Raw genomic sequence first — 269,815 nt, 5'->3', positions numbered from 1 at the left:
TCCATGCTTCTCTTTACACAGCAATGCTGCCCCTCTTTCTGTGTCTCCAACAGACAGCTCCCTCTCAATTCTGGGTCTGGTCATTCCATAATCCACCTATCTAGAAAACTCTTACTCATGCTCTGCTGGTCGAATTTCTTGCTGTTCTTTGAGTGTCATTTTATACTTTATTTCCCTGAGGAGAAAGTGACCACAGGCTACAGATGGAAGACAGGTACTATGCCTACCTTAATGAATCCATACCAATAGAAAAGAAAACTCTAGCCTGTAAATTTCATTCATTCTGTTAATCACTCACTCACTATTCAACAAATATTATGGATCATCTATTACATGTCAGACATTGTTCTAGAGATGAGAAATGCAAAAGCAAGGTAAGACAAAGCTTCTTTCCCACAAGGCTTTCACACTTGTAATTAATAGTCAACTGAGACCTAAAGACAAAAGACAATTTCAGAAAGTGATGAAAACTACAAAGAAAATAAATAATGGGTTAGGAATAAGGATTTTTGGAGGAAGTTTCCTCCAAGTTGGGTCCTAAATAATGAAAACGGGAAACCATGCCAAACTGTGAAGAAAGAGCATTCTAGTGAGAGGAAACTCAAGTGCAAAGCCCCAAGATGGGGTGAACTTAGCATATCCATGGGAAAATGAAAGACCAGTGTGCCCAGAAAATAGTGAAAAAAATGAAACATTATGGCTAATAAGAACGGAGCTTAGTCAGGAACCAAATCGTGTGACATATTGCATGCCATCGTTTGCAGTTGAATTTGATTTTAAATCCAAAAGGAAGCTTGAGGATCTGGAGCAGGGGAGGTTCGTATCCTTATTTAGGCTTTGGAAAAATTACACTTCAACTAATAAAATCTAGGAGGAACAAGAATAGCAGCAGAAATGATGATGGCTTGACCTCAAACTTAGAGTGATAACTGTTAGGATCCAGGATCTGATTTGAAAACTAGAGTCCTAGAGCCATCTGATAGTTTGAATGTAGAAGGAGAAAGAAAAAGAAAAATTAGTAAGTATTTATTAAAGATGATTTTATTATATCCCTTTAACAGTGATTCAAATAAGAATTTTAGATCACATCATGGTTTCTCAGCCTCAGAATATAGATATTTTGATCTGCATAATTCTTTGTTGTAGGGACTGTCTTATGCTTTGTAGGATGTTTAGCAGCATGACTGGCCTCAATCTACTAGATACTAGTAGCACTCTTCATTTTGACAACCAACAGTCTCAACATTGCCAGATGCCCCCAGGGGCAAAATCTTCCATGGTTGAGAAGCTCTGGATTAGATACATAAAATAATGCTTAATTTGTAATAATATTACAAATATTAGACCATATTTACCAAGGAAAGTAGTATTTTCTTTTCTGAAAACTTTCTGATGATAAGCATATTCTCCGAATGACTTTTTTGTAACTTTTTTGAATGAGAATCTCTTAAAATGCATTATTCAGCAAGAAACAATTTATTATTTTGTTTAGACCAAGGAATCTGCATTAGACTGGAAATAAATCTTGCCTATGCTGTTTACTATCTGGGGTTAGTGAAGATTTTAGTAGAACCGTTCTCATGGTTTCTTGTTTTTTTGGTTTTTTTTACATGTAAAACCCTCAAAGCACTTAGATCAATGCCTGGCATATAGTAGGCACTCAATAAACAGTTGTTGCTGCATTGTTGTTGTTATAATTACCCAGTCAGAGAAAATTACTGGTGATCTTTGGGGAGCTCCATAAAGAAAAATATTTTCTCCTCTCGAAGAATCATACCTGTACTTCCAATGAAATAACAGTAATATAAGAGCTAATTGGATTTACTGTGTTTTATTTCAGGGTCTCTGTCAGAATGAGATAAGTCACAGTAGATTGTCTTATCTAGAGGCTTTTCTAGATCGGTCTCAGATGGATGAGGGACATTTCTGCCTATCCTCATTCCCTTTCTCTTCTCAGTTTAGAGACATTTCTACAGTAGGATGATTAGGAATGCAGTGGCTGGCTACTATCCCATGTCTTTCGAAGGTGTGTAGGATCTGAATCCTCTTCAGAGATAAGGGGTATGCAAAAGCTAAACAGTGACATTGATTAGTCTTTGAACTCACGATAGACTTAAGAGATGCATTTTTGTAGCAAATATCACAGTAAAAACTAGACTATTCACTTTATAACTCAAATGAGTCATGTGATCCAGTCTCAGAGCAGGGTTATAGCAAAGAAGACAGAGACAAACAACTGCAAACAACTACAAAATAGCTTAGGAAGGCCAGGTAAGGTGGCTCATGCCTGTAATCCCAGCACTTTGGGAGGCCAAGGTGGGTGGATCACTTGAGGTCAGGAGTTCAACACCAGCCTGGCCAATATGGTGAAACCCCATCTCTACTAAAATACAAAAAATTAGCCGGACATGGTGGTACACGCCTGTAATCCCAGCTACTTGGGAGGCTGAGGCAGGAGAATCGCTTGATCCCGGGAGGTGAAGGTTGCAGTGAGCTGAGATCATGCGATTACACTCCAGCCTGGGCAACACAGTGAAACTTCATCTCAAAAAAAAAAAAAAAAAATAGCTCAGGTATTCTTTCTGGTTTTCACTTGTAATGAATATAGACATAGTTCATATCAATATTTAACTATCTTTCCTTTCTTTTTCACATAAATCTCTTATACCTCACATCTTATATCTACCTCCTCCAAAGTTTCTTCCCCAGTCCAGTTCTACCCATCTCTTTTCTTCCAGTGTCCTCTCTCATTTTCAGTTTGCAACACAAAATTCAAAAGAATGAATTTTGTAAGTAAGAGAAAAAAAAATGAGTAGGGAAGGCCAGTGTACTCATTGATGGACAAAAGGCAACAAAATATGGACGGATCATACATTAATGTATTTTGTCTAGTTTCAGCAGTATATGATTTTGCCACACTATTTCCTTCTTTCCTAAATTTATTCTCATGCCTTAGATTTATCATTTGTGTGTCAATTCAAGGATCAACTGGTACATTTATCCACTAAAATCCTAATACTTTCTCCTCTTGCTCCATTGTCCTGGCTTTCCAGTGCTGTTCATCAGCCTCAGGTTAAGTAGCCTTTGTCCATTCATTTCAGTCACATTGGCAAATTCTCTATGAGTTATGGGCTAAACAGTTTTAACACAAATTAAATTTCTAATATAAGTATGCTCAGGTTATGTTAATATTTGGTATAATTAAATTTATTTAATTAAACTATATCTTCAACTACTCTAAAGACCCATCATTTTTGCCCTCTGCATATGCTCATCTCCACCTCTATGCCATGAGATACTTATATGCTCTTCCTTAGCCAACCCCTTCATCATTTTTCTTCTATCTACCACAATTTCACTGAGGTTTAAGGCTTAATTCAAATATTTCCAATGATGCCTTCCTATTCTCTTAATGCACAGTAATTCCTCTATTCTAACAAATGAAGCATTCATAATTTATATTATACAAGATGTCACTTGACTATAAATTAGTTTGTACTAATTAGTAATTGTTTCTACTTTATAAGCCTCATTTCCTCCATAAGATTGCAAGATCTTTAATCAATGGGACTCATAAGAGTTCAACTAGAAAAGATTTATCTTAGTCACCACCAATAATAAATGTCATTTTGATGTCTTTCTTAGGGAAGGTATGCTTATCCTCATTCCATGTCTCCTAATGCCTAGTACTTAGGTGGGTACATATAAGATATCCCAAACTACATGTTGACTTGACATGGCAAATATGTAAATAATTTTATTACTTATACTTTTAATAACATAAAACATAACAAAAAAGAGGAATGGTGTACCCTACTAAAGATTGTATTTGCCTATAACATATGAACTGTGTATCTGAGATCTTAGTAAGCAGAGCTTTATATCATTTTCAAAAATACATTAAATTTTAAAGATTTTTTAAAAATTGATGCTGAAGACATTTTTCCTAATCAAGAAAAATGAAGCCAAAAGTTGCTCAAGGTAAAATTTAAGCAGTGGTTTTCAAACTTTGTCATGAATGAGAATCAATTGGAAAGGTTGGCAGATAAATTGCTGAGCCCATCCTCAAGAGTTTTTGATTCAATAGGCTCAGGCTGAAACCCAAGAATTTGCATTTCTAACAAGTTTTCTGGAGATACAGATGCTGCTGTCCCTAGAAACGCACTTTGAGAGCTGATGTGTAAAGCATTCCTCCCTCTAAAGAGAAAAATCATCTCCTTCAGTCATACCACTGCCATGTTCGAAAAAGAAAGGCAAAAATATCCGAGGAGATACATATTCATGATCATTTTCTTCAAGGCAAGGTATTCAAACAAAGGGAGGCTAATTTTCTCAGAAAATCAGGAGGGAAGGTTGTTTTCACTGGCTAAAGAGTACTTATTAGAGTGACCAAGAGGCCTCAGCTTCATTTAAGTCTACCCAGATGTCCCCAATCCAAATCTTAGGGTCTCACACTTTCCCAATGATATCTTCACTTTCAGATAAAAAATTTGACAATACTTTCAATCTAACTTGTGTTGTAGCTCTGCAACTTTCACCATTAAAGTCTGTATTTGTTTTTCAGAAAAATTATACCTGTGGCTTCATAAATAAGAGATTCTTCTTGGGCTACTAAAGAAGCTCTATGCTTTCTGTGCTTTTCTGGTCATTATAGAAGAGGTTGCACAGTTGAGTTTGTCATTTTCTTGGAAAGAATCCAGTATAGTCAGAAAAATCCATCTCATGCAGCCATGTGTTGAACTGGCTCATACCAGTTAGCAGAAAATGATACAAGCATCCCTTCTCATCTCCACTTTCGGTGGCATCACATTCATAGCTTGATATTGGCCATGATGGAAATCTTTAGACCAAGGAAACTGGCCATGCCTACAAATAATGTTTCATTTTTTAAAAAAGTAATTAGTTGTTATATATTTACCAGCTTGAAACTGATTTCATGACACTATTTTTATCATCAACATTTCTATAATAAGATTAATCGCAGAAACCCTATAGTCCTCAAGACATTTACTTGAGAAGGCACTTCCTTGAAATTAACTACAGGTGATCACTCATCATTCTGCATCATCATAACTAATGGCATCCCATTTCCCATTGGCAAGGAGCTGGGACTGTGCTTAAGCTCTGAGACATGATGAAGCCAATACCCAAGCCCAATCTTTGAGAAACCATTTCCTGGACCACTCTCAATAAAAATTTATAGATTAGTCAGCGTCCAGTCAGGAGACTGGTATTACAGCAGTTATTTTAACAGAGAATTTTATAAAGTGAAGAAAGTCATTGGTAGCTTGATGGGGATGGCATTGAATCTGTAAATTACCTTGGGCAGTATGGCCATTTTCACGATATTGATTCTTCCTACCCATGAGCATGGAATGTTCTTCCATTTCTTTGTAACCTCTTTTATTTCACGGAGCAGTGGTTTGTAGTTCTCCTTGAAGAGGTCCTTCACGTCCCTTGTAAGTTGGATTCCTAGGTATTTTATTCTCTTTGAAGCAATTGTGAATGGGAGTTCACTCATGATTTGGCTCTCTATTTTTCTGTTATTGGTGTATAAGAATGCTTGTGATTTTTGTACATTGATTTTGTATCCTGAGACTTTGCTGAAGTTGCCTATCAGCTTAAGGAGAGTTTGGGCTGAGATGATGGGGTTTTCTAAATATACAATCATGTCATCTGCATACAGGGACAATTTGACTTCCTCTTTTCCTAATTGAATACACTTTATTTCCTTCTCCTGCCTGATTGCCCTCGCCAGAACTTCCAAAACTATGTTGAATAGGAGTGGTGAGAGAGAGCATCCTTGTCTTGTGCCAGTTTTCAAAGGGAATGCTTCCAGGCTTTGCCCATTCAGTATGATGAGAATTTTTAGATAATTACTGAGAATGGTTTTAGTAATACTTATATAGATGAATAGAATGCTGTGAAATTATAATCAAGAACATATAATCTGATGTCACATTTATTAATAAGCCTTGGTTTTGGGGGAGACTTTCTTTGATGAAAAATACATAAAAATGTTTTTTTGAGTCTTATTTTAATGTTTTGTCAAGAGCCAATATAATGAAACCTTGGACTGAAAAATGATTTCTGAAAAAAACCTTTGTGTCTTCCACCTAAGACTATTTGCATTAAGTATTTCCATAATATAGAACATATGTCTCCCTGATTACTGAAAATGGAATACTGCATTATTTATTTGTTTGTTTATTTATTTATTTATTTATTTATTTATTTTTGAAATGGAATCTTGTTCTGTCGCCCAGGCTAGAGTGCAGTGGTGCTATCTTGGCTCACTGCAACCTCTGCCTCCCAGGTTCAAGCGATTCTTCGGTCTCAGCCTATATAATTTAGGCATAGTTAAATCTTGTGAAAAAATTATTTCAATTTCTACAATGTTTGGGTAGCTTCTGGTGATGTAGTTTTCCTATATTGACATCTAAATATGTATCTTTTGGATTAAAAATTTAAACAATAAAGCATTCATATTATCCCAGTTTTTAAACAACCACTAAATTAAAGATAAAGAAAATAAAAGAAAAAGAGCCCTGCATATATTTAAAAAACAGTATTTAAAGCACTAATTGAGTGAAAAGAACTGAAAAGAGATATTCAGGAATCTTTCTTTTTCAGATCAAAGCAAATATATTATTGTAGAGAAGTTTTAAAAAAAGAATTTTGATGTCAAGTAGATCCACGTTTAAATTCTGGCTTTCCCATTAGCATGTTATGGACTTACTTAGGTGTTCTACTTAAATCCTCAAGTTTTTCTGTTGTTTTTTGTTTCCCTGTAAACTGGAAATAATACCTGGCTTTCAATGTACCATGTGCTGTATTTGTTACCTAGAATGTTCTTCTGTTCTTCATCACCATTTCACCCGGTATCTTATAGTTTGCAGTTTTAGTATTACTTCTTCAGCAAAGTCTTCCCTTATCTCTTGGACTTATACTTTACATCTTTGACCGCAATGGGAATTAATTAAGGATGATTATTGTTCAATTTTTCTCCCCATCATTAGTCTGATTTTGAGAGCAAGGGTCACTTCTGTGTTGATAATGGCACCACCTTAGTAGATACTCAATATATACCCATAGGATGAATGAATGAATATCGTATACAGCACCTGACTAAAGGAGAAGCAAAAAAGTGTATCCATCACTTGTATTTTATATTATAATTATATAATTTACAGTGAAGTTTTTAATAAAATCTTCCATCATGTTATTTTGTTCAGTGATTTTTCTTTGTTCTACAGAATTAGAAACTATAGGATAAACATCAAAGGGCAAATTTTATTACATCCTCAGGTGAACATGTTGGGTTTTATTTATCTGTAGTGATACATGTGAGACTTTAGAGCAGGAAGTTTCCCTTACTACACAAGAAAAAAATGCTGATATTCTCTTTTGTTTATATTCAGAATTCAATAATTTTAAAGCAATCCATATTTGGCTGTACGTATGATCATTAACACATGGCACATGATCCACTTAGCATGTTCATTCTCCTTGCCTGAATGGCTAGCAAACTTATCACAGAGGGTTCAAGGTCATAACACAAAGCATCCAGGTGGCCAAAGATCATCTTTGTTTCAAATTTTACCTTTGTTCCAGCTCTCTGGCCTTATGAAGGCTGTTGTCAATTTGTTTGTGCCTGTGCAAATTGACCTGGCATCCACTTAGCCAGAACAGTATTTGCAAAAGGACAGGTGACTATTCTTGCAAGACTACCTCTCTCAGGATCCTTGACTTTTACCACACAAAGGGTTTATATAAAAAAGCTGCACAGAAGGGTTAAATTTTCTCCTTAGCAGTGCCAGGTTCACTGCCCTAATGAAGATTGAGGATAAATAATGTGAGCCTCTTTAAAAATATTAGGATCCTGAGGTACGCAGCATTATTGAAAAGAAAGGAAGCACTGGTCACATACCAAGTGTTTTTTCCCTCACAAAAGTCATAAAAATTTATTGTAAAAATTTGAGAAAATATAGATAAACATAATGACACTATCCACTAGTAACCATTGTCAATAGTGGTTTTTAGTACAGATCTGTTCAGACTTATTTGAGATGTGTGTGCATGTGTATGTGTAAATTTATAAACAAATAGATTAAACTTAAGATCTTCTCTACTTCATGGATATAAAATAAATATAAAATATGACTTCTGTAATACTTTACGAACATCCTTCTATGGTATTATAAATTATTCTGTGATATAACTTTATTGATTATGTAATATTCTCATCTATCAAAAAAATAACCTTGTTGTTGGGAAAATGACATATTAACTCTATCATTGAACATATCTACAGTTTTACTTCTTTACATATAAAACTCTGGTATTCTATATATATCTACATATACAACTGATAATTTTATTGCAAAATAGTTCTAAAAGCATAATTTATTAGTAAAATGTATACAAATCTTAAGTGATATTTGTGACATTCAAAAATGTTATGTACTCGAGGATACACATATTGCCATACTTGCATGCAAAATATTTACCAATTTCTACTCCTATTAGTGTTGCTAAAAGATAAACTTTAAACACATTAATTTTGTTTTATTATACTTTAAGTTCTAGGGTACATGTGCACAACATGCAAGTTTGTTACCTATGTATACATGTGCCATGTTGGTGTGCTGCATGCATTAACTCATCATTTACATTGGGTATATCTCTTAATGCTTTCCCTCCCCCCTCCCCCCACCCCACAACAGGCCCCGGTGTGTGATGCTCTCCTTCCTGTAAACACATTAATTTTAACAGAGTTTATTTGAACAAAAAAAGGATTCATGAATTGGGCAGCATCCTGAATCAGTAGACGCTCATAGAGCTCCACTTAGCAATGTGGCAAGGCAGTATTAATAGACCGAAAAAGGAAGTGACATATAAAAACAGCATGATTAGCATTTGCCTCACTGGGGCACAGTATGATGAGGCATTTGCCGTATGTGGACATGGTCTGACCAGTTGGCAGCATGTGATTGACTGAAGCTTGGCTACTGTGATTGGCTGAACCTTGGTTCTTTGTTACAAGAATATACTCTTAAATTAGGGTACAGTTATGTACACAGGCAGCTTTGGGCCAAATTTAAGTTAAATTTAAGTTAATTTAACAATATGTATAAAGGGATCTGTTCCCTGGCACCCTCTCAAACACCAATTACTTAGCTTAACATTAAATACGTTATGCTTCAGTGGTTCAAGGAAAAAGTCCGATGCCCCAGGTCTTTGCTCTTTGCAAAAGTGGTCAGTTTGGGTAACATTGCCCCACCTGCTTTGAAATAGAATTTAATCTTTTGAGGCAACTGCCAAAGCTTCCAAAGGACTTTCTCTCTGTAGATGTCTTTCTCCCTCTCTGAATTTGCCTGTGGATGTAGATCTTCTGAATTTCTCTGTTTCATAGCTAATATGTTGAATGGTACAATGTGTTTTATATTTATACAATTTGTTTACAATTACCTTATAACATAGCTACTATTACCCTCAGTTTTCAAATGGGAAAATGAGATGGAGTGAAGTTAATTACATTATAACTTATACGTTTTGCAACTAGTAAGTGATAAAGCTGAGACTCGAACAAAGTTGGTTCAGACATTAAAACTTTTTACACTATTGGTGGAAATGTAAAGTGGTGCAGCTGCTATAGAGAACATTTTAATGATTTCTCAAAAAATTAAAAATGAAATGACCGTATGATCCAGCAATGCCACTTCTGAAAATGTATCTGAAAGAATTGAAATCACGATCTCAAAGAGATATATTCATTCTCATGTTCATTACAGCATTATTTACAATAGCCAATATATAAAAACAATTTAAATGTCCATTAACAGATAAATGAATAAAGAAAATGTATTACATACTATAATGGAATATTATTCTGCCTAAAAAGGAGGGAAATCATGCCACATGTGACAATATGTATGAACCTGGAGAACATTATGCTAAGTGAAATAAATCAATCAAAGAACAAATACTGTATGATTCCATTTATATTTAAAAAAAAAAAAAGATAAACTCCTAGAAACAGAGAGTAGATTTGTGGTTGTCAGGGGCTAGGGAGAGGGGAAAATGGGGAGTTGCTATTTAACAAGTATAAAGTTTCAGTTATGAAAGATAAATAAATTCCAGCAATCTTCTGCATAGCACTGTGAATATACTTAACACTGTATTGTACACGTAAAAATATGTTAAGAAGATACAGCACACGTTAAGTGTTCTTACCACAATTAAAAGAAAAACACATCAAAAAACTAAGCTGTTCCAGCCCCAGAATGTCTACTCTTCTGCTCTGTTACATGTCTACAGAAAAAAGGGGTGATGAGTGGGAATTTTGTATTTTTTATCTAGGATGTTTTTATTTATATAAGTAGAAAATAATGAACTTATGTCACTAGTCAAAGATATATGCAGGTCAAAAATTTTTTTAAAAATTGTCAGCTGAACCGAGATTACAGAATGTTCAGTAGGGATATAATAAACAAGGTGAATTTAAACTCAGTCTTGAATAATGAATGCGCTTACCAGGCAGGTGTGGCGTAGTGCTGATAGATTGACAAGGGCCTTTCAAATAGAAGGGCAGTTGAGCAAAAAGCATGAGGTGTGAAGCAGATGATTCACCCACTGTTACAATTACATATAGGTTACATTGACCTTATGGGGAGTGGCTGTCTAGTTGTTTGCCTTACTTCTCTTTGCCAGGCTAGAAGTAATGTCTTCTACTTCCTATGCATAGATTTCAAAGGCAGAGGTAAAGATTTTTTCCAGTTGTCACTTTATGAAAATTTCCCACGGAGAGACAGATTATTCCAGAGAAGTGTCTGGTAAATGAATGAATTTTGTGTACAAGTATATGGATTTCCAGTTTAAATTTTAAAAATCGGGAATGGAAATGTCTGTCCTTCATTTGGTTTGGGTGCAGATCAAAGGAACACATTCTACTTTCTCTAAATGTTTTTAGAGTTACCAATTATGAAAAGCTTTTTCTGAAAAAGCTAACATTTTTTATAAAATTTATTAGTATAACCACTTGAAACAGAATTATGAATGGACATAAATGCATCAAACAGTCTGCTCTTGCAGTTAAATATAGCTTACATATAATTTAAAATAATTTTTTTTAACCTGTGACAACCATATTTTGTATGCCTGGGGTTATATTGAACTGATTTGTGCTAAATTGATTGAGACATAAAACTTAGAGTAAAGAAGTATGGCATTTGAACTTGTGAATTCTGAAATGTCAATGGTAAGAAAATGCTTAATTTTGTGTATATAGGCCTATTGACAGATAGATTGAATGATAGCAAAATGAAATAAATGACATCTCTGTGTTTTCTCTACCTTCCGCTTTGGTCTGAAAAGCATCATTCCTGTAGTAATTGACATTATCATACTCAAACATAACAAAATCTTTGAAAAACTACTCTGTTAACCTGCAAAAAGGGGAATTTTTTTTCTGCTGCCTTGTTAGCAATCAATGGTAACAAAGACAGTAAAAATGCCTTAGAGAATGCTTAATTATCTTTTTGAGGTCCTCTGAGAACAACTGAAAGAAAGGCTTATAAAAATGAGTTAATTAACTTGTCCTTAGAACTCTGCTCATCCAACCAAAGTATAACTAAAATACAGTTAACTTGCTATAAGGTATTGGATATATGAGAGTTGTTATGCAAGAAGAAGAAATTAAGCAATATAAAATATTTTAGAACCAACTAGCTACCTTACCTCACTTGGTTCCCTTAAAACCTCTATTTTAATAATTACTCCTTATTTTCTCTTTATCAATTGTTCTTTCTTAGAAGGTAGGCAAATTACTCAAAATCATCCACACGAATGCACAAAAGTGATCTCTGTGTTACAAAGATACTCAGAAAAGCTAGAACATTTTGATGGTTATTTGCAAGTCTGAAATAATCACAAACTACTGAATAAATGTCCCTCTACATATTTTATTTAATTTCCCAACTCAGTATTGCTTTTTTAGTAAAGGAAAACTCAATCAAAGTCCTCTTAAATCATTTTGAAGGTCTTAAATAAAAAAAGTATGCGTTACTATAGAATTACTTTAGTGAACTACTTCTAAGTAAGAAGAAAGAATTATCCCCTAGAATACTTTCTGTGACATTGATGTAAATTGAGGGCATACACTTCAAAATAGCCTAGGAAAGACATGTTACAGTGGGATAATTTTTTATTCCTTGTAATACTGCACATTATATTGTGTCATTCTATCTCTGATCTTTTCATGGGGAATAGCCTAACTGAATATTGACTCCAAAGATTAGATTACGTCTCAACATGACAAATGCAGCAATAAAACTATGAAAGAATGACTATTATGTTCTTTGCTATTGCTACTTAGAAGACTGCATGTGTTTTAGACTTTCTTGGCCGTCTTATCTCCACAGTGTTTTGTATTTGATCAAGGCTCAATACCAACCACTATAGAATCCCCTAAGTTTCATGTGATTATTTGGTACACATGGAACTGGAGAATTAAATAACTTTCACTGAGAGACAGGCAAGCTAACCACTACCCACTCTTATAGCAGAGTGATACAATCCCAACTGGAATAAAACTTATAATATGATAGAAACCTTTATATTTTTGAGAGTTTAATAAATATTAGTAGTACTGATTTCTACTTCCAGTAGGAGACAAAAAGATTAAGGAGGCTGCTTTTCTAAAATTTTTATAATGAGAATATGCCAGAAAAGCTGTAAAATCACAGGCAGCCTTATTGGAATAACTGGTATCAAACTTTACCTCTTAGTATAAACAAGTAGAAAAACAACTGGAAACAATATAAGAAACAGTTGATTTTATACATTAGACAACAGGCAGTGCAGGACTATAATTACTGAGAAAATTAAAGAAAACTAAGAAGTTTATAAATCACCTGAGGTTTTGTGTAGAGGTACTTTTAGCGTCAGAGTATAGAGCAGACCATGAAAGTTTTGCTGAATTATGGAGACAAAAGTTGCATTTTGATGGGGCCTGGAGCTGACTGTTTTAGGGCAGAGTATTGGAGAGAAGGCAACTATGCTGAGAAAGATGTCCAAAAATCTGCACAGAGTGCCAATTAAGTTTATTGCTGATCATTAATTTCTTCACATATACAGTAAATACCTTGCAGCCAGGAAAAGATATATTCTGTTATAGAGAATCATTTACCAGAGCTCACCCACAGCTAGAAGATGTTCAGGTTACAACCTGCTATAGTGGAGATGTTCAGGTTACAATCTGCTAGAAATGGAGATGGACGCTCAAGGCATTCAGTAGAAAAACCAGGAGCATGATGCCTCAGCAATGAGATTAATCTACGTTTAGAATATACCTAGTCCAGAATAACCCTTAAAAGTTTTAAAAAGAAGTTCCTAAAGGACTAAGCTGCTCTAAAAATAATTTGACTATCAAAATAAACTTCAACATTTTTAAAAGAAAGGTAAAGTCACTTAGTCAAAAATGTGATAGACAAACTAACCAGAACCCAATTAAAATGCATTAGAACTTGAAAAGCAGGAAAGTATTATCTATAGGTAGAAGAAATGTAAGGCTATAGAAATAACCAAATATGATAGAGAAGATGGAATCAAGTGAAAAGGACTCTAACATAGCAATTACAAACAAAAAATATTTTAGCCAATAAAACAAGACAGGCAGAATTTATGAATATGAATAAAATATTACTTATAAACAAGAAAAATACAATAAGGAAGTTGAAAAATCCTCAATATGCTCAACAGGTTATTAGATACTGATAAAAATGTTTGATAAACTTGAAGACATAGCAAAAATTAAACAAGTGGATATAAATAGATAGGTGGGTAGGTAGAGAGAGAGAGAGAAAGAGAGAGAGAGATATGCAGGGATAAAAACCACTTTAAAAACTAAACAAGACTGCAAACACCTATTGAAAAATATAAAACAGTCTAACAAATGTTTAATTAAAGTCCCCAAAATGAAAGAAAGCCAAAAATATTTGAAGAAATCATGACTTGATACTTTCAAAATTTGATACAACTACAACCTTAAATGCAACCACAAAGGCACAAAAATAAGACTTGATCCCAGACTCTTAATCAATGCAAAAGCAAAAAACAAGCAAACAAACACAAACCAGGAAACAATGAAATGACATTAAAAAAAGAAATAATGCAGCACATCTACAACTGTCTGATCTTTGACAAACCTGACAAAAATAAGCAATGGGGAAACGAGTCCCTATTTGATAAATGGTGCTGGAAAAACTGGCTGGCCATATGTAGAAAGGTGAAACTGGATCCCTTCCTTACACCCTATACAAAAATTAATTCAAGATGGATTAAAGACTTAAATGTTAGACCTAAAACCATAAAAACCCTAGAAGAAAACCTAGGCAATACCATTCAGGACATAGGCATGGGCAAGTACTTCATGTCTAAAACACCAAAAGCAATGGCAACAAAAGCCAAAATTGACAAATGGGATCTCATTAAACTAAAGAGCTTCTGCACAGCAAAAGAAACTACCATCAGAGTGAATAAGCAACCCACAGAATGGGAGAAAATTTTTGCAACCTACTCATCTGACAAAGGGCTAATATCCAGAATCTACAATGAATTCACACAAATTTACAGGAAAAAAACAAACAACCCCATCAAAAAGTAGGCGAAGGATATGAACAGACACTTCTCAAAAGAAGACATTTTTGCAGCCAAAAAACACATGAAAAAATGCTCATCATCACTGGCCATCAGAGAAATGCAAATCAAAACCACAATGAGATACCACCTCACACCAGTTAGAATGGCAATCATTAAAAAGTCAGGAAACAACAGGTGCTGGAGAGGATGTGGAGAAATAGGAACACTTTGACACTGTTGGTGGGACTGTAAACTAGTTCAACCATTGTGGAAGTCAGTGTGGCGATTCCTCAGGGATCTAGAACTAGAAATACCATTTGACCCAGCCATCCCATTACTGGGTATATACCCAAAGGACTATAAATCATGCTGCTATAAAGACACATGCACACGTATGTTTATTGCGGCACTATTCACAATAGCAAAGACTTGGAACCAACCCAAATGTCCAACAATGATAGACTGGATTAAGAAAATGTGGCACATATACACCATGGAATACCATGCAGCCATAAAAAAGAGTTCATGTCCTTTGTAGGGACATGGGTGAAACTGGAAACCATCATTCTCAGCAAACTATTGCAAGGACAAAAATCTAAACACCACATGTTCTCACTCACAGGAGGGAATTGAACAATGAGAACACATGGACACAGGAAGGGGAACATCACACACCGGGGACTGTTGTGGGGTGGGGAGAGGGGGGAGGGATAGCATTAGGAGATATACCTAATGCTAAATGACTAGTTAATGGGTGCAGCACACCAACATGGCACATGTATACACATGTAACAAACCTGCACGTTGTGCACATGTACCCTAAAACTTAAAGTATAATAATAATAAAATTAAAAAAAAGACTTTTAAATTTTAAACAAATTTTTTAAAAAATTGTCAGCCTAGAATTCTATGTCCAGCACAAAACATCCTTCAACAATGAAGGCAAAATAAAGACATCTTCAGACAATAAATAAAATAAAACCTGAATAAATTTACACCTAGTGGAATTGCATTACAATATCTGCTGAAGCAAGTTATTGAGGCTGAATAAAAATAAGACATTTTGGCTATACACAAAGTAATTAGGAGCACCAAAACTGGTAAATATGTAGATAATCATAAATATTTTCACTTTAAAAAATAAAATATAATTTAGAGTTTTAAAATAACAACAATAAATTGTGTGGTTTATAGTACATGTAGAAGTAAAAGGCATATAGAAAGGCAGGCATAATATGGGATAACAAAAGTAAATTGTCAGGTAAATACATGAGAAGCTATCACATTATTTACAGATTGGTTACTATGTTAAAGGTGCTATTTTTAACCATAGTACTACCACTGCAAACATACAACACAAAAGACATCATTACAAGGCAACAGAGTAGATGAAAAGGGATACTAAAAATAATCATACATTTATAAGATAGAAGGAGAAACAAAGAAGAGATAGGACAGAAATAAATAGCAAGATGGTAGATTTGAATTCTACCATACCAATAATTATGTTAAATATACAAGCTGTTTAAGTTAATAAAAGTTAAATAATACAAAACATCCATTTCTAAGTTGCTCAAGCCACATTTCAAGTGCTCAATAGATGCATGTGGCTTATGGCTGTGGTTTAAGACAGTGAAGATATAGAACAATTCTATTATCACAGGAAGTTCTATTGGACAACATTCTGAACACTTGAAGTAAAAGGCAGAGGTTACCACACTGGGGAAAAACCAAGTCTAAACTATGTATCATGCAAGAAAAACACTTTTAGTGTACAGACATATAAAGTTTAAAAGCAAAAGTATAGAAAAGATATACCATGCAAGCACTAATTCTACAAAAGTGGAAATGCCTGTGTTAATACCAAAGTGGAATTCGGCAAAAAGAATAGCACCAGGGAAATGATGGATATAGCATAATGATAAAAGTTTAATTTTTTAATAATAAAGAAAAATAATGGTAAAAATGTATGCACCTAATAACAAAACTTCAAATTAAATGTTCAAAAATTGGCAGCAAAAAGAAGAAATAGACAAATATACACACTTACAGCGGTAAGCTTTAACACTCCTGTCTTACTAACTGATAAAAAAAAAGTAGACAGAAATATCAGTGAGGATCTACAAGACCAGATATCACTGTCAACCAATTTGACCTAATTGACATTTATGCAAACATTTTGTCTAGGGCAGAATTCATTTTTTTAAGTGCTCTTGGAACATTCATCAAGAAAGAACATGTAAAGGCTGTAAAATTACATCTGTATATTTGAAGGGATTGAAATCATACAAATATGTAATCTAGTAACAATAGTACAAATTAGAAATCAAAACAAAATAAAGATATTAGGAAATTAAATACTTCTAAATAAAACCTATTCAAAAGAAATCACAAAGAAATTGGAAAATACTTGAAGTAAAATGTAATCAAAGCAGCATAATTTGTGAGATATAGCTAAACAGTGATTAGAGAACTTTATAGCTTTAGTTGTGTACATTAGAAGATGTTGTGGGAAGTCAGGGACCCCAAATGGAGGGACCGACTGAAGCCATGGCAGAAGAACGTGGATTGTGAAGATTTCATGGACATTTATTAGTTCTCCAAATTAATACTTTTATAATTTCTTATGCCTGTCTTTACTGCAATCTCTAAACATAAATCATGAAGATTTCATGGACACTTATCACTTCTCCAAACAATCCTTGTGATTTCCTAGGCCTGTCTTTACTTTAATCTCTTAATCTTATCATCTCGTAAGCCAAGGAGGATGTATGTCGCCTCAGGACCCTGTGATAATTGCATTAACTGCACAAATTGTAGACCATGTGTGTTTGAACAATATGAAATCTGGGCACCTTGAAGAAAGAACAGGATAACAGCAATGTTTAGGGAACAAGAGAGATAACCTTAAACTCTGACCGCCAGTGAGCCGGGTGGAACAGAGCCATATTTCTCTTCTTTCAAAAGCAAATGGGAGAAATATCACTGAATTCTTTTTCTCAGCAAGGAACATCCCTGGGAAAGAGAATACACGCCTGGGGGTATAGGTCTATAGACAGCCCCCCTGGGTATGCGCATGTTTTATGGTTTGTAGACTGTAGGGGTGAAATAGACCGAAGTCTCCCATAGTGCTCCCAGGCTTATTAGAAAGAGGAAATTCCCACCTAATAAATTTTGGTCAGACCGGTTGCTCTCAAAACCCTGTCTGCTGATAAGATGTTATCAATGACAATGATAACATTGTCATTGGTGCCCAAAACTTCATTAGCAATTTTAATTTCGCCCCGGTCCTGTGGTCCTGTGATCTTGCCCTGCCTCCATTTGCCTTGTGATATTCTATTACCTTGTAAAGTACTTGATGTCTGTGACCCACACCCTATTTGCACACTCCCTCCCCTTTTGAAAGTCCCTAATAAAAACTTGCCGTTTTTTGTGGCTTGTGGGGCATCATGGAACCTACTGATATGTGATGTCTCCCCCGGACACCCAGCTTTAAAATTTCTCTTTTGTACTCTGTCCCTTTATTTCTCAAGCCGACCGACACTTAAGGAAAATAGAAAAGAACCTACATGACTATCGGGGCAGGTTCCCCGATAAGAAATGAAGAAACTTTGGAATAAATGATGTAAATTTTCACTTTAAGTAGTTGGAAAAAAAGAGCAAGTAAGTCTAATATAATTAGAAGGATAAAGAATAAAGAAAAAAGTCACATAAGGAGGGAATATTATAAACAATTTTATACAAACAAATGTAACAAATAAAATAAAACAGTTACTTGTCTGCCAATGTTTTATAGAAGCATTATTTACAATAGCCAAATGGTGGAAACAACCTAAGCTTCTGTCAATAGATCAACAGATAAACAAGATGTGTCATATACATCTTGCTTTCTGGAGTATTATTTCACCATAAAAATAACAAAGTTCTAATACATGAATGAACCTTATGCTGAATGAAATAAGCCAGGTAAAAAGCGCAAATATTGTTTGATTCCACTTATAGGAAGTAAGCAAATTCATACAGACAGAAAGCTAGTTAGAGGTTAGCAGAGACTGGGGAGAGGGGCAGTAAAGAGGAAATTGTTGCTTAGGATAATGCAAAATTTAAGAAATAAATGTGGTGATGGTTGCATAATATTGTGAATGTAATTAATGCCTGTGAATTGTACACTTAATTAAAGTGGTTAAAATGGTGTTATGTTTTATATGTACCACAATAAAAAACAGTTTTAAAAAGTGAAATATTTTTTGAAAACAAATTACCAAAACACACAAAAAGAAACAAAGAATTCTATATCCAAATGGCTTTATCAATTTGTCTGTATATTTAAGGAACAAATAATATCTGTCTTACATAGACATTTTCAGGAAGTAGAAAAGGAAGTATTTTCCAATGCATTTTATGAGGACACCATTAAATTGCCATTAAAAAAAATATCCACGCAGCTAGGTATGAAGTAATATCTCATTGTGGCTTTGATTTGCATTTCTCTGGTAAGCAATAGTTTTCCATTTCTTGGCCCTCTCCCCAGCCCCTGGTAGCCTCTAACCTACTTTCTGTATGTTAGTGACAGCAACCAGCTTTACATAACCTGTGTCCATTTGTATGTCTTTTTTGGAGAAATGTCTGTTCAAGTCCTTAGCCCACATTTAAATTGGATTACTCTCTTTTGTTATTAAGCTGTATCATTTCTTCAAATATCTTTGGATATTAAACCCTTCTTAGATGTAAGGTTTGCAAATATAGTCTCTTATTTCATAGGTTGTCTTTTGTCTTTCTATTGTTTCCTTAAGTCCATTTGACTGTTACTGTTCTTAGTCAAGTTCTGTTTCCTTATTGATCTTCTGTCTGAATGTTCTATTCAGGATTGAAAGTAAAGTATTGAAGTCTACTACTATCATTTTATTGCTGTGTACTTCTTCCTCCAGTTCTGTTAATGTTTTCTTTGTATATTTATGTGCTCTAAATTTGGGTACATATATAATTGTTATATCTTCCTGATGTATTAGCCCTTTTTCATTGTGGAATATCCTTCTTTGTCTCTTGTGACAGCTTTTGACTTAAACTCTATTTTATCTGCTATAAATATAGTGACCCCTACTCTCTTTTCAATCTCATTTGGAGGTAATATCTTTTTCTATCCCTTCATTTTCAGCCTATGTGTGTCCTAACATCTAAAGAGAGGTTCATGGAGGCAGCATATAGCTTAATTCTGTTTTTTTTTGGTTTTTTTTTTTTAGCTATTCAACTACTCTTTGTCTTTTGACTAGAAAATATTTAAAGTAATTTTTATGGAAAAAGATTTATTATTTACATTTTGTTAGTTGTTTTCATTTAGTCTTGTAGTTGTATTGTCTGTCTTTTTTTTCTCTTGTGTCTTCCTCTGTGTTCTGTTGGTTTTTTTTAATTGATGTGCTTTGATTCCTTTCTATGTTCTATAGGGTTTTTTTGTGTGGTTATTTTGGTACTTACATAAGATATCGTAACAGCCATGACACCTTAAGTTTGATCACATGAAAAAATAACACTTTAACTCCCCCTTCTCTCATTTTATGTTATCACAATTTGCATCTGTTCATATTATGTGCCTTTAAACATATTTTGTTAGTTATTTTAATAGTTTTTTCTTTTAGCTTTTATATGTGAATTAAAAGTGATTTATCCACTGCCATTACAGAAAAATAATATTCTGCATTTTTCTATATATATATATACCTTTACCAACAAGTTGCAAATTTTTTTTATGCTATCATGTTGCTGTATAGCACTCTTTCAGCTTAAAGAACTCCCTTTTGCATTTTTTGTAAACAGGTATAGTTGTGATGAATTCCCTCTGCTTTATTTTGTCTGAGGAAATCTTTATCTTTCCTTTATTATTGAATGACAATTTTGTCAGGCACAGTAATTTTGGTGACAGTTTTTTTCTTACTGTACTTTGGATAAATCACCCCTCTACCTTCTGGACTGTAAAGTTTCTGCTGAAAAAAATCTATTGATAGTATTGTGGAGTTTCCATTGTATCTAACCACTCATTTTTCTCTCACTGCTTTCAAAATTCTCTCAGTCTTTGACTTTTAACAAGTTGATTATAATGTCTTTTGGTGTCAGTTTTTACTTTTATTTTTTATTTGATGACTTTTGGGATTCTTGGATCTGGATGTTCACTTCCTTCTTCAGATGTATGAAGTTTTCATCCATTATTTTGTGGAATAAGATCTCTGGTTCTTTCTCTTGTCTCTCTGAGATCTCCATAATATTTATATTGGTCCCCTTGTTGGTATTCCATAAGCCACTAAAGCTTTCTTCACTCTTTTGCTTTTTTTTCTTTTGTTTCTCTGACTGAATCATTTCATAACCTTTCTTCAAATTTGCCAATTCTTTCTTCTTCTTGATATAGTCTGCTGTTAAACATCTCTGGTAAATTTTTCAGTTTAATTATTATATTCATAAGCCTTCTAATTTCTGTTTGATATTTCTTACATATAAATTTTCTATATCTTTGTTGAAATCCTCCCTTTCTTCATGCATTCTTCTCTTGGCTTCAGTGAACATCTTTATGAAAGTTATTTTGAATTCTCTGTCAAGTAAATCACATTACTTCATTTCATTAGGGCTAGTTTCTGGGGATTTATCTTACCCTTTTGTTTGAGACATCTTTGCTTAATTCTTCATTTTTCTTGATTTTCTGTGATTATATAAAGCAAGCACCATTCCTGGTCTGCAGTACTGGAATTCTACTATACATATAGTTCTATGCTTTTTTTCACTACAGGGGAAAGCTAAGAGTTGAACCTTTTTGACTGATTGTTCTATACTCAGCAGAGGAAGAAGGTATTGTGTTTATAAGCCCAAGCCCAAGTTCCTATTTCCATTCTCCCCCAAGCTGGATACACCTGTCTGAGATTTAACACTGGGAGGACAGAGGTCAGTCCTCTGGGAAGCCCTGTTAGGAAAGTCAGGGCACCGGATGCACAGACAAACTCCCTCTATCTCTTGGGAGAAGCTGATAGCTTGGGAGCTCTTTCTGATCATATGGCACTGATTTGATAGGGGCAGGGACTCTGGTGCAAGTGTGTCCCAAGAGAGTGGGAAAACTCAACCCCATGAATCAATTACCTCCCACTGGGTCCCTCCCACAACACATGAGGATTATGGGAGCTAAAATTCAAGATGAGATTTGTGTCAGGACACAGGCAAACCATATAATTCTGTCCCTGGCCCCTCCCAAATCTCATGTCCTCACATTTCAAAACCAATCATGCCTTCCCAACAGTCTCCCAAAGTCATAACTCATTCTAGCATTAACACAGAAGTCCAAGTCAAAAGTCCCATCTGAGAAAAGGCAAGTCCCTCCAGCTTGTGAACCTGTAAAATCAAAATCAAGTTAGTTACTTCCTAGATACAATGGAGTAAAGGCATTGGTTAAATACACCCATTCCAAATGGGAGAAATTGGCCAAAACAAAGGAACGACAGGCTCTATGCAAGTTCAAAATTCAATGGGACAGTCATTAAACCTTATGGTTCCAAAGGGATCTCCTTTGACTATATCTCTCACATCCAGGTCATGCTGATGCAAGAGATGGGCTCCCATGGCCTTGAGTAACTCTGCCCCTGTGGCTTTGCAGGGTACAGCCCCACTCCCAGCAGCTGTCCTGGTCTTCCACTGAGTGTCTGCAGCTTTTCCAGGCACATGGTGCAAGCTGTCAGTGTATCTACCATTCTGGGGTCTGGAGGATGTGAGGTCCTCTTCTCACAGCTTCATTAGGCAGTACCCCAGTAGGGACTATTTCTTCTGCCAGATACCCCAAATTATTTCTCTCAAGTTCAAAGTTTCACAGATCTCTAGGGCAGGGGCAAATATGCTGCCAGTCTCTTTGCATATCAAGAGTGACCTTTACTCCATTTCCCAACAAGTTCCCCATCTCCATCGGAGACCACCTCTGCCTGGACTTCATCGTCTATATCACTATCAGCATTATGGTCAAAGCCCTTCAACGAGTCTCTAGGATGTTCCAAACTTTCCCACATCTTCCTGTCTTCTGAGACCTCCAAGTTTCTAGGAAGTTCCAAACTTTCCCACAACTTCCTGTCTTCTTCTGAGACCTCCAAACTGTCCCAATCTCTGCCTGTTACCCAGTTCCAAAGTAACTTTCACATTTCCATGTATCTTTATAGCAGCCCCCCACTCTCTGCAGTACGAATTTACTGTATTAGTCTGTTCTCACACTGCTGCTAATAAAGACATACCTGAGACTGGGTAATTTATAAGGGAAAGAGGTTAATTGAATAACAGTTCAGCATGTCTGGGGAGGCCTTGGGAAATTGATAATCATGGTACGAGGGGAAGCAAACATGTCCTTCTTCACATGGTAGCAGCAAGGAGGTGAATTAGTGCTCCCAAAAGGGGAACCCCTTATAAAACCATCAGATCTTGTGAGAACTAACTCATCATCACGAAATCAGAATGGGGGAAACCACCCCCATTATTCAATTATCTCTACCTGGTCCTTCCCATGACACATGGGGATTATGGGAACTACAGTTCAAGGTGAGATTTGGGACACAGCCAAACCATATCATTGAGTCTGGATTACATTGAGTCTGTAGATTGCTTTGGGCCGTATGGACATTTTAACAATATTGATTCTCCCAATCCATAAATATGGAATATTTTTCCATATCTTGGTATCCTCTTCAATTTCTTTCATCAATGTTGTATAGTTTCATTATAGAGATCTGTCACATCTTTGGTAATTCCTAGGTATTTAATTTTATGTGTATGTCTGCTTATCATAAATGAGATTACTTTTTAAATTTATTTTTCACATTGTTCACTGTTGGCATATAGGAATGCTACTGTTTTTTGTACATTGACTTTGCATCCTGTAACTTTACTGAAGTTATTTATCCATTCTAATAGTTTTCTTGTGGAGTTTTTATGTTTTTCCAAATATAAGATTATATCACATGCAAACAAGGTGAATTTGACTTTTTCCTTTCCAAATTGGATACTCTTTGTATCTTTCTCTTGTCTGATTGCTCTACCTAGGACTTCCAGTATTATGTTGAATAATAGTGGTGGCAATGAGCATTCTTGAAATACTCCAGATCATAGGGAAAAGGCTTTCAATTTTCTTCCTATTCAGTATGATACTAGCTGTGGGTCTGTCATATTTGGCTTTCATTATGTTGAGGTATGTTCCTTCTATCCTGAGGTTTGTTTGTTTGTTTGTTTGAGATGGAGTCTCACTCTGTCACCCAGGCTGGAGTACAGTGGCACGATCTCGGCTCACTGCAACCTCTGCCTCCCGGGTTCAAGCAATTCTCTGCCTCAGCCTCCTGAGTAGCTGGGATTACAGGCACCCACCACCACGCCTGGCTACTTTTTTGTATTTTTAGTAGAGACACTGTTTCCCCATGTTGGCCAGGCTGGTCTTGAACTCCTGACCTCATGATCCACCTGCCTCGGCCTCCCAAAGTTTTGGGATTACAGGCGTGAGCCACTGCATCCGGCCCCAAGTTTTTTTATGGTCTTTATGATGATGTGATGTTAAATTTTATCAAAAGTTTTTTTTAGCATCAAGTGAAATATCACATGATTTTTATCCTTCATTCTGTTCATATGGTAAATCACAATGATTGATTTGCATGTGTTAAACTGTCTTTGTATCCCAGGGATAAATGCCACTTAGCCCACTTAGTCATGATGAATGTTCTTCTCATGTATTGTTGGATTTGGTTTGGTAGTATTTTGTTAAGGGTTTTTGCATCAATATTCATCAGAGATATTGGCCTGTAGTTTTCTTTTTTTGATGTGTCTTTGTCTGGTTTTGGTATCAGGGTAATATTAGCCACATAGAATGAGTTTGGAAGTACTCTCCCCTCTCCTATTTTTCTGAATAGTTTGAGTAGGGTTAGTATTAGTTCTTTAAATGTTTGGTAGAATTCATCAGTGAAGGTTTTAGGTCCCAGGCTTTTCTTTACTGGGAGACATTTTATTACAGCTTTGATCTCATTACTTGTTATTGGTCTGTTAAGGTTTTGGATTTCTTCCTGGTTCAATCTTGGTAGGTTGTACGTATTAGGGAATTTGTCTACTTCTTCTAGATTTTCAAATTTATTGACATATATTAATGGTTGCTCATAGCAGTCACCAATGATCCTTTGAATTTCTATAGTATACATTATAATGTCTCCATTTTCATTTCTGATTTTATTTACTTTGATCTTACCAAAATTCTCAACTTAACACTATTTGCATAAACAAACAAGTAAAAAGAAAACTAATAAAAACTTTATACCTTAACTTCTTGGCTCTGCTTTTTAATGGCTTGCTGTTTATATTTATATCTACTTGTACTGACTATGTCTTGAAAAGCTATTGTAGTTATTATTTTTTAATTTTTTTATTATACTTTCTGTTCTAGGGTACATGTGCACAACATGCAGGTTTGTTACATATGTATACACGTGCCATGTTGGTGTGCTGCACCCATTAACTCGTCATTTACATTAGGTATGTCTCCTAATGCTATCCCTCCCCCCTCTCCCCACCCCATGACAGGCCCCAGTGTGTGATGTTCCCCACCCTGTGTCCAAGTGTTCTCATTGTTCAATTCCCACCTATGAGTGAGAACATGCAGTGTTTGGTTTTCTGTCCTTGCCATAGTTTGCTCAGAATTGATGTAGTTATTATTTTTGATTGGTTCATTGTTTAATCTTTCTGGTTAGAATAAAAGTAGTTTACACACCATACATACGGTGTTATAATATTCTGTGGTTTTTTTATGTATTTACTATTACAAGTGAGTTTTGTACCTTCAGGCTCTTATTAATTGCTCATTAATGTCCTTTTCTTTCTGATTAAGGTATTCTCTCTAGCATTTCTTGTAGGACAGGTGTGGTATTGATGAAATCCCTCAGCTTTTGTTTGTCTGGGAAAGTTTTTATTTTTCCTTCAAGAAAATATACTTTCCTTGAAGTATATTATCACCAAATATACTATTCTAGGGTAAAAGTTTTTCCTTCAGTATTTTAAATATGTCCTGCCACTCCCTCCTGGCCTGTAAGGTTTCCACTCAAAAGTCTGCTGCCAGACTTGTTCAAGCTTCATTGTATGCTATGTTTTCCTTTTTTTTTTTTTTTTTTCTACTTTCAGGATCCTTTTGTTATCCTTGACTTTGGAGAGTTTGATTATTAAATGCCCTTTAAATGTCTTCTTAAATCTGCTTGGTGTACTATAACCTTCTTATACTTTAATGTAGATATTTGTTTCTATATTTGGAAAATTTGCTGTTATTATTACTTTCAATAAAAATAAAGTATCTCTTTCCTGCCTTCTCTTTAAGGTGAGTAACTGTCAGTTTTTCCCTTTTGAGGCTATTTTTTTCATATCCTGTAGGTGTGCTTCATTGTTTTTTATTCTTTTTTTGTCTCCTCTGTGTATTTTCAAATTACCTGTTTTCCAGCTCACTAATTCTTTCTTCTGCTTGATCAATTCTGCTATGAAAGGAGATTGATGCATTCTTCAGTGTCAGTTGCATTTTTCAGCTCCAGAATTTCTGCTTGATATTTTTAAGCATTGTAATCCTTTGTTAAATTTATCTGATAGAATTCTGAATTCCTTCTCTGTGTTATCTTGAATTTCTTTGGTTTCTTCAACACAGCTATTTTGAATTCTCTGTCTGAAAGGTCACATATTTCAGTTTCTCCAGGACTTGTCCCTGGTACCTTTAGTTCCTTTGGTGAAGTCATGTTTTCCTGGATGGTCTTGATGCTAGTAGATGCTTTTTGGTGTCTGGGTTATTTATTGTAGTTGGTTATTTATTGTAGTCTTTGCTATCTGGGCTTATTTGTAGCTATCCTTCTTGGGAAGGCTTTCTAGATATTTAAAAGCCCTTGAGTGTTGTGATCCAAACTGTATCTGCTTCAGGGGCACTCCAAGCCCAGTAACACTGTGGTTTTTGCAGACTTGTAGAAGTACACCTCGTTGGTCCTGGACAAGATCTGGGAGAATTCTGTGGATTACCAGGCAGAGAGTCTTGCTCTCTTCCCTCACTTTCTCTCAAACATATAGACTCTCTCTCTCCTCTGACCACCTAAAGCTGGGGATGGGATGACACAAGCACCCATGTGGCCACCACCATGAAGACTGTGCTGGGCCAGACCTGAAGTCAGCAAATCACTGGGTCTCACCCAAAGCCTTCTGTAACCACTCCCTGGCTACTCTATATGTTTGCTCAAATCCGTGGGGCTCTACAATCAGCAGGCCAGCTAGGCCTATGTTCTTCCTTTTAGGGTGGTGAGATCCCTCAGGCCCTGGGTGGGTCCAGAAGTGCTGTCCTGGAGTGAGGGACTAGAGTTAAAAACCTTAGAAGTCTACTCGGTGTTCTATTGTATTGTGGGTGAGCTGGCACTCAGACCACAAGACACAGTTCCTTCCACTCTTTTCTAACTTTTCCAATGGCAGAGGAGCCTCCTATCATAGCCCCCACCAACCCTGGTCATAAGGAGTACTGTCAGACCACTGCCAATGTTCCCTTAAGGCCCAAGGGCTCTTCCATCAGCTTGCTGTGAATGCTGCCTGGCCCAGGACTCGCCCTTCAGGCAGTGGGCTCCCTTCTGGCCCAGGAAAGGTCCAGAAATGCCAGGTCCTGGGTTTGGGGACCCCAAGAGCCAGGTCCTGGTGTTCGGGACCCCAAGAGCCCACTTGGTGCTCTATCCCCCTGTGCCTGTGATGGTATCTAATGTATAAGACAAAATCCCCTTTATTTTACCCTCTGCTTTTCTCGAGCAGAAGGAGATTTGCCCTGCAGCCACCATAGCTGGTAATGTGCTGAGTCTCACCTGAAGCCAACAAGTCTTAGAGGCTCATCCAAGGTCCTCATTGTAATACGTGGGTATCACTGCCCGTCCTTCAGGGCCCAAGGGCTCTTCAGTTAGCAGGTGATGAATGCTATCAGGACTGGGCCCTTTCCTTCAAGGCAGTGTATTCCCTTCTGCCCCAGGCCAGGGTGTGTCTAAAAATGTCATGTAAGAGCTATGGCCCGGAACAGGGACCTCATGACTCTGACCAGTGCCCTATTCTCCTGTGACTGAACTGGTATCCTAGATGCAAGACAAAGTCCTCCCGACTCTTCCCTCTCCTCTCCTCTAGCAGAAGAAAGGGGTCTCTTTTGGAGCTGTGAGCTGTGCAGCCTAGGGTGAGGGTGATGCCATCTCCCTTTGCTGCCATAATTTGTGTCTCAGTATGTCATGTCTCCCCCTAACACCCCAACATGTGCTGTAGCCCCCTGTGGCAAAGTTTGCAGTCACTCAGGTTCCATTCAGTGAGATTGGTGATTCCCCTAGGGCTAGGGCTGGTTTAAATGTTCCCTCTGTTGGTGGGTGTCAGCTGAGTTTGGTCCGATTTTCCTTTCTGCTCCAATGGGACAGCACTGAGCTCAATGCCTCACAATTGCTGTATTCTCCCTCCTCCAGTGCCCAGAGAGGATCTCATGCTGCTGCTGCCAGGGGGTGGGGGAAGGGTGGCATAGTGATTCAGGACTATTTTTCCTATCTCTTCAGTGCCTCTTTCAGGGATATAAAGTTAAATCTACATACTATGAGTCCTCATCTGAGTTTTGGTTCTTATGAAGATTTTTTTCTGTGTAGATAGTTGTTAACTTGGTGTCCTGTTGGGGGGATGATTGGTGGAGCTTTCCATCATCTTGGTCCACCTCTGAGAGCTAGGGCTTTTATTTTTGGGGGAGATTTATTTTGTGCCTTTGATTGAGGCATATTTTTCTGTTTCTTTGTATGCCTTGTGCTTATTTGCTGAAATTTGGGCGTTTGAGAAAACAGTCATTTCTTCCAGCCTTTATAGGCTGCCTTCATGCAGGGAAGACCTTTACTAATAGGCCCAGCATAGAGGCCTTGAGTCTTCTTGAACCTTTTCTGGGGACATCTTCCCGGGCCTGTATGGGTGATTTAATTCCAGTATATACGACAGATTTTAAGTGTTTTAATTTCCACAAGAATCTCACTTCTGCTTCTTCTTAGAAGCCTTAGGATTTCTACTGTGTTACTCTGCCTGTAATCTCTTGCCTCTCGGCCCTGTGAGACTGCTAATCCTCTGTAGCCCTAACGTGCCATGGAGACCACTGCTGTTTTTAGTGTCTTCTAATGTGGCATCCAAGCCATGCCACCAATCCATCAGTACTTGGAGTCTTGCAAGACAGAAGCCAGTCTCTCAGGTAGCCCCAATACAAGCCAGAATGTTAAATGCATTTTCCACTCTTTTCTTTCCGTATCAAGGGAGGAGTTGGGAGTTAGGTTGCTTCCACCCAATCACAGTGTACTGTACTCTGAAGGAATGGGGCAAATACAGGCAAAATGCCAGGTCATTTCCTACTGTTTAAATGCATTTTTATATTGATGTTAGCTGGGATCCTGCAGCTTCTTAAATGATTTCTAGGGTTTTCCCAAGAATATTTTGATCCACATATATTTTTATTAATTTTGTGTCTTCATGAGGAACAGGAGCCTGGAGCTTCCTAGTCCACCATCTTGCTGACCCACATTATTTTCCTATGCAACCTTATTTTCCTGTAAAATTACTACTGCTACTACTACTACTACTGGTACTAATGAGTTAGAAAGTTGAGTGGTACCATCATTAATTGTAAAATTTCAGAGAATAGAAAAGCTTTATAGCTTTCTCTTGGCACAGATTAAATACATTAAAATAAACAAATTAAAAAAGGCCATTAGGAGAAGGGTACATTTAAAATGTTCAATAATACATATAGAACAGTCACTCTAATAGGATTACCTATAGGACTGTAATTTACCTTCATCCTTTGTACCATGAAAAAGTTTCTCTTGTATGGAAAAAAATTATAAAGAATTTAAACATACCTGCTTGGAGAAAGAAAACTTAGACCTGATTTTCCAAAATATCTTCATGTGTAAAATATATGTACAGCTTTGGTATATGTGCAAAATTTCTTGGTTTTGCAAATATATTTAGGTGTTTCATTCACTAATGGTCTTTACTTACCATTATAAATATGAAAAGACAAAAATGATTAACTGATTATTTTATTTAATTTCCAGAACATGTTTGAGATGCTGCAGGAATAAATTTACTTATATTACTGTACATTTCCATTGGTCCTAGGAGAGCACAAGTTATTACCTCCATTTATATAATCAGTACAATATTTGAAATATCAAAGTTAGTCCTTCATGATAATACGTAATGACAAAAACATTGCCAGACTAACTATGTAAGTATGTACAAACTGAAAATAATTAAAATATCAGGAAGAAGATTTGGGTGAGTACATAATGGCACATCCACCAGGTGAGACAAATTTAGTAATTTAAAAAAGACTTTAGGAAAATATTATCTTTGGAAAATGCTATAAAAAGAGAAGAATACAAGTAACATATACAACTAAGAGATTATCTATATAAGCCAACTAAAAGAAAACTAAAAACTTTATAAGAAAACTAACAACTCTATAACTCTTGGGAGTAAGTTACTTTTTTTTTTTATTTTGAGATGGAGTCTCTTTCTGTTACCCAGGCTAGAGTGCACTGGCATGATCTTGGCTCACTGCAACCTCTGCCTCCTGGGTTTAAGCTATTCTCCTGCCCCAGCCTCCCAAGTAGCTGGGATTACAGGCTTGTGCCACCACACATGGCTAATTTTTGTATTTTTAGTAGAAATGGAGTTTCACCATGTTGGCCAGGCTGGTCTTGAACTCCTGACCTCAAGTGATCTACCGCCTCGGCCTCCAAAAGTGCTGGGATTACAGATGTGAGCCAGCGCACCCTGCTGAGAGTAAGTAACATATGTATAAGGATATGTGGAATATGAGTCATTCTCTTTTTTTTTCTACTTTGCTGATTTTTACAATTTTCTACAGGAACATACCCTAATTACTTTTATAATACAAAAGTTTCTAAATTCGAAACGTATTGTAGGTTCCAAGAGCAAAAGCACACTAAGAGCCAATGCAGTACATCTTACAGAAGTGGCTGCATCTGGGTCCACGCTCCCCGTTCCCCCACTCAGCCATCCCATGCTGCCATTTCTCCCTTTCTGTCAGCCCCCTTATCTGTGCTTCTTTCTTAAACTTTCACATTTATCCTTGTATGTCTCTATGGATCCTATCTTTGTTTGCAGGAAATAATTAAATAAATTGTATTGACTATTTTGCAATTAATTTTTTCCAGAACAGTTTTAGATTTCAGAAGAAGTGAAGATATTACATACAGTTTCTAAAACACTCTGTATCATTTATTTTATTTTTAACATTGTATATTAGTATAGCAATTTGTTAGAATTAATGAATCAATATTGATACATTATTATTAACTAAACTTCATGTTTGACTCAGATTTCCTTAGTTTTTACCTAATATCCTTTTTCTGTTCCAGGATTTCATCCAGGGACACCACATTATATTTTGTCATTATTTCTCCTCAGGCTCATCTTGGCCATGACATTTCCTCAGACTTGTCTTGTTTTTGATGACACTGACAGTTTTGAGGAATTACTGGTCAAGTATTGTGTAGAATTTGTTTGGTGTTTTTCTTACATCTAGACTGACAATAGGAGGAAGTCACAAAATTAAAGTATAATTTTTATTACATCGTTTCAAGGGTACATGTTAGCAACATGATTTATCATTGTTGATGCTGAGCTTGATCATTGGCTAATACAGTGTTTGTCAGGTGTCTCCAATGTAAACTCATTTTTTTCCGTCTTCCTTTACATATTACATTAATTAAAAGAAAGTCACTAATGTTCAGCACACACCAGAGTGGAGAGTTATGCTCCAGCGCCTCAAGTACAATTACATAAATTATTTGGAATTCTTCTGCATAGAAATCGGTCTCTCTCTCATTTAGTTATTTGTGTGTTTATTCATTCATCTATTCATTTATATCAGTATAGACAATATGTGTTTCAAAATATTTTGTTAGTCTGTGGCTTTTAATTTCATTCTCTTAATAATAGTTTTCATAGACTAGAAGTTTTTTGTTAATATTAATACAATTCAAATTATCCATTTTTCTTTCATGATTTGTGCTTTTGATGTTGTATGTTAACACTCATGGTGTAAACCAAGGCCATGAGACTTGCTTCTATATTTTCTTCTATAAGTTTTATAATAATTACAATATTATAATATAATAAGATTATAAGTTCTATAACAATTAGGATTACAATTCATATTTAATCAATTTTTGTGAAATATAGTCTATCTCTAGAATTTTTCTCTCTCTTTGCATATAGTCATCCTATTTTCCATCATCATTTGTTGATAAAACTACACTTTATTGAATTTCATATGTCTTACATAAAAAACAAGTTGATAATATTTGTGTGTATCTATTCCTTGGTCCTCTATTATTATCCATTTATTTTTGTGCTTATTTTTTTGCTAATATTATGCTGTCTTGATTTTAGTAGCTTTATAGTCTTGAAATTAGGTAGTGTAAATCCTCAACTTTTTTTCTGTAGTGTGTTAAATATTTCAGTTCTTTCACTTTCTATGTAACTTTTAGAATCAGTTTGTCAATAATAAAAAATAGCTTGCTGGTAATTTGATTGAGATTATGTTGAATATATTTGATCAAGTTTGGATGTATTGACACCATAAACAGCACTGAGTTTTCTAATCCATGAACACATTCTTAATTCATTTAGATAATGTTTTAATGTTTCTTCCAACAGATTTTGTAGTATTCCACGAATAGATCCTGTATAAATTTTGTTAGATTTATATCTAATATTTTATTATTTTGGTGCTATTGCAAAAGGTATTTAAAAAAATATTTCAAATTCCAATCATTCATTGTTGGTATATAGGAAAGAAATTTACTTTAGATGTTAACCTTTTATCATGTGATGCTGCTATACTTGTAATTAGATCCAGAAATTTTGTTGATTCTTTGGAGCTTTATATATAAATAATGATGCCACCTGTGAACAAAGACACTTTTATTTCTACTTTCCTAATCTGAGTATCTCTTCATTACTTCTCTTACTTCAGTATCTTGGACTTCTAGTACAATGTAAAATACGAGTGGTAACAAAGAACATTTCTTTCTCATCCCTAATCACAGCAGAAAAATATTTATTTTCTCATTATTAAGTATAATGTTGGCTGTAGTTGTTTTTTTGTTTTTTTTTTTTTAAGAATGCTTTTTTTATTGCCCAGCATGGTGGCTCATGCCTGTAATCCCAGCACTTTGGGAGGCCAAGGCGTGTGCATCACCTGAGGTCAGGTGTTCAAGACCAGCCTGGCCAACATGGTGAAACCCCGTTTCTACTAAAAATACAAAAAAAAAAAAAAAATAGCTGGGCGTGGTGGCTGGCACCTGTAATCCCAGCTAATTGGGAGGCTGAGGCAGGAGAATCACTTGAATCTGGGAGGTGGAGGCTGCAGTGAGCTAAGATCGTGCAATTAGACTCCAGCCTGGGCAACAAGAGTGAAACTCCACCTAAAAAAAACAAAACAAAAGAATTATTTTTTATCAAACTGAGGACGTTTCACTCTATTCCTAGTTATCTGGATGGTCTTACCATGAATAGATATTGAATATTTTCATAACATTTTCTGCATCGTATGATGCAATCTGCAATTTTTCTTTTTGATTCTGTTTATAGGTAAATTCTATTAATTAATTTTCAAATGTTGAACCAGCTTCACGTAACGGTAATAAATTTCAATTACTTTTATGCAATGTTAGATTCAACTTGCTAACATTTTATTGAGGAATTTTGTATCTATCTTCATGAGAGATACTGGTCTTCAGTTTTATTTCTTATATCTTTATCTGGCATTCATATTAGCATAATGGTAGATAGAATGAATTTGAAAGTGTTCGCTTTGCCTCTATTTTCTGGCTGAGATTGTGGAGAATTGATATCAATCCTTCCTTAACTATTTGGTAGAATTTAACAGTAAAACTATTTGGGCTTAGTGTTTTCTTTCTCTTTTTTGAGAGATTTTAAATTATTGATTCAATTTATGCAATAAATACACATCTATTCAGATCTATTTCTTTTTGTGTGCTTTTTCGTAGTTTGTGTTTTTCAAGCACTTGGTCCATTGCATTTGTCAAGTTTGGAGGCATGGAGTTGTTTATAGTATTCCTTTATTATTTTTTCAAATTTCCATAAGATTATTAATGATAAACCCTCTTATACTTTTGTTATTGCCTGTGTCTTTTCTCTTTTTTTTTTTTTTTTTTGGTTAATCTAGCAAAGACTTACCATTTTTTTTTCTGGCCTTCCTTTTAAAGAGCTGGATTTTGGGTTTATTGATTTTCTCTATTGTTTTTCTGTTTTTGTTTTCACTAATTTCTGCTTTAATTTTTAATACTTCTTTTCTTCTATCTGCTTTAAATGTAAATTGTTCTTTCTACAGCTTTCTATGATGGAAATATAGATTATTGATTCCAGCATTTTTTCCTTTTCTGATTTATGCATTTAATGCTATAAATTTCTCCCAAAGCATTGTTTTTGTAGCATCATACAAATTTTGACTAGTTGTTTTTTCATTTTAATTTACCTCAAAACATTTTCAAATTTTTTCTGAGACTATTTTGACTCATGCTAATTAGTTGCTTAAACTTCAAATATTTGAAGCTATTTCTGCCATGTTTCTGTTATTGATATCTAGTTCAATTTCATAATGTTTTGAAAAGACACTTTGTATGATTTCTATTCTTTTAAATGTGTCAAGTATATTTTAAAGATTTCTATTCTTTTAAATGTGTCAAGTATATGATCCAGAATCACGTCTATCTTGGTGGATGTGTAAGACTGACAATATGTGTATTCTGCTGTTGTTCAAGAACATTGTGTACAAATATCAATTATATTCATTTGATTAATTGTGTTATTCAGGTCAATTATATTTGTAATATTTCTTGTCTGTTTTACCTTTCAATATGGAAAGTGTGGTATTTAAACCTCCAACTGGTATAATTAAATTGTCTATTTCTCCTTTCGCTTCTATCAGTTTTTGCCACACATATTTTGACAATCTGCTGTTTGGTGCATACACATTTAGGATTGTTAGGCTTTTTTGGTGAATTGACACCTTTATCATTAGGCAATGCCACTCTTTAGCCCTGAAAATATCCCTTGTTCTGGAGTCTTATTCATCTTAAATTAATATAGCTACTCCAAATTCTTTAGATTATTGTTATTGCAGAATGTTTTTCTCCATCTCTTTACTTTGAAACCCTCTGAAACATTGCATTTCAAAGAGTTTCTTGAAAATATATAGTTGGGTCTTGTTTTTTATTATAGTTTTCAATAATATGTCTTTTATTTTATTTTATTTAATTATTTATTTATTTATTTATTTATTTATTTATTTGAGACAGAGTCTCACTCTGTTGCCCAGGCCTGGGTTCAAGCGATTCTCATGCCTCAGTTTCTGGAGTAGCTGGGACTACAGGAGTGCACCACTGTGCCCAGCTAATTTTTTGTATTTAGGGTAGAGACAGGGTTTCGCCATGTTGCCCAGGCTGGTCTCAAACTTCTGGGCTCAGGCAATCCACCCGCCTCGACCTTACAAAGTGCTGGGATTACAGACATGAGCCACCATTCCCAGCTGACAATATGTCTTTTAATTGATGTATTCATATCATTAACTTTTAAAGAATTTTAAAAATATTTGGCTTAATAGTTTCTAACCTTCTATTCATTGCATTTGTTCTTTGATTTCCTCCTTTTGCCTACCTTCTCTGATTTTAATTGAGCATTTTTATGATTGAGCTTATCTCCTCTCAACATAACTTTACTTTTTTTTTTACAATTTTTAATGGTTTTTTTCTTGAATTTGCAGTATCTATTAACATGAATCCATATTTGACACAAATAACACTGGGCTGCTTTACATACTACACAGATAACTTAGGATACTCCCCATTCCTCCATCCCATCCCTTATTACATTGTTGCCATTTATTTTACTTTTCCACCTGCTATAATCATCTAATACTCTGTCGTTATTTTTAATTTAAAAAAATCTTTTAGATGAATTGAGAATTAGGGAAATATGCTTTATTTTAGCTTCATTTATTATTTATTTGATGCTCTTTTTCAATGGTTATTTGCGTTTCTGACCTGTGTAATTTTCCTTCTTTCTGAAGGACTTCTTTTAACCACTTCTTGCAGACCAGGTTTATTTTAAAGAATTTCTTCTGTTTTTGTTCGTCTGAAAAAGCCTTTATTTCTCCCTTAATTTCAAAAGATAATTTCCCTGGATATAGAATTCTAGGAAGTAATTTTTTTCTTTCAACACTTGAAATAATTTACTCTCTTATTACTTGCATGGCTTTTACTGAGAAATCTGCTGAAATTTTCATTTATTTATTTATATTTTATTTACCTAGGTAAATAGGTCTTCAGTGTGAGGTTTTGTTAATCTGGCTAGGAGCGCATGTTTACTACTTATTGTAGCCTTTGGAGTAAGAGATTTCATTTTCTCCACTGTCTTGATTTTTGTCTTCCTTGTTGCCTTTGGGCCTTCTCACAGACCCCTTCTTGGGTAGAATTTGCATCTTGCAGCTGAGCGAATTGTTACTGTTACTGTGTCTGAGTGCTGTCAGTGGGGTGATAATGCATCAAAATATCTTTGACAACATTTGCCTGAAAATACTCAGTAATCCTAATGAGAAGCATTCTACAATGCTGAGAAGAGAAGCATTCTACAATCTTAAGCTTGAATCTCAGTCTTTTAGTAGGACTGTGCCACTGGGATGTGGCCTTCACTAGTGTGTCTTAGTTTTCCTGCCCCCGTTAGGTTAGATAGGAAAGCAAGGGCAGACTGGAGTTAGAGAAATGCCCTTTTCAGGTGGAGTAGTTATTGAGAACGTTTTGGTCATATTTTAAAATGGTTACTTGTCCCTTCCCACTGCCTGACTTCACTTTAGGAAGTGCCACACAACCAACGCCAGGAGTCCTTCTGCTGTGATAGGTGACTGTGGCCATTGTGGGAAGGACAATATTTGTTATGAAACTGTTGTTACTTGATGTTTCCAAGGTTTCCTATCTTTAAAATACCAGAGAAGGGCTGAGGCTGTGGGGACTAAAAATAGACTAAGGTGGCTGTGCTACAAAAATTAAACTGTTGGATAGCCCAAGTTATATTGTAGAGGTAGGCACAACTTTGTAGAACATACTAAAGAAGCTTATTAGGAAACTCTGGAAAGATTTTCAGTAAAGAAAAAGTGAGATCTTCTAATGTGCTATGGTCGAATGTGACCCAATAGTTGAAGAATATACAAGATTTTTATTCAAGGTCCACTATTTTTAAAGATGTATTCTCTTTCCACAAGGAAGGCTTTCTAAGTGCAATGCAGTATTTATAAACCTAGTAATAAGGCAGGAGTGCATTTGGAAAGACTATTAGGACAATTACCATGGAGATCCAACTGTCCTGTTAATATTATTTTGACTCCTTTCAGCCCAACCTCTTCGGTTCATAAAAAGACTAAACTTTGCAATGTTTGAGCATAAAATCAGCCCAAATTAAAACATAAGCACCACTGCATGGCTATCTAATCCGTTTCCCTTACAGTTCTTTTCATGCAGCTTTCAAACTGAAGAAAAATATATTCCATATACAGAGTCTATCTCCCTCACACCATACTATCTATGTAAGACATGGAAGTCTTCATTCACTTCAGTCTAACTCAGAAACATTAACACTGGCTCTTATTCACACTGATTCACATGTTGAATGTACTGAGTATTTTCAGGCACATGTTGTCAAAAGATATTTTGTCACAGTTCTCTCATAAATTTGCATAAAACAATCATTGCGGCAACCTGCTTGGGTCCCCTTCCACACTGTGGAAGCTTTGTTCTTTCGCTCTTTGCAATAAAACTTGCTGCTGCTCACTCTTTGGGTCCACACTGCTTTTATGAGCTGTAACACTCACCGCGAAAGTCTGCAGCTTCACTCCTGAAGCCAGCGAGATCACGAGATCACGAGCCCACCGGGAGGAACGAACAACTCCAGACGCGCCACCTTAAGAGCTGTAACTCTCCCTCTCCCTCTCCCTCTCCCTCTCCCTCTCCCTCTCCCTCTCCCTCTCCCTCCTCTCCCTCTCTCCCTCTCCCTCTCTCCCTCTCCCTCTCTCCCTCTCCCTCTCTCCCTCTCCCTCTCTACCTCTCCCTCTCCCTCTCTCCCTCTCCCTCTCTCCCTCTCCCTCTCCCTCTCTCCCTCTCCCTCTCTCCCTCTCCCTCTCTCCCTCTCCCTCTCCCTCTCTCCCTCTCCCTCTCTCCCTCTCCCTCTCTCCCTCTCCCCCTCTCCCTCTCTCCCTCTCTCTCTCTCCCTCTCCCCCTCTCCCTCTCTCCCTCTCCCTCTCACTCCTCTCCCTCTCCCTCTCCCTCTCTCCCTCTCCCTCTCCCTCTCTCCCTCTCCCTCTCCCTCTCCCTCTCTCCCTCTCCCTCTCTCCCTCTCCCTCTCCCTCCTCTCCCTCTCCCTCTCCCTCTCCCTCTCCCCCTCCCCTTTCTTCGGTCTCCCTCTCCTTCTTTTTTCGGTCTCCCTCTGTTGCCAAAGCTGGACTGTACTGCCGTGATCTCCGCTGGCTGCAACCTCCCTGCCTCGGGCTCCTGTGATTCTCCTGAAGTGCCTGGGATTGCAGGCGCGCGCCGCCACGCCTGACTGGTTTTTGTATTTTTGGTGGAGACGGGGTTTTGCCATGTTGACCAGGCTGGTCTCCAGCTCCTGGCCTCCAGTGATCTGCCCGCCTCAGCCTCCCGAGGTGCTGGAATTGCAGACGGAGTCTTGCTCACTCAATGTTCAACGTTGCTCAGGCTGGAGTGCAGTGGTGTGATCTCCGGCTCACTACAACCTCCACCGCCCAGCCGCCTGCCTTGGCCTCCTAAAGTGCTAAGATTACAGCCTCTGCCCCGCCGCCACCCCGTCTAGGAAGTGAGGAGCGTCTCTGCCTGGCCGCCCATTTTCTGGGATGTGAGGAGCCCCTCTGCCCGGCTGCCATCCCGTATAGGAAGTGAGGAGCGTCTCTGCCCGGCCGCCCATCGTCTGGGATGTGAGGAGCGCCTCTGCCCGGTCACCCCGTCTGGGAAATGAGGAGCGCCTCTGCCCGGCCGCCCCACCTGGGAGGTGAGGAGCGCCTCTGCCCGGCCACCACCCGGTCTGGGAGGTGAGGAGCGCCTCTGCCCGGCCACCACCCTGTCTGGGAGGAAGTGAGGAGCGCCTCTGCCCGGCCGCCCCGTCTGGGAATGAGGAGCGCCTCTGCCCGGCAACCCCCTCTGGGAAGTGAGGAGCGCCTCTGCCCGGCCGCCGCCTCTGGGAAGTGAGGAGTGCCTCTGCCCGGCCACCCTGTCTGGGAGGTGAGGAGTGCCTCTGCCTGGCTGCCACCCTGTCTGGGAGGAAGTGAGGAGCGCCTCTGCCCGGCCACCCCCTCTGGGAGGTGAGGAGCGTCTGTGCCCGGCCGTCCCATCTGGGAAGTGAGGAGGACCTCTGCCCGGCCGCCTCCTCTGGGAGGTGAGGAGCGTCTCTGCCCGGCCGTCCCATCTGGGAAGTGAGGAGGGCCTCTGCCCGGCCGCCCCGTCTGGGAAGTGAGGATCGCCTCTGCCCGGCCGCCCCCTCTGGGAAGTGAGGAGCGCCTCTGCCCGGCCGCCCCGTCTGGGAGGTGAGGAGCGCCTCTGCCCGGCTGCCCTGTCTGGGAGGTGAGGAACGCCTCTGCCCGGCCAACCTGTCTGGGAGGTGTACCCAACAGCTCCAAAGAGACAGCGACCATCGGGAGCGGGGCATGAGGACGATGGCGGTTTTGTTGAAAAGAAGGGGGGGAAGTGTGGGGAAAGGAAGGAGAGATCAGATTGTTGCTGTGTCTGTGTAGAAAGAGGTGGGCATAGGAGATTCCATTTTGTTCTGACTAGGAGAAATTCTTCTGCCTTGGGATGCTGTTGATCTATGGCCTTTCCCCCAGCCCGGTGCTCTCTGAAACATGTGCTGTGTCAACTCAGGGTTAAATGGATTAAGGGAGGTGCAAGATGTGCTTTGTTAAACAGATGCTTGAAGGCAGCATGCTCTTTAAGAGTCATCACCACTCCCTAATCCCAGGTACCCAGGGACACAAACACTGCGGAAGGCCGCAGGGACCTCTGCCTAGGAAAACCAGAGACCTTTGTTCATGTGTTTATCTCCTGACCTTCTCTCCACTATTATCCTATGACCCTGCCATATCCCCCTCTCCGAGAAACACCCAAGAATGATCAATACTCAATAAAAAAAAAAAAAAAAAAAAGAGCTGTAACACTCACCGCGAAGGTCTGCAGCTTCACTCCTGAGCCAGCGAGACCACGAACTCACCAGAAGGAAGAACCTCTGAACACATCCGAACATCAGAAGGAACAAACTCCAGACGCGCAACCTGAAGAGCTGTAACACTCACCGCGAGGGTCAGCGGCTTCATTCTTAAAGTCAGTGAGACCAAGAACCCACCAATTCCGGACACACCAGGAAGTGGATGTTGCCTGTGCACTCTAACCTGGGATGGTGCCACTGCACTCTAACCTGGGTGACAAAGCGACACTCAGTCTCAAAAATAAATTAATTAATTAATTTAAAAAAAAAAAAGGATTTTCAGGCCGGACGCGTTGGCTCACGCCTATAATCCCAGCACTTCAGGAGGCCAAGACGGGTGGATCATGAGGTCAGGAGTTCAAGATCAGCCTGGCCAAGATGGTGAAGCCCCGTCTCTACTAAAAATACAAAAATTAGGAGTGCAGTGAGCCAAGATCGTGCTACTGCACTCCAACCTGGAGGACAAGAGCAAGACTTCATCTCAAAAAATAAAAAAATAAAAATACAAAAAAAAAAAAATCATTGCTACTGAAAAAGAGGTACAGTTAACAAAGAAACAATTTGTGTTTGCCCTTCAAATCTGAAAATATACCTATATTAAGAAAGAATTGTTTCTTTACTGCATCAAAATGCTTTTAACATTTAAAAAATACTTTTAGGTGGCTCATGCCGATAATCCCAGCACTTTGGGAGGCGAAGGCGTGTGGATCACTTGAGGCCAGGAGTTCGAGACCAGCGTGGTCAACATGGAAAAACTCTGTCTCCACTAAAAACGCAAAAATTAGCCAAGCATGGTTGTGCATGCCTGTAGTCCCAGCTACTCAGGAGGCTGAGGCAGAAGAATTGCTTGAACCCAGGATGTGGAGGTTGCAGTGAGCCAAGATCACGCCACTGCACTCCAGCCTGGGTGACAGAGCGAGACTTCGTCTCAAAAAAAATTAAATTAAATTAAAAAAAAAATTTTTAAAACATTCCAACAAAATGTTTGCTTTTAATCTGAACACACACACACACACACACACACACACACACACACACACACAGATATTGTAGGTTTAGTTTCCAGATCACAATAAATTGAATATTGCAATAAAGTGAGGCACATGAATTTTTTTATTTCCCACTCATATAAAAATTATGCTTGCACTACACTGCAGCCTATTAAGTGTGCAATAGCATTATGTCTAAAAATAATGCATGCATTGTTTACAAATATCTTGTTGCTAAAAAATGCTAACAATCATCTGAGCCTTCAGTGAGTCATAGTCATCTTGCTGGTGGAGAGTCTTGCCTCAATACTGATGGCTGCTGACTGATCAGGGTGGTGGTTGCTGAAGGTTGGAGTGGTGGTGACAACTTCTTAAAATAAGACAGCAATAAAGTTTGCCACCCTCATTGACTCTTCCTTCACAGAAAATTTCTGTGTTATTTGCAATGCTGTTTGATAGCATTTTACCCACAGTAGAACTTCTCACAAAACTGGAATCAATCCTCTCAAATCCAACTACTGCTTTTTCAACTGAGTTTATATAATATTTTGAGTCTTTTGCTGTCATTTCAACAGTGTTCACAGCATCTTTGCCAAGAGTAGATTCCATTTCAAGAAACACTTTCTTTATTCATCTACAAGAAGTAACTCTTCATCCTTCAAATTTGATCATGAGATTAAAACAATTCAGTCTCATCTTCCGGCTCCATTTCTCATTCTAGTTCTCTTGTTATTTCTTTCACATCTGCAGTTACTTCCTCCACTGAAGTCTTGAACCCCTAAAAGGCATCCATGAGTATTGGGATTAACTTTGTCTAAACTTCTGTTAATGTTGATATTTTGATATTCTCCATGAATCATGAATTTCTTTTTAATAAACAGATCTCTATGCTACTAGGTACAATAGCATGGAAATTGAGAGAGCACCAAAGGTAAGACTCAAAATAATCTATGTATAAATAACACATTATTGAATATTGACTGTTAAAGGTATAGAAATCATTTTCTATACAATTAACATTTTAGGAAGTCTGTATGATCTTGTGCCATAAAGGAAAACTGCAGTTAACATGAAATTATGCAGAAAAATTTAGTTTCTATTGCTATGGTTTTAATCTCCAAATTAATTAGCATAGTTAACCTATAAAACCTCTGAAGGCCCACCCTACCAGAACCCAGCCAAACTGCAGTTTTTCTTTAATGTAAACCTATCTTTGTGTTTATTAAAATGCTTTCTGATATTGGTGATTTTTAAAGGCCTCTCAAACACTTCAAATCTGTGGATTTATGGAGCAGCATTAGCCAGCAGCCAGTTTCTATTCCCTGGCAGAGCTTTGAAACTGAATTGTGACAGAAGCATTCAACATTATCAGGGTAGTGGGTAGGGAAAGTCCAAATCTCTGCCAGGCCCAAATCCATTCAGTTGTCATTTCATTCAAGAGAATTAAATCGTTTACTGATTCCACATGATAATAAATGATACACAAACTTCTTTCCCATCCATAATTTTATCTGGTACCATTATTCAGTTTAGATATATTGCATAGGATATGCCAACAATCATTTTTATAACCAATAATTCCATGATTTTGCTTGGGTAATCTCTTTTAATGGTGAACTTCAGGTCACAACAGTAACTATCAGTTCAACTGCACCAAGGTTTCTGAAGACAATGGCTTCTCCACCCAAGCAGGTTATATTTAAATTCCAAATAGAACCTGGCATCACCCTGAAGGAATTCTAACTTCACACTGTTGGGGAAATTTACCAAGACAGCTTCAGAGTAGAGTAACTTTACACAGCACATTTTTAAAAGAGACATTTATTCAGCATCATGATAGGACTATTACATTTAGCAATCAACAGTGTGGGTGCAAAAAAAATCGATCATAAATGTTTTTAATGGAATTTAGCATGATGAATCTCTTCTGGAATTGAAGAGATTTAGGCACTACTCTGAATTAGGCTTTGGCTTAGGGGAGTGCTATGATTGGTTTGATCTATCCAAACCACTAAAACTTTCTTCATATCAGCAATAGGTTGGTTGTTTTTCTTTCTTATCATTCATGTGCTTACTGGATTATCACATTTAATTTCCTTCAAAAACTTTCCTTTGAATTCACAACTTGACTAACTGGCACAAAAAGCCTACCTTTCAGCCTGTGTTGGATTTCAACGTGCCTTCCTCGCTAAGCTTAATCATTTCTTGCTTCTTTTTTGTTTTTTTTTTAGACAGAGTTTCACTCTTGTTGCCTCCCCAGGCTGGAGTACAATGGCACGATCTTGGCTGACTGCAACCTCCTCCTCCCAGGCTCAAGCAATTCTCCTGCCTCAGCATCCCAAGTAGCTGGGATTATAGGCATGTGCCACCACATCTGGCTAACTTTGTACTTTTAGTAGAGATGGGGTTTCACCATGTTGGTCAGGCTGGTCTCGAATTCCTGACCTCAGGTGATCCTCCCACCTCAAGTGAGAGAAGTCCAACTCCTCCTTTCACTTGAATACTTAGAGGCCATGATAACATTATTAATTGACCTAGTTTTTATTTGCTATGTATTAGTGAATGGGAGGATTGAGGAAAGGGAGAGAGACGGGAATAATGGCTGGTTGGTGGAGCAGTCAGAACACAAACAACATGTATGAAGTAAGTTTGCTGTCTTATATGGGTATGGCTACTGATGCTCCAAAACAATTACAGTAGTAACATCAAAGATCACTGATCATAGATCACCATAAGAGATACAATGATAATGGAAAAGTGTGAAATTTTAAGAGAATTATCAACATGTAACATAGACATTAGAAAAAAAGGTGTCAATGGACTTGCTTCATTCAGGGTTGCAGCAAATCTTCAATTTGTAAAAAATGCAGTGTCCATGAAGTACAATAAAGTAAAGTGATATAAGACAAGGTGTGCCTGTTTATATAAACTTTCTTCCTTGCTGCCCCCCAATTCTTCTCTAAATGACATATGATCGCTTCCCTTTCTTTTTCCCATGAAGCGAGAAGAGAACTGGGATAAAACTTATGCATCTGGTAAGTATTTAAAAGGTCACAAGAAGTCATAATTCTTACTGTAACAATTTTTAATGGAAAATTTTAAATGTCAGAGTTTAAAAAAAATTATTAGAAGTCTAAAGATGCAAATAATTTTAAATGAACCAAACTCCAGAGAGAAATCAGCACTACCTAGAAGATAAGAAACTGCTAGTTAATTTTATGCCTGCAGTTATATCCTCTGTGGACAAAGGATATAATTTTCCATAGACAAGGGATGTTTATAATTTAAGGAGAAACTTTTAATGGACACACATTGGGGGGCAAGATAGATTAGATTCCAAAAAGTCCCAGAAAAAAAGTACATCGTCATCTGTTCACCAAGTCTTTCACAGACAGCCTTTAAATACATGGAAGCATACAAAATATTGGAGCCAAACCAGAAGGCAAGGTAAGAACTCCTGAGCTGTATAATGCTGGACAGATGGTGGCTGGAGAATTCACCAGTAACCTCAAAATCTGCCTGTAAAGCATAAAAAGTTCTTGAGATTCTCATAATTCTTAAATACCAAGTCCTTCGGAAATCAGGAGTCCAGTTCTCACCCCCAAAGGATTTGAAGCCAGGGGTAAACTCAAACACAAGCTGCAACCCATACCAGATCTAGTTCAATAAGAACTTAGATCAGGTCTGGCAGAAGAAGGGGTTTTCTCTGTTCTGAAATTATTTTATATAGATGATTCAACATACAATAAAACATAACTTGAGAAACAAAACAAAATGTAAATATCAGAAAACTATGACCAAAAAAGGTTACATAGCATAGAATCAAAACTGAACCAAGCATGAATTTTAACAGGCAAACACATTAATATAACTACTTTAAAGACACCTCAGAGATGTTGCCTACGTGACCTCCAATCCACACACAGAACAAGAGGCAAAGGGTTTGATTCTCACTGGTTCAAGGTGCTTAAGTGCAAACTCTAATCAATTATTAACTAATTCCTCAGCTATACTAACCAAGAGTAATATCTAAGCTTCTAGGTTTACAAAAAAAAAAAAAAAACCAAGAAAAGAAATAACTTAGCAGAGACATGAGTGACTGCATATTAAATAGGAGACAGAGAATTAGTCCAGGCAAGGACAAAAATAAAGAAAAAAATTAACTAACAAACAACAAAATAATCTCATTTGGGGAATCAGAATCTGTTATCCAAAATGTCACGTCTTATTTTCAGCAGAAGAGAAGAAACAGGAAAGCATGGCTCATTGACATGGGGAAAAAGGCAGCAAGCAGAAACTATCTGTGAGGAATCTCAGATGTTGGACTTAATACACAAAGACTTCAAAGCATCCATTATAAATATATAGAACTAAAGCAAAGTGTATTTTTAACAATTAAAAGTAAGTATAATGACAATTACTTATTAAATAGAGAACTTTAGTGTAAACATAAAAAGTATAATTAGTATTACATATGTGTATATATATAAACACATATATGAATCCAATGGAAATTCAGTACAATCATTTAAATGAAAAAGACACTAGAGGAGCTCAACAGCAGATATGAACCATCAAAAAACAACAACAACAAAAACACACTGAACTTGAAGCTAGATGAATAGAGACTGTCCAGTCTGAAGAACAGAAAGAAAATTCAAGAAAATAAGCAGAGCTTTAGAGATCTGTTGGAACAATTAACATATTGATAAATACACAGTGGGAATCTTAGAGAAGAAAGGAGGCTGGGCGCGGTGGCTCATGCCTGTTATCCCAACACTTTGGGAGGACGAGGCAGGCGGATCATGAGGTCAGGAGATCGAGACCATCCTGGTTAACACGGTGAAACCTCGTCTCTACTAAAAATACAAAAAATTAGCCGGGTGTGGTGGCAGGCACCTGTAGTCCCAGCTACTCAGGAGGCTGAGGCAGGAGAATGGCTGAACCCGGGAGGTGGAGCTTTCAGTGAGCCACAAGATCGCGCCACTGCACTCCAGCCTGGGCGACAGAGGGAGACTCCGTCTCAAAAAAAAAAAAAAAAAAAGAAAGAGAAGAAAGGAGAGAGAAGGAGGGACAGACAGAGAAATAAAACAAATAGTTTTTTTAAAAGCTAAAACACTTCCTAAATTTGAAGAAAAGCATTAATCTACACTTCTAAAAAGCTCAAGAGACTCCAAGTAGAATAATAGTCAGAGTCAAACATTTCAAATCTAAAGATTAAGAAACAATTTGTAAAGCACAAGAAAAAGGCAACTGAATATGCACAAGAGAATCATAATAAGATTAATAGGTGACTTCTCCTGAGAAACAATGAGGAAAATAGAATGACATATTGAAAAGAATGACCTATTGAAAGAGCTGACAGAAAAAAACTGTCAATCAAGATTATTGCATCCAATAAAACTATCCTTTGATGATGAATAGAAATAAAGTTATTTCCAGATAAACAAAGTTAGAGTGCCTTGCTAACAGATCTGTCTTATAAGAAATGATAAAGAAAGACCTTCAGGTCAAAGGAAATACTAGAGGGTAACTTGAATCCATACAAAGAATTACATTTCACAGATAAAAGTAATTACCTAAGTATATTATCTATCTCTCTATATATATATGTGTATGTGTATATATATGTGTGTGTGTGTTTCCAAACTGATTTTTTTAAAATTACATAAAGCAATATTCATAAACATTGCTGTGATGCACTTAAAACATATATGTCAATAATACCACAAAGGTAGAGGGAGGAAATGGAGCTATATAGAAACAAATTTTCATACTATCATGGAATTATTATTAATCTGAATTAGATTATAATGAATTAAGATTTCTTGAGGAAACATGAAGTAACTAAAAAATATAGTTTAAAGAAACCAACAAAGGAATTAAAATGATATGTGAGAAAATAACACAAAAGAGAGGAGGAACAGAGAAACAAAAGAGACATGGGATATATAGAAAACAAATAGAAAAATGGTTGCAGTCACTCAAAGCATATCAATAATCACATTAAATGTAAATAGATTTTACACTTAATGGTGAATGCTATCTCCTTAAGATCAGGAACAAGGCAAAGATTATCTCTGTCACCACACCTATTCAAAATAGTACTGGAAGTCCTAGCCAATATAATAAGGCACATAGCCAATGAAATAAGTCAAATAAAAGTAAAATTAAAGAAAGGGAAAAGAAAATAAATGAGCACACAAATTGGAAAGGAAGCAATAAAACCTTCTTTATTTGCAGATTACGTGATTATCTCTCTTGGATACCATAAAGAATCTACCCACAGAAAAACAAACCAAGATAAACTCCTAGAACTAACACGTGAGTAGCAAGGTCACAGGATACAGAGTTAAAATACAAAAGTCAATTATGTTCCTACATACCAACAAGAAAAAACAACATATCTTAAACTTTCACCAAAATATAATGAAGCATTTGTGTATAAATATAACAAAATGTGTGTAGGATCTGTGTGCTCAAAAGTGTAAAACATTGATGAACGAATTCAAAGATGATCTAAATAAATGAAGAGAGATTTTGTGTTTATGGATTAGAAGGCTCCATATTATGAAGATGTCAGTTTTCCACAATCTGACCTGTAAACTTTTTTGATCAAAATCCCTGTAAAATAGTTGGAGAGAATGTGATTCTAAGATTTATATAGAAAGGCAAAGAAGTTAGAAGAGCTGAAATCATTCTGAGAAAGATGCATAAACTTAGAGGAGTTAAATTACCCAATTTCAAAACTCACCATAAATCTACAGTAATCAAGACAGTGTAATATTAGCAAAATAAGTACATACATGAATGGAAAAGAATGGTGGTGGGTCCAAACACCCACACACACACACACACACACACACACATACACATACATTTTCAGCTTATTAACAGAGGCAAAGACAATTCAATGAAGAAATCATGGTCTTTCAAACAAACGGTGCTAGAACCATTAGATATCCACATGCAAAAATGTAGACCTTGATACATACCTTACATCTTATACAAAAATTCACCCAAAATGGATCATAGACCTAAATGCCAAACATAAAACTATTAACTTTGAGGAAAAAAAGCATAAGAAAAAAGCGGAACTTTGAGTTTGACAATGAGTTTTTCAATATGATAAAAGCTCTACCCACAAAAGAAAATATTACTAAATTGCACTTAAATAAGATTTTTGCTTTTTGAAAGACATTGTTAAGAGATAAAAAAACAAGTTAGCTGGGTGCAGAGGCTCCTGTAATCCCAGCACTTTGGGAGGCCCAGGCAGGCATATCACTTGAGCCCAGGAGTTCAAGACCAGCTGGGGCAACATGGTGAAACCCCATTTCTACAAAAAATACAAAAATTATCCGGGCATCCTGGCACATGCCTGTAGCCCCAGCTACTCGGGAAGCAGAGACGGGGGGATCACTTGAGCCCAGGAGGTTGGGGCTGTAGTGAACCATGATCGCACCACTGCACTCCAGCATGGATGACAAAGTGAGACTGTCTCAGAAAGAGACAAAAACAAAACCAAAACCAAGCTACAGATTAGAAAAAAACACTTGCAAAAAAAATGTATATAAAAAAGAACCTGTGCACAGAATATATGAAAAATTCTTAAAAATTCAGTTATTGCTAAACAAATTAGAAATGTGCGAACAATCTGAATAAACACTTACTTAGTAACATATGGATAAGCAAATGAATAGATGCTCAACATCATTTGTCATTAGGCAAACACAAAACTACAATGAAATATCACTACACACCTAATAGAATTGATAAAAATAATAATGAAAGACAATGCAAATTACTGGGGTGGGGGCGACGGGATGTAGGGCAACAGGAACTCTCACTCACTGCTGGTGGGAATACAAAACAGTATTTCTACTACTGTATTTGTACATTGTGTCTATATTTAAGACAGTATTGTGTACTTAAAATTTTGTTAAGAGAATAGATCTCATTTTGAGTGTTCTCACACAATTTAAAAAATACTCATGTATCTGCTCACTTACCCAAAAACATATTACTGGAAGGATAAAACAGAAACTAAAGAGATTGATTGCTTAAGCGGTAGGTGAGAAAGGAAAAAATGACAATTGATTATTAGAAGTGAAAAGGGGGCCGGATGCGGTGGCTCATGCCTGTAATCCCAACACTTTGGGAGGCCGAGGCAGGGGGATTGCCCGAGCTTAGGAGTTTGAGACCAGCCTGGGCAACACGGTGAAACCCCACCTCTACTAAAATACAAAAAATTAGCCAGGCGTGGAGGCCTGCGCCTGTCATCCTAGCTTAAGCAGGAGGCTGAGACAAGAGAATTGCTTGAACCTGGGAGGCGGAGGTTGCAGTAAGCCGAGATTGTGCCACTGCACGCCAGCCTGGGCAACAGAGGGAGACTCCCTCTCACATATACATATATAGTTGGTTCCTAACTTATGATGGTTTGACTTAATAATTTTTCAACTTCATGATGGGCTTATAAGGAAGTAACCGCATGGTAAGTCGAGACGCATCTGTCTGTAGCATGTGTGCGTGTTTGAGTATTTATGTGTGTCCACAAGCATATGTGCATGCAGGTAGCATATATTTCCTGGTTCTGTCCACTGAAAAGCACTAGGAGCAATTCCACCTTTGTTGGAATGATAAATCAGTTATATTATGGTCCAGATCTTGATTTCTAAGTACAATTGTCCAATAAAAGGAGCCTGAGCTCCTTGGAGACCTAGTCAAGTCAGTTCTAGGGCTGCAGTGGGAATATGCAAGGCAAGCCTAGAACATCTTGTAATGCCAGCAAATAAGGAGGCACTTGAAGAAGCAAAGGCAATGGTCAAACATGCACGGAAGCCAACTGGAGGGAGCTACTGTTGGCCAAAGCTGTAACAATGTAACAAATAAAATAAGTATGATTGTATTGGGTTATAACTCACAGAATCAAATAAATTTCAGTGAGTCAATAGATATTCATAGGAAATGAATAAATAATAAAATTGAGAATAGATATTTCTTCTTTACAAAAGAATTCCGATTACAAAGTGTAGAAGAAATGAGGGAAATACAGAATTGTAAAATACAAAAATGAGGAAAATTTAAAATTAGGAAAATACCACAGTAATAATTGTTAGAGGCAAGATTCACATATGGATGCTAAAATCCATGGGGACAAATTTATAAAGAAACAATATATTAGTATTATATTAAAATATTTCCCCAAGACATTAATTACAAAAAAAAATAGTAACTTTAGGGTGGAGAAACCTATCAAACATCTTCTTATCTTAGAGACTGAGGTTAACATCCCTATTAATAAGACATATGGACATCATGCAACACCTGACATGATTCACTGGGAAGAGCAAGCATCACTTCCGTGGTATTCTTGTCGAATACATAACCCCGGTATAATTATAAGAAAACATTAGACCAACTTAAATTGAAAGGCATTCTGAAAAATAACTGACCAGTACTCATAAAAAGTGTCAAAATCATGAAAGAAAAGGCAAGAATGAAGAACTGTAACAGATGGGAGGAGAATAAAGAGACAACAATTTATTGCATTCTAAGGTACTGAATTTGATCCAGGAATAGAAAAAAGGGACATTAGGGGAAAAACTGATTGAATTTGAATAATGCCTGTAGTTTAGTTAATCGTTTTTTTTTTCTTTTTTTTTTCCAATGTTAGTTTCCATTCTGACAATTGGACCATGGTTATGTAAGTTGATAATATCAAAGGAAACTGTGTGAAGGGTGTATATGGAATTTTTGTACCATTCTGCAACTTTGATATAAGTCCAAAATTATTTCAAAATAAAATTTGAAGAAAAAACAGATCTTTTGGCTATAACATAGAAAGCTATATAATAAATTAAATTTAAAAAGCAATTTCCAAAGTAGAATCTATAATGCAATTGCTTCATGTATAAATAGAAAATTGACTTGAACAACATGAGTTTGAAATGTGCAGATCCACTTATGTATGGACTTTTTTCTCCTACCTCTGCCACTGCTGAGACAGTAAGACCAATCCCTTCTCTTTCTCCTCTTCTGTCTACTCAACATGATGATGATGAGGATAAAGAATGAAGATTAAAGCTTTAATTATTATTCATTTTGATGTAATGAATAGTAAATATATGTTCAATTCTTTATAATTTTCTTAAGATTTTATTTTCTCTCACTTACTTTGTTATAAACATATAATATATAATACATATAACATAAATGTTTTCATGGACTGTTTATGTAATTGGTACAGCTTGTCAACAGTAGGCTATTAGTAGTTAAGTTCTGGGAGAGTCAAACATTATCTGGGGATCTTGGACTATATAGGGCCTCAGCACCCCTAATCTCTGAGTTCTTCAAGGATCAACTTCATATATACATTTATATATAAATGTATACACATACATTTATATGTAATATATATTTTTGTTTATATTCACATTGATATATGTATAGAAAAACCCTGTAACATTATATTCTAAGTTGTTGATTTTTTTTTCTTATTGGAATAGAAGAGTGGGTAACCAAAGAGGTCATACACTTTTTACTTTATATATTTTATATTTTTCTCACATGCTTGAGTTTTCGTAATAGGGATAGATTCATTTTGGACAAAACAATAAAGGTATTAGAGTTTTATAAAAACAAGATGTTTGAAAAAATAGGTGAGTAAAAACCAACTTTAGAAACTAAACTTATTTTATCCATAGTCCATTAAATGCATGCCTGATTTCCCAAGCCATAGCTCCAGCCAGCCTGCTGCATTCCAATTTATATCCATGTTTGACTGGAAACATCAACAAATAAGGAAGGTCAAAATATTTAAAGCCCAGGCAGCACTTTGGACTGTCAGAATGATCTATTCACACATGCAGCACTGTGCCATGCTTTCCAGTCATTGTTGCCCATTTATGTTAGCTATAACTACAGTGCTCTTTCCTTGTATTCCATTTAGGACTGTCATAAAGCTAAGAATACACTTTCATACATACTTAAAGTTTATTTTATTCTCTGTTCTTCAGATCATATGCAAATGATTTAGAGTGGCAAATTATATTCTGTCATTAAAAACAGCTAGAAAATACTTTGCAATTTAAGGGAGAAAGCTACCTTTCATGTTAAACTCCCCCTCCATGCTTATTTAAATCTTGCTGATATCATGTCTTGTTGAGTTGTCAGAAAGAACTAAACTTGTGTTCATTCAAACTTGTAATGAGTCGCACAAGGTTACTCAATTTCTGTATGGACCACAAGTAAAGACATCACTGCCCATGTGGTTCTTGTATTCCGGGATTGCCACCTGTCAATCATGCAGTGACATGACTTTGACTTAGTGCATCTTGAAAGGGATGGGTATACACAGTATCTTGAAACAGGATCTCCAGGAGATACAAAATAATGTAACTTTAATTTCAGTCTTCTTTGCATTTAGATTTCTAGTGAGTCTGTATGCTTATGAGGTGTTTCATGCAGCAATTATATCTTGCTTTGGATTTCTGCATTTTTCAGTCCTTCCTTCATAGTTATGTCTCACATCTGCCATGACACAATTTGGTAATTCATGAAGAAAGTCATGGTGCTTCAAATAAACTAAAGCTGTGAAACCATATTAGAGTGGCATAGTAAAGTTTTCTCTAAAAATTTAATCTGTAAAATCACTCTCTTAACTAGAAAAGTTACTGAATAGATCATTATCATCTTCAGTTCTGAAAAATGATTTTTTGGTATTGTGATTAATTAAAGCCCACTTATGCCTAGTGTTCCATTATTGGAACACTAAGCATGTGGGAGTTGTTTATATCCTCCTGCTCAAGGTCATCACCAAGGTCTGATTTTTCACTCATGCAAAAATTCAAAAAATTGCTAACTCTGGCATAAATGAGTTAATTTGAGTTAAGGATGGTATTATTGGGCATTGAAAGTCCTAACTGGTTGTACCTGTTACAAAGGAATAATATATGGATTAGCAGGAACATAAGAAAAATGATGTGATAAAGATGAGTTCCTGGATAACCTCAATAAGTCACCAAAAAAGAAGTGCTATTTTAAGTTAGAAACAAACTTAATTTGAATCCCAGGGCTCCATGCCAAATCCATTACTATGACATGCTTTAAAAATGTAAATTTAAAGGATTTTTTATTTGGAAAACTGTTTAAGGATTTGGAAAGCTTCTGGAGTACCTAGGTTCAACCGGAGTATTTCAAACTAAGAATGGGAATTTCTGAGGACTTTTACATTCAGGTTTTGGTTTTGACCTTTTTTGCTCCAAATTAGAGACTGACAAACTTTTTTTGCAAAGGGACAGAAAGTAAATATTTTAAGCTTTGTGGCACTATAGTTTCTGTCTCAGCTGCTAACATCTGCCAGACAGAAGAGCAGCCATGGGTGATACGCAAAGGAAGGGCACAGCTGTGTTCCTACAAAGCTTTGTTTACAAAAACAGGGAGCAGTCTAGATCGTCCCACGGAACATCTTTGTATACATTCCTAATAAAATACGGCTGAATCAGAAAATATGTTTTAATGGACAGCAATGGAAAATTAATGGATATAAATGGAAGAATCTTTTTGCAAACTGAAAAAAAAAAACTATGTACAGTCATGTATCCTTTAATGATAGGGATACATTCTGAGAAATGCATCTTTAGGTGATTTCATTACCCTGGGAACATCATAGAATGCACTTACACAAACCTAGTTAATAGAACCTACTATACACCTAGGCTATAAGGTATAGCCTATCGGTCCTAGGCTATTACTGTACTGGACAGCATATTACTGTACTGTATACTATAGGCAATTACAACACGTGGGAAGCAGTTGTGTATCGAAATACACCTAACATAGAAAAGGTACGGTAAAAGCACTACATAAGAGATAAAAATGATACAACTTAAAGGACATTTACCGTGAATTAAGCTTGCAGGACTGGAAGTTGCTCTGGGTGAGTGAGTGAGTGAGTGAATGTGAAGGCCTAGGATGTTACTAGACACTACTGTAGACTTCAAAAGCAATGTATACTTAGGCTACAGTACATTTATTTAAAACTTTTTTCTTCAATATTAAATTAACATTAGATTACTGTAACTATGTTACTTTATAAACTTTTTATTTTTTTAACTTTTTGACTTTTATAATAACACTTAGTTTAAAACACAAACATATTGTACAATTGTCCAAAATTATTTTCTTTATTTATCCTTTCTTTCTATATCCTTATTATATAAGCTTTTTTGATAAGAACATTTTACGTTTTTTTATTTTCTAAACTATTTTGTTAAAAACTAAGACACAAACACATTATCCTACGCCTACACAGGGTCAGGATCAGCAAGACATCACTAACGGATAGGAAGTTTTCAGCTCCATTATAATCTTCCGGGACCACCATTGTATATGCAAACTCTTATTGACAAAAAAGGTTTTTGTATGGTACATGACTGTATATGCTTTATAAAAACATCTTGGAAGTCACATAATCGCCAAACTGATGACATTACTAAAATAATTGAAGCATTCCACAGCTTATCTTTAGAAATAAAATGCAGACATTAGAAGTGATCTAGTGTGACATGTATACATTACATTTAAGTTGTTAGACACTCGGATGGTTAGACCTGCCCAGAGTCTCATAGGTAGTAAGAGCCAAGCTACAATCCAAATGTTATATCCTCTGCTCTTGTCCTCTTTGTATATAATAATGCTACCATTTAAATGTTAAACTAACCGCTTTGTGGTGTCTACAGTATCTTTGTGGTGTCTACAGTATCTATACTTTCCGGCCTTTATGGTTAAGCAACCAGGGAAAAGTCAATTACATTGAAAGATGTGCACAAATGAATTAACAAAGCACTTTTGTAATTTAAGGAAGGCTGGCACTTTCCCTTTCACAAGTCTTTTCTCCAAAAATATAAAAAATACAACTCAAAACACACTAAAGACTAAGTATAGTTATTAAAGAGAACTGTCATTAAAGGTTAAGTATAGTGATTAAAGAGAACAAAGTACAAGCCTAATTCAAGTAAAGGATTTTGCCTCCCAGGTAATGTTTGTGTTCAAAGGCAAAGATACACAGAAGAGAAATTTAATATTATTAAACAAAGTAAAGCCAACTTTATGACCAAAAGCTGACTACCAAACTATGCCACAGGCCTGCCCACATTCAAGGGTAGAAGGAATAGAGTCTATTTCTTGATGGGGAGTGACAAGGCCACATGGCAAAAGGGCTCATGGGGCGAAGGATGTTACTGCAGCCACCTTTGGAAAATGCGTGCTGCTACAATTCACATGCCTGAATACACAATTTAATTACTGCCACATGGTAACAGAGACACATTTGTGAATTATCTATCCTAACAATTTAAATCAATGAAAATCGAAATTTTCAAAAATAGGAGGCTATCTTTCACATTTGAAAATGTAATGAGAATCTTTTTAATAGAGTAATTTACCATGTAAAGATAAATTTTAGTTTCTTTTGAAAAATCTTTTAATTTACATTGAATCCACTTGGGAAAAAATTAGGCAGATAAGATATAGTACATTCAAAGAGTAAAGAGAGAAGTTAACACCCTACAGTGCTTATCTTGAGAATATTTGAGGTCAAATTAATAGTACTCAATATTCTAAGTTTGTAATATGTCATTACATTGCCACTATCCTATCTATTGTCATCAGTATAAAATCTTCCTATTTGTTTTATAATTATATGCTTTAAATGTATAATTATTATAATTTAACTTCTTTATAAAGATCTAACAACAAAGTATCATAACTATTTAAATGCATGTTAATCAGTAAGAAATTACTTAAATAAAATAAGAAAATTAACACAAGGGTAGAAAATAAACTTCTGCAGAAGAATAATTTCAGAAACTAATTATATCTCTAACAATAAATAATAAATGCAACTAATTTAAATATTTCTTCCTTTCCATTCAGATTTTAGATGTGGCCAGAATTGGTCCAATGCGCATTTTTATTTGTTTATTTATTTTCTTAAATTTTTTATTTAGAGACAGGGTCTCCCTCTGGTTAGAGTGCAGTGGCTTAATCATAGCTCACTGCAGCCTTGAACTCTAGCTCAAGCAATCTTCCTGCCTCAGGCTTCCAAATACTTGGAGCTACAGGTTCATGCCATCATGCCCAGCTATTTTTATTATTATTATTATTTCTTGTAGAGATGGAGTCTCACTGTGTTGCCCACAGGGGTTTTGTCCTCGTTTTGTTCCCTTTGCCTGGAAGTCAGGCTCTTGCTCTTCTGTCCCCAAGTTCCACAAAGGTCAGAGATTCTAGGTGGCACTTTCTTTGTACAACTTCCATATATGTATAAAAAACTGCATCACTTAAGGAAGGCTGACACTTTCCCTTTCACAAGTCTTTTCTCCAAAAACATAAAAAATACAACTCAAAACACTCTAAAGGGAACACATATTTTCACAGAAAAATAATCGAGGCATTTATGACCATAGTAAATAAGTAAGTTATGATTAAAAATGTTATAGGAACAAAGACCTGTGTAACAAACCTGCACATCCTGTATATCTACCCCTGAACTTAAAATAAAAGTTGAAGAAAAATATAAAAAAAAACAAGGCTCTATCGATTATAAATCCCTATATGCATTTTAGTATATGCTGAAATACTACTAAGTTGCAACTCCTTATTTAATCAGTGTATAGATTAAATACTGTATGTCAAAAATACAATTTTCTCTGTACTAAATCTAATCCACATTCAACCAGAAAGCTAAAATCAGCATTTAACATAAATTACCTGTTATTTGTATTGCTTCAAATCTATAAGAGTTTGGCAAAACTCTTACAGGAATGTCATTAATAAGCTTCTAATGGAAGCTTGTGCTTAGATCTTCATTTTCAGTCACTTTCTTGGCAACAAGAAGATAGTGAAGATCCTCAAATGTGTTTCTCCCATGGAGAGAGGTATTTTTTGTTTGTTTGTTTTTGTTTTTTGTTTTTGAGACGTAGTTTCGTTCTTGTCACTCAGGCTGGAGTGCAATGGCGCAATCTCCGCTCATTGCAATCTCCGCCTCTTGGGTTCAAGGTATTCTCCTGCCTCAGCCTCACAAGTAGATGGGACTACAGGCGTACACCACCACACCCAGCTAATTTTTGTATTTTTAGTAGAAACGGGGTTTCACCATGTTGGCTAGGCTGTTCTTAAACTTCTGACCTTAGGTGACCTACCCGCCTCGGCCTCCCAAAGTGCTGGGATTACAGGCGTGAGCCACTGCCCCTGGTCAAGAGAGTTTTTAAAAATAAAACTGACTCAAGATTTTTTCTTTTCGTACTTGCTTACTTAATTAACTTATTCAAGATCGCAGTACAGTCACTTAGTGTTTTACTGGACTCCTGTGTTACTAAGAACTAGTTATGTGACTTCAGAAAAATCATTATGTGTATACACTTAATATCTGACATTTGCTTAACATATATTTGAGATAGCCTATAACCCTTAAGTTAATTGAACAGATAGAAATAAAAATGAGGATATTTTAAAAAGAGAAAGAAAACCTGTTAACCAGGAGAGCAGCAATAATTGGCTGTTGGTTTTAGGGAGAAAACTTTAACCCCTTGAGGTCTCAGTTTTCTCACATGGAGAGGTTGATTTATATCAGCAAAGGTGAGTAGATCCTCCTGTATGAGCCAAATCTGATTGGCCAGGAGAGGCTGCTACACTGTTTTGCGGATGGTTCTGAGATCATCTATGGGCTCACCAACGTGGAATGCCCACATAATTCCATGAGGTCTGCCAAAGCCATAGCATCAGGAAGTGGCAGCATGTGTGCCATTTATTGGCCATTTCTTGACAAGATTATGGCCATTAGGGATTTGTTTAAGTGTCTTCACTATTTTTGCATAATTTGTCACTTGTAGTGACAAATCCTTTGCAAATAATAAAATATCATCTATTATGCCTACTCACTGACACCACTGGTTTGAATTAGTTTCAGTGAATGTATTCCCCTCACTGCTCTTTTTGGAGGTCTTCAAAATCCTGAGTGTGGTCTCTAACTTCATCCAGCTAGTGTCTTGCAGAGGAGGAAAATGTTAACCAAGTAATTGTACAAATAACTGTGTAATTGCTATTGTAATAAGCTCTACCAGGGAAGAGTATAATGCACAGCAAAACAGACCAGGCCTGTTCCTGCAGGTCCAAGAATTGCTGCTGTACCTCACCAACTGGAGGTGGAGGACAGAATATTTATTCTCTGACTCCACAGGTACTTCCTCCCCTGTGTGAAGTGTTAGTGAATGTTTATTCTTTACCATATTTCAAGCTGCTATTAGCTTATCAAACATCTGCTTTGTTGAAACACTGGACAATATTGTTTTATTGATTGTGTACCTACTGACAGTGACAATATGCAAGCATGCATTATTCTCATACCACTACAGCTTTAATAGTCTGAAGGTAATACTGAAAATAATTTACTGTTGTATATGTACGGCAGTTTAGATGCTGCAATAGTTAGAGCTGCCAGGTTGGAAATGCACACAAATGAGCCATCTATAACCTTTGCAAAACTAAGCTGCTGTATCAAGATGCTAAGAGAGCCCAAGCTTCTAAAAAGCATCAATAATCTGATTACTCTTCACAGCTATAGTAAACGGAAACAGTTTTCTAAAATTAAAAGCAAGAGTTTTTTACATTTCTTAGTATAGTTAATTAAAAGGAACGGATTAGGTTTTGCTAACAAGTTGACTTATTGCAATGTCTAGACCTTGTATCCTTCAGGTGATGTAAGATTTAAACACGAACTGAATGGTTTACAGGTATTCAGATACAGAAAATATTTATGCCAATAGCTTTTTGAATGAAGTTATCTAATATTTTATATTATGCAGGAAGTGGTCTTTGAACAATAGAGAATTTTTAAGAAACATTTTACATACGTAGTTTATTTTATCTATTCATTTTGGCTGCTAGGGAGCATTCCATTTAATTGATAAAATGGTTTTATTTATACTAACCCATGTGGGGGTGATTACCTTTTTTATAATTTTTTTACACCCTTATATGCCATGCTGTGGTAAAAATTCTTCTATACATCTTGGGAACAACTAGTTTCTCTAGCATGAACACCAAGAAAACCTCAGAAAAGAAGTTTAAAAAAATAGGTACAGTAGAACACAATTGAAATAAATTTTTATATTACTAAATTTTTTATAGATACAGTTTTTATTGAAGAGAGTTAGCAAAGTGCATGGGAATGATTTATTCTAGCTTCAGGGTGGCAGTCATCTTTGGGAGTGAAGGAGGGCAAAGGAATTAGGGTAAAGCTTAGCTGTATTCTTATCTTTTCCTCTTTAAAACTAATAAAACAAACAAGAAAAAGTGATAATGTCTGTTTAATTTTGGTGGTAGCTATATAGGTGTCTGGTTTACTGCGGACTGTACTTTTCTATTTGCTTGAACATTTCATAATTGTAAAAAAGCTTTAAACATGTTTAAACAAGTTTCTATAAACATGTTTAGAGTACTCTATCAAACAAAATTTCTGTATCTATTCTAAGTGCATTAGAGTCACAGATAAAAGGATCTATCAATGCACATATCTAATTGCCTCATATAAAAGAAGTTAGCTTTAAGTTTTAAAATTGCAGCCATGAAAAAATGACAGACAACAGGAAGGTTTACATAATTAAAAAACTAAACAGCACTCTATAGTAAGTCCTCACTTAACAATGTGGATAAGTTGTTAGAAACTGACGTTAAGTAAAATGATATAATCAAACCAATTCTACCATAGGTTAATTGATATAAACGGAAGTTAAGTTCCCATGGCATATTTCTGGTCACAAAAGCATCACAAAACTTCTAAATAAAGATGAGAAACACTTTTGATATTCAACATGAAAATAATTGTGAGCTATCCACCAATTTAAGAGAGATTAACTTAAAAAGTAAGATATTATTTACCTAATTTTTGGTGAAGCAGTGACAGCACTCATAGGGGTGAGGGGTTAAGTTAGAAAATAAATGTTTACAAAGAAAAATTGTCAGGAGCACCTCCTTTTACCAAAAAGTTCAAAAACAATCACAAACATGGCAGGCTAGTGGAGTGCTTTCAGACTGCATCATTTATTGTCATGCATTTGTGTGATTAGCATAGACTTTACACATGTTTGCCTTACAATCATTTGTATTCATTCACTTATTCATTTTATAAGCTTCTTGTTCTAGCTCAGGGCTGGGTGGCCAGAGTGTGTTTCTGCAGCCTAGGGCATGAGATGGGAACCAGCCCTGAGCAGGACACTGTCCCATCAGGGTGCACTCACACCCACATCCCACTCACTCACACTGGGGCCATGTAGACACACCAATGAACCTTACGGGCACAACTTTGGGATGCAAGCTGAACCTGACCCAGGGAAAACCCGTGTAGACATGTAGACATGAGGAGAACATGCAAACTCCTCACAGACAGTGGCCTGGCTGGGAATTGATTTTTTTGTCCCCATCAACATTATAATGAAGCAATGAAGAACAAAATGACTGTATTACAAGGCCTGCTGTACTGTGGAGAATAGTATCCCCCTCAAACTCATGTCCACCTGGAACCTCAGAATGTGACCTTATTTGGAAATAAGGTCTTTGTGAATATAATCAGTAAAGATTAGGTCATATTGGATTAGGATGGGCTTGAATTCCAAAGACTGGTATCCTTAAACAAAGAGAGCATGCACAGAGACGCAGTTATACACAGAGTGAAACAGCCATGTCAAGATGGAGGCAGAAACTGGAGTGATGTAGCCACAAGTCAGGGAATGGCAAAGATTGCTGGCCACCATCAAAATGTAGGAAGAGGCTAGACAGGGCTCTTCTCTGGAGCTGACAAAGGCAGCACCGATCTGTCAACACCTTCACTTGAATTTTCAGCCTCCAAACTGTGAGAGAATCAATTCCTGTTGTTAAAGCCACCAAGTTTGTAGTACTTTGTTACTGCAGCCATGGGAAATAAATGCAAACACTTTCTCCCTCAACTCTGTGGTGCTTGGGGCTGGGGAAGCACACAGGAATCTTCAGTGTCCAAGGGAATCAGGTAACAGACCCTGAGAGGTCCCCTCAACCACAATCCATCTCATTTCCAGGAGTAGTAGATTAAGTTACAGTCAGCACTCAACTGAGGTGAAAAGGAAGCTGTGTCTTTAACTTCACATTAAATCAGAAATGGCCCAGGGATAAAATAAAAATAAAATCAGAGCTGTTCTGGTGAGAAATGCACAGGAGGTTGGCTCATGAGGCAGAACACCCATGCAGTTGGATTGGATGTCATAAACCTGGATTTGAAATTTTCAGGGACTCAGTTTCTTGAGTTTGAATATATTTTTGTGGAGATTTAATGAAAAAAACATGGGTAAAGATTTTGGCACCACAATAAAAGATTCCTCCCACAAGCATAAAAGCCAAAACAAAATTATAGATGAGATAGAGAGGAGATAAGCCAGTCTGGAATATTTATCTGAAGGTCTCTCTTGGAAGGATTCAAGAAAAATTCAATGTCGGTTGCTTCTTTTGAGATTGGGATGCAAAAATTATCATTCATGTTGTTGGTACTCAATGGATTCTGAGGACATTCCTCCAATTTTCAAGATAACCATTACAAGTGCCTGGTATGTAATTTGCTTCAGTTATATAAGCTTACAGGAAGCCTGGCTGTTCAGACGCTGACCCATAAAGTCATCCTTATTCATGTGTTGCCACTTGTGGGGCCCTAATAAATAAATAAGTTAACATAACCTGAAAACGAACCAGGCTGGCAGAACAGAGACTTAACCTGGTTTGCATCCCTTTTGTGTGGAAAAAAAAAAAAAAACAGCCACTATGTTGCAACTCCAGAAATGGAAGACAGGAAGGTTGCTAAGAACAGCAGAGCATTTCTTTTGGGCACCTTAAGAGAAAAGGACTGGAAGTTAAAAATTACCCCAACATATTCTTAGCAAACAACACAAACTCCCTTGCTCATCGTCCCTTCCAGCATGACCTTATAAAACTTCCCTCCAGCCCCTGACTCTTTGCAGACAGCCCCTTCTCTGCTGTGCTGCCTATTGCTTTCTTACAACCTATCTTTGTACTTTCTCTAATAAACCTGCCTTTGTTTATTCATGACTGTCTTGGTAAATTCCTTTACCACCCAAGACAATGCCAGCCCTAGCTAGTCACACCCAGGACACTACTGACCAGAAATACCTTGGTAGTTTTACCAAGGGAGAATTAGAGTGATGTCTTTCCTTGCTGGTATTTACAATGTAAGCCTCCTTTAATTTTTTTTTTAAATCCCAATACAAATCTTCAAGTAGGCAATTTTGAAATTGAAAAAGAACCATTTAGGTAGGCATACGCTATCTGCTGATACTCTTGCTAACTGCTGCCCTTTAATTCTTCTATTGTTCAAATTAAGTACCTTGCAGCCTTTCAGAAACTGTGAATCAAGTTGCCACATCTTCCTACTGCCAGAGCAGTTAATTAGCTCCTGGCAGATCTGAATGTCTGAGAAGATCACAAGGAGGATTTATAATTGTGCACTGAAGTACACCAAATTACTTAGATGTCTTTTGCTCCGCATTTACAATTTTTACACCATTTAGATTTTCAGATATCTGATAGAAAATAGAAAACTTTATTTGTTTCATATTCCTGATGGTGTCATCATCATAATTCTTTTAGCTGGATAAAAGGGAAACAAACGTTGGATCTTATTGAAGCAAAGAGCTCTAAAAAAATCTGAAGACTTCTCTAAGGAAAGTCTATAGCACAACATTTATTCTGATTGTTACTGATAACTTGAAAGGGGCCAAATTTGAGGAATTTACTGAAAAAGCCTTCTTTGTATCCTTTGACAGCAAAATACAGATTGTTATTTTTGTACTTATACTAACATTCATAAACCTCAACAGTTTTTGAACTTGACAGATAAGTTTCTCTGATCAGTTTTCCTCTTACTTCTCTGTGTATTATACGCTGATTAAATAGGACTTCTCATGATTTTTTTCTTTCAAATTATTTTCATCTTTAGCAGTCCAACTCAATTTTTGTCTCCTCTTGGATCCTTTCTGAACTTACTACTGCGTCTTCTTTTTAAACTCCTTTGAAATTATGTGATGCGTAGCATATGCACTTGTCATTCATCACCTCTTATTTTCAAGCTAGTTTAGTATTATAGCCTCAGTCAGACTTCTCAGCTTATGGAAAATAGAAATAATGTTTTCCTGTTTTCTCCTAGGAATATGTTATTTTATTTTTCATAGGTGAGTTTTAAAAAATCATGTATTTCTTTTTTGTTTGTTTGTTTGTTTGTTTTTTAAGACAGAGTCTTGCTCTGTCTCCAGGCTGGAGTGCAGTGGCACAATCTTGGCTCACTGCAACCTCTGCCTCCTGTGTTCAAGTGATTCTTCTGCCTCAGCCTCCTGAGTAGCTGGGATTACAGGCACCCACCACCACGCCCTGCTAATTTTTGTATTATTAGTAGAGATGGGGTATCTCTATGAACGCCAAGCTAGTCTCAAACTCCTGACCTTGTGATTTGCCCGCCTCAGCCTCCCAAAGTGCTAGGATTACAGTCATGAGCCACTGGGGCCTTTTTTTTTTTTTTTTTTTTGACACGGAGTCTCACTGTCACCCAGGGTAGAGTGCAGTGTCCTGATCTCAGCTCACTGCAACTTCTGCCTCCCAGGTTCAAGCGATTATCCTGCCTCAGCCTCCCATGTAGCTAGGACTATACGAACATGCCACCACACCTGGCTAATTTTTTGTATTTTTAATAGAGATGGGGTTTTACCTTGTTAACCAGGATAGTCTCGATCTCCTGACCTCATGATCTGCCCGCCTCGGCCTCTCAAAGTGCTGGGATTACAGGTGTGAGTCACCATGCCTGGACACAATACTGTATTTCTAAAGGCCATCTATCTACCTAGAGTGAATTATGTTTCTTTTCTAAAAGGTGGAGGCTTTAAAATCTTTTTCACTCTTTATTTAGCCTAAACCCTTTAGTACTTCCTTGGGTCCTGTATCTGTCCATTGGTAGTCATATTCAATTATCCATTAAAAATATTACAAATTGGAATCTAAAAGAAAATTATACTTTCTTTTTCTGTGTTATCTCTTGTGGGTATATTGGGTTGTGGACATACTGACTCTAGAGGCTGGGATCTTCTAGAGAAACCATATTTAAGGCACAGGGATCAGAAGGGAGACTTAGTGTCTAAAGAGAGAACCTGAAATATTAAGCAAAACAAAAAAGCAAGATAATTGAGATGATGACACAACTTTAACGGACACTAAAATGTGAGGTTTGAGCCCAGAAATCTTCATGTTTTACTGGAGTTGAAGAACTGCATCAACTCTTCTCCCTTCTAACCAAAGTTTCATTGCCTTTTACCTCTTTATTAGTCCTTAGAAGCTAAGAAGTATTCTTATGGTAAGAACAATGTTACAGTAATTTCCCTGTGTGCTGAAGGCCCTATTGTAGAAAATCTCCAAGAAGCATAATGCATGTTGTGTTTATAAGGGTGTGGGGGTACAATTGTTTGCCCTAGTCAAATTCAAGTTGATTTAAACAGAAAATATCATTCTAAAGAATATCAATGATAATGTAGCTTATTATTAATACCAAAGAGTTGCATAAAAATGTGGTCAAAAGCAGTAGCTCTATGGTTTGATTCCCCCAGGCAAATTATTTTTCTGCCCTGTGTCTTACTGAGTAACTTAGATAAATGACCCAAACTCTTTGTGTCTCAATTTACTCAACTGTATTAATACATAACTGAAACACTATGTAACAATACAATAACTGTAACAACACAAGGCTGCAATGAGACCTAAATGAAACAAATAAATAATGTGCTTAGACGTATACCTGCCACGTAGGTAAGTACTCCATAAATATTTGTTACTATTATCATTGTAAATTATAATTATGAAATTGCCAACTAGACTTGCATTAGCAGCAATTTAAAGCATTGTGTTGCTCTGCATCAGCATCAAATAAGAAGGCACAAAATTTTAGAACTACTACCATGACACGTATTTCATGACTATTGAGCCTCTGAGGAATAGATTTATGAAAACACAGAGGGAAATATCAAGCGAGTAAATTACTCACTTTTTCTTTCAGATGAGAGAACAGAGAAGTCTCTGCATTTAAAAAGGAAGGGAATGGCATCTGTATTTGTACTGTGTGTGCATTGCTGTTGAAGCGTGCAGATTTGTATAGAGGTGTATGTTTCCCTAGTAGCTCTAAAAATACATGAAATGTTTCCCTTACTGCTCCCATTTGTTTCTTTTTGGCAATTTATATTTTACTTTTCTCTCTTTGTCCCTGTCTCCTTTCTCCTCTTTCATAAATAATATACTGCTTTTCTCTATCATTCTAAAGGAGTCACGGGGACTTTAAATTGATACAGCTGTAAAGGAGGAAATGAGAGGCAAGGGAATACACTGTGACTTTAGGATGGAAAGATATGCAGTTTGACTGCAAACACAGAGACAGCTTTGATTGAGGTGAAACATAGGAAAAGTCTGAGAAGAATCAGAGGAAACCATTACAGATCTCCTGGGCAAAGGGAAAACTTAGAGGGGAAAACATTTTTGCAGAGGGATGAGGAGGAAACAGCTGATTAAGACAGAGAGTGTCAATCATGTGGGGAAATAGACACGGAACTGAGCCAGGTGGGAGTGCGGGCTCCTTGCAGGGCTGGAATGAGGGCAAGGATGGGCTCAGATTTACATACTGATTCATACCCACGCACTCATGCACACACATGCACATGAACACACACACATTTTAAGGGTCCTCTGAAAGTGGCAACTGCACATCCATGTTCCCCTGGCAGTGGGCAATGTGAACGGCATAGGCTATTCCCCAGTACCCATACATTAGACCTGATAGACTTTCCCTGAGCACCTCCACCTTGCCTTGTCCCTTCATGTTCTGTGGCTTTCCTGTTCATAGCCTCTGAAGGTGAGGAGCCTCAGCCTGGGTTCTGCCATCAGCAAGGACTCATTTCTTTGCTCTCTAAGGCTAACTGTTGCTCACATACTGGCCAGAAGCCAAAGAAACAATTCCCATGTGAATGGTATTTTAAGGCTATCACTTTCACACTCCTCAAACTCTAGTATTTTGGGTTTTGGAAGCAGCACTGCATACAGACAAGGGTGCTGGCTTCATCTGCAACAGTGAGAGCTGCAGAAGGGCATCCTGGGGGCAGAGGGCATTTTTTTTTTTTTTGAGGTTTCAGGAAGCACCACAGAGAAACAGAAGGTGAATTAATGGAATGCCGGAATTCTGTGGAGAAGCATGGAGCAGACCTGCGACATCTGATGAAATGTATACAAAGGGGAAGATTATGAAACTGACTGAAAATCATCTATAAAGTCAGGAGTAAAAGGAATGGTGTATGGGAATTGGGGGAAGAGAATGTCTCTTTAGTAAATCAGAGACTGAGAAACTACCAAAGAAAAGCTGTTAGTTTTGTTTGTATAACATGAATCTAGTCTAAGGGAATTAAACCAAAAAGAAATACATGATTCCTTTTTATTTTAGTAGAAAATTCTAAAGAGAAAAAACTATGAAATACAAGCATTGTGCATTTCAATGTGCAGGTTCTAAAGAGAAAACTCTAAAATACAAGCATTGTGTACTGAAGGAATATGAACACTGATAAGAGGAAATGATAAAAGGAGAAAGAGTCTATGTTTCATTGCAGTCTGTAATACAATATGACAAAAGACAGGGAATAGGCTGGCTTTTGTGAACATAAGATCTCACTATATCTGAGACTTCTCACTATATCTGTATTCTGTAAGTGACATCACTGCACAAGAGAGGAGATTGGGTAAGAAATAGCTCACAAAATATGTCTGCATGCTGTAAGTTTTTTGGGGAAAATACTAGGCAAAAATTAAATCTCACTAGAGGCAGTAAGTGAGAGTAAGTCCAAGACTAAGGTAATACATGATACTACAAAAAAAAGTCATACAATAGCCATTTCTCCAAGGAAGATATAAAATGGTCAGTTAGCACATGAAAAGATTCTCAACATCATCAGTTGTCAGAGCAAACCACAATGAGATACCACTTCACACCTTCTAAGTAGGCTAGAATCCAATAGTCAAATAACAACATATTTTGATGAGAATGCGGAGAAAGTGGAGCACTCATATATTGCTAGCGGAAATATAAAATGGCAAAACCATTTTGAAAAACTCTTTGGCCATTCCTCAAATAATTAAATATTGAATTATTGTTTGACCCAGCCATTCTACTCTTAGGTATATACCCAAGAGTAATGAAAACACATGTTCACATAAAGCCTTGTACATAAATGTTATAGCAGCCTTGTTCATCATGATAGTCAAAAGGTAGAAACAACCCAAATGTCCATCAATACACAAACAATAGTAAGCAAAATGTGGTATATCCATACAATAGAATATTATTGACCATAAAAAGAATGAAGTATTAATGTATTCTCTCACATGGATAAAACTTCAAAACATTATGCTGAGTTTTAAAAGTCAGCCACAAAAGATTATATACTATATAACTCCATTAATATAAAAATGCAGAATAAGGAAACAGTAAATTAGTGGTTGCTTATGGCTGATGGAAAAAATGAGGGCTTGTAGGGTAATAGCTAAAGGGTTGGGGTTTTCTTTTTCAGGTTGTGAAAATGTACTAAAATTGACTGGTGATGTTTGCACATATTTGTGAATATAGTAAAATCTGCTGAATTGTACACTTTAAATTAGGTGAATTGTGTGGTATGTAAATAACATATCAATAAAGCTCTGGCAAATAAATTAATAAATTACTATTAAATAAGTAATTAATAATTGTGAAATAAATATTTAATTAATAAAGTATTATTAAATAGGTAAATAGAAAAAAATGAGGATGAGAAGACACTAAGATGTTTGAAAAAATAAGCTAAAAAATCTTTCCATTGTTTTTACAATCGATAATACAATTAAAGGAGCACACATCTCAACGCCAGCATTTGTGCATAAATTAACAAGAACAGGAGCATTAACATAAAAATGTAACCCATAAAAGTCTCCAGACCGGGATGGTTGTAGCTAGAAAACTCTTCTAAACATTTTTAAAAGATTCCTTAGCTAAGGAGTGAGGTCAGAAATAGAGATTAAACTGTATTCTATTAATTTTTCACTTATCATTGAAGCTGTATGGAAGGAATACAATCACAAGTAGAGAGCAGAATAGAAACAGAAAAAAGCTGATTACAGAATCCTAAGAACAGAAGTATTTAAGAGGCAGGATAAAGAAAAAAGCCAGCAGAGACAGTTAAGAAAGCCAGACAGGTGGGCGAGCAGGCAAGAGTAGTACTAGGAGACTATGAGAAGACTATCAAGAAGTGGAGATTCAGCTTGCCTTATTAAAGGAAAAACAAAATCAGTGGATTGAGGTAGTCAGTAGAGTGAAGAGGACAGAAGGCTTTGGAAAGTCAGTACTGTGCTGAAGGACACAGTTATGTAGGGAAGGCAATTCATTGCATTATTAGCTCAGGGTCACAGTGTTTCTTAACTACATTTTTAAAAACTTTTTGAGATATTTAAAAAAATGCTGCCCAAATAATATATTAGATATTTCAAGGGAGTACTAGGGAAACTTGAAATATTGCTCAAATTAAATTTAGAAGCAAGATTTACCTCTTGCACTGCTAACAAGAATGGGACATTTTGATCATTTCCCTTAGATTTTTGACGTGGAATCATTGACATAAACCAATGAGAAAAGCAGTATTCTTTATTACAGCTTGACAAGTACACACGCAAAATGCCCTAGACCACACGAATGGAAAAGAGAGAGAGATGTTGTCAATTCTCTTCCTGGTACTGCTTTGCATTGTCTCAAGGCTTAGTAAACGGTGACTGGCAACAACTTTCTCTGAGGAAAGTTGTAAATTGGAAGACAGGAAGAGTGTGGTGGGTCACGTAAACGAGGGTTGATACATTTCTGCAATTTATCTTGCTGCTATTTAAATATCCAATGGTGCACTGTAATGGTCTTCTAGATAAGGGACAACACTCTGGAAAAATCCAGTCATTTCATGCAGTCCCAGACTGAATCTCAGGAGCACTAACATCTTTTCTTTTTCTTTATTTCAATTGAACCAGTAGCCAGAATACCTCCATTCCCTGGCCTTGCCAGCTTAGGGAGTTCTCTATAATTAATTATAATAAGAGCTTAATAACTTAAAATATCTTAAAGGTAATAATTATCCTCCTTATGCTGTGGACTCACCTGCATGTTAGACAGTCACTTGGGGATGGGTATTGTAATTGGAGCAGGGCTGCAGCATCTGATGAGCTGGAGATTCGAGAGTGGGGTGTCTGATACACACATTTAGTTTCCAAGGTGACACAGAATGTGCTAAGGAATTGAAAAGATCTACGCCTCTCTTTTAAGCAGAATAAATTCAGAACTATGGAGATCAGTCTAGGGGATGAAGGATAGCAATGGGCCACTCAGGGATGACAAGATGGGGAAAGGTTTGATGAGATATGGCAATTGAGGCAATATATCCAATTTACAGTGGTTCCATTAATTTCTTTAGGAGTAATTTCTAGAACATAAATCACCTTTTATAAAATGTTTAAAATGGTATATTGGTACTTCTTGAGGATACAACAGCATTTCATATTGTAATTCAAAATAATGTTGCAAATATGAAGAGTCATGGTTAAATTTCCATGTGGCATTAATGTTTTTCTGCTAGTCTCATTAAAGTTGACTTTTTCAAGATCATGAGATATCTGCACTGTCAAATGTGATGACAAACATATATATTTCTAGCTCACCAATTTACAAAAAGCTGGAGGATGTGGATTATTCTGAAGTATTAATACTTGAATAATTCACAACCCCATTATTACTACACATCTTGTAAACCAATCACATTCTCTCGATATGTGCAGCACATCACTTTCTATAAAAGCTGCACTTAACTCATTTACAGTGTTTGGTCACTAGCCACACACGACTCAGGAGAATTGAGTTAGGCAGTAAACCAAGAGAATAAAAACAACAACGAAAACAGTATATCTCTTGAGGGATCCTGGTAATATTAACAAATGTAAGAACTTCACTTTAGTAGCTATGAGATTCCTAGGAAGGCACCCGAATCACTAAAGAACCCACCTTCAGTTTTCAAGAGATTTATTGGCCCACTTCATTCTTGGCAATGTGCTATGATAATTTTCATCTTTATCTGTATAACTTAAAGCATTGCATTTTTACACTAAAACTTTATAACATTTAAGCATTTAAGCTCCAATAAAATACAGTGATGTAATTATTCATCAATAATCCATGTAAATGTAAGCTCAACCTCCTGAGAATCCAAAGTTATCACCCGTAAGTCATCCAGAAACTTCATCATGTACTGTCCTCTTGCTTTTGGTCATATACAGGGAGCATCTACTCTTTGGAAAACCTATTCTTTTTTTATTTCTATTGTATTATACTTTACATTCTGAGACACATGTGCGGGATGTGCAGGTTTTTTAAATAGGTATACACATGCCATGGTGGTTTGCTGCAGCTATCAACCTGTCATCTACATTAGGTATTTCTCCTAATGCTATTCCTCCCCTAGCACTCCACCCCCAGACAGGCCTCGCTGTGTGATGTTCCCCTCCCTATGTCCATGTGTTCTCATTGTTCATCTCCCACTTATGAGTGAGAACATGTGGTGTTTGGTTTTCTGTTCCTTTGTTAGTTTGCTGAGAATGATGGTTTCCAGCTGCATCCATGTCCCTGCAAAGGACAAAACTCATCATTTTTTATGGCTGCATAGTATTCCATAGTGTATATGTGCCATATTTTCTTTATGCAGTCTATCATTGATGGGCATTTGGGTTGGTTCCAAGTCCTCGCTATTGTGAATAGTGCTGCAATAAACATATGTGTGCATGTATCTTTACAGTAGCATGATTTATAATCCTTTGGGTATATACCCAGTAACGGGATTGCTGGGTCAAATGGTATTTCTGGTTCTAGATCCTTGAGGAATCACCACACTGTCTTCCACAATGATTGAACTAATTCACACTCCTACCAGCAGTGTAAAAGCGTTCCTATTTCTCCACATCCTCTCCAGCATCTATGTTTCCTGATATTTTAATGATCGCCATTCTAACTGGAATGAGATGGTATCTCGGTTTTTATTTACATTTCTCTACTTACCAATGATGATGAGCTTTTTTCATATGTTTGTTGGATACATAAATGCCTTCTTTTGATAAGTGTCTGTTCATATTCTGCTCCCACTTTTTGATGAGGTTGTTTGTTTCTTGTAAATTTGTTTAAGTTCCTTGTAGATTCTGGATATTAGCCCTTTGTCAGATGGATAGATTGCAAAAATTTTCTCCCATTCTGTAGGTTGCCTGTTCACTCTGATGATAGTTTCTTTTTCTGTGCAGAAGCTCTTTAGTTTAATTAGATCACATTTGTCAATTTCGGCTTTTGTTGCCATTTCTTTTGGTGTTTTAGTCACGAAGTCTTTGCCCATGCCTACATCCTGAATGGTATTAACTAGATTTTCTTCTAGGGTTTTCATGGTTTTAGGTCTTGACGTTTAAGTCTTTAATCCATCTTGAGTTAATTTTTGTATAAAATGTAAGGAAGGGATCCAGTTTCAGTTTTCTGCATATGGCTGGCCAGTTTTCCCAACACCATTTATTAAATAGGGAATCCTTTCCCCATTGCTTGTTTTTGTCAGGTTTTTCAAAGATCAGATAAGGTTGAAGATGTATGGCGTTATTTCTGAGGACTCTGTTCTGTTCCATTGGTCTATATACCTGTTTTGGTACCAGTACATTGCTGTTTTGGTTACTGTAGCCAAAAACAGCATGAAAAACATATTATTTTATGTGTTCTGAAGTTATTATTTTGTTATTCTGTGTAATTCTACCCCATCTGTCAAGGATAAGCTCAGATGTCACTTCCCCAGAAGTGACATCTAGATTTTTTCAATAATTGTCTCTAGCTCCTCCTATCTCCCAAAGCATACGCTTGTGCCTTTATTATAACACCTATCATTGCACATAATTATCTACTCCTCAACATACACTCATCAGACATCAAGTTCCTCAAGAACAGAGATTCCTTCTTACTCATCGTTGTGTCCTTAGTACATACATGAGTATGGCACATTAATCCAATAATGTCTATTATAAATGAATGAATATGTGAGTTGATGACTCAAGAATGCCGTGTGCTGGAGACATTTTACAGAAGCTTTTGGGGGAAGTTACCAAAGTACAGTCCTATTTTAACATGGAAGAAAATGAATTAAATAAAAAGATATAAGAATGATTAAAAGGTCTGCACTAGTAGTATAGATAGAACAGCATGCTACCATGAGCAAGACAGAAACTGTAGAAACTGATTTTTTTAAAGTCCATCAGGCTGCATTGATTGGAGAGGGAGTATGGCTGGTGGGGCTAAGAACATAGGCTCTAGACTCACATCCTTAGTTTTAATTGTGGCACTGCTATTTCCCAGCCAAGCTAAATTTTAACATAAGTCTCAGTCTCTTCTATAAAGCCAATCTCCTAATGTTTAGGGCATTATTAAAAAGATGAATATCACATAAAGTGCTTTCTAAGGTGCCTGGCACATGCTAAGTGCTGGATTGTAGCTATTATTATTATTATACCTTTTATGTATGATTTTTACCTTCTATCCTATTTCTGCTCCTTTGAGTTTTCAAGGTAGACATGCTTCTCTGAGGCTTGAATAAATATTTGCATCCACAACCACTCAATTAAAAATGTGCTCTAAAATATTTCATCACTTATGTATTACACTGGGAGAGACACTAGCTAGACCAAAACTCTAATGATCTCTGATGTTCTTTGTAACCTTAGGCACACCTTGCTCTGTTTTTGTTATCTGGCAAATAGAGAGAAAAATTAAAACTTGACTATAGATAGGTTTTTAGAAATAGCAAATAGCAAAAATAATAATGAAGCACTTAATCTTTAAAGTGTCACAAGGTGGAATTGTATTTTATGTCCTTTTATCAGAAAAAAAAAAGCAAAACGAAATCAGTAAACCCAGGGCATAATTCACCGAATTTAAAAGTGGTCTGAAAATATGATCTGAGGCAAACTGCAAATTGCAGCATTAGCACTACCCCTTTGTGAATATTGCCCAGGGCCATGGGTGAATAATTAATGCACTGAACTCCATCAAAAGGTGACTGCAAAAGCAGGCATGGGATCAAGTACCACCTTCATTGTGGGCTAACTCAGTGACCCTGGACATGTTATCTAAGTCTTCAGATCCTCTGTTTCTTCTATAACTTGGGGATAATCAACTCTCTTCCTACTACCTCAGAGATCTTTCAAGGATTAGAATGAGCATGGTACAAATAAACTTAAATGAATTATTGGCACTAAAAATAATAATAATAGAATGTCACTCACACGCTTTCTTGTAGATAAGATAATGATGGAAAGCCCAGATGAAAATAGGATGAGATAAAGGGTTATCAATGGGGACTAGAACTTCCCTGAGAAGTTACAGTGAGAGGGACCACATTGGAAGATGATAAAAATAAGCAATGATCATCAATTTAGCTATGTGGTGCTGGGCTCAATCACTAAATAGTAGATGTTCAGCAATGTATATCAGGTGATCCTAGAAGACAAGGGATGTCTCATTCTGCCAATGAAGGTACAAGGCTGTTGTCATGGTAGAGGCAGCATGTTGTTCAAAAGAAAGAGGTCTTGAAGGCTGGCACGTCTGGGTAGAAATCCTGTTAGGGAAATATCAGCTGCCTATTCTTGCTGAGTCTCAACATCTTTTAAAGTAAATTGGGGATATTAATACTTACCTTACGGGTGGTTATGAGAATCGAAGGACATAATGCATGTGCAGGGTCTAAGATATGGTAAGTTCGCATTGAAGTAAGCACAGCTTATTGTTAATCCTGTGGAACTGAGTATTGTCTATGCGCTGTTTCCTCATTGATTGCATGAACTTCTTACTAGGAACCTGCACAGGGCAGTAGGCTTCTTTATTAGTGCTCATCACCCTCTGCTGCCATCAGTCATGCATTCCTTGTTTGTTTTGTCACAAAAAGGAGGGAATGTTAAATATCTAAAAAATAACCCTTCAGGGGCCAGGCACTGTGGCTGGTGCCTGTAATCCCAGCACTTTGGGAGGCTGAGGCAGATGGATCACTTGAGGTAAGGAGTTCGAGACCAGCATGGTCAACACTGTGAAACCCCATCTCCACTAAACATACAAAAATTAACCAGGTGTGGTGGCACACGCCTGTGATATCAGCTACTTGAGAGACTGAGGCAGGAGAATTGCTTGAACCTGGGAGGTGGAGGTTGCAGTGAGCTGAGATTGTGCTACTATACTCCAGCCTTGGCGACAGAGCAAGACTCTGTCATAAAAAAAGAATAACCCTTCAGGGTAAATTTCTCAGATATGTTGACCTAATAATCCCTGATGTCATCATTACTATTGCTTTCATCTTTTATCACTTTTCAACTACTTGTTTTTAATATAAAGTGTAATTAATATAATAGAAGAGGAAGGAGAGCCTCACCTCTGTTTTTCTTTCAAACTACCCACTTTAAATCTGAAAACTTTGCTTTTATGTTCACAGCAGAGTACCTTGTCAGCTTACTTTAAGTGGAATGTATTTATGACAATAATAAAAATACCACTAAAAAACTATCCTTTAACATGGATGGTAATATTCTACTCACCTTATATAACAGATGCAAATTTCACTTATATTTTCAAATTGAGATTTGTGTGAAAATAATCACACGTTTAAAATAACCCAATAATCTATATAGAACCTAAATCATTTTCAAGGTATACTATTTTATATACCTAAAATCCTTGCATTAAAAAATGTAATTTTGATTTGTTATAAATTAAGTTTGTGAGGATTCATAGAGAATGCTTAGTTTATACAAAGCTATATGCTCAGGGAAAAACTAGACTTTCTTTTCCATTTCATATAGTGAACACTTGCTTTTGTACTACTAAGTACCCATGCCCCTATCGTAGGCTAAAGCATCCTCATTGCCATTTGCTTTTTGAGCAATCACTGTTCTTGTGCAGGACGGTGGTAGTATCCAAATAAAGTGATCTGTCATGGACCTTTGGTCTCAGTGTGGACATGTGGCCCATGGCAAACCAATTGGACTATGTCTCCTGTGATTTTGAAACATAAATAGATTAATGCCAATATAGGAAAAAAAAACAATTGGAGCCAATTCATCTAAATGTTGGGGTCCAAGTTTAGTAAATCAGTGGCTCAATTGTGTCCCTAAGGATCCAGAATCTTTCCACTTTATTGCTACAGTCACAGAGTGTAGACCCACCTTCTATAGCAGCCTCCTCTCATGGTCCCATGATGGCGGCTTGGATCCAGGTGTCACAAGACAATGTGATTCTACAGAGTGGTGATTCAGTCAGGGCTCACCTGGACAGCTCACCTCTGCTGTGATGGTGCCAGCTGAGCTTAGTCATATGTTAAGTAAGTGCGCACCAACTATAATTATGTTGCTCGATATTTTCAAATATTCTAATTTACATCACAAATCTATAAAAGTATCCCAAATACAATTTCTACTAATTTGCAGTTATGCCTTTTGAAGCTGCCTTTGCATGCCAGAGTATTCTTTCAGTGACTTTTTTTGTAGCGATTTTGAAGGCGAGAGAAAAAAATATCTACTCAGCACTACTCAGAATTCCTTTAGTCTTATTTTCAGTTTCTCACTATGCAGAATCCCCTCCAGCTACAGCAGCTGTAACTAAAATAGTCTGCTTGATGCTGCACTGGGGTTTTGCTTTCTCACTCTCCTGTGCCCACTTAGGTCTAAGATATGGGGCTCACCATTAAATGTTTTCTGAATTAGTAATTGAGAATAGATTAAATGAGGAAATGAAATTATTATGATGAGAGCATGGGAGAGTAGTTACCATAAACAACAAGAATACAATGGACATGACTCCAACAAAAGAAAAGGGAATATATAGCCGAGATTATAACAGTGAGAGATGGCAGAATATGAGGTGCGTGTTAAAAATACGACTGTCTTGAGATTCGTAAGATTTGGGTCTGAGAGTTGTGGGAATCTCTCAGGCACACATTCTTGACAATAAACAATTGATGTTTCTGGTATTTTTTCTTTGTTATAAAATTCACTCAGTCGACACTATCTCTGGGAAGAATACATAAGAAATTGTCTCTGTTTTTGGTATACAAGCTAGTAAGAAGCCTATCAAGTGTATAGACTTACAATGAGAAAGACCCAAAACTGTTTTTTAATCTAACCTGTTCATTTTATAAATAAAAAGACTGGAGTATAAAGAGGTTCAACGAGCCCATTATATATGTATGTATATATTTTTTTAATTTTTATTTTTATTTCAATAGTTTTTGGGTACATGGATAAGTGGTGATTTCTGAGATTTTAGTGTACCTGTCATCTGAGCAGTGTACACTATACCCAATATGTAGTCTTTTGTCCTTCACACCCCCTTCCAACCTTCCCCCACGAGTCTCCAAAGTCCATTATATAAATCTTATGCCTTTGTGTCTCATAGCTGAGCTTCCACTTGTAAGTCAGAACATATGATATTCAGTTTTCCATTCCTGAGTTACTTCACTTAAAATAATGGTCACCTAAACCTCTGAACCCAATTGCTCCATCCACATTGCAGCAAAAGACACTATTTAATTCATTTTATGGCTGAGTAATACTCCACACATTTTCTTTATCCACTTGTTGGTTGATGGGCACTTAGCTTGGTCCCATATCTTTGCAGTTGTGAATTATGCTGCTATAGACATATGTGTGCATGTGTCTTTCTCATATAATGACTTCTTTTCCTTTGAGTAGATACCTAGTGGTGGGATTGTTGGATCAAATGGTAGTTCTACTTTTAGTTATTTGAAGAATCTCCATACTGTTTTCCATAGTGGTTGTACTAATTTACATTCTTACCAACAGTGTAAAAGTGTTCCCTTTTTACCACATTCACACCAACATCTATTATTTTTTGACTTTTTGATTATAGTCGTTCTTGCAGGAGTAAGGTGGTATCTCATTGTGGTTTTAATTTGTATTTCCCTGATGATTAGTGATGTTGAGCATTTTTTTCATATGTTTGTTGGCTGTTTGCATATAGTTTGCAAATATTTTTCCCACTCTGTTAAACCATAGTATTTTTAATACCATACATTAATCACTTGCGATGTATTGCCTTAAGTCATTTACACACATTATACACACATTATCTTATTTAGTACTCTCAACAACGTTTAGAAACAAGACTCCCAATTTATGGATCGGGCAACTGAGATTCAGCAAGATTAGTTAACTTCTCCAAGGTCACATAGCCATGCTGCTCATCAGCAATGGGGCCCAGGTCTGTTGACTCCCATCCTAATATTCACTCTACAGTACTGATAACCAGTGCCTGAGCCTCTGAAACAGCTAAATTGGGAATCTGGAGCCCAGTAACTAGGCAGAGAGGTTTAGGTGGCCTTTATGTGTACATTGTTTTATATGGTTATGTGGTTTTATTAAAAGTATCATGCACTATTAATTCAACAGCTTTTAATACTGTGCTTACTGCTTACAAATGTAAACACAAATGGAAAGACAAAAGTTATGAAAATACACCTAATGAAATAGGTCATCTTAAGCTAGAGCAGTAAGTGCCTTCAAGTCAGCATGAAAAGCTGCCAAAATTCCTAATACAGCATAACCAGGCTGGGAGGGGGTAGGTGAGGGAGATTGAGATTACTCATTCTAATGATGCCAATTTCTATTTCTATCTCAATGATGTTGAGAGTGCAGAGTATTGAGGCATGGCCAGAATGTCATATGAGGTCATTAGAGACTGACAGGGCGCCTCCAAAGTCACTAAAACTGTATGGGAAAGAATGCCATTCATTGTCATTTCACCCACTGGCTCTGTCAGTGCAGTACAATGAGTTCAGCAGAAAGCACCTCTGGCATTCCGTGTTCAAAGCTAGGACTAGTCATTGATTAATTCATGCATGCATTTATTCACCCTCATCATGATTGAGATCATATGGTTGGTAACTTGCAATTGTGGCAGAAAATATGGAAAGAGTTCTGAGAGACAACTAGGGATCCCCTTTCCAAGAAGCAAAGTTAAAATGTGTTGGGAACATAATTAGAGAAGATTAGACTCACTTTCGTTTTCATTCTTTCTAGAGGTAGAAGTTTCATTTCTCTGTAGTTTTATGTAATTAGTGTCCTAGCCAGAAATGTTTTATTTTTGTTCAGTGATCTCAGTTTCTGGCCTCTTTTCCAGGACAGCAATTCCTGGTATCTTAATAAGTACAATGGGATGGCTACACCCTGCTTACTGGATATGAGCTTTAGAGAATAATGTCATTTCTGAACACCTAACAAATTTCACAATTAAGAAGGTACTGAAGTTCAAGGTCTTATCAAAAAGACATTTTCCTAATCATAACGTTTTTATTTGAGTTAGTAATCCAAGCAGTCTTTTTTTTCTGATTTAAGACTCAAAGTCATTAATTTATTCTTATTTCTACCCAATCTTGACATAATTCAAATATGTGAAATACTGTTGGACTACTATCACTGAAAACTACTATGTATGTGTGTTTGTAAATGTGTATATGAAATATTAAATATAGTATAGCATAATATACATAATACAGATTCAGAACATATCTAAATCTACTATATCATACATATGGCAGAGCATCTATATTTATATTGACTATGATATATATTATATATTATAGTAGGTATAGATGTACTTTAATATATAATCATTTTAAAATTATTAGTAAAACATTGTTTAAGGAAGAAAAAAGTGACAAGTTTTAAAGAATGAACTAATACACATATAAATTCTGTTTTTAGTGTCAACTAGAAGGATTAGTAATAGTGAAAGGGTTGATTATATTTCTTTTCTGTTTCAGTAATAGAATTGAAGCAATCCTTTCAAAGTTATACTCAATACAATGTGCGGTACTTGGGTAGCTACAATAAGTATACTCTGAATTTCCTTCTCACTCATCTCACAGGAATTGCAAAGTTGTGCCTGCAGTTCATCAAGCAGCCTGATTGGAATAGATGCTCATCACAGGAAAAATCCTGTCTGCTGATCCTAAATTCACTACCTCTAAGACCCTGGTGGGTTCCAGATGGCTTCAATGGAGAGTCCTGTCATCAGGAATTGTCTTTGTATTGTAAGAGACCTCTTCCAGTTTGTAGAGGATTCTAAATATCTAATACAGACCAAATATCATTTCTGACTAGAATACTCTGAGACATCAATTTGAACTTGAGCTAAAGTCTAACTGTCCTCCACCATGGACTAATGACTTTACTCTGACACTTCAGTTATGTCCAGGTATTCAGCCAGCCTAGGCTTATTGTCTATAAAAGGCTTTATATTAACCTTGGTAACTCTTTCGGCATGCACTGCTTGAAGTGGTTGTGTGATTAACATGATAAATGGCTAATGCCTTTTACTTGGCACAGTGAATTTAAATTCTCTATTGTTGCTCGGTTACTTTTATTTGGTTTGTAGAACGGCGCCAGACACTCAGCGTGCTTTTTAATAAATATGTGTTGCTAGCTATCACTATTAAGTGATGATGGGCAGTCACTAGGCTTTTTGATTAAATCGAATGTGAATAACATTTAGCCAAGATCAAATTTAGGATAATAATTGGTATATGTGCCATAATGGAGATCTATGGGTTTTGCCAAAGTAAGGGGATAGAAAGACAGTGAATCAAGACTCTTTTTTCATGAGCATTGCAGAATTTTATGAAAAAATAGTTTGCTGCTGCAGCCTCTAGTTTCTGACCTTATTTTACTCCATTTTAAAAGCAGTGTTTCTATCATTTCATTCATTTTAATCCACAAATTCCCCATTGAAATACAAATTGTTCAACTTGGTCTCCAAGACAATCTCTCGATTGCTCTGCCCTGGACCCATTCTGAAGTCCCCAACACACACACACACACACACACACACACACACACACACAGAAATACAATCATAGTTCTATTTCATCACATTGTTTCTAAAGGCCTCATCAGTTTTCATAGTCAATCTATTTTTTATATCATATACAGATGTGGAATCTGTTACCTGTCAGTTACTGCTGCATAACAAACAACCTCAAAATCTCAGTGGCATATCATGATGAGCACTGATTTTTCCCTACTAATGTGCTAGGTGGACAAGGAAGCTGGGCTTCAGGCTGCAGTCATGGGAGTGGGTCATTTCTATGTCTCTTATCTTGACTCTGGGACCATCAGGATAATTGGAATATTCTTCTCATGAAAATAGAAAAAGTACAAGAGAGCAAGGCCCACTGTGCAAGCTCATATCAAGCCTCCACTTGCATCACAACTAGAAATAACATATTGGCCAAAGCAAGTTACGTAGATAAGTCAAATTCAAAAGATGGGAGAGTACACTCGGCCTTTTATGGGCAGAAAGTATAAAGTAAAGGATGTAGATAAAGGGAGGCATGAAGGATTGTGTCCAATAACTCAGTTTACCACAAGTGATGAGATGATACATGCCCTTTAACATACGCAGCCCACATTTGCTGCCATCTCTATCTACTAGGACTTAGAATTGCAGCTATAAATAAAAATGTGTCCAGGGAATGTGGCTACAGCAGAAAGTTCCTCCTGCATATGACTTATTTAGCATCATGTGGGAAGAATTGTGATTTGCTTTGCCTAAATTTATGATAAAAGGAGAGATTAACATTTCCCTTAATTTTGAGAAAATGAAGAACTAACGCATCAATAACCTTCTGGGTAAAAATGAGAGTTCCTTTATGTTGCCAATTAATACCACTGAACAAATGCATGGATTTTCTATTTCCAACACGACTGTAATTGTGAGACTGTAAAGAAGAAATCATTTTGACTTCATCTTGTATTATTTCCAAAATAGCCCAGATTTACATTATAAATATAATATTCAAAATATTAAATATGCTTCACACATGTTAGAATGGATAAATTTTTGAAATCTTAAAAATACCAAGCACTGTGAAGATACAGAATGAACAGAGCTCTTATACATTGCTAGTAGGAGTACAAAATGGTTCACCCACTTTAGAAAACAGTTTCAGTTTTTTGTTTCATTCTGTTTTGTTTTTGAGATAGGGTCTTCCTTTGTCACCCAGGCTGGAGTGCAGTGGCACAATCACTGCTCACTGCAACCTCGAGCTCCCTGGCTCAGGTGATCCTCCCACTTTAGCCTTGTTGGAGTAGCTGGGACTATAGGTGTGTGCAACCATGCCTGGCTAATTGTGTGTGTGTGTGTAGATGGGATTTCACAATGTTGCCTAGGCTGGTCTTGAACTCCTGGGCTGAAGCAATTCTCCTGCCTTAGACTCCCAAAGTGATGGGATTACAGGTACGAGCCCATCAGTTTCTTATGAAGTGAAGCACACATTCTAAGACATGGCAATCCCATTCCTAGAAATCCTTTGCTATCTTTATCTAGGATGGAACAAAGTTTTTGTTTTGGGGACTTCCATTTAGGGCTGCTGTGTTTGTTTTGCAATATTCTAATTTGCTCTTTCAATTTCTTCTCAAATTACTAGGCATCCTGTTTACTCATGTCTTTTTATATTCTCCTCATTTCCCATAATTTCAAAGTTGCTGATTCCAAAAATGTTGATAAATCTCTTCTTTTAGAGCCAAATTATCATATATTCTACTCTTTCTGTTACGTCTAGTCATTATGCAAAATGCATAGTCTTGCTCTTGTGTGTACTGCTTGACATCAACTAGACCAAGAGCCTGTGACCCTTGCAGATAGTCTTCTTAGGGTATTTAATTCTTTTTTTACTGCTAGATATTTATTTTATAATCACTTATTTTAAAGATTGAATATAGAGGTTTTTGTGGCAAACCTAAGCTACTGGTAGCCACTCTTTACTATCAAAATAAGTGCTCTTACAATACAATCATATGCTTGAGGAAACATCTTTAGTATTTCCTAATGGTATAAATATGCTAAACAGTGAGTCATGTCTGAGATACAGAATTTCTCACAGTGGATGCATTTTACATGCCAGAAAACTTAATCAGCTATGATGTTAAAGTTACGTAGGGTTTATGTTGTTCCAATTTGCTGTGTTTGTCATTCAGCTGCCACACTGCTCTGTCTGCAGTTCACCACATCAGAGGCCATGCAGCTAGAGCCCAGGATTATACATCTTTCATTTTCTCTCTCTCTCTTCCTCCTATTTTTGATATCTCCTTCACAGCTTCCTTTTTACACTTTAACACATCTTCATTATAGCTAAAGAAAAACAAAAATCAAAATAATTTCAATAACTTCACTATAGTCAATAAAAAAGGAAAACAAATATCAAAACAATTAACATAAAACCTCATCACAATGTGCCCTATCCCCAGCTTCTTTTCCACCTCTATTTTTTATCACTGCCAAATATCACAAATAAAAAGTCTTTAGTTTTTTCCTGCATCTTCATCCCTCCATTCTCAGAAGAGCTGCTTCTGAGTTTTATAGTCTCTAATACCTAAATGCTGCTGTTCAGAGTCCCTGATTAATTTCTCCTCCCAGCATTAGGTGCCTTTTCCTGAATCTCATGCTCATGTGACTTTCTGCAGTATTGACACTGCTGATCACCCATTCCCTTTTGACCTACTTCTTAATTTTAACCTCCTCATTCTCATTTCCTTACTGCATAGCCTTCTCTATGGCCTCTTTTTCTCCACCTGCCTTATAGGTGTAACTTTCTCAAGGTTAAATTCTTGGTTTTCCCACACATGCTCCCCTTAGTGATTTCCGCCCCCAATATGCTTTCAACTTTCACCTCCCTTCAGATGGTTCAAACTCTGTTCTCCCAGCCTAGCTCTTCTCCAGGGCACCACATCTGCATTTGCAACCTGCGTCTGCATTTGCTGGATAGGGATGGTCCCCTTATACTTGACTCGGCATATTCAAAAGAAAAGTGGACAGTGAGGAACTGTGCACACAGCATGGCTTTTGGACTCTGACAAACCTGAGAGTTACAATTTTTCCTTGTCCACTTGTCCACTGTGTATTTATGGAAAAGACACTCAAATAGTATATGCAGCTGTAATTTAGAGGAAAGTACCCTGCCTTACAGAGTTACAGTGAAGATTAAATACCTAACATACTACCTGAAATATGAGTGCCATTATATTTCAGGCAGTATGTTTGATAAAATAAATATCTAGCAGTCAAAAAAGAATAAAAGACCCTAAGAAGACTACCTGCAGGTATGCACAGTAACACCTGCGTGATAGTCTGTGTTATTCTGTGTTATTGCCTCCTTTCAATGGCTTTTCACTTGTTGGAGCCCTCTGTCCTTAAATAGTATTATTGCAGTCCCATCATGAATTCTTTTCACTGTTTATCTTCATATCCCTTTAGTGGCCTAGTCATCTTGATTTTTATTTTTTCTTTGAATCCATATCTGTATTCCTTTGTATCTTATTATCTATAACAGATTATTGTAAAACCTTCCAATTGTTTCTTCTGCTTTAAGTCTCTCATTTCTCCAAATCATCCATCATACTGCCATTTAAGTTATCTTCCTAAGGAATAACAACAATGCCTTTAGATTTTTCCTCAACTAGCTTCAGTGGCTCCTAACTGCGCAATTTAATGATCAAACTCTTAAGCCAGGGGTTCCCAATCCCTGAGCCACAGACTGGTACCGCTCCATGGCCTGCTAGGAACCAGGCTGCACCACAGGAGGTGAGTGGTGATCCAGCCAGCATGACTGCCTGAGCTCCACCTCCTGTCAGATCAGTGGCAACCCTTATTGTAAACTGCACATGTGAGGGATCTAGGTTGCGTGCTCCTTAGAGGAATCTAATGACTGATGATCTGAGGTGGAACAGTTCCATCCCAAAACCAACACCCCACCTCAATCCCTGGAAAAATTGTCTTCCATGAAACCATTCCCTGGTGCTAAAAAAGTTGGGGACCACTGTCTTAAGGTACCATTCACCATCCTTCTCAGTCTGATTTGTAGTTGCCTTTTTAGTTTTATCTCCTACTTTTTCTCCTTATAAAATCTCTGCTTGATAATTAACATGCCATGAATGCTCAAGACGTTTCTTCCCTTCTCAATGCCTCTATTTCCTTAACAAATTCCAGCTAGACTCACCTGCTTCTTCCTCAGTGATCATGTAACATGTTGCTTGTACCTTTGCTAAGTGTATTTTTTTCTTTCTCTCTTATAGTGTTGTTAGGTATGTGGGTGTCTTTCTTCACCACAGTTGAAGCTCACTGGAAGCAGAAATGACTATACAACGAAGCTAGTAAAATAGAAATAAAAATGGAAAACTAGGATTGAGGAAAATAAATATGCCAACATTATGGCCCAATATGATTGTGATCATTGCCATTATTTCTTAGTAAACAAAATTTAATTATTTATTTTTTCATCCATTTCACAAATACATTTCACAAACGCCTTCCTTCCTTAAGTCCTATACTATGTTAGATCCTTGAGACACAAATGTCAAGTTCATAGGGAACTTAAGGTGCCAAGTTATATACTTCAAATTTTTCAAGAGGAAGATACAGATTATTCTTCAAAAAAGAAAAATTTCTCTCACTACTAATGTTTAAGAAAAGTTTATTGGGACCTTATGAAGCATCAAATAAAGTGATGGGCATGAGTCTCAACAATTTTCTCACAAAAATATAGATGCAAAACTCCATAGAGAATCAAAAAGCAGTTTACCTCACTACATTACAAGTACATTACAAGTACCTCACTACATTACAAGTACATTACATTACAACACGCAACAGCAATGGTGTCTTTGTTCATCAGCATCATAATCAAGTATAGCCAAACACATTGACAGCAATAGCTTTGACACATTACTCAAATTTGTTCTATACATTTTCTTAATACTTAGTACTAAGTGATTCTCAACTGTCAACTCCTATCACTGGCATGTCCCAATGTATTGTGTGGATTGTGACTGTAACTCCTAATTAAAAATTCAAATGAGCAAACTCTATGAAATAAATCTGCACCCAGTTCTTGGAACAAAGAGTCTTATTCTTCCTTAAATTCATAGGTAATCATATAAATACATGTGTATCTTTAATTTAGGACACAAGCATTATTTTTCTTGACTTTCGATGTCAATCTTTGGAATCAGAAGAGAGCAGCTGGCGTGTTCTGCCTGTCTGTCAAGATTCTGTTTTCCTTTTAGTTATTATTGTATTCATTTCCTTCTGAGCTATCTCTTTTCATTTTTCTGCATTTCCTCATCTGATGTGTAATGTATAATAGGTTGCAAGCATCTATTCCATTTCTTTGCCCAAAGCAAAGTGAAACAATAATACTAATATCTATCAACAGTGGTTAGCTCTTAGATAAACAAGTGACTTTATTCTTGTAGTAAAATGTTTTTAGTGGTGAACATGCTGTTTATGTGATCTGCTGAATAAACATAATTAAAGAATATAAATGGTTAGTAAATATTGCTATTTTGAGTCTACTGGCTTCACTTTAGAAAATTTTAACAAACTTAAATATTGTGGATAAAAATCCAGTTAGATGAAGATTTTTTTATTTGAAACTTGAATGTGAACAAAGCATGAAAGCTTTTTCTGGATTATGAAATACTTACTGAGACATATTAAAAACCCATTGAGTCACTGACTCAGCAACTGTCTAGTTTTGGGCACATAGCAGGGACTCAGTAGATGCTTAACATCTAAATAATAGAAGTATTTTCTACTCTCCTTTTCACTAGTCATCTTTATATTCTTGCCAAGTGACAGATATGGTAAACAGGTAGAGATAATTCGCATTGTCAATTAGATTAATGCTCATTATTCCTGTTGTTCATGCCATTCTGGAGCTCATACCCACACTAAGACACGATTTATTGCTCTATAGAGTACAGAATACTAGACTCTTTTCTGAATGCTGTTAGTGTTATCACCGTCCTCGATAATGTTAAAATTATACCCCACCACATTAGAACCATAAGCCTGATATCGGATTTCTTTTTCCTGTTGGTTGGGACAGGGATTGGCTACTGATTAGATGAAAGACAGTATTAATAGCATTCTTTCTTCCTTTACAATATTCTTATTTACATGTATATAGTTGACACAAATTACTCAACAGATTAAAAACTTGATGTAATTTTCCAAAGTCATGATATCTGTACTAGACTGTCTATACCAACTGTCAGAAAGGGAATAACTTGCAGACAGACTCATGCAAAGAAATGGGAGGGCAGAGTGGTGATGAGAGTGAAGAGATCCCTTCACCTCATATGCTGGTGTCAAAAAATGCCAGGTTTCAGCTCAATGGCATAAGACTGCTAAAAAAAATTCTGATGTGTACAAGACAGGCTCCACTGAGACAAACATCTCCATTACAACTTCGTTAATTGGGTTATCTAAAGGAATGTGATACCTTATTACTTCCAGAGAACAATCTTTCATATGTCCTGTTCCCTAAGAGGCCTCTCTTCAAATTCAAATAAGTCACATGATATTGAAGAACATGCCCTAGATTTGAATCCCAACTCTACCAATTATTAGTGTTATTTTGGTTCATCGTCAGCTGACTTTTTTATTTCAATAGTTATTGGGGAATGGGTGGTGATTAGAAAAGTTATTTAGCAGTGCGTTCTGAGATTTTGGTGCTATCATTTATGATGTGACTTTTAACATGTCAGTTCATTTCATTTTTCACAAAATGGGAATACTCTCAACCCTGCCAACTTAACTCAGTAGCATTCTTCCTGCCCTTGGGTGTCTCTTCCATCATCTCACAGATGGGACTTAGCTTTTTGCTCTGAATAGTCTTTCAGAACAATGTAAGGTCAGGCCTTCTGCAACATGTTTGCTCAATTTAACCTCTTCCCTGTTGCCGGTTTGCCTTGGGAGTCATTTTTCCTCTTGCTCCCCTCTTTCTTCCAACCTTTCAGGGTCTGATTTTCATGAGAAGCAAAGTTTCCCTTTGCTCCACATGTTGAATCCGTCACTTCCAAAGTGACCACAGCACCTGGAACACCAGCCTGAGACAATTCCCTAGGCACCTTGTTTGCTAGAGAAGGCCAGTTAGACATACCAGTTCCACAGATGTATTTGGAGAACCCAATGAGACAATGTGTTTACATATGCTTGTTAAATTCCGTAACATTAGCCGTAAACTTCCTACCCAGATTCAGTGATGTACACTGATTTGGCTCCCTCATCTTCTCTCATTCAGACCTTTACTAGGTTTTTAACACACACACACACACATACACACACGCGCACACACGTACAATCTATATTATTAATATATTATATAATGTTTGCATGGCATATCTGTTTTCATCATTTCATTTCAAGCTACCTATGTTGTTGAATTTGAGGTGACCTTCTTGTAAACAGTATATAGTTAGTTCATGTTTTTTCATCCACTTTGCAAATCTCTGTCTTTTTACAGGTAAATTTAGATTATTTATACTTAAGGTAATTATTTATATGCTAGAGCTTAAGTCTGCCATTTAATTTTGTATTTCATGTTATTTCTCTCTGGTTTTTATTACTCTGTTTTCCTTTTCTTATCTTCCCAAGAGTTATTTAGAAATTATTTAGAATTCCATTTTGATTAATTTATATTTTGAGTGCATCTGTTTGTGTCACTTTTATAGTTGTTTCACGGGGTATAAAAATATACATATGTGGCATCACATTCTACTAGGAATCAACATTTTTTCATTTCATATAGAGAGCAGAAATCTAACTTTCTTTTAGGTTCGTTTGCTATACTTCGAGTTAAACACCATTTTCTTGAGTATCAGATGGTGTGATAATTTTGATTCAATTAGGCGATCAATTAATAAAACTCTTGAGAGAAATTATAGTCTACTGTATGAACCCACTTGTGCTCCTTCTTCCTTCCTTATGCTCCCAGAATCTTTACTTTTAAAGGTTCTCTCTGAAGACATTCCTTTGGCCAGTTTTTGAGGGTAGATTGACAAATTCTTTTAGTTATTCTTTACCAGAGAATGCCTTTATTTCCCCTTTACTCCTTAGGAATAGTTTTGCCACATATATAGTTCACAGTTGACAGTTCTTATCTTAGCACTTGAAAAATGTGTCACTTCCATCTGGCCTTAATGGTTTCAGAAGAGAAATCTGCTATCACTTAAATTAGTGTAACCCTATGAGTAATAAGTCATTTCTTCTTGGCTGCATTCATGATTTTTCTTTGTCTTTTGTTTTTAAAAGTTTAATTATAATGTGTCTCAGCATGAATATTTTGGGTTTATTCTTTCCCAGATTTGCCCACCTTGAATCTGGAGGCTTGTGCCTTTTGCCAAGCTTGGAAAGTGTGGAGCTTTTTTCTTAAATACTCTTTCAGCCCCAAACACTCTGTTTTTCCTTTTTTCTGAGATGCTGTATTAGTCCGTTTTTACACTGCTGATAAAGGTATATCTGAGACTGGGAAGAAAAAGAGGTTTAATTTGACTTACAGTTCCGCATGGCTAGGGAGGTCTCATAATCATAGTGGAGGGTAAAAGCCACTTCTTACTTGGTGGCGGTGGCAGCAAGAGAGAAATGAGGAAGAAGCAAAAGCAGAAATCCCTGATAAACCCATCAGATCTCATGAGACTTATTCACTATCATGAGAATGGCATGGGAAAGACTGGCCTCCAAGATTCAATTACCTCCCCCTGGATCCTTCCCACAACGTGTAATTCTGGGAGATACAAATTAAGTGGAGATCTGGATGGGGACACAGCCAAACCATATTAGATGCTAATGATACAAAGGTTAGGTCTTTTGCTATTGTTCTATAGAGCTCTGAGATTCTTATTCATTTTGAGGGGTAAAAGAGTTTATTTCTGTTTTTCAGATTGGGTAAATTTTATTGATTTTGAGAGGTGAAGCCAGGTGGACTTCCTGGGTCGAGTGGGGACTTGGAGAAGTATTCTGTCTTACAAGAGGTTTGTAAAATGCACCAATCAGTGCTCTGTAAAAATGCACTAATCGGCACTCTGTAGCTAACTAGAGGTTTATAAAATGGACCAATCAGCACCCTGTAAAATGGACCAATCAGCACTCTGTAAAATGGACCAATCAGCAGGACATGAGCAGGGACAAATGAGGGAATGAAAGCTGGCCACCCCAGCCAGCAGCAGCAACCCACTCTGGTCCCCTTCTGTGCTGTGGAAGCTTTGTTCTTTCGCTCTTCACAATAAATCTTGCTGCTGCTCACTCCTTGGGTCTGTGCCACCTTTAAGAGCTGTAACACTCACCGTGAAGGTCCGCAGCTTCATTCTTGAAGTCAGCGAGACCACGAACCCAGCGGAAGGAACCAACTCCAGACACAATTTGACCTCAAGTTCACTGATTCTATCCTCTATAATTTCCACTGTACTATTGAGATCCCAGTGAGGTTTATTTTTTTTTATTTTTAATTATTATGTTTTTTGTTCGAGAATTCTTATTTAGGTCTTTTTTATAACATTTCTTTGTTGGGATTTTCTATCTTTTTGCTTCAAGAGAATTTATAAGTCAGTGTTGAAGCATTTTTATGTTTGCTTTAAAATTCTCATTAGATAATTCCAATACACAATTCATCTTGGCGTGAATTGATTGTATTTCTCATTCAAGTTTGATTTTCTGATTCTTGATATGATGGGTATTGTATCCTGCTCATTTTGTCTATTACATTAGGAGACTCTGAGTCTGATTTAAATCTGTTATTTTAGTAAGAGTCACCCTGTTTAGATGTATTATGTGGGTCTAGAGCTACTTTTAAATTTTCAGAACCTTTGTGGTGTCATTTTGGTCTGCTTGGATAAAGCGCTGTCGCTGGGGTTCCCACTAATCTTTGTTAGTACTGCCTGAGGGGACAAAAAGGGTTTCCCTGGGCCAGGCAGCCTGATATCTCTTAGTGGGGAAGAGGAGTCTCAGGCCTGGTCCATAAACACCAGGAAGCTTCCCTGGTCTGATCGGTTGCTGGGGTGAAATCTGTCCTGCCACTGTTGCCTGTTCCACCGCCCTATCTTCCACTGGGGAGAGGAGAAAAGAGATTCCCCTGCTGTTAACTGTTAGTGGGGCTCTGATAATCGCCCCTTCTGGTGGTGCAGGGCTCCCCCACTGTTGTAGGAGGGACTCTCATTCAACCTGAGATAAAATGAGTCTACTTGGGCTGCCTGCTGTTGCTAGGTTGTGGTGGGGAAGTGCCAAGCCAGATCACCTTTTTCCCTTTTTCTGATAGGTGTTCTTCCTTCAGTCTTGGTTCCAAAGCATGCTTTCTCTCTCTACCCTTCAGAGCTCTCCTTTGGTTTTCTCTTACATTATTTCCAGTGTTAATAGTTGTACTTACCAAGGATGTGCAGGAGAAATGAGTCTATGCCATCTCATTATATCATACTAATCAAATTAGTTTTTCAAAAAGAATCTCTTCATAATTCAGTTTTTCACTGAAGGCCCATGTATTGTTCACTCATAGTATGCAGAGTTCTACACTAGGTTTAGGGTGGCAGGGGCGGGTGTGCTTTCTACACCATTATCAGGCAATAGTTCCTACCCCTGGATTTTTTGTAATCTTATTGAGGGCAATGATGCCAACAAACAGGGACAGAAAAGTAAAGGAAACAAGTAAAATATAATAATGGCAAATAACTATACGTGTACAAAGTGATAGTGCACATGATAAACTTTATATGTAGGGGATGAAATATTGATCAAAGAAAATAAAGGAAAGAATAGAATGAGAAAATTTAAGGAAATTTTGCCACAATATTAAAATTAGGAGCAGAAAGGCATTTATTGAGACATCTCCTTTTAAGTTTACATATCACTTTGTAGCTCATGCCCCAGGGTCTGCCTCACTTCATCAGAGTGAGCTTGAGTATCCACCATACCATCTGTCCTGGGAAAGGTCTTATCTGGTGAGATTTGTGGCTCTTGTTCATCACATCCTTTATCTGCCACTTTCATTATCTGACTGTGCTTCTATGCACCCTTCCTTTATTGTCTATACTGTGTGTCCCTGATGGGACAAAAATCTGATGTTTGGTATTTTTTATTTATGGCCTATTAGTGAAATTCAGCAGTGATTGCAGTTTCATATTTAAGCATATTAAGCATCCAAGGAATAGAGGCTAATATAATTACCAGGTTTCCATGAGACCTGGAACCATAATCGCAAAATTCTTATGTAGCTTTACCTGGTTCTTCTAATTTTGTTTCTTTTGAGAGAAATTTATTCCTTGCTGTAATTTTCCTAAGTATAATATTATCTATTTTTCCTCTTTTACCAGTCTTATTCATATAGAGACATCTCTAGACATACCATTTGGACATTTCAGTAACAGAATCAGTATTTTTTATGGAGGAATTGCTATGGGCAAAGCACCGTGTTAAATATTGGATATAACTTATACATGGATTCTGCCCTCATTTGTCTACTGTCTAATAATGTTAGTCAGAATATTTACATAAATGCCTTTGTTTTAAGGATCCAAAGAAGAATTACACAAAAGGGTATTCAGGGAAGAGATAGATTCCTTTGGACTGGGTAGAGAAGGGAATATCTCAAAGCAGGACTGGCATTTATAATATGCCCTTCTGTATGTCAGAAAACAACAGATGCTGGAGAGGATGTGGAGAAATAGGAATGCTTTTATACTCTTGGTGGGAGAGTAAGTTAGTTCAACCATTGTGGAAGACAGTGTGGTGATTCCTCAAGGATCTAGAACCAGAAATACCATTTGACCCAGCAATCCCATTAGATATACCCAAAGGATTATAAATCACTCTACTATAAAGAAACATGCACATGTATATTTGTTGCAGCACTGTTCACAATAGCAAAGACTTGGAACCAACCCAAATGCCCATCAATGATAGACGGCATAAAGAAAATGTGGCACATATACACCATGGAATACTATGCAGCCATAAAAAATGAGTTCATGTCCTTTGCAGGGACCTGGATGAAGATGGAAACCATCATTCTCAGCAAACACAGGAACAGAAATCCAAACACCACATATTCTCACTCATAAGTGAGAGTTGAACAATGAGAACACATGTACACAGAGAGGGGAACATCACACACAGGGGCCTGTCAGGGAGTGAAAGGGAAGGGGAGGGAGAGCATTAGGACAAATACCTAATGCATACAGGGCTTAAAACCTAGATGATGGGTTGATGGGTGCAACAAACCAGCAGGGCACATGTATACCCATGTAAAAAATCTGCACGTTCTGTACATGTATCCCAGAATTTAAAGTAAATTTTTTTTTTAAAAAGAATGAAAGCTCAAACATTGCTATGGATCCTGAATATCGAAAAGACAATAAAGACATATTGTGAACAACTTTATTCCGTTTAGTTCAACAGCTTAAATAAAACAGGCAAATTCTAGATAGATACAAATTTTTCAGACTCACTAATGAATAGAGAAATATGAATAGCTAAATATCTATTAAACAACTGAATTCATAATGATAAACATTCTCATTCTGAAATTTTCAGGACCAGAGAGGTTTCTTGTTGAATATTCCTGGGAAGAAATAAATAATACCAATTCTTCACAAAATATTTTAAAAACATAGAGAAACATGTTCCTACTCATTTTAAGAGGTCAGTATTGCTGTGATATCAAAACATTGAGGAGATATTCTAAGAAAAGAAAATTATGGACAGTATCTTTCAAGGTTGTAGATGCAAAAATTCATAAGAAAATGTTAGCAAATCACATCTACTATTATTATGTATGTTAATAATTTGTGACTTTTTCAACAAATGGTACTAGGACAACTGGATATCCATGTGCAAAAGAATGAAGTTGGGCCCTTACTTTATGCAATATATAAAACTCAGCTAAAAATTGAATAAAAGCTTAAATGTAAGAGATAATACTCTTAGAAGAAAGCATAGAGTTAAATCTGCATGACTTCAAATTTGGAAATGTATTTTTAGACATGACATCAATGTATAAACAACAGCAATTACAAAACAGATAAATGACCATAAAAATTTAAAACTTTTTTTCTTCAAGTGATACTATCAAAAACTTGAAAACATAACCGACAATATAGGAGAAAATATTTATAAATCATAGGTGGGGGACTTGTATCTAGGATATATAAAGAATTCTTATGAATGCAAATGCAAATTAAGACATCAATGAAACATCACTTCAGAAGCACTAGGATAACAACAATCAAAAAGCGTGATATTTCTGGTTCTAGATCCTTGAGGGATCGCCACACAGTCTTCCACTATGGTTGAACTAATTTACACTCCCACCAACGTGTAAAAGCATTCCGATTTCTCCACATCCTTGCCAGCATCTGTTGTTTCCTGACTTTTTACTGATTGTCGTTCTAACTGGTGTGAGATGGCATCTCATCGTGGTTTTGATTTGCATTTCTCTAATGACCAGTGATGATGAGCTTTTTTCATATGTTTGTTGGCTTCATAAATATCTTCTTTTGAGAAGTGTCTGTTCATATCCTTCACCCATTTTTTGATGGGGTTGTTTGTTTGTTTCTTGTAAATTTGTTTATGTTCCTTGTAGATTCTGGATATTAGACCTTGTCAGATAGATAGATTGCAAACATTTTCTCTCATTCTATAGGTTGCCTGTTCACTCTGATGATAGTTTCTTTTGCTGTGCAGAAGCTCTTTAGTTTAATTAGAACCCATTTGTCAATTTTGACTTTTGTTGCCCTTGCTTTTGGTGTTTTAGTCGTGAAGTCTTTGCCCATGCCTATGTCATGAATGGTATTGCCTAGGTTTTCTTCCAGGGTTTTTACTGTTTTAGGTCTTACATTTAAGTCTTTAATTCATCTTGAGAATTTTTGTGTAAGGTGTAAGGAAGGGGTCCAGTTTCTGTTTCCTGCATATGGCTAGCCAGTTTTCCCAACACCATTTATTAAATAGGGAATCCTTTCCCCATTGCTTGTTTTTGTCAGGTTTGTCAAAGATCAGATGGTTGTACATGTATGGCATTATTTATGAGGCACTGTTCTGTTCCACTCGTCTATATATCTGTTTTGATACCAATACCATGCTGTTTTGGTTACTGTAGCCTTGTAGTACAGTTTGAAGTCACGTGGAATGATGCCTCCAGCTTTGTTCTTTTTGCTTAGGGTTATCTTGGCTATGTGAGCTCTTTTTGATTCCATATGAAATTTTAAGTAGTTTTTTCTAATTCTGTGAAGAAAGTCAATGGTAACTTGATGGGAATGCCATTGAATCTATAAATTACTTTGTCCATTTTCATGATATTGATTCTTCCTATCCATGAGCGTGGATTGTTTTTCCATTTGTCTCCTCTTTTATTTCATTGAGCAGTGGTTTGTAGTTCTCCTTGAAGAGGTCCTTCACATCCCTTGTAAGTTGTATTTTTAGGTATTTTATTCTTGGTAGCAATTGTGAATGGGAGTTCATTCATGGTTTGGCTCTCTGTTTGTTTATTATTGGTGTATAAAAATGCTTGTGAGTTTTGCACATTGATTTTGTATCCTGAGACTTTGCTGAAGTTTCTTACCAGCTTAAGAAGATTTTGGGCTGAGACAATGGAGTTTTCTAAATATCCAATCATGTCATCTGCAAACAGAGACAATTTGACTTCCTCTCTTCCTATTTGAATACCCTTTATTTCTTTCTCTTCCCTGATTGCCCTAACCAGAACTTCCAATACTATGTTGAATAGGAGTGGTGAGAGAGGGCATCCTTGTCTTGTGCTGGTTTTCAAACGGAATGCTTCCAGCTTTTGCCCATTCAGTATGATATTGGCTGTGGGTTTGTCATAAATAGCTCTTAATGTTTTGAGATACGTTCCATCAATACCTAGTTTATTGAGAGTTTATATCATGAAAGGGTGTTGAATTTTATCGAAGGCTTTTCTGTGTCCGTTGAGATAATCATGTGGTTTTTGTCATTGGTTCTGTTTATGTGATGGATTATGTTTATTGATATGTGTCTGTTGAACCAGCTTTGCATCCCAGGTATGAAGCCAACTTGATCGTGGTCGATAAGGATTTTGATGTGCTGCTGGATTCGGTTTGCCAGTATTTTATTGAGGATTTTCACATCGATGTTCATCAGGGATATTGGCCTGAAATTTTCTTTTTTGTTGTGTCTCTGCCAGGTTTTGGTATCAGGATGATGCCGTCCTCATAAAATGAGTTAGGAAGGATTTCCTCTTTTTCTATCGTTTAGAATAGTTTCAGAAGAAATGGTACCAGCTCCTCTTTGTACCTCTGGTAGAATTCGTCTATGAATCTGTCTGGTCCTGGAATCCCATAACTGGGTATATACCCATAGGATTATAAATCATTCTACTATAAAGACACATGCACACGTATGTTTATTCCAGCACTATTCACAATAGCAAAGTCTTGGAACCAAACTAAATGCCCATCAGTGGTAGACTGGATAAAGAAAATGTGGCACATATACACCATGGAATAGCATGCAGCCATGAAAAAGGATGAGTTCATGTCCTTTGCAGGGATATGGATGAAGCTGGAAACCATCATTCTCAGCAAACTAACACAGAAAAACACCACATGTTCTCACTCATAAGTGGGAGTTGAACAATGAGAACACATGGACACAGGGAGAGGAACATTACACAACAGGGCCTGTCAGGGAGTGGAGGGCTAGGGGAAGGATAACATTAGGAGAAATACCTAATGTGGATGACTGGTTGATGGGTGCAGCAAACCACCATGACATGTGTATATCTATGTAACAAACCTGCACGTTCTGCACAAAAAAAGACAGATGATTACAAATGTTGCGTATGTGGAATATCAGAAGTGTTTTACTTTGTGGGCCTGAATGTAAAATGATGCAGACACTTAGAAAAATATTCTGGTAATTTCTCTTAATAGTAAACACAGAATTACCCTATGACCAAGCATTCCCACTTTTATGTGTATATTCAAGAGAAAATAACATATGTCTACACAAACACTTGTACACAACTGTTCATAACCACATTATTCATAATAGCCAAATGGTGGAAACAACCCAAATGTTCACCAACTGATTAATTGATAAATAAAAAGTGGCACATCTATACAATGGGGGTAATTTGCTACAACATGGATGAACCCTGGAAACATCATGCCAAGTGAAATAAGCCACTAATGAAAGACCACATATTATATGATTTACTGTATGACATATTTAGAATAGGCAAATCAATGGAGACAGAAAATAGATGAATGATTACTTCTGTCTGGAGAGGTTGGGAGAATAGAAAGAGTAGCTAAATAGTACTGGCTTGCTTTTTGAGGTGGTAAAAATGTTGCCAAATAGACTGTGGTGATGGTTGCACAACCCAGTGAGTATACTAAAAACCACTAAACTGTACACTTTAGGTGAATTTCATGGCACATGAAGTTTATCTTACTAAAGCTGGCATAGGAATAATAATGATTTTCCTAATGACTGAAAATACTGAGCAAACTTTTTATTCACTTATTTGCCATTCCTGCATCCTTTTTGGTGAAGTGTCTGTCCAAATCTTTAACCTATTTTTTAATTGTGTGTTTTGTCTTCTTTATTGATTTGCAAGAATTTCATGTTCTTTCTTTATTGTAGATACAAGTTTATTATCACCTATACTCTTTTGCAAATATTTTCTCCCATTCGTGGCTTTTATTTCCTTTTATTAATAGTGCCTTTAATGAGAAAAAGCTTTAAATTATGAAATACAATTTATCATGTAAGACTTCTTGGCCTCTATAATTGCATGGGCCAATTTTCATAATCAAACTTCTCTTGTATATCTATATATATTCTATTTGTTCTGTTTCTCTTAAAAATCCTAAGATATGTATAAACACATGCATATATGTACATACATACATTTCATCCTATTTTTGTGTGCACATACATATCCACAGACATATAGGCTTAAAGACTTTAAGATTACAAACTTATAGATTTTTAAAAATCTTTAAGTCTATACATATGTGTTTATATATGTATGCACATATGTTTATACATGTATTGGTACACAAATACTATATTTGTATAAATGTATGTACATATAGTTTCTATCCTTGATACACATATACATATGTACATGTATATACGCAGAGAAGACAGAAACATTAAAACAAATAAAACAAAATGCAAACAATTGTTGAATTTCCTAAATTGATTAATTATTTTTAGTTGACAAAAATTGTATGTATTTATTGTGTACAGCATATTTTGAAATATGTATAGATCATAGAATGGCTAAATCAAGCGAATTAACTGCGTATTACCTCACATAGTTACCGTTTTTTGAGGAGACAATACTTAAAATCTACTCTCTTAGAGATTTTCAAGAATACAATATGTTATTAGCTATAGTCACCGTGTTGTACAATAATCTCTTGACCTTATTCCTCCTATCTAACTGGAATTTCATACCCTTTGACCAACATCTCCCCAACTTCCCCACTCTCAACCCCTGATCACCATCTTTGTACTCTCTGCTTCTATGAGATCAACTTTGTTAGATTCTACATTTAAGTGAGATCTTTGTATGCCTGGCTTATTTCATTAACATGATGTCCTCCAGGTTCATCCATCTTGTCTCAAATGACAAGCCTTTTTTTAAAGGCTGAGTAGTATTCCTCTGTGTATATGTAACACATTTTCTTTATCCTTTCATCCATTGATGAACATTTAGGTTGATTCCATATTCTGGTTACTGCGAAGAGTGCTGCAATGAACATGGGAGAGCAGATATCTCTCCAACATACTAATTTCATTTCCTTTACAGATGCACTCATGAGTGGGATTTCTGGATCATATGATAGTTCTATTTTTCATATTTTGAGGAACCTCCATACTGTTTTTCATAATGACTGTGCTAGTTTTTACCTTCCCACCAAGAGTGTGCAAGAGTTCCCTTTTCTCTACAATTGCTGAATTTGATTTAAAAATATGAGATTTCTTTGTGCTATATAACATTTTTCTATATATTTAAAATCATGTCAAAGTTTTTAAAGTCTGATGTAGATCCTAGACTTATATAGGAAGCAAAAGTCAATTATCTTGAGAATGGAGAAGACAAATTCACACACTGAAATCTATTCAGTAAGAAATAATGAACTATATAATATACATTTGTCTTAGTCCACTCAGGCTGCTATAACAAAATACCTGACACCAGGTAATTTATAAAGAGCAGAAATGTATCTCTCACTGTTCTGGAGGCTGGGCATCCAAGGACAAGGCACTGGCAGCTTTAGTTGTCTGGCACAGGCTGCTCTCTGCTTCACAGTTGGAGGGAAGAACACTGTGTCCTCACGTGATGAAAGGCAAAAGGGTAAGAGCACCAAAGAAATACCGTGTGAAGCCTTTTTTATAAGGACCCTTATAGTCCTTATAAGGAATTAACCTTATGACCTAATTACCTCCTAAAGGCCCCATCTCTTAATACTATCACAATGACCATTGTTTCAACACTTGAATTTTGGAGGGGACCCATTCAAACCATAGCAATGTTGCAACAGGATAAACCCCCAAAATATTATGTTGTATGGAACAAACAGATATAAAATTCATATTCTATGATTCCATTTATGTATAACTCAAGAACAGGTAAAATGAATTAACTTATGAAGATAAAAATTAGAAGTTTTTGCCTAAAGGGAATAGGGACTTAATGGGAAGAGAGCATGAAGGAACATTCTGAGGTAATGAAAATATCCCATCCTCGCAGGAATAGTGGTTACCCTGGTGTGTAAATTCATCAAAACATCAAATTGTATGCTAAAAATCTGTACATTTCAGTACACATGAATTTAATCTACTTTTTAAACAGTCACTATACAATGTTCACAATTAAAAGCAGAAAGAGAGGACCGGGCGCGGTGGCTCAGGCTTGTAATCCCAGCACTTTGGGAGGCTGAGGTGGGTGGTTCACGAGGTCAGGGGATTGAGACCATCCTGGCTAACACAGTGAAACCCCATCTTCACTAAAAATACAAAAAAAATTAGCCAGGTGTGGTGACACGTGCCTGTAATCCCAGTTACTTGGGAGGCTGAGGCAGGAGAATCGCTTGAACTCAGGAGGAGGAGGTTGCAGTGAGCTGAGATTGTACCATTGCACTCCAGCCTGGTGACAGAGCGAGACTCTGTCTAAAAAGAAGAAGAAGAAAAAAAAAGCAGAAAGAGAAAATTAAACATTAAACAGTTTTAGCCATGCTTTTGAGTTATTCATGAAACTTCACCTATATAACCTCAGGTAATGTTTCCCTAACCTGTGTTTAATTCTGATTATTGGCTTATTCTCAGCTCTATTCCATGAGTTACCACTTTAAATACATTATTTTTAGTAGCACTAGCTACTTGTATTAATAGCACAAGCTACTACTATATTCATAGGCAGACTAATTTTAAAAATTACCTTTTAACTTTTCTAGCAGTCAGGAACTGATATTCTTAATCTCAATGCTTACTAGCTTTGGGATTTGGAAACAGCCTAACATGCTTGGACCACAGCTCTCCTGAGATTTAAGCAGGTCAGCTCTAGGATTATTTACAGTTTCCAATACGAATACTTAATTTCAACCTCAAAGTATGATGTGGAAAGTGTTCCTCTTAGAGTCTCAGTCATAATACTTCACGTAGACCATCATTCCTGAATAGATCATATAAACAGTAGGATTTTTGCATGGAAAAAAAATAAGTTGAATTCAACATTTCTTCCCTTGGAGAGGTTCCAATACCCTTGTAGTTAAGGCTGCTGCAGTGTTAACACATTACAGACAGAAAAAGTAAAACATCGCTAGCATTACAAAATGTCTAGGAAGAGACAAAGACGTAAGCTGACTTGCTGAAGTTCTCTAGATGATTCACTTACAGAACTGAGAGCAGAAATTTTGTATCTTCTGTTTGATTCCCTCTAGTGGTGTAGTGTCCTCTCAGAAGGATCAGATTCAATGTTCAGATTCTTAGAAAGGTGTCATTATGAAAAACAAAACAAAACAAAAATATTCACATCAACAAGGAGCCACCTGTCACTCCACATTTTATTTTCTCTGCAGATTAGAATCTACACGAACACACCTATGATTCATGCATGTCACCCTAGTGGGAGTCATCTACCATGTGCCTGGTGTCATGAACAGACACTCTCAAGGAGATGTCCAAGGAGACAAACAGAAATCTTCTACACTTGGTGATGGAAGTGAATGTCTTCATGGAAGGCATGAAAAACTCCACATTGCTGTGGGTGTCTCTGACTGATCAGCTTCCACCTGCCTGCGTGGGATTCTGATAATGGGCCTATTTTCAGGTCTAACCCGTGATCTGTAACTTAAAAAAAAAACTTTTCAAGATTATTCTGCATTTAATATTTTCATTTCCAGGAAGCTGTTTCCAAAATTACTGTCTGAGCTTTCAATTAGTCAGAAACTTGATATGAATTTAGCCTTTGAATCTCAAAACACAAGCCACAGACCTGTTCTTTTATGTCATAATTAGCATAGCTCTCTGCAGATAGGCCTAATTCTAGAAACCTTCCCAGACTAGTTATATATCCTGAGGAATTCAAAAATTCCCTTTTCAGTATTCTTTTATTCACACTGCATCTCCTGGTGTATCATTTTCAAATCTAGAACAAAAGATAAAGGAGAAACCTTGAAGACATTATGCTGAGTGAAATAAGAAAGACCAAAGAGAACAAATAGGATATGATTCTGTTTAGATGAGGTACCTAGAATAGTGAAATCCATAGAAACAAAAAGTAGAATAGTGGTTATCAGAAACTAGGGGAGAGGAAATGAGGAGTTATTGTTTAATGGGTTCAGAGTTTCAGTTTGGGATGATGAAAAAGTTCCAAATATAGATTGTGGAGGTGGTTGCACAACAATGTGAATATAATTAATGCCCCTGAACTATAAACTTAAATGATTAGAGTAATAAATTTTATGTTATGTACATTTTATCACAACGAAAGGGAAGAAATTTAAATTAGCTTATTCATATACATTAGCTGTCCCACTACCTTAGATTTGTAAAAAACTGCTGATGTGTGTTTGGGTAATTTTCACTAAATGGCACCTTTACACTGCCAAGTTTATATGTAGAAATGTTTTTCTCACTTACATAATAAAAAATGTTCATCATGTAATACAATCAGTAGTGAAAATGTACACATGGGGGTCATACATTGCTAATGTGCTAAGAAGGTAGAAAATGAGTATAGACATGTCTTAAATCTCAAGAATTTATATTACAAAGTTTCAAGAAAACACCTTTCAAATAGTCTGTATATGACCAACCCATATGAAAACAAAAAATGCCTACATGGAGAAAGAAATGTCATCTAAGATATAGATCTTCACCCTCCCCATCACTGGTTAGAGCCCTGCTGGAAAATGATATATATTTCTAGATTACGGAACTGAAGAGGAATGGAGATACGTTCTAGAAAGATGAGAGGGTCATCACAGAGGTTTAAAAGCGTTTAAAGGTGTTTTTAAAGGTTTGGAAACAACATCCATGAGGACAAAATTGATTCAAATTCTTGTAGAACCAGTCACTAATAATCCCAGCTACTCGGGAGACTGAGGCGGGCAGAGAGTTTGAAGCCAAGAGTTCAGGAACAGCCTGGTCAAGATGGCAAGGTCCTGTCTCTTAAAATACTTAATTAAAAAATAAGTAAGTTCATGTGGAAAGAGTACATGATATAAACATTGTTAGAGGGGCCCTTCTCCAACGCAAACAAAAGCCAGACACAGATAAATGGAGTTTGGCTCTAATGAGAGGGATTGTTTAGCTGTAAGAAAGGATTTCTCTCTATTCAGAATAGGAAGTCTCAAGAGCTCTGTCTCTGGAGCTCATCAAAATTAGGGCAAATGTGCTTCTGTCTGGGATGATTTAGTTGGAGCCCTTCCTGAGGGATGGGGGATTGCACCAATCTTCTCTCAGAATCTCTTCCTGCTCTATGATTCTAGGATAACCCATGGGTGGAGAGGCCACACGACCAGCTGTTTTAAAATATTGTTAGGAAAGCAAATAGTTTGTGTGATTATTTGACTAATGTTATAGAATTTGTTGATTTTTGCTTGAAAATGTGCTGATAAACTGAGTAGTATCTTCACTATAAAAATGGGAAAACTCAGCTAGTAGGGAAATTCTTTTCGTAGAAACAACTGTAATCATATTTAATACACATTAAATTATACATCTATCTTTGAGGGGCATACAAACACCCCATTTAAATGACCAGCAGAGAACTTCTGAGGCCAGGGACACACTCATGTTAAATTAATTGCAGCGGGGGGTGCCCATGGACCACATTTATGAATAATTATCCTTTGCAAATGATTGCAAATAATCTATAGCATGGCTGAATTATGCACAAAAAGGATCATCTTAAGTCTGTACCTGGGTTGTAGTATCTCGTTATTTACTCCATAATTTTCAATTTACATGAGGAGATGCATTAATGAAAAGTACTTAGGGGAGATGAATTATAGAAAGAGCAATTCTAGAATTGAGCAAATGTCTCTGATTAACATGATTTACATTTTTATTATAGAATATGACTACAGATAATGTTTTGCCTAATTCATTTTATTTATAATATCAAAGAGACTTCAACTCTGATAAATTGTGATTGCTTTAAAATTTAGGAAATATGGAGCAAGAAGACCTTACTGTATTGGTTTAGGTTAGACGTGGAGTCCCTGGAAAAGCCACATGTTAGGAAACAGTGGTATCCATAGCAGTCAAGTCCATAATTGAAACTTATGCCATTCTATTAATGGAGGCAAAGCTAGGAGAAAAAGGGAAACAATTTGAAAGTTATGTGATGATTACAAGGAGTTAAGATAGTAGCATTCAAGCTCATCATATGCACACCTGAAATAGTATTTATTAAATTATTGTACATAGTGGGAATGGGGGGCACTGCTAAGGCTTGAGCCAAAACTGGTTCTTTGCTGGTCTTATACAATTCTTCAATATATCTTCATTCACAGTATCCCTTATTGATTTAACTAAATTCATAAACCAGTGTACTGTTGTTCAGTGAGAAGGGAACAACTATATAGCTACCTCGTGGAGAAGAGTTAACGGACCCACTACTATCCACCGTTACACAGTGGATCTGCATGGGGAAAGGTTTGTTTGTGTAGAGAAAATAAATAGAAATTTTCACATCTGTGGAGTGTCCAACATTGGACACCCCGGAGTCCCCAAGATACCACTAAAGGAATGCTGCCACTTCTATAGGTAATAGAAATAAGGCTGACTCCTTATTTTTGTGTTTGACTGCTAATTGCTTTTAAGCCTCACCCCTCTTCTTTCATCTTCTGCACCACATCTGGGAAAGTTGATAAGAAAGCCTGGGCGCCCCCTCCATTAGCACCTGTGAGAGACAAACTTTACAACCCCCTGTCCACCCATGTGCAGGAACTCTCACACCAGCCCTTCCCACCTTCCACAATAAAAACCCTCCTCTCTTAAGCCAGTTTCAGACCCGCTTAGGAAGAGTGCCTTGCTTTTTCCCCACAAAACTCTTCATTAATAAATGTTTTTATACCCTCTTGGTGTTCATGTGGCATCTCCCGTTTTCATAGCCAAACCAAGTTTTGGTTGAGAATACATCCTGATTTTGTAGGTTGGCACAACACCAGATAGCCCTAAGGACATTAGGACTCTATATGTTAGAAGAGGGGAACGGGTTGTGTACAAATAGCAGGATTGTGCACATTTAGCTACACCCACAAGGGTGAAGTAGAACACAAACAAGCTACAGACTTTTGAATTGGATGCCAATATCTCTAAACTAAAGGCTGAGGCTATATCTAGCTCTATAGACTAGAAGATCAAGTAGAAATCTGGCTTATTTTATTACGCAGGAAATATTACAGTAAATGCAGGGAAATTTTATATGTCACTTTGATTAAAAGTGATGAAACAGTTTTAAGGGACTATTTTAATCTTTGAAATTTATGGATTTTTTGGTCAGTATCCCACCTTTATCTGGCTATATAACATAGCCAGATGAAGACGAGCTATTTTTAATTATCAATATTCTAAAAGTTAGCAATATAGAAGAGTAGATTTGCATATGCATATATAAAACAAAAACAATTTCTTAAAAGAATAATTAAATTTATCAGACTACATCCCTCCAAATAAAATTCTAGTTAATTTACTCTCCCCGTAGAATAACTTAAGGGCTATTAAGACTGAAAATACATTAAATATATAACATTTTTGTTTATGAAAGATAAATATGCTATATTACTAATTTGACAATATTTTCAGTATTATCTCCAAGGTTTTCCACTGTGAAGATTTATCCTGCTATTTGGTCTAATTAAAAATTAATTATTAGATTAATTTAGACATTAATTTGTCAAAAATGAACATTTGTGAAGAGAAATTATCAGTGATAATGAATTCTATATTAATATTCACAAAACAGGACTGAGAAGAAAATATTGCTCACCTTCAATTCATCTTTAACTTTATCCCACTAATATTAATAAATTCTCAAGGCATTCTTTAATTAATACCATTTCCATGCTTTATATGGTTATCCAGTATTTTCAAGTTTGTTTTCCTGTTTTTGCAAAGGTTTTAGTCAAAACAATGTCGATATTTCAACTCTTTTATATTTAAACTCTTTATTCTTAAGAGCACTCTGTCCAACTTATTTGAAGCTTAGTTACTCTGCTCACTACTGAGTACATCTTGACATTTTGAGAATGAATACAAGCCTCAAGAGAATGCACTATTTACTCATATCTAACAGCTGCTCTAATTTAGTGATATATATAGTCATATTAAAGATGTATTAATTGCACTTCAGTGTTAAATGTGACTGAAGGGTCTACGAAAAAGAGCTCGCACATTATCATTTATTACTCTGACACCTTATCCTTTGCAGAGGCTTCTCTTGGGAGGTTGGATGGAATGGATCAACTGATAAGGAATAAATAAACTTATGCATTTTTAAAATCAGCAACAACTTTAGAATCCCTTCTGTGAGCCATCAACTACTCAGATTAGCTTTAATGGGGAGTTGTGTACCAAGAATCCTGACTTAGAACCTCCTAATTAGGGCTGATTACATTTTTTCAAATGCTTACTCAGAGAAGCATGCTTACTTGATGGTGAATTGTAACCTTTCAGAAACTGAAATTACAAAACAGTTTGAGGAATGGGAGAAGGTAGAGGAGGACGAAGCAGATAAAGAAGCAGTTTCATAACTGGAGGAGAAGGTAATATCAGAAGAATGCTGGTAAACCTGTGAAGGCATGCCATGGGGCGAGCATCTCTTTATGTTCTGTTTTGCACATCAGTTTCTTGCTCTTTTTGAGAATATAATAGGAACCGGAACTAGCCTGAGTTTTTACATCAGAAGCTTTTTAACTTACAGTGTTCCTATAGTCTTTTGGCATATAAGTCATTACAAAAGCATTTGTTCTCATTTATTTGTTCAGCCCATAATTTGTCCACTAATAATGTAATCTGTTTACCATTCAATTTAACCTGAGTGAGTAGCCAATTTCAAGATAATTTAGGTAAATTTATCTTTTGTTAGGTAAGTTATCAACATGTATAGGTCCCTATAGCAATGCACATGGAAGATGATCTTTACATGTAACACAATTCAACATTTGGGTTCCCACACCTGCAATCACCCCTGGCATGTCAACATCATGTCCTTTGTAACTCAAGAGAGGACATAGAAGCACAATTGCTTCATAGATACAAGTTTGAATTTGTTCTATTAAAGTTTCAAACTTGCACAACTTAAATCTTTAATATTTAGGAAATACATCTTATGAGCATGTCACAAGTAATAGAACAAGATATGAAGTCAATAATTATAGAGCCATGAATGAGTAGCATTTGTGCTACATAGGAATGGAAAGACACTTCAAAGAGCATCTGGTAGTGACCCACAGCACACCCTACATAATGACATTTGGCGAAGGAATTCTCTACCTTCAAAGAGTCAAATTGCAAGTGCCAATCATCTGTCTCTTCTTTGTAAATAGAAATCTGAACTGTTGTCCTGAAAGAATATGATTCCTTAGAGTCTACTTACATAATCACAATGATGCCTCCTCTATTTGTCAAGGCTGTAAACATAGACTTGCCAAGTCACATTGGAAAGTTAGGCATATTACCTCACTTTCATGACCTTGGCACTTTTGAAGCTTAAAGGCCATTTATTGGTGGAATACGTTTCAACAGGAGTTTTACTGATGCTTTATCTAATCATTTTTAGTTTATTCATATTGAGCAGGGATATCAGAGAAATGATGTTAAGTATGTTTGTTATTGTATTCTATCAGGTGGTACACGTTTTTTTATGTGCACCTTTACTGATGATGTGAGATCTGCCAGGGTCCATTGTAAAGTAACTTCCTTTCTCTATAATCAATAAGCATTTTGTAGTAGGTTAGTTTCATGTGTCAATGTGGCTAGGCTATAGTACCTAGGTATTTAATCAAATACTAATCTAGGTGTTGCTGTGAAGGTATTTCATAGATGTGGTTAACATCTAAAGTCAGTTGACTTTAAGGAGATTACCTCACTAGTGTGGGTGGGACTCATTCAATCAGGAGAAAGCCTTTTAGAGCAAAACTGAGGAAGAAGAAATTCAGCCTCAGGACTTATCGACTCCTGCCTGAATTTCCATCCCGCTGACCTTCTCTGTGTGTTCTGTACTTCCCAGCCCACACAATCTAATGATCCAATTCCTTGAAATAAATCTCTTAATATATATGTATAATATATTAGTAACTATTAATTAATTATATATCTATTCCTTTAGTTGTGTTTCTTTGGAGAACCCTGATCTGACTGGTAGAGATTTGGATACTGGAAGTGATTTACAAGGAACAGAATCTTAGAGATGAGTTTTCTAAATTGGTTCTGTGAAGGTACTTTGAGATTATGAAATGCTCTGCTCCTCATCAAACTGTGAATTGATCCATTCCTTCATTTCTATCAATATGGATTCACGGTTTTCTAATTTATTGAATGGCTTATAGTATATTTTTTGTAACAGCTTTATTGAGATATAATTCATATAGTGTACAATTCACCCACTTAAAGTATACAATTCACGGTTTTTAGTGTGTTCATAGAATTGTGCAGCCATCTGAATATTTTCCTGGTCATAAAACAAAGTCCTGTACAACTTTAGCTTGCACTGTACCATATTCCCTCTTCTCATCGAAGCTTGGCAACCACTGATTGACTTTGTCTTCAGAGATTTGCTTTTTCCAGACATTTTATATACATGAAGTCATATAATATGAAGTCTTTGTGACTGGCTTCTTTCACTTAGCCTTATGTTTTCAAGGTTCATCTGTATTGTAGCACGTATCACTGTGTTGCCAAATGCCAGGGGTTTGGCCTAGGTCCAGCTGCTCGCCTCACAGAAAGCCAATCACTGAGACAATGAGTATTGGCAAGGAAGAAAGGCTTTAATGTGGGTGATGTCAGCTGGGAGACTGCATACCAGTCTCAAACACATCTCCAAAACTGACTTAAGTTAGTGGTTTATATAGCAAAGAATTAGGAAGAGGTAAGAAGAAGAGTTGGTCAGTAGGCAGCAGGTGCATTTCATTGTCTGGATGTTGTGACCTGGGAAGGCTCAATTCCTTGCTACTATCTGGGAGCCCTGATGGTCGGTTTCTTGAGAAAGGAACTTACATAAAACAAATGTGTATTTCTCAAGTCTCAGTCCTATGGGAAAATTGGGCCAATTTCAACTTTATCACTCTTATTTATGTTCAAATGATATTTCATTGTATAGAAAATCACATTTCGTTTATCTTTTAATTACTTGATGGAAATTCAGGTTATTTCACCTTTTGGCTACTATGAATAATGCTGCTAAAAACATTTGCATCTAAGTTTTTGTGTGGACATATGTTTTCAATTCTCTTGGGTATATGCCTATGAGTGGTATTGGTGTGTAAAACGGTAACTGTATGTCTAACTTTCTGAGGACCTGCCAGACTGTTTTTCAAAGTGGCTCCATCATTTTATATTCCACAAGCAATGTCTGAGAATTACAATTTCTCCACATTCTCACCAACATTTTCTATTTCGGGCCTTTTTATTATAGTCATTATTATACTCATCTTATAATTACAATGGAAATTATAATACGGTATCTTGTGGTTTTTATTTGCATTTTCCTAGTGACTAAAAGCACTGAGCATCTTTCATGCATCATTTATATCTTATTGGCCATTTGTATATTTTCCTTGAAGACTATCTATATAGATCATTAGCTCAATTTTTAATAGTTATTTGTCTTTGTTACTGATTTCTAAGAGTTTTTGTATATTCTATATACAAGTCCCTCATAAGATGCTTGATTTGAAAATATCTTCTCCCATTCTGTGCGTTGTCTTTCTTTTTTCTGATAGCACCCATTTAAACACAAAAGTGTTTCATATTTTTAAGCCCCAATTTGTATACTTTTTCTTTTGTTGTTTGTGCTTATTGTGTCAAAGCTAAAAACTCAATGCCAAATTTATGGTCCCAAAGATTTACTCCTATGTTTCCTTCTAAGAATTGTGTAGTTTTAGTTCTTACATGAGGCCTTCAAGTTTGAGCCAATTTTTGTATTTTGCATAAAATAAGGTTCAGCTTCATATTTTTTGCATGTGGATATCCAGATGCCCCAGCATCACCTATTGAAACGTCTATTCTCCCTTTGTTGAATTGAATGGTGATGTCATAGAAAATGGTGGAGTTGGAAACTAGAAGAATCAGGGCCTTAACTGAACCAACCATTAAGCTGGAAAATCTTACAGAATCAACTTTTCTTGAACTCTTAAATCTAAACAAAAACTTACAGGTGAGTTTTTAATAAAGACAAAAAAAAAGAAAAAGACTGCTGAGTGTCACTGTGGCATTTCTGCTTACCTGTCTATCATCCCTCATTCTCCAGTTCAGGAGTGGCTGGATGGACAGCAGCTGACATTACTGGTGAAAGTTGCTGGGGTGAAGGGGAGCAATGTAGATCTTATTTTCCAAAAGTTTTGGTTGTAAATTTTGACCTTTCTGGATATTCCCTGAAGGACTAGCACAGCCTGAATGGGACAAAGGAAAGTTTATCCTCTGGAGCAGCTGGAGGAGCTTTCCAAACATGGCAACATCCACAGTTGCCTGGGGCAAACAATGGCAGATCGGGTGAGTATCAGACAGACTCAACAGGCTGGGAAGGAGGTTGAGGAGGAAAATTCTTGGGGGAATAAGGTATTTGAAGGGTTACTATGTACACCAGGGAAGCCAGAATGCAATGCACATAGTCAGGGCCAGATGTATGCTCAGAAAATACCTGAGAAGAGCATCAGCTTGCACCTCTGGCTAGTCTGTGAGTTCCATGCAAGCAGGAGGTGAAGAATAAAGCAGAGGTGTATGTAGCCTGGATTAGGGTTGAAGAAGTGCCACAAGTCAGAAGCAATCTGCAGACAGGGAGACAGATTTCTTTTGGTTGGCTGGCTGATTGGTTGGTTGGTATTGTTTTCCTCCAGGCACTTAAGAAAATCTCTGTCAGCTGTTGGGTTACCGGCTGACATCTGAGGTCACAGAACAGAGGCTTCAGTGACTGTGCATGACAAAGAATACAGCTTTTGCAAAAATAGTTTGCAAAAGTCACTAAACAAATAAATGACTTCAGCCCTCAATCAATAACAGCAAACCTGAAGGAAGGGAAAATCTAATTTATAGAGTTACCACATTATAATATTCAACATGTCTAGTTTTCAACAACAACAACAACAAAATGCAAGGTGTAGAAATAGGAAAGTACAGGCTATTCACAGGGGAGGAAAAAAAGAAAGAAATGGAGAGAAGCTATTTTTTGATGAAGTCCAAGCACTGGATTTATAGAAAAGACTTTAAGTCAACTATAGTGTAAGGTGATTAGAAAATATCATTGGCAATAAACTTTTAATTATATACTCAGTGTAAAACACTTGAAACTATTTTCATGAGACTGACAATGCCACCAACTCTGCTTTTTATTTTTAACGAGTTCTGTTTCTAATTATTGTCTTATATTCAGCTTTGGAAACAAAGCCTTCAACTCTTCCCTTACTCCAGAGAAGGGATAAAGGCTAGTTCTCTTAAAAGTTGTGTTCTGCATTAGTCTAAAGGGCAATTTCATCTATGCTCTGATTGCATAATTGAAAAAATATGAATTTGTAAAGAAAAAAATGGCAATGCTACCAGACCAGTGCAACTCTTAAGTGCTGGCTTCTGGCCTGTGTGTGCACTAGTCCACAATGAGGTTAAAAAAAATTGAGAGTAAATGTTTAGAAAATTTTACAACAATTTCACAGGGTAGTTCTATGTCTGTTGGATGTAATAATGAAAGATTTGGTGGTATTTCCAATGCTTTCCATTTCATTTGTCTACTCATTTACTTTTATTTTACTTTACAGAAGTACTGATCCACAACATACTTGGCAAAATTTTCTTAAAACTAGTCCTTTATTTAAAAACTAGCACCGTTTAAGAAACACTGTGTCAAGCATATTTACCAAGGCTTCTGAATCAGGTTTTATTTGAGAGGAAAACAATTATTTCCTTTGGTACCAAAATACCTAGATCTCAACCCAAGGACAAAGCTGACAAACCATTAACTACACTGACAAAAAAAAAAAAACAAAAAAAAAAACAAAAAAAACCTTAAATTACTACAATCAAGAGTGAAACAGAGGACATGACTACCATTTGCGGGGCCCCCTTTTTTTTTTTTTTCTCAGATAACCACTTTTGGTTTTTTTTATTCTTTCTGATTTTCTATTATCTATTCTGTTTCTCGATGCTGTCATCTTGAGCTAATTTTTCTTCTCTGTCATTGCTTTGAATTTAGTTTGCTCTTCTTTTTCTAGTTTTAAGGTAGACAGGTTGTTGTTTGAGTTTTTTTTGTTTTTTAAGGTAGACTTTTAAAATTCTTAATGTCCAGCTGAGCATTGCTTTTGCTGTGTTCTATAAGTTTTAGTGTGTTATGTTGTCATTTTCATTTATCTCAAAATATGTTCTAATTTCCCTTGTGATTTCTTCTTTGCCCCACTGGTTATCTAGGAGTTTGGTGTAATGTTCACATATTTGTAAATTTTTCAAATTTCATTCTGTTATTGCCTTTTAATTTAGGTTCTTTGTGATTGGAGAGCATACTCTGAATGATTTCAATCTATTTAGGTTTATCCTAACTTGTTTTGTGGCCTAACATATGGTGTATGCTAGAAAATGTTTCATGTGCATATTATTAGAACACACATTCTGCTGTCCTTTCTGAAGTGATCTGTAGATGTGTTTAGGTCTAGTAGATATACAATACTATTCAAGTAACCTATTTTCTTGTTGATCTTCTGTCTAGTTGTTCTTCACATTAATGAAAATGGGGTACAAGTTTCCAACTCTCATTGGAACTGTCATTTATCTCTTCAATTCTGTCAGTTTTACTTCATCTTTTTTTTTTTAATTATACTTTAAGTTTTAGGGTACATGTGCACAATGTGCAGGTTAGTTACATATGTATACATGTGCCATGCTGGTGTGCTGCACCCATAAACTCATCATTTAGCATTAGGTATATCTCCTAATGCTATCCCTCCCCCCCACCACCACCCCACAACAGTCCCCAGAGTGTGATATTCTCCTTTCTGTGTCCATGTGTTCTCATTGTTCAATTCCTATCTATGAGTGAGAACATGCGGTGTTTGCTTTTTGTCCTTGCGAGAGAACTGACATCTTATTTTAGAACAATGAAGGGCAGACTAATATATTTTCCTCCCTATTGTTTATCTCACATTTCCCCCTTTTTTTCCTCCCTTGATTGTACTGGCCCAAACTTTCCAAATGTCATTAAATGAAAATAGCGATCACTGGTGCCTTTATTTTGTGTTAATCTTTCCTTTTTAAATGATAATTGAATCATAAATTAGGTCTACCACAGAGAAGTGAAACATAGTGGGGCACCAAATAAGCACAAATCCCCTGCCTGGTGTAGAGTATGTGCTCATTAAACATTTTTGAAAAACTGATACTCTTTTCATGTGTGGTCTATTGCCATGATAGTCCAACTTCAGTTCCTGACATTCTCCTCATCCTCACCTAAAAACCACCCGCTACAAACATGCCAAACTTTTACCTGATTGTGCTTTTGTGTGTGTTTTGCAGTTTGAAATGTATTACTCTCTAATCTGCCTATGAAGATACCATTTAGCCTTATAGGTAGTTTAACATCAAATCCTTTTAAAAATATTATTGATTTCTCCCTTGAGAATGAGATTCCCTTTGTTGTTCCCTCTCATTAACCCAGAACACTTGTCTTGCTCGTATTGCCTTGCACTATAAGGATATATTTAATTATCTGTTATATTGTAATCTTTTGTATTACAAGGATATGTTTGTCTTTTTTCCCCCCTTTCTTCCTTAAAATTAGGGGATATATTTATACATCTTTTCTCCCAATTCATTAGTCAGCTACTTATGGGTAGAGATCAGGATATTTCCTGTATTTGTATCTTAAGCATAGTATCTATTCAATTAATGGGTGATAGCTGTGTGTTGAATAAAGAAGTACATGTTCTTTACATGTACTTCACAATGTAAAGAACCCAGAGATGGACTGAAGTGAATGACCAACAGTCATCTCATGGTTAGTTTTCTCAGGACTTTGCAATAATGAAGCCTGGTTCTGATGTCTAGTTGGAGATGGGGAAGAAAGTTTAGCTAAAATAACCAGACCTCTGTACTCTTCTGCATCACCAACAGCACCCATTGCTGTAGTATGAATGCCGTGTGTAGGTGCACAAAACTCCAAGCATGTAGGTCCTTGCTAAGTGCTATCATGACTGCCTAGTTCTCTCAGATGACAGTGAGGAAGCTGGGGATTAATGTATCAAAACTTGACATATCTGGATAATTATATTGTCATTAAAAACCACCGTATAAGCCCCAACAGACAAACTTTGTCATCTACATTCTTGGATTAGGAATGGCATGAGGCTCTGGTAAGCCAGTATTTATTCAGAGTGTCCATGTAAAATAAGACAATTGTTTAACATACCATATGTGGTCACACTGATTGTGGCTGGTTACTTGAAGAAGGCTGACTGCATAGTACCAGGTAAGATAAGTAAAAACACAAAGGCTTGGCGCAGAGAGACAGAGTGCTCCATCTATGTCAAGCCTGTGATGTGCTTTCACTCAGCCTCTGCTGTCTTCCCTGGGCTAAAGCTTTGTAATTCGTGATTCAGCCCAAAAGACAACATCTATATTTAGACTAAAGACTTAGGGGGAAAACTACAACATAATGAACGTGTGCTTTATAAATTTGATGCTGTAATTATCCATGTTTCCACAGATCTTAATCTTTTAAAAAAGAATTAGTGTCCCTGTCAAGCAGGCTCAGGATTTTGCATTTGTTCAGTAATGATACAGTTTTGCATTGTATTTCTTCCTATCAGCGAATACAGCAATATATTGTACAGCATATTTGGCAATATACTGTTTAACTGTACACTGTACTTTGTCTGATTACCTTATTGTTATCTATACTGAAATAGAAGAAAAAATAAAAATAAAACCATAGTTCTATGGTCCAGTTCTGCCATGTGATTCCACCCTATGTAAGTTTCAAAATGTAGCCAAAATTTACGGGAACCTTCCCCACCAACATCTCTGTCTTCCTCCCCATTCTAGGTGAAGTTAACTACCTGGCTGAGGTGGTTGTTTTCAGGGACTAAGTAGGACAAACACAACAGTTTTGTCCTACTTAGCATCCTGGCATTACTGAGTAAACATTTGTAATCTGAATGATTTTACCTTCTGGTTCATTTGTTCATTCACTCATTCCACAGAGATCTATGAGTAGCTCAATTTGATAGACATTTTTCAAAATCCTGTGGATACAGCAGGTCACAAAAGAAAAAAAAACACTCCTTCCTGGAGCGTGCATTCTTTTGAAGAAAGGCAGATAGTAAATCAAGTAAATGCATAAAATCTAATGATCTTGCACAGTATTATCAAAAATAGCAGGGAAAAGGATTAGAAGAAGGAGAGTTTGAAATAGTGGCTTGGCTTTATCTTCAATTGTTTGATCAGGAAAAGTTCCAATGTGACTGAGACAATTGAATGATTAGTCAGTTAAAAACACCTAATTATCTCAAGCCAAAAAAAACTAAATGTACTTTAATTATGAATAACATATGTTTGAAGGTTTTAACCCTTTCTTGGAAAGCAAGGCTCCAGTGAGATAGAATAAGATAAAGGATCCAATTGGGCTTAGAAATTCTAAGTGTAGCCGTGAAATTTAGACAAACTGTTTCATAGTTTTATCTAAGGAAAATTTAATTCCCATCCTCCTATCTTCCAAACCAGAGTTTCCTGGCACTTGGATGAGGGGAGTATTATTTGGCAGGCACATATTACAGGTGGAAGGCAGAATTCCCTCCATGTTGGGTTTTAATAGCTTTCCCTCTTAAGCCTATTAATATTATTGTCCTTTGTAGATGGGATGGTGGCTTAATTCTAATTTCTAAAATTGACCTTGATTTTTCTTGAAAAATCTTTATCATTCATTAGATAAAACTAGAAAGGTACTGGGGATAAAGTATATTTTCTTCATAGAAATGTGAATTATATCTGGATTTATTTAAGTTTTTTCCCTCTGGACTCAGAGTAAATGAAACTCCACCACCACGGAATTACAGAAAACAAAGTTGTGATAATAGTTATTCTTCAATATCATCCAGACTTGCAAGTTGTTAGACATGGAAAAAAACAGGAATCAGACTGGAATTGAGAACTGGCACACAACAGAGAGCACGCAGCTTGCAGAGGGCACTGCAAGTCCCCGGACTCTGATCCTCCCTGACTTCAGATGCATTATCACCAGGGCAACTTCGTGAAAATCAGAAGAGTAGGCTGAGTTTCAGTGGACTACTGGTATTTGTGAAGATTGATACACAGATCCGGTGTAATCCCTAAACACGTCATATTTTCCCCTGTTTCTCTTGGCCAATGGTCATGGTCATGAAATAAGGGCTGGCTTAATGAGAGAGTAGATCAGAGTCAATTTAGCACCAATAAGAGCAAGCACCAGAAGCTGGCTCTGGGTTAAAGCCCAAGCACAATGTGGGCAGGACTGAACCGATGTCTTTGAAACATAGACTAGAAATGTCAGAAGGAAATACCATATGATGAATGCTAATAGACAGCATAACTTTTCTGCTATTCTTAATGTTTCTCCCACAATTCTGTCCAGCTGTGTTCTAGAATAATGAGACCATGACTATCCATCCCTTTCCGTTTTTATAATTTTGATCACAGTTAAATATGAGACTATTCAACTTCTCATAGAGGTAGGCTAAATCCTCCGGTGAACTGTAAAACATAACACCCTTTCCTTATGCTTGATATCAAAGAGCTGAGCCCTTTTCCTGATGTGTTTAAGTTTCCAGATGGAGGATCTGCCATCCCCTGTCTGGTAAAGGGTTTGTTCTTCATAGAAGAGTTTTATTAACATCCAAATTGTTTTTCTCTTTCCATGGATATTCTAGTTATCTAAATGTCACATAGATAGTTCCAAGGGAGAGTGCATAAAGAGTTCCTTAGGCAAACAAGGTAAGTGAAACAACTCTACCCATAAGCATATATGTGTGTGTATGTATATAATATTTTAACTTCATTTGTGTGCACTCTTTACTTCTGAGTAGCATCACTTATAAAATAAGGATAAGGCTCCCTTCACAGAGTCATTTCCACCACTCAGATAGTCACTATGTGATTTCTCTATTCAGAATTGGTAGAACCAACAAACAAGCACTCAGTGGAATCTGTAAATTCTTTGTAGTACAAGCGGCATCTCTACTTTTTTTCTTTTGACATTTAAGTTTCCTTGTACCAGTATTAAATGTTTCAGAGACCTTTTGGCAGAATTTTTAAAAAGTGACCTTAAGTAATTTTTTAGTAATTTATAAATTAAAACTCATTTAAAATTACAATTTTGGTTTTATTACCTTTAAAAATTAGGCTTGACAAGCTCTTTTCATGACAGACTATTAGCCTAAGTACAGAGATGTGGCATATCCTTATTGCTTTTACTCTTGGTTTTAGAAAAATATATCAGTGGCATAAATATCCAACACCATTTATTAAATACTATGTGCCAATGCAAGGTACCCTCTAGGCTAATGCAAAATTGCTATTTATATACAGTCCCTTCTCCCAAAGAGCTGTCTCCATATTGCAGGTGACGGAACCTAATAAAGAGACTTACAGGATAATATAGGCTTTGGCTACATTCTTTGTAAAAATTAGATATGGGAATAGTAAAACAGTAGGAGACATTTGCCCTGAATGTTCTCCCTCCTCATCTGGCTTACAAGGAACTCTGGACAAAAACCTAAGAAGGTCTTGGAAAATGTGTATCCAGGAAAAGCTTCTGTGGCCATAGATCTCCCCAGAACAATGTATTTAGCACTCTTGCAGCATTTGCCATTTCTTCATTTCTTCCCTTTTATTTTTGGCATTCATTTTGCCAAGGAGGCAGTTACATTTCAATTAGGCAACTTGCCTAGCTTCTCTTTAATTTGATGTTAGCCACAATGGCATTAGAACCCAGTTAGAGTATTCGTTACCTCCATTGCAAACAAAAACATCTCAGCCTAAACTCTGGTACCTACCAGACTCTCATACCAACATGGATGTAATCTATTCACTCTGTCAGCATCACCGAGAACTTCTATTTTCCTTATGCTACACTCAGAGGGAGGGAAGCAAAAGACAGGCACATGATTACTAATAGACATGGCACTACATCATTTGGTATGAGATTTTTATGATAAGTACACTCTGATAGCTCAGAAAAAAACAACAAACAAAGGCTTTTACCTCTGACTTTACTTTGGAAGGAATTCTTGGTAAGGGCATATTTCCAATGATGGCAAAATGCAAATACATCCTAGCAATTAGAAAGAACTCTTTTTGTAACTTTTGTCATTGAATCAAGAGATATTCCAGAATTTCTGTAAAAGTTAAACACAAAACAATCTGCTTGGAAGGAGATGCTAAGTGACTTCTGAAATACATGTGAAGTTTCTATTTAGGATACATTAACAAGATTCCCTAAAACTGCTTCATGTATAATTTATAGAATATGATCTGTATTATACACTTATAATTTATATAATATAAACATATACATAATATTAAAGTATATAAAATCATATATATGTATACATTTTTTTTCTTTCTGTGTGAGGCAGCTGGGGATATTGATGGAAATTACTGAGGGTATAAAGAATTCCCCAAATCCACCCCTTGGTGTTGCTATTATGAATAAGGAGATACAAACTGAGTATCAGGCTTTTGTTCAACAATTTTTAATACCCGAAATGAAAGAATGTTTCCAATCGAAACCAAATTATTCCCCAGTTTTACTTCTCAGGACATCTTGTCTTACTTTAACTTCTTCATTCTTGGCCCTTCTACCTAATTGAATCTCATTACACTTAGTAATGTTCTGATCCTTTGCCTCCTTTCATATCTTTAATGCAACAGCCTTTTATATATCATATATAATATATGTAATGGGCAGTTCCACAGAGGCTGTTATAAATTCTTCAGGAATATAGGGAAACTATGGTGAAGAAATACAAGAGCTTTATCAAGTACAAATGGAACTGATGGCTTTTAAAGTTGACTTGCTTTTTCCTGAACCACTTTGGTCAGATTTCTTTCTGAAAAATGCTCAGCTGAACTGGAATTTACAGAACCTTATGCAAGATACTGAATGTTCTACATTTCCTGGCACAACCTATGAGAAGTCAAGATCGGGGATGGAGCTGTGTCTTTTTTGTGCCTGGCCTCACAGTGATGGCAACTGTGATTACTGCACAACCTCCCTGGAGTCCAGGGTCTCTGCCAGGAGCTGCTTCCCTTGACAGAAAGCAGGTGCCAAGAACAGGGAAAGGGGCAGAAAACAGAGCCCCAAGGAAGCTTGGAAAATTATAGGTCTGGCTTGATCTGTAAACAGGTACTTTCCAAGAATAGTCCTTATTGCAGAATAGGTTGTATATTTTTCTCTTTCCTTGCTTATGACGCTTTCTCCAAAATAGATTTAGAGTGGATATCAGGAGAGAAGCAGTTTCAGAATGAATGTTATTGTCATAAAGTTCACATTAGTTAGTTACAGCAACAAAAGTGATTCCTTTTGGATTTCTGCAGTGTGGGGTTATAAGGAGGTTTCTCTACTACTAATTTCAAATAATTTGTAGCACTATATATAGTTTCAACCATGGAGAGTTAAAATTAATGATGATTTCTCTGTCTTTTGTCATTAATATTCTTTCGTACAAACTCTTTGTAATACCTTGTAACCTAGTGAAATTCTGTATTATCCAGCTTTTATAATTTGAACCAATAATAAGAAATAAAAGACAAAGAAGAAGGAAGAAGAAAAGGAGAAGGGAAAGGAGAGGGAATAGGACTTACTCAAATGCACTTAAGAAGTCAATAAAATGTAAGACAGCATCTGCCTTTGTCATACCACACTTTATTCCATATGACATGCTACACACTTACTACAAGTTCCACGAAAATTGAAATTTTATTCCCCTCCCTTAGCAGCTACAGCAACATTAGGCACAGAGAAGGATTTCAATAGATGTTTGTTGAAGGAATGGGTGAAACAGTAGGCTTTCCAGTCCTCCTGGCTTTTAAGCCTGATACACTCTACACACTACTTTTAGTCTTTGCCATCAAATGTATGTGTCATTTTCACAATGGTTTTTAAACCATCCCAACTGATCATCAATTCCTTTTATGTAGGAATAAAAATTAGCCACACAATAAGAAAATATGGCACTGTGAGGATTAATTTCTTGTTTGAATAATTGAATCATCATGAGGAAATTTACAGAAACTATAAAATATAAATATTAGATATTTGATTGAGAATCAAAGCAGGGAAGTTAAAATTTTGTATTGAAATAGACTTACTTCCAACATCTGAAAGGTTGAACTGTAAAACTGGCAGAAACAAGGGTAGTGATTTATTTCAGGTCCCCTACAACATGAAATTGGCCATCTGTCATAGACTCTCACTAAAAATCACCAAGATCCGAGAAACATGTTGCACAGATGATTAAAAGCCTAAAGGATGATTTCTGACTGAATCACGTGAATATATCTGGGCAAACTGACACTCTGCTTCTCTCAGGAAGAAACATTCCAATGTGTATTGTTTGCCAGTCAACCACATTCAAAATAAAGGCAACCAATGATCTATAGCTTGCTTCGTTTTCTGTTTATAAATATTGAATTAGCTTTAACGTGTGAGAAGTAATGAATGATGTGCTCATGAGTAGTTTATAATATTTAACTGATTTCTAAACTTCTTATCAAATGTATTTATGTAATTTAAAAATCAACCACTTCAACAATGCTTGTAGGAAATAATGTCAGCTCCTTACCCACATTTGTTCCTAATTCCTGCTCTCCAAAAGAAACCATTTATGAAATTTCTACTTAACCATTTTTACCTATAAAATGGCCATTTCAAATGGCTGAACTTAATACTTTTACTGAGTGTATGGCCAAGTCATAGAAAATGTCTGCTTCTTATTTAAACATGGAACTCTTTATCCAGCATTGTTTTTAAGAAAAATTTATATGTATAACTCTTGTTCATTCATTGTAGACTTTAGTATCTCATATATGTATCCATTTTGCTATTGATAGACATTTGGGTTATATTTATTATTTGTTTCTTTATAAACAGCACTGCTACAGTTTTATTCATGCATTCAGGTATATATATTTTATAATTTTTCTAGGCTATATATTTAGAAATGGAATTTCTGGATCACAAGGTGTATGCATGTTCACCTTTACTCAGTGTGGATGAGTCATTTCCAAAGGAATTTTATCCATGTACTTTCCCAGTGGCAGTATAGAAATTTTCTGGTGGTCTGTTCCAAGATGGCCGAATAGCAACAGCTCCAGTCTGCAGCTCTCAGCATGATTGATGCAGAAGATGGGTCATTTCTGCATTTCCAACTAAAGTACCTGGTTCATCTCACTGGGGCTGGTTGGACAGTAGGTGCAGCCCACAGAGAGCGAGCCGAAGCAGGGCGGGGCATCGCCTCACCCAGGAAGCACAAAGAGTCGGGGGATTTCCCTTTCCTAGCCAAGGGAAGCTGTGACAGACTGTACCTGGAAAAATGGGACACTTCCACCCAAATACTGTGCTTTTCCCAAGGACTTGGCAACTGGTAGACAAGGAGATTCTCTCCCGTGCCTGCTTTGGCAGGTTCCATGCCCACAGAGCCTTGCTCACTGCTAGCGCAGCAGTCTGAGATCAACCTGCAAGGTGACGGCCTGACTGGGGGAGGGGCGTCCACCATTGCTGAGGCTTGAGTAGGTAAACAAAGCAGCTGGGAAGCTTGAACTGGGTGGACCCCACCGCAGCTCAGAAAGGCCTACTGCATATATAGACTCCACCTCTGTGGGCAGGACATAGCTGAACAAGAGGCAGCAGACAACTTCTGCAGACTTAAACGTCCCTGTCTGACAGCTCTGAAGAGAGCAGTGGTTCTCCCAGCACAGTGTTTGAGCTCTGAGAAGAGACAGACTGCTTCCTCAAGTGGGTCCCTGAGCCCTGTGTAGCATAACTGGGAGATACCTCCCAGTAGGGGCCAAGAGACACTTCATACAGGTGGGTGCCCCTCTGGGCCAAATTGTAAAGACCGTCGATGTTATGAAGAAACTGCATCAATTAACAGCCAAAATAACCAGCTAACATCATAATGACAGGATCAAATTCACACATAACAATATTAACCTTAAATGTAAATGGGCTAAATGCTCCAATTAAAAGACACAGACTGGCAAATTGGATAGAGTCAAGACCCAATAGTGGGCTGTATTCAGGAGACCCATCTCACATACAGAGACACACATAAGCTCAAAATAAAGGGACGGAGGAAGATCTACCAAGCAAGTGGAAAGCAAAAAAAAGCAGGGGTCGTAATTCTAGTCTCTAATAAAACAGACTTTAAACCAACAATGATCAAAGAGACATAGAAGGCCATTACATTATGGTAAAGGGATCAATTCAACAAGAACAGCTAACAATCCTAAATATATATGCACCCAATACAGGAGCACCCAGATTCATAAAGCAAGTCCTTAGAGACCTACAAAGAGACTTAGACTCCCACACAATAGTAATGGGAGACTTCAACACCTCACTGTCAAAATTAGACAGATCAAGGAGAAAGAAGGTTAAGAAGGATATCCAGTACTTGAACTCAGCTCTGCACCAAGTGACCTAATAGACATCTACAGAAGTCTCTACCCCAGATTAACAGAATACACATTCTTCTCAGCACCACATCACACTTATTCTAAAATTGACCACATAATTGGAAGCAAAGCACTCCCCAGCAAATGTAAAAGACAAATCACAACAAACTGTCTCTCAGACCACAGGGCAATCAAATTAGAACTCAGGAATAAGAAACTCACTCAAAACCACACAACTACATGGAAACTGAAAAACTTGCTCCTGAATGACTACTGGGTAAATAACGAAATGAAGGCAGAAATAAAGATATTCTTTGAAACTGATGAGAACAAGAAAACAAAGTGCCAGAATCTTTTGGGACACATTTAAAGCTGTGTGTAGAGGGAAATTTATAGCACTAAATGCCCACAAGAGAAAGCAGGAAAGTTCTAAAATCAACACCTTAACATCACAATTAAAAGAATTAGAGAAGCAAGAGCAAACAAATTCAAAGGCTAGCACAAGGCAAGAAATAACTAAGATCAGAGCAGAACTGAAAGATAGAGACACACAAAAAAACCTTCAAAAAATCAATGAATCCAGGAGCTGGTTTTTTGAAAAGATCAGCAAAATAGACAGACTGCTAGTGAGACTAATAAAGAAGAAAAGAGAGAAGAATCAAATAGATGCAATAAGAAATGATAAAGTGGATATCACCACTGATCCCACAGAAATACAGACTACCATCAGAGAATACTATAAACACCTCTACACAAATAAACTAAAAAATCTAGAAGAAATGGATACGTTCCTGGACACATACACCCTCCCAAGACTAAACCAGGAAGAAGTTGAATCTCTGAATAGACCAATAACAGGCTCTGAAAATGAGGCAATAATTAATAGCCTACCAACCAAATAAGTCCAGGACCAGATGGATTCACAGCGGAATTCTACCAGAGGTACAAAGAGGAACCAGTACGATTCCTTCTGAAACTATTCCAATCAATAGAAAAAGAGGGAATCCCCCCTAACTCATTTTATGAGGCCAGTATTATCCTGACACCAAAACCTGGCAGAGACAACAACAAAAAAAGAGAATTTTAGACAAATATCCCTGATGAACGTCAATGCAAAAATCCTCAGTTAATTACTGGCAAATCAAATCCAGCAGCACATCGAAAAGCTTATCCACCACAATCAAGTCGGTTTCATCCCTGAGATGCAAAGCTGGTTCAACATACACAAATCAATAAACATAATAAATCACATAAACAGAACCAATGACAAACACCACATGATTATCTCAATAGATGCAGAAAAGACCTTCATCAAAATTCAACAACCCTTCATGCTAAAAACTCTCAATAAACTAGGTACTGATGGAATGTATCTCAAAATAATAAGAGCTATTTATGACAAACACACAGCCAATATCATACTGAATGGGCAAAAACTGGAAGCATTCCCTTTGAAAACTGCCACAAGACAGGGATGCCCTCTCTCACCACTCCTATTCAACATAGTGTTGGAAATTCTGGCCAGGGCAATCAGGCAAGAGAAAGAAGTAAAGGGTATTCAATTAGGAAAAGAGGAAGTCAAATTGTCCCTGCTTGCAGATGACATGATTGTATATTTAGAAAAACCCATCTTCTCAGCCCAAAATCTCCTTAAGTTGATAAGCAACTTCAGCAAAGTCTCAGGATACAAAATCAATGTGCAAAAATCACAAGCATTCCTATATACCAAAAACAGACAAACAGAGAGCCAAATCATGAGTGAATTCCCATTCACAATTGCTACAAAGAGAATAAAATACCTAGGAATCCAACTTACAAGGGATATGAAGGACTTCTTCAAGGAGAACTACAAACCACTGCTCAGCAAAATAAAAGAGGACACAAACAAATGGAAGAACATTCCATGCTCATGGATAGGAAGAATCAATATAGTGAAAATGGCCACACTGCCCAAGGTAATTTATAGATTCCATGCCATCCCCATCAAGCTACCAATGGCTTTCTTCACTTGGAAAAAAACTACTTTAAATTTCATATGGAATCAAAAATAGCCTGCATTGCCAAGACAATCCTAAGCAAAAAGAACAAAGCTGGAGGCATCACGCTGCCTGACTTCAAACTATACTACAAGGCTACAGTAACCAAAACAGCATGGTACTGGTACCAAAACAGAGATATAGACCAATGGAACAGAACACAGGCCTCAGAAATAACACCACACGTGTACAACTATATGATCTTTGACAAACCTGACGAAAACAAGAAATGGGGAAAGGATTCCCTATTTAATAAATGGTGCTGGGAAAACTGGCTAGCCATATGCAGAAAGCTGAAACTGGATCCATTCCTTACACCTTATACAAAAATTAATTCAAGATGGATTAAAGACTTAAATGTTAGACCTAAAACCATAAAAACCCTAAAAGAAAACCTAGGCAATACCATTCAGGACATAGGCATGGGCAAGTACTTCATGACTAAAACACCAAAAGCAATGGAAACAAAAGTCAAAATAGACAAATGGGATCTAATGAAAGCAAAGAGCTGCTGCACAGCAAAAGAAACTACCATCAAAGTGAAAGGCAACCTACAGAATGGGAGAAATTTTTGCAATATACCTATCTGACAAAGGGCTAATATCCAGAATCTACAAAGAACTCAAAGAAATTTACAAGAAAAGAGAAAAAAAAATCAAAAAGTGGGCAAAGATATAGACAGATACTTTTCAAAAGAAGACATTTATGCCACCAACAGACACATGAAAAAATGCTCATCATCACTGGTCATCAGAGAAATGCAAATCAAAACCACAGTGAGATACCATCTCATGCCAGTTAGAATGGTGATCGTTAAAAAGTCAGGAAACAACAGATGCTGGTGAGGATGTGGAGAAATAGGAACACTTTTACACTGTTGGTGGGAGTGTAAATTAGTTCAACCATTGTGGAAGACAGTGTAGCGATTCCTCAAGCATCTAGAACTAGAAATATCATTGACTCAGCAATCCCATTACTGGATATATACCCAAAGGATTATAAATCATGCTACTATAAAGACACATGCACACGTATGTTTATTGCGGCACTATTCACAATAGCAAAGACTTGGAACCAACCCAAATGTCCATCAATGATAGACTGGATTAAGAAAATGTGGCACATATATACCATGCAATACTATGCAGCCGTAAATAAAGGATGAGTCCATGTCCTTTGCAGGGACATGGATAAAGCTGGAAACTATCATTCTCAGCAAACTATCACAAGGACAGAAAACCAAACACCACATGTTCTCACTCATAGGTGGGAACTGAACAATGAGAACACTTGGACACAGGGCAGTGAACATCACACACCGGGGCCTGTAGGGGGGTGGGGGGCTGGGGGAGGGATAGCATTAGGAGAAATACCTAATGTAAATGACGAGTTGACGGGTGCAGCAAACCAACATGGCACATGTATACCTATGTATCAAACCTGCACGTTGTGCACATGTACCCTAGAACTTAAAGTATAATTAAAAAAAAAGAAATTTTCCTTTGCTATACATCCATAAGACTATGCCTGTAAATAAAAGTATAATAAGACATTAAGAATAAATAATGTTCTTTTGATCCTTCACTTTAAATCTTGAAAATGTTTGGTGTTGTCAGATGTCTTTTCCAAAATTGCTTATGTCAATTCCTCTGCTTCACCACACGCCCACCTCCCCAAGAGATATCTGAGAATGCCAATTCCTGAGCTTTTCTGAGGTTCTGTGATGCAGGTTGAGTTACTTCTTTCTACAATGGCTGCTTTGATTCCGGTTTTCTCTGATCCATTATATCAGTTCCTGTTTGTCCTCCTCTTTCCAGCTTACCAAATTTGGTTGCTATCATCTTCACTTATATTTTGTCTTTGTGGATTTATGCCTTTATTGATCTTTCAATTTTTTTATTTTAGTGGAATTTCAACCAGGAATTTAGATAAACTCATGTACTTATCAATATCTTTTACTGGAAGCTGTTTTACAGTGTTTTATTTCCATACACATCCATGTGTCTTGCAACTACTCAACTCTGTGTTATAGCACAAAGCAGCCATAGGCAATGTAGAAATGAATGAGCATGGGTGTGCTTTAATAAGACATTATTTACAAAAACAGACAGGGAACTAGATTTGGCCCACTAGTTATCTTTTTCTGACCTCTAATATAAATCAGGGGCTGGTTATCTCACATTGTAAATAGTATATGAAATATGTCCCCCAATATGCATTGCTTCCAGGACTTGTCTATGTTATACCCCCGCTAATAAAATATTATTGTGAGACTCTATAACTTACAAAGATTCGAGAGATTTCCACAAGTCCACTGTCAATCCCAGCTTTTTCTGGACATTGCAATCTGAATGGAGGCAGACTTGAGGAAGCTGATACAGCACATGGACTGCCTCCAAAAGCCAAAGTCAGTTGTATACTTGAACTAATGTGTAACTCAGGAACAGCAGCTAAAGCAGTATTGAGGATGAGCTCTCTGTAAACTACTTTCAAACTTTCACATTTGGTTGTTTTCTAAGCAACAAGTTCATGTACGCCACCAATTGTGTTTTTAATTACAGAATTTCAGGCCAGATGTAGTAACTCACACCTGTAATCCCAACACTTTGAGAGGCCAAAATGGAAGGATTGCTTGTGACCAGGAGTTCAAGACCAGCTTGGACAACATAGCAAGGCATCTGTCTCTATAAAAATTAGCCAGACATGATGGCAGTCACCCGTAGTCTTAGCTACTCAGGGAGCTGAGGTGGAAGGATCGCTTCAGCCCAAGAGTTTGAGGCTGCAGTGGGTCTTGATAGTGCCACTGCCCTCTTGCTTTGTGCCACTTGCCAGTGCCACTTGCCCTCTGTGGCCCAGGCCACAGAGCAAGACCCCATCTCAAAAAAATAATAATAATAAAACAAATTACAGAATTTTGAGAGACGACATTGTAAACTAGAATTCTCTGCGTTATTTTTTGAGATGGAATATTTGTCATTTTCTTTCCATTTAAGTATAAACTTTAAGTGTGTGGGAAAGTATTAAAAGAGGAAAATACCATTTCAGATCTTTAGAGCTTGGTGCACACTTAGCATTCCATGCCCAGGATTCTGACACAGCATGTCACAAGAACCAGAATAGCTTTAAATATTGAAAATGATATTTACGCCAATGCAGCATATTGTTTTATACAAACAATAAATATTCTATTTTCTAGTGTGTGGTGCCAGGGAGGAAATGAATTTGCAGAGGCCTGGTGCAGCTCAGTTGATGTCATAGACTACTCTTTTCATCATTGATGTCTATGGTCTAAAGATGGATTCAGGGACTCGCTTGAAGACAGACAAGGAAGAATGAATGCTATGGTTTGAATGTGTCAGCTCTATAATTCAGTTGTTTCCAATGTGATAGCATTAAGAGGTGGGGTCTTTAAGAGGTGATTAGGTCATGAGGGCTCCTCCCTGTTGCATGGGGTTAGTGACCTTTATAAATGGCTTGATGGAGGTAGTTCATCTCTCTTGCCCTTCCACCTTCTGCCATGTAAGGACATAGCAAAAAAGGCCCTCACCAGATGCCAGTGCCTGGCTCTTGGACGTATAGTGTAATATATTTATTACAAGATATTGGCTCACACTATTATGAAAGTTGAGAAGCCCCATGAATTGCCACCTGCAAGCAGGAGACCCAGGAAAGCCAGTGGTGTGGTTTGAAGGCTTGAGAGCCAGAGTGCCAATGGCAGGAGAAGACTGATGATGTGTTAGCCCAATCATTCAGGTGGAGGGAGTGTGGATCCAAAATTCCTCTACCTTTGTGTTCTATTCAGGCCCTCAAGGGATTGGAGGATGCTCACCCGCACTCAGGGGGCCATCTGCTATAGTCAGTCCACTAATTCAAATGCTCATGTCTTCAGGAAACCTCACAGGCAAACCCAGAATTAATGTTTAACCAGCTATCTTGGCATCCCATGGCCCAGTCAAGCTGACACATTAAAATTAACCATCACAGACTGGACACAGTATCTCACATCTGTAATCCCAGCACTCTGGGAGGCCGAGGTAGGTGGATCACTTGAGGTCAGGAGTTCGAGACCAGCCTGGCCAACGTGGTGAAACCCGGTCTCTACCAAAAAAATACAAAGATTAGCTGGGCGTAGTGGTGAGTGCCTGTAATCCCAGCTACTTGGGAAACTGAGGCAGGAGAATCCCTTGAATCTGGGAGGTGGAGGTTGCAGTGAACAAGATTGTGCCACTGTACTCCAGCCTGGGTGACAGAGTGGGACTCTTGTCTCAAAAAAAAAAAAAACCAACACAATATAAAATATGTATGTTTCTATATATACATATCTATGTGTGTACATATATATATACATACATGTATACACATATACACATACACAAACACTTGTACGTATGTGTTTCTACTTTATGAATTTCCCAAAAGCAAAATAGCAATTCCAACTTCATTAAAAGATTATTTGTTAAGAAACAAATTTCACTGACATTTAGGAAAAATAAGGTTTCAACTTTGGGTGGCTTCAGCGGATGTCCAGGGCCTTCTTGCCACACCTAGTCACTGATTCCTGGTCAAGCAGGTGCACTCTCTACAGCCAAGAAGGAGAACTCAAGGAGTGGTGCTCTAGTCATAAGGAGAAACACAAGTCTATATTCCTTGACCCTAGTGCCCAGAAAAGCTCTAATGTTTGATGCTGTTTTAAGTTAGTTGAAGAGTTCCTGAGTACTAGCTCAATGATGATCTAAAAGAGTAAAATTGGTACTCCAATTACAGCAAGCAGAATCTAGTGAGGGCATCAGCTCTGCTTGGCTTCAGTCTGTGGGGTAGGTCAGGAGTCACTCTATTGATTGCTGTACAATTGGCATGGAATGGAAATGAAGGGGTCTTCTGAGATGGCAGTTTTCAAATTTGTATATTATATACATTATATATATATACACACACACACGTTGTATGTGTGTAATCACCTGACACCCTGTTAAATGCAGATTCTCATTAACTGGGTCTGAGGTAGAATTCAACGTTCTGCAGTTCTCTGGTAATATTCCCTGGTAATGCTATGGTGCTGGGCTACAACCCACAATTAGAGAGGTGAAGCTATTTGGAATCAGTGGTCCAGGAGAATAATACATCCCTGTACTATATCAATTACTGAGAGATCTCCCCTTGATCTCTTAAGCTGAGAATCACTTTTCTAGTTTTAAAGACAAACTTGTTAGTGGCAAAGCAGTATGAATATGTCAGCCTAGGCATTTGATGTGGCTGCCCTCTAGCTTTTGCGCATATGACTGTGTGTTTCAAGTGTTTGGAACCAGTTCTGCAGATATACAGATAATTGTGCCATTGTCTCAGAAAGATTATTTTAGTTTCTGGATGCTGTAAAGCCTAGAACTATTTTTTAAAGTGATACTTTAAATTAGTTTAAACTATTAAGTCATATGTATTATAGGACCTTGTGTTATAATCTCATAATTCTGTAGTGTCTTGTCATTTTTTCTTTATACTGCATATCATACTAAAGACAAATTTAAACAGTTGTCTTTTGCATTCACATATATTTTGAAGTTAAATTTATTATAACTGTAAGCCCAATTTTTATAGAGTACATATTTGCATCTAAACTAAATTAATAAAATATAATATAAAAGAAGTAATATTATATTTATCACTTTTATATTCAGTCTCATGTTCCCACAAATATTTACAAATTAGTTACTATGGACCAAGATTCATATTAGGAACTATACAAATACACAGGAATACAAAGATAAGTGAAAACGTTCCTTTTCTCATCGAGCATAGACAGATAATTTAACGAGTAAAAACTGCATGTTGTAATAAGTGTCACATCAGGGAAAGTGCAGAGCTACGAAACCACATAGTTGGAACAACTTACTTAACTTGTTTCCAGCCTTTCCATTTCTACAAATTCTCTAGCACTAGATTTACTAGGTCCTTAAACATACTGACTATATTTATTTTAAAGTCCCTATCTGATCAATTATAGCATTCAGTGTATTTCTGAGTCAGTTTCTCTTTATTGATTTATCACTTGACAGCAGGTTATTTTCCTTTCTTTTTAATGTATTAATATTTCATAATTTTTATTGAATGTCAGACATCATGTGAAAAGAGGGGTAAGCAAAGCTGAATAATGTGAATATCTGAAATTGGGCATGCCTACTTTTCTTCCAGGTCCCTGGTGTGAGGAGCTGAATCAATCTAGAAGTTGAGCTGTGTTTTGGGGTGTTTTATTGCCATTATTATCTTCAGTGTATCAAAAACTTAACATTCTGATGATGGATTGTTGTGACCTTGGGCTTCATGCAGGGCCTGAGATGCTTGAAAGTATTTCTTAGTTTTGGTTTTCAGTGTGGCTTGAATGACTGTACCATGGAAGGGGCACTCCAGATGCCTTTGCATCTTCTTTACAACCAGTCAGCTGTTGCTTATCAGTTGGTGCTAGAATAGTGATAAGAGAGAAGTGGGGATTCTTTGGTCTCATGGTTAAGTCCCAGACCTAGTTAAGCCCTGTGAGCCTGGGCCTTATGGGTATGGCTTTCTCAGCATCCATTCTCCTACTTTCATAGGATGGCAAACCCTATGATGAGTCTTGAGAATTTCCTGCCTACACCCAAGGGTATCAGATCTCTGCCTTATAAACTGTACAGGAAGCTGGATCTAAGGAGCCTCCCTGTCTCTCTTCCAGAGAAGGACAAGTTTTTTCTCTATTCCTCCTGGAGTAGATCCTTACTGGGACTCTTGTTTCCTCTTTTAATGCCTCACTGAAAGGACATGTATGTCCATATGTAATTTTTCTTCTTCACATTTTGGCATATTCTCACATTTTTGACAGCACAGTAGAGATCTATTACTTTTATAAACAATAAAATTAACTATTGATATAATATCTCTAGATGCCTAAAAAGGTCTGGCACCCCATGATTTGTGCAAAATACTTGCTTCCACAGTTCACATCCTGGAATATTGGATGGCAAAGCAAACTACAACTTCCCATCCCATGGATTTTCTTGAGAGAAAATGATAGCATCTTGAATTTGTTCAATGCCAGTAAAGTGATTTGAAGATGAAAACTGCTACATAAGTGCTAATTATTGTTATTGATCGTTAAGAATCACTCAACATAGCACAAGTGATTCTCTTCATTACTGGCATGAAAGTCATTTTCTCTAGGCAAAGGGTAAGGACTTACTCATAATATTGACATTTTAAAAAGCATATTACTAGGAGACATGGTGTGCTGGAAACACTTATATTTCCTTTCATTTATGCCCTGATCTTGGAACTTTATATCTTGTGTAGTCAGACCTGCATTTATTTGTGTCAAATGCTAATGTTGCTATATGATAAATTTTATATGAAACTGCTGTATCAATGAAATTTTCAAGAAACAATGATTCATTTTAACAAGAATGTCTTTGGTGCAGGTAAGTTTTTGTGAACTGTTGGTCTACACAATACTGGATTGATGACAATGGAATCTGGAAAGGATGATGTTAACTCAGACAAATAATTTTAGGGTTGAGAGAAGAGAAGGGTGGGTATCGATTTTGCATGGGTTGGTGTGGAGTTTTGCCATCTAGATCGATTGTCCTCTGTGTGTTTCATAGATATTCGATTGCTAATGATTACCTGCAAGGCAAGGATTACTGTTATACATATTTGACAGATAAACTAAAGCTGAGAGGTTGTTACTTGATGGTTGTCACACACAAGATAAATTTCCAAAAAGTGCCATGTTACTCTACTGAAGGATAGGGAGATTTGCATTGCCCACCTTGGAGATTAGGATTAAGCTGAGGAAGCAAAGAGATCAAATGGGGCAAAGCCCTATCATTTCTAATTGCTTCCTATGTTATTTCTACCTCTGATAATGCAGTTTATTTTGGAATTCAATCTTACTAAATAAAGAGCTTTTTGCTGCAGGATTTCAGTGTGGTATGATGGAAATGAAATAGGATCAAGACATTAAATTTCTATTCTTAGCTCTGTCTCCAATTAGTAACTGTTATTTTTTCTCATATACCCAGTAGGATAATAATATATTTCATACTTTTATTAGAATCATATGAGATTAACAGATGTGGAAAAATTAAAGTGGTAAATTATTTCTTATCCATACTATCACCTTGGAGCATTTCTTTAACACTTGGGTTTATTCCCTGACATATTGAGAAGCTGATGAAATAGTCATCACATGTTTCCTATGTTTTCATTATCACTCTGCCAGTGGATTGCTAAGTCAGTGCACAGTATACTTGAAAGAACCTTTCTGAGTGCATGTGTGGTACACGCCCTTCACATACAGTCTTTCAACTCCTCAGCCTCTGTAGATCTGTCTATTCACAATGAAGCATATGCTTCTTGGCTGTCAACACAGCTGTGAATGGCCTTGTATTGATTCTCAGGTTGCAATCATTTTATTGTTTCTGCCTCTAGTCAGCAGGAAGAATAAGAATAAAAGGCAGCTCACTTTATTTACAAGAAAATTTAGTTTCCAAGAATAGGTTACTCAATTCTTAAGAAAAAACTTTCTTACTGTTTCAATTTGGACGAAGCTCATTCTACGAATTCAGCCTAGGTAAGTATCCAAAATATACTCTGTTTTGGGGAGTTTTAAAAGCTATTTAAATAAAAATTGAATTTCATCAATATAAACAAAATACAATGCAAAGTACTATATTAGGCATTTAGGTGCGGCAAAGATTAATAAAAGACTACTTTGAAGAGTGAGTGTGTGTAAGGGTGTGTGTGTGTTTAACTTGGATATAACATGGCACAGTAAGTCCATCTTCTGAGGAATTAGAAAAAGTTACTGATTTATTTCAAGGCAAATACATTGGTGTTCAATGAGGAAAGTCATTTGCTCCTTTGTGCTAGATGAGGAAATGCCTGACATTGTGAAAAGAGTTAAAAACGCCTTCCACTTGCACTCACATGCATGATACAGCATAGAACTGTCAGCACCTCATACCCCTTGTTTGACAGGCTTTTATGTTGTTGAATGTGTATACACTTCCATTCTTTTCCCTCACTATAATGAAGTTTTTAATGTTTTTTCTGTAGGTTGATTCTCAATGTTACAAAACAATAATGGCATTAATTTTGTAATGACATAATATACTCAATGCAGAAGCAGGTAATAAGGTCACATTCCCCCTCCACAGTACCAACATCAAGACCCATGTGTCCATGTACTCTATCTACATTCATACACTCTAAATTAGGACAATGTTAGTATGCTTTTTATGTGAAGCACATCTTTCAAGTAACATTTGCCTTGGTTTCCTTTATTCTTTTCTTCCTCTTTTACTTTTCAATAATATTAATTTCATTTCATCTTTTTATCTTGAAAAAATGAGACATATATATTCTTCATTATATCCCTAATAACTTCTGGTTACTATGCATCCTACCTATCAAATAGGATCATTCCATTGTTCTTCTTTAAGGTCCTGCCTCCTGTTCAGACAAGTTGACTGATTGCTACACATTCAGCTTTTTAAAAAATTTCCTGGAGTGTCTAGCTGCCCTCTTTTTTATTGACCTCTGTGACTCTTATTGTACCCTCCAATTCTTCAGCTGCCAACATCAGGAATTGGCAAACATTTCCTGTATCGAGGCAGATAGTAAATAATTTTAGCCATTGCAAGACATTCAGTCTCTGTTGCTACTACTCAACCCTGTTGCTGTGTTACAAAAGTAGCCATAGACCATATGTAAATGATTGAGTGTGGCTGTATTCTAATAAAACCTGATTTACAAAAACAAGAGATGAGACAAATTTGGCCAATGGGCCATGGTTTGAAAACCTCTGGGGTACACTATTCTGTCATTTGCATGGAATCTGTGGTGTCATTCCTCTCAGATCCCTCTTTTCTTCTGCTCTCTCTAGAATGGTTATTTCCTACTTGGCTTAATTACTGTTAACCAGTGGCTGATATTGACTGCTCTCCTGAGTTAGAGCCACTATTTTGTGGAGCCTGTATTTTTGTTTCTCCTGACTTACTCCTTAATTGTTATGTCATCAGGTAATTAACCAATAAAAGTGCATTTGTGATTTTTCTGATTCCTTAGTCTGGAATATCTTTATTTTGTGATCATCTCTTGATTGGCACTTTATCTAAATACTGAATTTCACGTTGAATATAGTTTTCCCTCAGAACTCTGACCACATTGCAGAGTCAGTGTCGAAGCACTCTGACAATCTTGCTGAAGAAAAGTCTGATGTTGGTCTAAACGTTAGTCCTTTATTTCTGTTTTGCTTTTTCATTTGGGAAAGTTTTAGAGCATTCTTCTTACTACAGGAATTGTGGAATAATATAATGATGTGTCTACATATGGGTCATTTTCATTCAGACTGCTCTTCACTCAGTAAAACATTTAAATCTAAAGCTAGTGTCCCTTTCTTTCCTAGAAAATCTGTTTTAATTATTTGGCCATTTCTTCTTATGTTTCCCTTTTATTTTGGGGATTTCTATTAGCAGAAAATGTACTTGATTATTGCTTTGTGTTTCTCATCAGTTATCTTAAAATTTTGATCCCTTACTATGTTGAGGATGATTTTTACAATATTAACTTCCAAATATCTGAATTATTTATTTCAGCATATTTCTAGTGCCTAACAGTCCTTTTGCATTCTCTAACTCTCCATTTTGTACACTACCCTTTTATTCTAATAAGACCAAAATAGCTTTGTGGCACTCTCTGAAGATACCAGACACTCTGTAAAAAGTGACTTTGCATGAACTCTCTGCTTCCCCCAGAACTATGTGTATCTCTGTGCACTTGGTCTTGCTCTTAGATCCCTCTTTTCTTCTGCTGTGCTCTAGACTGTCCTCCATTGACTGGTAAGCCTTGAGTGTTTGTTCATCACCACACAATAGGGCGATTGCCAAATAGACTGGGAAGTCAGCTTACATGGGCAGGCTGTGTTGTCTGGCACACCTGGCAACATAGGTGGCTGAGTGTGCAAGAATCTGGTTATTACTATGGAGGGAGCTAAATATTTGAACAACTGAAGTTTATCTCCAGGATATCTATTCATACACCAGACATACTGCCTATTATAGTTCTTATCATGCAGTTCCTTCTGTTTGTGCACAGAGCAGTGTGTGTGTGTGTTTGTGTGTGTGTGTGAGACAGAGAGAGAGAGAGAGAGAGACAGAGACAGAGACAGAGACAGAGAGCAGTGGGAGAAGTAGTAAAAGGAGATCTGTCTGTGGGATTCTGCATGCAGGTGAGGTGTGGAGAGACTTTTTATGTGCAGAGTGTTAACTGAGTCTCCTGTCTCCAGCCAGGTTTTTCATGGCCAGATTCTGTGGTCCTTCCTGTTTAGAATCTCTGACTCTTAAGGGTTCCTCTAGTCAGGTTTAATCATCTGTCAGCCCACTTCTATTGGCTCTGTTTTCAAGTTATTTGACAAAATTTCTCATGTGCATATAGGCACCCCTATCATTCTCTTCACTGTTATCATAGTAGAGCTTTTCAATTCCTATACTAGTTTTTGGAGAGGGCCATGGAAGGAAAGATTACAAACATACATCATCAACTTCAATATGAATCTAGAAACCCTGATTCACATTTTTAAGATTGAGGAAGGTCTTTATAGTTTATTCTGTTGTGATCAGTGTATTAAAATGCCAGTTTTCTATGCCTTTCAATTTATGAGATATGTGGAATCATTGGCCAACATCATGGGTAAAATAGTGGTATCTCAGTAATAGCCTATAAATGACAAAATCCATTTTGTCCTCCAAACTATCATCTAACCTAAAACCAGAAAATTATTAAGCTCATTCTGAACTGGTTCTGTAATCTGTTAATTTTGCATAAATATCCTGCAGAAATGAGGGTCCAGAATCAGCATACCTCAAATATTAAACACAAACTTTCACTCTTCTGTGGATCCAAATAGATTTTCAATAGTACATCAGAGGTTCAAGAAAAGAAAACATCTGGAAGTTTTAAATCAATAGTCCTCCATTTATATGATAGAATCTGGGAATTATATTTTTCTTGAGCAAGTAGCAATACACTTATAACAGCCTTGGTGTTACTGTTAGCTTGTAAGTCTTAGGAAGTTGAATTTCAGAAAAAGCAATTTTGCAATCTATTCATGGCATAAATATACTCCTGATTTTGGGAAATGAGTTTATCTATAATAGCATGAATGTTTCGTAATTCTTCTAGCATTTATGGGCACAAAAAAAACTTATCTAAATTTCTACTATTTTCAGAATTATTTTTCTGTGGTTTAAACTATTTGCTTTCCTTTCCAGAGCAAGAAAATTTAAGACCCAAGAAATACATGTATTTGAAAGTTAGGAGAATATTTGTATTTCAGGTCCTTTTGTCCCAATAGTATTGAAGTTTATCTTCCCTTAGATGGTGATTATAGGATTTAATACAAGATAGATAGATATAGATAGATAGATAGATAGATAGACAGTTTCTATCTATATATATACATATACACAGGCTATATTTATATATAGAGAGAGTGAGAGATGGATATAGATAGATTTTTAAATTTTGTGTCAGTCCATGACCTTGTTATACTCTAGATTATTTGAATGATACTGTGTCAGAGCTTGAAATATATGTTTATTAGAAATATTTGCTTGTCAGAAAATGTATAGAACAAGAAATCAATATTTGTTCATTGTTGATATGTAATCAGTTGATAAATTTACTGTCCTTTTGACAGTAAATTAAGCATATTGATTAACTCTACTTTGTATTATAACCATTCTTACAGAACTATTTCCAATATATATTCCAAACTCCTTCTGAGCTAACAGAGCTATAGGTATATATTTTAACTCCAATGTAATAAAATAATGTCATCAGACAGGTTATAAAGTATAGAGATACTTTTGCTGGGAATCTGAATGAATAAGTGGTCTGAAAGATTTTAGAAGTTTTTTGTTTGTTTCCTTTTTGTTGTGTATAGTTTGCTTCTTAAAGTGCAGCACTCAAATATACTTTCAATAGATTTTATAGCAGCTATTATTATAGGTTTTCTTTGGCTAGTCTGCTTCTTGACATAATTCGCTCCCTTCAATTTCTATCATTTGGTTTCTTTTTATGTGTTAATTATTTTAGGGGTTCTTATTTCAAGCCACCTAAAATGTATATTAGCGTATTCATAGAATAGATATATAGATGATAGATAGATGATTCATAGATAGATAGATAGATAATCTTCCTCAGTAAAGAATACAGATCTCCTAATAAGCGTCATTAATTTGTAGTCTTTTTCATTATATACTTTTTGTTTAACACCATAAAATGAAATGTTACTCATGCATTTTCTGACAGAACAGGTTATTGTGTTATTATCTGTTTGAAAACTTTACCTTAAACATTTTGTCCTACATGATAGCTTTAAAATATTGTTTCTTTTCAGAATGTGTTGCCTGCAGCTGCTCTTCAGGGATCTTTTTCTCTGAGCAGAGCACTTGTGTTTGTACCCTCGTGCCACACGTAGATGGAGAAACAAATGGCTGCATTTTTAGTGTAGCGTTCCTGGGAAATAATTAGAATCATAAGCAGAGAGAAACAGAGAATTTCAAGACTGCCCTCTCACTTACATTACTCTGATAATTTTGCTTTGTTATCATTTCTACACATCTTTCAATCTGTGGATGCAGAAGATGGTGATGAGTCAATAACACCTATGAAATGAATGTGTTTCTGGTGTGGTTGTCTTCAGGCATTTTCTCTGTTCTCTTCTCTGCAGCTTACTGAAGGTGAATCTTAACCAAGGTAAATTCAGCTTGCTGGATGAAGGGCATTTCTTTTTGTCAAAGATTAAAGCTATTCAAGCCAAACACCTGCTGCGCATATCTAGCAAAATACTTTGAGTGTCATTTTCACTTCTAATCTGTGGCTCATACTGCTATCAGTAGAGCTAATCATTGGTTCATTTTGTTGGAATATTACTTCATCAGTGTAAATCTGATGAGGAGGGGGAATGCCTGAAATATGACATGTAGTCCTACTACAGTAGATGGGATTACAAAAATTATATATATAATTAAAATGGTCTTTTTTACATGATTATAATCCTGTTGATCGTCACTGAACTTGATGTAATTCAGTTGCATCATCATACACGATATATATAAATGCATACTTTAGCATATTTCTCAATTGTTCAACAGTGTTACATATACAATGAAAACAGGCTTACTGAAAACTCTTATGGCTCTGTGATTTTCACTTTAATATTTGAAAAGAATTTTACTTCCTCTAAGAGAAATTTTCCTGTAAGCGTTAGTTCTCAACAAAATGGAGTTCAAAGGAACTGCTTTCCACCAATTTTGCATTAGGACCCTTAGGCCATAGCAAGTAATAGAAAACTTTGCTTTTAATACATGGTTAGTACTCATCAAAATTGCCATTCTCGGGAAAACAATTAAAACCATGTGTATTCACTCATAGCGAGACAATAATGTGACATTTTCTTCATGTAGTACTAAATATATTATTGCTAGCCTGAAGTTATTATTCAAATATCATAAGCCAATCATTTTATCAAGCATAGTAGTATGTAAATTATGTTTTTCTAGATTTTCCATATGATTTTACCATCACTTATTCTTTCTCTTTGTGTAGATCTTTCTTTCTTCTTTTTTTGAGATGGAGTCTCACTCTGTCTCCCAGGCTAAAATGGAGTGACGCGATCTTGGCTCGCTGCAACCTCAACCTCCTGGGTTCAAGCAATTCTCCTGCCTCAGCCTCCCGAGTAGCTGGGATTACAAGGGCCCGCCACCACACCCAGCTAATTTTTGTATTTCTAGTAGAGACAGGGTTTCACCATGTTGCTCAGGCTGGTCTCGAACTCCTGGCCTCAAGTGATCCACCCACGTTGGCCTCCCAAAGTGCTGGGATTATGGGCGTGAGCCACCACGCCTGGCCCTCCTTTCTTTATGTAGACCAAATTTCTGATATTTTCTTCCTGTCTGAGAAATATTTTTAACATTTCTTGCCCAGCAAGTCTGTTTTCATTAATTTCCTTCAGGTTTTTTTTTTTTTTTCCTAATCTGAGAAACATTTTCTTCAACATTTTTCAAAGACAATTTTACTGGATATAGAATTAAGGTTCGTGTTTTTTTCTTTAACATCTTAAATGTTTTATTTGACTCTTGCTTACATGTTTTAGATGATAAGTCTGCCACCGGAGAGCTGTTGGTGTGGTGACAAGGCATGAGGGAGAGTGAGTGTCTTATAATCTTCCAACTAAATCTGTCTTTCAGTAAGTCTGTGTCTCAGGCTTTCACAAGTGTTTCTCCGTTGTATTAACCCCCGCTCCTCCCATCCCTTCATTTATATTGCCTAGTTCCTTTCCTGGGCTGCAGTGTTTCCAATCCATTTTCTTAGAGAACAGAACTTTGGTGGATATGTTTTTTCACCTTACTACACCCTAGAAGTCTGGAGAAGTTTGGAGTGGAGAGGAATCCTCTTCTCCCAGATGAGATACTGCTCTGGCAAAATTCTTTCCTCCATAGTAGGCTTTGCTATGGAGAAGGCCATGGGTATATTTCACAGTGGTTACTCCTTCCCACTCCCCACCCTTCAAGAGAGCCATAAAGGGATCTTTCTCAGATTCTTACATAAGAACCTGATGGGGTTCCTGTAGGAAAAGCCCACGGAAGCTTGGGAGCCCTCAAGACTGTAGACCTATGGAGCTTCTCTCTCTCAGGTTATTTCACATTCAGCATCCAGCAATTCATCAGAATCAACATTAAATGTCCTACTAGTTTATGGCTCCAGCAGCTTCTGCTCCAGGTAAACAGATTTCAGCTCTATCTCTCAGGATATGCCTGCCCCTCCAAATTTAAGGGTGGCAGTTTGTCCTGGAATCTCCATTTTCTGATTGGTTCAGTAAAAGTTATTGATTTTCAGCTTGTAAAGCTTTTCCTGTTATAAGAATGGGAGTGATGATTTCCAATTTCTTTATATGTGGGAGCTGAAGCTGGAAGCCTCCTCAACCTATTTTTAAATTTCTACTTATATTAGCCAACTTTTCTATATCTCCAGAGTCAGGAGCTCTGGGTCATTTTTGTAGTTTTGTGGTCCTTTAAAAGTAAGTTATACCAGGAAAACTTCCACTTCAAAGTCAAAATGAGAAGTATGACATCAAATGCAATCAACTCTGGGACTACACTTTCAGAAAAAATCATGAATGACAACACAGAGGGAATGTAAATGAAATTGTGTGACTATCATGAGCTGCTGAGTGACTTATGATTACTGTAACCATTCTTAAATATCACCCACATTGCATAATTCTATCATTTAGTAGATTATAAAATTACTTAAAGAAATACATTTAATCAATATAATATCTTTATATTTTATTTCACTTAAAACTCATTTCTTATCACTGATAGAAAGCCATAATATAACTAGTGTGCCTATATAATGAATATTAAGGAAATTAAGAATTTATGAACTTTTATAGTAAAGTAAAGTAAATAACAACTATTGTATTTAATTGTGGTGACGTTCTCCCAAGGAAGTTATCATTCTCAGTAATTCAAGCTTCTCTATAGTTAAGTTCTCTGTGGCACAATTTATCTAAATCTAAACGTGACTGGGTTAGATGAGCTCTAAGATCTCCAACTGGGGCTAACCAGTGAAGTTAAAGCTAACCAATTGCCATGGGCTGGGGGTGGGGAAATGGGGAGATGTGGGTCAAAGAATACAATGATGAATAAGTTTTAGGGATCTGATATACAGTATGAGAGGTGATGGGTATATTAACTAATTTTATTTTCATAATCATTACACAATTTATACAAATATCAAGTCATCACATTGTATGCTTTGAATATATGCAGTCGTTTTTGTCAATTAAATATTTTAAATAAAAAGGTGATTTCCTTAAAAAAAAACACCAAATTAGTAATTATAGCATTTTCTAATACAAAGGAGCCATTAATAAAAACCATTTCATCTGTGGTGTCAACAGATTCACAAGTTGCTGAGTTTGATTAGAAGGGTTTCCATCATTATGGAAATCTACTGTTAATTTATTCTTCCTAATTCTATTCATTAAATTGTCATAGCTTTTTTAGTTAATATTTTTGTCCTCAGTTAATATTATGATTCAGAGAAAGCACATTTTCTATTTTTATCAAATGAACCAAGAAAGTACACTATACTCACTTAAGACCACATCTCTGTTTTTAGAACTAGCCTACTATTAGGGGTATGGGAGTGTTGTCATTTACTATCTCTAGTCCTGACAATTTACTAGCATAATTTATTCTGATTTTATGGGTGGCATGATAGAAAATTTGTATAATGTTATTTGTAACAAAATGAGAATACTCAGAAAACAGTAGTCAATTCAGCCCTTAAAATTAAGTTATATCTTCAGGCCAATAAAACACTTTAGAAATAAATCGAATTTTATTGGCATGTACTACAAGTGGCAGAAACTATTGCTCTTTGAAATTTTAAAGATCCTAGCAGACATTGTAAAGCTCACACTTTTCTGGGTGCCCTGCCTCTTTTTTTCTGGATTTAAACTTATTGACATTTTTATTAGTGACTTGTTTCCAATAAATGCCTTTAATCGCCACATTCTTCTCCTCTCTTTTTATTTTTTTCTTATGTACAATGCGAACTGCCCTTTGCATCACCTGGAATGTTTTTATTATCTATTTTGACCTGGAAGTAGGTAACATTTCTATGGGTAGTTTATCTGCTATTTATTATACTGTTGCTAAGTAGAAATATGTTTATAAATTATTATGCTTATACATTATTGTTTATATAATAATCAAAATAATGTGATAAAAGAAATGCCCATTTAAATGCTAAATAATGACTTTGGAAATATGTAAATATAATAAAGCTTCAAGACAATAGCCTTATGTTTTGGTTTTTTATGCTGAGGTGGGAGTTGGTTTCTAATCTCTACATTTATAAAAGAATAACATCAGCATACCACAGCTCCAAATGACTAAAAAAACAATATTTTAAACATGCTTGTTATTAAAGAAAAGGAATTGACTAAGAATTTTAATGCAACAATACACATAGCAAATTGGTATCACAGATCATATAGCAATTCTGGAAAATGAATTGTAACAAAGAATGGCATATGTACATATTGAAGTGGAACTCTTATTTACGACCAACTAAATGTTTTAGTATGGTGACTCATCTTTCTAATTCCTGATTAGATGGCATAGCACTGTCAGGATGAACTCTTAGACAAGGGTTATATCAGTCTATCTAGAACAAATGTCAGAAGAGCACAGGATTGTTATTATAATTCCTGCAGAAACATTTTACGATTGCCATCCAAATAGAAGAGCAGCTTGTGTTGAATTTTTATTTAAGTGATTTAAATATTTTCTTGTATACAGCATAATTTGTTATTGTAAAGAAGAATTTAAAACAGTATGATTAAATAAAAAGCCACATCTATTTTTTAAACTTCTCATTTGCAATTATAGTTTTCAAATGTATGCTGATGTTTTAAGTCACTCTCAAAGCTCTCTGAGTACCACAAAGGACCTCTACTTGCCCTTGTGGTTTAGATCTTAGAAAATCTGCCTGGCTGTCTAAGATTTTTAAGGAATTTGTCTAACAAAGACTACAGAGAGGCCTAATGTGTAGCATTTGATTCAGTCAAAGAGTGAGAAATCCTCAAGGATTTCCTCTAGCGCCTCCGGAGGTGGTTTCTATTTATTCTACCTTTTTTTTTTTTTTTTTTTTGGAGAGACAATTTCCTTTTAATGAAAATTGTAAAACTCCAATAACTGGAGAGACAATTTCCTTTTAAAGACATTTGCTTTGATAGGTATAAATAACACTTGTCATTACATGTGATACCTGCGTGCCACTGCCACATGTTCCCTAGAAAACACTGATGATCAATTTCTATCCAAAGCATGAAGGAGAACAGTGTTATTTTGGGAAGATGGTTTCATAGATCTGGTTTTGTTTTTTTTTTACCTTATAATCACTTTATAGTCAGAACCTGTTACTGTTTCTCACATCAATGAATTTGTGAGAGAACCAGACATGAAATTTCCCACATTGAGTTCTATACCTATAAACTAATATTTCTATTTAATAATCTGCTAGTATTTCAATAATTGCCCAATTATCTTCTATCACATGCAAGTTATAAAATAACTTCAGATTTTATAAATAAAATAATTATAAACATTGTTTTATGTTGTCCTTCAACTCATTTTGTGGGCTGTAATTTGAATTTACTTTATTTGCTTCCATTTAGTGTGATGTGAAATCAATCATCGATTCGACTACAGATGGCATTCCCTGTAGAATAAATACCCTATTATCCTGTTTTCTGTGCAATTAGGTTTTCCATTGTCACTCTCAGCTTCCCGGTAGGCTCTCCCTCTTCCAGCTCACTTCCTCAGTGCTTGAAAATCACATAAACACAGGGCCTTTGTCTATAGAAGACCCTAACTGAAGACTTGGTGATTAAAAACGATGACCACAGCACATTATGAATAGAACGTGACTTGAGCATTAGACATCAGTGATCCTGGACCATCTCCTCCACAGGGAATTTCTCATTTGCCATTTTTTTCCTCAAATGTTTCCATGTGCCACTATTTCACAGGTCTCCTTCCTCATTTCTCCATACATACCTGATTTCTGAGTTTTTTTCTTCTTCTTATCCGGACTGTGGAAAACAAAATTTCTGCCCCTATATATTGGAATAAAACAGTTCTTCATTTCTCTTGGTCTTGCCCTTAACCAAAGACATATAAAAACAGAACATTCTACCCTACCGATGTGTTATGCCACATCTCCAGTAGGCAGAAGCAGCTGCATAGAGATTTTACTCATATATTTATCCCTCCTACTATATTTGAGTAAGTTTTGAAGTATTGTTCTTGATGACTTTTTTGCATTCAGAAGACCTCTCTAATTAAGGGGGTCAGATATGCAAGATGCTTCCGTAGATGATTTGACTTCCATTGATGATTTGGATAAAACTATCCAAAGAGAACTACTATTAATATTTTGAAACATTTTATTTCATTTATCTGGTTTTGATACCCTTTTTATTTTTTACTTTTTCACATTTAGCCTCCTGTTTGAAATTTCCAAATGACTTTCTTATGGATCCAAATTTCAATCTGATTTCCTTCTCTTTTTAAAAAATCTTGTATAGTATTTATTTTAGTATATATCTACTAGCAACAAATTTTTTCACTTTCATTTATCTAAAAATGTTTTAATTTCTCCCTTATTTCTGAAGAAAATTTCACAAAATACAGAATTCTGAGATGGCAGAATTTTCTTTTCTTTTAGCATTTCAAAGATGTTGCTCCATTGTGTTCTTGCCTTCACTGTTTCTGATAACATGACAATTGCTTTTATTAACAGTTTAACTGTATGTAATACATTCTTTTTCTCTGAGCATTTTATTAAGGTATGTTTCCTTTATCTTCCTTTTGCAGCAGTTTATAATATAGCTAAGTGTGTTTACTGTATGTTTATCTTGCTTGGAAGTTTGTTTGACTTCTCTGATCTGTAAACTGGAGCATTTTAATAACTTTAAGAATTTTTTGCTATTATTAGTTTAATATGAAAAAAATCTCTCTCTGGGATTCTAATTGCATATATGTCAGAATTTGAGGCACTAGCCTCTCCTTCTGCCCCCTCCCCATCTTTTTGTCTCTAGGTTCTTTAGAGTGGATAATGTCTACTAGTTTGTCTTCAAGGTCAGCATTGCTTGTTTCTGTAGTCTTCAATCTTTTCCTCAGCCTATCCAATTAATGTGTTATTTCACATATTGCACTTTTCTGTTAGAATTTCTAATTTTTATGTTTCCCATTTTTCTGGTGACATTCTCTATGTCTTCATTCATTATTATTTTATTATTCTTTCAGTCCTTGAACATATTCATAATATAGCATTTTAAAATCCTGGTCTGAAATGTTTGCACCACAAAAAAAAAACATGTAAGGTAATGAATTTGTTAACTAGCCTGATTTAAATGATTTCATAATTTATATGCATATATCAAAATATTGTATTGCTTTCCATAAATATATACAATTATTATTTTTCAATTTAAAATAAAATTCTTAAAAAGACGACACCAACAGACGATCAGCTTAAAAAAGTATAATAAATCAAGTGCTAGCCTATTAATGTTAGCATCTGAGTCATCTTGAGGTAGTTTACTTTTTCCATAGTAGGCCATATTTTCTCACTTATTCGTGTATTTTTTTAACTTTTCATTGCGTGCAGAATGGTGTTGATGATATATTATAGGGAGTTTAGATATGTTGCCCTGCTTTACAGGGGTGATGAGTTGTGTTTTGGCAGGCAGTTAACTATTGGAAAATCCTTTGTTCTGTAAGTCTTGGTTTTACTCTTGGCTAGAAATTATATTTCAGCCTTCAACTTAGTCCTGCAACATGGTTATTCCTTGAAAGCATGCTTCCTACTTCTAAGACATGTCCTTTCTGGAGTCTCAAATGAATGTCCAAGTTATTCAGTAAAGTCTTTCAACTCTGGATAAACCAGAATGCTAAATCTCCCAGTCTAGATCTCTAGTAACACTTCGTCTCTCAGCCCCAGAGCAGGTTATCTTTGCTACACTTCATAGAAAGCCATCTTGTGCATGTGCATGTGCATTGTAATGCTTGGCCACTAAAATTTTATGAATCTTCATGAAAACTTCTGCCCTCCCTTACTTACTCCTTCCCTCCCTTATTTTCAGTCTCTGTCACATAAATTTTCACCATGTCAAAAACCCAATGTCTTAGTCCATTTTGTGTTGCTATAACAAAATACTGCAGATTGGGTGATTTAAAATGAATAGAAATGTATTGACTCACAGTTTTGTAGGCTGGGAAATCTAATATCAAGTTGCTGGCATCCGGCAAGGGCCTTCCTGCTGTGTCAACCCATGGTGGAAGAGTGGAAGGGAAAAGTCAAGGTGAGAGAGAGCAACAGATCAAACCTGCAGCCTTAAATCTTTTTATAATTTGTGTTAATCCATTTAGGAAGGTGGATCCCTCATGACCTAAACACATCCCATTTGACCTCGCCTCCCAACACTCTGGCAATGGGGATTAAGTTTTCAACACATAAATTTTAGAGAACACATTAACACCATAGCACTCAAAAACCCAACCATCTTCCTCCAATAAGTAACACTGGTCCATAGTAAGAAAGTGTCTCTGGTCAAGAAGCTAGGATGATCTATTTTGTGTATCACATTTTATATTTTCATGCTTTCAAGGATCAAATTGCTGATCTGCCTGATGTTAATGCCTGGAAAATTACTTTATATATTTTGTTATTTTACTGTTATTTTCATCAAAAGGACAATTCCATCAGCAGTTTACTATGCCATGGCCAGAAGTGTCAGTCTTTTATTTTAAGTTGTTAAAACATTGTCATCATGTAGATACAATACATAATTCTCTTTTTTTGTCAATTATGTTCCCTCCAAAGTCACTGTAATAATTAATGAGATAATGAAAATCATTAGTTTTTTTGTTTAAATTTGTTTTACCTATTACAATTCCAGAACCAAAATTATAGACTTAAAAATATGCACATTTAAAGGCTCATAATGCATTTTTACTAATTTTTTTCAAATAAAAAAATTGTGATGGTTTAAAAATACATGGACAAAGTCTCTGACACTTTCCTTTGAATGTTGACTACCCTTAGTAACATGCTTCTAATAAATAGCATATTATGGAAGTGACTGTCTGTGACTTTCAAATTTAGCTCATAAAAGGCATTACAGCTTCCACTCTGTTCTCTCAGATTACTGGCCCACGGGGAGGTGAGACACCACATAGTGAGGAACCTCAAGTAGCCCTATGAAGAAGCCCACATGGTGAGAAACTGAACTAGCCATGTGTGTGAACCATCTCAGAAGGCCCTCCGACTCTAGTAGGCTTTCACCCTCGACAAAATCCTGACTACAAATTCATGAGCAATCCCAAACCAACTAAACTGTTCCTAGTGTCCTGACCCATAGAAAATGCTGAGGTAGTAAATTTCAATTGATATTTTAAGTCGCTAACTTTTGGGATAATTTGTGAGGCAGCAATAGGTAATCAATGTAAATGGCATCATAGCAATATATAAATTGTCACACTGTCATTAACACTGTCTGATGTCATTTCTTGCTTTTGATATTTTGGTAGTTAAAAAAATGCTTTATTTTCAAGGCTGGGTACTTCTATGATTATGAATATAGTTGAATATCTTCCTGTATACTTAATAAACAGCTCATTTTGTTTTTATATTTGCTAAGTGTTTGTGTATTTTTTGACATTTTTCCTTTGGTAATGTAGTATTTTGTTTGATTTTGCTTGATTTCTTGGCAGTTTAATTTCACAATATGTTGTAAGATGAAGATTAAAATAGATGTTGCTAATAGTTAATCATATAAACAATATTTACTTAGCAATATTTCCATTGATTTGTCTTGCATTTTAAATGATATACTAAGTTTTAGAAGTCCTTTTTCTTAGGTATCCATTTGATTTCATTGATTTTTTAACGATTATGTCAACAGTATTATTTATAATTATTTTAATTTTGTGAATGATGTTTTAACATATGATAAGGTTTATCTGTCTATGTACTTCTTTCACTAAACTTACTGTTATGTTTTCTATTTACTTTTCCATACAATCTTTAGAATAATGTTGCCAATGTTCTAAAAGCACATATAAATATCTATGCTTTTATACATCCCATTCCACATTCTCTCCTTTCCATGTGATGTTGACAGTCCTCCATAGAGAACTGGATTTTATGCTCCCTCCTCTTGTATCTGGGGGTGGGGGACTGTGGCTATAATGGAAGTGATATATGACTTCTGAGTTTAGATTTAAAAGCCAATCAAGCTTCTTCCTGGTATTTCCTCTCTCTCTCTCTCTCTCTTTCTCTCTCTCTCTCCTTTCTTTTTCAACATACATATCTTGGAATCCCTGAGTCCACAGCTTAAGAGATCACATGGAGAGACATAAAAGATGAGAAAGATGCCCTGCTGTTTGGGTCTTTTCAACCCAAGTACCAGGCATATAAATAAAAAATAATCCCAGCCCCCAGTTCTCATGCCTCCCTACCTGATACTGAAATGGAGCAGAAACAAGCTATACCCAGAGAGCCTTACCCAGATTGCAGATTGAGAGAAAAATAAATATTGTTCTTATTCTAAACAACTAAGTTTTGGGGTGTCTTTTTATGTAACCATGGTACCCAAAGCATCCAACTTGTATTTTGTTTGGTGTTTATTATATTTACTTTTGCAATAATTAGGAAAAATTGACAGAAAGTTGTTTCATAGAACTCCAGAAAAAGCATTAGAGCAACTGTGTTGAATGCCAATGGGGTATCATATAAAGTGAGAACTAAACCAGTCACAGACAGCATTGACATCTGCCCAATAGCCATTCTCCTTTTCTTCCTTGTTAAGAGAACTCTGGTATTTTCAGATATTGGAGCTTTTCTATGTCACCTTGTTCTGCATAAAATGCACATCCCTGTTGAACCACTGCAGATTCAGGGAATGAGTCTGTCTTTGCTCAGTTAATTATGGTCATCATATACCCTTTCCCTGCTTAGAAATGGTTATATGATCCAAATCTGGCCAATGAGACATGATGTGAAGTTTGCCTAGGGAAGTTTTTAGGGATATTTTCTTAGCTAATAAAAGTAGATAAAAGGAAGTGTTATCTCATTATTTTTTTTCCTGCTACTAGACACTGATGTGGATGAGGATGTGATGGCTGGATCCACCTTGAGATATTGAGAAAATCACTCAGTTGGGGGTAACAGAACAGAAAAACAGAAGGCATTATATTAAAGCATCCTTAATATAACAGTACATATTGAACAATAGAATTGAACAAACCCATGTCACTTACCTCCAGATTTTTTATCAAATGACACCATAAATTCCATATTATTTGAGAAGATGAAATTTACTGGGATTTTCTGTTGTTTACTGCTGAAAGCAACCTAATGGATAGAGGTGAGTTACTTCTTCATATTTCCTCCTAGTCAATTATTTACCACCCTGTATATTATTAGGATGAAGAGCAAGTTCTGTGTACTGTTACATTTCTACTGTTCATCCCAATGCCTAACACACAGTAGTCAACAATTTGTGAATGATTATCACTACCTCCTTCTCCAACTCCAAGATGATCTCATAGCATCTCCCAGCAATATGTCCATAATGCAGTATAGCATGCTGGTTAATGAATATGGTCTTGAGTTAGACATGCATTTGAATTTCTTATCTGATATTTTGTAGCTTATCAATTTGATAAGAGTGTTACTTATTGTTTTTTGGCTCTTAAGTAAACCAGATCTCAATCACAAATAACTCTTATTTCAAAAGGAATTTTTTAGTCACAAAATAAGAAGTCCAGAAGTAAGATGGTTGGATAATTCAGGGGTTCAATGGTCCAGGTTCGTTCTACTGTTTACTCTCTTCCATATTCAGCAGAGCCTCTCCTTTGGCAGGCATAGTTCTAGGTGCTCAAGAAATATTAGTAAAACAGACACAGAAGCCCTGCTTTTGTGGAATTTGCACTGTTGCCAGAGGGGAAAGCTATAAAGGAGTATAATAGATTATCAAATATATAAATAATAAATAGATGATAATGTATAATAAATAATAAATATGATAAAAGGAAATCATATGGTACACTAAAAAGCAATGAGTTTTATGGGGAAAAATAGAACAGAGAATTGGAAGTTGGAGGGTGGCTTGAGGGTTTCATCTTGAGATTCAATCATCTTCACAAGATGCTAATAGCAGATGTCGGTCTTACATCGACACAACATCCAGTCTTGAAGACAGAGCACAGATTTTTTTGTTTCTTTTAAAAAGGTAGACTATTTTCCCATAAGTAATGCAGCAAAAATATCCCTAACTGTTCCTTCAGAGATATGTGTCCTGTCTCACCTCTCAATAAATCCCAAGGGGGACAGAAGGACTGTGCCAGAGTGACATTGCTCAAAGTCAGACCCTGGGACTGGACAGGCACTGAGACTCTCTAGATGTTCTTGTGCTTGAAAGAAATGTATATTCTTTGCAAGTTTATAGGGGAACAGTAAGGAGTGGCAATTGGGTATTTAAACAAAAGTATCCTCCATAGCAAATTACTCAGTCTTCTAAATCCTTAGTTTCTTTTCTACAAGATAGAGAAAATAATAGTATCCATTTAGTTGAGTTGCTGAGAAGATAAGATAATGCATAAAAAGTACTTAGTAAAGGACCCAGCATATTGTGAGGCTTTAATAAGTGACAGTTATCATCATGGTCATTATTACTGTTAGTATTAACAGTCATCACAACACCCAGCAAATACTTTGGGGTATATATTAATTGTGATGCATTAAAGTAAAAGGGGAAAATGAAGTACTAAGTGACACATTAAATATATATAATGGTCCCTTTTGATAGAATCTCAGATATGCACATTAACTTCAACACAGCTGTAACACTATTAATTAAATTCTATCCTTTAACATGTAAATAGCTTTTTTAATATACATCTACCATCAGATTCTCCTGGTATCCCTATTGCTCCCCGTAGGCATACTTCGGACATCTCTAGAAGTCTCCAAGACTGTTTTTCTTGCTGCACTTTAAGATCAGCAGGGGTCCAGTGAAGTTATTGTTGCTTCCTTGGAAATAACATGACTTGGAATCATCTTCCTTCTGAATAACACATGCAGCACATAAATACGAAAGCTTCTTTCATCTGGCACATTTAAGATACCAAGAAATATGTTGAAAATCCAAATCATACTTTTATTTTCCTAAGGAACGAGTGTGACATTATTCTGTTATTTTGGTGATGACTAACATTATAGGCTAATTTTCTTTATTATTTACTTTTCTTGAGAGAAGTGGAACTTTTCCTCTGATCCCAGAGTGTTTTCAATGCTTCAAAATCTCCAAGTACTCAACATATGTACAATTATACATAAACAAACTTAGGCATAGAAATAAGACAGGTAAATGTGAAGAAATCTGTAGATTTGTCTCACATTAATCAGGAACTTAAATTAGCAACCTTCTAAAAGCAATGATAGAAAAAAAGGGCTTTCCTATTACGTCACATATAGGTACTGATTGCCTACTGTGTATATGTTCTTTACATTTATGTTTTTTGTTCTATTCTTACAGCAACCCTTTGAGGTGAATATTATTTTCCTTATTCTATGAAGAACTATAGTTCAAAGAGTCTAAGTAATGTGCTAAGAGGGCACATTTAGTGAATAGGGGAAATAGACTTTATCCTGTCAACTTAAAAAAATACAACTTATGAATTTAGAAGAGGAGACTTTATTTCTGTCAACTTAAGATAATACAATTTATAAATTTAGAAGAGGAGACTTTATTTATCATAAAGAGTTGCAGCCTACAGCCATTCTGATAGGCTGGGAAGCATAGACTCTGACCAAAAGCTCAAAACAGATACTTCAAGGCGGGGGCAAAGGCAACAGGAATATGTTAAGTGGGGTGACCAAATATACATCTTCAGTAAGCTACAGAAGGCGTCATGAATATTTATGAAAGGAGAAACATGTACATGCACAATGGAGCTCCCTGTGTCTCTCTGTTCAAAAAACGGTGGTGATCTGGGGGCGTTTTTGGCCTTCTGATATCAAAAGGTAAAGCAGAAGACATGAAAACCCTCACTGTGCATTCTCTGTAGACTGGCCAGAACAGTAGTGGTCAGTGGTCACTTATCAGGCAAAAAAGGATGGGTAGCATCAGGTGGTTGGTTGATATCAGTGGTGGAGTTTTTCAGAAAAGCTGGTTTCCATTAGGCCCTTAGGGAAGAAAGCCTAATTATGGTTAGCAAAGGAGGTAGTCTGACTCCCTCATCCCATAATGGCCAAGAATTCAGTTTTCAGGGTTATTCTGGGGTCTTCTTGCCTAGGAGATGGTTCATTCAGTCAGTTGGGGGGTTTAGAATTTCATTTTTAGTTTACAATTCCCAGGTCTTGACTATAAGATTTTTGCCTGATCCATCACATAGCTTAGTCCACAAATCATCTATATTATCAAATATGGGTTTTCAAGTACGTATTTTTCTTTTTTTCTGTTATGTACAATGTTTTGTAATCTTTTTCTATAGTGGCCTGATTTGCTATTGTTTTGAATCCGTAAACCAAAAAGTATCTGAGACAAATCTCAATCAGTTTAGAAGTTTATTTTTCCAAGATTAGGGACATGCCCATGACACAGCCTCTGGAAATCCTGAGAATATGTGCCCAAGATGGTCAGGTTACAGCCTGATTTTATAGATTTTAGGGAGGCATAAGACATCAATCAATACATGTAAAATGTACATTGGTTCGGTCTGGACAGGCAGGACAACTCAAAGGGAGGCTTTCAGGTCATAGGTGGATTCAAAGATATTCTGATGGCAATTGGTGAAAGAGTTTATCTCCAGACCTGGAATTGAAATGTTTAGGTTGAAATAAGAGGTTGTGAAGACCAAGGTTCTTATTATGCAGGCAAAGCCTCCAGGTAGCAAGCTTCAGAGAGAATAGATTGTAAATGTTTCTTATCAGACTTAAAAATGTGCCAGACTCTTAGTTAATCCTCTCCTGGGTAAGGAAAAAGATCTAGAAAGGAAAGGAGATTCTCTATAGAGTGTATTTCCCCCATAAGAGACAGCTTTGCAGGGCCATTTCAAAATATGCTGAAGAAATATATTTGCTTTTTATTTCTCTCAGGGCCTGCTATCTGTCATTGGGTATCTTATTGCTACAAAGAGTCAGATTTGTCCCTCTTAAGGTCTCTGTTTTCATGTTAATGCTGATCAGTTGTGCCTGAATTCCAAAGGAAGAAGGGTATGATAAGGTATGTCCAACCCCCCTTCCCGTCATAACCTGAACTCACGTTTTGAGTTAACTTTGGAATTCCCTTGGCCAAGAGGAGTCGTTCATTCAGTTGGTTGGGGGCTTAGAATTTTATTTTTGGTTTACAATTTTTTAAGAAAGTTAAGCAGTTTTTCAAAGTACCAGCAATAGAACCTTATTTAGCTATTTTGACTTGACATCACTACCCATGACAGCTCATTTTTCCCATGAAATATTTCACCTGTGTATTTCACCTGAGGAGTCAGGCAGGGTCAGTGAAATAATTCTTCTTTGTCAGGTAATTCTTATACCTAGTTTAAATTCTTCCTCAGAACATTGCTGGGAAAACATTTTGTCTAGCTCAAGATTTACCTTTTTTTTTTCTAATCTTCAATCTTTTTTGTGCCAGGAATGTAGGAAACCCCAAATCCCAGTTTCCTCCAGGTGGCTACAATCCATCTATTACATTTAATAAACTATTTAATAATTTTTTTACCTCACAGGTTTCTTTTTATTTTCAGATGGTGAAACTTAGGCAACCCTGCTTTGTATATTTTTGTTATTATTTAAACATATACAACTTACTTAAATCTAGTAATTAGTTTTATCTTTTATAACTTACTGTTATCTTTTCCTGTGTATATTTTCTTCCTACTGAAAGAAATCTTGAATGTTTTTATTTTTGGAGTTCTGGAGGCTGCTAATACCTATATTCAAGAATAATGTCTCAAGGAAATAATCTGGACGCCTTTACCGAAATAGCATTCTAAAAACACAGCAAAGTCCATGCCTTATTTTGGAGCTACAAGAATGGCATCTTCTTTAATAATCTAGTATCATTGTCAATTAGGCACTTTTTGGAGGATGAGGGGAATTTACATAGGTTATTTAGGTTTATAAGCCTCTAGGCAATACTTCTACTTGTTTGTTAACCATATTGTCAATACTCAACAAATAATACAATTGGGCATTTTTTTAAATGCATAAATGCTTTTACATCAGTAGGGGAAAATGAAGCTCTGTATGTATTCTACTTTTCTGTTTTTATTCTCAAATATTGTTTGCAGAGCAGAGTGAAAGAAGGGAGGTGATGGGGACAGAGGTTTGTCTAGATTTGGAAGATCTCTATAATTAAATTTGACTTTGGGTCTTGATTGTAAAAAATCTAAAGTCCTATGGACAGTAGATGCTATATTTTGTTGCTTCACAAAACTTTTCCAAGGGATGCAATTATATTTCAGAAAATGGAACAAGTCATCTTAGAGATATTTCTTATTCCAAAGACCTTAAAGTTTGAAGTGAATATAATTCCTAAAAAATTAAGTTCCAATATTCTCTCACAGATATGGTGACCTAATTTTTCCTTCTGCATGTTTTCCACAATGAAGGAAATCTATGAAATTTGAAGACTGTATTGTATTTATCATGATGCTTAATGCAAATACAAAGATTTGGGGAATCTTTTCACCGAAAATTTAATTTACTGCGGGGTTATACAATCTAGTGACAAACAGAAACCATCTAAATTTTTAAGTAATCAATGTGGTTGATGTTTTATTAATAGCTGTTAATCAGAAATTTGTGTAACAGCAATATGTCTCTCTTTGCAGACAAATAGGTTGCAAGTAGGTTTTATTTTTGTCTTTTTTCAAAAGCAATTGGGTTTTCAAAAAGCAGTTGCTGTTTGTTTAGAGTCACTGTATTGAGCAAGGTTTGTGCAAAAATAAGCGAACAGCTATGCAGAAATACATGGTTTCTGTTATTTTTCTTCTATATAATATTATCCCTTCAATCAAATATGAGAAAACAATTTTTAAAGAAAAGTGTTTTACCTGTGTCATTTATTTATTTCATAGTTTCAATTCAGAAGTATAAATATGAAATGATCTTAGTTTCTCCAACAACTCACTCCCCAACTCTTCTGTGTTGAATCCCCTTTTCTAATTCTTTAACACATCATAATTCTGTACCAACTTTAACTGTTTGAACTGAGTTCTTAAAACTTGTTCTCATGCCTCCATCTCTGGTCAAAGAAAACCACACTTGTGACTTGTGGCTTGAAGGTTTTCTATCTTTCCCAGGCATTGACTTCCAGACTTTACTGCCTGAGTGTGGGAAGATATGGGCTGTGGTGGTCATCTCACCCTGCCAGAAAAAGCCGGGAGGAGGCTGGGAGGTGACCCTGTTCTCATTCAACTTCTCCAGTGCCCCTGGGAGCCCTGCTAATACAATGGTCTCCAAATTTGCCCAGTTCTTGTACATGCTTCTATAGAAACATTTCTTTCTCAATGAAGCTATACCTATTCCAATAAGTGAGAGTTAGTTGGGCCACAGATTGCGAACATTAAACCATTAAAGGTAGGCCATGGCTGCCAAACTTCAATGAAAGTAGTTTTGTGCTCCAGAGAAAACAGCTTGAATAGCTTCTAATGAAAAGTGTTGCTGTGCTTTTTAGAAGGAATTTCAAATATACGAGTGTAATTCTTGAAGGAGCAATCTGAATATAAGGTCATTCTAGAACAATATGTAGAACAAATAGAACACCAGTAAATGCCATTAAGATCATAAATTATCTTGCTGTGATGTTAATGCATTTCATGGATACAATCTCATGGTTGAGAAACTTCAATTAAGAGTAAAATCTGAATGATGAAGAATTTTAGGTGAGATTTGCAATGGTTCATAGATGATAAAAGAAAGCCTGATAAACAGATTTATTTGCATGTCATCTTTTTTGTAATTGAATAGCAATGTATGCCTCTGTGTAGTTTTACGCAATAAAACGGAATACTACTACACAATTAAATGATCTGAATGAACATTTAGTTGAAGTGGCTTGCAGGAACAGAGGAGCTTACAATACAATTATGCAACACTACCTTCTGTGATGTTGTAAAGGAAAAAAAAGCACTAAATTACTACAAAAATTTACCTCTGTAACTCCTTTTTTAAAAACTACATATAACTTGTAGGTATATCTAAAAACTTTTCTCTTTGCACAGAGAAAGTTCATTGTTGATGTCATGAGAAATTACGGGTTAAATGCTTTGGAGTGACCTTGAACATGAGAGGCACTATAACGGCCATGCATTTGATTTATGATTTGACTGAGATGACCATGACCGGGTGCCACAAAGTGCCCTTAAGGTTAGCACAAGCGTTCTAGATCCCTCACCCAAAAATGATAAGTCTAAAGCTTCAAGTTAAGCAGGATGATGGGGAAAGCAAAGCAATTATATAAGGAAAGATGGAAAAAAAGATTGGCTGAGGCCTGCACAGCCCACTTGGGCAAAAAGATAACCTTGAGCAGATAAGTAATTGATTAGGATAATAGAGAAGAAAGATGGGAGAGCCTGAGGCCTTATATCTTTGTGGAGATATTACATTATCTCTAGTCTGCCTAATATTGAATTTATTTTATATGATAGAATATCTTTTAAGCCATTGTTTTGGGGCTTTTCTCTGATATATAACCCAGCCTAATGCAAACTGACATACAAATTTTAGTTTAGAACTTATGAGCATAGCAATTGGAACATAAGAATATATCAGATAGCTCTGTTCTCATGAAATTTTCTACACAATGGGAAATATAAGTAATAATAAATTTAAGTAATAATAATAATAATAGAATATAAACATGTTATAATCAAGGACTTCCCTTAGAACTTTGAGCACATAGAGCAGGAGTGTTAAATACATCAAGATGAGCAAAGGTCTCCCTGAGGAAAACGTGATGGGTTTATGCATTACTGTGTTTAAGACAATACAGCCTTAATGTTTAATATTTAATGCTGATATTCACGTATTCGGACAATGTTCACGACCAATAACGCGTGAGAAAAGCAGTTTGTTTTTCTGTCTCTTGAGATGAATTGTATTCACCATCAAACACTCCTTCTCCAGACTCTTTTTCTACATGCAGTTTATTTTTATTTTTATTTTATTTTATTTTATTTTTTGAGACAGAGTCTCTCTCTGCCACCCAGGCTGTAATGCAGTGGCACCATCTCGGCTCACTGCAAGCTACGCCTCCGGGGTTCACGCCATTCTCCTGCTTCAGTCTCTGGAGTAACTGGGACTACAGGTGCCCACCACCACGCCCGGCTAATTTTTGTATTTTTAGTAGAGACGGGGTTTCACCGTGTTAACCAGGACGGTCTTAATCGCCTGACCTCGTGATCTGCCCGCCTCAGCCTGCCAAAGTGCTGGGATTACAGGCGTGAGCCACCGCGCCCGGCCACTACATGCAGTTCATATTTATGATTACACACTATCATAGATTACTGTCCTTAGAAGGTAGTCTTCCAGAAACACACTCTAAACAAAACTACTGAGTTTTGATGTTACAGACAAAAACAGCAGTAACATGCTTTCCTCCTGGGGTGCCTTTTGAGATGCCCGGAAATCATTTTTCATAATCACATATGGACAGATGTACTTTTCAAATACAAGACTCCTATATGGCACAAGTATATTAGTTTAGAGCCACTGCTGATTCAAAAAGTGCTTCAAGGAAGGATAAATATGCTTCCAGAAAATTCCCCTTTAAAAAGTATGCTTCTAGAAAAGAAAATGGCATTAAGAAATCTTTTTAGAACAAATACCATATCCCAAAGCTTATTTTAGGAATAAAAATTCTCTTTGGTTGTTTTAAGAAATGATCTCATCTTTGTTTCTAGAATAATGTGCAATGGGGTAATAGTACCATTTCATAATGGGCCATCTGATGTTTTAGTTTGTACATATAATTAATCATTTTTTGGTCTCCTGTAATTATAGAATTAATGGAGATAAAATTTCCTCTGTGTATTTAAAATACTAAAGGACATTAAAGCTATTAGCCTGACAAAATGGCCAGTCCTACTTTATAGTAGCATACGACAGTTAGTGTAGTGTAGTGAGCTGTGTTCACCTTTAACTGAAATACTAAGACAGAGGGTATAGTTATTTTTCCTGCTTACAGTTTTAATTTTACATCTGAATAAAATGGAAACAATCAGGTGACATATTTTTCTTCCCTATAAAAGAGAGAATTACAGTTCCCTAAAATCAATAGCTGTCAATCAAGGCCTAGACATAGTGTGATGTGCATGAATAAAGACTGATTTGTTAACCGTGCAGAAGTGAAGTTAGCCATGCAAAGAGACACATTGTCAATTGCCAGCAATTTACTATGTTTTTGAAAACTGCAGGCAGCAATTTACTGAAAAGATTAGGCCAGTTACTGTACACATGTGACATTTTCTTGATTTAAGATGTCAATCTAAAAAGCTGTAAACTGACACCTGGAGTTTGGAATGAAGTTATAAAGTTTACAAAGAGCTGCTTTTTGCTGAAAATGTCTATATTTCTGCTCTGGGAGACCCCTGAATGCACACCCCTGCTGGGGCTAACCATGTGAATGCAAATGAACCCTGTCACAGAAGGGTGACACACCTTCTCTTGGGACCATTAAGTACCTACCTTTGCATCATTCACTGCTCAAATGCACTTGGCATCCATAAGAAAGCATGCCCATGGGCTTTTATTTCTTAGGACTGATATTATTAGAATGAAAGCACTATGAATGCATTTTAATAGTCTCAAACCATCTCATTTAATAGACTCAAACCATAGTCTCAAACCATAAAAATATAGTTACTTTAATCTTGCATCAGGATTCCTATTTTTTAGTTGCTCTTCTAAAGAATATGGTATGAGCAAAGTGGAACATCATCATTGAATAACACAGTAATAATTGCCGCAGGCAAGATCCACTGATGAGTGCTAAAATTAATGGGTCAGTCTTTAAGGAGAAACAGGTTATCTGTATAGCCTCAAAGTATCTTCCTCAAGATATTTATTAATTACTCTATTGGTTTTAATACATGTCTCCAGATTATTTGATATTCCCTTCTTCCAGAAGGTGAAACTTAATTCTGCTTACTCTCCATGTTGCTGGATTTATTGACTTACTTCCAAAGAATAGAGCACGTAAAGGGAAAATGGTAACTTTCCCATAGAGAAACCTGACATACGGCACTTTATCTAGGGGATCAAGATTAGCATCATCTAGAATAAGCCATGTTGATATCGTGTACCCCCAATATGATGTGATGGGTAGAGGATTTCCCCTCTAAAATGTCTTTCCCAAAATTCATAATCTCAGTCTAATCTAAGGAAAAAATCAGAAAAAAAATCGAAATGAAAACATTCTACAAAGTATTTGTCCAGTATTCTTCAAAGTCTCTATGGCAAGTTCATGAAAACCAGGGAAACACAAAAGATTGTCACAGATTGGAGGTGCGACAAAGTTGACTAAATGAAACTTGGTGTTCTGGGTTGAATTCTGGAACAACAACAACAAAAACAAAAATAGGCATTAGTGGAAAAATTAGTGAAATACAAATAAAGTTTCTGGCTTAATTAATAGTAGCATGGATATGAAAGTTGCTAACATTAGGAGAAGCTGGGTAAAGGATGTAAGGGAATGCTCTGTACTATCTTTGTAACTTCTGTGTACATCTAAACAGTTTCAATACCAAAGGTTTGTTTTTTTTTTAATTTAAAGAAAAAAATGATCAATAGATGATATGGGCTGAATTGTGTCCCCCCAAAAGACATGTTGAGCCCTAACCCCCAATATCTCAGAATGTAAACTTATTTGGAAATAGTGTCTTTGCAGATGTAGTTAGTTAGTAAGATGAGGTCATACTGGAGTAGGATGAAGCCTTAAACCAATACGGCTGGTGTCTTCATGAGAAGACACAAGCGTGCAAGGGAAGAACACCACATAACGCGGGAGGCAAAGACTGAAGTGCTGCGTCAACAAGCCAAGAACACCAAGGCCTGCCAGCCTCCACTAGAAGTGAGGGAAAAGAAAAAAGTTGCTTTCTTGCAGAATTCAGAGGGAGCACAACTCTGCTAAAACCTTGACTTTAGACTTTGGACTCCATAATTGTGAGATTGTTTTCTGTTGCTTTAAGCTGCCCTATCTGCTGTTTTGATGTAACTTTGTCACACTAGAAAACTAATACAATTGAAAACTAAACTTCTATCCACTATTTTTTCTTATTATAAGCCATTTAAATCTTTTATTGATATTGAAGTTAGAAACAAATTCTTTTTCCTTGAATTTTAGAGGAAACTACATAAAGCTACATTTCCAGTAAAAATTGTAAACTTCAAGATGTCCTGAAAAATGGTGGCTACTCAAAGAGAATCTATGGGACAAAGATTCCACAATTCAAATGCAACGGTATATAGTGTGTGGTTGATCATTTCTCCGTGCTTTAGAAAAAAACATGAACTTAGTGTATATTTCTAAATTTATTCTTAGTGTTTACATTAATTTATTAAACGCTTCAACATTTTCCTGGGAGTCCAAACTTTGTAAAACCAGGGTTCTTCTTGTAATTCCTACTCTGAGATTGCATATGCCAATAGTCATCATAAAATACAGGTTGAAGCTTTGTTTTCCATATGAGAAACTAGACAACATTTCCTTTTTGTTTAGCAATAAAATAAATCTGAAGAGTGATTCTAACGTCTTCTTCTATCTTATGCAGTTTGATATGTTTCCATCATTTTTCTCTATACTTTTCCTCAAAGGGGAGAAGAATGAAGACTTTAATAAATTATTTTCTTATTTTTTATCTCAAATTTTCAAGGGTAAAATGTAAAATGGTAGAAGTCAACACTGAAGTGGTTTGTGAACAGAAATTATTATTAGACCATTGCCCTGACTTAAGGATTTTTTTTTTTCTATTTCAATAAGTGGCTTTTTTTTTTCTCATTTCCAGTGGGGCTGGAAATGAGTGTCTTTTTTGCTGAAAGCAAATTATCTAAATTTACATTCCCCTGGACAACGTATAAGATGGATCATATCCCCAGATAGGTGACGAGGCCCCAAACAGTTTCTCAGATTACAGGCATGAAGGCTACCAACAGTCAGGGAAGAGCACGAGTTTAGGCGCCTGAGTCTCCTGACTCCAAATCCTCACTCTACTGCCTCCTAGCGGGTGACTAAGCAAGTTATCTAACATCTCTGAGCCTCAATGTGTAATTCATTATTTGAAAGATAAAGTACATTACATAGTAAACCTTTGTGGTTCTTATCTGTCAATATTTTAGAAATGAATACTAAAATCATTTCAGAGGATATACATTCCTACTCTTCTTACTCTCCATGGACTATCTCTTTGATGATTTCTTCTGTGTTTCTATTACTAATTTCACCTCTCACTATTTCAGGGAAATGAACTCCCTAATCAATGCTAGACTTTTTTCATTGGGAACCTCATATTTTCAGATGGAGATTTCACATACAAAAAGTCAAATCTATGTCAGTTCTGACTCTTCTCTGAAGTCCCATATTTCCTGCAATGGACAAAACAATAATGTTTGAATTGCTTGTCATCAACAAAAATGAAGTGCACACTTACATCATGACCAGCCTTGCTGTGGACCTTCTTCCCTCTGCTGTTGGACAGTTCGAATAAGCTGTGAATTCCTTGAGAACAGAAACCCTGTCATTTTCACCTGTATTCCTAGGGCCTGAGCAAAGTATATGTCTTAGTCCCTTTGCACTGCTCTGAAGGAATACCCGAAGCTGGGTAATTTATAGAGAAAAGGGGTTTATTTGGCTCACAGTTCTGTAGACTGTACAAGAAGTATGACACTGGCGCCTGCATCTGATGAAGCCCTCAGACTGCTTCCACAAGTGGTGAAAGGCAAAGGGTTGCCGGTGTGTGCAGATCTTTTTGACATACTTTTTTCTTTTCCTTTGGGTAGATGCCAAGATTTCAACACAAAACTTGGCAGAGCCAAATAAATTATATCCAAACCATAGCACTGCATAATATATAGTAGGTGATCAATAAATAGTTGTTGGATATATAAGTAAATGAATGATTGAAGAATGAAAAAGTTTTTTTCAGATTGGAAAGGTTACCTATAGTGGAAAGAGATGGGAAATCAAAGTAATAAGTGTCGTCACTAGTTGCCTGCCAGGCCCTTGCATATATTATTTCTAATCTGTACAACAGCCTCACTGGGTAGGCATCAGTGGCTGCAGGAGAGAGGGACACTGCAGATAAGAGAGAGGAATAGTGAGCCAAAGGGCAGTCCATGAAATGCCTGGTACAGTCATGCCCATGGCCCCTTGGGAACGAAGCTGCCAAAAGCTCAGCTCATCTCTCAGCACAGCTGTCATGCTCTCTGCCGTGGACACCTTCAACGGCAGCCATGTGCTTGGAGGCTTCGGTGCATAGTCCAGAGGCAGCCACACAGGGATACTGGCAGGCCCCTGCCTGGAAGAATGCCCACCAGACCTGCGCTTTGCTCCTGGAGGGGTTGAGAATATGGAGAGGACAGGCATCCTTCTACGAGCCGCCTGTCATTCCTGGTGACCTCCACACTTCTCTACTCCTTTATGTCTGAGAGAGCACAACTAATACAAGTAAGAGGGGTGGGAGGGCTTAGTATTCACTTTTGGAGTTGGGACTCTCATCCCTCTTCTCTCAAAATAAAAATGTAGGATGGATTAAGCTACCCATGTTCAACTTAACTGAAGTCAAAAACTTGGAATTACCTGTCTGTGCTTTCCTTCATCTCTCTAAAATAAAAGAGGTGACCCATGATGGGAGACATGCCAGGGACAGTGGAGAGGGAAGGGACAAAAATAGGAAGAAACAAGACCTGGACATCTTAGTTTTGTCAAACATCTTTCAAATTTCCTATGGGGGAGTGAGCATGTCGAATATGTTAGGATGAAGGAGACAGAGGAGGAAAAAGTAGAGAAAGAAGAGGGAATGTGGAAGGAAGGACGAAAGAGGGAATCCCCAGTGTTGTTCTTTGTTGGAGACTCAGGGAGCCTAAAATATAGAAAACTCAGAATTCAGATACAGATTACACAACTGGTGAGAAATTCTAGTTCAGTTTGGGAGGAATTTGTACTGCCTCGAATGTGGGAATCTTGGGAGGATAAAAATAATTCTTCTTCTCCATAGGCCTAGATCTGAAGACTAAAGAAGAACATAAAGATGAGACTATCTTACAAAGATATTTAAACACTTTATATGCCTGGTAGGTTATATACCATGAAATTGTGCCATTGTGTCATCAGAGTTATATATAGTTTATTCTACATTAACTTTTCTTCTAAGATTTGCACAAATTGTTTTTTTTTTAAAAAAAAAAACATTTACATATTTGAAGAAAATTTGAGGATACCAAAATACAAAGTTTGACATGTAGAGGCCAGTGTCACAGATTAGGGTACTCCCAGGTGGTGACCACAGGAACTTGCCTCTATCCAAAGAAGGTAGCGTAGTTTTAGATTTGGGAGCTGTCTTAGGACAATTTTATCATATTTGCACATATTGATATTTTAGTGATATGAATTGGAGATAAAATTGCTACAGAAGTCACATGGTAGTGTGCATAAGTACACCCCAAAGGAAATAGGTGAGTAAAGTCCTATCCTCAGGTTAGTGTAAAATAGACCTACCTATACATATCATATGCCCTGTATTCATTCCCTAGGGCTACTGTTACAAATCACCACAAACTGGGTGGCTTAAGACAACAGGAATTTATTCTTTCACAGTTCTGGAGGCCAAAAGTCTGAAATAAAGCTGTTAGCAAGGCCACACTCCTTCCAAAGTTTCTAAAAAAGAGTCCATTCCTTGCCTCGTCCAGCTTCTGGCAGTTCCAGCCATTTCTTGGTCAATCTCTGCCTCCTCTCTGTGTCTTTATGTCTCAAATATCTTCTGCCTTTCTCTCATAAGGGCACTTGTCACTGGATTTAGGGCCCATCTGTATATTCCAGGATGATCTCATCTCAGGACCCTTAACCTAATAACATCTGCAGTGATCATTTTTCCAAATATGGTCCCATTTACAGGTTCTGAGTGGAGAATCTTTGGGGAGGGGAAGCACCATTCAACCCACTACTTGTACCAAGAATCCACCCAATCAATGAGGTGATGCAGAGTAAAAGGGTTTTTAGATTGCAACTTTTTGAATGTTGGCTTTTGTTTTTTACTTTGTTTTCCTCTTAAGCACCAAAAAGTTGGAGGTTAGGAATTGTGATTGGGAATGCCAAGTTTTCAATTCTATTAATAGTCAACACATATGCAGTACCCATTTCACAATTGTGACATATCTATCCCCCAAATATTCTATAGCAATATATCATCATGCGAGTTTCTTGAGAAAGTCTCAAGAAAAAGAAATACAGGACTTACGTATTTCAAAAATTCCAAAGACCTTAAATAATTTAGCCTCTAGGGTGACACAAGAACATCCCCACACACACCCTGACACACAGCTACCACCTCCACCTGCATTGCCTACTACGATTCCCTGCTCAAGTAGGACCAGAGTAAATAAATATCTTCCTACCTTCGAAAGACGAAATGTGCAGTAGCACAGACCAGCTTTTAAAATATAAATTTCTCAGAAATTTAGAAAAGTCACATCCTTAGCAGTTCTAAGAAAAATGTGTCAGCCTGAATATAAAACCCTCTCTTTGAAACTAATAAGACATTTGAGTACATGTAAATTGTAGCTGCCTATGTGACAATATTTCAGTTGGTATCCGTCAGTAATTCCACTGTCACTGATTGAATCATTTTTTCTCCTCCGGACCCTTTCTCATACACTAGAATGCACTTATGAAACTGTGGTTGACAAGTCCTAGAGAAATAAATTATTTATAAGTTTTCCAGTGCATTGATTTTTTCAATAGGAGGAAACCATGCTGTGGCGTAAATTCTGCTACAAAGAACTACATGACAGAACTAAGTATGTTTAATTAATCTTAAATTCATATAGTATAATGACAGTAAATCATTATCATTGTTGGTAAATTACACAATTGTTAGCAAATCTCACTGATGCATTTTGAGTAAGTGAAACACAGAACTATACACTCTCTATTTTTTTAAGAAAATTTGATTTGCAATGAAGTCTCTTCATTTTTATAAATTTTATTTTTATACACACCAACAAAAATCAGATTCTTTAAAAAAATTAAATAAAATTCAGTAGATTATTGAGAAAGTATTGCTTAAAGTTTATTATTCTAGTGAGGAATATCTTATTGACAAAATTAATAGCAGTTAAAGCCAGACATAAAACAAATATTTTCCACTTTCATGGACTGTATCTTTGAAGAGCATCCCTGAGGCTGTTCAAAGGCTTCCTAGCAATTGTCACCTCTCTGTTATATGACACAAGCAAGCTTTAGAGAGATGCCTGGCACACTGTGCAGTAGGACACACATGCAAATGAGATTCCAGTCTCAGCCAGCCTTTCTGGACTGGGTTATCCCTGCTCACATTCCACCATATCCCACCACACAGGAAAGTTCCAATAGGAAGACAGTAATAAGGTCACTGCTGGACAGTGAAAATGAAGTCTGAAGTTTCCTGCCTAGAAAGGAAATAAAGAGCTCAATCGACTGGCAGATCCCACAGAAAATGTTCTTCAGGGCTCCATTTAGCACTTCAGAAAAAGGAAATTTCTGTGTCCACCTTTCTTGTCCTTTGAATTCTTATTAATTGAGGCTGGATGGACAACCAGGTCTTCCTATTCCTATGAAGGGACTATAACTCCAAGAGTTCATGGTGAACCCATTCTCTAAGTCAGGATGTGTTGTGACAGTACAAAGAGTAGGATGGAAGGGGGCCTCCCAGAGGGTGAATCTCAAGGGGAGTCACACTGGACTTAAGGGATCCAAAATCTTCTGTCTTGGGCAAGATGGTGAGAACCAGAAAGAGGACGTAAGGAACAAGAATGCACAGTAGTATCTAAGTTTAGGTTTCTACAAGATAAAATATGCTAACTGCATTGTGTTGGCCCCTCAGCCCATGAGAAATTATAAATGCTGTCCTGGTATACCTAGAAATGTACTTATAACAGGTTTTATTCAGTCCCCCCCAAAATTGCCAAGTACATTTCGCTAACTACTGACAATACTATAATCATTTTAAAAGGTAAGACACCACATAGAATAGTAATAAGTTCTGCCTTTTTGAAATTATGTAAAATCTCAGAAATAGGCTTTCCTCTAAATAAATGAGCCTAGAAAAGCTTCGAGTGATTGACTTATACTAAAAGGAGCTAAAATCTCATGAAAGAAAAGGGCCACATTAAGGTAAGTGTTTTTGGTAGTTATTATTGTTATTACACATGTAAAAATAGACATTCAAACAGGGAAAAGGTACAAAACAAAGAGTTAAAATTGCCTAGTCCTACTCCGCAGACATTGTTTTAATTCTGGTATTTATCCACACTGCATCTAAATTGGTTATTTACCTCAGAAAAAAACACATATTTTAAAAGCTTATTAAGACCTTGAATCGTGTACTAAAAGGTATGGCATAATGTGTTACTTTTAATATTTAAAATAGAATGAGGCTGGGTGTGGTGGCTCATGCATGTAATCCTAGCACTTTGGGAGGCTAAGGCAGGAGGATCACCTGAGGTCAGGAGTTCAAGACCATCCTGGCCAACATGGTGAAACCCCGTCTCTACTAAAAATACATAAATTAGCTTGGCATGGTGGTGGGTGCCTGTAATCCCAGCTACTCAGGAAGCTGAGGCATGAGAATCGCTTGAACCTGGAAGGCAGAGGTTGCAGTGAGCCAAGATCATACCACTGCACTCCAGCCTGGGCGACAGAGCAAGACTCCATCTCAAAAATACATAAATTAATTAATTAAATAAAATACAAAGAAAAAATAGAACAAAAGGTATCATGGGCACATAAAGGGCTTGGGAGCTTTTTAAACACCTTTTAATATGGGTCAATCACTCGAAGCTTTTCAAGGCTGATTTATTTGGAGGAAAGCCTATTTCTGAGATTTTACATGATTTTGAAAAGACAGAACTTATTACTATTCTGTGTGGTATCTTAAAAACATTATAGTATCATCAGTAGTCAGTTAAATGTACTTGGCAGTTCTTTTGGACTGAATAAAACCTGCCATAAGTACATTTCTGGTCATTTTAGGATGGCGTTTATAATGCTTCATGGGCTAAGGGGTGCAGTGGTGCGATCATAGCTCACTGCACCCTCAAACTGCTGGGCTCAAGTCATCCTCCTGACTCAGCCCCTGGAATAATTGAATTACAGTCATGCACCACCATGCCTGGCTGGCACATTAAGTTTTGTAAAGTAATCATGGGTCAGAGAGGGGAATCATTTTACCAAACACAGAAACAAAAACAACACAAGCAAATAAACTTAGGATATCTCATCTGAAAGATTTTCTCAAATTTATCACTTTTAAAAGCACTTTTCTCTTCCATTCTCCTTATGAATCTATGGCCATATACTTAAGTCTTCCTCACCAGGGAGTTACCTCCTGCATCCAGGCACTGAAGTTGAGAGGAGGATACCTGGAAATGAGAGAAACAGAATTGGGCAGACACGGAGACCGCTACGAGATGTGTCATAATACGTTAATTATTCCCACCTAGAATTTATTTGATGCAGAGCATCATCCTCTAAGTTGCCCAAGATGATCCTCTGATCTGCAAGTGAGAGGGCCTGGTGAAATCCCAGAGCAGTAGATTGAATGAGTGGAGCAGGGCTTTAAGTGCCTGTGAATGCAGCTCTGATTGCCAAAAATGGCAATACCTGTGAATATTTCTGGTAGCTTCTTTTTCTCAAACCTGCCCCAAGTTAATGCTCACAACAAAAGGCAGCCCAATTTTAATTGTTCCACACCAGACTGCTTGTCAAATGCTTCTGATTCTACCCTCACTCCACAATCAAATGCTATCTAGCCATTTTTCCAAAAGTAGAACCACTTTTTACATAGAGATAATCAATCATCAGTCCCCACATAGTATACCCTGGATAGTTCAGATTCCTGTAAATTTATATGAAGGAACTTGGGTGCCCTGCATTTTCCCCAAAGTCAACTCTATTCTCATTCTTAGTTCTCCTTTGAACCATCTTGATGTTGAGTGGTCCCAACACTCTTGCCCCCTGTGACACAGCACTCTCGTACCAAAACTGGGCTTGCTTAGAAATTGGCCCTGGAGAAGTTAATGACTTTGTTCTCAGCAATGTGCTCTCTTAGCTGAAATCTCTGCACTATTCTGTCACCTCCAGAGGCAGGAAAAATGACTCAGTCAGACTTTCACACCATCCTAATGAAGATGGTATTTAAAAATCAGGGGACCAGATGAGATCACCTGAGGCTTAAAAGTAGAAAAAAAAAAAGAATTAAGGCTTGGGCCCTGGGAATTCTAACACATAAAAGCTGATCTGAGAAAGGAAACCAGTGAAGGAGCTGAAAGAGAGCTGGAGACAGGGAAGCCTGAGACAAGCCAGGAGGGCAGTGTCATGAAGAGAAAAAAGCATTTCAAGAGGGAGGGGCCTTGTGAGCCAGGCCAGATACTACTAAGAATTCAAATAAGATAGAGAGGGAGAACTGACCATTGGTTCTGGCAGAATGGAAATCTCTGTTGTTTTTAATAACAGCCCTGCAATGGACAGTCCAGGAGAGAAGCTCTCTAACACTGTATGGAAGAAAGAAGGACCAGGAGGCCTTGGAGACTGAGCCTGGCAAATGCTACCATTTTTCTGCCAAGGTAAACAGGAAAATGAAGTAGTAACTGAAGGAAGACCAAGAATCAAGGGAGCACTGGATTTTTGTTTCTGTTGTTTCAAATATAGAAAATATTAAAATTAAAATGCATTTGTATGTCAATGGAAATGATCAGTTTGGGAGAAAAATGATTTTTTCAAGGGAGGGGAGCTAATTCCAGAGTATGGTCTCGAGTAAACTAAAATAGGTCCATCTAAAGCACAAGTGGAGGGATTCAGCTTAGGCAGGCACAGGGGCATTTACCAAAGTGAAAGAAGAGAATGTGTGTGCAGGAGGTGTACGGAATTAGATTTGGTGACTGGAAGATGCAGTGATGTTTCTATTTCTGTTGCTTTTATATTCTCAAGGATGAATGAGATGATGTCAATAAATGAGAATGAGACAGGTATTTAGAGATTTTTAGCAGAGAAAAGAAGTTGTCGTTCTAAGGAATCTTAGTTGTAGTTACTAGAGAATCTTAATAGGATTGCTGGGCTACACTTTGCATCTCAGCAGAAATTTGTGATTTAAAAATAATGCAGCCTCTACATTTGGTCTCTAATTTGACCTTTATCTTCTTCTAAATAACTTTATTAATAACCATTTTCTATGTGTAAATCAAGTCTTCACAAATTAATTACAAGTTCCTCGAAGTCAAGGTGATGATAGTTCTTAGTATTATGTCCAGGGCATATTTTAGTGCTCTGGCCAGTTAATGTTGTTCTCATGAACATTTGTGAAATTTAACATTGAATAAACTGAATAAACTACTTCAGGAAATGCATCTAGCACTTCTCTTTGTCCTGTCCCTTGTTAACAAAAATGGTTATACAAATCCATTGTCATGTCTCTTATGCACATACACAGAGCATGGGTTTTGGTTATGCCAGAGGCACTAGTGTCACCAAAGGAATCCAATGGATCCCTTCTGAGACCCCTGGAACAGGTTCAAGTTAGATAAATTATTTGCCCGTCGAACTTCTGGAGCATGAAGTAGCACCTGTATGGGTGTCAGTTTCCAGTTTACTTCCTTGGAACATTATATCAAAGTATGTCAAATTTTTTTCTAACTCTCAACAATATGGTAGAAAAAGCCATATATGGTAGACTTTGCCTTAGAAATGGAAAAAACAGCTTCATCTTCCTAAGATGAAAAAAGTCCCCAAACAAGGTTACAAAATTATACTAAAGGTTCCACAAAAATATTTAAATGTTTAATGATTTTTAAATTCATCTTCATAAAGTGGAAACATGTAGTACCATTGCATTTCTGCTAGGCAAATACTGACCTAAGATATAAAAAGGTTTTAATTTAAAAGTAATTGTTAGGCCAACTGACCCCTATTGAAAGGAGCTGCATTTGTCCACATGGATGGATCTTTGTAGCTAAGAAATACCTAATCACAATAACAAAAATGTTTTCAGTAATCTATTAACATTTTGTACCATGTTTTCAGGCTTGTGATAAATTGGTCTGAGGACAGCTGTCATTGAGGAAAATTTTATCTGTGTCACTTAAAGGCTATTTCTGGTACCATACTCCTAGGCACAGAAAAACTTTTCTAGGATAGATTAAGGCACAAATTCACGATCACTTTTGAACATGGAAATCACAAGAGTTATTTTCCTGAAAATACTTAGTGGGACTAATAATTAGAAACCTTTATATATGATTTTCCTCTTTGCTACAAATCTGACACATTTCTTCAGTCTTTAAAGAATTATTTTCCATTTAATTATATGACATGTTATTCTAAGGTTGATGTAATCCCCTCGGTGTCTTTAAACTCAAATGTGGAAATGCCTGGCAGCCACAGAGCAGGCCCTCCCTCCCTCGCTGTTGGTGGCCGGAAGTCTCATGTTCATGTGTGGGAGGTTTCATAGGGGGCGCAATATCATGATAGGTTTACAACCACACTGTACTGTGAGGAAGACAACTTTTTAAAATAAGGGTAATTCAATTGTACTCTCAAAATCTTGAAAACTTTGAAAATTATACGAAAGATTATAAGAAATTATAGAAAATAAGAAAAATTATAAGAAAGATCATGCAAAATATGGCCCTGATGGCTGAGTGTCCCCCAGAGGTCACTGCTCCTCTCAGTCTCACCTTCACTAAGGGACTGTCTCCTCCACATGTCACTAACCTCTCCCTCTTTCAGATCCAACGATGAAAACTGCTGGCTGTTGTTCATGTCCCAGAACTAACCTGTGTGGTTCTTTATACCATCTCCCTACTTTCTAATTATTTCCTTTGTGCATGAAAAATACTTCAACATATCCTAATTTCAATGTGCCATCTGTTTCCTCTTGGGATCTCGACTGATACAAATGTCAAAGTTTTACATAATTGTTTTTACTAGGGAACACTGAGGCCTGTTGGTCTTCAGATAGGAAATAAAAATGTTTTGTGTTTATTTTCCTTGGTTGGAAAGTGGGTGGGTCAACAACTAACTCCTTCAAAATGGCATCTGCAAACAAGCTTCTGTCATCTCTCTGACTCTGTTCCACTTACTAAACATTTGAGTTTACTGCTCTTAGAGCCTTTTGAAAGATTAAGTGAATCACACATTCACCTAATAAAGTCAGAGGATCACAGAAAACAAATATAAAACAGAAATGTCGGTCACTACTAAAAGCAAAATAATGGCTATGTATTGATTTCAAATATTGATCTTGCCTTTTTCTTTCTGAATGATTTTATGAGGTTTATTTTAAAATAGTTTCCCAGAAATCAATATAAATTTTAAAGGCCTTCATTCTGCCTTGTCCATGGCACCTAACATGGTATTAGGCATAGGCAGATGATTTATTTCCATAATTATACATGCAGTTGTCTACATATAGCTGTGTAGCTGTACGTGAAGATTGTTATTCATAGCTTTATCATTTTTAAAAATTGTATTTTCAAATATTTCTCGCTACACAGATTAAAATAACATCCAAAGGAGAATTGTGTGTTAAGTACTACTCATAGAAAGAGTCCTCCTTATTCTTTTGATTGTGAAATACTCATATAAGTCAAATCATAGCAGAATCTTTATTGTCCCCAATAATAATTAGAAGTCATTGGACAAGGGGAAGCTGTACAGTATAGGAATAGAGCTTGGGTAGCTACTACTAAAAGCAATTCACCCCCTAATGATTTTGCAACATAACTTTGAGTGTCACAAGACCAGGGATAACTTCTTGGAAAAGTAGACAATGCAATTTTTTGAGGATGTTGTTTGCTTCATACTTAGCAAGAACTCAACCTAAGTCCCCGTGTTTATCCAAAATTATTACTTTATATCTAACACCTTTTAAGGGAGAGAGAAACAGCTAAATTCTACCAAGTAATATGTGAATGACACTGTTTATTCAGTTACATTTGATAAATATAATGAAGTCAGGTTATTTTCTGAGAAGAAGGTGGTAGCAGTAAAAAGAAAACCTGTTTTTTTAATGGCATCTTATTTAAATGTGAATGTGGATAACTATACTTAAAGCAATGAAGAGGCAAGGATATTGCCTACACACATACACAAACACAAATACACTCATGTGTACACACATACATATGTACACAGACACTTAGATCCAAGTTTTTCAAATATTTTTCCATATTAAAGATAAATGAATATACTGATTTGAGTATTTGTTAAATATGAAGCTGATATTGAAGCTCAAAGATTTACTTTTCTTTAGTAGATCTATTCTAGGGTCTAATTTAAAATGCATTACTACTGTCATATCTGGTTTAGTTTGGACAATTAGAGTTCTGTTGGAATTTTCACTCTATACTTCTATTTTGTGACCATAAGACCAATTTTGTGATATAAAACATCAGTAACTAAGATTTCTAAATGTGAAGGCTTGGACCAAAACAACTTTCAATGATCACATTTTCCATCTAATCTAAAGCCATTTACATGTACACAAGAAATTAGCGTGATCATTTCCCAAGATGTTAGTGTTCTCCCAAGCTCTTTCTTGTTTTATAATTAATTCTTGACAAGTATTACTTTAGAATGAATTAAAAGACTTTTTAGGGATGAAACATCTTATCTGTTAAATACATTTTTTACAATTAAAACTAACCATAATAGAAAAAAAAATGTAGCCATAGCTTAATAGTAGTTTATATTTAAAAAATACATTAATATGGCAACCTACTAATCTCAGTCTTTGGTTTCCTAACCAGTAGTCTCCAGAGAGGCCTTTTTAATTGTCCTCTACCACTCAGCATATATTCATTAATTTTCTACAATATGACTGGCATTGTGCTAGACCCAAGGCTACCAAGAAAAAGAACATGCAGTCCCCTGCTCTTGAAGTACTCCCAGTCCAAATGGGGGAGAGAAGTGAGTGAATCTGATCACAGAGGTATTTCCAAGAGCCATAGGTGCAGATCTGTGGAACTAGATTTGCCTAGAGAGATGAGATGGGGCAAGTTCATCGGAGGCACAACCGTCGAGCTATTGTTGAGCTAGAAGAGGCAGGTAAGTCTGGAGATTGAAGAAGACACTAATTTGTGTTATTTTTTTATCTACTGCTCTATCAGAAGAGCTTTTTATTGTTGCAAAAGCCTAAAATTCAAAGTCATTTTTCTTATACTTTGGGGAAAGTAGTTATAGGAATTGTTGGCTGACAGGAGTTTTTTGATTATATGTATCCTAGACAGTTTAATTTCTGAAGCCCAGATTAATTTAGAGGTATAAATAAAATAAAGCTTAGAAGATGATTTTCAGGGAATTAAGCCAACTCTTTGCATAATATATGAAAAACTTATTTACATTTAAAACTGGAAAACAGTGTACAAAATAAAGAATTGTATCTGTCTTTTGGTGCCTTGGCCTCTTTTTTTTTCATTGCCTTCCAAAATTCCCAACTGAGACATTTAAACACTAAAGAGAAAGCAATTCTAGGAGATAATATGCTTAGACAATAAAAAATCTTTGCTGAGTACATAGTGCTTGCTCTAGACATAGAACTGACACATGGAGGTTCCTGCTGGGCAGACCACTCCTTGTGCCACCCAGCTCTTGCAGAACACCATGCTGAAAGTTAATTCGTGTATTTCTAATGCTTAGAGTTTACAGTTATGGCTATAATGCTTATACAGCATTATATTTATCATTTCCAACATACTTATTTATTAATTTTGATTTCTTTGAAAATTTATTAAATTTTCTAAATTTTCATTTTGTATAAGCCTTCAGTCTATTTCATAGTCCTATGAATCACTATAAGCAATTTCTGTTGAAGAGATGACAAATTATACATATAGCAACATATAAAATGGAAACAATGCATGTTCCCATATAAAGTAACAAAGAAGCACCAAAAAAAATCATAAAAAATAATGAGTCAAAAACTTTTCAAAAAGAACAGAAGATTAAACCTTGCCAATTTCAATCATGAAATAAAACCCAGAGAGCACTGTGATCAAATACAGCAATGACTGTTAACACTAAGAGACTCACGTGTATGAATGCAATGTATTTCCTGGCAACATCTGCACAAGTGATAGACCACGCCCTGCCAGCAATCCATCCCAAATGTTCCATCACTCACTTGCTGTGAAATCAAGTCTTTAAAACTTCAAGACTGTGAGTTTTAAACTCTATATTTAGTCATATCCAGCATGCAAGCAGAAAACAGAAAATCTCTGAAAATGTAATTGCAATTACATTCATATGTTTGTGGTTTTATTTCTTAAAGAAGGTGATAATATATTCTACATTAGATGCCAATGTCATAAAAGTCATTAAAATGAGGCTAAGTGCAGTGGCTCACCTGTAATTCCAGCACTTTGGGAGGCCGAGGTGGGCAGATCACTAGGTCAAGAGATCGAGATCATCCTGGCTAACATGGTGAAACCCCATCTCTACTAAAAATACAAAAAATTAGCCAGGCATGGTGGCACACACATGTAGTCCCAGCTACTCAGGAGGCTGAGGCAGGATAATCGCTTGCACCCGGGAGGTGGAGGTTGCAGTGAGCCGAGATTGTGCCACTGCACTCCAGCCTGGCAATAGAGTGAGAGTCCATCTCAAAAAAAAAGTCATTAAAATGCCATCTCCTATAATTTTGTTAAGGAGAGCTGATAACACAAACAAAGCAAGACTATGCACCTTCAGTTTTTGAAATTTGGAGAATTTGCTATCCAGGAAAAAAAAAATGAGATTTTAAACGGGGGTTTTAAGTAAGTCCACTCACTGTGTCAGGTTCTGGGGAAGGCAATTTTAAGCATAGTGGATAGAGGCCTGCCCTTATACAAAAATGAAAAGGACAATTAAATAGCCTTTCTGATTAAATGGTAGAGTGCAGTGAGAGCAGACATACAGGTAGAGTGAGAGCCATGGCAAGAACCCTGGACCTGGACTGAGAAACAGACAGGGATCCAAAGGACATTCTGGGGGAAGAGGCATTTAGGCTGAGGCCTGAAGAATGAGTATAAGTTAGCAAGGTGAAGAAGAGAGAGAAGTCTATTTCAAGCAGAGGAAAAATAGACTAAGAGGTAAGAAAGATCCTGGGGTCATGAAAAAATAATTCAGTAGGACTGGATTCTAGATGCATAAACAAGAAATATAGCTGGAAAGATATGCCAAAGTAAAGACATTAAATAATATTTAAGAATAAGAGAAAATCTTTGAGAGGTGTGTTTTACAAGGATCGCTCTCTAAAGAACACACTGGAAAAATGCAGGAGACACAGAAAAACAGCTTAAAGAGGTTGCCGTGATGGAGATGGAATAAAGTTGGTGAGGCTGAGGTGGATTTATGAGATGGACATGCCAGGCCTGGTGAGAGATTGAATGTGCACAGTGAGAAGTAAGAAGGAGCGAGGAGTCAGGCTTGATTCTCAGATATCCGATTCAGGCAACTTAGTGCACAATGATGTCATTCACAGATATGAAATGGCAAAACATGAGCCATTTGGGGCAGGGTGGGGGTAGAAATGTCCATGACTTAAATGTTAGACATGTTGCAATTGAACACCTGTGAAGCATCTAAGTAGTGATGTCCACCAAGATCTGGATCCTTGGTTCTGGAGCTCAGGAAAGAAGCCTAGGATGGAGATCTGGGAGTCCTCAATAATGGGAATCATGAGTCAATGAGATCTCCCCCGCAGAACATGGGTCATGAGGAAAAAGGAGGACCTGGAAAGTACCCCAGCGAATGCCAAATTCGAGTCATGGGCAGAAAAGTCTTGTGTCATATAACAAGTTTGTCAGCAAGTAAAGCTTGAGGAAAAGCTGTGTCCTAACACCATATTTCCGGCGGAAGCCTGGGAGAATTCAATGAGGGTGAAACAGAAGTTAAGGAAGGTGATGCACCTCCCTGCTAGCCACAGCCCCACAGGATAAAGTAGCCAACTGCTGCTTCACACAGGGCATCTCCAGAAAGGCCATACAAAGCCCATGAAACAGTTTTGGGTGTGTGGTTTTTGTTGTTGTTGTTGTTGCTGCTGTTGTTGTTGTTTCAGGGTAAGAAAGGGCAAACAATTTATCTGCTCACTTTTTCCAGTTTCCAGTTTCTTGCTGATCAAAGTTCGGTCCCTGTGTGTTAACACTGCATATTTCTAGGTTCCAAACATTCCGTTACCTTGTTCTCTCAAGCAGCTGCTTGGAAAACCCGAGTTCCCGGGGGTTCACTGGGTTAAATGGGTCACTGGAGCTGCTGCCACTCCCCCATGGCAGGCCCCAGGCAGACTTTGCTGAAATCAGGTCCTTGTCCCCAGAAGAGGCAAAAACAAGAGTAAGTGACAGGAGATGAAGCAATAGCAGGGGCAGCCAGGAGTTTATAATCACAGTGATGATGCAAGCCACCACTGGGCTTATCTAGTCTGAGATCAGTGTACGTTGCTGAGACTAAGGACGAAGGTTTGTCCAGACAAACCTGGGTACCAGTGTAAGAACTGTGAATTGTATATCCTGTAAGGAAGTCTGACCTGGAGGGTGGATGAAAAATTAAGTAATGTCAAAGAAGGCAAAGAAAGAGTGTCTCATGGAGGAGGAGTCATCTATGTCAAACATTTCTGATAAATCGAATAGGATAAACCCTGTAGCTAATTTTAATGCATGGTCCCTTCTCGTGGCAAAGGCAATTAACATTTCCTGTGGGAAACTACACTTCTTTTTACTCTGGGTCATGTGCTCTGAATTGAGTGTAATCTATCTAGTGGCCCCAGGATTGGAAGATGACCCAGACACAGCCATTAGAAATTCATCTTTGTGGTCACAGGGAGAACGTGTACCAAGCCAGGTCAATGAGGCACAATTTCGTGACTTTTGCAAGAACAACTGGGAAAAAGCTGTAAACCTAGACTTTTCAATTGTGTGATGTAAATGTTCCTTTTTTCTCAAAGCCAGTTTTAGGTGGATTTCTGTCACTTGTAACTGAGAGATTCCTGATAACTATAAGGACAGAAAAGTGTCCAGTGGATTTAGCATTGGGGCACTAATGGCCCTGAGAGAACTGTTGTTGCAGTGGTACAATGCTGGAAGAAATCAAGGTGATTTTTTGTCCTTTTTCAACTCATCAGACATAATTCACCTACTGGGAAAGCACTAAGAAGAATGACTTTAAAATGTTTAAAGTACCTGTAGGAGAATGCAGAATTAACAGCCACATGTGTGTTCTGCTTTGTGTGTCTACACAATTGTCTTTTTGTTAACATCTGAGACATCACCTTTCAGGTCAGGGAGTGGGAATATCTCAACTGCTATTGGATTCCTGCTCCATCCACTGTAGTTTCACACACTCCCACCTAAGCCTGGGAAGTATTTCCTTTGTAAATAAAACCCTTCTTTAAATATGCTAATTTGATCATTCCACCTCTTTCCTCTTGGGATCCTGACTGATTCAAATGTCAAACTTTCATATGTTAATATTTTAAAAAGATTTGAAATCACTATATTCTGGTTAAGGAGTAGGGCTAGTTTATTCTTCCTGTTTTTGTTTTGTTTGTTTTATTTTCAAGGAAGCATTTGAAACAGCCAAATCCTTCAAAATGGTACTCTTAGACAACCAGAAGAATATATCACTATACATCTGTCTGTCTTTCTAACTAATATCACCTATGTACACCCCAAAGTCATTAGAGAGTCAGGTTTGTGATATTTAGGACTCTTTGTAGCATTAAATAAATCAGATATTTACCTAGTAAAATCAGTGAAAAGGAAAACAATAGAGTGTATATTTTTGGTTATGGCTGAATACTAAATAATGCCTACATATTCATTTTTAAATATCAATTTCCCTTTTATTTTAAATAGCGTTTAATGGTTTTTCCACAAAATAGTTACTTAGCAATTAATGTATATTTGGAAGGCCTTTATATTGCATCATTTACACCACCTACGACACTGCTAAGTACAGAATAGGTCAGTAATAACTGCTGGCTGATTAATTTGTTTGTATGATTAATTGTTTATACAGTCATCTACATTTAGTATTATAGTTGCATATGCAAGCAGGTCATCCTTACACACACTCCTCGGGAAAACATAAACGTTTCTGCATTATCTTATTAGAAGGATGAAAATAACATCCAGAAATGGGCTGTGTGGCAAATGCAACTTTGAGGAAAGGTCTTTAATTTGATCACCCTTCTTCCACCCCTATAATAAACTCAATTCACACATTTAAATAACTTAAGACCTAGAAATAATTTTCAGGCCTTAATCCAATCCAACTATCAATAAAGAAAAAAATCAGTTTAAAAGATTATATGCTTCCACAAAAAAATGTTCTTATTAAACCTGTAATAGCTTTTTCTGAACATAAAACTGAAAGACAAAAGTTAATTTACACATTGCTAATGTTTATTAAAAGATATTGTAAAATCCATTCTTAACATACTTATCTATACATTTTTAGGTTGATTTCTTTGGAAACCCACTCCATTTTTAAAATTCTCATTATGACCTAAGTCCATATTACATTTAATAACCCTAAAAATTGCCATCAGCAACTTCGATTCAACAGATGATAAACTTTACAGTTTTTACAGCTGTTACAGAGCAACAAATGTAATGGAAATAATGTACAGAATCTCACACACATGCATGCACACAAACGGACCATTAAAACTAGTGCTGCAGGCCGGAGCGCGGACGGGAGAGCTCAGTGCAATCTCCGCGGGTACCGCTGCAGTGAAGCTGCAGGGACCACCTGGGCACCCGAGCACCTGCAGCTTTGGAGAAAGGCGAGAGTCCTGGCTGCGTCGCCGCCCCAACTTCCTCCTGGAGGAGCCAGAGAGAACCACCCCTGTCAGAAATACACTCTAAAATGGCTTTGAACGGTTGGGGACGGTCCTTTAATCTTCCTCTGGATCACCAGTCGGATTTCTTTTTCTTAGCTATTCAGTATTTTGTTGGAAGAAGAGGGTGTCAGCTAGCCTAATATTATTAATAATTATTCTTTTTTTTTTTTTTTTTTTGGACAGAGTTTTGCTCTGTCGCCAGGCTGGAGTGCAGTGGCACGATCTCGGCTCACTGCAATCTCCACCTCCCGGGTTCAAGAGATTCCCCTGCCTCACCCTCCCAAGTACCTGGGACTACAGGCGTGTGCCAACACACTAGACTAATTTTTTTGTATTTTAGTGTAGACAGGGTTTCACCATGTTGGCCAGGATTATCTGGATCTCCTGACCTCGTGATCCGCCTGCCTCCGCCTCCCAAAGTGCTGGGATTACAGGTGTGAGCCACTGCGCCCGGCCCATTAATAATTATTCTTACGTAAGGCCTTCAGATGGTACTGGGCAGAATCATCTATAAAGACTGATGAAGTTTATTGCAAATGCTAGTCATCATACATACCAGAACACAGGTGTCACTGACAAACTCTATCAAAAGATGAAAATTCTTTGCTGGATTATGACAGGACCTCAAAATCTAGAAAAAAAGGGTCAGACGCATCAGAGATACAAGGGCCCAGGATTGCAATAAAGTGTTGTTTATGAGCTCAAAAGAAAATAAAGACTTCTCTACTGTGGGATTACATACCAAAGAAGGCAGAAACTAACTGTTCTGGAAAATAGTTAAAGCTTTTCAGTATGCACATGACCATTATCTGGAATACATGGATGGGTTCATGAAAGCAGATGATGATATATGTATATATATCACATTGGACAACTTGAAATGGCTTCTCACAAACTATAACCCTGATGAATCCATTTACTTTGGGAAAAGATTTAAGCACTGCAGAAAACAGGACTACGTGAATGGAGGAGCAGGTTATGTACTGAGCAAAGAAGCCTCAAGGAGATTAATTGATGTCGTTAAAACAAAAACGTGCACACCTGTGTCCTTCTCTGAATACATGGCACTGGGGAGATGCATGGACATTTTAAAGGTGGAACCAGGGGATTCCAGAGATCACACTGGAAAAGAGACTTTTCATCCCTTTTTAGCAAAACAGTCATTAATTACAGATTTTCTACTAGAACCTTTTTACTGGAAATCTAACTATTATCCTTCTATAGAGGATCCCAGTTGCTGTTCTGATTTTGCCATTTCTTTTTACTATGTTGATGCTACAGCTATATATGGGTTAGAATACCTCATTTATCATCTTCATCCTTATGGTTTTTTATACAGATATCAACCTGCCTTACCTGAGGATCTGTTAAAGGAAATAAGCAAAGCAAACAAAAGAGAAGATCCAAAAGTAGACCTAAGAAACCCTCAAAAGAAACACATGAGAAAACAAAGATAGCATGACTAACATTGCAGGGAAGAAAGGTCTTCCCATCTTTGAAGAGAACACTAGGGTTCCAGTGAGCAATTCTTCCTAAGTGAACATTCCATATTATTAGAAAACTTCATAGGAGCGACTGTAAACTAAAGCATTAGCAGGAGCAGTGAAGTATGTTAAAATGTGTTTTTAATAGATTAGATAGATAGATAGATAGATAGATAGATAATTGATGGATATTGTTACATTTTAAAACAATGGTCCCGTAGAGGAAGATTTTTTTTTGCCTAATTATATGAAATAGAAACACTGAGAAGATAAAGCTATTAAACTTGCTAAAAACTACACTGCACCAAGTTAGTAAAACACACGAGGCTAAACAAATTTGACTTAATGAAAATTCTAGAAGGAAACCTTTGTGGTAGGTTGTTTTTTTAACTCAGGACATGAGCTTATATTGCAGTACGACATAAATGAGCCAAACTCTGCTCCATTCACACTGCTTTTGTCTTATGAAAATGTCTGTGATTATTTATAAATAGCTGTATTTCTTCCAGAAAAAGGTAGAATAAGAATACCTCTTGTCCTAAAATGCACTAATAAAATCACATTTTGAAATTATTGTAAGTCTTGACTATGTCATATATTTGTTTTTTTAATCTGTTTGTTATGTTTTGTTTTTGAGACGGAGTCTTGCTGCAATGCTCAGGCTGGAGTGCAGTGGCACGATCTTGGCTCACTGTAACCTCCACCTCCCAGAATCAAGCAATTCTCCTGCCCCAGCCTCCCAAGCAGCTGGGATTATAGGCACCTGCCACCATGCCTGGCTAATTTTTGTATTTTTAGTAGAGACAGGGTTTCGCCATATTGGCCAGGCTGGTCTTAAACTTCTGACCCGCCTCAGCCTCCGAAAGTGCTGAGATTACAGGCATGTACTTGGTTTTAATTAGTGGTTAATCTTTTACTAGAATGAGTAATATTCACTGAGTCCCTGTGGTCTCTTTCGTATGTATGTTTAACCAAGTCTCTTGAGTATCATTCTCATCTACTCATATTTCTTTACTCAAAGCATTAGTAGCCTTCTATAAATATGCATTTTAAAATGTTTTGTCCCAAATCTACTTGTTAATTATGAGTTACAAATAAATAGTAAATGTAATGCTATTTTTTACATTCACGCATTCAATTCTTTTCTTTAATCAGTGCCACTCTCAAACTAAGTGACATTTTAATTGATTAATTGAAACACTTCCAACTACATAATTATATTTTAACTATCATCATGTTGAGAAGTGAGGACTTATTTATGTCTTTCATGACTTGTTTAAAGTTATTTTTAAAATCTTTCCTTCTTAGTATCTACTGTGGCCATTAGTTATTTTGACAAAATAGTTTGAATGCAAGATTTTGACAAATTTTATACAAAATGTGAGAAAATGTTGAACACTTAAACAAACCAAGATAAATATCAGAAATAAAACGACCAAATACTTCAATGGCTATGAAAAATAGTAGGGAAGTTTCTCAAACAATTAGAAATAGAACCACTACATGATCCAGCAATTCTACTTCTGGGTAATTTATACAAAAGAATTTAAGTCTCAAATAGTTTTGAGACTCCATCTCAAAAACAAACAAACACACAAACAACAAAACAGTCTTTCTATAAGATATTTAAAGTAATAGATGAAAAATCTCTCATATGTTTGCCATATTACTAATTTTAAATGGTTGAATAAATTGTATTTATTTGTCAAAACTTGTAAAAACCATGACCACTTTGGATGGCACATTTGAGAAAGAATATTCGTTTTAGTGACTAATGGTAGAATCCTTTCTCCACATGCTAAAAATATTCACCACTATTTACCTATTATATTTGTTATATTGTTTTCATGATGGTAACATCCACCAAAATTTGTTAGGATTTATTTCCATTTTTAACAACTCTTTACATTAATGTGGACACCAATTTATTTGTACTTATTTTTAACTGTATGTATTTTGACATGGTCAAGACTTATAATAATTTCAGTTGACAACCCAAGTGCCCATGATGATAAATGGATAAACAAAATGTGGTTCATATGTACAAAGGAATATTATTTAATATTTTGCCTTAAAAGGGAAGATAATTCTGACATGTTATAGCATGGATAAACTTGAGGGCATTATGCTGAGTAAATCGAGCCAGTCACAAAAATATGACTAGTATATGATTCCACTTATATGAGGTATCTAAAGTCATCAAACTCACAGAAACAGCGAGTGGGATGGTTGTTACTAGGAATTTGGAGGGCAAGTAAAAGAAGAGTTGTTTAATGGGTGTAGAATTTCAGATTTGCAGAATGAAAATGTTCTGAAGATCTCTTGTACAACAATGTGTGAATATGCGTTAACACTACTGAACTGTATGTACTCTTCGAAACGGTTATGATGGTACATTTTTAAGGTCTTGTAACCCCTGACCCCCACTGCCAAACACACACAAGAATAGAAGCCAGAATTAAAATGCTCAGTGAGGTAGTTGCAAGCTAAACAGATGATTAGCATCCTCACAGGTGAAACTCTTTCAGTTACTAGAAGGTGAAAATGTAGTACCTATTTGACTTGAGTGCTTATTTTCTTCCATACGAAACTGGTTCTATAAACTATTTCAGGTTTTCCATCTTTAATGTTAATTTTTTAAAGTTGTAAATTAAAAAGTATGAAGTTATGCATTTTTACATTACATTTAAGCTTAATTAATATTATTTCCAGAAAATGGAAACAGCTGAAAACCACAGTGGACCCTTGTTATAATTAATCTAAACTATATATGAAAGTTATTATTTTTGTAGGAAAATACCAAAAATATAATGTTTGATTGTTAAGGTATTTTCTTAGACACATAAAAACCAAATATTCAACTAAATATATACAGTTTTCTATTTGAGTATTTTTATAGGTATCATTCCATTTTAACACATACAATAGCAAAAAATACCAAATTATTTATGAATAGTAGTCTAAAGTTTGCTGATATTTACTCTTTGAAAATTAAGTTTTGCTAATAGATAATTGTAATAAAGTAGAATATTCATTAGTCACTCAAAATTATCTTCCAAAATACATTCACAAATATTTCCATCAATTTTACTGATCCTCTAAAGTTTCTAGAAAAAAAAATGAAATTTCAATTCTTTCATTTAGCAATAACATCCGAGTATGTCATAACAGAATAATTTACAGTCTTTCTATAAGATATTTAAAGTAATAGATGAAAAATCTCTCATATGTTTGCCATATTACTAAGTTTAAATGGTTGAATAAATTGTATTTATTTGTCAAAACTTGTAAAAACCATGACCACTTTGGATGGCACATTTGAGAAAGAATATTCGTTTTAGTGACTAATGGTAGAATCCTTTCTCCACATGCTAAAAATATTCACCACTATTTACCTATTATATTTGTTATATTGTTTTCATGATGGTAACTTCCACCAAAATTTGTTAGGATTTATTTCCATTTTTAACAACTCTTTACATTAATGTGGACACCAATTTATATATTTGTACTTATTTTTAACTGTAGGTGTACAGTTTCTGTTAAACATCTAAAAATATCTTTAAACATATATACAGGAAGTTAATAAGTGGGCAGCATCCTTGAGCAATTTGCTTGAGCTCTGCATGCCCCCATTTCCTCTCCTGTAATTAGAGCTAATAATGGTACCCACCTCACAGGCTGTGTATGAGAATTATGAGCTAACATATGTAAGGTTCTTAGAGCCCTATCTGGCCCACGGTAGGTACTCAATAAATATAAGCTTTTATTATTATGCTATTGCCCTCAGGTATAACTATTTCATTTAAATTGAAAAACCTACTTTGATCAAATCAGATACTAAAGAAAATATTTTTTGCATTTCATGTAACAATTAATAGCATTTGCTGAGTGCCTACTGTATGCCAAGCATTATAGTTGGGCAAAATACCTTTATTTCTCTCAAAGTGGATATGACTTCATATTACAGATGAGGACTGAGGATCAGATGACTTGGGCAACTTGCCCCGTGTTACAAAGGTGGAAAATAGCAGAACTAAGGTTCATACTTGAAACCCTGTACGTTTTTTTCAGCATGCCAGGCTTAGGGTTAGTTATTTAGAATTATTTCCATCCTCACGTGTCATGCATATGGCATCAGACAACGCCAGTGATAGTGAAATTAACGTGACAGATTTTCACATTGGTTCTCCAATTGTGATTTTCAAACTCTTACCTGGGCATTTTTCAAATGAAGATCTCAGAGACCCCAATTTCAGAAATTCTAGTTCTAGTATGGGGTGTATAGGTGCCTGCCAGATAACCGAGGTCAGTGGTTCTCAAAGTGTGGTTCCAACCAGCAGCAACAGCAAGAGCATCAGGAACTTGTTGGAAATGCAAATCTTTAGGCTCCATGCCAGACTTATAAAAAGCTCTAGAGACTGGTGCCGAAACCAGGGTATTAGCAAGCAGTCCAAGTAAGGCTTATTCTTGCTAAGGTTTGAGAGCCATTTCCCTGGGCAGTTCTGATGCAAAGAATCCTTGAACCACACTGAGGATTACTGACCATTAGTTTAGAAATTTTTCAAAGACGTAAAGCATGTTTTAAATCAATGCAGTATAAGATCACACTATATTAAATGTAAAAGATTTTTGTTTTTTATTTTTTTATTTTTAGAGAAGGTGTCTTGCTCTGCCGCCAGGAGCGTGATCATAGGACCCTGCAGCTTCTAACTCCTAACTCCCAGACTCAAATGATTCTCCCACCTCAGCCTCCCGAGGAGCTAGGACTACAGGCACCCAGCTCTGTAAAAGACTTTGGAGATGATTTTACTTAAATTTTACTTAAAGGGTAAGGGAACACTCATTTTGGCAAAATTATTTAACTTCTCAATTTTCCCCACACTCTCAGTTGGTATGTTGTTAATACTAACTCCGGAATAACTAATACTGGGGGCATCAGTAAAATCTATGTCTTGAAAGTTAGGAATTCCACATTGGGGCAGGAGGGGTGTTCTAAAGCACTAAATACATATTAATTCATTAAAATAACATACAAATGAGTTTCATCTAAAAATATCCACAGTTGTTAGATAAAAATTTAAACAGAGATAGCTGTAAGAACAATTTAAAATTAAAATTAAGAGGCTTATCTATTGATAAGAAAGGAAGAGACTTCTTCATCCTCTCTTTTCCTATAAAACATGTAATATTAAGTATTTTTTCTTTGTCTTTGAAATGTGTGTAAATCTTTCAAGAAGCTAAATAAGCCTCTTGCCAGCTTTTGACCCAGAAATGTTTTTTCTCAAGGACCTAACAGCCATCTCTTTAAAATGTAAACATCAAGGGAGATGTTTATTCCTGTTTCTCAGTTTCTGTGCAAGAATGGGAGCCTAACATCAGGTATGCACCCCACTCCCAGTTGCAAAACAACCTCCTTTCATAAAGATAGGAAAAATGATTTTTCCTTTGTATAAAACCAACTAACACAGATGATTACTCCAATTCCCAGGTTAATTTACAATGAACTATTTAATAAATGCTACAGTCAAGTCCTCTTATTTGAGAACTAGTTATTGTGTATCTTGAAAACATGTATGTTATGGCTAGTATCTCACAGGCTATATGTATTTTGTATTTTAGTAGAGATGGGATTTTACCGTGTTAGCCAGGATGGTCTCGATCTCCTGACCTCATGATCCACCCGCCTCGGCCTCCCAAAGTGCTGGGATTACAGGCGTGAGCCACTGCGCCCGGCCTCTCACAGGCTATATAAAAGAGTGAGATTCCTTTCTGTTTTTGTAACCTCTTACTAGATTGCCTGTGATGCCCATCACGTTCTGATTTAATGCTTATTCAATAATAGAACTGTTTCTTTCTCTACTACTATCAGGGAAAAGATTTGGAGGTTGGGAAAAGATTTTTCTTTTAATTAATTATATTGCCCCAACATAGCAAAACCCTGTTTTGTAATATGTACATGTTTTCTGCTAATTAATATTATCAATGAAAAAATTCATCACTTTCAAGAATCAGTTGACTTTCCTATACAACCTAATAAAGCAAACAAAAAAACTACAAATCTCATGAAGCACAAAAAAACAAATTTCCTGATAGTAATATTTTATTTATCAGCTCTCGAAAATAGAAGATATTTCTCACTTGTATACCTAATTTTAGTGTGGTCTCAAGACAAAAGGCTTTTGCTGCCTTATATTTTCTATTAACAATAGACTTGTATGTTCTAGGGAAAAGTGCATAAATTAAAAAGTAGGTTTTTGTCTCAGAGTTTGATTATTTACTGTCAAATACCTTGAGTTACTGAGGACATCTAGATACTGTGATAAAATTCGAAGTAAATTAGTTATATATATATTTAGTATTTTAAAATGTGATAATTGGACTTTAGCATTGAATTTCCCAAGTGGTTTTTTCAACTTGAGTAACATTTATTGAGTATTATTCATAATAAATTAAGTATAATTTTTCATTTCCATGAGCCTATTGTTACAGTAGGTAGTCAGGCCCACCTGAGCAGGGTGGGAAAGGGCACCCACCACACACCAAGAATGTCAGGCAATCATCGATTCATGGTCAGGCGAATTGTCTGTCTAAAGTAATAATTGGTCATAGCGGCACCGGGAATGGCAGTCTCCTAATAGATGGAAAAACCTGAAAGTGGTGATCAGTTTTCCGATAAGATCTCAGAAGTTGGGCGAGTAGGCTCAAGCATGTGCACTAAGAGGCAAAATGGCTGAATTTAACTGGTATATGACCTTACTCTAGGTACGCGCGACAGGTAAGGGAACATGTGAGCATGTGCACAATTTTTGTAAACACTATGCGTGTGGCCCCTCCCAAGTGCTGGCAGGCCATTGCACATACGGACAGCTCACCCCAAGGGAAAAATCAGGGGAGAAGTAACGCAAGACCCCAGAAGTGTGCCGACGTATAAAACCCCAAGTCAAAAGGTCAAACCATGCACTTGACTCTCTCTCGTCACAAAAATTTGTACTGCTGGCTTGGAGCCTGCTTTCACATGGGGTGGTCTTGGAGCCTCAGTCCATAGGGTCCAGCCTGGCACTGGATGTATTGGGTGGGCTTGGGCCCTGGATCTCCTAGAGCAGGCTCGGCCTCTGAATCCTCTCAAGTCAGGGGCCACAGGGACTGGCCTGTGGCCTGGGCTGGCCAGGTGCTGGAGCTGGCATAGAATGTGGGTCCAAATGGGCTGGTGTCTAACCTAGGATTTTAGGTTCTTGCTTGGTGTCTGGAGTCACTGGGATTGGCCTGTAGCATGGGGTTGTGAGGATTGACCTGGAGCTTGTGTCCGTTAGTGCTGGCCTGGAGACTGGATCTGCAAATGCTGGTCTGCAGGCTAGGTCCTTAAGTGTTGGCCTGGGTCCTGGGTCCTTGGGAACAAGTCTGGAACTTGAATACACAGGGGCAGTCCTGCAGCCTGGGTGTGTGGCGATCAATCCAATCCTGAGGTCTGCTAAGACCATCCTGAACACTGGGTCTGCTGATGTGTGAGGCTGCAGGGGCCAGTCTGGACAGTGGGGCTATGAGGACTGGCCTGGCACTGGGCATGCTTGGAAACTGTATCTGCAGGTGCCCACCTGGTAATAGAGGCCAGCAGTGTTGACTTGGTGCTAGGATATGCCTGAATCCTGGGGGCACAGTGTCTGGTTTTGTGCTGAATGGGCCTATTTTCTGTTTCTGCAGGGTCTGGCCTGTTGGCTGGGTCCATAGGTGCCAGCCTGTTGACTAGGACTGTGGAGGCTGGGATCATGGGGACCAGCCCAGGGCTTGGAGTTGTCTGGAGCCCAGGGCTGCTGGGGCCAGCCTGGTATTGCCTAGGCTGGGCCTAGAACCTTACTATGTCAGAGCTGGCCTAGGGTCAGCATTAAGGAGATGGAGACCGAGTCTACTAGGCAGGCCTGAAGCTTGAGGCCATGGGATCTGGCATAAGGCATAAGAGCAGGCTTGGATGCTCAGTCTACAGATACTTCTCATTTTCATGAAAATGAGAAGAGACAGAAGATACCCAACATTTGAAGGAAAGAGAGATAAGTTAGCACTGACCTTTGCTTCAGACCCCAACACTGGAGCCACCCCAGTAAAACCCAGCACTGGGCATGCGCCCACAGCCCCAGGCTCTAGGTCAGTATCTGTAGACTGAGCATCCGAGCCTGCTCTTATGCCTTATGCCAGATCCCATGGCCTCAAGCTTCAGGCCTGCCTAGTAGACTCGGTCTCCATCTCCTTAATGCTGACCCTAGGCCAGCTCTGACATAGTAAGGTTCTAGGCCCAGCCTAGGCAATACCAGGCTGGCCCCAGCAGCCCTGGGCTCCAGACAACTCCAAGCCCTGGGCTGGTCCCCATGATCCCAGCCTCCACAGTCCTAGTCAACAGGCTGGCACCTATGGACCCAGCCAACAGGCCAGACCCTGCAGAAACAGAAAATAGGCCCATTCAGCACAAAACCAGACACTGTGCCCCCAGGATTCAGGCATATCCTAGCACCAAGTCAACACTGCTGGCCTCTATTACCAGGTGGGCACCTGCAGATACAGTTTCCAAGCATGCCCAGTGCCAGGCCAGTCCTCATAGCCCCACTGTCCAGACTGGCCCCTGCAGCCTCACACATCAGCAGACCCAGTGTTCAGGATGGTCTTAGCAGACCTCAGGATTGGATTGATCGCCACACACCCAGGCTGCAGGACTGCCCCTGTGTATTCAAGTTCCAGACTTGTTCCCAAGGACCCAGGACCCAGGCCAACACTTAAGGACCTAGCCTGCAGACCAGCATTTGCAGATCCAGTCTCCAGGCCAGCACTAACGGACACAAGCTCCAGGTCAATCCTCACAACCCCATGCTACAGGCCAATCCCAGTGACTCCAGACACCAAGCAAGAACCTAAAATCCTAGGTTAGACACCAGCCCATTTGGACCCACATTCTATGCCAGCTCCAGCACCTGGCCAGCCCAGGCCACAGGCCAGTCCCTGTGGCCCCTGACTTGAGAGGATTCAGAGGCCGAGCCTGCTCTAGGAGATCCAGGGCCCAAGCCCACCCAATACATCCAGTGCCAGGCTGGACCCTATGGACTGAGGCTCCAAGACCACCCCATGTGAAAGCAGGCTCCAAGCCAGCACATGTGGACTTGGGGCCCAGGTCCACTCCAGTGATCCCAGGCACTAGGCCCATCCCAGATCTTGGTCAGCCCCTGGAGACTCAGAATTAAGGCCCATCCCTGCACCAGTTTACTCCTTGTGAACCCAGGGTCCAGGCCATCCCCACACACTCAATTAACAGGTCTACCGTAGTGGATCCAGCCTTCAGCCTCAATTCTGCAGACTCAGACATTAGGCCACCCACCTGCTGACTCAGGCTCAAGGTCAGTCTGACTGAGGACTCCAGCAGTAAACCCACCTTTGGACTATACCAGACAACCTGTTCAAAATGTCTGGACAGGCTGACTGGTAAAGGGCTTTCCCAGACAAAGCCACTCTTCAAATACTGAAATAAGTCCCTGCTTCTTCCAAAAGTGCAGACATCAACATAAGGCAACAAGAAATATGAAAAACCAAGGAGACATAACACCACCAAAAGAACACAATAATCTCACAATAATTGACTCCAAAAGAAATGAAGATAAACAAATGGCCTGATAGATACCTAAAAATAATTGTTTTAAGAAAGCTTAATAACCTGAAAAAAATCAAACAATTAACTGAAATTAGAAAAAGAATAAATGACCAAAATAAGATATTTAACAGAGAGATTGAAATTATTTTTTAAAAAATTAAACAGAAATTCTGAAGCTGAAAAATACAATGAATGAAATTTTAAAATGCAGTAGAATCAACAACAGAACTGATCAAGCAAAAGAAAGAATTTGGGAACATGAAAGATTGATTGAAAATATACAGTTAGAGGAGAAAAAAAAGAATGAAAAAATGTGAAGAAAGCTTGTGGGATGTATAGGACAGCATCAAAAGGGCAAGTGTTAGAGTAATAAGAATATGTAAAAGAGAAGGAAAGACAATGTAGAAACCTTTTTTAAAGAAATAAGAGCAGAAAACTTTCCAAATTTTGGAGAGGAATATAAATAGTACAGTTATAGAAAGGTCAAAGTCCTCCAATCAAATTCAATCCAAACAAGACTATACAAAGACATGTTATAGTCAAGATATCAAAAACCAAGGACAAAGAGAAAATCCTGAAAGCAATGAGAAAAATGATGCAAATAATATTTAATGAAGTTCCAGTAAAGTAGAACGTAAAATTTCTCAGAAGAGATCTTATAGGCCAAGAGAAAGTGCGATGATGTATATACAAAGTGACGAAGTAAAAATAATAATTAAACTGCCAACTAAGAACACTATATCCAAAAAGAATATAAATTTCTTCTTCATTTCTTCTTCAGAGGAAGATCATGGCTAGAACACAGCCTTAATGCATCTGGACTCTGTAGTAAGGTAAAGCTCTTGGTGGAGACTGTGACAGGCACATCTGATGGCAAAAGATGATCAGATAAACATCAGCAAGATGTTAGAGTAGAATTCTTCAGATTTCATCCCACTGCAGAAATTTTAAAATGCAATAGAGAGGATCAAGAGCAGAACTTATCAAGCAAAAGAACTCACTTGCGAATTTGAAAGATTGAATGTCTTCTTCAGAAATGAAGAAGACATCAAAACTCCCACAAAAGCAAAAGCTATTTTCTCTAGCTGATTCAATTCCTCCTCACCAGCCACCACTTCCCTAGGCTGAGACCAAGAGGGTGAGGGAGACGTAAACTTAGCAGTCTCCCAGGTTATTTCAAATAGTTTACTGATGCAGAGTCTCACTCTAACAGACCTGTTCCTACCAACTTCTACCCTCTTGATTGCCCAGATGGCTGTTAGCTATAGGAAAAGCTTCTTACCCTCCTGATATCAGGATGAAGAAAGGGATCTTAGGTCTCACAGGAGGTCTTGGGCTCAACTCTTCTGTATCAAGTCTTTGATGCTCACCGTCTGCTGACTATGTATGCTAAAACCTGGTTTATCTAGTCTTAACTAAGGCATTCTGCCTGTGCTTCTGCTAAAATCTTGGCTTTTGTAGCTCCAGATGTGTTTGCTCAGCCAGGCCATTTCCCTGGGAGGCCAGCACCTTTCATGGCTGAGTAGGCCTCTCTCCAACTCTCATCACTATATTTCACCCACCAAGGTAATTGTGTGAGCCTTAAGAGACCTGTCCATCAAACCTTCTATTCAGGGTCACTTTACTTGTGCCAAAAGGAGCCCCTCTAAAAGCTCCCCAGTGCTTAAACCATCCCTTCTCTCACAGGAAGCAGTAACTGATGATCCTCTCTATGCTACACAAGAGTCCAGACTGGGTGAAGAGCACTTACGCTGTCCCCTCCTTGCCCAGACATACTGAGCTGCCATATTTACTCACTACGGTTTCTGCAAATCATGACCTTGGCCCTCAGTCTTACCAGAAAACTAATAAGAGGTGGTAAAATGTACCTTGGTTCTCAGAATTTCCCACAATGTTCTTAGCATTCCCAGACTTCATCTTTCCCATTCCCTAGCCACAGCTGACTTTTACAACATTTTTCTCTATTTCTTTGAAATAAGTATTTCTTTGAGACATACCAACCACTCCCAAACTAGTTGTAACATAATCCTTGTTTCCACTGTTTTTATTCTCTTTCCCTTTAAAATTCTTTTTCTTTACTACTTTCCTCACAAGAGTCATCGTTTCCTTCTACCCTTCAGGTGGACCTGGTATACAATAGTCTTAAAAGTCCACATATCCAGTCTTCAGATTGAAGAGTATATACACACAGCTAATATTTAATGGGCTGGGCTCTCTTCTTCATGCTGGAGATAGAGCAGTCAACAGAGAACTCAAAGTTCCTGCCTTCATAGAGCATGTCTTCTAGTAGATAACCAAACATTTATTTATTTTTATTGATCAAATAATGGAAATTATTATCCCCTACATTTCTGTAAAATGTGCCAAGCACTGAAAAACATTTCCTCTCATGGCAGATGGCATGAGAGAAGGTGCTGGTCTATGGGGAAGTTGAGGTGGTGATACAATTATTGTGGTTGAATGGCATTTATTTATGTAGTTCGCAGACATTTCTGAGTTCTGTTAAATTATTATGTTCTTTCAAGATAGAAATGACTTCCAGAATTTTTCCCCTTTGCCTGAAATACTCTTCCCCCTCATTATCTTACCGTCTTTCTCTAGCAAATTTCCTTTCCTGAAAGAGGTCTTCCCTGACAAGAATTACACAAGGGTTTCCTTCCCCTTACATTGTTTTACTTTTTTTCATCACAGTATATCTATCACAAATAATATCACTCTTTTTTTGTTCAGTTTTGTCTCCTTCACTAGAAATTAAACTTCCAGAGGTCATGGTGTTTGTCTTTTTCCTTGGTATGTTCCCAATATTTTGCAATCAGCCAAGCCTGAGTAAATAATTAATGAATGAACAAAATTATATCCTTAAGTATTTTATAGTGTACATTTTAATAATTATTAAAATAAAAACCTAGTGGAATAACTGGCAAGATGGCAAAATAGAAGTTCGTAGCTCTCATCTTCCCAACAAACATCAGTTTCGACAACTATACAAGGATGAGGGTAATTTTGAGGGAGAATAGGAGGCCAGTAGAGAGATGCCAGCACCCTATAGGTGTCTATTCTAATCTATGAATAGACACATTGAAGAGGGTAAGAGAACAGTTTCACTATATCCTCATCACCCCTCCACCAAAGCAGCACAGCTCAGTGCTGTGCCAGGAGACCCTCTTTGTCTTTAATTTATCTCACAGGGGAAAGTGAGAGTATAATGAGCACCCTGTCTCCCTAGCCATTTGGGACACTACCGAGGAGGCCAACATCTGTCTTATCCCACCCAGAAAACTGAGAGAATTGCGATTACTCAATAGTTTGCAGGCAGCTAAGAGAAGAAAAACTGAATAGGCACTCAGAGCAATGGAGCACAGAAGTCAATAAAGTGTTGTGGTTTTTACAAACCACTTTGCAAACTCCACCAAGAGTCCAGACCACCAACCTCATAATGCAGGTTAACTGCAGACCCCTAGGTGGTCCACACGTGTCCCTAGCACTCTGCATGCCCCTCCTTTTCATAAGCAGCACCCGTGCTCCCCTGAAGACAGTACATGCGAGTCTCCAAAAATCATACACAATACACAGACACCTAGATCAAACTCTACCAAATTCGGGAAAAGCATCTGACTTTGAACTCTTCAGGGCACTTCCCTAGGGGAAAAAAGATGGCTTTGTGGGATGGAGATAAGGCATATGATACCAATACTTTCTCCCCAAAAGGGATAAAGAAAAATGGAGTGGGGCATCCACAGAAAAGATCTTAGAGACCCCCACAATGCCTAACTGGGATGACTGATGAAGATTTTTCATTCTCAAAGCCAGTCAGTAAAAACTGAATGAAGTGATTGTTTCTTGAAATGCAAAGAAGGCAACTCAAGATTTCAAGAAACAACAACAACAACAACAAAATTTCACATGACACCACCAAAGAAATGCAATAATGTTTTAATAACTGACCCCAAAGAAATATATATCTACAAATTACCTGACAAATAATGCAAAATAATGGTTTTAAGGAAGCTCAGCAAGCTCCAAGAGAACACAGACAACTCAATGTTATCATCAAAACAATACATGAACAAATGAGACATTCAACTAATATATACAAATCATAAAAAAGATACGAACAGTAATTCTGGAGCTGACGAATACAATGAATAGAATCCAAAATGGAGCAGAGAGCTTCAAAGGAAGCTTTCAAACATCTCAATAGTAGCTCTTTCCCCAATCAAGCAAAAGAAAAAATCTATGAACTCAAAGACAGGTTACTTGAAATCATCCAATCAGATGAAAAAAAAAAAATCGAAGAGTGTAGAAATAAAACCCTATGTGGTTTTTGGGATACCATCAAATGAACCGATGCATGTATTTGGAAATTCCAAGAAAGGAGTAGAAATGTTTTTTAAAGAAATAATGGCTAAAAAATCTCAAACACCCAGCTATTTTTTGTATTATTAGTAGAATCGGGGTTTCACCATGTTGGCCCAGCTGGTCTCAAGCTCCTGACCTCAGTTGATCTGCCCACCTTGGACTCCCAAAGTGCTGAGATTACAGGAATGAGCCACCATGCCTGACTGAGCTTTTTTTAAATCGATATTTTGAATTCTTTATCTTGGATTTTGAAAATTTCTTTGTGATTAAGATTTGTTGCTGGAAAATAATCGTATTCCTTTGGAGGTGTCATATTTTCTTGCTTTTTCATGCTTCCTGTGTCCTTACATTGATATCTGTGCATCTGGTGTAATAGTCAGTTTCTCTATTTTTTAATTTACTTTCATAGGGCAGGACTTCTTCCTAAAAAATGTATGCCCCACAAAAGACTCATTTCAGGGCTAATTCCATTTGCAAGCCCTCTGAATAGCCATCTCAAAATGTGCTGAAGAAGGATATTTTGGCATGAAATATTTTTATTTCCTACAACTGCATGACCTCATTTACATGTGGCATCTTAAGAAGTTAAACTCACAAAAGTTGACATTAAAATGGTGATTACCAGGAACTGGGGCTTAAAAGATGCAAAGTTTTTGATCTACCAGATCAATAAGACTATAGTTAATAATATTGTATTACATTCTTGAAATTTGCTAATATAATAGATCTTACATGTTCTCACCCCAAATAGGAAATTATAACTATGTGAGCTGAAGAATATATTTGTTATTTTGATTTCTGTAATCATTTCACAATGATATACATATTAAAACATCATGTTGTACAACTGAAATTTATATAATTTTATTTGTCAATTATACCTCAATAAAGCTGGAAATAAATATCTATTTGAAATTTGCAATAAAATACAGAAATTATATTTTCAAACTTACATATTAACTAGTTTATGAGCTGTCAGAGAAGAACTTCAGACCAGAACTGTCTTCTTACTTCCTGTCCTGTGTTATTTCTATCACTTGAGCTGTCTTTCTCAGTAACATATTTAACAAAAATGTGTATATTAGAGATTCCATATATCTGTAAGATATCTAAACCAATAATCAAATTTATTGCTAAGTCAACAAATGACCCTAATAGATATTGATATATGCAGTATAATTTGTTTAAAAATAAACATAGGAAAAGGAAGATGAGAGAATGGAGACTTTCAGTTTACTGTGTTATTTTTATTTTTTTAATTTTTAAATTAAAGGTACACAGCTGTTGATATCCATATTATTAATAACTATTTTTCAGTAAATCTACAAATGTTTCCTTTAATGTGTACATATAGTCATTATTTTTGTAGAATTGTTGTATAAAAGAAAAAAATTAGTATAAGTGCCATAATTGTACATTACTTTTATACTCTATTTGCCTACAAATTTTAGATTGTGCTCCTCAATAGAAAGAAAGAGAAAAAGTTAAGAAGTGACATTTACTTTCTAACCTTAATCTTTAACTAATTCTATTTATGTCATAGCAGAATCTGAATCCATTTTAATGTAGCTATAATCTTTCTAAATTCATACTTTTTCATTTTTGGGAAATGTGTTGTCTTGTATATATTTTTGCAAAGAATATAATCATGCTGGCATGTACACACACACAACAAAAGATAGAGGAGAGAAAAGATACACATTGCAAAGCTATATCAAATGGCATAAGTGACTTCACATTGTATTTTCCCTGGCTTCTTCTATTCCACCGGATGAATGACTGTCATTTTGCATTTATCAGTCTGAGGCAGTGACATGGTGAGGCCTGTATTGTGATGGATGAAACTGTCAGAACCTACTGAGTATTTAGATATTGCACCAGTGAATTATATTTACAAAGGGCTGCTTTATAGAAAAGTGTGATTGCTCTCTTCTATGACTATTCTTTGTGGTGTTAAGGATAGGCACTCATAGTCGAAGAACAATGATGCATTTTCCCTTTTATCAACCTATCATCTCTTTTGTGCCTCTTTGCTATCATTGAAGCAAACCCCAAAGCTTTTGTCCATGAGCTTTTAGTCTAAGGATGAACTATTGTTTCTTCACTTAACTTCAAACAATCAATATAGCAAAGGCAAGGCACTTGGAAATCAAGTTTATCATGCCATATTTTGTAGATGGGAGGAATAAACCACCATAGCTGACTAGAAAACTAGCCTTATGAAGACTTGGAATAAATACACTGCCTCATTTTTTCTCAGTGTGGTATTTCCAATAGAAGCATTTTTAATGAATAAACTAACTTCATCCATCTTGTCAAGGGTGGATTCAAGAAGTCTATCTTTTGCTTTTAGGATGGCTGTATGAGTGGCAGAATACAACACATAAGCTTGCAGTCTCAAGCTTTTTCCTCCTACTATATTCCAGAGAGTTACACAGCATGATCATCAATATTATCTCTAAGAAATTTCTTTCCCAAATTTGTGCCTAGAAGAGTAGTGGCATTTTACACTTCAGTTGTATATTTATAGAAACATTTTAATCTTTTGACCAGCTTAAACAAAATGATAGTAATCATGTTGCTTACTCCTTTAACAACATATGTCTATAAGAAGAGCAACAAATTACTGTGAATTCTTGTACTATAGATAATATAGTTGCCAGTTGTGCCATTTTGTCTGGATAGAGCGCATGGTTCTTTCTAATATTACCCTGATTTCCTTTGGGAAGAGTAACTCTAAGTGTCTGCTTTTCACTGCAGAAGCACAAGCCAAATAAAACAGATTTTTCTTTCCCTGCACATTTCCACTATTTGACCAAATGATCCCTACCTCCTGGGAATTTTCATCTTAACCAAGTTAGGTGGTGGGAGGGGGAGGTTGAAAGTATTTCATCATTTTATAGACAGTGGGGATTCCTGCCCAGGCTGTTAATGGTTAGAGATGGTTATTGTGCTTCCTGTTTCCTGTTTCCTGTTATATGCTTGTATGTTTCCTTCTGTTTCTCTATTGGCTTCTTCCTGTATTCAAACCTGGTATGTTACTTCATATTAATTCTATGAGACCCCACATATGCGATCACACACACACACACACACACACACACACCCCTACAGACACACACCGATATCCTTTCTCACAAGCAAATCCCTCTTGCTCAAGTCAGAGTTCATTTCTGGTTTTTGTGGCAAAGAACCCTAACTGGTACTAAGTCATGATTCTAAATCTTATGGAAAAGGTGGTAACCAAAATCCTAGTGGGATGTGTATTCGGTCCAGTCTTCAAAAAGTGAATATTCACAGTTAAGTTTATGAATAACGAAAGTGTGGTATGACAGGTGTTAGAGAGTACAAGAGTTCATGCAACATCTGAGAAATATAATCATGTTTTCTTTGACACTTTCATTTTTATATAAACTGTTTTAGTATGCTGCCTTCATTCTCAAAAATTTGAAATGTTGAATATGTGTGGTAAATATGTAGTGGGCTCAACCAAAATACATATTCTCTTAAATTCTTTTTTTCTCTTCTTTTCACTTCTTTTAGTAGTATTATAACACTTGTAGAATATCTTCTAAACTCTACTTCATTTTATAGAACTTGATTTATAAATAAATATCTTTTATCCTCCACTCATGGCCATAAAGTGTCAGGTAGAATGAGTTATACCCTTGAGACTAGGGCATTATGTAGCAAAATTAGCTGGAGTTGACCTTGCTTGTTCTAGTTTCTTTCCCTTACAGAACTTTGATCTTGTGTGCCCGAGAGCTACTGAATGAAGCAAGAAATGCTGACTCATGCTGAGTTGGTATGACATTAATGTATTATTCAGAAATCCAATTGATTTTTAAAAATTGAAAGGTTATTGGCCAAGAGGGCCAAGTACTTGCATCCTCTAAACACATTCTCCCCATATAAGCAAACTATAAGCACAGCGAAATTATTATCCAAATGTTGCCTTGTACATGTGGAACTGGGATGGGACGACAAGTTTTATGATTTAGATATTTAGTGACATCAAACTTTCAGAGGAAAATTCCTGCATCTTCTAAGCCTGGCCACCTTCTTTCTAGAACAAGGTTCAGGTAGGCACTGCTCAAGTGTGCCACAGTGACTCTATCTCTGCTTTTCTGAATAACTCATTTTTTAAATAAATATCTTCAATCAAATCTTTGGCACAGGAATTCTGTCAATTTGAAATATATTTATATATTTTGGCCTATTATATATCAAAGCCAAACTAGTTGGGCAGAATCTTATTTTTTCTCTTATATGCCATGTAAGCAGACTTTCTTACTAACACTTTCTTCTTAATTCATTAAGAGACTTATAACTAATTGATTGAGTGCCCACAGCTGGCAAAGTGCCAGACATTTGACCTATATTATCATACCAAAACATATGTGAGGCAAATAGTATGATTCTTAAGTTAGAGTAAAGAAAACTTAAGCTCAAAGAGGTCATGCAACTTGCTCAAGGTCAAATATCTAATTAGTAATAAACATAGGATTCAACACCATATTGCTATGAATTCAACACCAATGCCTTTTCAACATGTATTGACTAGGAGAACATATTAAGATAGGCTTTCTGTTCTCCTATTATTTCTAAAACTATTGCAGTGCCAAAGTCTTGATAGATGGAGAAAATTAAAATTCTTAATTGTGCTGATTATTATTGAAAGATGTTAGTTTATTATAGTATATATTTCCTTTGTGTCTGTATTGGGCAAGTCTCTGTGTTACATAGTGTAGAGCGAAAAACAAAACATATCATATTCTTAAGACAGGAAAATAAAAAAATGAAACTCAAAAATATATAAGGAAGAGTGTTGTAAACTGAAAAGCACAGTAAAAATGTGAAATGATTTTTAACTATCTGTAGCAATAGCCAACTAGTCATAACTACTAATCTTCTTGAAATTCTGTAAATTATAAAATATTTCACAATTCAACATTCTTTTTATGTATAAATAAATCAATATTTCCAAATTAACCTAATGGATATTGTTATGAAATGAATATTATGTCCCTTCAAAATGCATATGCTGAAACTGTAACTCTCATTGTTGCTGTAGCTAGAGATAGGGCTTCTGTGAAAGTAATTAAGGTTAAATGAGTCATGAGAGTGACACCCTTATTCCACAGGATTAGTGGCCTTCTAAAAAGAGTCACCACAGAGCTCACTCTCTTTCAGCCATGTGAGAATATAGCAGGAAGGAAGCAGTCTTCAAGCAAAGAAAAGTGCCCCTCAAAGAAGAGCTGAACCCTGCCAGAATCTTGATCTTGGACTTTCCAGCCCCTGAACTGTGAGAAAATACATTTCTGTTGTTTAAACCATGTAATCTGTAGTGTTTTGTTACAGTAACTTGAGCAGAGTAATACAGATATTAATGACTATAAAGTCAAAATTTTTTGTACACCATAACTCTAACATTTTTGCTGACTCCTTTATTCTAGTGATCACTTTTATATCATACTAAAGTCAAATTATTTTTAAAATTCCCAAAGCATTATAGTCTGGTTTGGGTAGGCACTAGGAAAAATCAATTGCAGACAGCCAGGCTTACAACATTTCCACCAGTGGTGGATCAGATGCCTACAACATCTCTGTGGGTAAACACTGAAGTCAGAGATCCTGAAAGGTTGCTGGGCTAGAACAGATGTGAGCCTGAGCCAACAGCTATCACTCCCCCTCCCTCACTCATAAAAAGCTGTGAGGTACACTTTCAGGACCACTAGGCAACGGTGATACAGGAGGTGATGGTGACCTGTAGGAAGTTCCCCATGGGAGCAGGTGATCATATCATCTCAGCTTCATCAAATATACCTAGCATCATTTATAGACCACAATCAGAATTGTGCTTTTTACTTAGACCATTTTCAACCCAAATTGCTCTTCCTCTTCACTCAATAGGCATTTGCTGTGCAAGATGACATAGGAAATTGCTTTGTTGAAAAATCGTCAGACTCAGACCCTCATGGTAAGGTGCTTTAAGTCTATTAGGTAATGGATCTATAGATCACAAATACAATACACAACAAAGGGTTAAAAATGTTGTAATTAGGGAGCACAGAGAAGGAAAGCCTAGTATGCATCAGAAATCTCTTTCTCTGAACCTCTTTGAGCAAATGTCACAGCCACTATCCCACTCTCAGGGGCTGGGATAATTTGAACATAAGATCAATTCACAACATGGATTAAGTTCATTAGGTCATCACCATAGTCCATTTGGTATTGGGATGATTCTGTTCGAGATACTGCAGAAGGCTGTGTGCTTTGTACACTGACTAATGTGAAAAAGCCTTAGGACATCTCAAGAAAAATGCTCAAAAGAACACATTTTGTGCCTAATGCATTTCCTACATCTCACAGGTCCCAGGGTGCAGACTCAGTGACACTAATGGGAGCTTTTATCCCCCACTTCCACTGCACACCATACATTGCATTGGCAGGTGTAATGCTGAGCACATTTGTTGGGTAGTTACATTCAAACATACATCTGGGGCTTGTTATTCTGTTTTTGTTTTTAAATGAAAAGAGAAATTGTTTGGCATTTTTTTCTTTTGCCTTCTATAATAGCTTTATTTACTTTAAAGTATCCACAAACAAAAATTCCTTTTCTTGCTGCTACGGAAATTGTACTCTGAACAAGTGTCCCAAGCAGTAGAGAAGTCTCTCTGATATCTGCATGAGGGGAAAAATAGGGAGCTAACATTTGCTAATTGCCTCTTATACACCAGTTTCAGTATCTTCACACAGGAAATATACTGACCAGGTCCTTTGGTTCTTAATCCTCTGTTTACAGTCTCCTGGACTGGGACCTAAGACATGCCTTAGAGATTTTCCCCAAAATGACCCCTAACTGACATGGCCTATGGTGCTGGCCTGTGCCTCCCTGACATAGCTGACCTAGGTCTATGTCTTAGTTTTTCTGTGCTCTTATAACAAAATATCTTAGACCAGCCAATATATGAATATAAGAAATTTATTTCTCACAGTCCTGGTGGCTGGGAAGTCCAAGGTCAAAGCATCAGCAGGTTGTCTGCTTCCAAGATGGTGCTTTGAGTGCTGGCACATGGCAGAAGAGACAGAAGGGCACAAGGGGCCTGGCCAGTGCCTCCCAACCCATTTATAAGTCACCAATTCCATTCATGAAGGCTCCACCCTCATGACTTAATCATCTCCTTAAGCCACTCCTCTTAATATTATCACATGGGGGCTTGAGCTTCAACGTGAATTTTGAAGAAGACACAAACATTCAAACCATAGCAGCCTCTGATTCACCTGACTTGCAGTATATGCCAGTCACATTCTTGACTACGATATCTCATAGCCTGAGGAATCAGACTGCAAATTTGCAACTAAACTGTGCCTTTGTCTGAGCAGTGTTATCAATTATTAGGTTAACATGAGCTCTGTAATTTAAGTAGAAAAATATGAGCCTAATATGTATTTCTGTTATAGGTTATGTACCACATGAACAAGACTTTGAGACAGAGATTTACTGCACTAAGCTGATTAGGAAATACATTCAGAATCAACACTCCTGAGAGAAACAAGGAAGCCAAATTAGTCATAAAGAAAATATCTTAATTTTTTGTTGCTGCCATAACAGATTACCACAAACTTTGTAGCTTAAAACAACACTCATTTCTAAGCTTACCTGTAGTTTAGAAGTCCAACATGAGTCTCACTGAAGTGAAATCAAGATGCCTTCCAGGATCAGTTTCCTTCTGAAAACTAGGGGAGAATCCCTTTCTTTGCATTTTCCAGCTTCTAGAGATTTCCCACCTTGGCTCCTCCACCTTTCCTCCATCTTCAAATCCAGGGATGACGTGTTGAGTCTCTCTCAGGTTTTATCATTTTATCTCCTCTTCTGATTCCCTTTCACTTTTAAGAACTCACTTTTAAGATTACACTGGGTTTATACAGATAATCTAGGATAATATCCCTATCTTGAAGTCAGCTGATTAGCAGCCCTAATTCTGTGTGCAATTTTAATTCCACTTTTCCGTTTAACTTCATATATTCACAGATTCAAGAGGTTAGGATATGAATATCTTTAGGTGGCCATCATTCTGCCTACCACAGAGAATTGGAAGTAAATTCAGTCATCCTGCAGAGAAGATGACCCTTCAGAGCCATCCTGAATTGGGACCAGGGTGATAGGTCTTCTTAGCCCTCATGGACTAGTCACCGGGTACAGGCTGCTCCTGGGAAAATGACATAATCTTGGGTAAGGCTGCTCTTTTCACTGGATGACAGCCCCAGAGAGAGGGATGCATCTGAGAGCTGCTAGTCCTTGTGCCATCAGCAGTGAGGGAAAGAACATTTCTGCCTTGAGTGGTACTGGGAGGAATTTGAATCCACACCACAGTTTCACTAAATTAATGTAAAATTTGTCTCCCCATCTATAATTATGTGGCTGTAAATTAATGACACTAGTGATACATACTAATGATTTGCTGCAGATAATATGTTACATCAGTGATTTGCCATGCCTCAGCTAAGTTTCCAAAATAACTGCACAAACTCTACATCAGAGATTACATAGAGTTGAGGATATTAATTGACTTAAAACTTCATCATTCAATGTATTTGTCTTAATATCAAAATACAACAAGTTTCTTGGTTATTTTCAAAAAGTTGCAAAGTCTTTTTCCAGGATTTTGAATATTTTATAATTGTGACATCACATAATTTGAGTAATCAAGGCTCTATTGTAAGTGATAGAATCCATCTTTACTGAGATACTAAGAAGTGCAGAAAAATCTCTGTGCCTCTGATCCTCAGATTTCTCATCTCTAAAATAGATATACTTTGGTTTTGAAATGTAATATATAACATAAATTACCTATATAGTACCTGGAAAAATAATAGCTGCTCAATAAATTGCAGCTAAATTAATAGATCTTACTGCAATATTGTCCCAATTTTTGGTCTATTCAACTAAAATACTGTAACTTAGAAGACAAAATGCTGTGTTATTCACCATTTTATACTGAATTCTCAGTACAACATCTGGCATATACAGCTGCTTAATGTTTGGTGGTTGGCTGCTGATTGGTCAGGTAGCTAACCGAATGATTGAATGAATATCATTTCCATTCCTAATTCCTTAGCTTGGCATTTCCTTAAGGGCCTTTTATTATGTCTTCTCAGTAGGATTTTCTAAATTTACCTGCCATTGCTACCCAATACAAGCTCTTTGTTTCAGCTGGAGTGATCTCCTCACTTTCTCCAATCTAAAAATATTGTCATTAAATCAGACTCCACACCTAACATGGTATAGGTATCCCCTCTTTCCCTCCCCCGTTGCAACCCAATCCAGCTATCAAGGCCCAGATCAAGTCTCACCTTCCCATGAAGACTTCCCACTTCACTGTTCTTCCCAGAAGTTTACCAATTTTGAATTCTCATTTTCCTACACATCTCAAAACTAATTTTACACTTTTATATAATAACTTGTGTTGTTTGTGTTTTATCTTGTCGATCACATGACCTCAGATGCTTCTAAGCTCTTTTAGGGCAGGCCGTGCATCTCATACCATCTTTCATCCATTCTGATATGTGTTTTTTTCATATTTTAACAACTCTGAAATCCGAATGCTTTTCACAATAAATGGCAGTATACAATTATTATAGTCTCAAATTGCAGTGAGTTCTTGTAGAGAGTAGATGAGTTGCTTCTGTCAGAAACTATCAATTTGAAACCACTTTAAACTTACAGTGTATACTCAGAACATAAAGATGAGTGAGTACTAGCTTTAAATTTTTAGATGAGGTTTGTTTTCCCTCCCTCATCCAGTGCCAAGATTGAGACAGGTGACTTCTCTTGTCCTTTTCTGCTTGTCAGGTTTATTTCTTGTTTGCCCTTACACCAAGTATGTAGTAGTTGCCTCAGCTTAATGTCGGGTTTCCTGCCACACCCCCTATATGAAGAACTCTCTTTCTTAGTTGTAAATAAAATAATCATCCAGGTTACAAAATGAAGGCGTCCTTGTCGACGACATGTAAAACTACTTGTGTTTCTTAAATGCATGGCGCGGTGTTATTTGAAGATTAATATATGTGTAGTCAGTTGAGTTAAAGTCACTCTGGATGCTCTTTGCCTTCTTATTCCACTACCTACTTCTCTGTCAAATCTATTCCCTTTTACTAATTTAGTCATTTGGATATAAAGTAAGGGGCCAGAATTAGTATACAGTACTACAGGTTACTTTTACAGTCCTTGAAGTCAGACCTCCTGGGTTTGTAGATTGGATTTTTGTGCTTTCTAGCTCTAGCACTTCAGATATATAGCTTAATCCCTTTAAATCTCAATTTTCTGATGTGCAAAATGGGAGCGACAAGGATGAGGCGAAGATTAATTTAGAAACCCATGTAATGTGTTCAACCTAATTCCAGGGTCATTGTAATGCTCATTGATTATTAGTATATTTTTAGTCAAGTAATACACATAAATCCTCCTCGTATACCAAGATTTGACTGTGTCTCAGTCAGTGCCTCAGTATCTTCCTCTGAGTTGTATGGTAGTAACGGTACTGACCTTCTAGGGCTGGTGTGAACAGTAAGTGGGATAATACATTCTGAATGCTTGGCACACTTCGTAGCACATGTGTTATACCTGTATGCGTTGTCTCCTAACCTCCCCACCATAGCCATGTGAAACTAGTACTATTGTTACCCCCTAATTTATAGACCAGATTCTAAATAAATTGTTTAAGTGAACACAATTAGTGTTGTCTCAGTAAGAAATCAAGCTCAGGTCTGTCTGAGATTAGAGTTTGATAGCTCCGTCTTTTACCATCTGCCAATGGAAAGTAACTGTGAAACATGCCTTGCCATTTTAAGCTTTCCCCACTGCACAGACCCTAAATGTGTGCACTCTCTGTCAAACACGAACATAAAAGGAGGCATTGAAAGTGACATGGAGTCATTTTTCTAGCCGAGAAAAGGGTGATGTTAGAAATATGGTTGCAGTTAAAACTGAGAACATATGGATGTGATTTAACTGTGAATTTAGCAAGTCAAAGAAAATGAGAAAGCAATGAAGAGAAATTTTTAAGTGGAAATTTTTGTTTTCCCTGAGCTTTTATAACAAATGACTGATCAAATACCTCTTCACCCTGTCATCTCTACAGCCATGTCAATTGTGTGCAATAGCTGCATTTATCCATTTAAAGTGTCTTTTTATATTTTCAGTCATGATAAAAGTTTAGCAGACCTTCTTCAGTAAATGGTACTTTTCTTGCTAGATAAGATGATTTCTTTATCTGGTTAGCACCTTCTAATCTCACCAGAATGGAATAATTGCCTGGAAATTTCTGTCCATCATGTCTTATCCTTAACAATAGTGATGGAACATATTAGTAATTAACCTCTTAAAATTTATCAGGCAATAGGAAGCATTAAAAGATAATTAGTGAGTTGTCCAATCTCCTGAACTTCAAAATCAGTATAAAACATTTAAAATGCCACATTGCAAAATATTCTTGAAGAGTGCTATACCTTCCTACAGATAAATTGAGTTTTATATTTATAGAATTAATGGCTTTGAATTTGCATACTATTTCCTGTATAATTATATAGTAAACTCTAAATATAAGAACACTAGCTCACAGATAATTAGAGAATCTTATTTATCGAAGTTATTATTAACCACAAAATAAAGTTATTTAATTTATGAATAAGCTATTGTTTTCTGAAACTATAAGTTTATAATTTCATTCATTCACTGACCACATTTGGATTGAGCACCTAGGTTGTTTTAGGTAGTGGGACACAGCAATGAAAAAGACAGACAAGATCTCTATTCAAATGATGTCTACATTCTGGTGGTGGGATGCAGTCCTTCAACAGAACAATCAATAAGGAAAAATCAGATAACAAAAAATGTTCCCCACAGAGTTAAAACAGAGAGAGGCCAGGTGGCAGCAGTCATGTTTTACATCTTTACTGACTGCCTGTTAGTGCTATTGTGTGGAACCCTAAACAAAACCATAAACTGTGCCTTCCTGGAGCTTATAGTCTAGTCTAGCAGTTTTCTGTGTGTATAGAGGAAAAACATGAGTGTAAAACGTCACATAAGAAAAATGTGAATAGTGCTTAAAGAAGACAAATGTCTCAAAGATCACTTCAAAATGTGAGGACAAGATGATGAGGTTTTATGGGAATAAAATAGTACTTCATGTGAATCTTGAAGGATGGGTAAGATTCCATAGGTATAGATAACGATAAGGAAATGAGTAGAGATATTCAATGAAACCAATGAGAGTGAGCCAAGCAGCAGAGTAGAAGTGCTGGGGAGAAGGGCAGGGGTCTTGTTAGGTGAAGTACAGGGAGTGAGTGCAGATTCATGGGATGTAGAGGGGCACTGAAAAAGACATTTTAAAAATTGGTTTGCATTGTTCCACTTGACTGGATTGCCAGATATAAATTCCCACCTCCAAGTTCAAATACATAAGGGTTCAAATCAAATGATAGCTTCAATATATTCAACTACATTTATTAAGTGTCTAATCTAGAACAGGCATATTTTTTAATGCCAGAAGTGTCTCCTTGTCTTTTCTCAATTCCTTTAAGGATATACCTGTGATATTGCCATTATGCTTTGATATTATAATAAGCAAGGGGTCAGCACACTGTGTCTGTAAAGGATGAGATATATCTCTAAATATTTTAGGCTTTGCAGGTCATTTCGTCTCTGTCACAACTACTCAACTTCTTTGTCATAGTATGAAAACAGCCACAGACAATACACAAATAAGTGAGCGTAGCTGTTTTCTAATAAAGCTTTATTTACAAAAGCAGGCAGTGGGCCCACAAACCTCTTAAATTAACTATAATCCTATGAATATAGAATTCCTGTGTGCTCACTTATTGTGCAGTGGATTTTATACAGTGGTCACTCAATTAAAATTAGAACAGAATAAGCACTTGACAATATTTTATAGCTTATAAGAAATCATTAACAGTCTCTTCCAAACTCGATCTACCTACCCATAATAACCAATCACCAAATAGCTCATTAGATTAGTACATTGTTGATTCAGGTAATTTATTAAAATATTCCAAATAACTAGACTGAATATTTTATAGCTCAGTCATTTCCAACATGTTCACAATCATTATTAGTGTAACTGCATAGTAAGTCAACTATTTATTCCCAAAATATCTTACAATTATTTGGCTAAAATGGTATGCTTTTTTAGTTGTTTATTTTCCCCCTATTAATTCAAACATTGAGAATTTTGGAAAATAAGGGTTTACATTATCATATCATCATAACATATGAATGGTTGCTTATACTATATTTAATGAATAGGTCAACATTCTGATTAATAATAGTGGTAAAGGATTCGAGACTGGGGCCAGGACCAGAGAAACTAAGGTGAGTTTTGAGGAAGCAGGGAAGATATCACTAGGAAGGGAGACCTCCCTGGAAGCCACAGTGAGTGATCCACCGGTTCAGATCTCTCAAACGGTTCAGAAGCTGTGCTGACCATTCAGGGCTGGGCAAGGACAAACAATCAGAAACTACAATGCCCAGGAAAACAGCTGAAAAGAGATCATCAGCCAGCACTGCGGGGGCCTCATAAAGCAGGCAGGTGAGTAGATTTGAGGGGTCAGGAAGAAGGGGGTCTTGGCTACCGAGTCTGTTTTCAGCCAGCAATGAATGTAAGAGGATGCATGTGGCAGTGGTGATGGATAATAGATAAAGACCAACTCTTAATAGGAAACACCTACCAAGAACAGAGACAGCCTCCCTAGTGTTGTCAAAGAGATGGTGGTTTGTTAAGGGAGTTGGCTATTGCCCTTTTTTTCTTTTCCCTTTAGGAAAAAAGCAACTAGAAACACTTTGAGATCATGGGAAATTCCATTGTGAATACATGCTCATAACGTGAACTTCTATGACAGTAATTTTCATTTTATTCAATATGAAAAATCAATAAAGTTAAACATAGTGGTAATTTGAATCAAAATATAATTATAGCCAGGTGAGGTGGCTTGTACCAGTAATCCTATTGCTTTGGGAGGCTGAGGTAGGAGGGTCACTTGAGGCCAGGACTTCAACACCGGCCTGGGCAACACAGCAAGAGTCCCCTCTCTTAAAAAAAAAATAATAAAGAAACAAAATAAAAAACAAATTAGTTAGGCATAATGTTGCATGCCTGTAACCCCAGCTAAGAGGCTGAGGCGGGAGGATTGCTTGAGCTAAGGAGTTGGAAGCTGAAGTAAGCTATGATCATGCCACCACACCCCAGCCTGGGTGTATATATATATATATATATATATACATATATATATATATACACACACATACACAATAAATAAGGTGATATAATGATTATTTATATATCTCTCAATGCCTCTCTGCATAAAACTTCGATAATGTTTCTACACTATAAATTTTCAGAAAAATAATTATAACTTTGATGAAATAAACTTTAGTGAAGAAAAATACACATATGATTTCTAAATGATTTCTCTTTATTTAAACTGTATTTTTAAAGCACATAAAATGAGACGACAACTGTGCTTATCAAAAAATAAGATCTAGTAAAGAAGCTGGAAATGACTCAACGAGATCTAGTAAAGACACTGGAAACGACTCACTGTCTTAAGCTAATTTTAAGGGCCTGAAAAAGTTAAAGAGGTTTTATAACTTCTTTGAGTCTCGATGGTAATCATGCAGATCTGTCTATAAAAATTTTTTTAAATAGGGTGCCAGTAAGAAGACTCAATATAAATTAAAAATTCTCAGACATTCTGTTGAAAATTCTTGGAATTAAAAGAAGTCAGTATGTGCTTACATTGCAGTTCAGATTCTTATCTTAATTAAGAATTTAGTGTAAGTAAAAAGTTCAGTCTACATACTCATGTATGCTATAACGGAAATTTTTTCTCACATTCCTCCAGCAACACAATTTGCATTTGAGAGATCTTATTAGCTGAATGATTGAAGCTTAACCTTAAATTAGGGTCCTGCCCCATCACTTTCTCTAGGATGATACTATGTTATGTGGATTTATGTGACGCCAAGACCTCAGATTGGAAGTGGGGGAAATACCGTGGAATCCATTGATGTTTTTGTGTCATCTATGGGCTAGCAGTCATCAGCACACCCTTCTCCCTTCTGGTCTTCAGCTATTTGATCATGCTGGGACTTTTCTATGCTGACTATTACCTCTCTGCACCACTATTGGCTCACCATGACAAGCTTGAGCCACTCTAGGGCCCATGGAAGATGTTCCCCTGCTCCTACACTGATTTGAGGACAATCTCCCTAAACATACTAAGTAAATATTTTTTTTCTTCCTACAACTTTGTGGCTATGGGAAATCTTTGACACCTTGCTAGATATTAGAGTGCTAGCCAGGGGAAGGGGACACAGATCTCCTCTCTGTCTTAGAGTCTAATGATGGAGGGAGGATGCCGCTTCTTAGGCAAGTTGCTTGTAAGCTTTCTTCACTTTCTTCTTGGTTCATCCTTCTCTTCACCTGAAGAACCTGTATCTAGTCTTGGAATAGGAGGTTGGGATTAACATTTTGAGAAAAACAGTCTGGCTTTATTCATCACATATCTTTCCATATTATCTTTCCATATTTTTTTTGTCCATGTCTGGTTTTAAGCCAGAAGTATTGGCCTCTTTTTCTTTCTCTTCTGCTGGAGTCATCCCTTCTCTTAGGCATGGGTGTAACATATAGAATAACAAATTTCCAGAATGAAAACGTGTGGAGCCATGGAGCCATGCATGGTAGTTTATGCAATAAGGATCTTACTAGGGGTTGTTGAAAATCCGTATCTGTGGAAAGGAGTCAAAGTGGGTCAGTGTCAGCTTTCAGGACTGAAATTCAGGTAGAATTACTGGCAGATCTGATTGGGAGAAATGCCTTGTTTATTTTTTTTTGTTTGTTTGTTTTTTTTTGAGAGAAAGTCTCACTCTGTCACCAAGGCTGGAGTGCAGTGGCGCAATCTCGGCTCATTATGCCTTGAATTTTTTAACTGCATGTTGTTCAGGATGACTTGGTGGAGACTGGAGAAGCCAAGTTGAGTCACTGAGGAAATAAGTTGGTCAAACAAGAACAACTTTTGACCTATGATACTGCCATATATTAGGGGATCAAAAGGCACTGCCCTAGAGCATAGGCCAAATTATATTGAAGGCTTATTTTTTTTTTCTTAGTCTGGTTCATTGAGGTATAATTTATATACAACAAAATTCACCCTTTCTAAGTATAGATGAGTTTTGACACATGAATACAGTTATGTAACCACCACAACAATGAAGAGATACAGCATTTCTATGCCTCTAGGGCTTCTATGCAGTCATCCTCTCCCCCATCCCAGCCTGTGGTAACCACTGATTATATTTCTGACAATAGAGTTGTGCTTTTTCCCGGTTATATAAACAAGATAACACCATATATAGCCTGTGTGTCTCATGTATTTTACTCAGCAAAATGGTTTGAAATCTACTCATGTTGCTGAATGCATCAGTAATTTGTTCCTTTTTATTGGCAAGTAACGTTAACATTGAATGGATGTACCATAATTGGTTTTTCATTCATCAGTTGAAGGACATTTGAGTGGTGTTTAGTAGTTGTTGATTATGAGTAAACCTGCTATAAAGATTCACATAGAGCTTTTTGTATAGAAATTTTTTTTCTTCTTCGGTAAAGTCCTAGAAACAGAATTGTTGGTTTATAAGCTAAGTGTATGTTTAACTTTATAAGAGTCTGGCAAACTGGTTTGCAAAGTTGCTGATATCTCAGCAGTATGTGAGTTTTGCTCACCCTGCATCCTCACCAGACTTGGTATTGTCAGTCTTCTCAATTTTAACCTTTCCAGTGGGTGTACCATGATATCTTATTGTGATTTTAATCTGTATTTTTCTAGTAATAAATGCTCTTGGGCATCTCTTCATGGCTTATTTGCTATCTACATATCAACATTATATTTATATTTCCTCAGTTCCATCATTTGTGATATTTCTGGCATATATTTACTTCTACATATGCTGTAAACCCCATAATACATTGTTACTAATTTTTGCTTTACATAGTCAGTTATCTTATAAAGATATTAAAAGTAGAAAAGTTGTCTTTTATATTTATTATCGTTTTTGCCATTAATATCTTACTTTTCACCTAATAACTTTCTTTAGTATATACTGTTGTGTAGTCTGCTGGCAATGAATGCTATCAGCTTTGATGAGTTAGAAAAGTATTTACTTGTCTCAATGTTTAAAAAGATTTTTTTCTGAGTTCAGAGATCTGGATTGATAGGATTATTTTTAGTCCCTTAAATATGTTACTTTGTTGTCTTCTGCTTCACATAGTTTCTGAAAAGACATCTACTGTGTTCTTAATTTTGTTGTTCTGAATATAAACTCTGCCTTATATCTACAGGGATTTTTGGACAGAAGTGTGTTTTCTGTTTCAACCCCAGCAGAAGCAGACCTCTGCTTTGTGTCAGTGTAGGATGCTGGCCCTCAACAACTTCCTTGACCTTTCCCCAAGGGTAGATGCCTTTTGCTTCTACCTCCTAAGTAGAAATGGAAATTGTTGTGGGTTCATCTAAATGGCCTTGGTTCTTGCTTTCTCCATGGCATTATTTCAGAACCTAATTTTGAAAACTTATTTGAGTTCCAAGACAGGTGAATGTAAAGAAATACTTACCATATGTTCCTTACTAAATTCCATGCCATTATAATATATTGTACTGGTTGTATATCTAAGCACATTAAATGAGATTTTAAGAGAAAGCTATACAGACAAGTGAATTTTTAAAGAGGTGAACATGTTGTAGATATTCCCCAAGGTTTCTCTGAGAGTAGCATCTTAATTTTCATTTTGTTAAATACAAAGTTAATATTGAATTGGCTTCAATAATGGGCATAGACTTTACTAGTGGCAATTTAACCTTTGCCCTTCTTATCATTGTACCACACTCCAACAACACTTGCTGGTTATGATAACAATCACAGACCCTTTTCCAATAATCTTGCACTCGTTCTTTATGTAAATTTAAAAGTGGATAAAATGCAGAGGCCTTTAAATCTGCATTTGTAATTTTAGCATTTCTAAAGGCCGACACATCTCTTCAGAAACCACATTGTGATTATTGGATAGAGATTACCCCACATTACAATTTTCCCCTTTCATCTCTCTTCTAAAATAAAAAATGGATTAGCTTCTGAGTAGTCTTTCTTCATTATTTTTTACCTTTTTTGGCTTGTGTCCTAGACTAAGGTGCATATTGTTACATACCTTACAATTTTATAAGTTATCTCAAATTTAATTTATTCTACATATTCATTAGAATGCATGTCATTGTAACTCCTAGAATACATTTTAAAAGAAAAAAAACATAGGGAATAGTCTTTATGTTTATTTTTTAATGGCAAGAATGTAAGATTGGAGTGGGGTTAGTGGGTCTTTCCACATATTTACCATATCAATAAATGTTCTATCCTAGGAAAACTAAAGATTCTTCTAAAAAATTAGAGAATTTTAAATCATCTCCTAAGGGGCATGTTTTAACTTTGACAATTATGTGACCCAACTTGACCAAGGGAAGAGGCATTTTGAACTCCCTGTGATCCAGTTTGCCTTGTCTAAAAAACTGGATAATAGTTGTACCTACTGTATAGGTTTTATGCAGATTAAATGACATAATGTTTGCAAAATGTTCAACTGTGCCAGAAACATACTAAACACCAAATGGATGCTATCTATTTTTACTAAAGTGGTAATGCAGAAGGAAAAGGATGTGAGCAGAAAGATAAACAAATCCACAAAATGAGAAATATTGGGCTATCTATAGTAGCCTCCCCCTTATCCGAGGTTTCACTTTCCACAGTTTGTTACCCACATACAACTGTAGTACAAATGTAGTCAATAGAAAATACCAGAGATAATCCACTCACAAGTCTTACATTGTGTGCCATTCTGTGTAGCATGATGAACTCTCACTCTGAGCTGCCCCAGTGGCACTGGATGTGAATCCTCCCTTTTTCCAGAGTCTCCCCACTGTAGATGCTCCCTGTCCTTGGTCACTTAGTCACCAGCTGGGTTATCACATTGACTGTAGCGGTATTGCAGTGCTTGTGTTCAAGTAATCCTTATTTCACTTAATAATGGCCCCACAGTGCAAGAGTAGTGATGCTGGCGATTCTGATATGCCCAAGAGAAGCTGTCAAATGCTTCCTTCAAGTAAAAAGGTGAAAATCCTCCACTTACTATGGAAAGAAAATAAATCATAAGCTGAGGTTGCTAAGGTCTATGATAAGAACAAATGTTCTACCCATGAAATTGTGAAAAAGAATTTCAATTTCGTGCCTTCCACAGTTGCAGATATCCAGTATGGGTCTTGGAATGTATCCCCCACTGAAGATAGGGAGGAACTACTGTTCTGAGAGATTGGTGAAGAGCGGAGGGATTTCTGCCTTTATAAAGGGTTAATAAAGGACTCCCAAGAAGTGAGTAAGCTCCTACAGGAGACGACAAAGGCTTTATGATAGAAGACGCAAATATCCTCTCAGCTATTCTGTCCTGGCTATAATTTCTTCTATCACTTTTACAGTGTACAACTGACTTATTTCAGCAAGACAATTCATTAGAGTATAAAAATGAAACTATGTCATTGTTTTTCAGTAAGGGCCACCAATTTTACAATACTATGTTAAATATATCCATATGTACCTGGTTAGTGGACTCCCACTACTTAATCATAGTCAGAATCAAGAATATTTTAGTTATATTAATTATTAAAGCTGTCATTTTGGATTCTTAAAACTCAGCTGTGTTCATTTTGAAATTTCAGTCTCATGAGTGTTTCAAAGATATTGTGTCCATCCTGCATTTGCTCAAGAAGTAGAAGGAGGTTGTACTCTCGTTCTCACAGACTACTCCCCACTTTTTCCTGTCAATCACTCCATGTTGAGTGTGGAGAGAGAAGGGGAAGCAGAGAACTGAGCAGACTCCATCCAGGAGGGTACGGCTCTCCCTTTGAATGGCCACAACACCAGGTTCTGAAAATAAGCAATAGCATTTCTGTCTCATTTATGAGGGACTCATTCTTCAGCGACTCTTGGTGGTCACTTTTAAGATTTGGCAACATCTTCCAACTGATCCTGCTAGCAGCCTCCCAGTGCATTATTTTTTTAAGTGTTTATTTTAAAATAATTTTATATTCATATGCAGCTGTAAGAAATAATACAGATAGAGCTCATGCACTCTTTATCCACTTACCCAGTGGTAGCAACTTGCAAGATTATAGTACAATATCACAACCAGAATACAGGACATTGATATAATCAAGACATAGAACATTTCCATCACCACCCTTTCATGGTGCCCTTTTGTATTAATAGCAACACCAACTTACCTCCTGTCTCTACCACGTAAGTTACCCCAGGCAAACACAAATCTGTTTTCCATCTCAATATTCTATCATTTCACGAATGCTATATTATTTTATATAAGCATGCCAAAACAATTCAATGAGCACAGAATAGTCTTTTCAAAAAAAAGAGGCAGAAACAACTGGATATCCACCTGCAAAATGTTAAATTTAGACCACTTCTTTGCACCATTCTGACCTTGGTTGGTTAGCTAAAAGATCAAAAAGCACAAGCAACAAAGAAAAACATATATAAATCAGGCTTCGTCAAAATCAAAACTTTGTGCTCCAAATCATATCACAAAGAAAGTGAAAATACAACTCACAAAACAGGAGATAATATTTGCAAGTAGTATATCTGACAATATGATCCTGGTATCCAGAATATATAAACCTGATAGTAACAAGACAAATAATTCAATTATAATGGGCAAAAACTCTTAATAGACATTTCTCCAAATAAGATTTGCAAATGAACAATAAGAACATGAAAAATGCTCAACATCATTAGCTGTTAGTTAAATCCATATTGAAATCACAGAGAGATACCACTTCATATCCACTAGGGTGGCTATAAGAAAAGGACTGATAATAACAAGTGTGGATGAAGGTGTGGAGAAATTAGAGCCCTGTCACATTGCTGGTGGGATTATAAATAGTGCAGCCACGTTGGAAAACAGCTTGACAGTTCCTCAAAAAGTGGACTATACTGTTACCATATTACCAAGAAATTCCTTATTGTATACCCAAGGAAAATGGAAAAAATATATCCACACAAAAATTTGCACACAAATGTTTACAGCAACTTGCACACAAATATTCATAACAGCCAAAAAGTAAAAAGAACTCAAATGTCCATCAACTGATAAATGGATAAACAATATGTGATATATTCATAAAATGGAATATTATTTGCCAGATATGTTCAATGGAATATGGATGCATGCTACAAAAAGGATGAACCTTGAAAACATTAAGTAAAACATTAAGTAAAAGAAGCCAGCCACGAAAGGCCATGCATATGATTCAATTTACATGACATGTGCGGAATAGGTAAATCTGTTGAGACAGAAAGCAGATTCGTGGTTTTCAGGGGCTGGGAGAAGAAAACTAGAGTGACTTCTAATGGGCAAGGGGTTTCTTCATGAAGGGATGAAAATAATCTAAATTTATATTTTGGTGATGGTTGCACAACTCTGTGTTATACCAAAACCGTTGAATTCTATACTTTAGATGGGTGAATTTTGTGGTTTATGGATTTTATATAAAGATGTTAATTAAAATAATATTGTATAAATGGAATTACATATTATGTAACTATTCAGGAATGACTTTTTACTCAGAATAATTCTGTAGAGCTTCATCCAAATTTCGCATGTATCAATACTTCATTTCTTTTTGTTATTGAATAGTACTCCATGCAAACCACTGATTATTTAACCATTCGCAAGCTGAAGGACATCTGGGTCGTTTCTATTTTTGGCTCTTACAAATAAAGCTGCTATAAGCTTGTTTTTTCTGTGTGATTATAAACTTTAATTTCTCCAGGATAAATGCTAAGAAGTGTATTGCTGAATCATATGGTAGCTCCATGTTTGGTTACTGAAGAAACTGTCAAAATCATTACCAGAGTAGCTGTACTATTTTTACATTGTCACAAGTAGTATATGCATAATCTAGTTCCTCTGCCTGCTCACTAGCATTTGGTTTCGTTACTCACTTTTATCTCAACGATTCTGATAAGTATGTGATGTTATCTCATTGTGGTTTTGATTTACATTTTTTAAATGATTCGTGAGATTGCACATCTTTTCTTGTGTATCCACCATTTTTATATCCTGTTTTATAAAATATCTCTTCAGGTTTTTTTTACCCATTTTCTAATCGGATTATTAATGATATGGTTTCTATGGCTGAATTTTAAAGTTCCTTATATATTCTAGATAATAATTCTTTGTGAAAAATATCATTTGCAGGTATTTTCTCCCAGTCTATAGCTTGTTTTTCATCCTGTTGAAGGGTATTTTGCAGAGCAAGAATTTTTAGTTTTGACTAATTACACTTTACCAATTTATTTTATATTAATAGACCATGCTTTTTGTGTTAAGTCTTAGAACTCTTTGCCTATCCCTAGATCTTGGAAATTTTCTCTGAAGTTTTACTGTAAAACTTTTATATTTTTAAATTATAGATGTATATAAACTATACATTTATTTATACATTGATATTCATGAGTTAATTTTTCTATATGATGTGAAATATAGCTCAAAGTTTATATTTCTGCCTATGGATGTCCAATTGCTCCAGCACTATCTGTTGAAAGGCTATCTTTTCTACACCTTTGTGCTTTTCCACCTTGTCAAAAATCACTTAGGCATGTTTGTGTGTGTTTATTTCTGGGTCCTTACCTTGTTGCATTAATCTATGTGTCTTATCTTTCTGCCAATATCACACAGTCATGGTTATTGTATACAATGTATTGTATATACATTGTACTTTATATAGAGAGAGCTATATAATTACTCTTCAAATTGAATGAAATGATTCTTCCAGCCATATTATTTGTCATGATTTTTGTTATCCTAGAACCCATGTATCTCCATATAAATTGTACAATAATTGTCTATATCTAAAAAACATGCTGAGATTTGATAGTGATTGCACTAACTCTGTATGTCAATTTGAGGAGAACTGAGATCCTTACTAAGTTGAGTCTTTCAATCCATGAACATAGTACATCTCACTCATTTAGGTCTTTCTTGATTTCTTTAATCAGTGTTTTGTAGAGCATAAAATCTTGTATATGAGTTATTCAAGTATTTCATTTTTAGAGCAAGCATAAATGAAATCAATATTTAATTTCAATGTCTATTTGTTTATTGGTAGTATTTAAAAATATAACTGATTTTTGTATATTTATCTTGTATCCTGTGGCCTTGCTGAATTTACCTATTATTTCTAGGAGCTTTTATGTAGATGCATTGGGATTTTCTATATAGACATTCATGCTATCTGCAAATAAAAATTGTATTTTTTCATTTCTGACCTTTTCTTGCCTTATTGCACTGGCTAGAATTTCTAGCATCATGTTGAATGAGAATGATGAAAGTAGCCATATGGTATTAAACCTCAATTTTAGAAGAAAAATTTTAGAAGAAAAGTTTTCACCACTATTTATTATGTTTCCCATAGGTATTTTATAGATGCCCTTTATAAAGATGAGGAAGTTCCCTTTATTTCTATTTTTCCAAGAGTTTGTAAAATCATGAATAGGTACTGAGTTTCATCAAATTTTTTTCTGCATTGATTGTGATATAATCATGTAATATTTCTTCTTTAGCTTCTTAATATGGTGTATTTTGTTAAATAATTTTAAAATATTTAACAAGCCTTACATCCCTGGAATAATCCCACTTGGACATGGTGTAAAACTTTTTATATATAGTTGACCCTTGAACAACACTCTCCCTTAATCCCTGTCAACCAGTTATTTTTGTTTACTGTTACATAGTTTTTCCTTTTCCAGATATTATATAGTTGGGGTTATACAGTACCTACTTTTTTCAATTTAGCTTATTTTACTTAGTAATATACTTAATAGGGTTCTCCATGTGTTTCATGACTTGACTTATAATGCTGAATAATATTTTATTGTATGAATTTGCTGCTGTTTATCCATTCACCTTCTAGAAAACATCTTGGTTGCTTCCAAGTTTGGGCAATTATAAATAAACATCCATGTGCAGGCTCTTGAGTGGACATAAGTTTTTAGTTTATTTGGGTAAATACCAGGGAGTATGGCAGCTGGGTTATATGCTAGAAGTATGTTTAGTTGTTTAGTTTAATCACCCTTTTTACAATTTTACTTTAATTTAACTGCAGTATTTTTAAATGTATTTCTTTTTACATAATTTTTAGTAGTTGCACCAGGTATTATATTGTAAAAAACTAGTGTCAAATGTATATTGGTGTATAAGTGAAGTATTAAAAACTTACCCCTTTTTAAGTTATTTATCCTCCCCATTTAAAATTGTTTTAAATATTTCCTATACATATATTGAGAACCATATCAGAAAATATTATAATTTGTCTTCAACCAACAACCATAATTTAGAAGGGAAAGTACATTAAATTTAGCCATTTTTGTTGCCATTTCCTTATTCCTCCTTGATTTTATATTTCATTTGTTATTGTTTTCTTTCTGTTTAGAGAATTTTCTTTAACCATTCTTTTAGGATAGGTCTCCTGATGACAAATTCTTAATTTTTTCTTTATCTGAGAATGCATTGGTGTCCCCTTCATTCTTGAAGGACAGCTCCACTTAATGTTGGATTCTGGACTGAAAGTTCTTTTCTTTCAGCACTTGGAAAGTGTTGTATCATAGCCTCCTGACCTTCATAGTTTCTGATAAGAAATCTTATGCCATTTGAGTTATTTTCCCCCATGTTTTTTCTCTCTTGCTGATTTCAAGATTTTTTCTCTCTTTTTATTTTTCAGAAGCTAATGTATTTGTGTGGTTTCCTTGAGTTTATCTTATTTGATATGCACTCAGCTTCTTGAATCTACAGTACTTTGCTTTTGTCAAATTTTGGAAGTTTTCAGCCGTTATTTATTCAAGTATTTTATCAGCTCTGCTTTTTGGCTCCTCTCCTTCCAGAACTTCAGTGATACATAAGTTATACCTTTTGTTTTAGTCTCACGAGTCTCTGAGGCTCTGTTCATTTTTTTTTCAGTCTAATTTCCCTATTGTTCAGATTGTATAATGTCTATTGTTCTATCTTCAATTTCATTGATTGTTTTTCCTCTGTCCTCTCTATTCTTTTTTTAATTAATTAATTAATTTATTTATTATTATACATTAGGTTTTAGGGTACATGTGCGCAATGTGCAGGTTAGTTACATATGTATACATGTGCCATGCTGGTGCACTGCGCCCACTAACTCGTCATCTAGCATTAGGTATATCTCCCAATGCTATCCCTCCCCCCTCCCCCCACCCCACAACAGTCCCCAGAGTGTGATGTTCCCCTTCCTGTGTCCATGTGTTCTCATTGTTCAATTCCCACCTATGAGTGAGAATATGCGGTGTTTGGTTTTTTGTTCTTGCGATAGTTTACTGAGAATGATGATTTCCAATTTCATCCATGTCCCTACAAAGGACATGAACTCATCATTTTTTATGGCTGCATAGTATTCCATGGTGTATATGTGCCACATTTTCTTAATCCAGTCTATCATTGTTGTCTGTCCTCTCTATTCTGTTCTTCAGCCCATCCATTTAGTTTTTACTTCTGTTATTGTATATTTTTAGTTGAAGAATGTCTATGTGGGACAGGACTATGTGAGCCAGGAGTGGCAGCTCACACCTGCGATCCTGACATTTGGAAGGTCAAAGAGAAAGGGTCACTTGAGTCCAGAAGTTTGAGACTAGTCTAAGAAACATAGGGAGATCCTGTCTCTACAAAAAAATTTAAAAAGTAGCCAGTGTGGTGGTGCATGCCTGCGATCCCAGCTACTTGGAAGGCTGAGATAGGAGGATCACTTAAGCCTGGGAAATCAAGGCTGCAGTGAGCCATAGTTCCACCACTGTACTCCAGCCTGGGTGACACAGCAAGACCCTGTTTCAAAAATAATAACATAAAATAAAATATGGCCGGGCACAGTGGCTCACGCCTGTAATCCCAGCACTTTGGGAGGCTGAGGTGGACAGATCACCTGAGGTCAGGAGTTCAAGACCATCCTGACCAACATGGTGAAACCCTGTCTCTACTAAAAATACAAAATTAGCTGGACATGGTGGTGCAGACCTGTAATCCCAGCTACTCGTCAGGCTGAGGCAGGAGATTCACTTGAACTCAGGAGGCAGAGGTTGCAGTGAGCCAAGATCACACCATTGCATTCCAGCCTGGGCAACAAGAGCAAAACTCCATCTCAAAAAAATAAATTAATTAAAAATAAAAGTAAAAAATAGATAAAATAAAATATTTTGTTATTATCTCTTCTATTTTTTCTGAGACTTTCAATATTTTTCATTTCTTCAAATGTGCTTGCAAATGCTCACTGAAACATTGTTATGATGGCTGCTTTAAACTATCAGATAATCTAATATTTCTGTCTTTCAGCGTTGACACCTGTTGTCTTTTTTCATTCAATTTCTTTCCTGGTTCTTGATAACGATTAGTAATGTTTTTATTAAAACCTGAACATTGTGTACATTTTTATTAGATTTTAGATCTTATTTACACTTTCTGGTTTGGCTGTCTTCCTCTGACACCAATCTGGGGTGAGAAGAGGAGGTACCACCTCGTTACTGCCAATTGGGTAGAGAAGTCCAGGTTCCCCATAAACTTTCACTAACACCGGATGGGGGGAAGCTCTTTGTTATTGCTAAGTGGAAGTGGAAATTCTGGTGTCTGACTGAGCCTTCACTTATACCTTCCTGGCTGGTGTGGGCTGGAGTGCTTCATTAGTGCTCCATACTTTGTCACCACTGACATCATGGGAGAGGTGTGACTTCCGTACTGCTGGGAAGTTGTGAAAATATTTACAGTAGGCCTTTTCTGAAACTACCTCAGTGGGAAAGTGAAGGGGTACCTTATTATTGCCAGGTGGGGGTAGAAGTCCAAACTTCTCACATACACTGATCCTGTGGGAAAGGGGGAAGGGGCTCATTAATGCCAGGCACAGATGGCCTTATCTGACACCACCCTAACGGGACGGTTGGGACGCTTTGCTACAGCCTTGAAAAAGTAGAAATCTAGGCTCCCCACTCATGTTTGCTGGCAAGGGTAGGGTGGGGCCACAATTCTTTCCGTGGTTTTTGGTTGAAGTAGTCACTATTTTCTAAAGGTTCTCTCTTGCTACGCTGTCCCTCTCCTACTCCTTACATAAGAGAGAAAGAGCTTTTGTTAGGGCATTCTTCATCTAAACGTGTTGGTACTTCTGGAGTTCTGGCTTCTCCAGCCTCTAAACTGGTATATAGAAGACAAAAAATAAAAGCTAGGGAACTCACCAATGTGTTGTTTTTTAATCCAAAGTACCTACTTGGTCTGCTTTCTTCTCTCCAACATTCAGGGTATTTTTGCATTTATTTTATATTTAATGTCCAGGTTTTTCGCTGTACTTAGTAGAAAGAATTGGGAGAAGTATGTCTACTCCATTTTCCTGGAAGCATAAGTTTGTCTCCTGTTGCCTTTTTTTGATTTACATAACTAGAGCTCCAATTCTCATGTGTTATTCACTATCAATGCATGGACTGCAGGTATATGTGGGATCCACCTGACCTATCAAAAACTGAGAAGTCAAGGGTTGTTAAGAAAAATAATGAACATGGTGATTGAGGACTATTCCCTTCTGAGCAGAATCCACCCAACAAGTTTTCTCCAATGTTGTCTTCCATAATTCAGCAATATAGAGAGACATCAGCAATTCTGATAGTAAAGCAGGTAGTCATCTAAGGAATTTTTTCTTGTAGGCACATGGACACCCTAAGGCATCTCATTCTTAAGTCTGGGGAAGTGTTCCCTTCCCCAGTTCCAAGAATCTTGGCCTCTTGAAAAATGAGACTTCCTCTTCTTCTGAATCATATTACTAGTTTTGGTCGGGGAGATGTCACCTCACAGCAATGGAAGGAAGATCCCAAAGCTGACACTTCTAGGAATGTAGAACCTGGGGCTACTTACTTAGCACCTTTGTTCTCAGGAGTGGAAAAAGATCACCTTCTGCATTTGACACTATCATGCTCAAATGCAACTTAAAGGCTGGGTCACCAAGTTCTGAACTTTTCTCTTCAGGAAACTCTGAAGTCTACATTGAGTTTTCCACTCAATACAGGCCTAGGTCTAGCATTAGAGAGATTTATGAGAACACAGCAGAAAGAAGGGCTTATAATATCCTTTCCGTCTGAAAAATATATGATTTGAGCTTGCTAAAGCTTAAGGGAGTAAATTGGACTCATTAATGCTGGTACTCATATAAAGTATTGATATTCTCAAATTTTATGCCATTTAAGTTTGAAAAATCATATTTAAAAGATTTCAATATTTGTTCTCCATAAGTATTAGCCACTTACCTATTCAATCTCATTAACTTTCTATTCCTCACAATTGAAGTAAATGAACTTAATAAGCTATAATTCTTTCTCCTGACTCACTAGCTTGTTCCTTTCTCTCTGGAATTAATAAATAACAATCATCATCAAGATTCTTCTTATTCAAGGAAGTTAGAAAATATTATTCTTATTGCTTACCCTTTCAGTTAATATAGTAGTTTCATTTTTTCCTAGGTTTTATTGGAATTTATGGTCAGAGTAGCATTCAAACACTATACCCAAGAGGTTTGAGATGATGATGGAATAATAAAGAATATCTGCAAAAATGTACATATGAATAGTTAACAAGTGAATGGAAATGACTAACACTATGACACTATGATATTTAAATTATTAAGATATTCTCAAAATATTTTGCATATTATTTATTGTATAAACTTACATTCTCTCTTTTTCTAATTTTTCTTTCTCTAAATACATTTCCATGAGTATATCCTGTATTCTTATTTATAATCTTTAAGAAGTAATTACATTAAAATGGAACTAATTGTGGTAATTTCTGTACCTCTTAAATGAAAAGTATGTGCTTTAAAAAAGAAATATAGAGGTGCTATCTCTTTCCCCAATTCCACTAAAATAAAAATATCTGTGGCATTCATGGGAAGCCTAAACAGAATAATTTTATGTATAGCTCCAAACTTGGGAACAGTAATAGAGAATGAGTGGAGGCAATCTTCCAAAATAAAAAGCCTATCCAAATAATTTGTGAATGTTGCCAAAATATAAAGATGGTGTTGTACAGATCAGTCTGTGTAGAAAACTCTCATTGAAGAAACATACTTTGTTTTATTCAGTCAGCAGAAAATACAAGAAAAATAGTAGATTGACAGAAAAGAAAAATTATAGTTCACTTTTCAATTTTGGTTTGATGTAGAATCCAGGTGAATAAATATTCCACATAATACCATATATATTTAAAAGGTTAGGTTTCTGGTTTCAGTTGTAACACATAAAAAGCTTGGAAGTCATTAATCTCATCTTACAATAAGAAAAAAAAAGCTAAAGACACTGAAAAATCAATTTCCCAAGGCCCTTCAGAAAATTGGCCTGTTGACCTAAAACAGAGAAGCTGAAGCAAAATTAATATAAGTAGAGAGTTTATTTGAGCCAAACTTGAGAAATGCAACCTGGGAGAGTAGATTCAAGTTGCCCTGAATACACACGCCTATTAGCAGCAGTTACAAGCAGATTTTCAAAGGCAAAAAATGGGGAACAGTGAGTGGGCTGATAGAAAGTTGTTTGTTTCTCATTGGTTTATAGAAAGTTATTTCTCATTTGTTTATAGAAATAACACTTATTAATGATTGGCTGTACATTCTTAAGCTACAGGGTATAGGTTATAGTGTCCTGTATGGCATTATTAAGTTAATTTATAGCTACTTGTAACAATAGCAAGCAGTTTCAAGAGAGGAATACATAACTCAAAGTGGAGAGTAGGATGGGATTGCTGTTTCATCTTATTGTCCAGGCCTGATAACTAATAGAACTTGCCTTCCTCAGATAAAAGCTCTTTTCTTTTCTCATTTCCCTTTTTTGATCTAAAATCTTTATTCTTGAAAGAATTGATGATCAAAAGTTGAGTGTCAAAATGTCTGTCATTGCTGGGAAGATTCGTTGCTGAGTAGTGTTGTCAAAGTCACTGATCTATGGCTGCTGTCACTTGTTGAATTATACCTACTCATTAGAGTACTATGAATTTAGTTTTTTCAGAAGAAGTAAAACAATGAAAAATAAATAACGTTTAAAAATTAAATAGTAGAAACATAGTGCACAATCAAAAGAGGATTTGTGTGCCACAACAACAGCAACAACAACAAAATCTATTTCATCAGGGCGTCAACTAAAACTGGGTTATTTTATAAAGAAAATTAAACTGGGATCTTTTATAGAGATTTGTTGTTGCCAAGAAGTGATTCAGCATCTACTCCAAATTGTAGACAAATAATAAAACTCAAAAATAACAAACAAGGCTATAAGCTAACAATAGATATACTATAACTTCCTTCTGAAACATACTTTTTTCTTTTTCCAATTCTCCATTTTTATCAAAGATGATCTTAGCAGGACCAATTTATTTGCAAAACAAGTTTTAGTCTTATTATACTTGGCCTGCTTATTTGCATAAAGTGCAACAAGAATACAGAATGGCCATATTGGTTATTTTAAAGTTGGCTTTGCTGGGACTTATTTCATAAGAAATTTCAGATGAGACTTTTAAAACCCTTGAGGCTAACCAAGTGAAAGACTTCTCATCAGACTGTCTGTAATACTTGTGCAAATTGGGTGAATTCCTATCTTCTCAAGGTGCCAAAATAACTTGAGGGTCCTGGGCCGGTCAGAAGATAACACTCTTTACCTACTGCAAGAATAGAAACTTTGTAAAGGAATCATGTAAACAAGGTACAGGCTGTTTATTGGCTCTGTAAACTCAACCTGCATTCCCCAAAGCAGTCTGGTCATATTTGAAAATATGCCATTCCAGTTAAAGCCTTGGTAAAATTACCAAGGAGGAGGTTTAATAGGCAGAAGAGAAGAGAAAGAGAAACAGCCCGAATAAGAGGTCCAAATGGGACCAAGCGAGCCCAAATAAGACCAAAAGGTTGAGAGGTCAAAATTCAGGAGAACTGACCAGCGACACCTGGTGGGACTTCTGAAGACAAATGGTCATGCTGGTACCAAATGCCATGTTCAGATGGTTGGGGAGGTCACTCTGAATCCTGCTGACTTATGCCAGATATGTCAACCTAAAAGGTATTGATAAAAAAGGGGGACTATAAAATCCAGCAAATTTGCCACCAGGCAGTCCTTTCCACTAGGAGACCCCTCTCTATATATAGAGAGAGCTGTTTCTCTTTCTCTTCTCTTCTGCCTATTAAACCTTCTCTTATTAAAAAGGAGTAAAACTCTGTAAAATATTTGGAGGGATTTATTCTGACCCAACTATGAGTGGCCAAAGCCTAAGGCACAGTCTCAAGAGGTCCCGAGAACATGTGCCCAAGGTGGTTGGGTAACAGCTTGATTTTACACATTTCAGGGGGCAGAAGTTACAGGCAGATATCAATCTATTCATGTAAGATGTACATCGGTTTGGTAAGGAAAGGCAGGAAAACCTGAAGCAGGGTAGGGGCATGCCTCCAGGTCATAAGTGGATTCAAAGATTTTTCTGATTGGCAATTGATTGAAAGAGTTAGGATATTATCCAAAGACCTAGAATCAACAGAAAGGAGTGTCTGGGTTGAGATAAGGGGTTGTGGAGACCATGGTGTTTATTATGTCAATGAAGCCTCCAGTTAGCAGGCTTCAGAGAGAATAGATGATAAATGTCTCTTATCAGACCTAAAAATGTGTCACACTCTTAGTTAAATCTCTCTTGCATCAAGAAACGATCTGAAAACAAAGGGAGATTCTCAATAGGATGTAGACGTTCCCCACAAGAGACAGCTTTGCAGTGCTATTTCAAAATATGTCAAAGGAATATATTTTAGAGTAAAATACTTCAATTTCTTTCAGAGCCTGCTACCTATCATCTGATGCTATATTAGAGCCAGGTTGGAATTTGATATTTTGTGCTACAAAGAGTCTGTTTTCTCACTCTTAAGATCTCTGTTTTACTGTTAATGCTGGTTAATTGTGCCTGAATTCCAAAGGGAGGAGAGTGTAATAATGCATGTCCAACCTGTCCATGCCATTGTGGCCTGAACTAGTTTTCCAGTTTTACTCTGGAATGTCTTTGGCCAAAAGAAAGGATCCATTCCATTGGTTAGGGGCTTTTAATTTCATTTTTGGTTTACAAAAGAAGAGGCTGAGGCAAAATTAAAATAAGTAAGAAGAAATTTATTTGTGCAAAGCTTGCCAATTGCAACCAAAGAACATACATTCAAGTTTCCCTGAATACACACTCCTATTAGCAGCAGTTACAAGTGGATTTTTAAAAGCCAAAAAAAAAAAAGAGGGAGAATGAGTGGGCTGATACAAGATTGTTTGCCAGGAATTCTCGCTGGTTTATAGAAATAACATTGATTAGTGATTGGCTATACATTCTTAAGCTATAGGGTGTGGTTTATAGTGTCCTGTATGGCATTATTAGGTTAATTTATTTTTTATCTTATTTTTTGGAGATAGAGTCTCTCTTTGTCACCCAGGCTGGAGTATAGTGGTGCGATCTTGCCTCACTGCAATCACCACCTCCCAGGTTCAAGCGATTCCCCTGCCTCAGCCTCCCAAGTAGCTGGGATTACAGGCGCACACCACCACACCTGGCTAATTTTTGTATTTTTAGTAAAGACGTGGTTTCACCATGTTGGCCAGGCTGGTCTCAAACTCCTCACCTCGGGTGATCTGCCAGCCTTGGCCTCCTAAAGTGCTGGGATTACAGGCGTGAGCCACTGAGCCCAGCCTATTAGGTTAATTTATAGCTACTTGGGGCAATCACAACCAGTTTCAAGAGATGAATACATAACTCAAGTGGGGGAGTAAGGTATGATTTTCTGTCTCATTTTAATCTCGCCCTGGGCCTGATCATTAAAAGGACTTGCATTCCTCAAATAGAAGTTCCTTTTTTCCTTCAGTTCACAGGGAAAATTGCCAGCCCAAAATCTGAAGAGACAACTGCATATAGGAAAGTGCAGTCAAGATCAGCCTATCTGGTTCAAATGCCAATAGAGCCACAAGCTGGTAGGAACACGTAAACAATAACCTTGAGGAAGTGCTAGAAGTAAAATTTACACTAGTATGAGAGGGAGAGATTCCTGGTATCTAGAGCCTTAGGGGGACCCCTTTTTCAAGGGTTTTACCTCTAGGAACCCCACCATGTTCTCATGCTGAAGAGCCAAGAAAAACCCTTCATGTTTCTGGCAGGAAGAGGGTAAGGAAATAACCATTTTGGAATATTTCTAGAGCCTTCTCCATAGCAAAGACCAATCCATACAGAAAAACTTTACTAAAGCCTCATCTGAGAGGAGAGAAGGGAAATAACCCAATTCCCGCACATTCCAGCCTTTCTGTCTCACTTAAGGAGGAGAGAAACTAAGACTTGAGAAGTTATCAACTGAAGAATGACAAGGTTCATAAACCAGGAAAGGAGAACTGTATTTCTCATAAAGGGCTGCAGCCTGCAGGTTGGCCATTCTGGCAGGTTGGCCATTCTGACAGGTTGGCCATTCTGACAGGTTGGGAAGCATAGCCTCTATACTTCTAGGGAGGGGCAAAGGGAACAGAATTTATGCTGAGTGGGGTTTGCAAATATACATATTTGATAAGCTATAGGAGTAATGAAGACTTATAAAAGGGGAAACACACACACCTGAGGCTGAGCTTGATGCTCCTTCATGGGTCCCATGAAAACGTAGTGGCATTCGCATGATTCAAGGGTGTTTTCAGGCATCCAACATCAAAAGGTGAAGCAGAGGACATGAAAATCCTCACTGTGCAATCTCTGTAGTATGGCCAGAATGACTCTGTGGTCAATGGTTTCTTATCAGGCAAAAAAGAAGGGGCATCAGCAGGTGGTTGGTTGATATCAGAGGTGGAGTCTCTGGAAAGGGCTGGTTTCTGTTAGGTCTTTAGGGAAGAAAACCTGATCCTAATCATGTTTAGCTAGGAAGGAAGTGTAACAAGGTGTGTCTTACCCCTCCCATCCTGTCATGGCCAAGAACTGTTTTCAAGATTACTCTCAGGTCCCCTTGGCCAAGAGATGGCACATTCAGTTGATTGGGGGCTTAGAATTATACTTTTATTTCTCAAGGTACACAACCCAGGGACATAGGCACACTGAAAGGCTGAATTTACTCACAGAATTATAAAATACTTACCCTCCCCTTGCACCTTACCACCACATCAATAAGGCCTCAGTATAATATCAGGGGATTTCAGCTTTAAAACCTACAAGATGCACACTGTAGGGGCTAAGGGATTCCCTTAGCCCTCTGAAGGATCACTGAAAAATCAACTTACAAAAGGCAGATTTATAGGAGAAATGGCATACAAATTTATTAACATGCATGGGGAGAACCACAGAGTGATTATCCCAATGCCCCAATGAGATACAGAAGCTTGTTTACCATCTTGAAATTGCAGAAGAAACAGGGGTTCAGTGTATGGCCATAAACAGGTGATGGTGGTAAATTAGGATATAGTGGCCACACAGGTTATGGAGCGGAAAGAGCAGGCCTGGCTAGCAAAGGCTGTTTTTTTATATTGATGAAGTCTCATAGGCAGCAGCCCTCAGAGAGAATAGATGGGAAATGTTTCTTTCATAACTTTAAAGGTGTCAGACTCTCAGTTAATCTTTCCTAGAGCCAGACAAACAAGGACCTCAGAGAAAGCCTGGCTGCATCAATGCTGAGTCTCTACAGATGCAAATCTCCCCCATAAAAGACAGCTTTTCAGGGCTACTTCTGTTTGCAGGCCATATGAACAGTCATCTCAAAATATGTCAAAGAAGTATATCTTGAGGTTAAATATTTTGATTTCCATCAATATGCTATTTAGAAAGAGATTTTAGGGAAAACCCAAGAAAACAAAGGAGACAGAAAACAAGGACACTATAGGCAATTGAAATCTCTGACACATGCAGCAACAGCAAATATTAAATGCATCCCATCCCCCTAACAGATTAACATAAAACCTCACAGGAAAAGCCTATTCGCCTCAGTTCCCATTACCTCATACGTCATGTCTGCCTTTCAAGAAAAAAGTTGCAAGACATATCAAGGGCATTAAAACAAAAAAGTCTGAAGATACAAAGCAAGCATCCGAACTAGACTCAGACAAGACCCAGATTTTGGATTTATCAAACAGGGAATGTAAGATAACTGTAATTATAATTAATATGCTAAGGACTCTAATGGAAGAAGTAGACAAAATGCAAGGACAAATGGGTAACGTAAGTAGAGAGGTAATGCAACAGTGAAGTAGTACTACATATCCATTAGAATGGCAAAAATCCAGGACACTGAGAATACCACATGCTGGCAAGGATTTGGAGCAATGAGGATTCTCATTCATTGCTGGTGGGAATGCAAAATCGTGCAGCTACTTTGAAAGACAGTGTTAACAAAAGACCATGGGATCTGCAGAGGAGAAAAGGAGAGTTTTATTTTCTTAAAAAAAAAAAAATCTGTGGACTGGGGAGATACAGCCTCCACTGTAAAATGAAAGCCTTTCCTGAGGGGGTGAGGTTAGAGAATGAGTGATGATAAAGGCAAAACTTGCAGGGCAGGAGAGAGGAGTCAGGGGAATGAGAACAGAATCTTGATTGGGGGACCTTTAAGTCCCAAATCACCAGTCTCTCTTAATTGGCTGATTCCAGATGGTCAGTCAGTTGGGACCAGGTGGTTTGTTTGAAGTAAGTTGGGGAATTTCCAGCTGTAGTGTATCTCAGCACTGCCAACAAGAACTGGTTTGGCTTGATTGTAGAAAGAGAGGTCCTGTGACATGTTTACAACATTTTTCTGCAAGCACAGAATACACAACAGCTTCCTCACCCAGACATGGCCAACTCATTCTATTTTAACTTTGATCACCTCAGTTAGCCACAGGGAGCCCATTCTGCCTGTTGGCTAGGAACATACTGTAACAGCAGTTCAACAGTTTCTTACAAAATTAAACTTACTCTTAGTACTAGATAAAGCAATCATGCTTTTGGATATTGATCCCAAAGGAGCTGAAAATGTACGTCCAACTCCAAACCTGCACATAGATGTTTACAGCAGTTTTATTCATAATTGCCAAAACTGGGAAGCAACCCAGATGTTGAAGAAAATTCAAATATTTCACCCTAAAATATATTTCCTTGAAGATAGATATTAAGAAGGGCTGAACGTACAAGAAGAAATGAAAAGTTGTCTTTTGTAGGGGAGATTTGCTTTGTAGAGATCTGCATTGATGCAGCCTGGCTTTTTCTGAGGCCTTTCCTTGTCTGGATCTGGGAATGATAAACTGAGAGTCTGACACCTTTAAGCAACTGAAAGAGACATTTACCATTTATTCTTTCTGAGGACTACCATCTGTGAGAGTGTATTTACATAATGCGTCCACCTTTGCTAGCCAGGCCTTCTCTTCTCCCCCTCCCATAACCTATTTTGCCACAGTAATCTGTTTCACGATGATCCAAGCCCCCATTCTTTCAGTAACCTCAAGACGGTATATAAGTTTCTGAACCGCATTGGGGCTTGAGGTAATCACTCTATGGTTCTCCTTTATGTGCATATTAATAAATTTGATTCCATTTTTCCTAATAATCTTCTTTTGTGAGTTGACTTTTCAGTGAACCTTCAGAGAGTGGAGGGGAAGCTTTCTTTGGCTCCTACAATGTCTTTTAGCAGGGGAATGAATGAGTTAACTCTGGTACATTGAGACAATGAAATATTATTTAGTGCTAAAAAGAAATGAGTATCAAGGCATGAACAGATATAGAAGAAATGGAAATGCATATTACTAAGTGAAAGAAATCAATCTACAAATGCTACATACTGTATGGTCTCAACTGTATGACATTCTGGAAAAGGCAAAACTGTGGCAACAGTAAAAATATAAGTGATTGCAAGGGACTAGGGGAAAGGGAGAGATAATAGGCAGAAGACAGGATATTTGGGGGAGTGAAACTATTCTGCATGACACTATAATAATGGATACATGTCATTACAGATTTGTCAGAACCTATAAAATGTACAACCCCAAAATGATCTTTAATGTAAACTGTGAACTTTTGGTGATATTGACCAGTGAAAGTCAACAAAAGTTTATTGACAGTAACAAATATACCACTTTGGACCAGGATATTGGTAGTGGGGAGGCTATGTATGTGTGGCAGTGAAGGGTATACGGGAATTCTCTGTCCTTGCTGTCTGATTTTGCTCTGAACCTAAATCTGCTTTTAAAAAATATCTTTATAAACATTTCTTCAGGGAAACATAAAATGATATATTCAGAAACTCAGTCTACATAAAGAAACCATCAAGAAAAGATAAATAATATGTAGAGGTAAAAGTAAATTCTCTTATGAGACTTCCTGTCAAACAATTTTGTATCAGCCCATTACTTGTTCCCTTTTGCATTTAAAAACCTGCTTGTAACAAAGGTGACAGAGCACTCCCCAAGGCCACTTGGAAGTGTGTCCCAGGCAGCTGTCCTCACTTTGGTTCAAGTATACTCTTCATATTACATTTTATGCTTAGGCTTCTTTCTTTTAAGCTGACAAAAACAACATATTGCATGATTATATTATATGAATATGTGTAATTAATGACAGCAGTTTTATAAGGAAGAGAAGAATTGGGAAAACTCTGATAGATATCAGCACTACCTATGAAGCATTTTAGTATTAAGTGTACTTTGTTATAAATGTACATTGCAAACTCTAGTGCAATCACACAAGACATTTTTTAAAGAATTATAATATTGTGAACGGGGTGAGTAATTCTAACCCTGAGGATCTAAAATCAATTTCCATGGCTTAAAAGCCAAAGGGATGGCAGAATTTGGCCACAGCTCAGGATGCCAAGAGCTTTTACTTTTAGATGCCATAGTAGCTGGGCTCCCACTGGGTTCTTGTTACAGAGCAAATGAATGACACAGCAGCCTCTGCTTCCCTTTTTAAAATTATGTTTGGCTTTAAAACTCTTAATGACAAGAAATAACCTCCTACAGCAAAATTGTGGGCTTGGTTGCCAGTTGGGTGAGGGCTTCTGTAGCTGGAGTGGGAGTGTGAGCTAGGCGCAGGATACCGCTGTTGGGGCTGGAGAGCGAACCCTGCCTAGACCGGAGTGTGAGCGGGATGTGCATTTTCCACCTGCTGGACTGGGCTGTGCTCACTGAGGACAGCTCCACCTTCTCCACTGGCAGGGCTTCAGTGCAGCTACCACAACCCCTCACACAAGTACTCTGTCTGGCTGAGGACTGCACCATCCCCAGCCCCCATGACCAGTGCCGATTCTCATCATTGAGGGCCTCAGCACAAGCCTGCCCAGCCCAGCCTTGCCCCCCACCCTCCCCAGACAGAGCACACAGCCCAGGTTCCTGGGGATTGCCCAAGCCGCCAACTTGGGCACCTGATCACTCTTCCCAGGGGCCTGAGGTTGTTGCTTCTAAACTCCCAATCGCTACCAACACAGCTGGCACCTACCCGCCAGCACCACCTGCGAACTTGCAGAGTGGGCCACTCAGCACCACCACCATCAGTGCACACTGCTGCAGATCCAGAGAATCATCTCACCACTGCTGCAGACATTGCCCATGCCACACTGACTTTTGAGGAACTGAGAACTTGCCCCCCTGCTCAGTCTACTGCTGCCACTGCCAGAATCCAAGCAAGCCACCTTGAAGCCCAAGAATCAGCCTGCTGGTAGCTATCAACACAGGTACCAGAATACACTGCCCTGGGACACAAAGATAGGCACACCCAGCCCACCACTGCCACCACTGGCCTGCAGACTGGCCCACTGGCATCACAGTCCCCAGCACAGCTTTACCACAGCCTTCACTAAAACTGCCACACAGCCCACTGAGGAAATCACAGGTACCACTAACACTGTTTACAGCCAAAGAAATCAGAGACTACCCTACTGCACGTACCCAGAATCAAAGGGAAGTATGCCACCCAACTAACACTGAGATACATCTCCAGGAAAGAGTCTTATCAGATGTGCAAAGGTCAACACAGGAAACAGGAAACAGGAAACAAGGAAATATGACACCTCCAAAGAAACACAATAATTTTCTAGCAATAAACCTTAATAAAAAAGAAATCTTCAGAATCCTAGCTAAAGAATTCAAAATATTGATTTTAAAGAAGCCCAATGAGGTTCAAGAGAATTCTGAAAAACAACACAAAGAAATCAGAATAATAATTCAAGATATTAATAGGAAACTTACCAAAAAGATTTTTTAAAAGAACCAAATAGAAATTCTACAGCTAGAGAATTCATTGAAGGAAATACAAAATACATTTGAGTCCTTCAACAATAGACTAGAAATGCATCAAAGTTAAGGAATTAACTGTGGAAACTATTTTAAAATGATCATAGTTGAGATACTTTCCAACTTTTTATATTTAGTTAGTTAACCTACATATTTTTTATTCTTTTAATTTGAAACGACTTTTAAGTAACTTCTAAACTGGACAAAATTATATGTTCTTAACAAATGCACATTTTTTATGCTTTTATAACTTTTCTTACCAAAAATATATCTTGCTATTTTTATACTCTGTATACAGAATTGTTTCTTTTATATCTAGTAGTTTTAATTACGTATATTAACTACAATTTTAACTCTTAGTAACCCTAATTGCTTGTGAAAACCCTAGGAAGTAATTTTGAATTATTTTACAAAACTATTTGAAGAGAAAACCACTTTATAATTTTTTGAAAGCTATGCTTCTCACTTTTTTGTTTAACAGATCTAAATATATGTAGCTGTTCTATATCATGTGAAAATAAGATAACATATGTTAACCTGTATTTATGTTTAATAATTAATGTTTCAGTATTTTAACTTATTTAGAAATGACTCAGCCATTTTATGATTATCTATTACTTAATTTAACATAAGATGACTTTAAGATTTTGAATTACTGAAAATAATTTTGAAACTATGACTACAGGTACCCTTCCTGTCTTCCCCAGTCATCCTGGATACCAAATAGCCATGTCTATGCCCAAGGATACCTACAAAGGAAGAACTCAAAACAGAACTCCATGGAGTTTCAGAATCTAAGAGAAAACTTACCCACAATTCTCAGTTGCTTCGAGAGAACAATGGACACCCTGAGCCCAGTGGGTACCATGCCTGGTCACTCAATGCTCCTGGGGGTTGCTAGATGCCCCACTGCAGGTCCCACTTCTGATACCATCTGTTGGGGAACGATTTGCAAATTGAGCAGCCACCAGAATCAGAATAGGTTCAGAGAGGCTCTGTGCTGCCACATGCTTGGAGGGGATTTATGACTAGAGAAAGGAAAGTGATGTACAGAAAGCAGAAGTGAGGTACAAAAAAAACTGGATTTGTTACAGCTCAGTGTTTGCCTTATTTGAACCTGGTTGGAACAGTTGGCCACCTTTCATTGGCTGAAACTAGCTGATTGGTACAAGAGTAGTTTACAGACTGTTTCCATATCTAGTTAAGTTACAGTTCACTATATACAGAGTAATGTTAAGGCTGAACTTAAAATCCATGAGGACACAGCTTTACGCTAAACTTAATTTAACAAGCCTATAAAGTGTTTGCACCAGAAAACAAAGCATATTTTGAGTAGCATTAGGGTAAACAAATGCCTGCAAATTTTACAGTATCTTACAGGAGGAGGTAGGGTACTTACCAGCAGCCCCAGTAGAAGGGGGAATTTGGTGATGTAATTCCCTGGCACTTCTAGCCTAAGAAGCTGAGCTCCCAGAGGATCCCACAAAAGCCCTTGGAAAGAAGGGCTTTTTCAGAAATACAGAACACACCCCCCAGAATGATAGGATGATAGGGTTTGAGAAATACAGGAATCCATTGCCCAGCTTGATATTGATGTGGGAACACTCTGTGCCCACATGCAAAGCAAGAGAGTGAGTGATTCTGGAAACAGCACTCAGTCAACGACAGACGGACAGTGGCGGATGAATACCCAGCTTCTCATCTGCTCAGCGGCAAAACAGTGAGACATGTTCTACAGTGCCTTGCTTGGGTAGGTGCATCACACATCCTCACCCTAATGTGTCATGACAAGGACTGAAGTGAAAGCTACACAATTTAAATGATTGGTGAGCAAGAACTATTCAAGGGCATAACACAAAAATTGTTTTGCCTGTTGTAACTGTACACATGATTTAAAAGACTTAAGTTTTCAGGACAAACATTATAGAGGACTTTCATTTCTTCCTAGATATACTTTTCAGCCATAAACTTTAAATAAACAAACTACTTGTTCAAGGAACCTAAAACCATTGGCAAAATGCATTACATTTGTGTTTTTTATATTTAATATATTTTCTTTATTAGTTTATATAAGATATACTACTTCCACTTTCTACTTATAATTACATATCTTGTTAGAGCAACAGTTAAAAAAAGTGTAGTAGATACAAGTAGTCTCCCCAAGCACCTAATCATCATCCAATATATCTACCTGTTTTTTCTGTCTCCTGAAAGATTATATTTTTCTCCCTCTTTGCCGCTGCTCAAGGTATCCCAGTGACATGCACAAAGTATATCTCTAGTGCTTATGAATATCTTAAAAGCCTCTGTAAGCTGAGCTGTGCAAACCCCAAAGCTTTTTGTTGGTATAAAGTTAATATGAGTTTGAATGAGGATCTTTGGCCTCCTTTGCAATATATTTAGCCATGTTACAACAGTGATTGTAGGCCGGGCACGGTGGCTCACGCCTGTAATCCCAGCATTTTGGGAGGCCTAGGCGGGCAGATCACTTGAGGTCAGGAGTTCCAGACCACCCTGGCCAACATGGTGAAACCCCGTCTCTACTAAAAATACAAAAAATTAGCCAGGTGTGGTGGCGAGCAGCCATAACCCCAGCTACTCAGGAGGCTGAGGCAGGAGAATCGCTTGAACTCGCGAGGCAGAGGTTGCAGTGAGCCAAGATTGTGCTACTGCACTACAGCTCAGGTGACAGAGCCAGACTTCGTCTCAAAAAAAAGTGAGTGTAGTGTCAAAGTGCTAATACAAAAAAAGAGTAATTTAGCTCGTTTTCCCCTCATTTTTCCAGTGTCTTTTCAAATAATAGTAATTTGTATGGCCAGCTTCCCTAGAAGACAAAGCCTGAGCAAAACTTCATAAGCCAAGATGTTTGAGAGGAGCTCAATCCCAGTGAAGCAAGAGTGAAGGGAAAATGCAGAAAGGCCGGAAAGGAAGGAGGGCGAACCCAGAGTGCATGACTGGAGGACGGGACACATTTTGGTGACAAGTTGACTGTATCTTCAAACCGTCTATCTGAGGCATGATGCAAGAGGTATCTACGGCGGGTCCCCACTGCTTCCAGCTCCCATTGGTCGAGCTCTCATAGCGGGGCGGTAACGCCTCCCTTCCTCCAGTGCCAATCAGATCCTTCAGAGCCTCCAGTCTTTGCAGCCCTAGGGAAGCTTCCGCACAAGGCAGGAGTCCTGCAGAGCGACTAGCAGGGCACATAAGGGACGGCGCACGCAGGTTAGAGCGGCTGCCATGAGAAGCCAGTGACAGCGCACGACTAGTAAGTCTCTGGCCAAAAAGCGAGACTAGCACCCCAGCCCCGTATGGTGAACCTACAGACTCCAGCACGGTGCTTAGCATAGGCCTATCTCTTGTATTCAATGGCACATTTACAATCCTTGTGAAGTTCATCTGTTAGGCACAGTGTATTGGCTCCACTCGGCGTGACCCACTACAGATGTTCGAACTTTTACGTGTTTTGAGACTAGGAAGAAATATGTTAATTTATAATTTAATTAAAATCAATAACTCATTCTTGAAAATTAATCTGAAGAAGTTCTATGAATTGGGAGAGGAGAGGAAATCTAAATAATTGACCATAAGGAATTAGCTGAGTCAATGATGATGCATCAAGTTAAGGGACTCTTTCCTCATTTTAAAAGGGCGACTAGTTTAAAATATTGCCATATGCTTTTGACATAATGTTAAATTTAAAAAGCGGAAGATGCGGCACCTTCCAATTGTGATTCAAAATTGCATTGGTCAGGAGAGTCAAAGTCACACCACAGTAAGGAAAAATATGGTTACATAAACGGATACAACACACACTGGGGCCTTTGCGGGTGTATGGTGGGAGGAAGGAGAGGATCAGGAAAAATAACTAATGGGTACTAGGTTTAATACCTGAGTGATAAAATAATCTGTACAACAAATCCCCATGACACAATTTTACCTATCTAGCAAACCTGCACGTGTACCCCTGAACTTAAAATTTAAAAAAAAAACAACCAAAAAAATCCCAGCAGCTTAGGACAACAAGCTTTTGTTTATTGCACACACACATGCCAAGTAACCATATGACATGATAGCTATGTTCAATGGCTTCACTACAGTAACCATTGTACTATCTACAGGAATCCCATAACCTCATGTTGTAAACTTCAAATGTACACAATAACATTTATTTTTAAAAAGAAAAAGGAAGTCTGCTGCGTGTTCGGGAGGTTCTCCCAGACGCCGTCCACACACATTGCCCATGATTCTTCCTGTTGGGTTGGAATCAGGTGGTGAATGGCACTGCTCCCTTAACCACCATGCTATCCAGTCACTAGAATTTCTGCCTATTCCTGCAAACACATGACTGTCCACAATCAGATAGTATCAGACATGTCAAGGTCAACCATCAGCCAAACCAGCATTTAGAGGATAAGCAAAAGAACAGGGGACCCTGCCCTGGAAGAGACTCACAGTTGTGCTGAGGGATGGAGGGAGTTTCTGCTGAAGCAGCACAAGCACAAAGGACACCATAAGTCAGCCTGTCCTTGTCCGCTTGGACCCAGTGTGCTTACTGAGACATGCCTGGAGTGCCTGTTCCTGTGCATAGCACATCACCCTGACAGCACAACTACAATCTTTGGACTCTGTGTCATAGTTCATCTTGTGCTGTCAGTGCTAATATTACTCATGAGAGTCCAAGAAGGTTGAGTCCAAGACAATTGATAATAATCGCCCAGCTCAGTACAGCACAAACACTTAGTGGAAATGGGCACTTAACTGAAAATCTCTTACTCCAGCGAGAGAGGTCATATTTTCCATTTATTTTACAACACTTCTTCAGATCCTATGTGAAGATCTGTTTTCCTAGAAAAGATCATTTATTCCAGTCATTTAGAACTAAAATTCAAAATCTGTGCACCCTTCCTTATTTAATATAGATAACAGAAAAAAAGTCTGAAAAAAAAATTGCAGGATATCTTCATGTGAAGTTCTTTGGTTCTCTGTGGAGCCAGGGATCCTGAATAGTTGCTTCTTGAGGTGTTTATCTAACCTGGGATGCTATGATAGGGGCCATAAAATCAATATGCTGAGTTGAAAAAGATTATATCTCAGCAGCTCGTAAAGAAAGCAAACCTAAAATATTTTAGGTAAGCATTTATTGTGCACTAAATAAGTGTGCTGCCTTAGCAAATGGAATTACCCAGACTACAAAAATGCAACAAACTTGGAAAAATCTTTAAATATACAGAATATTTAATATATCATTTAATGTGAAAAAAATGAAGAAAGTCTTTCCTTAAAAGAAATATCAAATTTCTCTAATCACATTCTTGTTTAACAACAAGACTGTAGTTAAAAAAATTCAAAGGAATAGCACTAAATCCAAACTATAAAAGAATATTAATATATAAATTAAGTGGCACATATCATGCCATACAGTTTTTTAAAATGACATATAGTGTTTTTAGGCTGGGCACAGTGGCTCGCACCTGTAATCCCAGCACTTTGGGAGGCTGGGGCAGGTAGATCACATGAGGTCAGGAGTTTGAGACCAGCCTGGGCAACATAGCAAGACCTTGTCTCTATTTTTAAAATCCAAAAATATTAGCCAGGCATGGTGGTGCCTGCCTGTGGTCCCAGTTACTCAGGAGGCTGAGGTGGGAGGATCACTTGAGCCCAGGAGATGAAGGCTGCAGTGAGTTATGACAGTGCCATTGCACTTCATCTTGGGCAACAGAGTGAGACCCTGTCTCCAGTAAATAAATAAATAAATAACATATAGTATTTTTACATTTCTTTATATTCATAGCTAAAATATTCAAGCAATTATTTTTATGTGTGGGTTGTGTTCTAAAAGTCGCAATGTATTTTTCCTGAAAAACAATGGTGTTTTTGAGGTCAGACTATCTTCCAAAAGTTCATTTAACTCAAAATATTATAGAAAGATAATACATTTGCAAACAAAGTTAAAGTAGACTAAACAAAAGTTAAGTAATAAAGCAGATTGTCAGATTAACATACAAGAAACAGTAGCCTTCAATACAAAAAATAATCAGACGATATAATGTAGGAGAGAGCCCCATTTCCAGCAAGAAAATAAAATATAAAATACTTAAGAATGAGCTTAACAAGAAATTTGCAAAACCTCTATAAGGAAAACTTTAAAATACTCCTGAAGAAGACTTGAATAAACACAAAGACATCCTTTGCTCTTTGGGATAGGATGATTCAACCCATCATTAGTATATCAGTTCTTCCTCAGTTGATTTAGAAACTTAACATGATCAAAAATAAATAAATGACAGGCATTTTTATGGAGCTAGACCAGTCAATACTAAAATCAATAGGAAAAAATAAAATGTTAGAATAGCTATGACAACATTGAAAAATAAAAACTACAAGGAAGTGAAATCCTACTAGATACGAAAATAGACTTTGAAGCCTCTATAACTAAAGCAATGTGGTGCTGGCACCTGAATAGACTGATAGGCCAGTGGAATCGAATACAGAGTCCAGGAATTGATCAAAGAAAAAAATGGAAATGTAATATATGATGATGATGGTGTCTTACATTACTGGGGCAAAAAATTCAAAATAAGCCATTTGAGGACATGGGCAGTAGTTCACATCTATAATTTCAGCACTTTGGGAGCCTTAAGCAGGAGGAACCTTTGAGCCCAGGAGTTCAAGACCAGCCTGGGCAATATAACAAGACCTTCCCCTGCCAACAGCCTTCCCCATCTCTATAAAAAGCAAACAAACAAACAAATTAGTTGGGCATGGTGGTATACAACTGTAGTCCTAACAGTTCAGGAGGCTGAGGTAGGAGGATCAGTTGAGCCCCCAGAGTTCAAGGCTACAGTGAGCTATGATTATGTTACTGCACACCAGCCTGGGTGACAGAGAGAGAGCCTGACTCTAAAACAAGCAAAAACAAAGACATTTGAAAAAAAGATAAAATTGGATCCTTAACTTGCACCATACAAAATAAGAAATTCCAACTGACTTGAGAAATAAGTATTAAAAATGAAACCATGCAAGTACTAGAACACATGGAAGCGTTCTTTCATAACCCACCAGGGATAAGGAAAGGCTCTATTCATTTATCAAATCTAGATGTGATAAAAGATAATAACAATATATTTAATTACATGAATATGTGGTTTTTATATCTTATATGTATTCTATGTTATGTATAATTGTGTTAAAAAAATAAATGATATTTAAATATATATTTTGCATTTCAGAAATATGTGATGGCAAACTGGGAGAAAATATTTGCAGCATGTATGTAGTAGGTGAAAAGCACTGTCTTTTGGTCTTAGGAACCCAGTTAAGGGATCTACTTAAGATTTAAGAAGCAAGAAATGGAATACCAGGCAAAAACAATAAAGTTACACCAAGGTCTATATGGGATTGACAACAAGACATTTTATCTGAGCCCTAGTCATTGTCCTGCGCATTCTGAACCGGGTAGGAACTCGAGTCTACATTTGGAAGGAACTGCAAGTGAGTGCCACGTGATCCAGTTGCAAAAATTAGAGACATCAGCAATTCCATGAAGATGTCACCACCCTAAGTGTCCGTAGAATCCCTGTTATAATAGTAGGATATTGACCCGTGAGTTGGATAAAATTTGTTCGTGACCTTATGATAAATGCTGCTGATTAAACCCCAGAGTTCTACTTGCCTTAATAACTGCCCTCTGGTTTTCATTCAATTCCCCTCCTCCTCCTCCAAGTGCACTGTGCCCTGTATCACTCAGTTCAGGCAAATACTCACCCATCTGCCTTTCTGCCTTTCCCAGGCCCAGCCATGTATGGTTATTTAGGTTGTGCAATCATAAATGAGCTTAAAAAAGTCTTTACTACAGATAAGTGGTACTGATAGATACTTTTCCAGCCTCTCATACAGTCCTGGTTGCCTGTATCAAACAGTTCTCTGTAAGAAGACACAAGCAAATCTCCTGGAGCTTAGTTTGCTTCCTACAAAAAGATTTCTGTTATTTAATCCTAAGAAAAGTCCTAAGTACTGAACTTATTTGATCATCAAATTGAAGATGTAATCTATTTACAGGGGTAACATTATTATCTATACTACTAAGAAGAAAAATAGCTATGAATTCAACAATAACATTTCCTTACTATTTTGAAACTTTAATTATAGTAATTGAAATGTATCATTTAAGTTTAATTAGACATAGATTTTTATCATATAGTACTTTTATGCATACATTAAAAGAAAAACATAAGTGAAATAAGTTGGTTAAAGTGTTTCAAAGACTTCTTTGTATTTCCTACCCAACTATTCAGAATCCTATTTCAACACAAAGTTATCAATGTCCGTGCTTTTCCACATACTGTGCCATTAACAGTATCAGTGATGTATCACTTAAAACAATTCACAAAAATAGACTCATAGCCATAGGTTACTAGAGGATAAAAGTTGCTTCAATATAGCAAACCTGCACAAGTACCCCTGAAACTAAAATAAAAGAAAAATCTAAATGTTTACCATCACTTTGGCTATCTAAGAATGTATATAAATAAAGTTATCATTTCTTTAAAAAAAAAAAGCTGTTTCAATTTTGCTTTCTAGGTTCTCTTCTACTAGATTCCCCCTGAATGTGCAATTAATCTTCTTTTCTTATTCTTGGACACATTGACACATAATACTTTCCCATTTACTTTTAAATCCTATAAACCATTTCTATTGATGGGACAACTCTGCCCATTTTGAAAACATTAGGATTAGGCCATTAGTTTTTTGTTTGTTTGTTTGTTTGTTTGTTTTTGAGACGGCGTTTTACTGTTGTTGCCCAGGCTGGAGTGCAATGGCACAATCTCGGCTCACTGCAACCTCGGCCTCCTAGGTTTAAGCGATTTTCCTGCCTCAGCTTCCCTAGTACCTGGGATTACAGGTGCCCACCACCATGCCCAGCTAAATTTTTATATTTTTTAGTAGAGACGGGGTTTCACTATGTTGGCCAGGCTGGTCTTGAACTCCTGACCTCAGGCTATCCACCAGCCTCAGCCTCCCAAAGTGCTGAGATTACAGGCGTGAGCCATCACACCCAGTCTAGGCCATTAGTTTTTAATAAAATGCCCACTGGGTTAGTTTTAGCCCATGTCAAGAGGAACATGAAAGTTACCTATTTGAAGAAGGTTTAAAAGGTAAATACCCTCACTGTTTTGCCATTGGCATCAAGATAACAATTTTTTAAAAATGGCTACAGTCTTTCTGAGTTTGTAGCAGTGGTTCACTTGGAGTCTCACACTGGTTTTTCTGGTCCTAAGAGTGGTGGTTTCCACACCCCACTCCCAGATGCTCCATGTTAGAACAGGTCTTCCCACTCTGCTGAAATAATGATAGTGTGTCTGCACTGAATGACAAGAATCCCTGTGGGACCTAGTGCCCATCTGACAGGTGTTCCCAGATCCCTAACCCCATATCTCTGCTGCTTATATTTCCCATCTAATTCTGGAAATTTACATGTGAGGAAGAGTAACTTTTGCTCTGGTCTATTGGAGATTTCTTATGAAGAACAGGTCACTTTCTTTTTCAACATTGTGTGATATCCCCATGGGCTTCAGTTAAATGAAAAGAATTTATGTAGTCATAATTGCTATCATAGTTTCTAATATACTGTTTTATAAAAAGGTATGATTTACAAGTAAAAAGCCATATTAAGTCTCCAATAACAGTTTCCTAAGATTTCAAATGTCTGCATTCTTATAAACATTAAACTGAACACCTCATCATTTTCTCCCTGACATAATCTAACTTATCTCCCTTTAGACCACAGAAACTATCCTTTTCTCATTTTCCAAAGGTCTCTATGTTGTGAAACAAGATCATTTATCTGGATCTTTCTCTGCTTTCTCTGCCTTCTGGTCATTTTTAACACCATTAACAGCAACTGCTTCTGCAGAACCACTTTAACTCCTGCTTTCAAGTTTGTCACAAACACCTCAGTTAGTTTCCTTAAATTTTCAGTGGAAGAGAATTTCCAATTCAGCACTCTGCTGATAACAAACACTGTGTCCTCAGCCGCCTGCATCTAACCCTGAGTGTCTTCATCTAAAGCAGTACAGTATAGTTGGACTCTGCTTGGAAACATATAGCTCAGCAGAGAAAGGACAAGGCATGGGACCAGGCAGGACAGGATTCAAGCTCCACAGTATTAGCTTTCTACTGCTGTGTAACAAATCACCACAACTTAATAGCTTAAAATAGCACATATTGGTTACCTCACAGTTCCTGTGGATTTAAAGTCCAGACATGGCCTTAGCTGGGTCTTCTGTAAGCTGCAATCCAGGTGCCAGCCAGGATTGAATTCTCTCTCACCTGGAGGCTTGACTGGGGAAGGATCTAGTTTTAAGCTCACTCAAGTTAACAGAGTTCATTTCCTTGTAGCTGTAGGATTCATGGCAGCTTGTTCTTCAAAGCCTGTGAGCACACCAAGATTCTAGACTGAGTCAGCTGGTAATATGGAGTCTTCTATGACATCACATAACATCCTATTACCTTTGTCATATTCTATTGGTTAGATGCAAGTCACAGGTCCTACCCACACTAAAGAGGAGGGGACAATAAGAGTGTAATGCCAGAAACAGGGATCATGTAGTATCACCTTAGGTTCAATATGTCACCATCACTCTCCTTACATTCTCTTAGATTCTCAATTTTCTCATCAGTATTATCAGGATATGACAGAATGATGGTCAGACATCTTCCATGAGTTCAGGCAGCACCAGTTCTAATGAGCACTATTATGGTAAGTTTTACTTGTCAACTTGATTAGGCTAAAACCTCAGTTATTCAATCTGGATCCCCATCTGGATGTTCTGTAAAGGCAATTAATAGATATGATGAAAGTTCATAATAAGTTGCCTTCCTGTAAGTGAGCTTGACTTAGAAAACCTGGGTAGCCTGATTCATTGTGTTAAAAGGCCTTAAGAGTAGTGCTGAGGGTTTCAGACAGAGAAGAAATTCTTCCTGTGGACAACAGGCTCAACTCATGCCCAGCAGTTCCAGTCTGCCTTTCCCAGTAGCTTTCCCTACAGATTTTAGAGGACATTGGTAATATGGTTTGGCTGTGTCCCCACCCAAATCTCATGTTGAATTGTAGTTCCAATAATCCCCACATGTCATGGGAGGGACCAGGTGAAGATAATTGAATTATGGGGGAGGCTTTCCCCATTCTGTTCTCGTGATAGTGAGTTCTCACAAGAGCAGATGGTTTTATAAGGGGCCTCCCCCTTTGCTCGGCTCTCATTCTTCTCTCTCCTGCCACCTTGTGAAGAAGATGTGTTTGCTTCCCCTTCTGCCATGATTGTAAGTTTCCTGAACCCTCCCCAGCCCTGGGGAACTGTGAGTCAATTAAATCACTTGCATTGATAAATTAGCCAACCTTGGGTATGTCCTTATAGCAGACAGAATGGACTAATACAATTGGCTTGCCCAGCCAGCCCCCACAATCATATAAGCCAATTACTGGTAATAAATATGTTAATACAAATCTCCCACCATGTATATTTCTCTAGAGAACCCTAACTGATACAGATTTTGATACTGGAAGGGGTTCTAGAGCCATATGAGTGAGTTTTCTGCTTTGGTTCTGGGGTTTCTGAAATTGATTCCCTAATATGATTAGATTTAAAGACACCTATGGATCTATTCCAGTGGTAAAAAGGGCATTGGTAGTTCATGTCACAGTGTAACAATAGAGATATACAAAATATAGCCACTGGATACTCTTAATCAAATACCTGTGAAAGGTGAGATTTGGGTTACGGCATATTTCCTACCTTAGAACATTTTAGTAAAACCAAAGAGTACAATATGTTTGGCTGGTTATTCTTAATTGTACTAAAGAGAGTGGAGAAAGAATAATATAAGCTCAGAGTTTCAAATTCTCAGTTCAGTCTCTACATAAATAATCTGAAAGCTTCTTTGTCTGCCTTGAAAGAAACCTTTATCATCTGTAGCCCAGGGGCAAGAATTTCTGAAAACCAAATTCAGAGTCTAACCCTGTGAGTGGCTAAATTAAAATGCAAATTAGATTCTCAACATTGCAGGGTGTCTTTTGTTAAGCAGAGAGCTTTGACTGGGAAGGGAGGGGACCCTGAAAGTTTGAAGGGGGACATATGGGTAGATCACAATGAAGCTGAATCTTCTTTGTCAGTAGAAGCAGCCTTTCTACACCCCGCCTGAGGAGGTTAGCCTGAAGAAACTGTAATGGCTTTCCCTGAGGTGACTGCCTTGAAAGATACTGCTGATTCTCCTTAGGGCCCACTGCCAGTACTACTCTTTGCTTCTAGACCTATAATTAGACTCATCCTCAGCAGGCCCCCAAGGGTGAGGTAGAAAGTGTAAGCTGTGAGAAGGTGTGCCATATGAGAAAAGAACTGCACGATGTTTCCAATTTATACAGACAGAAACCCGGGGAATTCATGTGGGAATGCATTGTAAGAATGTAAGATTGTAGTGGAAGAAATATAAAGTTGAATCTAGCCAAATTTCTTGATATGAACCACTAATCAAATATTTGGGTTAGCTTGAGTGGTTAGAAAAGGCTTGGTTTGGTTGGTGGGTTCGCAGAAACATGAACCTGAAGGTGGCCTATGCCAAATAATGCTGAATGTTAGAACTGCCTTGTAACACTGTATAATAAGGTATCCAAAGGGTTAAGAAAAGTGGAATGTTCGAAAGATCATGTAAGAAAGATCTCCTCAACTAACCTGGTAGGGTCTATAAGACACAGTTTTCACCACAACTTTGAGAAATAGATTTTTGAAGGATGTCCCAGCCTCCTTGAAGAGCTCTCTCATCTCTCTTCAGGTCAGAAAGTACAGTGGGAACTGACATCATCAAAATGGGATCGCAGGCCGGCGCAGTGGTTCACACATGTAATATCAGCACTTTAGGAGGCCAGGTGGGCAGATCACTTGAGGTCAGGAGTTTGAGACCAGCTTGGCAAACATGGTGAAACCCCGTCTCTACTATAAATACAAAAATTAGCTGGGCATGGTGGCAGGTGCCTATAATCCCCGCTCCTCGGGAGGCTGATGAAGGAGAATCGCTTGAACTCGGGAGGCGGAGGTTGCAGTGAGCCGAGATAGCACCACTTCACTCCAGCCTGGGCAACAGAGCAAGGCTCCATCCCCCTGCCACAAAAAAAAAATAAAGGGATCTCTAAGTGAATTGGGTATAACAGTATCTCAGGGTGGCAGAGGCCAAGTGGTGGCTCTTCATTGCCTCAGACAAGGTGGGTGTGGCTACTGTAAAGGACAGCAGAGCCAACGTAGTAGTAAAAAAATCTGATTCACCAAAACCCATGGGGTTTTCTAGTTTATCCTGATGTCCCTAGAAAAGGAATAGGGCTAGGCACAGTGGCTCACGCCTGTAATCCAAGCACCCTGGGAGGCAGAGGTGGGTGGATCACTTGAGGTCATGAGTTCGAGACCAGTCTGGCCAACATGGCGAAACCCCATCTCTACTAAAAATACAAAAATTAGCCAGGCATAGTGGTGGGCACCTGTAATCCCAGCTACTTGGGAGGCTGAGGCAAGAGAATAGCTTGAATCTGGAAGGTGACAGTTGCAGTGAGCCAAGATAGCACCACTGCACTACAGCCTGCACCACAGAGTAAGACTTCATCTCACAAAAAAAAAAAAGAAAAGAAAAGGAATAGATGGGCAGTCTACTAAATTAGTACTTGATTTATATTAGCAGAAGAGAGCTGTATCTAGTGAACAGAAGTCTAGCAGGAATCACCAAAACAGACAGACTGAGCTCCTCAACCAGTTTCCCAACTTGAGCTAGTTTATAGACCCAGAACTCCTTGAATGAAAGGGAGGCTGGGTCCTTTCGAGGAGAATGCCTGGTACACAGTTAAAACTTTATGTTGTTAATCTTTCTCTCTCAGCCTTCCACAGAGGAACTCGTGGCCTGTTATCAAGGTGACTGTGCAATGAGGAAAAGAAAATGATGAAACTTTTGGAGAGTTACTGACTGAACACTAGCTGTGAATTGATACTAATTTCTGGAGACAAAACATGAGTTTGTCCACCAGTCAGTGTCAGAGCTTATGGAGGTCAGAAGATCAATGGAGTTTTAGCTTAGATCCATCTTATAGTGACCCAGTGGGTTGCCAAACCCATCCTGCAGTTACTTCTCCAGTTCCAGAATAAATAATTGGAAAGAAATAGTCAACAACTGGCAGAATTCCCATATTGGTTTACTGACCTCTAAAGTGAGAGCTATTATAGTAAGAAAATACTAAGAGGAAGCCCATAGAACTGCCTCTACTTTGAAAAATAGCAAATTAAAGCCAATACCTTAATTCTGGATGGATTGCAAACATTAATACTATGATCAAGATGCAGAGGTAACGATTCCCACCACACCCTCACTCAACTTGCCTATTTGCCTGTGTGGAAAAGAGATGGATCTTGGAGAATAACAATAGATTATCCAGGAACAGAATCAAGTGAACTTAAATTGCAGTTACTGTTTCAGTTGTGACTTAATTGCTTGAGCAAATTAACACATCCCTTCGTACCTGGTGTGCAGCCATCGATCTGTCAAATGCTTTTTTCTTGATATCTGTTAATATAGACAAGCAGAAGCAGTTTGTCTAGCTGGCAAGGCCACCTATAAACCTGCACTATCCTGCCTCTAGGGTATATCAACTCTCCAAACTTATATTTAGTCCATATAAATTAATTCAGCTAAAATTTAGTCCACAGGGACTTTGATTGCCTTTCCCTTCTACAAGATATCACACTGGTCTATTACAGACAAGTCATTATGGCGATTGGACCTGCGAAGCAGGAAATAGCAACTACTGTAGACATGTTTGTAAGACAATTGCATGTCCAAGGATGAAAAATAAATCTAGAAAAATGCCATGGCCTTCTACCTCAGTGAAATTTCTAGGGGTCCAGTGGTGTAGAGCATGGCAAGATATCCCTTCTAAGGTGAAGGATAAGTTGTTTCATCTGACTTCTCCTACAACTGAAAAAGAAGCACAATGCTTATAAGGCCTCTTTAAATTTTGGAGACAACATATTCTTTATTTGGGTATGGTACTCCAGCATTTACTGAGTGACTTGAAAAACTGCTAGTTTTAACTGAGGTGTAGAAAAATAAAAGGCTCTGAAACAGGTCCAGTTTGCTGTGCAAACTGCTCTGCCGCTTGGATCACATGATTCAGTAGATGCAATGGCGTTTGATGTGTCAGCAGCAGAAAGGGACACTGTTTTAAGACTTTTGCACACTTATGGGTGAAATACAGTGGATGCCTTATATTTTGGAGCAAAGCCCTGAAATCCTCTGTGCATTACTGCTCTCCTTTTGAGAAACAGTTTTTGGCTTGCTACCAAGCCTTAAACTGAACACTTAGCTATGGGCAACCAAGTAACCATATGACCAGAGCTTTCTATCACATATTGGATGTTGTCTGTTCTACAAGCCAAAGTTGAGCATGCACAAAAATATTCCATTATTGTATGTGGAAGTCCTATATATAAAATTGGGCTTAAGTAGGCCCTGGATGCATAAGTAAGTTTCATCAGGAAGTGAGCCAAATGCTCATGACACCAATTCTTGCTGCATTACTTACTCTGTATCCTAGTCTGCACATATGACCTTATAACCAGTTCCCTACAACTAGTTGACTGAGGAAGACAAAACTCGAGATTGGTTTAGAGATGGTTCTGCACAATATGCAGATGGATGGATGAAGCACTATCCATCCATAAGTGCTTGGCTGAAGCACTATAGCCCATTCTGGACATTCCTGAAGACAGTGGAGAAGGAAAACCATCCCAGTGGGCAGAAATTTGAGCAGTGTACCCAGTTGTTTATTTACTTAGAAGCAGAAATGGCCAAAGGTTTAAGACTATACTAATTCATAGGCTATAGCCAATGGGTTGGCTGAAAGATCAGAGGCTTGGAAAAAACATTGTTGGAAAATTGCTGAGGTATATGGATGGAGACCATCTAAGTGGGCACCAAATCTGAAGATATCTATGTCTTATGTGAAGGCTCACCACGGGTTGCTTCACTAGAGGAGGGTTTTATTAATCGAGTGAATAGAATGATCCATCCTGTCAATACCATCCATCCTGTCAATACCAGTCAGCCTCATTTCCCAGCCATTCTTGTCGTTACCCAATGGTGACAGTTATGCATGGGCTTATCCATGCATGGGCTCAGCACAATGTCTACTCACTAAGGCCAACCTTGCTACAGCCACTGTTGAGTGCCCAGTCTATCAGCAGGAGAGACCAACACTGAGTGCTTTATATGGACTCGTTCGTTAAGGTAATCATCCAAGTAACCTAGTGGCAACTTAATTACATTGGACCACTTCCACTTCCACCATGATATACAAGGTGGTTTTTTCTTAAAGAAATAGACACTTACTCTGGTATGGATTTGCCTTTCCTGAATGCAACGTTTCTGCCAAAACTATGAGCTTACAGAAAGACTTGTCCACCATCATATTCCCTGCCATTCTGAAGCAGCTAGCTTGATAGAATGATGAAATAACATGGTGAAGACTCAATTACAGTAATAATTGGGTGGAAATAACTTGAAAAACTGGAGCAGAGACTGGGGCATCCTCCAGGATGCTGTATGTACTCTAAATTAGTGTTCAATATATGCTGCTATTACTACCATAGTTATAATTCAAATAACCAAAATTAAGGCAGGGAAATGGGAATGGTTCCACTTACTATTAGCCCTAGTGTTTTATCAGCAATTTTTAAAAACATCTCTGAGACCTTCAGTTTTGCTAGTCTAGAGATTCTAGTTTTTAAGGAATAAATGGTTCTACCAGAAGACAAAGCATGATCCCACTGAACTAGAAGTTGAGAATGCCACACAAACAGTTTGGATTACTCATGCCTCTGAAAGAACAATAGAAGAATGGGGTTACTATATTTATTACAGTTTGGCCATGATAACCAAGGAAAAAATGGGCTTCTAGTACACAATGAAGGTAATGAAGAATATCTCTAGAACACAAGAGATTCCTCGGGGAATCTCATAGTACTAGCATGTCTTGTAGTTAATGTCTATGGAAAAGTAACAAAAGTCAATTTAGTTAAGATTTCTAATGTCCCAAACCCTTTAGGAATGAAGGTAGAGTCACCCCCTCTGGCACAAAACCATGACCAGCTAAGATGCTTGTTGAGGGCAAAGGGAATATTGAATGGGTGTGGGAAAATATAGTATTATAGTGTAGTTATCAATATCAGCTAGGACCATATGATCATTTGCAGAAATGAAGACTATAATAGTTATGAGTATTTTCCTTATTTTTTGTGAATGTTTGTTTTGAACTAAATATTTGTTTAGTTGTTGTGAACTAAATATATTTACTTTCTTTCCTCTTATTCACTTGTTATCTAACATAAGACATATGAATGATAACTAACTTTATATTACAGAAGAGTGAGCATCCGCCGAGGACTTTGCATTGTCTTCTGGGGAAAGGGTGAGCATGTTTTTGTTGTATAGGGGATAGTTTTGCCATAGACGGGAGAAGTATGTTGGTGTTATTGTCTGTATTTGGAGATTATGTATAAACTAAGGACTTGTGTTTAAATGCCAAATTGACCCATAGTGAACTGTGATGGACAGTTTTTGTGTTAATCCCTAGTTATTCAATCAAACTTAATCTAGAGTGTTGCTGTCATTGAAGAATTTTGTAGATGTGATAAAAGTCCGTAGTCAGTTTACTTTATGCAAGCAAACTTGACTTAGAAAACCTGGGTAGATTGCTTCTCGGCCTTTTGGCTAAGATCAAGTGTAGAAAACCTGGGTGGGGCTGATTAAATGTGTTTGAAAGGCCTTCAGGGCAGAGTTGAGGCTTTCCAGAAGGAGAAGAAATTCTGCCAGTGGACAGCCATTCAATTCATGCCCAAGAGGTCCAGTTTGCCCTTCATGAGGGCTTGCCCTACAGACTTGAGACTTGTCCAACCAACCCCACAATTGTGTAAGCCAGTCATTTGCAATAAATCTGTTTATATATCTCCCACTGGTTCTTTTTCTCTGGCTGAACCCTAATTGATACAGGCACCATTCACCTTGTGAATGGAAATACTGCAAGCTGGAAAATGTACAAGATCTGGTCATACTTTACTAGCTGGTTGATTTAATTTTGTTCAGTATTAAAATTAACCAAATCTAAATATTTCAAATCCCCACATAAGGACATACCACTTAGGGACAACAACCAATATCTAAACATTTCCAAAGTTTTGTTTCCTAAATAGTTATTTTAACACCATGAATGTTTATTTGTGCAAGCATTATGCCCTCTAGTACCTCTTATTTTTGGTGATTTTTATTAAAAGAGTACAGTGAAAGATGATACTTATCTGTATTATTTTCAGTTAAATAATTGTTTGAATTATATTAAGAAAAATAGGTATGGTAGGGAAAATAGAATTGGGAAAAATAGAATTAGTAGGTTAATTTTTTTTGTTTTAAGTTCTATGTATTTTACAAAATAACTGACTGGAAAATTTTCTACCAATTTCCCTTCCCTCCAGCATTTTGCAGGACAGTCTGTCTCATTCTATTTTCTATTTATTTTCTACAGAGTAATTTCTCTTACACCTGTTTAACTTCTTGATATCCAAGCCTACACCTTCCATGCTAATTTTCTGTCTTAAGTAAGACAGCCTTCCATTGGGATTTAGTTCATCAAGCGATTCCCATTACCGAGCCAAGATTTTAACAACACGTTCATAAATATCTGAAGATAGTGTTGGTAAAGGTAAACCAGACCATTTTGAGTCTTGTAAATATGCTAAGAAGTACCAAGCCCTGTTAAGACATTTCCATTATAAAGGCTTCTCACTTCCCAATAAAATTACTCCCTCCCTTAGCCCAAAGACCCTCTGGAACAGCTGTGTTTGGTTCCTAAACTTAGAATGGTGGAGCTGAAGAAGGCTTTTCCTTCTCTATACTTTTTTACTGATCTTCTTGGATCTATTAATATAAATCTTTTCATAGCATCCTTTCTCTGAGGACTTTAATACTGACTTCTTATTTTGCAAAGCCATTGCAAACTTGCTTTCCTCATATGCCTGTTGGTTAGAGTTTCTGTGAGGATAAGTAGAGTGCACCTGGTGATGCTTTATTACTCCAATTCCCTTTAGATTTCATTTGGCATTGTTTTCTTTTAACATCACCCACACAAAGGGTGAGTGAGCCAAAAATAATGTACACTTCTCTTTTATGTCCTAAAACCACACTTCCATATCGTCTTTAGTATTTCTTATTGAATAGTGGTATTTGACCACAGCTATTAAGCCTTACTTCTTTTTATTTTCAGTGGGGTATTAACTAATGATTAACCATTCCTATTTATTATTCAAAATGTTCACAGTAAGCACCACCTGCTTAGTTCCACAGCCCAATAAATCAGTACCTGAACCACTTTTTATCTTTGTCTTATCATTCTGTTTTACCCTTTTCAATATTTAAATGCTTATTATAACTTGGGAATACTTTGACAACATATAAGAAAGGTGCCCAAAAACACAGTGTTATCATAGAGAAGAGGAACCCAGGCCTCCACAGATCTTCCATTTTTGGAGTTGGAGATGGTCTGAAGAGAGCTAATTTGGCCTTAAAAGCTGGCCTTGCTGTAGACAAGTTCAAGTCCCTAGGTGTCCGAAGGGCCCCAGGATTCCCAGTTCCATTTCTAGAGTTTGTCAGCTTTAGGACTTCCAACCAAGTAGCTACCAGTAGACAGGGACCCAGGTGAACAGGTGTTATTGCTCTAAGGTTCTAGGTATCCAAGTCTGGTTGGAGCATAGGAACAAGATGAAGTGAGGGCCACTGAAGGGCTGAACAAGAAACTAAGACAGTAAATGAGTGCATGAGAGCTCAGGATGAGCCTCTAAATGAGACCGGCAAGGGGCCTGTGCAGATGCAACTTCTCTAAATGAGGATCATTGGGAGGATGGGGTAGGGGCTGAGATTGGGCCTACATAGTGAACGCTGGTGCACCCACTTATGTGACTGTTGCAGAGAGAACAAGCCCATGTTCTGGAAAGTACTACCCCTCGATCAGGCTTTAGATCTCAACTTAATTTGGAGGTAAGGATTTTGAGGGAGGAAGGAGAGAGGTATAAGGACAGGAAAATGGGATAAAAGAGATGGGTCTCAGGATTAGCTAAGAAATGGAGCCAGGCCTGAGATCATAACTGAAGACAAGTCAGAGAAACTGAGGAAGCAGAGGGAGGGGCAGCAAAGCAGAAGTGACAATGCTCATCTTTACATCTCACCTTCATCTTCGATTCCAGCTTCCTAAAAGGATCGCTAAGGGATTTAACATGTGATGTAAATTTAACCTCTTTGCTTACTTTTCTATCCCTGCCTTTTTGAATTCTTTGAAAGCATTCTTCTTTTTTTAGTCATGCTGCTGAACCCTGGAGAGTCTGGTCATTTGGTATCTCACACCCCACTGAGCATTGGCTCTCTGAAGATACCACATCAGGGCCTATGAGCAGGGCAGGGGAGGACAAAATATATAATATTGTTGTTCAAAGAGCTAAAATCAAATTACACCAACAAAATGTGTGCACGAATAACAGTACAGATCAGCTTGTAAAATTTGCCATGTCCAAATTTAACTGATGAATTTGGTTACATGTGTGCCACTAAGAGTCACACCACTATCTCAAGAAGAGTAGTCCCAGAGAATAGCAATCCTTCCCATCCAGACTGGACACGGAAAGGACATTGGTAATGCATGACAATCTTAGTACTCTGGGCTGTGGAAACAACCATATCCATTGTCAGGGTCACAACTGGTATAAAAGAAGGAAAATCTCATTAATCGAAATTACGATAGCTTTATTAGTTTTCTAGGGCTGCCACAACAAATTATCACAAACTAAGTGGCTTAAAATGACAGAAATCGACTCTCTCATAGTTCTGCAGGCCAAAACTCAAAAATCAGATGTCAGCAGGTTTGGTTCATTCTGGAAGCTCTAAGGGAGGATCTCCTCCACACTCTCCTAGCTTCTTCTGGTAGTTGTTGGTGAGCTTTTGAATAGCGTGACTTATAGACTCCTCACTCCAATCTCTGCCCCTGACTTCACATGGCCTCTCCTGTGTGTCTTTCTTTCTGCTCCTCTTCTTATAATGATACCTGCCATTGGATTTACGGTCCACCCTGAATCCAAGATAATCTCATCTTGAGATTCTTAACCTAATTACATCTTCAAAGATCCTATTTCCAAATAAGATCACATTCATAGATACAGCAGGTTAGGGCTTAGATATATCTTTCTGGGGACCACTACTCAACCCACTACAATAGCCAAGCCTGCTTACCTCCACCATATTTTTACCTCATAGTAGAGAGGAAAGAAACCTAAAGCTTTAGAACAGAGGGGATTTATTTTCTAAAATCTAAACATCTAGAGGGAAATTATTGTCGAACCCAAGAATATCGGGACCTTTGCAAGTAAATGTCGGCCACAGACAGCTACACTCTGGGAGCCTGCCAGATCTTAGCAGCATCTGTTACCTGTTTTAGAAAGCCCTGGAACATGTGATATGTGATTGCTGTTTAAGAGATGCTATTGAAGTGGGACTGGCTAGCATGAAAGATGAGGTTTTAATTGAAGGTGCCTACCTGACTGGTGAGTGTTTATTATGTGCATCCCCCACACTTGACGGGCCAGTGAAATAAGCATCAAAGATAACTTCGGGGTCTCTAAGAATTTACAAAGGGAATAATTGGGGGAGGGAGGATTAAGCTAAGGGGCAGAATGAAAAATGTGCTCAGTGGAGAAGGGAATTTGGGAGAGTGGACAGGAGGAAAGAGATTTTCAATGAAGGATGCCCTCAGAATGAAATGAGTAGAAGATATGTTAGACATTCATACACTGGGACAGTCAGACCTATGCACTGAGTGCTATTAGGTATACTTTGCAAAGACATCAAGAAGAAAGAAAGAGAAAGAAAGAAAGAAAGAAAGAAAGAAAGAAAGAAAGAAAGAAAGAAAGAAAGAAAGAAAGAAAGAAAGAAAGAAAGAGGGAAAGAAAGAAAGAAAGAAAGAGGGAAAGAAAGAAAGAAAGAAAGAGGGAAAGAAAGAAAGAAAGAGAGAAAGAGAAGAAAGAAAGAAAGAAGAGGGGAGAGGAGAGGAGAAGAGAAGAGAAGAGAAGAGAAGAGAAGAGGGAAGGAGGGAAGAAGGGAAGGAAGGAAAAGTTAGTTCATTCTTCTTTTTATTTGAGATGGAGTTTGACTCTTGTCACCCAGGCTGGAGTGCAGTGGCACATCTCGGCTCACTGCAACCTCCTCCCCCCATATTCAAGCAATTCTCCTGCCTCAGCCTCGGAGTAGCTGGGATTACAGGCGCCCACTGCCACACCCAGCTAACTTTTTTTATGTTTAGTAGAGACTGGGTTTCGCCATGTTGGGCAGGCTGGTCTCGAACTCCTGACCTCAGGTGATCCACCCACCTCGGCCTCCCAAAGTGCTGGAATTACAGGCTTGAGCCACTGTGCCCGGCCAGTTCATTCTTCTCTGAGGGAAGGTGAGGTTTAAGACCAGAAATGAGACCAGAATTTATGACAGTTGCTATTCCCCCTCGTCATATATTTACTTATATTAAAGACAGCACTGGCGGTGCACAATGGCTCACGCCTGTAATCCTAGCACTTTGATGTTGCAGTGAGCCAAGATCGTGCCACTGCACCCCTGCCTGGGGGACAGAGTGAGACTCTGTCTCAAAAATTTAAAAACTAAAATAAAATAAAGAAAGCACTGAGGTGAACATTACCACTTGATGTGTTTTAGGTTGCTAAAGATTAACTATGGAAGGTGCAATGAAGAAAAATTCTAAGTAGCACTTTGTTCTGATTTCTGCCTCCCTGTAAGCTGGAGTTCTTCTTTACTGCAGCTCTGTGGCCATAGGCCCCCAGGGATTTAGAGAGAAGAGCATGACCCTCAAGACTCAGAGGTCATGGTAAAGGAACTGCTGAGGGACGAGAGTAAAAGAAAAGCTCCTCACTTGTTATCATATTGAGGAGGGATGATAAGTATGGATGGAGAATGTGCTAAAAAACGTGTTCTTGGCAGGCATGTACACACACACACAGGCACACACACACACACTTTTTTTCCTTCAGTTTAGAATTATGACCTTGCCATTAGGACAAAAAAAACAGACAGAGGTGTATCCAAAAGCAAAAATATGGAGAGTTTTTTTCTTCCCTATCAGCAGCATCAGAAAGAGGGTGGAAGGCTGGGTGCAGTGGCTCACACCTGTAATTTCAAAATGTGGGAGGCCGAGGTGGGAGGATTGCTTGAGCCCAGGAGTTCAAAACCAGCCTGGGCAATATAGTGAGACTTTATCTGTACAACAAAATAAATAAAATTAGCCAGGCATGGTGGCCTGCTAATTTGGGAGGCTGAAGTGGGAGGATTGCTTGAGCTAGGGAGGTAGAGGTTGGAGTGAGCCAAAATCACACCGCTGCACTCCAGCCTGGGTAACAAAGTGAAACCCTGTCTCAAAAAAAAAAAAAAAAAAAAAAAAAAAAAACGGGAAAGAGGAAAAAATGTGTGCCCTCTTCTTAGCCCCAGGATCTTCTCCACCCCAGGACTTTTATCCCCACCTCTAAACCCTGAGAAGAGCCTTCATTTTCCTAGACAAAGAAGCATTCTATTTGTCTAGGTCTGGAAAGATCTTTAGACTAGAAGGTTTAAAAAAAAAGATGATGGATACTTTAAAGGGCAGCGTAAACAATAAAAACTATTAAAGGTCAATTGATCCAAGCTGTCTGGCAGGGAGAGCTTACAGCCTCTCCACAAAGGGTGAGCTGGGCTGCAGTTCACAAAATGCCGGGTCAGAGCAAGCTGGAGATGACTAACAGGGAGAACTCTCCTGGGTTCAGAGTGTCTCAACGCCAGGAACCTCATTAGGACATCTTCCCTCCACACTGTGACTTGACACTTCTTTATCAAATGATTCTTCAGGTAAAGATCCTGGAATTTGAAAATGATTGACTACACTGGGTAATAGATATAATTGGAAATTCAAGAATATTTCCTTTATTAATCCTCTCTTTTAGAGGAGTGCAGTCTTATTAAGGATCTATATGCTTGGAGTGTCATGTCAGACAAAATGTAAAACAACTTAGTGATTGCTCTCTAGAAATGTATAAACTAATAAAATTGAATGAAGAAAAAATATACATACTTTTTAAAGGGAAAAAGATGCTTTTAATTTTTTTATTCAGTCTGGAAGTAATTTTCATATAAGGTAAGAAGTACATTTTATCTGCAGAGAAACTCTTTTCATCTGAATTGACCCATGTTAACCTCATTGGTTACAGGGGGGTCACAGGAATATGAAACCTCCCCATATGTTCTTTGGAATAGTTTCAACTTTAGTTTCATTTTTTTAAAAGTTGTTCTTCTTTGTACTTTTACTTCCATTTAATATTCTTCCTGCTGCTATTTCCAAGTAGTTAATTTAACTGGCAATAGATTAACTCACCTTGGCTAGCAATGGAACAATGAAAAATTTAACAGTGTTTATTTATTCCTGTATGTGTGTGTGTGTGTGTGTGTGGTTGTACATATGGCACACTGGAATAAGTAAGGAAGCCGAACTAATTCAAGTGCAATTCATAAAATACATCCTTATAAGTGTGTCACAACCTGGATACTAAAATCCAGCAAGAATTTTGTTAATTCTACCTTGTTATAATTTATTTTTATTTGATTTTCAAGAGTTTTCTAATACTGTAGGAAGTCATCATTGCTATTCTTGTACTTATAATTTTTATTATTAAGTAATATGAAAAGAGAGGAAGGGAAGAGAAAGGAACTGGGACAGTAAGCACAAGAAAATGTGCATTGCCTATTTAGGCTAAAAGAATGCAGATTACTAATTATCATTCATTTGATTGTGAATTTTATATTTAAACTTTCCTCAAATGATTATTTGTATTGTGTGATATTATCAGGAAAATCTTTGGAATAAGTATTAAAAGTATGTTATTTAAAACCTTAATTTTTAAACTTAATTTTAGATGTTTCATTGTGAACAAATAGCGAATGTAGGTTAAAGCAATAATAATGATCATTCAAAAGACTCCATCAAAAACAGATATCTAAATATCCACGGTGCATAATACCATGGCTTGTTTTTGAATTTTTTTTTTTTTTTTTTTTTTTTTTGACATATAGTTTCGCTCTTGTCACCCAGGCTGGAGAGCAATGGGGCGACCTCGGCTCACTGCAACCTCTGCCTCCTAGGTTCAAGCTATTCTCCTGTCTCAGCCTCCGGAGTAGCTGAGATTACAGGCGCACACCACCACGTGCAGCTTATTTTTGTGTGTAGAGATGGGGTTTCACCATGTTGGCCAGATTGGTCTCGAACTCCTGACCTCAGACGATGACGCCCTCTTCGGCCTTCCAAAGTGCTGGGATTACTGGCGTGAGCCACCGAGCCGGCCTTTTTTGAATCTTTACGCAGCCTAAGACAGCAGCAGCTTAAGTTTGAGCGCTAGTGGAAAATACATCTATTCTTTGCTGACCCCTAGTGTCCACAGCAAGTAAGCGTGGAATCTAAAAATCCCAAACGAAAAACATGGCAGTTTGAGAAATGACATTTTGTTTCATTCAAAACAAGAAAGAAAGAAAAAATGCGTTCCAAAACAAAATAATTCACCTCCAGTAAATTATATAGTTAGCACAGAAACATACATAGAGAATGAAACAGATATTTTCAAATTCAGCTTCTGCTTTTGATAGAGGGTAAATCTGAGGAAGACTTTTCAGGGCTATGGAGCACCATCTGAATTGTTTTGTGGGAACCACTTCTTTCTCTCTGACTACACTGGCCTCAAATCTGTTCTACAAGTATGTGAAGATAATCTTTGGGTTTTCAAATCCTTCCAGCACTACCCGACCACCACTCTGGGCAGCATCACCACCATCACCAGGACCAACAGCCTTGTCTACCATGACCACCCGCTGGGAGCAAGAAACAAGTGGTCTCCCCTCCCTGAGGCTGTCCGAGGACAAATAGATGTTACCTAAGCAAAGTAAAAGAGACAGAGACAGGCACAGAATTCTTTCTTTCTTAGCCCAATCAAAATCACACATTTTCGCTTCCCTTATGGTGAACTGAAGCAATCACTCAGTAATTGTCTGCCCTAACTACAGTTTACAAGGCTGTCTTTTTTTTTCTTTTTTTTTTTCTTTTTTTTTTTTTTTAAGACAGTGTCTCATTCTGTAGCCCAGGTTAGAGGAAGATGAGGTTTAAGACAGCTGAAACCTCTACCCTGGGCAACAACTATGATCACAGTGGTGTTAACATAACTCACTGCAGCTTCGAATCCCTGGGCTTGAGCTATTCCCCTGCATCAGCCCTCCATGTAGCTGGGACTGCATGCACCTGTCACCACATCTGGCTTATTATTATTATTATTTTTATTATTTTGTAGAGACACGGTCTCTATGTTACCCAGGCTGATCTCAAACTCCTAGCTTTAAGCCATCCTCCTCCCTCTGCCTCCCAAGTGCTAGGATTACAGATGTGAGCCACTGCACCTGGCCTAAGGCTTTCCTTTTTGAGAGAGGGATCTTTACAATTCAGCCAATTAAGTTTTCCTCATCATTTTCTCTGCTTGTGGATAATCTCTTTTTGCAATTGGAAGCCCTCTGAGGGTTTACATGGAACATCACACCACGTGAAATTATCAACCACTAGGCAATATTTTTTCCATGGTTTCAAAAATAGAAAAAGAAAATGAAGCCTATTGTTCTTGCATATTTGTTTGTTTAGGGTTTTTATTTTTTTCCCATAAGTAGCATCTATGACTTTCAGTCTCTTTGCCTCTTTGTACTTCATACCATCCTCCATTTAATTGCCACAATCTGAATTCCTATTTATTTATTTATTTATTTATTTATAAGATGGAGTTTTGCTCTTGCTGCCCAGGCTGGACAGCAATGGCGCTATCTGCACTCACTGCAACCTCTGCCTCCCAAATTCAAGCAATTCTCATGCCTCAGCCTCCTAAGTAGCTGGGATTACAGGCATGCACCACCATGCCCGGCTAATTTTTTGTATTTTTAGTAAAGATGGGGTTCCACCATGTTGGCCAGGCTGGTTTCGAACTCCTGACCTCAAGTGATCCACCCACCTCAGCCTCCCAAAGTGCTGCGATTACAGGCATAAGCCACCACACCGGGCCATCACAATCTGAATTCTTAAAACACTCTTAATTCAAATATTTATCCTCTTCATTGGATGCCGAGTTCAGTCAGCTCATAGATTTTTTTCCAAAAGGGTTTGTCTGATTTTAAATCTTCAAATAACCCATTTTGTTTCTGAATTAATAAGAACATTTGTCCTAATTAAATTATCTAATTCTGAACCAAGATGTTGTCCCTTGGGTATTCTAGGATACATTGAACCATGAATGTTCAGGTTGATTGTTTATCATATGTCTATGTATCTATTGTCTCAGTTACATGGATTCTTTCTTTGGGAACTTTGATAAATGACCCAAAGACATTCATGCTTGGAAATAGGAAAATTTTTAATGTCTTTCCTCTCTTGTGTGTTTGCCTAGTAGGATGGATGTTTTGAATATAAAAACTCTTTTTAGAGGTAGTGGAAACGACTTTTAATTAAACTAAACTCTTCAAATATTTTGAAGGATATATGTACATTTAAGTTTGTTTGCTGAGAAGTCTGTTTGTGTTTAGAAGTCTGCCAGGATCAAAAGAAGTAAATACACGCTAAGAATAATCACTTCTAAGAGTAGACCTACTTCTCACACTGTGAACCACAGTGGACTCTGGCCGCCCTGCCCCTGTCTTAAAATACTGTCACCTCTCCTGCCCAGCCCTCTGAACTTCCTGATCTCAGCATGCCCTTTAAGCCTATGGTCTAGCCCCCATCAATTTTGCAAGTTCCAATAACATTCTAATATATCCCTCTTTTTGCTAAGAGATTATTTTTGCTAATTGCATCCAAAAATCCTACCTGATACAGAAATTATTTCCAAAAAGTGAGGTGTAGGTAACAGGCTCCAAAAGGAATATGGAGAATTTGAATCTAGTCACCTGTCTAAGATAAAGCAGAAGGCAAAGAAATTCTCAATAATAACCCCAGGTGGGAATTCAGGACTTTACAAAGTAGCTACAAAACTAATTAAATTATCACCTATGGTCTCCCCAAATCAAGTTCTTTCTAGGGTAAGGCTTTAGGTGGCTGCATTCCTGCTGACATGAAGAGTATAGAAAGCCGGGTGCAGTGGTTCACACCTGTAATCCTAGCACTTTGGGAGACTGAGATGAGAGGATCGCTTGAGCCCAAGAGTTTGAGACCAGCTGGGCAACGTAGCGCAACCCTATCTCTAATAAATAAATAAATTAAATAGCCAGGCATGGTGGTGCACATCTGTAGTCCCAGCTGCTCAGGAAGCTGAGGGGGAAGACTGCTTGAGCCCGGGAGGTCGAGGCTACAGTGAGCCATGATCATGCCACTGCATTCCAGCCCAGGCAACAGAGTGAGACCCTGTCTCAAAAATAAAAAATAATAAATAAATAAATTCAAGGACTTTAGGCTATCAAAAGTCAAGTAGCATCATTTAAGTAAAAGCAAAGTGGGCATGGTTATCCTAATAAGAACCAGGTAGCCACATGGTAATCACATGGTCTGAGCACAGTAATATCCATCACAGTTGATTGAACAGGGATTTTCTGGAGCCAACAGAGATAAGCAGCCCAATAATGTTCTGCTTTATTTGTATAGAAAAAAAAAAACAACAGATCTGGGGATCAGAATTCAGTCTACAGCAACCACAATAGAGAATTGTAGTCCTCATTCAATCCTTAGGCTTTAATTAATTCATAAACAAAGAGGCCCTTGAATAAAGAGGAGACTGGGTACTCTTTGGGAAGAACTCTGCAGTTAAACCCCATTGTGTAATATATTTTGAAAGGATATCTGTAAAAATTGTCAGAATTCCCGCATTGACTCCTTCATCAATAGGTATTGTGGTAGAAAAGGTCAAGTGGAAGCCCTTGGAATTCTCATTCCCACTAAAAGTACATCAAAAACTCTCACATTCCCAGAAAAATCACAGGGATAGAGACATCAATAAAACTTCAATAATACCAGGGTAGTAATTTATCTCATTTCCATTTAATTTTCCAGTGCAGTACACCAAAGATAAATGGGTTTTTGAGAATGACAGTGAATTGTCCTAAACTTAATCAGATGATGACACAAATGAAAGCTGCTATTTCAGATTTTATCTCATTGAAGTAAATCTACACAGACTCTAGTGCTTGGCATATAGCTGTTTATCCTGAAAATATTAGCTTCTCTTTTGCACTAAATATAAAAATTTTAAAACATTTTGCTTTCACCTGAAGAAACTTAAATTTAATTTACAGTTAGATCTGCCTCCTATACTGATACAGGCCAGAGGAGACCTGTGCACTGTTACGGGCCTCTCAGGGTGGGCTTAGAGGACAATGATGAAGTGAAACACTTTCACTGAGCAGAACTTTGAACAGCACACCTCAATGTCCACTTTTTCTAGAAGAGATGAATTGTTAATATCTACATTAAATTATGAGCAATGGAAAACATTTGACCAGAGGGTCAAGGGCTTGGAAAAAGCAAGAAGAGAGGATTGATGACAAAGTGACTTGGGGAAGGAGCACGCTATTGGACCTCTCAGAATGGGCCCAAGGTGTGAGAGTTTGAGGATATTTGTGTCTCATATGAATGCCTGCCAAAAGACCACTACTATAGAGAAGTCTTTCATGAATCAAGTGGACACAACTATTATTTCTATTAATTTCTTCTTCAATATTCCCCCCCCACCCCACCTGTTTATTCAACAGACTCATGAAAGCAATGGCCATGGGCAGAAGAACAGAGGATATAAGTAGATCCATAGCTTGCTTATCTGACCAGAGCCTCTGCCAAATATACAGCTTACCAGAAGTAGTGACTAACCTTGAACTCTTGATAAGATCTCGTGCTTCAAGGTAACTAAGCAGCTGCTTGGCAATTGTTTACATTGGACTCTTTCCACCATGAAATAGGCAGTCACTGGCAATAAATGGAATAAACACTTATTCTGGGTTTAGATTTGTTCTCCACACCTCTCACAACAGAGCCAACACCACCATCTGCAGAATAACAAGTACCTGATACAGAAGTACAGTACTGGCCTCAGCATTGCTACTAAGAACTTCATTTTACAGTGATAGAAATATGGCATGAACTAACACATGTGGAATTCATATGCACCTTCATTCTCCAGAAGTAGCTGGCTTTGTGCAACCCTGTAATGATCTATCAAGTTCTTAGTCACAATGCTAGCTCTAGTTTTAAATGTTTGGTTCTCTCTCACAGGGTATAGGAAGTTATCTGAACCAGTGAACATAATATGGTAATATAATGCTTTCTCCCATATCTAGAATATCCAGGTTCAGGAGCCAAGGTGTGGAAGTGGAGGTTGTACCACTAACAATTGCATCTAATCACGTTTTCACAAATGTTTGCCTTCCATCCCAGAAACTCTGGGCTCTGCTGGTTTAGAGATTATAATATCTACTTGGGTTATCTATTTCTCCATATAAATCCTTCCCCAGTATATATTGGCTTTACAAATCAAGAACATTTACTTTTCTCATGAATGTGCTGTTTAGACTGGGCTTCTCAGGGACAGCAACAGCTGAAGAGGCCCAAAGGCTAAGGGCTGAAATCATCTGAAGGCTCACGCACTCACACAGCTGAACTCTCAACTGGGAAGACGCAAATAGCTGAGGACTGGAGTAGCTGGAACTCCTTGAGAATTTCTAGCTCTGTGCTCCCTCTACAAGATCACTCCTGCATGGTGGCTTCAGAATAGCTGCGCCTCTTTTATCAAGCCAAGCATGACATGTGCCTCTTCCAAGCATGTCTTGAGAAAGAGAGAAAGCCAGATGGAAGCTGTATTGCCTTTCATATCGAAGACCGAGAAGTCACACAGTGTTACCTCCCTGGGAGGCACGGCTCACTAAGATTCAAGGGAAGGGAACATAGACCCCCACATATTGATAGAGGACTATCAAAGTTACAAAATAAAATGAGCATGGGGGAGGAGATATATTTATGTGACCACTTTTGAAAACTCACTCTGTCAAAATATCCAATGGAGAGAGACTTCTACCAGGGACACCACATAGTTCCACCAAACAAGAAGATGGAGCTGCCATTGACACTTGATCATGTTAAGATCCTCATGCCACTGAAAAAACAAGTTATGAGAGGGGTCAGCAATTGAGTAAAATTCTGAGTATAAAGGGGGAAAAGGTACAGTGATTATTGCACACTGAGCACAGGGAGAAGAGAAACCAGGGGAATCCTGGGATGCCTCATTGTACTGTCAGGTTTAAACACAGAATTGAGTAGGAGGCATGGGCAGTCCTACACGAGTGTAATCCACATGAATGCAGATTCCTCAGGAATGAATGTTTGGGTCACTCCATTATGAAAAAACTCATATAGACTAGCTGAGGTGAAGACTGAAGGCAAGAGGAACAGTGAATGAATAGTAAAGAAAGGACACAAAAACTAGCAGCAAAAGCCTTGTGATAAATTGTGGAAGCAGAGACTACACCCTCCTCATATATTCCCTCCTTTTTATGTCATGACTGTATTGTTATTAATCATTTCTCTCCTGTTTTTTTAGTCTTTCAATATACATAACTTGTGGGTAGTTAACTTTGCAGTTTTGCATATAATTAGCCTGGGATTATTCAGATCTGCCTGTAGGAACCAACTCGACTTTGGATCATTTCCTGTTAGTTGTGTGAGAGATGTCTCACTCTGCTAGGTTGAGATAAGTTTTAATGTATGAATATATTAAGATGGTGTGTGTGGATGTTGGATGGGCAAATGTGAGGCCCACAGTGGTCACTGGTAACTTTCTAGCTGTCTATCACTCAACCACCCACTTCCTCCAGCATCCCAAATTCCTCTGGGGAATTCTCCACCATGACAGTCCAGGGAAAGAAGTAGTAGCCTCCCATTGTGGAAGCCAGAATTGCTGATTCCATCTCTTTCTCTGGCTTATAGAATATTGTATTCTTTGGCTGCAATTAAAGTGACTGAAGGAGGAGGCAACAGTTGGGAGTCTGATTCATAAGCTGACATCTGCTATGTGAACAAGGCTGAAAAGCATGTTGTTTAGTCCTCCAGAGCTCCCTGGGTTCTTTTCCTCTATTCAAGGCTTCTCCACTGTCTGAAACCCTGATATATAATAATGTACTAGTCTGTTCTCTCACTGCTAATAAAGACATACCCCAAACTGGGTAATTTATAAATAAAAGAGGTTTAATGGACTCACAGTTCCACATGGCTGGGGAGGCCTCACAATCATGGCGGAAGGCAAAGGAGAAGGAAAGGGACGTTTTACATGGTGGCAGGCAAGAGAGCTTATGCAGGGGAACTCCCATTTATAAAACCATCAGATCTTGTGAGACTTATTCACTACCATGAGAACAGTATGGGGGAAACGTCCGCCATGATTAAATTATCTCCACCTGGCCCTGCCCTTGGCATGTGGGGATTATTACAATTCAAGGTGAGATTTGGGTGGGAATGCAGCCAAGCCATATCAAATAATAAATTTGGTTTTCTGGCTAAAGAAAGCCAGACCTCATGTTTGCTATTTACACATGTGGTCATTGGGGGGAAATAAAGAAAGGATATATAGTATAATATTAATACTGGTTATCTCTGTATTATGAATTAAGTGATATTAATTTTACTTACACTTTTCTATGTAATAAACAGGAAAAAAGCAAATATTATTTTAAATTCAAAACTCAATTATTGAAACTAGGGCAACAACCCACCAAAATAAAGAAAATAATTCTCTTATGCCTATATAGGTGACAAGAAGATAGAAAGATAGATAGAAGAAAGATAGAAGAAAGAAAGATAGAAGATAGAAAGATAGAAAGATAGATATAGATAGATAGAGAGAGAAAGATAGGAAATTTGGGCAACTTAAAATGAGCACTCTTATATGCTATTTAGAAGAAAAATCACTTTGCCGTATAGTCTGAGGTTTTAGGTAGTCCGCGATATATTTGTTTGTTAAAAGACTTTTACTGCTCATTTAATGCATAGTATAGTATGCTATTATGATAGAAGAAACTTGCTTAAAATGCTTTGTGATTATGGTAGAGAAAAATTTTTTCTTAGCCTATGCTGAGTAACCAATCAGTATTGTCAACTTGGATATATAATAGCTTTTTGCCAGTAACAAAATCATGAATGTGTCTGTAATATAAAAACTATGGAGAAACTTTGCATGTTTATTCTGTGATTTTCTTAGTAGATCAATCTCGAGTTTCCATATTTTGATGCATGGTTACTTCTTCCCCAAAAATTTTTATATTTTGTGTAATTTGTTAAAATTTTATTTGGGTGTTTTAAAATTTTAATTTAAAAATTCTCTTTGAGAAGAACCCAAATTTACTTCACATTCAAACAACAATAAAATATGTTCTAAAAGGAGTTCAAATTTTCTTGTGAAAAAATTTAGTATCTTTTTATTTTGAAGATATAGCTTCTGTGAAAATGGAAAGGTACCTTTCTTCAGGCCAAGAAAGATGATGCAATGAGCACAACAGCCACTTTTATCACATGCAGAAGTTTCCAACCTCATGGGGTTCTTGTCACCAGGCAGTGCCACCTGATGCATGGTGAGTGACAACAGAGTTATGGTAAGAAGCAAAATGAGAAAGATGTATGCCCACAATACTTTATCTTGGAAGTAAGGAAAGTAGTAGGTCTATTCCTCAATTTCTTCATTCCTCACAAAGTAAACAACATACTTTCTAAAACCTGTATTGTTAAACCAACTTTAGTGAGATATAATTTACATTCAATAAAGGGCCTTCATTTTAAGCATACAATTCAAAAAGTCTTAAAAATGTATATATCAGTGAATCCACCAACACAAAGAAGGTATGGAACATTTTCAGTACCCTAGAAAGTTTCTTATGACTCTTTCTAGTCAATATCCCCCCACCCTAGTACGCAGGCAAATCCTGAATTGTTTTCTGTTACTATACTAAAGTTTCAAATTAGAATTTAAATACTGAATGAGTAATAAGTAATTACATAAAGCCACTTCTGTGGAGGATGGTGGAAATTTGTTACCACTTACCTAAGAAACCAATGTCCTAAAGTAATCCTTGGAAATAGGCCTATCTTAATGTGCTCTATATTAGTGCTATCCAAGGTACCATCGCACAAAGTATTTGTTACCAGTGCATTTCAAGACATGGAATTTAAAAGTAGAAGCTTAGAAATTTTTATGGCAATTTGACATTACTATGTCATCTACTCGCATGATCACCTTTGTTAGAAGTTCAATTCTATTGTATTTAATAAAAGTATTGGTCAGCAACAGGGTGGAAATTTTTAGAAATTTAAAAAATTTTTAAAAATCTAGAACTTTACTACAGTTAGAAAAACAGTCCATATGTACTCTCCATCTGCCCTGACCTCCAATAATTTAGTTTTCCTCCCTCTGTCCTTTAAGTAAAAGCTTTTAAAGGACATGCACTGAATTTGGAGCGGAAATGAGCTAGAATATGAGTATTTGTCAAGATTTCTTACAATATATAAGTAGAGGAATAAATCCTTAATGATTTTTTTTTACATTTAAACCCAAATAAGTGTCCAAGCAGAAAAAAAAAAGTCACTTACAAAAAAAGACTGAGGAAATTGCTGCTGCCTGATAGTTGATTTAAGCTAATGGTGCAAGTAGCCATTAGTTCAACTAATGGTAATGGACCTTCTGATGAATGATTTGGTGAAAATGTCCCAGATGCCTCCATTCTGCAAAAAGCTCAGAAGAAGTAAAAATGGTATCTATTTTTAAATTAATGGTGAATAGATAATTAAAGTAAAAGCAATATATAAATATATTATTTAGCTATGACAACTAATAGATTATTCTTAAAATTTTTAATGTGTTCTGTCCTATAAAATAATTTAATAATAGTAATATTGACAAACACATGTAGTACTTATTATATGCCAGGCACTGTTCAAAATGATTGACATATTCTTTTCATTTAACCTTCATACCAACAATCTGAGGTAGTGATATTATCCCTAGTTTACAGAAAAAGAAACTGAGAATAAAAAAGTTGAGTTGAGTCATCTTGCCCAAGGTTACACGGCTAGTCAGTAGACAAGCTGGGTTTTAAACCCAAGTACTAGGACTCTCAAGTGTATGTGCCCAACATCTAAGTCTGTAGTCTCTTTGCTGTTGAGAAGCTTAACTTTCGCCACAGAAGCCATTAAATGAGAGAGCTGGCAAAAAATAAATAAATCAATGCTCTATTCCATGTATTTTCTAATGAATTGGTCATATCATTTATTAAGTTAAAACATTGAGAATTAACTTCTTTTTCTTTCACAGGATATTTTCTCAGTTGCTTTTGCTAATCATGCTGGGACTACGTAATGGTATAATAATCAATTAAAAATTAAATAAATAAGCCTCCAATAAATTTGCTTTTTTTTTTTTTTTTTCTTTTTTTTGACCAGGTCTCACTGTTTCTCAGGCTGGAATGCAGTGGCATGATCATGGCTCACTGCAGCCTTGACTTCCTGGACTCAAGCTATCCTCCCACCTCAGCTTCCTGAGTAGCTGGGACCACAAGCATGCACCACCACACCTGGCTAAATTTTTTTTTTTTTAGGGCCAGTGTCTCCCTTTGTTGCCCAGGCTGTTGTCAAACTTCTGTGCTCAAGCAATCCTCCCACCTCAGCCTCTCAAAGTGCTGAGTGCTGGGATTACAGGCATTAGCTAACGGACCCGGCAAACTGGTATTTCTAATAAGGTTAAACAACTTATTATTTACTTTTTTCTACTTAAATATTCATCTACTTTGAGTGCTACTAAGTTGTTATCAATGTACTCTATATTGATAATGGCATAAGTCTCATCCAGAAAAGAATGCTAATATCAGACTGCTGAAATTATGGTTTATATTTGATGGAGCAAAGGGTCAGTCCTATGACTGAATTTCTTCTCTTATTTTACAATGTCTCTGGCTCCAAGCACCACACACTATATATGCTTGGAGGACATTCTGGTTTATATCTTATATGATTAATATAAAATTACTCTGAATGTTAGTCATATTATAGAAATTCTATGACTTGAATTTTTTAAGCCAGGAAGATTTTGAGGGAGTGGAGAACATTTAGATAATTCAGATTTCTTCATGATATATTCATTAAAGTAGGACCAATTACTTCTGTAATGTATCTAAATGAGATGTTTCACTTCTTGACATTGTATATATCGGTGTATTCATTTTCTGTCAATCAGAAATTGGACTCAAAAATATCATTCAATCATATCAGCAACGAAGAAAGTATATCTTCCTACAGTTTTCCATAAAAACAAATGCCTCCCTTGCAAATGTTTAATTCCTGTAAAGTTAAAGCAGTCACTTGATAAAAAGAAAAGTATGGAACTTCACATTACATTTTTCTTAGGCTGGTACACAAGCTAATGTGTAAATTCTTTTATATACATAATTAAAACAACACAGATGCAAATTTTGAATTCAACTGAAAGTAAATTTGGAGGTTAAAAAAGAAAAGATGATTTTAAATACCTATTGATTTCATTTGA

General features: G+C 37.1%; 2 long non-coding RNA genes across 7 annotated transcripts; one reads left to right on the top strand and one right to left on the bottom strand.

The window, feature by feature from the left end:
- Positions 1-82,032: 82,032 nt before the first annotated feature.
- LOC129041956 (uncharacterized) lies at positions 82,033-243,573 on the bottom strand. 3 transcript variants are annotated; one of them, XR_008504028.2, is made up of 13 exons: positions 243,320-243,573; positions 150,019-150,180; positions 145,313-145,371; positions 136,817-136,985; positions 116,992-117,125; positions 109,421-109,547; positions 109,006-109,172; positions 104,552-104,665; positions 102,751-102,868; positions 99,947-100,036; positions 98,285-98,384; positions 84,230-84,380; positions 82,033-82,365 (listed from the first exon to the last, which is right to left on the bottom strand). It is a non-coding gene; the product is annotated as an uncharacterized LOC129041956 (long non-coding RNA). The 3 variants fall into 3 exon arrangements; XR_008504026.2 differs by lacking the exons at positions 104,552-104,665; positions 109,006-109,172; positions 109,421-109,547; positions 116,992-117,125 and having other exon boundaries at positions 243,320-243,544; XR_008504027.2 differs by lacking the exons at positions 104,552-104,665; positions 109,006-109,172; positions 109,421-109,547; positions 116,992-117,125; positions 136,817-136,985 and having other exon boundaries at positions 243,320-243,531.
- Positions 243,574-243,601: 28 nt separating this feature from the next.
- Positions 243,602-269,135, top strand: LOC129041955 (uncharacterized). 4 transcript variants are annotated; one of them, XR_010127216.1, is made up of 6 exons: positions 243,627-243,846; positions 250,535-250,581; positions 262,995-263,141; positions 266,714-266,855; positions 267,838-268,028; positions 268,589-268,693. It is a non-coding gene; the product is annotated as an uncharacterized LOC129041955 (long non-coding RNA). The 4 variants fall into 4 exon arrangements; XR_010127214.1 differs by lacking the exons at positions 267,838-268,028; positions 268,589-268,693 and adding an exon at positions 268,717-269,135 and having other exon boundaries at positions 243,602-243,846; XR_010127215.1 differs by lacking the exon at positions 267,838-268,028 and having other exon boundaries at positions 243,604-243,846; positions 268,589-268,674.
- The last annotated feature ends 680 nt before the right edge of the window (positions 269,136-269,815 follow it).

Source organism: Pongo pygmaeus, chromosome 7, assembly GCF_028885625.2.
Source record: "Pongo pygmaeus isolate AG05252 chromosome 7, NHGRI_mPonPyg2-v2.0_pri, whole genome shotgun sequence".
NCBI classification, from domain to species: domain Eukaryota; kingdom Metazoa; phylum Chordata; class Mammalia; order Primates; family Hominidae; genus Pongo; species Pongo pygmaeus.
This window is presented reverse-complemented; position numbering and strand designations above follow the sequence as displayed.